This window comes from Macrotis lagotis, chromosome 2 (assembly GCF_037893015.1).
Source record: "Macrotis lagotis isolate mMagLag1 chromosome 2, bilby.v1.9.chrom.fasta, whole genome shotgun sequence".
NCBI lineage: Eukaryota > Metazoa > Chordata > Mammalia > Peramelemorphia > Peramelidae > Macrotis > Macrotis lagotis.
The window spans coordinates 24,336,598-24,623,406 of record NC_133659.1 but is presented as its reverse complement, the minus strand read 5'-3'; the positions used below and the strand labels follow the sequence as shown (position 1 = coordinate 24,623,406).

Sequence of the window (286,809 nt, the reverse complement as noted above, 5' to 3'; positions counted from 1 at the left end):
CCCCCCCCCCCCCCGCAATGTCTTTTTTTTTCAAGGCAATGGGGTTAAGTGACTTGCCCAAGGCCACACAGCTGGTAATTATTAAGTGTCTGAGGCTGGATTTGAACTCAGGTACTCCTGACTCCAGGGCTGGTGCTCTATCCACTGCGCCACCTAGCCACCCCTCTAATGTCTTTTTAATAGAAGAGCTTGTCCTGGAGTTTTACATAGTGCTTTTGTCTCAACCTCTCTATAAGAGAGTCAGCCTCTTCTTATCCTCATGGGCAGATGGGGAAGCTGAGTTTCAGGCTAGGGAAGTGAATTGCTTCTGTGAGTCAATGACAAGAGTTGATACTGGGACCCAGATCTCCTGATTCCCAAGAGGATTTTACCATATGGTTTATCATGTGAATGTGAACTCAGATCCCTAGAATCCCAACACACTCATTTTACATATCAGGAAACTGAGACCCAGAGATGCCTCGAAACCTACAGGTCATCTTTCTTGTGGTCTTTAGACTGAAGGTCTCCTAAGGCCTGATCAGGGACTGAGTAGATTTGGTATTTTTGGGTAGATTTGGTATTTAAGCATCCTATCACACACACACACACACACACACACACACACACACACGCACGCACGCACGCACAAATAAACAGAGTTTGAATTGAAGTAAATTAGGGAGGTGGGTTGTTGTTTAACAAATGATGGTTAGAATTGAGCAGATAAATATTGTTACAAAGACCCAGATCTGAAAAATGCCAAGAATCACTGATAATACATTTCCTCTGCTCAGTGGTGAAAGATGGGGCAGGCGGATTTTTTCATTTATAGAAAATCAAGTTCTTAAACTTGTTCCTGTCCACCCCATTTGTCTTGTGTTGCAGTCTTAGCCCTTAGGAGACTGGCTTTGAGATTTGTAACTTGTTTTACACAAGAGTTTATCACAATCAGACCAGGGTGAGGGCTGAGGTTTTTTTTGGGTTTTTTTACTGCTGGTTATTGAGATGAGAAGCAGTCATTCTGTAAAATGAGGCTCCAGAAATCCCATTTATTTTAGTAACAACAGCAACATGGACAGTCTGGGGGACCTCAGGTTAATTCTCTCACGCATCTCACACCCAAAATCAAAAGAGGGAACCACTTAGGCAGAGTGACTTTGGGACCCTGGGGTTGAAGTGGGAAACAAAGCATATGAAATTTATGAGTAGCACAATACTAAGAAAGGATAGGTAACCCAATGAAGGACTGGGTTGGCATCAAAGAATTCGACTGAAATCACCATTTGTTGTTAGACGCTTACTATGGCAAGGCAGCTAGGCCTATGGCAGGCAAGTCATCTATGTAGATTGAATGCATAGGAGCTAAGAAAAATTGAGTAGAGAGAGAAGAGGACCCATGGACAGCCAAGAGGGACACAGAGAAGTGTCTATGGGGTGGGAGGTGTTGGACGATGAGCCAGCAATAGAAAGTGAGGGGAAAGTCTTCAGGTAGGAAGAGAACTAAGAGACAACAGTGTCATGAAACCTGAGCTAGGAGAGAGCTCAACTAGGATAGAAATGTAAAAAGTTCATTGAATCGAGAAGTTAATTGATAACTGTGGAGAGAGCAGTCAAGTGCAGGGATCAGAAACCTTTGGTTGTCCTTTCTGCTCAAAGAGAACCAAAATGACATCACTTCGTGGGAAAGAGGGGCAAGGTACAATGAGTCTGACCATGGCCAATCAGATTGATAAAAGTTTGGAAAGCTCTACCAGACATCAGGCACAAAAAGGCCAAGTGAACATTTGACATGGAGATGTTTAATTTTGCATGTTTTCTATTTCTTTTAAACTATTGCAATTCTGCTTTTCTCACAGACCACAGTGCCATTTTTGATGTAGGCACGCCATGCTGGGTGGTCCTGTGCCAGTGTCTCCCATATCTCTCAATCGATCCCAAAATTCTTCAGAAAGACTCTGAGAATGACTTGTGTTGCTTCTTCTGACCTCCATGTAAACCTTATGAGAGTTCTCCATAAAATAGTTTTTTAGGCAAACATACATATGACATTTGAACATGGCCAGTCTAATGGAGTTGCACACTCTGTGGTAGAATTTGAATATTTGGTAATTCAGCTTTAGAAAGGACGTTGGTGTCTGATATCTTACCTTTCCAGGTGATCTTAAGAATCTTCCTAAGACAATTCAAATGGAAGCAATTCCATTTCCTAGCATGGTTTCACAGCACGTTTCACAGGCAAACAACAATGAGGTCAGTGTTATGGCTCTGTAGACTTTCAGGGAGGCATTCTAATACCCCTTTTCTCCTACACTTTCCTTCAGAGCCTCCCAAACACTGAGAAAGCTCTGGCAATGTGTGTATGTCATCCTCATCATTTCTGTGTCCATTCCTGGAAAAGTGTGCTGCCAAAGTAAATGAACTTATCCACAGTATTCAAAATTTCTCCCATTGGCTGTACCAAGTGGAGCAAGTCAGTAGAGGCAACACAGAGGAGACATCCCTCTTCCTAGACATTTGAAGGGAAATGAGATATGAGATATAAGAAGGGATGGTGGAGTCAAATGGAGATTTTTTGGTTTTGTGTTTTTAAAGATGGAGATCTTGGCATGCTAGAAGGCAACAAGGAAGGAACCTATATAAAGGGAGAGATTGAAGACCAGAGGAAGAGGGGGACACACACAAACACACAAACATACACATGCATGCACATGCACACACGTACATAAAGAGGCAAGGAAGGAGAGAGGAATGATTAGGGGTTCTAGTCCTGGAAGAGATGGCAAAGGGTGGGATCAAGGGTCCAAACAGAAAGATTGACTTTGATTAGGAGGAACATTACCTCCTCCTTAGAGCCTGAGCAAAGAGGAGAGAAGGTGAAGGTGTGAAAGGAGTGGGAGGGGGAGAAGATAATGCTCTAAAGAGAAATGTGGAAGTTTACAAAGGGATGAGTTTGTAAGGAAAGATGACTTCCATTTTGAAGATGATGAAGTTGAGATAGCAATGAGACTCCCAATTAGAAATAGTCATTAGGCAGTGGTTGATGTGAAACTGGTATCCAGGAACATAATTGGGGCTGGACATTTAATGGTTGTGGGACTGAGATCAATTCAATTAACCTCTCTAAGCCTCAGTTTCCTCATCTGTAAAGTGGAAATATAATAGCCCCTGTCTTCTAGCGTGGCTGTGAAGCTCAAATGAGATCATGTAAGTAAAATGTTTTATAATCTTTAAATAGCTATGCAAATGCCAGCTATTATTATTAATATTAATTATTATCACTGCAACTCAACATTCCATTCTTCCCTACTTGGAATGGGGAAAGAGATTACATTTGTGTGTTGATCAATGCCTAGGTATTTTGCTGTCTCTGAATAGAACATAAGCCCTTAATAGCAGGGGCTGTCGTCTCTTATTTATGTTGGAAAATGTACCCCAAGGCTAATAGCAGGAATATCTAGTAAAAATAATAAATATTTATACCCCCATTAACAACCTAAAATAGTTCTTCCATGTGGTTTGCACCCTTCCAGACCCTCTGAATCTGGTTTATGTTCCCTTCCACCCCATACTTCAAACCTCAATGATCTGGGGCTTTTCTGCTTTGAAATGCCAAGTTGGGGGATGTTCCTTGGATATTTCAGTGGTTCAGAGATATGCTCTTGACTGCAGAATAAAATACTGGGCTTGGCCAAGGTCAGAGACAGAGAGTGTTAAGACATTGAAGACAGAATGTGAGGGCTGGAAGGGCCCTAAGAACACAAGCTTAGAGTGTTGGTGATTGAAGGAATTCAGAAGGAAGGATGTTAAGAACATTGAACTTTGAAGGTTAGTGATGGAAAGATGGGCATCAGAACTGTACAGGAATTTGGCCATTAACCACCACTGCCAGAGAGAGAGAGAGAGAGAGAGAGAAGGAAGGAAGGAAGGAAGGAAAGGAAAAGAAAGAAAAGAGAGTACCTCAAGGAGCATATGGTCTGATGAGGAAGACAATGTATTTTTTTTTACAAAGGGGGAAACTGACAGGAAGGTTTTTTCTCCATCCTTCCCCAAATCCATTCTTGAAGGAGTCTGGGGTCTGCTGCTTGCATGAGAAGGTCCACAGCTACTCCCACTTCATGCTTTCTCAGAGTCCTCTTCTCCTAGAGCAGCTAGGTGACACAGTGGATAGAACACTGACCTTAGAGTTAGGACGGGAAATCCAGTCTCAGACACTTGACATTTACTAGCTGTGTGACCTTGGGAGAGTCACTTAACCCTGATTACCTTGCATCCAGGGCCATCTCCTGTCATCCTAATTAATCTCTGGCCACTGAACCCAGATGGCTCTGGAGGAGAAAGTGAGGCTGGTGACTTAGTATAGCCCCCTTCACTCAAATCCAATTCACATGCTTGTCATTGCATCACCTCCCCCATTTGTGGTCTTTGAAAATGAAGGACAAAACATTAACTTAATCACAAAACAAACAGAATGCTTACAAAACTATCCAGCGTCCACAGTCCTCCATCTGTAAAATGGGCACAAAATAATTCTGGTACCTGCCTCTCAGAATTGGTGAGGTTCAAATGAGACAATTAAGTCAAAGAGCTTTGCCAACTGGTGCTGCTGGCACTCTGCACTCCAGTCAAACTCTCTCTCTCTCTCTCTCTCTCTCTCTTTCCTTATTTCCCTCCTTCCCTCTCCACATCCACTTCCAAAACACAGAAGCCAAGGTAAATAGGCTGTATTAGGAATGTTCAAATTCCTCTTCATCTGCTTGCTATTGTATGACCTAGAGCAAATTGCTTAATAGCCTCATTTTTAATAAATGAAGGACTTATATCTTGTATATTCCAATTTAGGGAAATATTTCCCCTATTAAAATGTAAGTTCCCTGACCACAGGGACCATTTTCACTTTTTATTTGCATCTCCATTGTTGTGACAGCAATGCTTGTCACATAGTAGACATTTACTTGGTTAATTTTTTACATTGAATTTTATTTTTTTCAATGAACATAAATCTATCTTCTTTCCCTTTTTTTCCTCCTTATTGAGGGAAATAAAAAGAAAACAAAACTCTTGTGAAAAATATAGTGAGGGGCAGCTAGGTGGCACAGTGATCAGAGCACTGACTCTGGAGTCAGGAGGACCTGAGTTCAAATCCAATCTCAGACACTTGATGGTTACCTAGTTGTGTGACCTTGGGCAAGTCACTTAACCCCATTGCCTTGCAAAAACCAAAAAAAAAATTATATATAATGAAATGAAACAAATTTTTGCTTAGACTACATCTGAAAAAATCTCATTCTTTTTTCTGAGTCTATCCCTCCCTGTCAGTAGATTTGCTAAATAAATTAACTGGATGTCTTCTGAGCTCCCTTCTGACAGACATTCTTTAGATTTATTTAGGAAGCAAAGGGGAGTCATTGAATGTTTTTGAGCAGAGGATGGTCAGAGCTGTGCATTACTGCTGTTTAGTTTTTCATTTGTCCAACTCTTCACACTCAACACACCAAACCTTTCTCTCCTCCACTATCTCCTGAAGTGTTTCCAAGTTCATATTCATTGTTTCTATAATACTATCTATCCATCTCATCCTCTGCCAGACTCTTCCTTTTGCCTTCAATATTCCCAGAATCAGGATCTTTTCTAATGAGTCTATCTTCTCAGCTTCAATATTTGACCTTCAAGTGAATGATCTGAATTAATTTATTTAATTAATATAATTTTAATCAGTATTGACTGATTTGATCTCCTTGCTATTCAAGGGACTTTCAAGAGTTTTTTTTAGCATAATTCAAAAGCATCAATTCTGTGGTGTTCAGCTTTCCTTATGGTGCAACTCACAGTCATACAATGCTCCTGGAAAAACAACTTTGGGGGCAGCTAGGTGGCACAGTGGATAGAGTACCAGCCCTGGAGTCAGGAGGACCTGAGTTCAAATCTGGCCTCAGACAATAATGACCTAGCTGTGTGGCCTTGGGCAAGCCACTTAACCCCATTGCCTTGCAAAAAAAATAACTAAAAAAAGAAAAACAACTTTGATTATACAGACTTTGTCATCAAGATTCTGTCTCTGCTTTTTAGTATATTGTCCAAATTTGCCATATCTTTCTTTCCAAGGAGCAAGCATCTTTTCATTTCATTGCTGCAGTCACTGTCTGCATTGATCTGTGAGTCCAAGAATAGAAAATCTGACACTGCTTCCATTTCTTCTCCCTCTATTTACCAGGAAAATTGGGAAGTCAACTTTTCATTCTCCTCTTTTATCTTTATCAAGAGGCTTTTTAATTCCTCTTCACTTTCTGCCATCAGAGTGGTATCTTCATATCTGATATTGTTGACAGTTTTCTTGGCAACCTTAAGTAAATAAGGTGACAACATACATCCTTATTACATTCCTGGTGGTTCCATGTTTGGTTCTGGTTGTTGCTTCTTGACCCACATCTGAAGATTTGCCACATTTTATTGTAATCCATGTAGTCAAAGTCATTAGGGTAATAAATGTTTTCTGTAACTCCCTTGCTTTCTCCATAATCCAAGAAATGTTGGCAATTTGGTCTCTAGTTCTTCTGCCTCTTCTAAAGCCTGTTCTTATAATTCTTCCCTCCCATCTTTTTGAAGTCCAACTTGGAGAATCTTAAGTTTAACTTTTCTGGTGTGTGAAATGAGCACAATTGTTCAGTAATTTGAATATTCCTTGGCATTTCCCTTCCTTAGAACTGGGATGAAAATTGATCTTTCCAACCCAGTGACCACTGTTGAGTCTTCCAAGTTTAACGGCATATTGTATGCAGTACGTCATCATCATTTAGGATTTCAGTAACTTAGCTGGATTCCGTCACCTCCATTAGCTTTGTAGTTGGCAATGCTTCCAGAGGCCCGCTTGACTTCATTATCCAGGATGTCTGGCTCTAGATCAGTGACCACACCATCATGCTTCTCTGTGATGTGAAGGCCTTTCTTAGGTCATTCTTTTCTGTTCTTGCCACTGCTTCTTAATCTCTTCTGCTTCTATTAGGCTAATACATCAATTGTAGGAAGAGTGAATTGGAGGGGAGAGCATAGGATCAGGAAGATTTTAGGAGATTATTTCAAGAGTCTAGGTTGGATGTGGACAATGAGGCTCATCAGCAGGACTAGAAGGGAAGGATAATGAAAAGTTGTCCAGGTGGAGTTGGTATAGCCAATGGGAAATCAGAACTTTTCCAGATTTTCTATTGGACAAATCATTCCTTTGGAAGCTCTAAAGAAGCTAGGATAATTTCCAATAATTTCACATGAGCCTCTGGCTGTAAAATAGACATGGGGTGGGAAGGACTGGTGGACATCCTTTGTTCTAAGTCCCCTCCTAACCTTGACATTCTGAATTCTAAATTCTCTCCCAGCTCTGATATTCTCTGTTCTAAACTCCTTCCCAGTTCTATTAGTCCAAGGGTTAAGGACCCCTTCTAACTCATACTCTGTAGTCTAAGACCTCTCCTAGTGCATTGGCCATTCTAAAATGGCAGCTAGGTGGAGTAGTGGATAGGGCACTGGCCCTAGAGTCAGGAGGACCTGAGTTCAAATTTAAATTCAGACACTTACTAATTACCTAGCTGTGTGACCTTGAGCAAGTCACTTAACCCCACTGCCTTGCAAAAACCTGAAAAAATCCTAAAAATGTGATATTTAGGAGTGACTAGTTGGTGCAGTGAATAGGGGCGGCTAGGTGGCACAATGAATAGAGCACTGGCCTTGGAGTCAGGAGTACCTGGGTTCAAATCTGACCTCAGATACTTGATAATGACCTAGCCTTGTGGCCTTGGGCAAGCCACTTAACTCCATTGCCTTGAAAAATCTAAAAAAAAATGTGATATTTGTTTCTGCTCTGATGAAGTATACAAACTATTTCTAGATTACAAAATGCCAGGTCACTCTAGGACACTCAGATTCTGTTTGTGATGCCTCCATGATTGATTTTCAGGACAACCTCCTTCCCCCTACTCCCCTCAAGTTTTTGCTGGTCAGCAGCTTCCCCAGGGACTAGCGATGCTGGAAGAGCTTGGCCTGGGATATCTCCCTGCTTTTCTACATATGATCCCTATCACCTGAGAGTCAGCATGAAAGCCACTCCCCATGAAACCTTGTGTCTGCAGTAGGCACTGGCCCTCACCTGTGTAGAATAATAATGAAAATGATCACTCCCTCCACTGCTCTTCTCCAGTACAGGTTCCATGACTGATGGTATCTTCTTTGTGAGATTAAGAACTGGACCATCTTGCCTACCTCCCTCATTTTACAAAGAAGGAAACAGACCCAGAGAGAGGAAGTGATTTGTCCAAAGACAGAGAGGAAGCAAGCATCTGAACCAGAATTTGAACTCGGGTCCCATGGTTTTTTACAATAATGTATTGCTTCTGAAATCATCCCTGAGTGTGATGCTTTGTTCTTGATGGTAGCTTAGGAAATAAATTGTCTTGAATTAAATTTGATGGAATCAAATCAAATTGAATTGAATTGACAAGACTCTCTGGAAGGGAAGTAATGCCATGGTATGATGGAGGGAATAGAGAAGTTTGGGAACTGGGTTTGAATCCCATTATTGTCATCTGTGTGATTTGGGGTGAGCCACATCACCTCCCTGGGCCTCAGTTTTCTCTCTGGTCAAATGCTAATGGTAAAGGACAGCCAGGTGGTGTTGTGCTGTATAGAATGCCTCTGGCATTAGGGGAACTTGAGTTCAAATCCAATTTCAGACACTTACTGTGAGATCCTGGGTAACTTACTTAACTCCATAGCCTCCAAAAGAAATGCAGATGGTAATATGTAGTATAGTGCTAAGAGGGCTGGATTTGCCCTCAAAGAACTTGAATTCAAATTCTGGTTCAGTACCTTACTTTATGAGCTTGAGCAAATCACCCCCATTCTCTGGGACTCAGTTTCCCCCTCTGTAAAATGAAGGAGTTGTACTTGGTGAGCTTCTTCTAGGGTGAAAGCTAGAACCCCCTGTCCTAAATCACTTCCTCTCATTCTGATGCAGTGACAAACAGTCACTTTGCCCTCCTTTGAACAAGGCCCTCCATCCCCTGACTTCTCAGGCTGCCCTCATACAGCCCTCCTTTTAAGGAAGCCTTTCCTAATGCCCCTTAATGCTATCTAGGGCTCTCCCTCTATTGGTTATCTCCAAGCTCTCTGTGGTCCTGGAAGTCAGGCTGACCTGAATTCAAATTCTGCCTATAGCCCTAGCTAGCTGGGTGCCCTTGGGGAAGTCATATCATTCCTGGGTCTCAGTTACCTACTGTGATAAAGCTCTGAGGAGGTAATACAGGCAAGGGTGGAAAGTCCTATATAAATGTCAGTTGTCACCTTCTTCCCTATTATTATCAGAATTTGTTTGAGGAGAGAGCTGTGATTGGCACCCAGGTCTCCCAACTCTCAACTCCCCTGACTCTCACCCCCTAGTCCTGGTTCCATTGCCTGCCCTCTCTTGTTATATGTTCCAAGGTCTTTCTACAACACAGACTAATTGGTTCTTGGGAAAATGAACTTAAAATTCTGCTCCACAGCAGCTCTGGAGATTAGACGTGGGCATATGCTGCAGTTTGCAGGAGTTTCCAAAGGACCTGCTATTTGGACTTTGGCTCTTTAATTTTGTTTTTTCCTAACCTCAGTGCTCTGCCACCTTGGAGCAGTGCTTCCCATTACTGTCCAATCAATCTCAGAGCAAAGAACCATTCATAGATTCTGAATGCTTATAGTAATGTAACTGATGGGAGCACCCCATCTTAACTCTGGGGGCCCCAGAAAACCTATCCCAAATTCAAGGGACTCGAGTTTGCCTCTCATTAAAGAACAACTACAATATAGCTTGAAAGCCTCCACCAATGTGTTTGCTTTTCCTAGTCTACCAGAGAGTAGAATTTGTTGAAAGAAAAGTCACTTCAAATGGTCAAAGGATAGGCAAAGGCAATTTACAGATAAGGAAATCAAAGCCATCCATAGCCATATGAAAAATTGCTTTAAATCATTACTTATTAGAGAAATGCAAATTAAAGCATCACTGAGGTACCACCTCACAGCTCTCAGATTGGCCAATATGACCAGAAAGGATAATGATCATTGCTGGAAGGGTTGTGGGAAATCTGGGACACTATTACACTGTTGGTGGAGCTGTGGACTCATCCAACCCTTCTGGAGAGCTATTTGGAACTACGCCCAAAGGGCAACAAAAGTGTGCATCCCCTTTGACCCAGCAATACCACTACTGGGTCTATACCCTGAAGAGATGACGAAAAAGGGTAAAAACATCACTTGTACAAAAATACTCATAGCAGCCCTGTTTGTGGTGGCAAAGAACTGGAAATCAAGTAAATGTCCTTCAAATGTCCTTGGGGAATGGCTTAGCAAACTGTGGCATATGTATGTCATGGAACACTATTGTTCTATTAGAAACCAGGAGGGACGGGAATTCAGGGAAGCCTGGAGGGATTTGCATGAACTGATGCTGAGTGAGATGAGCAGAACCAGAAAAACACCGTCCACCCTAACAGCAACATGGGGGTGATGATCAACCTGGATGGACTCACTCATTCCATCGGTGCAACAATCAGGGACAGTTTGGGGGATGCCTGCAATGGATAATACCATCTGTATCCAGAGAAAGAATTATGGACTTTGAACAAAGACCAAGGACTATTACCTTTAATTTAGGAAAAAAACTGATATCTCATTGTCTGATCTTGTTATCTCTTATACTTTATGTTTCTTCCTTAAGGATATAATTTCTCTCTCATCACTCAGTTTGGATCAATGTATACCATGGAAACAATGTAAAGATTGGCAGATTGCCTTCTGTGGGGGCTGGGGGGAGGGAAGTAAGATTAGGGGAAAAATGTAAAAAAAATAAATAAAATCTTTAATTAAAAAAAAGAAAGAGAAGTCACTTAATAAAAACATAGTCAGAAAAGGAACAATAGAACATTTCTCCCATAAATCATAGCACTCCAATAGAATGTAAACTCCTTGAGGGCAGGAACTGTTTCATTTTTGATTTTGTATCCCCAGAATCTAGCATAATGTTTGACTTATGATACATGGATAGATAGATGGATAGATGGATGACTCAGAAGGTGAATGGAGATAAATTGAATAGCTGGATAAATAGATAAAAAGATGAATGGATAAATCAAATAGAGGAATTGATAGATGGATCGATGGATGGATAGATAGAGCATTTTTAAACGTGCCCTCTACCAAGAGTCTTCTTTTGAAGGAATAAACCTAGAGGACTGTAAATACACAATCGTTGGGAAGAATGGACATTGGGAATAAGTAGAAGACATACATATAGGAATTTTTTATGGTAAGCTCCCATGTGGAGAGACCCCGCAGAGGTAACCTGTGTGTCTAGGTTACCCTCATGGAAGGCTAACTTAAGACGCTGACTCACCTGCTGATATTGTTGACCAACTGGTTTGCTTCCCGCTGGCCCCGATGGTGTCTGTTTTCACCAGCTCATGGCATCTGCCAAATGGGTCAGCATGATCTCTTGGCTCCATTGGACATTGCTTCTCACTTTTCTTCCTGCTAGGTGGTGATCTTCTGGTCCCAGTTCCAACACTGTCTTCCAACATTCAAAGCTCTCTCCCAGTCCCAGCATCCTCTTAAGGACAGAGACTATTGACACTTTTGTCTTTGGATCTTCAATGTGTAGAATAGAATCTGGCACACAGTAGGAGTTTAATAAATGCTTGCTGTTTAATTAGGAAGTGGGGTGGAGGCAGTGGATAGAATGTGGGACTTCAAAGTTGGGAAGACTTCATTCCTCAGTCATTTACAAGCTGCATGACTTTGGGCAAGTTTCACTCAACCGCTCTCAGCCTCAGTTTCCCCACTGATGAAATGGGGATAACAATGGCATTTCCCTCACAGAGTTGTCATGAGGAACAAATGAGATAGTCCAGATGATGGGATATGATATACATGTTTGAGGTCCTTTCAAGGGGCAACTAGGTGGTGAAGTGGATAGAGCACCGACCCTTTAGACAGGAGGACCCGAGTTCAAATTTGACCTCAGACCCTTAATAATAATGGCCTAGTTGTGAGACCTTGGGCAAATCACTTAACCCTATTGCCCCTCAAAAACAAAAACAAAAACACAAACAGAACCAGACAAGTCATAGCATCACCTTTCTGTTGTCTGATCCTCTTCCAGAACAAAGGACAAACAACAGCGAGGCTCCTACTGGGTTCCAGGCAGTAGGTTCCTATTGGTTCTGCTGAACACTAGACAGACACATAAGAAAAAGAAAGATAATCCCTGCCCGCAAAGAGATTATAATCTCATGGACGAAGACAATATAGAAAAGGATGAAGGGGGAGCTTGTGAGGGATGGGATGAAGGTGAGAGGGCACAGCTGGTGGCAAAATGTAAAGTTCCTAGCAATTCTCTCTCTTATTCTCCTAAGATTCCTTTGAATTCAGGCATTCTTCATTGTAGCATCCCTCCCAGCTCAGCCATCCCTTGTTCTACCTGTCCTTAGGATCGACCCTTTGTTCCTCACATGGGTCCTGGAGGCAGCTCACAAGGGTTAACTCTCTAACTCCATTACATAAGTTATATATGGAAAATGCTAAATGAGGCAACTTTAAGAAAAACCAGATGGCGAGGAGCATATCAGCCCCACACTCTGTTCTCATGCATCCCTTATGGCTGGTATTAGGACAGGCTCAGGGGAAGTGTTTTCTACCAGCCACGAGAAGAGGTCAGATGCTGTAACATGCCCTAGTGAAAGCTGCCCTTAGCTTTGCTGAGATTTTCCTCATCTTGGGCCAAATCCATCCCCTGCATCGGTCAGGCTGATTTACGGCCCCATATTGGCTGTTGCCTGCTGGCCCACTGGTGGTGAGGGGCCCAGGTTAATCAGCATACGTCTTTTTCTCTCCTTATTACAAGGACATGCTTTATTCAGTACACAGGCCTACAAAAGGACAGAAAGTTCCTCCCAGGGAAATGATCTCGTTAGAAAGATTGTCCTTCCTGGGAGATCCATCTTCCAGGCATTTCCATCCATCAAGACCTTCCCCTCCCCTTGGCCTCCCCTCCCATCCCCCTCACCGATCCTGCTCTGGCAGACAAAGGAGGACGGAGACACAGGCCTCAATTTCTCCAGGGTCGGAGTCTCTTCCAAACATTGATAAAGGGGCAATGTCAGCCTTGGGGAAATTTCTCCATCTCCTGGGAACAGAACTCAAGAGGCTCAATCTTGCTAGGACTTAACCTGGCGGCTCCTTTTTAGAAGGGGGCGGGGATCATGGCTCCAACCTGAGCCCACCCCAACTCTTATTTGATCCCCTTAACAATCCAGGGAAGGGGATGAGAGAAGAGCCTCTTATTATTATCATTTTTTGTTTTGTTCACTTGCTTCAGTTGTGATTGACTCTTTGTGATCCCATTTGAGGTTTTCATGGCAAAGATACTAGAGTGTTTTACCATATCCTTTTTCCAGCTTATTTTACAGATGAGGAAACTGAGACAAATAAGGTTAAATTGGCCAGGGTCACATGGCTGAAATGTGACTTGAACCCAGGTTGAGTGCTCTCTTCACTGTGTGGTACTGATGATAATGTTTTGTCCTTTGTTCTCAAAGAAGACCACGACACCAGGGAGGTGATGCCATGACAAGCACATGATTTGGATTTGAGTGAGGGGGAGCTGTGCTAAGTCATCCGCCTCACTTCTTCTCCAGAGTCACTTGAGTCAGGACATTGGAGATGGCCCTGGATGTGAGGGAATCAGGATTAAGTGACTTGCCCAAGGTCACATAGATAGTATCAAGTATCTGAGACTGGATTTGAACTCAGGTCCTCCTGATTTCAGGGCTGGTGCTCTATCCTCTTCACCTTTGGGGTTCCTTTAATTTAGGATTTCTATCTGTATCCTAGACTGAGTTGTCACTTGAACTTTAGTTTCTCTTAGCCCATCTTTCTTTTATCCTCTTAGGTCATTTTGGGAACCACAATCCTTTTCATGGAAAAGGTTCCCCCCTTTTAATTGCCCTTGATTATTTCTAAATTGGTCCAGGGATGGAAATCCAACAAATTTATAAGGTGAGGTTGAGAAAAGAGAAAGCTAATGGACCTTTGGAGTCAGGCAAGGTGTCCATGGTAAAACAAGCCCACCATCTTGACTAGGAAGGCCATCCCTGTTCTTCCCTTGAATTGGGGGTCAGTTCTAAAGGGATGGCTTGTGGGAAAGCCTGGCCATCTGCACCAAGGAATCTTTTCTTGAATCTCTTAATCCATAAATTGCTTCATTAAACTTAAGAGACCCAGGGCGTGGGTATGATGGTGGGGCTAAAGTCTTTTTTAGAAGGAATGGGGGGCTGGGGTACCTCAAAGCAAGGGTTTTTATATTTAATGTTTTGTCAGACTCCCTGGCAGTCTGTGAAGTCTACAGACCCTTTATCAGAATATTGTTTTTTAAATACGTTGAATCAAATGCATAAGGAAACCAATGCAGTTATTACCATATTAAAAAAATTCATGGAATTAAGCTTAAGAGCCAACACTCTAGGGGCAACTAGGTGACCCAGTGGATAGAGCACCGGCCTGGGAGTCAGGAGTACCTGAGTGCAAATCCAACCCCAGACACTCAATAATTCCCTAAGTGCATGGCCTTGGGCAAGCCACTTCACCCCATTGCCTTGCAAAAACTCAAAAAAAAAGAAAGAAAGAACCAACACTCTAAAGGGTGAAGGGACCCCGGGGCTGTCCAATGGGGGAGACTGACCTCTCCGTCACTGAGCATCTTTGAACACTGATAAAATGATTATATTTACCATTTTTACCAGGGCAGGCAGATGGTGCAATGGCCTGGAGTTAGGAAGCCATGAGTTCATATTCAAACTTGCTATGTGATCCTGGGCAAAGCACTTAACCTTGTTAGCCTCAGTTTCCTCATCGATAAAATGAGCTGGAGAAGGAAATAGGGACATGAAGAGTTAAACAAGACTGAGACAATCAAATAATAGCAACATGATCATTTGTTATGGATTTTGTGGGGATGAGCTGTTCTTCTGGGTCAGGTCTAACTCAGATCCCTCCTCCTCCTCCTCCTCCTTCTCTCTTGAATTTATTCTGATTTTAGCTCTGATGAAAGCTTGTCAAGAGATCCAACTAAGTCAATCCAAAGGACGGATGCCCAAGAGCATTCAAGGATAAAAATGGAAGGAAGAGAACACACAGAAGAAAGAATAATAAAAAACTCCAAAAACCATTGGAACAAACTTGTTTCTCCACCAAGGACAGTGGAACCTCCATATGTGGACTCTAACTTAATCACAGCCCCAGCTGGGCTTAGAGAGGAGAGAGAAATGACCCTAAAGAGAACAAAGACAGGAAAAACGACTGGATTGAATCAAGTGCGTACAGTGAATAGAGAGGAGATCCGGTGATACAATTGTGAAAGGCCCCAGGGACTAATATCTACAGGAGAAGGGATTGGAAGGAAGGAAAGATGCCAAAAACATGGGGGGGGGGGAAAGAAACTTCTCAAAAACCTCAAATTTTATTAATGTCCCCAAAGGAAGCATCATCTGTACATGAATCAAGGCCATCATCCATAAGGCTATTGATTGAAAATGAACAGACCTTCAGAAACAGTTTTCAGCAGTTGGGTTCTGTCTTTTTAGGTTAATAATCATTACAAGCATTTATCCAGCTCTTTAAAACATCAAAGTATTTTACTAATATTATTTTAAAAATTATCTTCCCACCAGCCCTGTGACTTAGGAGCTATTTTTATCCTCATTCCTCAGATGAGGAAACTGAGGCAAACAGAAGTTAAATGATCTACCCTGGATCATACAACTAATAAGTGCCTGAAAGTGGATTTGAATTCTGGCTTTCTGACTCCCAGGCCTGGCGCTCTCTCCCCACTGAATAATACTTATTAGTTGTGTTGGTAGAACAAAGTTTTGCCTCACAAACTCCTTTACAATAGGCTATCTCATTCATATAGCAAAACCCTTTGAGATTCCTTGGAAGGTATTCCGACAGAAATAACCCTGTTTAATGACCCTTTGATAATAGACACCAGGTGGGGGCTAGAATAAGGTGCATTCCGCAAAGTGAGCCTCCCTAGGAATGCCAAGCTGAAGAGGAATTTCCTGTGGATGGTGAATTCCTCCAGATACTCCCGCTTGCGGATAATAATAGATCATTCCTCCCACTCAGAGAAGCATTCCTGATACCAGTGAACACAAAAGAAAGACAGGGGCAACTAGGTAGATAGAGCCCGGGCCTGGAGTTAGGAGAACCTGAGTTCAAATTTGACCTCAGACGCTTAATGCTTACTTAGCTGGATGTCTTTGGGTAAATCACTTAACCCCATTGCCTTGCAAAAAAAAAAAAAAAAAAAAGGGAAAAAAGGAGTGGCTAGGTGGTACAGTGGATAGAGCACTGGCCTTGGAGTCAGGAGGACCTGAGTTCAAATTCGGCCTCAGACACTTAATAATTACCTAGCTGTATGACCTTGGGCAAACAACTTAACCCTGATGCCCTGAAAAAAACGAAAAAAACAAACAAAAAAAAAACTGTGGGGATGGAGGATGGGGAAGCAACTCAGCAAAGCTAACCTACAAACAGGGGTCTGACAGTATAGGCAGAGTTCCACCTCCACAGCCCCTCACCTCTGCAGAGAAGGGAGGGAGATGCACATTCTCCTTTCTTCCCTGGGGACAGACTTGGTTTCACAGCGTTCAGCTTCAGCCTGACATCATTGAGTGGTTGACTTTGTTGTTTTCCAGGTTCTACTTAATTCACTCTGCATCATTTTCCTAAAATTCTTCCTGTGCTTCTCTGGATTCTTCACTCTCGTCGTTTCTTATCTCCTTACATTCATGGACCACAATTTGTTTAGTCGAGTCTGAAATTCTAGAGTCCTCCCTAAGGAAAATCTTGGACCCTATAATCTCCCTAGGGACATTACTGGGCTCCCCCCCCCCAATCCTGGGTCCATATATTCTTAGGAACCCCTCTAGGTACATCCCTGATCCCTAACCCCTTAGGAACAACCCCGGAGTTCTCTCATAGCCCTAGAGTCATTATTGAGCTTCTCCCCAAGTTGTTCCCTTTCTTCTCCAATCCTGGACTCTATTCAGCCCTGGGAACCCTCTAGGGACATCCCTGTGCCCTAACTCTTAGGAAGATATCCTCAGGAATATTATTGGACTTCTCCCCATGCTACTCATTCCCTCCCTTCCCTCCTCTGGGCTATGGCCCCCCCCTTTTTTTTTTGTTTAGGTTTTTGCAAGGCAATGGCTTGCCCAAGGCCACACAGCTAGGTAATTATTAAGTGTCTGAGACCAGATTTGAACCCAGGTACTCCTGACTCCAGGGCCGGTGCTTTATCCACTGCGCCACCTAGCCGCCCCCATGGGCTATGGCCCTTCTAAGGACATCCCTGAACCCTAAACCCTCAGGGACAATCCTGACATCTCCCATAACCCTTGAGGCCTTTCTGGATGTCTCCCTCTCCTAATCCTGTGCCTTTTCTAGAGACATCCCTGAGTCTTAACCACTTGGGACAATCTTTGGGCCATCCCACATCCCCAGAGACAGGTCCATAAGTTCTCTGGATTTTAAGCAAAGAAAAATAATGGTTGGTTTATACTGAAGCAGCTCTAGTTGAAAGAAAATTTATTTTCTTCCAGCACTGCCTTCCTCAAACATCAAGTTGATAAAAGCCTCACCAGCCCTTGGGAGCTTCCCGTCACAATTACCAACCTGCTGCAGGGTGAAGACTGAAGCGGCACCTGCATTGGGGTCACTCACAGGCCTCCAGAAGAAGAGTGATGGCTGGCAGGGACATCCAATTGACTCCAAAGGCTAAGAGCCCTAAGGAGAGTTCCTTTGAAGATGTGCCTGTCTGAGAGCCCAGGAAGGGCTCTGAATATACTCTCTAAGGATGCCTATGTCCCGGACCCAGATGAGGACCAATTAAAGGGAGCTCAGCAATATGTAGAGAGTTCCAATTAGCCAAAGCAGCTTAGAGCCAGGAAGATCTGGGTTCAAATCTGGATTCTTTTGGTGCCTCAGATCTCCCTTCCAGACTTATTGTATAATTACCTGCCTTCACACTTTCTACATTCTGACCCAACTGGCCTGTTTGTGGTTCCTAATCAGAGACATTCCCTCTTACCTTCCCTTGTATAATCCCTAGATCCCTTCAAAAGCTCCCTCTTCTCCCCACCCTCTACTTCCTTAGAGTTATTCCCTCTCAGAAGTGTTTCCCTAATGGATTTAGTTACCATCAGACTGGTGTGGTCCCTGAATGGGCAGAGACCCTGGGCTGTTCTACTCCTGCAGCCTTAGGGAGTGATCAGTCACAAAACACATTTTCTATGGCCTCATCTGTTTTCATTCAATGGCCCAAAGCCCCATGATTCTTTCAAACTAGATATGGGCTTAGTCACACTTGGTTTATTTTGGAGTGACAAGTTGCTGATTTCTTGAAGATGTTTGGGCCTTCTGTGACTAAGGGGGGTGGACCCCAACCCTTATACTTAAATTCCTAAACTGGAGCTGGAAGGGAGCCCAAAAGGGATCTGGGTCATTCCTTTCATTTTACAGATAAAGAAACTGAGGCCTGAGTAAGTAATTTGCCCAAGGTCATACAAGCAGTTAAGTAGCAGAAGCAGAGCTGACTTAGAAAGCCACATATTAATATTATCTAGAATTCATCATATTTTTTATTTTATTCAATATTTCCTGATTATATTTTAATTGGGAGTGTTGAAGACACATGAAACCTGGAGTTGTTGCCTCTGGCATAGTAGATGAAGTGGGTCAGGAAAACCTGAGTTTAGGCACTTAATGTAGGCAAGTGACTTAACCTCTCTCAGCCTCAGTTTCTTCCTCTGTATAATGGGGACATTAGCACTTACCTCACAAAGTTGTTGGCAAGAACAAATAAGTTAACATAAGTAAAGGAAACCTTAAAAGTGCTTGTGGAGACAGTAGGAGCTTAATAGATGCTTGTTCCTTCCAATTACAAGTACCAGTATGTGTGCAAAGTCAGATCACCAGTACAGAGCAACTGCTTAATAGATGCTTGTTCCTTCTAATTTGAAGCCCCTTGCACACAGCAGGTGAGCTTAATAGAAGTTTGTTCCTTACAGTTACAAGGCCCCGGTACACAGTAGGTGCTTAATAGTTTCTTTTTCCTTTCTCCCCCAAGAAACTTCTTGCGCACAGTAGGTGCTTAATAGATGGCCATCTCTTTGCTCCGGTTTCTTCCTTCCTAAAAGGAAGGTGTTGTGATTGTCTCCCACCCTTGTCCGTGGTCCTTCCCAGATCTCAGCTCTTCCTCTCCATCTAACCTTGGCTTCTGACTGTGACTATCTGCTTCTCTGCGTGGGGGGCCTCGGATGCTGATGTGTTGACACCCGCCAACCCAACTCTTGCTGGCTCTGGAGTCCCCAGGGAGTGGCATCCCTTCTGTTCTTCCATCCCTTCTGCCGTGTGCCTGGGGTCCAGCAGGGCTGGGAGAAGATCTCCCCAGCTGCCAGGAGTGCCCATCCTCAGCTCCTTGGCAGCCCCACTTCTCATCCTTGACTATGGGTTCCAGCTCCCTCAAGGGCTGCCAGGCACTCTGAAGTCCAACTTCCTCACCACAAGGTCCAGAGACCTTGAAAGGCCAGAAGGGATCTTAGGGAGCATAGAGTCTCACCCCTGTATTTTATATTTAGGGAAAATTAAGACCCACAGTCCAGAAGGGACACATTTAGGATTTAAAGCCTGGTTTCCTGATTTCAAACCTGGTACTTTCCACTGTCTCACATCATCTCTTCACAGCATGTGTCAAATGTGGGAAAAAGGCCACTAAGGTTTTTCTGGCCAAATAACAAGCTCAAACGCGTGGACAGAGGCAGAGCAGTGATCATTTCTCCATATTACAGGTGAGGAACCTGACGCCCCGAGAGGAGACCCTGACATGCCCAGGGTCATAGAGCTGGTGAGGGTCTGGCCTAGATTTGAAACAGGGCCTCTTAGCTCAGTGATCTTCCAGTACCCCAAATCTCATCCATGCCATACATCAACAACAGCGACAGAATATCTCTGAGATTGTGGAATTTCTGGATCATTTTAGTTTACCAATGGGAGGCTTTGGGGTGGGGTACAAGTAGCATTTGGCGGTCATCCCTCTGCCCTTTTTGTGTTTCTTTATGTCTGTATCTCACCCCTTGGCCTTTCTCTCCTTTCTCCCTGACTCTTCTCTCCTCTGTCTGACTCTCACTTTCTTCTCTGGCCTTACTCTCTTTCCTCTCCCTCTCTCCTCTGCACTCTCTGTCTCTATCTCTCTCAGATGGAAAGACAGAGAGAGAGAGAGAGAGAGAGAGAGAGAGAGAGAGAGAGAGAGAGAATCACCAACCCCCAGTCCCTTAGGCTCCCAACCTAGGAGTCATCCTGGACTCCTCACCATCTCACTGTCCCCCATATTAAAGCCCTGTTGTTTTCACCTTTGCAGCATCTCTCTCAAATCTGGGCCCTCCTCTCCTTAGACCTGCCTCCACCCTCATCACCTCACCTGGAGTTGCTGATGGGCCTGCCCATCTCAAGACTCTCCCCCTCCAGTCCATCCCCCATTCAACTACCAAAGGGACAATCCTAAAGTCCAGATCTGACTAAGTCACTCTCCTTTTTACTAAACTCCAGGGGTCCCTATGGCCTCTGAGATCAAACACAAAATTCTCTGGCCTTCAAGGCCCCTCAGACCTGTCCCCTCCTACTGCTCCAGTCTTCTTACTCCCAAACCGTCCTCTTGGATCTAGTGACACCGGCCTCCTGGCTGCTGCTTTGTCTCTCAGTTGCAGCTTTCTCTCTGACTGCTCCCTATGTCCAGAACCCTGTGCCTCCTGCCCCCAAGTCTCAGCTAAACTCCCACCTGCTTCCAGAAGCCTCTCCCAGTCCTGATCACCCTTACTGCCTTCCCTCGGAGAGCTTCAGTTTATTGCAGCTCAGCATTATTTGACCATAGCTATCTGCTTGTTGTTTCTCCCATTAGACTGTGAACTTTCCTTGGCTCTCCCTTGTTTCCTATTATCTTGTTATTTATTTTAATTTTTATTTCCAGTTCCCTCTACCTATTGAGAAGGCAAAAAACTCCCATGCCCCCTATACATAGGAAGTCATGCAAAACAAATTTGCACATTAACCAGTTTTTTAGAGAGGCTGACATTTTGTGCCCTTTCCTTGCTAAGCTAAGGGCCTAGCTTGTACTAAGGGCTTGTTGAGAGAGTTCCTTTACCAAAGACTTCTGTAAGAGTAAAGGCCTTGGGCCTTTTGCCCTCTGAGACCAACCTGTGGCCTGGAGGAAGAGGCTTCTGGGTTTTGGCCTCTGGGTTTGGTTTTCATCTTAGGTGAAGGAGTTGGAAGTCTGACATTGTGATTTTCAGAAGGTCAGGAGAGCATCCTCCAGGAGCCCCAACATCCCAGTATCTGGGTTCATCATCCAGTTTTATTGATAGCTGGAAGATGAAGGAGCAACTGTCAGAATCCTGTTCTTTGAAAGCTAAGACAAAGATTCATCTCGAAGCAGGACTGTAGTCAGACAGGATCTTGGAACCGACATTCCATGGAATCTCTGCTACAAGTGAGCTCACCCTGCCCAGGAACAGAGGTAGGACAGCGGAGAATAGGCCTCCAAGAGGTTGGGGAAATGTTTGGGCTTCTGTTCTACTTAAATCTTCACAGTAAAAATAAATTTGTAAGAGCTATTTAATATTAAATGGTTCAATGGGGCTCTAGTCATTGGCACCTTTCATTGAGGGGAGAGGTGGAATCACAATTTGTGGGGGCCTAAGCCAAAGATGTTAGAGAAGAGATATGAAAAATTCCTTCAGGATACTCCGAGTGGGGAAAATGTAGCTGGCTTGGCTCCGGGATGTAGTGAACTTGCTTATTGGTGACAGAGCATTCTAACTACATGTGTTTTTAAAGTCCTTCCAGACTCTGACATCCCCTGTTCTCAGGCCCCCCCAGCTCCGACATCCCCTGTTCTCAGACCCCTCCCAGCTCTGACACCCCCCTGTTCTAAGACCCTCCCAGCTCTGACACCCCCCTGTTCTAAGACCCTCCCAGCTCTGACATCCCCTGTTCTCAGACCCCTCCCAGCTCTGACATCCCCTGTTCCAAGGCCCCTCCCAGTTCTGCCATCCCCTGTTCTAAGGCCCCTCCCAGCACTGGCATCCCCTGTTCTAAGACCACCCCCCTCCCAGTGCTGACATCCCCTGTTCCAGGACCCCTCCAGTTCTGACTCCATGCCATAAGGCCCTTTTGCATTCCCTTCCCCAAACTGCGCCCCCAGAGGCCATACCCAGCAGAAGCTCAGCCACTATAATTTTTTCTCCCTGAGACCATGCTGTCTCCTCTACATCTGGCCACTGTCCACCTTGTGGTCATGTGGGTTTCCTTTTCCCTCCTTCCCCATCTTGCTTTGAGATCTTGGACCAAAGCACCATTACCTTGAACACCGGAATGGGCAGGTCGGTGAACTGCCCTATTGTTCTCTCTGTCTTTGAGATGTCCCAGGCTTCCTTCCCTGACTCGCCTACATAGGACCTGTCTCTCACTATTAGAGTGGGAGCATTTTTCAGACAGCTTCCCTTCTGGACTTGTTTCCTTGATATAGTCTTGGGTACATAGCAAGTATTTAAGAACTATTTCTCATCCATTCATTCATTTCTCTTCTGTCCCAAGGTTCTCCAAGCTCTGTCAGTCTGTACTCCTTGGTTTACATCATGATGGGGTATGTCACCTATGGATTTATTGAAATCTTTTTTTTTTTTTTTAGGTTTTTGCAAGGCAATGGGGTTAAATGGCTTGCCCAAGGCCACACAGCTAGGTAATTATGAAGTGTCTTGAGGCCGGATTTGAACCCAGGTACTCCTGACTCCAGGGCCTGTGCTCTATCCACTGCACCATCTAGACGCCCCATCGAAATCTTTTTTAAAAATTAATTTCCATTTAATGCAAATTTATCGTTTCTTCCTGATATCTTTCTTCTCTGATTAGAAAAAAAAAGAAGGGAAAATCTAACCTCCTTTTAACAAATCATTATAGTTAAGCAAAACACATCCCCTCATTGACCATGTCCTTGTGTATCCAGAGGTCACCCCCCTCTCTGTGGGGTGGTGGCCTCTGGAGTCAAGACTGGTCATTGTCCCCAATCTCTCAAAGGGATTTCTCTGTACAAGGTTAGTGGTGTAACAACCCTTTTCAGATGTTATTTCTATTTTCCCTCCACCATCTCATCCTTCCTTCCATCCCAGAGGCAAAGACCTTCCTTTACTCTAGTCTAAAAAGTTCACTTTCCAGTTCCATGATTTGAGCCCCAACTTCAGCAACCCCCCCAGGATTTGGTTGGCACTTCCTGCATGGGGGGGGCAGCAATCCTCTTTCTCACCAGGGGCTCAGGTGCTCAGGTCTGACAAGTGTTTGTTTTTAAATCAAAGAAACTCAACAGGGAAGAAACTCCCTCCCCTTGTGGCCCTGTGGAACCACTGTAAACAAAGTCACCGGGAAATCCCCAGACAAAACACAACGCACCTTGAATGAGTCTGATCCTCCCCTTCTCTTGTTCAGGAGACCTCACTCCCCCGGCTGCAGGACTTCAAATCCCTTTGAAAATTCAGACTCTATTGAGGGCAAGACTCTTAGTAATGATCAGGACTGGGATCCAAATGCCCTGGGTTCAAGCAGCAGCTCCAATACCCAATACCTAGGTGACCTTGCTTGGGCAATTCCCTTCGGCTCCCTGGGCCTCAGTTTCTTTGTCTATAAGATGAAAAAGTTGGGTCCCCCGAGATCTCTTCCAGCCAAGTAACATCCCAAAGGCATCTCAAATTCAGTGTGTTCGGTGTTTTTAAAACTCATTATTTCCCCTTCTAAACTCAACCCTCCTCCAAACTTTCTTGTGAATCCACTCCTCAATCAATAAACATTTATTAATTACCTATAGAGTCGAGGCCCAATGTTAGACATTGGAAATACAGAGTTAAAAAGTGAAACCATATTTACCCTCAAGGAGCTTATAATCTAGCACTGGAAACAAACTGAACACATTTAAATATACAAAATAGACATGAAGGCATTTCTGAGGGAGGCAATAATACCTAGGGAAGAGGGGAGGGATAGGGAAGTCCTCAGGTGGGAGGCTGAGCTTGGGCTGAACACTGAAGGATGCTGGTGTTTTCCTAAGAGGCAGAAGTGAAGTGGGAGGGCATACCAGGCATCAGGGTTAGCCTGAGCAAAGGGGTGGAGATGGCAACTGGAATATTAAACACAAGGAACTGTAAAAAGACAGCTCCTTATTCTCAACAAGTTCATATTTTGGGAGGCAAGAAAATGTCCTTTCTCCTGTGCCAACTAAGAAGGCAGTTCCTTTACAGCTTGGTCTAAATCTGCCAGTTTGAATAAGAAATTACCCATTTCTTTCTTAGTTCAGTCAATTAACAAATATTTCTGGAGTGCTTATATTAGGTATGACTGATTCTCCCCTTAGTCCAAGGAATCTTAACTGGAGAGATTTAGGGATCCATGAATTTGTTGGGGGAAAATCCAACTTTATTTTTGGTAGCCTCTAAATTAAATTGGGCATTTCCTTTACTTATGAATATAAGCAACTAACATTATTCTAAGAAGGGGTTCTTGAGCTTCACCAGAGTGACCCCTAACACACAAAAAGGAAGAACCCCCGGACTAATCCAAGACCCAGCTATTCATTTTGTTTTCCAGGAGTTACCTTTCTTTTCTGTTCACTCTCTGATTTCTCAATCTCATCATCCACCATCTTTTCTCTTCCAGCTCCTAATTTAGCTAACTTCTATCTCCATCTCCTTTGGGTTTCTGCTGGTCCAGAGATCCATTGAATCTTACGTTAGAAGATCTTAGAACAGAGAATGGAAGCTCAGGAAAGGACCTGCAAACATAAAACCTTAGAGCTGGGGGAGGGCAACCTTAGATCTGGAATTGTCAGAAACGGATGATCTTAGAACAGAGAATGTCAGAATATAGACTTATCAAAAGTGGAAAAGAATTGAGAGCATCTTATCAGATCTCTCATTTTAAACGTAGGGGGAGTAGAAAAAGGAATTAACTTGTCTGAGCTTACATAGTTTGCAAGAGATGATATGAGTACTGAAACTCAAGTCTTCCAATGCCAATTACAATATTTTCCAACTTCAGATTGATTTCACAAAATATCCCTGAGACCAGTAACATCCTAGAATCAATGAACAGTAAGTTTTAAGGAGCACTAGAATGCAAATTGAGGGCAATGATCAACCTTGATGGACTCGCTCATTCCATCAGTGCAACAATCAGGGACAATTTGGGGCTGTCTGCGATGGAGAATCTCATCTGTATCCAGAGAAAGAACCGTGGAGTTTGAACAAAGACCAAGGACTATTACCTTCAAAAATGTTATCTTATTATATAATTTTACAATCTCATACTTTATGTTTCTTCCTTAAGGATATGATTTCTCTATCATCACATTCAACTGAGATCAATGTACAACATGAAAACAATGTAAAGATTAACAGACTGCCTTCTGTGGGGGGTGGGGGGAGGGAAGTAAGATTGGGGCAAACATTGGAAAACTCAAAATAAAATCTTTAATGGGGAAAAAAAAGAATGCAAACTGAACCTGGTGTCACAGTAACTATCTTTTGGATTCTTGCTAATTTGGATAAACCATATTTGTAATGAAGTCTTTTGAAAACATGGATAATCATCTCTTTGGTATTTGCTGCTGTGAGAATATTTAAGAGTTAAAATTCATGTTAGAACTCAGCATCTTTTCATTTAATTTTTTATTAATCAAAATCTATTTTCTTTCCCTCTCACCTTTGTTTCCAATTAAAAACAAAACCAAACTTTTATAACGTGTATACATAGTCAAGCAAAATAAATTCTCATATTGACCATGTCCAAAAATATATGTTTCATTTTGTCCCCTGAGTCCATCTAGAAGTCCTCTGGAATAAAAAGTCATTGATTGATCACAATTCTTGAATCTTTCAAAGTTGCATGTCTCTCTCTCTCTTTTTTTTTTTTTTTGCAAGGCAAATGGGGTTAAGTGGCTTGACCAAGACCACACAGCTAGGTCATTATAAAGTATCTGAGGTCGGATTTGAACCCAGGTCCTCCTGACTCCACTGCGCCACCTAGTCACCCCATTGCATGTCTTTTTAATGTTGTTGCTGTTAGTGTGCAAATTGTTCTCCCAAGTTTTGCTCACTTCACTTTGCATCAATTCAAATCTTCTTAGGATTCTATGAAACTGTTCACTTCATCATTTCTTCCTGCAATAGGACTCCACTCAGGAGTGTGTTGGTAAACATTTAACGACTGGCCTTCCAAAGACATGTGACATACTTTTAAGTTTAATCAGCATTAACATTTTCTACATCACTTGCTTAAATCTACAATCAATAAAACAATAAACCAAGTCCTATTTATCTACTTGCTGATTTCTGGGGTATCGATGCTTTTGCTGGAAATATTGACTCTTACAAAATGGAATGAACTGACTGGCGCACCCCCACAACCTTACAGTTATAGATTCTACCATTTATTCCACCATTCGTCAACTGATGAGCATCCACTTAGCTTCTAGGTGTTTGCCACCACAAAAAGAGTTGCTATATTTTTGTCCCAAGGAACTCTTTCTTTCTTTCTTTGCTCTGTTGGAGATAGAGGGCTAAGAGTGGTATCCCTGGATCAATTTAAAAACTTTCTGGGCATAGTTCCAGATTCCTTTCCAGAATTCAACAGTTCCACCAAGCAGTGCATTCATATCCCTATTTTTCCATAGCCCCTCCAGCATTTGTTATCTTTTTTTTTTAGTATGCTTTGTCAATCTGATAAGATAGGAGGTCGAATTGCAGTGTTGCCTTCATTTGTAGTTTTCTAATTATTCAAGATTTATCACATTTTTTTCATGTAGTTATCAATAGCTTGTATTCCTTCCTTAGAATACTGCCTATTTTTATCCTTTGACTATCAATTGGCAATGACTCTTAGTCTTGTGAATTTGAATCAGTCCCTTAAATCTTGGAAATGAGACTTTATCAGAGAAATTTGCTGCAAAGAATATTCCGGTTATCTCTTTCCCTTCTAATTTTAGTTATATTGGCTTTTAAAACCTCTTAAGTTTTATATAATCTGACTTCACATGTATAATCCATATGTTATTGCTTGCCTTCTCAAGGTACAGGGGAAGGACCAGAGAGAATTTGGAACTTAAAATTTAAAAAAATGAATATTAAAATTTTTTTGAAAATATATTTGGGAAATATTTTTAAAAATTTTATGTAATCAAAACTGTCTGCTTTATCTTCTCTATCCTTTGGTTATGACCTCTTCCCCCAACCATAGAACTGACCATTTCTTTGTTGCTTCTCTAATTTGTTTATGATGTCACTTTTGAGGTCTAAGTTGAAAATAGGGTCTAAGTCATGTGTCCATTTGGAGTCAATATTGATATATGGTGTGAACCAGTAATCTAGACCTCATTTCTTTCTTTCTTTCTTTCTTTCTTTCTTTCTTTCTTTCTTTCTTTCTTTCTTTCTTTCTTTCTTTCTTTCTTTCTTTCTTAGGTTTTTTTGTAAGGCAATGGGGTTAAGTGGCTTGCCCAAGGCCACACAGCTAAGTAATTATTAAGCATCTGAGATCGGATTTGAACTCAGGTCCTCCTGACTCCCGGGCTGGTGCTCTATCCACTGTGCCACCTAACCGCCCCTTAGACCTCATTTCTGCCAGACTTTTCCAAACCCTCTCTTTTGTATTAGTATTTTTTTTTACAGGTGGGCCAGTCATTCAACCAATAAGCACTTACTGAGGACCCTTCAAGAGTTCCCATTCTAAACATGAATCCAAAATGTAAATAACTAGTTACATACAGAACATATACTGTGAAGGAGGGATGGCCCTAGTAGCTGGAGAAGGGGACCAAGAAAGGGTACTATAGTAGGTGGGTGGGGTTTGAACTGAGAGGACTGAGGCCCAGAGAGAAGTGAGCAACCCAAAATCATCCATGGCAGAGACTGGACTGTTTGGGGGATGTTTTCCTGAAATTATTCTTCTGGTGCTGCTCCTTTCATTCTGCATCAGTTCACTCAAGTCTTCCCAGGATTATCCAAGAAACTTGATGACTCCCTGACTCCTCATTTTTATGTGCCCCAATTACTGAGTTCTCTGAAGGGACATGGTTCTGTTAACTGTTTCAGTCCCATCAGCAATTAGCAAGAATAAAGGCCGACAGGTACATTTAGTACACACATGGAAGAAAGGACTTGTTTCCAGTAAGAAGGGAATTCAACTGCCACAGAAACCACACTGTGGAGGGGAGGGGCTCGGTCATCAGCAGACCCTTCCACAGCCCTTTGTATTCTTCCTTCATTTCCCCCATTCCCCAAACTGGAATTGCTTTTATAGGGTCTAATTTTTTGATTTGCAGCCTATCCATTTCTCTCTCTGGGCCTCAGTTTCTTCCTCTGTAAAATGGGAGGGTTGACCTTGATGATCACTAGGTTTGTCTGCTTTCTTTTGGTTCCTGATTTTCTTAGAGTCTTTTTACTGGACTTTTGGGCTCTGAGCTTCCAACATTAGCTTCTTTGTATTATCTTTCCCTATATATGTGCTGAACCATACCCCTGCCAAAGACCATGGCACCATCAATTTAGAGCTGGAAGGGATCTCAAGAGATCATAGGACCCAACCTCCTTTTACATACAAGGAAATTGAGTCCCAGAGAGAGGAAGGGACTTGCCATGGTCCCAAAGGTTAGAAGAGACAGAACTGGGATTAAAACCCAGGGCCCATGAACCCAAATTGAGCCTGTTTTCGACAACACTGTGCTACCTGCTTAAAATGGTGTAAGCTCTCTGAGGCCAGGGTGGCTGGCTTTTTGGATCTCGTCTTCCCATTGCCTGACACAGTTTGTTGATTAGAACTGAACCAAAGTGGACTCTAAGGTCCCTCTTGGACCTGACAAACTGGGTTCTTAAATCCCTCCTAGATATGACCTCTGTTCTCACATCTCTTCCAGCTTTGATAGTCTAGGTTTTAAGTTTTCTTTCAATTCTAGGGCCCCTCACAGCTTTGACATTGTAACCTGCCACATCCCAAGGCCTGTCCTAAAGTCCCTCTCATTGGTCAGGTCCATCTCTGGAGTTCCAGGGGGGCCAAACTCCTGCCTCAACTTCTTCATTCTTCTTCCCCATGCCTTTTCCCTCTCCCTCCCATGATCACAGCAACACCAGCCCTACGATGGCGATGACCATGAGGATCCCAGCCAAGATGCAGATGGCCAGGAAGACGATATCACTGGTGTCCTGTGTCAGGCCAGTCCCCAACTGCCCTTGTGCCTCGGCCTCTGTCTGAGGGGGTGCTTCCAGCAGGTGCTCAGCAGCGCCATAGGGGCCCAGCCAGCTGGAGCCGGACAGCAGGTGCACTGAGGCCTCCTTCTTTCGGGGCTCACAGCGTAGCTCATACTCATGGATGTCTTCCTGTCCAACCACCCCTGAGAAGTCGATGTACAGGACACTGACGATCACAGCCGTGTTGTTCCTCTTCTGCAAAAACCAATCCAGACCCTCAGGGGAGTGAGTATTCCTTCCCAGAGCTGGGTCTAAGGGCTGGGCTCCCCTGTATGAGTGGATCCAGGGATAAGGGGATGCCTACATCACCCCTGTCCACTCCCTAGCTGCTCCTCTGGCCCATCCCCATTTCCCAGGATAATGGCCTAACAATGGACTGCCTGGCTGAGTCTGTGAGCTCTCACACCAAGCAATCCTTTTTGTGACTGAAACAATTGCAGTGAGCTGGTGTGGAGAGACCAGGGAGAGTGTGCAATCTGCTGACCAACTCTGAATGATAGTTTCTTAGAGTCGTGGAATTTTAAAATCTTAGAAATCATAGAATCTTGAATGTATTGAATCACAAACTCTCAAAAATCTCATCATGGAATCACAGAGTTTAGACAAAGACATAAAATATCAAACAGTAGAGCAAGAGCATCAGAACTGGGAGGAAGCTTTGAGCATTGAATGTTAGAATCAGAAGGATATTAGAATGTAGACTTAGAGCATTCTGAACATAAACTTATAGAATCTTATATCTTAAGAGGATCTTAAAAATCGGGGAACCCAGTCCCAGCTCCTTCTACTTCCCAGTTCCATGGGAGGGTAGTTGGCATGAGACCTGGTTGCATTCCTCCCCTCCTCACTAGGCCTCTTACCTGGGATTCAGTGCCACAAGTATCAAAGCGGGCCTGGATTCTGAAGTGGTCACCAATCACCTGTGCAGGGCAGCTCCGACTTCCCAAGTAGATCTGGCTCCGATCCAGCTGTGCCAGGGACTGGACGGAGATCTGGACCTGGAAGTCTGTGCGGGTGCAGCTGACATTCATGGGAACCACTGAGAACAGAGGAAGGGCCAGGGTCAGTGGGGGCCACATGAGAATGTCACGACCTGGCTTCTAGTCCTTGTATGGTCCAGGGACAGGATCTTATTTGTACAATGAAGGGATTGGATTAGATAGTCATCCAAAGGCCCAGCTTCACATTCCATGTGCTCTGAATCACTCCCATTCCAAAATTCTGTTCTCTAAGCTCCCTCTATCCTGTAACCCCCAATCTTACCTTATGAGCCCCAATCTCACCACTCCCCAGTTCTGCCCCAACCTGGTGACACTCTCCTTCCCTCCCTATCTTGATTCCTTGGTCACTTCTCCCAAGTTCCTGCCACCCTTAGTCTTTCACCCATCTTGTTCATCAAGCCTCAGTCTTGGATCCTTCCCACCATCCATTGCTTTCACTCATTTTTTTGTTTTGTTTTGTTTTATTTTGGGTTTTTATTTGGCAAGGCAATGGGGTTAAGTGACTTGCCCAAGGTCACACAGCTAGGTAATTATTAAATGTCTGAGGCTGGATTTGAACTCAGGTTCTCCTGACTCCAGGGCCAGTGCTCTATCCACTGTGCCACCTAGCTGCCCCTTGCCTTCACTCATTCCTACTGACTTCTGAAGGAAGCTGGAGGAAATCTAGTATATCCCGGTGGATTAGTTGCATTTATCAGCCCTGGAGTCTGTGAGAGTCAGGAAAATCCTCCTAGCTAGGACCTAGCTGGGGAAGCTGATGAGGGAAGGGAAGGGCCAGAATTGGAGGTAGAGATAAGGGTGAAGTGTGTGTGTGAAAGGGGAGTTTTCTGGCCTTTCAATTGACAAAACATGATAAAACATGATAATGGTGGCATTATCATTATCATCACCACCACCATCATCACCATCATCACCATTACCAACATTAATATCATCATCACAATCATCATCATGATTATCACAATCATCATCCATCATCATCACTATCACCACCACCACAATCATCACCACCACCATCATCATCATCATCATCATCATCATCATCATCATCCACAACACCAGCAGCAGCAGCAGCAGCATTTTACCATTTCAGGAAAATTCAAACCCACTGAGTTCTCTTTGTCTTATGGAAAAGTGAGCTTGAGTTTGAACCTTTACTTAAGGAATTGGGTGACCTTAGATCTCATGTCTCTCCTGTGTGGTACTAGATGACCTCTGAGGCCCTTTAAAACTTGAATGAATAAGCATTTATTAAGCAGCTATTATGTACCACTGTGGTATCTTTGCCAACAAAACCTCAAAACAGGGCCATGAGAAGTCGTATGTGACTGAAAAAAGACTGAATGACAGAAACAATAATGAATGTACCAAGCACCAACCGTGGTACTGTGGAATATAAAGAAAAGACTGGAACAGTCCCTGCCCTCCAGGAGTTTGAATTTGCAAAACTGAATCTATTCCCTGGCAGTCAGAAGTAAGAAGGCACCCTCCTTTTCTTGACCCTCCAAGCCCAGGAAGCATCCCACTGCTTTCCACCAAAGAGCCACTGTCTTCAGGGTAGACCAAGATCATAGGGTCAGAGATATAATGATAATATATTTATAGCATACACATTTCTCAATCTATTTCTATGGTAAGTATCTGTTATATATTAAATATAAAGTATATAGACATTACATATATACATGTATACATGATACACTAATTACATTTATTTCTGTATCATATATTTCTATAACAACAGTGTTAATAATTCTAGCATTTTTATGGTGTTTTAAGGTTTGCAGAACATTATCTGATTTGATCCTCATAATCTTAGTAGGTAGATGGGGAAGAAGAGAAGGGAGCATGCATTTATTAAGCACCTATTGTGAACCAAGTGCTTCATAAATACTATCTTATTTATTGTCCCCATTTTATAGATGAGGCTGTTGAGGCTGATCAAAGCTGAGGGATTATTCATCCCAGATGTTTGTGAGATTTCAGAGGCATCTAGTCTAACCCCTACATCTTTCCTTCAGGACCACATTCTTTCGCTATCACTCTGCGGATCTCATCTGGGGGGACTCTGCCTGTGCATTCATTTGTGCCCCAGAGAGCTGACCACCTCCATGGCAACTGTAAAGGATGGAGAAGGAGGTCAAGTGGAATGAGTTCTCCCCCTCTTTTCAGGTGTTTTAACCATGGAAGGACTTCTCACACAGTAATGAGGGAAAGAGAGGAAACCATATTTCCAAGGTCTGGCTCTTATGGTCCTTCCTCAGTTTCCTCTTCTACTGGACCAGCTGATCTCAAACATCCCTTCTGCCATTGGAGTTCTAGGTTCTTCCATTTGATGTTCTGGGGCTCTGCCCTTCTGGGATTGAGTTCTAACAGTCTACATTCTAACTGATTTTCCTGTTCCCAGCCTTGACTCCATTCAAATCCACCCTCCATACAGATCCAACTGACATTCCTCAAGTGTCTATTTGACCACATCATTGTCTTCTCAAGAAACTTGTGTGGCTCCCTATTCTTGCAGGGAAAAAAAAATCCAGTCTGCTCAGTCTTCTGCTTTAGGCTTCCACCTGTCTTTTTTATGGTTTCCTGTGACTCCCCTCCATCCTACTTGCCTGTTGGCAGCTTCCCACACATGACCCTTCTCCCATCTCTGGGCCTTGGGATAAGCAGCGACCCAGGCTTTCAATGCTCTCTTCTCTACATCGGTGAATCCCTGGCTTCCTTCCAGGCTTCCTTCCAAGCTTTCTTCCAAGCTCTGTTACCACCTCCTACTCTCAGACTTTCCTCATTCCCCTACTTGTTACTATTCTCTCTCTCTCTCTCTCTCTCTCTCTCTCTCTCTCCTTCCTCTCTCATTATTCTCTCTCTTCTCTGTCTCTTCTCTCTGTGTCTTAATGTTTCTCTTTCTTTCTCTGGGTCTGTCTCTCTGTCTCTACCTTTCTCTGTCTCTCTCTTCCCTTTCTATCTCACCATTCTCTCTCTTCTCTGTCTCTCTCAATGTCTCTCTCTCTCTGTGTGTGTCTTTCTGTTTCTCTTTTTCTCTGGCTCTGTCTGTCTCTGGGTCTGTCTGTCCCTATCTCTCTGTCTCTCTCTCTCTCTGTCTCTCCCCTGTCTCTTTGTGTCTCTCTTTCTCAAGTCCTTGCCTTAACTCTATGATCCAGACTCTTTAGAGGGTCTGAACACACAAAGATTGAACTGAGGCAGCTCTTTACATTGTGAAGTTTGCATTCTCTCAGCAAGGAAAGTCGGGGGAACATGCTTGTGTTGATAGGAGGTGATTTATCGGTGCTTGTTGAAGTTTTTAATTTCACAGTCTAGGAGACTCAGTGGATAAACAGTGAGGTATGTGGGGAAAGCATTGGAGTCATCCCATCTCTGATGCCCACTCCAGGAAACCTTTCCTATCCCCAGTCCTCAGTTTCCTCATCTATAAAGCCAGAGGCTTGGACTCGGGTCTCTGAGATCCTTCTTGCCTCTTGGTCTGGGATCCTCTTGATTCATCTGTTCTAATATTCTTTGTTCTAAGGTCCCTTTAAGATCTGACATCCGAGATCCCTCACAGGTCTGCTAGCCCTCAGTAGGGGATTTTATGTTGTGCTCAAACACCAAGCTCCCTTTCAGGTCTACATTATCTGAGTGCATGTTTCAGCTCCCATTATGGAGTCTTCGCAGAAGGCTCCCCCAGGGTCATTTTCTAGCAAGGAGGGAAGACAAGAGTGTAAATCAGAGCTGCTGCCCCCTTCAAAGCTATCATCATGATGGGGAGGACACAGTTGGGGTTGTAAATCTGACAGACCTCCCTACAACAAAGGCTGACATTTCTAAGGCTCTGTCTGACAGAAAGAACCTGTTCCTGGCACCAGTTGGTCTAATCCTTTCCTCTCTCCACTCCCTGACTGGCCTCAACAGCCAAAGCTCACGTCTCCCCCCCCCCCCCCAACCAATCCACATGTACCCTTTTCTTGGAAGACTGGAAAGGGAAGAATGAATAGAAAAAAGAGTATATATGCTGGGCCAGGAAGGGAATTTATGAAGGAAACTCCAAAGTCTGTATAGTTTGAGCAATAATAGAACTCTTCCAATCCCCAAATAGCTTCCTACTTTTCCTAAAGTTTTGTAGAATGGATGTTCCTTGAAAGCAAGAACTCTTTGTCTTTGCATGTAGCCAACAGAATGTGTGGCATTTCACCATCCCATTCACTAAAGCAACTCTCCCAGATTTGTATCTTCCATGGTTCTCCCTTCTACCATCTTCTCAGCTGAGAACCTCACTTCATAGTTTATTGAAAAAATTCAGACCATGTTACATGAGCTACTCCTTCTACCACATCTTTTGCCCCATCACTCAGGTGCATTCTGTCACTTCCTCCAGGTCTTGCCCTGTATTCTTTGATCCTTGGTGATCTCATAATTTCCCATAGATTCAATTATTATCATTCTACAGATGATTCTCAGTTCCATTTATCCAACCTTAATCACTCTTCCAACCTACCAACTCAGATCTCCAATTGACTTTTAGACATTTCAAATTGACATTCCTTAAACATCTTAAACTCAAATATGTTCAAAACTGACCTCCTCCTTTCTGCCCCCTCCCAATTCCTCCCCTCATCTTCACTTCCCTATCTCTATGAAGGGTACTACTAATTTCCTATGCATCGAAGCTCACAATCTAAATGTCATCTTCTATTCCATGCTCTCCTTCCTCATCTACAATCTGTTGACAAATCCTGTTGATTTTACATTTGTAACATTTCTCACCCTTTAGTAGGCTGATTCTCAGTCCCTCTGTGAGCTGTCAGCATTTAAAACTGTTCAACCTGTTCAGATCCAGCAAAGCCTTGGGAGATTCCAAGGTTACCTCTATACCACAATGGGGTATCAGAATAACATGTTAATAGAAAGCTAAATCTAATAAAATGAAACTAAATAGGAATAAATTTAAAATCTTATATCTGGTTTCAAAAGATCAATTTTATAAGTGTGTAGAATGGAGATTTAAAGGTAGAAAAAGTTTATATGAAAAAACTCTGAGGGGATTAGTGGACTACAAGCTAAGCCAGTGGTATGACAGGGCAATCAAAAATACATGCAACCTTCATTTATTAAGAATAGCATTGGGGAGGCTAGGTGGTGCAGTGGATAAAGCACCGGCCCTGGTCTCAGACACTTAATAATGACCTAGCTGTGTGGACTTGGGCAAGCCACTTAACCCCATTTGCCTTGCAAAAACCTAAAAAAAAAAAAACAGAATAGCATCATCTTTAGAATAAGGGCAATAACTTTGTTATATGCCCTATCCAACAACCCACGACATCTTTGGAGTGGTAAGGATTTTGGATGCCACATTTTTAGAGGGATATTGAGATGATGTGGGCCCAATCCTATTCATTCTCTTGGGCATACATGTTTCAGAGAGCATGAGGACCTCAAGTACCAAAGAGGAACAGTGTGACATGGAAGCAAGAGGGTCAGGAAACCTAGGTCAAGGGAAACACAGCTTTTCCATGATTTTCCCACCTCCTTATAGGACAGTTACTTATCTGAAGTGGAAGAAAGGAATTGGGAAGAGGAAATGGGTTGAGGCAAGAATGCCCTATGGTGATGAAATACAGGTCCAGACATCCAAAAACATGGGAAAAGCATCTCAGAATCCAATGTAGATCAAGGAGCATAGATTAGAATACTGAAAAGTTTTCTTTTCAAAATACCTTGGTTTTTATGATGTCATGAATGTTGTATTAAATTTATAATTAGACCCATATGGTGAGGTTCTGTTGGTCTGTTCCTACCTCTTTTAGGATGTAAAAATTGCTGATTTTAGTTGCACAATGATTCTCAAATTCATCCCCTTCTTTTCTCTTACATCACTACCATCTCAGGTCACATTCTCTTCACCTCTTGCATAGACTATACTAAGCAGCCTCCTCTCTGGTGGCCTGGTCTTAAGTTCCTCCTTATTCTAATCTGCCCTCTGCTCAGGTGACTAAATGATTTTAGAAGGTCTAGTCATAGTTACCCCATCTACCTGATAAATTCCAATAGCTCCCCAATACTTCCAGGATCAAATATAGGCTCCTCTTTTTTGACTTTTGAAATTTCCAACTTTTCAAATTGGTTCCAATCCACCTTTCCAGTCTCATTAGACTTACTCCTTTCTTGGAACTTCGCAATTCAGGCAAATTAGCCAGTTCCTCACACACATACTCCATCTCCCATCTCCATGTCTTTGCCCAGGCTGTATCTCACGTCCAATGCTGTCACAGCCTTTTTCAAAGAGGTTTTTTGATTTCTTCCACTGTTAGGACCCCCCCCCCAAAATCATTTTGTATTCATGCACTTGTGTGTAAATGTTGTCTCCTCTAAGAGAAAGTAAGCTGCTGGAGGTCAGGGGTTGTCTTTGTTTTCTCTTTGTATACCTTGCAGTTGAGTGACTAAGAGACAAATCAGAGCATTATAAAGGAGAGGATTTTTAAAGAGAGGCGTCTTCTAGAAAAGATTCGCAGAAAACGCTGCCATATTGGGTGGGGGAGGGGAGGGGATGGGGAGAACAGGCCCAAAAGACTAGGCTAAGACCTGTGGAAGGACTGGTAAATCAATAAAATCCTAGATTTGGCCCTCTCCCCTTTAGCCCTGCCCAGTTGTTCAGGGTGGCTCTGGACTTACCTCCAATATAGGCCACAGAGAAGCCACGTTTGGCCGTATTGCGGTCTGTGTGCAGGACAAGCAGAAGCTGGTTATGACTGGACATGATGGGCACTGGCAACTCTTGCCCACACCACTTCCCCAGCAGGTTGGTGGCCTCACTGGCTCCATCAAAGGCAGCCAGGTGGTCAAAGTCACAGCTGTTGGTCAGCACATTTCGCCCTTCTAGGTCCAGATCCAGGAAAAATACCTTGATCCGGTAGCCTGGAGGCATCTGAATAGTCCAATGGCACCGGATGTTGTTGGGGTAGGAGCTGGGATACTGAGGACTGGAGAAATTCCCCTTTATGGCCATGTAAACTTCCTGGCATTCCCCTGGGTAGTAAGGAAGAACAGCAGTAATGTCATCATGGGAGGATACAAGGAGAAGCCAGGTCAGTTGATGGGGTATCCTTTTACTCTACCAGGTATTCTGGTGCCAATTAGACAGAGCTAGATCATAAAAACAGGCTTACTGTCAACTGAAGTTCTGTGCTCCTGATGCCACATTAGTGGGTATTATATGGAACATGAAAGATTCTCTCTCTCTCCTCTCTGTCCCCTCTCTGTCTCTCTCTAAGTCTCTGTTTCTCTGTGTCTCTGTCTCTGCCTCTTTATCACTCTGTCTCTATTTCTCTCTCTGTGTGTCTCTGGTCTCTGTCTCTGTCTCTGTCTGTCTCTGTCTCTCTGTCTCTCTGTCTCTCTGTCTCTCTGTCTCTCTCTCTCTCTCTCTCTCTCTCTCTCTCTCTCCCTCTTTCTCTTCCCACTTCTGTCTCTCTCCTCCCTCTTTATCTTGCCTCACTGTCTGAGAGTAACTAAAAACATTATGACTTGTTTTAGAAAAAATTTAATTTTTCAGAAGGTAGGAGAAAACACTGTAGGACCTGTTTATTCTGTCTCTAATTCTGACCAACCAGGAAGCTGCTAAAACAGATGTGATGGAGACTTTGGGGACAAGGGAACCCTCTGTCACAGAATTTATGATTGACTTTGGTGAGGAAGGCTGGGCACAGTTTAGCTAGGAGAAAGCAATTTTCACAAGATTTGGAGAAATACTAGTTAGGACTAAATGGCATCATATATATTTCTTAAATTTTATTTATTTAAGGCAATGGGGTTAAATGACTTGTCCAAGATCAACAGCCAGGCAATTATTAAGTGTCTGAGGCTGGATCTGAATTCAGGTCCTCCTGACTCTAGGGCAGGTGCTCTATCCACTGCACCACCTAGCTGGCCTGGCATAATATTTTGAAAGAGAAATTGATCCAAGAGGAATGGGAAGTACTCAACCATGAAATTCTAAAATCATGTCAGAAATGACTGATAAATAGGGGCAGCTAGGTGGCATAGTAAATAAAGCATCGGCCCTGGAGTCAGGAGTACCTGGGCTCAAATCCGGTCTCAGACACTTAATCATTACCTAGCTGTGTGGCCTTGGGCAAGCCACTTAACCCCGTTTGCCTTGCAAAAACCTAAAAAAAAGGAAGAAAAAAAAAGAAATGACTGATAAAGAAGAAAAGGGGAAATGGGTACGCAAGAAGCATAGTGGCCAGCTTAGATTTTTTTAAAGACTGTTTCTCCCTAAGACAGTCAAGCTGGAAGGTCATTGGCTGTTTATAGGCCTAACTCTTCTACTGATCAGCATGGAAGCTTTGATAGACTCTATTTTCAATATGAGTCCCATAATTCCTCCTTAGTTAGCCTGTTACCCTCCTCCTGAGACTCCCCATAATGGGACTGGACAGTACAGATACCCCAATAGTTTTATTTTACTGTAGCTCAGAAATCTCCAATGTAAACTATCTACCAGTCTCAGTCTCCCCTATCAACTAGATTTATTAAGCACCTACGATGAGTCAAGGGACAGCTCTATGGCACAATGGATAGAGGACTGAACTTGGACAAGGGGGATACATGAAGGGAAGGATTGGAAGGGCCATGACCTGCATCACTGGAGGGCAGTAACAAAGCATCAGAAGAGCTGAGTATAAAAGGGGAAAGCAAGAACATCTCACCAAGGCTGACTATGGAAGCGTGGCACCGTCTTGCAAAGAGAAAGTCATGGCTACTAGTGAATGCTTAGGACAGCAGAGTTGTCTGCCAGTCAGTCAATCAGCATTTATGAAGTGCTTTCTATGGGATAGATTCTGTGCTAAGCTCTGGGTGGACAAGGAAAGACTGAAAAAAAAATCTCTGTCCCTCAGAAGTCTAATGGGAGAGATAGCATGCGAAAGACTAGAAACAAATGAGATATAAACATGATAAATTGGAAATAAACTCAGAAATGATTAAGACAGACCTAAGAAGACTTCTTTCAGAAAGTCAGACCTGAGCTGACCTGAAGAAAGCTAGGGAAGCTAGGAGGCAAATATGATGAGAGAACATTCTGGGCATGGGGTATAACCAGGGCAAATACCCAGAGTCGGGGATGGTGTGACATGTGAGAGGAGCAGAAAGGAGGCCAATGTCACATTTGGGAAGAGGGGAGTGAGGTATAAAAAGGCCAGAAAGTGAAAGGGGCCAAGAAAAGACAAGGATAAGGAAGGGACAGGGCCATTGGTTGGGGTGGAGGAAATGATGAGAATGAATGAGATGAGAAGCCAAATGACTCCATTCTCATCTGACTTTTCTCCTCTTTTCTAAGAGACAATGAAGTCTAAGAGAAAGTTGGCCTCAAAGTTAGAAGGATCTGGGTTCAAGTTTCCCCTTTGACATATTTTGGTGGAATATCCTTTAACCTTTTAGTGTACTAGATCATAGTCCAAAACTCTTAAGTTGCAGAGAGTATGATATGAAAACTTTCATTGGTGGAAGAAGCCGGTGCTTTATCCAATGTATCACCTAGCCACCCTGATCAGCCCTTTTCTACTCAACATTTTTATCTATGATTTGAATAAAGATATAGAATGTATGTTTATCAAATTTATAGATGACCCAAAGCTGGGAGGGAGCTATCATGATGGACGACTAGGTCAGAATTCAAAGAGATTTCAACAGGCTAGAAAAACAGGATAAATCAAATATGAAGCTTAATAATAAACAAAGTTCTACATTTGTTTGAAAAAAATTAACTGTACAAATACAAGATGGAGGAGAAGCGACTGGATAGTGTCTCTGAAAATGAGCTGGAAGCCTTGGTATAGTACAAGTTTGATATGAGTGACATGTGACATGGCAAATTAAAAAAAAAAACCCTACAAACCCTAGGCAGGGTTACGAGAAGCTCAGCAGAAATAGATAGGCCCACTACATCCTTCCTTGGTCAGATCAAATAGGGAGTATTGTACCCTGGGTGCCATATTTGGGGAGGGTCATAGACCAGTTCCAGAAGCTGGAAACTCAAAAACATGCTTGATAAATTCTGACTGAACAGGAGATGTCATCTGTCTTGGAGAGGAGAAATCATAGGATTGATGTGATAACTGAAGGGAAGTATCTGAAGTAGCTGTAAAAAGAATTTGTGAGAAGAGATTTTTCAATTGGTCATATCTTTTGATATGAGAAAATCCAAGAGACTGGCCTTGGTCTTACCCCAGAAGGAGGAAGTAGGAACCAAGAGGGAAGAAACAAAGAAATTTAGATATGATGTGAAGAAAGAAATCCCTAACAATGGGAGCTGTATACGAGTAGAACAGAGGAAGTGATGGTGGTCATTAAACAAGGGTTGGTTGGCCAATGTCAAGCATGGTGACTTCTGCTCACCTATTCAGACTAAATGATCCCTTTTGACCAGGACATTCTGGGATTGCTAGCCTCATTTGGGAGACTTGATAACTTTTAGGGATTGAAGAATGCCTGGGTAGAGTTCTTGTGTGTATGAGACCTATCCAGAACCCCACGTCAGCCCCAGGATCACTGATGCCTATCCCTCCTTCTTTCCCCCAGATCCCTACCTGAGAAGTAGTAGGCCTTGAAGCCTCGGCCAGCGATGTTGAAATCAGACTTGAACACCAACTGAACCTCTCGGCCTAGGGACACTAGGTCTGGTGGCTTGGTGCTGCCACAGTAGTGGTTGCCCCGGCTAGGGCCTGCCCCCTCAATAATGGCCACATAGTCATAGTTACAGGTTCGGTCACTCTCCACCTGGAAGTCAGCAAACACCAGCTTGATGGTGGAAGATCCTGATGTTCTGATGACCCAGTGGCATTCTGCATTGTTGGGGTAGCTGCTGGGGTACTCTGGGCTGGTGATCACTCCAGATAGACCAGTGAGGACCCCACCACAGGTATCTGCAAGAGAACTGAGTCAGCTGTCATCAAGAATAGAGAGGTCTTGGTCACTAGCCCTCATGTGCTTCCTAAGGCCAGAACTGACCCTCAAGTAGGGGCTAGGACAGAGCGCCCCAAATGGACCTTTGTCAGTCATGCAGACAGGTAACAAAGACACTTGCTAAAATCATCCCCCACACCAAAAAATGGTGTCACCAAAGGATCTGGCAGGAGAGAGGAAGCAAGCATCCAAGCCAGTAGGCAAAGGATATCATGCAGAGAAGGACAAGCAGCTGGGGCAGGTTCTCAATAGCTAATAGCCACCCCCCACCCCCAAAGAAACATACTCCATAAAGTCATTAGCTTATAAAATTTAGGAGAGGGATTAGAGATCTCTTGATGGAAAGACCACAGAGGTTAGTTAGTTCAAGCCTCTCCATTTTTCAGAAGAAGACACCGAGGCACAGTTAGGCCACTTGTGCAAGGTCACCCAGGTAACAAGCGGTGAGGTACAGGTGAGTCATACCCATCACCATCCTCTCCCTTTGTGCATGTGGCTTAGAAAGGGACTTAATCCCTAGCCAGACAGGAGTCAATAGTCACTGAGAAGGACCAGAGGGATCCATTGCCTCCCATGATAAATCCCATATTGCAGATGGGTGCCTGAAGCTGACTCTCTGGAGATGACTTAGAAGGCACACCCATCTCATTCCATCTTCACCTGGAAAAGGCTGGGCTTGTTGTCTGAGGTCCAGAGAGGGTTAATCACTTGGACCAAATTAGACATGATCCCCTTTTCACAAAGAGGGAAAATGAGGGCAAGAAATGGGAAGAGACCTGGCCAACATTACATGGCTGGGAAAGTGGATTCAGACCCAGATTCACAGGTTTGTTGATCCAGACCTGGAATGAGTCTCAGTGGCTGTCTGGTCGAACCCACTTTGTTTTATTGATGAGAGAAGTAGGGCCCAAGGAAGTTAACTTAATTACTCAGAGACATCAGATAGTAATTGTCAGAGCTGAGAAGTGACAACCTCTCCTCCCCCTCCCTTTCTGATCTTGAGGGGTTAACTTCTTTCTCCCCTGAATTCTCTCTGGTCTTTTCAGTCACCCCTGACCTTTCTGGTCACCCCTGACCTTTCTGATCACCCTTGACCTTTCCGGTCACTCCCTGACCTTTCCGGTAACTTGCTAAGAAGCCCCAGCTGGCCACGTGCTTGTCAGAGTGGAAGACGACGGACATGATGTGCCAGGATGAGGTGAAGGGGGGCGGGCGACTCCGGCCGCAGAACTTGCCCAGAAGGTTGCCTTCATCATTGGAGGCACCATTGTAGATTTTCACATAGTCATAGCCGCAGGTGTCGTGGTACTCCAGGTCAAAGGCGTGGAAGGTGAGCAGGATGGAGCTGCCCTCCGCCACCACGATGAGCCAGCTGCATTCGGTATCATAGGGGTAGAGCCCTGGGAAGTTGGGACTGGAGAAGTTGCCTGAGGGCCCAGAGAGCACCCCACCACACTTGATACCTGAGGATGGGGAGAACAGACTATGAGCATCTCATTTTTACAGAGGCAGAAACTGAAGCTCAGAGAAGTTAGAACTCACCCATGACCACAGAGGCAGGGAGCAGAAGAGCCAGAATTGGAATTCAGGTCTTGTGAACCAACATTCTTTTGAGTGGGACATACATAGATGAGCCCCAGCCTTCACCTGCTAAGCTTTGGGCAAACCCACTTCAGACAATGTCCTCATTGTCTTGGGACCCATTATCACTTCAGAGGACAAGTGACTCCCCAGTCCCAGGTAGGCTAGAGAAGACAGGAACGTGCCCCCTGAGAGGCAGGGGCTGGGACCCATGAATTGGAACCTGAATAAGAGGGTGGTGATTGTAAGGTGGGAGAGCACCCTCCCCATCTGCTCTCTCCATCCTTAGTGCCCTCCGCTTTCCCTGCATTGTATTGCTTTGGGGCCTACTCCATAAGAGAGTGCAGACCCTTTCTGTCCCTCTGTCCTGTGGAGTCATAACTAGGAATTCTAGTTTGGGGTTCTAACTCGGGCATGGAGGAGGGGTAGGCTAAGGGAAGTCTTTCCAGCTGCTACTCATCCAGGAGCTGTTCGACCTTCTGCTGACTGAACAGGATGGAGAAACCTTATCTCTGGAGCATCCTGGCCCCTGACCCCACAGAGCTCCCTCTCCCTTGGTGCTCTGCTGCCCCTTCCCTAGGTGGATAGTGCTGCTTGGCCCAGGTGTCCAGGACACCATCACTTCCCCTTCTGTGCATCGGCAAGCTTCTCACTGGTCTCCAGGAGCAGTGTCTCCAGAGCAGACTGCACACCTTCCTCCCAGTTAGTCCAGAACTAACCTGGGGATCATCTGGAGTCTCCCTTCCCTCCCATTGGCAGAGGACCTTAGAAGAGGAGGACCCCGGGGGAGGAAGACCCCAGCCCCTTCATGGCAGCATCTTGAAACAAAGACTTGCTGACCTCACCCTGCCTTTGGCTCCAACCAAAGAATCTTATTCATATTTGGCCAAGAGCGATATGGTGCCATGCTGAATAAATGTTTGTGAATTTTTCTGATCAGAAGTCATTGATAAACCACAATGACCACTTTCTATATTAGGGGTATAACTATAATACCCTAGAGAGAGCCTTGACCAAGAAGCCATTTGGCTTCCTATCCTTTGCAGAGCACTTTCATTTCACCCCCAAGTGGGAGGCTGGGAGACCATGATTAGACCCATTTTATAGGTGGAAACTTGAAGACTAAAGCAAGTAAGTGATGCCCCTTTAGAACTATAGCTCTACACCAGATCACCAGGGGACTTAGGATGGCTATGATATAGCCACACCACCCCTGCGTAGGGCAGTCTGGGTCCCCAGGCTCTGCCTGAGTCCTTAGCTAACCCATTCCCCTCCTCCTCCACCCAGGATAACAGTCTACCTTTCTTTCCATAGGCTGGCAGGCCCCCAGCCCTCAGGAACATCCCCAGGAGGAGCCAGGAGAAACTCAAGGTCTGTTTCATCTTCTTGTCCCCCCGTAAGTCCGGAGATGGGTCACAGGATGGAGGCATCTAGAGTCAAAGGTTCTGGAATGGCAAAGAAAAAAGAAAGAAAGACTGGCCCCAAGGAGCCTCCAACTTAAAAGCAACATGAATAATTCATGGTTCCTCTGAATTAGTAAACTGATCCACTGGGTGCTTCCTTCACTCAATTTTAATGTTGCGATCAAATGTCCCTAGATTGACACTCCCAGATCCTCTTCATTGCTCTTATGTTTGGAAGAGAGGAGGATCTTCCAGTAGGGAGGGGTGGGCAGTAGAGGACACAGGTTCAGAGACCCTCAGGTTGGGGAATTTGGTGCCCCCTTAAGAATTGTGGCAGCAGGGGCAGCTAGGTGGTGCGGTGGATAGAACATCAGTCCTAGAGTCAGGAGGACCTGAATTCAAATTTGACCTCAGACACTTAATGCTTATTTGACTGTGTGAACTTGGGCAAGTCACTTAACCCCATTGCCTGCAAAACCAAAAGAGGAAGCTAGGCCATGGCGAAGAAGGAGGAGGAGGAGGAGGAGGAGGAGGAGGAGGAGGAGGAGGAGGAGGAGGAGGAGAAGGAGGAGGAGAAGAATTGGGGCAGCAGCATGAACTCACATTTCTAGTCTTTTTCTAGTTTTGAATCAATTTCCTCACAATAACTTTGCCAAAAATAGTAGAAATATTCTTAAACTTGTTTTACAATTGTGGAAACTGAGACTACTGCAACAAAGCTAGACCATGGCTAAGGTAGAATTTGAACTCAGGTCTCTATATTATAAGATCATAGATTCAGAGCTGGACATCTTCTGGTTCAATGTCCTCATTTTACAGATAGGGAAACTGAGGGTCAAAGAGTTCAAGTAGCAAGAAAGGGGCAGAATTGGGATTAAGCCCAGGTCTTTGAACCTGAATTTGACACTTTCTGATTATTCATCCAGTGGCTGTTCTCTTTGGTGGACTGGCTTCTTAGAGGGTCACATGGATTTAATTTGGATGGGAAGGCACCACGGGAGCTGGCCGACATGCCCACCACAGTGTGGTGGAGACCCTGGCCTGGGCTCCCCCAGGTGGGAGACAAGAGAAGGTGAAAACAGGATTCCCATCCTCAAGGAACCCACAGTCTCACTGGGGAGAGATGATTCATTTTGGAAATTAAGCAAGATGGTCCTTCTGGTCCCCCACGTAATAATTCAAGGACCCTACGACTACAGGTTATTTTATCACAGACACTGGGTGCTAGACCAGGAGCCCAGAGTGCTAGACCCAAAGTGTCTAAAATGTGGCTTGTAGACAGTATCAATGCCCACAGCACCCCCAAGTGTGGCAGAACCAGACAAAAATGAAACTGGGGGAGATTCAACAAAATTCATACAATTCAATAATGCAAAGAATGTTGATATGTGGTTTTCTAAGCCACTGTAAACTTGCAGGAATCCTTGTAAACAGTTGGGTGGTCCTGAGTCTATTGGAGTGGTTCACCGCTAGCCAGACGGGAGGAGACTGAATGGCAAAACCTAGCCTAGAGAAAGTTAGTGCTCGGAGACACTTTGGAACCCATCATGTTAGAGCAAAGGATGCTAGAGGGCGGGAAAGGATCTTAGCCAATTAAAATCGACCAGGCCGTTCTACCTTTCAGCAGCTATGTGGTATAATAGCAAGAGTAATGGTCCTGGAGTCAGGAAGACCTGAGTTCAAATCTGCCCTCTAACAGTTGTTGGTCATATGACCCTGAGTGAGTCACTTAATTTCTGCTTCAGATTTCTCGTCTGCAAAATGGAAATCATAAATAGTGGTTACCTCTCAGGACTGTTGTGAGGATCAAAAATGATATTTATAAAACATTTAGCATAGTAGGTGTTTATTATATGCTCATCTTTTCTCTTTTTCCCCTTCCACTGTCTCCCATTACAACCTATCTTCCACCAATCCTGTTAACTCTCTGCTCCCACCAGAAGTGCCTCAGTTTCCTCCTTTGAAAAATGCAAGGATTGGCCTGATGATGATAAGGGAGATTCCTCCCAGGTTGAGAACTCAAATCCAGGATAAACTCTTCCCTATGACCTTGTACTTGGGAATCACAAGATCCCAAAGCTGGAAGAGACCTCAGAGGTCAGCAAGGACAACACATTTTACAGAAAAGGAAACTGAGGCTCACGGAAGGGAAGTGATTTGCCCAAGGCCGAGTAGTTAGCAAATAGCAAAGCCAGAATTCAGCTCCCTTGTGAACCTGGGCTTGGTTGGGCTTTCCCCTCTGCCCGAATGGAGAAAATTTGCCCCCCCCCATCTTTCTCCATAAGGATCCCTTGCCCTTTTCCCTGGTGATTGTCCCAAGCTCCAACATGGTGGGCAGGCTTGAACCAACAGTGGCTTTGTCCAAGTACAGATGGTCCCATCTTGTGCAATCATCTTCGTATTCACGGAATCATAGATCCTCAGAGTTGGGGGGCTTGCCCCGCTCAGGCCCCCCGCAGATAGCCTCAGCCGCCTCGGCAGACAGCCAACCAGCCTCCACTTGAAGGGGACTATTTCCTGTTTTAGCCTCATCTCCCTAAGGAGATTGCTCAGGCAAGTTGGCCCTGATGTCATTAATTGGCTCCTTGAAAAACACAACTTTAGGTGAAACAGCGTTGCAGGGGGCAGCTCATTCCATAGCAACAAAGTTATAGATGGAAGACGGGTTTCTAGGCAACCAAAATTCCGGCTCTAAAAGGTTAAAATTGGTCTCTACAGAAACCAGGGACTATTAATAGGGCTGTGTGTGGCTGCTTGGATACACTGAGGGATCTGAATGGTGGAGACTGGGCGTTCCAAACCATCAGCAGGACCCCCGAGCAACAGAATGGCATCAGGGAGGGGGAGAGTGCCCAGGAGGGGGAAGGGTGGAGGACCACAAGCAGAGAGCCACATTCTGGAGATGATGATTAACCTCTTCCTCTCCGGGGACCCCTTACAGTTTAGTTTAGGTTAAGATCTAGGTAGAAACAATGATTCTTGGATAAACTGGGGCCTTGGATGGGATGGAAAACATCCTTTTCTTTTTCAGAGCCTTTTTCTATCTGCTCATCCTTTGAGATTTTTTTTAGGTTTTAGCTAGGCAATGGGGTTAAGTGACCTGCCCAAGGCCACACAGCTAGGTCATTATTAAGTGTCTGAGGTTGGATTTGAACTCAGGTCCTCCTGACTCCAGGGCCGGTGCTCTATCCACTGTGCCACCTAGCCACCCATCCTTTGAGATTCTTGACCACAATTTCCTGTAAATCCTCCCTCATGGTCCTTTGAGATTTTTGCTCCCTAGTGGGTACCACTGTCACCCTTAGACTGTGCCTCAGTTTCCCACCAACCCACCTTCTTTCTGCTTACTTGTCACTCCCTCCCAGATCTGACATTTTCCACTCTAAGGGCCCTCCTAGCTTTGACATTCCCTGTTGGGTATTATAAGAACCCTATTCCTCTTGGAATATCCGGCTCCCTTCAAAACTCAGCTTCAGTACCAGTCCCATCCTTCAAGAGGCATTTCCAGATTTCCCCATTTGTTAACCCCTTCCCTACCCTGCCCTTCACCCCTTCCCAATCATTGTACATTTACTCTGGAGATAGATATATTTACTTCTCTATGAACCAGATTTGTTTTGCTTTGCTTACCTTTCTCCTCTAGTAAAATATGTTACTTGAGGGCAAGTACCTCATTTCTGTCTTTGGATTCCTAGAGCTTAGCAAAGTATAAGGCCTTTCCTAAATTAGGTGCAGGTTTTTAATAAAGGCTTCTTCACTGACTGATTAATAACATGTACACAGATAAAGAGATGTAAAACATATATGAAGTAAGGTATAATGCAATTTGGGGGTATGTGAGAGGTGAAGCTTTAATAAATAGTGAATTGGGAAAGGCCTCATGTGAGAACTGGCAAGTGAGGTAGGTATTAAAGGGAGCTAAACATCTGAAGAGAAGGAAATGAGGAGTGTGCTTCAGGCATAGGGGACAGCCTAGGCAAAGGTGTAGAGGGAGGAGCCAGAATTTTGCGTATGGAGAACATCAAGAATTCTATCTTCTTTGGACTCTACAAACTCCTGTGTTGGGATGGTTACATATTAAATGATTAAAGAATAGTCCTCTTCCCCCCAACGATGCATTCTAACAGTTTGAGGGGAACCATGCTGAATTCCTCAGGGTTGTTTCCATCTTTCCCTAAAGATGCTCACAGGTTGGAGCTGGGGAAGCCTTGGCTGGCATGCTGGGTACTCAGAAAGGGTTTTGGCCCTGTCAGACAACAGGAGGCCAACTGGAGGGTGTTCAGCAAAGAATAGCATGGATGATTAAGAGGCCAATGGATTAATTTACACCCTGGCCCCAATTGGCAGGATTAAATAGGCACAGCTTGGCAGCGGGGTAAACGAAGAGAGATGGGACTGTCATTGGCTTACTGGAGACTGTCAACATCAGGCCAGGGGAAGGAGTCGGGGTATGGGAGGGAGGGCAAGAAGGGATCCTTATAAGAGCATAGATCCGGAGTCATCTAGTTTACAAATGAGGAAACTGAAGGTCAAGGACTTCAAATTAAGATTATAGATTTGGGGACATATTTCCTTATTGTATGATGGAAGAAACTGAGGACTAGATAGAAAGAATGACCTTAAATCATAAGGTCATAGACTTAGATCTTGGAGGAACCTGATGGACCAACTAGTCCAACCTTCAATCTCCTTGGTTTTAAAATGAGGGAACTGAGGTCCAGAGAAGTCAGTGGCATGCCTGAGGTTACACGGGCAAAGTTATGATGGCCCCTGGATGGCCCAGTGGGTAGAGAGTAGAACTTGGAGTGTGATAGATGGTTTGGATTACTCAGAAAGATCTGAATTCAAATTCCATCTCACATTAGCTATTTGACCCCAGGCCAGTCACTTAATTTCAACCTCCCCTCCTCCATTCTGTCCCTTCCCTATGGGTTATCAAAGCTCCCAACCCACTACCTTGGAAGATTATCATTTATTCAGAGGTAACAGTGACAGGCGACATAGAGTGATATGAGTCCAAAAATTGTTTGTATTCCCTGAGTGCATCATAAATGATTTGTTGGAATCAAATCTATTTTTTTTTTTTCTGATAGACGTTGTCCCTAGAGGAGGGGCAGGGAATGTCTGGCCCATGGACCATATAAGGCCCGTGAAATCATTTGGTATATCACTGCCAAGACAATCACAGTCTCAGCTTCAATAAATTTAATAAATCTTGGAGCTTTTTAGGGGTGAATTAATTAAATGTTTGACCAAATGTAGCAGGCTAATTTTTGAGTTTTAACCCTTGGTAGAAAGAAGTTTCTGCACCCCTCTCCTAGATACTAGGTAGACAAAAGTGATAATCATCCTTGCCTTCGAGCAACTTCAGATGCCAAGTGGTTTACCATTTCCTTCTCCATCTCATTTTATAGATGTGGAAACTGAAGCCTAGGGAATTTAAGTGACTTGCCCAGGGTCACACAACTAGGAAGTGTCTAAGGCTGGATTTGAACTCAGGTCCACCTGACTACAAGCCCACTATTCTATGTACCTAGGAATTTATTTTTGTTATTTTTTTTTAATTTTATTTATTTAAGGCAATGGGTCATGTGACTTGTCCAAGGTCACACAGCTAGGCTATTATTAAGTATCTTCAAGGCTGGATTTGAACTAAGGTTCTCTTGACCCTAGGGCTGGTGCTCTATCCATTGTACCACCTAGCTGCCCCCTGTATCTAGGGATTTAAAAGAGTTACTATGGAAAGGGAGAGAACTGTTCATGTATGTGGTCAGACCTAAGCTTTAAGACTAAAATTTTGGACTTGTGATAGAAAATGCCATCCACATCCAGAAAGGGAACTGGGGAGCCTGAATGCAGACCAAAGCAGATGATTTTCACTTTCTAAAATGGTTTTGTGTTTCTTTCTTTCTTGTAGTTTTTTTCTCTTTGGTTCTGATTCTTCTTTCACAACATAACTATTATGGAAATATGTTAAACATGGTTGTGCATGCCTGGCCTATATTAGATTGCTCACTGTCATGGGACAGAGGCAGGAGCAGGCGCAGGGAAGCCGGGGGAGGTCGAAAAATGTGGAAATCAAAATCTTACAAAAAATGAATGTCAAAAACTAGGCACCTGGAAAAAATAAAAAATTTTAAAGTCAGTCAATTAAAAAAACCACTATCTTGACAATTGTGTGAACTATGGACAGGTCTGGGATTATTCATCTTATTTGGGTACCACTCCCTTCTCCCCAGGGTTCCGAGAATGAGGTTGGTAGGACTGGACACACGGCAGGTAATGAATAGATGCTTTTTTCACCATCATTGCACCTATTTTCCCTATTTAGGATACCTCCCTTTCCCCAACTCTAACTGAAATGTTGTTCCTTCTTTAGGGGTCAGATCAGGTCTCACCTCCTCAGAGATAGATGGACTGAAGGTTCCTTCCTACTCCCAGCATTCAAAGCCTTTTCACATTACTTTAGCCATTAGAAGTTATTCATTCCGGGACATCTAGGTGGCGCAGTGGATAGAGCACCAGCCCTGGAGTCAGGAGTACCTGGGTTCAAATCCAACCTCAGACACTTAATAATTACCTAGCTGTGTGGCCTTGGGCAAGCCACTTAACCCCACTGCCTTGTCAAAAAAAAAAAGAGAGAGAAGTTATTTATTCATATTCAACCAGTATTTAATTTAGTAAGTGCCTATTCTGTGTCAGGCTCTGGAAGTATAAAGTTAAAAAAAAAGAAATAGTTTTTGCCTTCAAGAAACAAATATCTTGTCTGAACAACCACAGTTCTCAGAGAATGGCAGGGTTGGAAAGAACTTAGGACCTAGAATATTAGAACATAGACTGTTAGGATTGGAAGAGACCTTAGAACATGGAATTTCTGAATTGGGAAGAACCTTAGAACAATAATTCAGTAAGCATTTATTAAGGGCCTACTGCGTGCAGGCACTGTGCTAACCCTGGAGGAGTCAAAGAAAGGCAAAAACCAGTTCCTGCTCTCCAGGGCTCCTCAGTCTGGGTACCTATGTGTTGATTAATTAAAAATTAATTTAAAAATAAGGACTCCCACTATTGTGCTGCTGTACAAAATCCTTTCTTCACCACAACCCCCTGACATAGGGAGGGGCTGTTACTTCAATTTGATAGATGCGGAAACTGAATCTCAGGGAAGTAAATCAGCCATTCTGAGGACATATAACCAACAGAGGCCAGAGATGGTCTCTCCTGATTTCCACTACAGGGCTCTTTCCATAACATGTTGTAGTAAAGACTCTGCCATCTTTTCTCATGTCTAATCTGAATCTATGTTTTTGAATCTATTTTTCACGTCTGTCTAGGTCCTCCAGGATCCTTTCCCCATTTCATACCTCTCTAAGATTACCTTCTATTTACACTATCTTAAGAATATAATTTTTTTAAATTCATTTTGTCTTTTCCATTGGATTGAGAACTCTTTGAGTTTCAGAGAAAACTGGAGAGACTTGAATGAACAGATGCAGGCCAAAGTCAACAGAACCAGAATGATTTATATGAAAACAGCAACAGTGTAAAATTGAACAATTTTTTTCACTCAATGAACAATATTTATTAAATGCTGGTAATTCATTAGGCATTGTGCTAGGTGCTGAGCATACAAAGACAAAAATGCCAACAGTTCCTGCTGAAAAATTTTGCAAGATTTAAAAATTCTAATCAACACAAGGACCAGCCACGATTCCAGAGGACTCATGATGAAGTATGCCATTTATCTCTTGACAGAAGAGATGGGCTCAAGGTGCTAAATGAGACACATTTTGTTTTTCCCTTTAACCCAGTAGTTGGGAAGGAGGAAGAGAGAGAAAAAAATATTTTTCTTAATTAGGTATTTAATAAAAGACTATTGAATTTAAAAATTCTATGAGCATCTTGAAAAATGTTTTGACTTTTTCTTGAATCCTCCATCCTTAGCACACGTAATAAACATTGAATCAATATTTGTTGACTGACATTCCTAATTATAGGCTCAGAGATTTAGAGCTGAAGAGGACCTTAGATGTGCCATAATCCAAGCCCTTCAGTGTACATTCAAGTAAACTGAGGCCCAGAGAGAGCCATTACTCTGAACTATGAGGACTCTTCTGGGAGAGGCTATGAACAGACACTGTGTCAGAATTGTTCAGGTGGAAAGTGAAGGCTTCCTTCTATACCCTACCTACCTAGGGGTTTGAGACAGATGAGAAGCTCTGGTTTTTATTTATTAATAAATCTTATTTATTAATATAATATTTAATTATGTATAATTTATAATATAGTATATTAATATTAATTGTGCTTATATAAAGTTAGTAGAGAAGTAGTAAATCCTTGTGATTCAGGATCATTTCCCCGCATGAGTCATGAGTAAGCAAATTTAAGTGATAGAAGGAAGTTTGGTGAGTAAAGAGCAGGGGGATTCTTTTCTCAAAGGCAAGTGACCTGGGCAATTTTTATTCACCATATTATCATCTCTAAACCACAATCTACTGCTTAGTGAAGGGTAGAAAGCAGGTCTAACCAAAATTCAGGGGGCCTCCTGAAGAGAGAAGTTGGGAAATTGAGGGATTATCCAAATTCCAAAGGTAGGATCTATGATGGAGGGAATCCCTCACTTTATGCAATCAATCCTATATGACAATCTCATTATGTGGTTACTTTGACTAGTTCTGTAACCTTGAAGGAGTCATCTCATTTTCTTGGGCCCCAATTTCCTCCTCAGTACATTGAGACTAGAGTAAATGTTTTGTGAGGTTCCTCCCTACTCAAAATTTATGATCCTATAATATACCTTTCTAGATGGCTATAATAGCTTCCTACCACCTCCTCCCTCTTTCTTCCAAACCCCCCGCTTCTGCTTCAAGATTTTCAATAGCTTCCATTGCCTGCCAAGTCAATGGAATTGACTGGAATTTTGACTGGAATTCAAGGGCTTCCACAATTTGTCCTTTCCTGCCTTTACCTCATGATGGTTGTTTTTTTCATTTATCTTTCGTACCATTTCTCTTCAGACACTCTGGTTTCTAATCAAATTAAACTACTTTCATCAATGCTTCACCATCTTTGGGTACACTGTTCTCTGTGTCTAAGAAGTCTCTTTCATTATCCTATGTTTGTTGAATTTTCATTCATTCTCTAATCCCTCTTCACATACTTTCAGCAATCTTTTTGCTTTTTCCCAGAGAACCATTCCCATAACAGATTCCTCCTCCCCTCCATCTCACTAGCACTGTGTTTGCATCATATATATATATATATATATATATATATATATATATATATATATATATATATATGCATGTGTGTGTGTGTGTGTGTGTGTGTGTGTGTAGCAAGTTGGACCTGGGCCCTGCTTCTTTCTTGGGAAGATGCGACAACTTCTGAGTGAATCAGTTACTTGTGGATGTGCCATCCTTCCTCCTAGACTCCCAGAGAGCAAGGATTAGGATGTCGCTAAATCTTCTATCTCCCCAGCACCAAACCTAGCACTCTGTACCTAGTTGTTTTATATATTTTTAACTAAATCAAATTAATCTCCTGTGACTTATTTGAATACATAATCTTTGAGGAGCACAGATCTCTGTGTATATACATTCATCACAGATTATTCTCATTTCTCCATTTATGGCACATCTGTGTATATTTTAGGATTAATCTAATATATCATATCTTTTTTTTTTTTTAGTTTTTGCAAGGCAATGGGGTTAAGTGACTTGCCCAAGGCCACACAGCTAAGTCATTATTAAGTATCTGAGGTCGGATTTGAACCCAGGTCCTCCTGACTCCAGGGCCAGTGCTCTATCCACTGCGCCACCTAGCTGCTCCCTTTTCCTCTTTTTTAAAAAAAAATCTCTTTGAGGATATAGACCTAGCACTGGTTTCATTAGGTCAAAGGATATGTGCAAGGTAATATTTGTTTTCCAAAATGACAGGAATAATTCATAACTATGACAAAAACACAGTATGCCTTCCAGCATTTGTCATTTTACATATTTTGTCAACTTGGCATAACTTGATCATAATGAAGCAATGATCCTTCAAACATGGTTGACAGTGGCTCAGCAATATCATCTGCCATTTCCTTCAGTATTGAAAGATGTCATTCATTGGCGTCGGTAACTTGAATTCATGTAAGACAGATATATCTAGGTGCCCTTTGTTATCTTGATGGTGAAATGCTATCACTGTGGATGGAAGGGAGGGAGAGAGAAATTCTTCTTCCCTCTTCCCCCCAAAGAGATAGGGAGCGATTCTCTCTCAGGCCTGGATTTTTCTTCCTCTCTCCTTCCTCCACAAAGCTCACACTCCTCAGAGATGGCTCTTTGATCAACTACTCCCTGGACAATTTTTCTTGCTTTCCATCAAGCCAGGCAGAAGAATCTACACTTAGAGGAGTAATAGAGTGCAGAAACTTCTTTGCACATCATTTAGTATTTTAACATCTTATCTCTTCTTTAATTTTGTCATCTGGATTGAGGGAAATTAATTGAGAGGAATGCCCTGATCACCTCCCCTCCCCTTCATTGCACATTTTGGGTTTTTTTTTTAGCATTTTTGCAAGGCAATGGGGTTAAGTGGCTTCCCCAAGGCCACACAGCTAGGTCATTATTAAGTGTCTGAGGTTAGATTTGAACTCAGGTCCTCCTGACTCCAGGACCTAGCTGACCCCTCAATTGCACATTTGATGGCTCCTTAGTATAACTCTCTGGGTGATGTTGGTCATGATATTTTTATCCTTGGAGCTTTATTTATTAAATGGGAATAATGATTCTGCCTGGACAGCTGTGGGGCATAATCAGGCTGTTCTTGAGGATTAAATGAGACAATGGATGTGAACTGTTTTTGCAAATCATTGTAAAGGTGACATGGCAAAGGAGGCAAAATGTTGGCTGCAGAATGAGCTGATCTGGGCTCTCATCTTGCTACCAGGGTACCAAAAACAGAAGCAGAAACCATAACAACTAAAATTTAGATAGTGCCTTAATGTTTGCAAAACACTTTATGAAAAGTATTTCACTGGATGCTCACAACAACCTGGGAGTTAAGGGCTATTATTGTTCCCATTTTACTGATAAGGAAACTGAGGTGCTTTATAAATGCCTATTGACCAACTGACAAAGGCCAGTGACTTGCCCAGTGCCATATGCCTAGTAAGAGTCTGAGTTAAAATTTGATTTTAGGTATTTCTGACTTCCTGTCCAGTACTCCAGCCTTAGGCACGTCTCTTCATCACTCCATTGATCTATAAAATGATGGGGTTGGATGAAGGGTCTTTCTGACTTGAGATATTTGAGTCTATGACCTCTAAGTGCTTTGGACCTTGCATGTTGGACTTGGAGTCAGACATGTTTGTTCACAATACTAGCATCTCCTGCTACTGCATGTGGGGGAACGTCCTTCTCTTAGAATAAAGGAGTGAGATCCAAAAATCTCAGAAGCACCTTTCAGTTCCTGGTCCCAAGAATCTGTTATTGTTGCTTTTATTACCATGTTTCTGGGCATACATAGTTCCTTTTCTTCATGCTTTTTCTTCTCTTCCTCTGCCCTCTCACTCCAGCTTCTCTTTATTTTTCCTTCTCTTGACTTATTTTTCCTAATTTCCCTTTTCTAAGAGTTTAAAGGAGGAACTGAAAGGGTCAGCTAGTAGTCTTGTCATTTTACAGATGAAGAAACTGAGGCCAAATGAGATTAAGTGCTTTGTCTATGGTTATACTGGTAGAATAGAGTCAAGATCCAAGAGTGAGGATCCCTTGCAATGGAAATGCCTTCCAGGAAGCCAAAGTGCCCCCCCAAGTGCAATAATTTGTAATGATGATAATGATAAGATTAATAATAAAAGCAACAGCTGGCATTTATTTAGCAATTTAAGGTCTGCAATGCATACATGGATGATCTCATTTTATTCTCACAATAATACTAGAAGGTAGGTGCTATTATTAGGATTCCCATTTTACAGATGAGGAAACTGAGGCTAGGAAAAGTTGAATAATTTTTCCAGGATTATGCAACTAGCAAGTGTCTGAGACTCAATTTGAAATTAAGGTCTTTCTGACTTCCAAGTCTAACCCCCTATGTACTACATCACCTGGCTACCTCTATGACGAGAACATTGAGTAAGAGACAGGTTCAAGAGACTTTCCCAGAGTCACATAGCCAGTATAGGAGGCAGGATTCAGAAAGAGGTTTCCCTGATGCTAAACCTGGTCCTCTGGCCTCTGCAACTTTGGGGCTATGGACAAGGCTAGAGTGAAGGAGTTCTACGTATGTGAGAAGCAGAGGATGGACCAGATAAGAGATAGGAGAAAGAAGCACCAGATGCTGACCTTTGAGGGGACCCCCAGGGATTGACACTAACCCTAAAAATTGGGTTAAGCTTTGTCTCTGGGATCTTCCCAGAGGAGTTTCTGATGAAGACACGTAGGCAAATCTGGCACAAGTCCCTGGAATTCAGGTCAATCATGGTAAAAATTAGTTTTCATAGCAGATAACTTCCTTCTCCTCTTGTTCTTCACCCCTTTTCCTCTCTTCCTACTCTTCTTCTCCTCCTTCTCACTCACTCCTCCTCTTCTTCCTTGTCCTCCATCTTCTCTCTCTACATCTCCTCCTCCTCCTCCTCCTCCTCCTCCTCTCTTCTTTCTTCTCTCCTCCTCTTTCTTCTTGTTCTCTTCCTCCTCCCCCCCTCCTTTCTTTCTCTGTCTTCTTAATCCATCCTTCTCATTAAGGCCAAATTATTCTTCCTAAAGCACAGGTCTATTTCATTCCCCTGTTCCAGAACCTTCAGTGGCTCCCCATTGCTACCAGGATAAAGTAGAAATACCTCAACCTACTATTCAGAATCCTTTACCACCTGACTACCACTTACTTATACAGCCCTTTACTTCCTCACCCTCCATTTCTGTCTAATTGGCAGCCGCCAATTGAAGGGAGAGATTTGAACTTGGCCTCATGCTATTTAATATTTTTTTCAGTGACCTATAAACACATTAGTGACAAGAGGGAGGGGAAGGGAGAGAGAGTTATAAACAGATAAATGAATTTATATATGAGTACACACATTTCATAGATATATTTTCCCCATCAGATACTTAAAATTGCAAAATACACAAAGCTAGGAAGGAAAATGAAAAGATATTGATAGGACTGAGTGTTGGAATGAAATTTAAAATGAAATTCAATAGAGATGAAAATGAAATCTTACACTTGGGATCAAGAACTCAACCTCACAATTCCAAGACAGGAAAGACTTAGGAGTTTCCTGAAAATGATCGGGGAATTTTAGTGAACTGCAAATTCAAAATGAATCAGTTCTTGGATCTTCCATTCAAAAAGACCAATGACAACCTGCGTTATATCTCAGAATAAGGAGGCGAGACCCTACTCTATTCTGACCTGGTCAGATCACTCTAGAGCATGTTATTTTAAGAAGGATGTGGATAGGCCCATTTTCCACAGGTTGATGAGGGTAAGACCAGGCCATATGAAAATTTGTTCAGGGACTCAGGGATGTTTGACTTGGAGAGGACTCTGGGAAGATGTGGGAGCTGTCTCGAAGGGCTGTAACAGAATTGAGATCTTAGAGAATGTCAGAACTGGGAAAGAACTTAGACCATGGAATATCAAAGTCAGGGATGTGGAAAGATAGAGCTGGAAATTATCTTGGGAAATTACCATCTCATCATTTTGCAGTTGAAAAAACTGAGACCCAGAGAAGGGAAGTGACTTATCTTTCAAGAGCTATAAGAAAATGGTGGTGTGTTCAACAGCAATAGGGAAATTAGGAAGAGATGAGAATTTGGAAGGAAAATAAAGAGTTCTATTTTGGACATGCTGAGTTTGAGATGCCTATGGAACATCTGTTAGAAATACACAAAAGGCAGTTGGTGATGCTGAGCTGGAACTCAGGAGAGAAATTAGGGATGGATATACAGATCTAGAGGATAGCAGGACCCCTGGCAGCTGATGAGATCACCCAGAGGGAGGGAGAAGAGAAATCCCAGGATCTTGGTAGTTAGCAGGAATGATATAGATGAGAGAGACTGAAAAGGGGTGATTAGACACGTAGCAGAAAAACCAAGAGATAGCCAGATAACGAAAGCCCAGAGAGGAGAGAATATCCAGGCCAAGGGGATAGTTGATGGTGGCAGATTGGCACAGAGATCAAGAAGTATCAAAATCAAGAACAGGTGACTAGATTTCTGCCAGGCCTAGAGTTTGGGGATTATACAACAAAGGGATAGAGAGTGCTAGATCTGAAAGGAAGCTCAGAGACCATTTATTCCAACCTCTGCATTTGAGAAGAGGGGAAAAGGGAATCAATCACCAGCTCTCATATAGCAATTTAATAACAGCATGGAGACTAAAACCCATGTCTCTTGATGCTTAGTCCAAGGCTCAAGGTGCTAAGTAAGTACTCCCTCCCTCTCTGTCTCATTTCTTCTTCTCCTCCTCCTTTCTCTCCCTTTTTTGCCTCCCTCTCTTTCTCCCCCTCCTCTCTCCTTCTCTCTCCCTCTCCCTTTTCTCTCTCTATCTGTCTCAGTCTCTCTCTCTCTCTCTCTCTCTCTCTCTCTCTCTCTCTCTCTCTCCTTCTCTTGGCTCCAAGCACCACATAGAGATACATATAGACACATACTTAGAAGCACATACACTCACATATATGGCTGCCTCTTTCATATGAGAGCCAAGGCATGGCTAGAGGGCAGAGTGGGGCTGTCCTTCGAATCTGGCTGCTAAGGCAGCAAGCATCTCCATTGGCTATTTAATCATGCTGCTGAGCATTTCCTCTCATTATAATTTATGGGTCAGGCTCCAGCCTTGGAGAGCTGAACTCATTAACATGCAGGATGCTCCTGGGCTCAGCTTCTGCTAGGGAAGGTCATCTCTGGGAGGCCAGGCTCTAGTCCCCCCAGGAGGGAAGCCAGGAGCCCTGTGGCCCTTTAGCCTTTGGGGAGCTGAGTCAAGAGAAGGACCCAGGTCCCCAAATTCCTGCTCTGTCTTTAGGTTTCCATAGCAACAGTCACTGAACCTTCCCCCTCATCCTCCCCCAGTAATGGGATGGCAGGGCTGCCTCTTCTGTGGCTGACAAAGGAGAGGGGGAGGGTTGGCTCAGCTGTTTATCTTTTCTCTCTCCATAGAAAAGGATCTATTTGGGTGAGACTCAGCATGGGAAAGGAAAATTCCAGTCTGAACCATGTAGAAGCAGTGGGATTATAGGACATCATGGGGTCCTCTAGTCCTGCCCCATCTCCTGTTTCTAAATAATTAGATCTCTTCTATTCAGTGTCTAATATTCTTAACAGTGTTTCAGGAGACAACGAGAGTTCAGTGGCCAAGACAATGCAGTATTTTGTATTTGAAAGACCTGGCTTTGAGTCCTGTCTCTGGAATACAGCATGGTAGATAGACTTGGAATAAGAAAGTTCTGGATTCAAATCCTATCATTACCATTTATTTACTGTGTGACCATAGACAAGTCAGCTATCTTCTCTATTCCTCAGTTTTCTAATCTGTAAAATGGGGGCCAGGTATTAATGTACCTATAGTTTCTACCTCCAAGGTTTACTGTGAGATGAAGAAAAGATCTGTAAGGTGCTTTGCAAACCCCAGAGTGGCATAGAAATGTTGGCTATTACTTGTATAACCTTGGACAAGTGACTTAATATGCACCTCAATTTTCTCATCTGTAAGCTAAAGGGGTGAGCATAGATGAGCTCCATGGTTTCCTTTGTCAATATGATACAGTAGACAGGAGGCTGGAATTGGAATCAGGAGGACCTTAATTTAAATCCCATCTCAGAAGCTTACTAGCTCTTTGAACAAAGATATATTATTTAACCTCTCTGAACAACAGTTTCCTAATTTATAAAATGGGTATACTAAATTTGCCTTTAAAGAAATCAATCGAGGGCAGCTAGGTGGCATGTGGATAAAGCACCGGCCTTGAAGTCAGGAGGACCTGGGTTCAAATCCGGCCTCAGACACTTAATAATTACCTAGCTGTGTGGCCTTGGGCAAGCCACTTAACCCCATTTGCCTTGAAAAAAAAAATGTAAAAAAAATCAATCGAGGGCAGCTAGGTGGCGCAGTGGATAGAGCACCGGTTCTGGAGTCAGGAGGACCTGAGTCCAAATCTGACCTCAAACATTTAATAATTACCTAGCTGTGTGACCTTGGGCAAGCCGCTTAACCCCACTGCCTTGTAAAAACTAAAAAAACAAAAGAACAAAAAAACAAAAAAACCCCAAAAAACTAAAAAAAAAAAAAACCTAACCAACTAACAAGCAACTGCTACATGCAAGACACTGTGCTAGGGGTATAAGGAAAACTAAAAACACACATTTTAACCTCAAGGAACTTTCTGGCTATAGGAATGGATATATAGAGGGAAAAAGGTTTCTATGCTCATAATTTGATATAGTTGAGACCTTCCTCCTGATGTCTAGCTATAATACCTACTGCTACTTGGTCCCATTGCTTATGACTGAAGCCTTCACAGACTTCAAGCACTGCTGGCCCCTGACAGAAGAAATCATTGCCCAGGCTTTTGAGAAAGGTCACCTCTTTTCTGTCCACCTCAGAAAAGCCCAACCTCCCACTGTCCTCTTGCAAGGGGGCCCCTCCCTCCTCAGATCTCACATCTAGTTCTGTTCCTGAGCCTCTCCCTGGCACTTAGCTCATTCTCCCTGGCATCACAGTTAGGTACCGGTCCTTTCTCTCATCTGAGTGGCAAATGCTTTAGATCGCGGCTGTGACTTATCACAGTCCATGGAAGGGGAAGGCGGAATTTGGAGTCAGAAGTCCTGGGTTCAAACTATGCCTTAGATATATATTTAATACTTGTGTGACCTTACTCAAGTAACTTGAGCTCATTTGGCTCTGGGTTCCTCATCTGTAAGTGAGTCACGTCGTTAGCCTCAAAGGCGAGGAGGAGCAGACTTGGTTAAAATCAGCACCAAGGACAGCGCCCCCAAACAAAATTGAGGTTCTGAAAGATGGGTGCCTTGAAATCCCTGGACTCTTTGCAAAGAGCTTTTTGCATAACCATCAACCTATCATGGGGAGGCGATATAGCTTATTATCCCCATTTTGCAGATAGGGAAATTAAGGCCCAGAGAGGTGAAGTTCCCCACCCAGGATCTCCCAGCTAGTAAATAGTGGAGCCAGAACTAGATTTCTGACTCCCAAGTCTATAGTTTTTTCCCCATTCTATCAGAATGCCTCTCCATGCCTTTCCTCAAAAACAGAAAGCATGTCTGAGGAACAGAGAGGTTGATTAACTTGTTCATGGTCACACAGCAAGTAAATAGAAAGGCTAGATTGGAAGCCAGGTCTTCCTGACTCCAAGCCAAGCCCTCTGTTCATTATGCAATACTCGGGGCAGCAGTGGATAGACCACAGGTCCTGGAGTCAGGAGGACCTGAGTTCAAATCTACCCTCAGGTACTTAATAATTACCTAGCTGTGTGACTTTGGGCAAGTCACTTAACCCTATTGCCTTGCAAAAACAAACAAAAAAACCCTTTATGTAGTATTCTAGAGACAGGACTCAAGAGTCAGGTGTTTTGAATATAAATCTAATGTCCCAGCCACTGAACTCTATAAGAGGTGAGTGTAGTACAGTGAAAGACTAATTTGGAGTTAAAAGATCTGGTTCACATCCTGAGCCTGCTACTTCCAACTTTTATGATTTGGAGTAAATCACTTCATCCCTCCAGACCATGTATGTAAAATGAGATGGTTGTACCGAGCTCTGAGGTTTCCTTCTGCTCTAAATACACTCCTCTGATAATAAAAACTAGCATTTATATCCAGTTTTCAATTTTGCAAATTGCTTTCTAGAAGTTATCTTATCTGCTCCTCACAACAACCTGGGGCAGTAGGTTCTATTAACAGATAAGTATACAGGGGTAGATAAAGGTTAAGTGACTTGCCCAGGGTCACAGAGTTGGCAAACATCTGAGGCATCATTTGAGATCAGGTCTTTTTGAGCCCAAATCTGGTACTCTATCCACTGAGCCACCTCTGCTCTTGAGTCCTGTCTCTAGAATCAGATTTTGTCTTTATTTAGAGCCCAACTGGAGCTCTAATTCTTCATAGGATGAAAAGATCCTAAGGGCTCTTACTTCAAGGGGGGGGGGGGACTGGGTTTGTTTTCTGACTCTGTGACATTACTTGGGGTTTTCTTGGCAGAAATACTGGAATGTTTGTCATTTCCTTCTCCAACTCATTTTATAGATGAGGAAACAAACAAAAAGAGCTACTAAATATCTGAAGCCAAATTTGAACTCAGATCTCCCTGACTCCCAGCTTCACACTTTATCCACTGCTCATGGGTGGGTTGTGAGTGCCCAGACATCCAAGGTCATGCTAAGGTTACAGATCTTTGTGAGAATTTGAAACTAACTCCTATGCAAGATTGTTGTAAGAAAAACCCCTTGGGTAAACTGTGAAGTGACTTGTGGATTGCCTAATAGCCTTCATAGTATTAGATGGGATTCTGCTTTCAGGTGCAACTCAGATGAGGTGATCCTTGATGGCTCTCTTAGAGAGGTTTACTCCTGAATTCTACAAATCTCCCACTGCTCCTCGGCAGCTAGCCGTCTGCTATCTGAGAAAGGAGAGCACCACTATGAATTATGCCCAGCCTCCAAAATCCTTATCAATAGATAATATTTCTTTAGATTTCTATTGTGTTTTAGGATCGGCAAAACAGATGACAGATGTCATCTCATTTGATCCTAACCATAAACCTGTGAGATATGGACTATTATTTTTCCCATGTTATGAGTGAGACTGAGGTTAAGTGACTTGCTCAGGGTCACACAGCTAGTTTGTATCTGAGGTATGTTTTGAATGCAAATCTCCATGATAAGTTCATTGCTTTATTGGCTAAGCCACCTAGATGCTATTATTCAGTCTCATCTCCTCCAGGTAGCCATACCTGTATACTACAGCTCAGAGACATCTTTCCCTTCTTTGAACATCTTGAGCATTGACTGTGCCTACCACTCTTCACAATATTCTCTGGCTCCCATTATTCTTTTACCTCATAATGTTAGTGAGAAGAGAATTTGGCTTTGGAGCAATAAGATTTGGGTTCAAGTCCTGACTCTGACTTATCCTGTTTGTGTATCCATGGACAAGTCACTGAACCTCTTTGTGTCAAAGACAGGGATTCTGATATTGTGGACTTCTCAGGTAGTCTGAATGGCAAAGCCTAAGGCCTCCTACTCAGAATTATGCTTTTAAATCACAAAATAAAATATATAGGATTCCAAAGGAAATCATTATACTAAAATACAGTGATCTATCTAAGAATACACATTCTTACATACATATACATACACACACCCTAGGTTAAGAAACTTGTCTAATATTAGAACTTATTTTGAAGTTTCATCTTGGACACAAGCAAACTGGCAAAGATGGCAAAACATGGGAATGTTCAATATTAGAGAGATTGTAGAAAGACAACTCACTGTAGAGTTATAGTTATAGAAAGGCACACTCACACATTATTGGTGGAGCTGTGAATTGGTCCAACCATTTACACAAATATTTTGGAATTATATAAAGAAAGTGACTAAATGGGGGGGGTGGGGGGAGAGAAGCAAGAATGGGGGGAAAATTGTAAAACTCAAAATAAATAGAATCTTTCTAATAAAAAAAAGAATGTTTACTTGAGGGCAGGTATTATTTTTGCTTTTCATCATTCTCAATGTTTGGCACAGTACCTGGAATATTAGAAATTCTTTTTTCTTTTTTTGCAAGGCAAATGGGGTTAAGTGACTTGCCCAAGGCCACACAGCTAGGTAATTATTAAGTGTCTGAGACCGGATTTGAACCCAGGTACTCCTGACTCCAAGGCTGGTGCTTTATCCACTATGCTACCTAGACACCCCTACACTACCTAGCCGGCCCCCCCAAATTCTTAATAAATTCCTATTGACTGACAAAAAGCAAAAAAAGGAAGTGACTAAAAATACATATCCTTTGATCCAGAGACTCCATTGCTAGGAATATAGCCCAAAGAGAGCAATGATAAGGAGGTCTCATACACAATCTATTTATAATGGCACTTTCTGTAATGTAACAAAATAAAATGAAAAACCTTGGAGCAAAGTAAATGACATTATGGCATCAGGGAGGTGATATCATGAAAAGCAAATGAATTGTATTTAAATGAGGGGGAGCTATGCTAAGTCACCAGCCTCACTTTCTTCTCTGGAGTCATCTCAGTCCAGTGGTCAGATATGGATTAAGACAACTGGAGATGGTCTTGGATGTAAGGCAGTTGAGGTTAAGTGACTTGCCCAAGGTCACACAGATGGTAAGCATCAAGTATTTGAAGCCAAATTTGAATTCAGGTCCTCCTGACTCCAGGGCTGGTGCGCCATATCCACTGCACCACCTAACTGCCCATGGATCATATCTAAATGCACAGAGCACCAGGCCTGGAGTCAGGAAGATCTGAATCAAATCTAGCCTCCCATACTTACTAGTTGTATGACCATGTCCAAATCACTTACCCTCCATATGCCTCAGTTTCCTCACATGTAGAATTTCAGATTGTTGTTTTGAGGATCAAATGAGATGATTGTTAAGGAATTTCGTTCAGTTCATGATACAAATGAGGGGAGGTGGGAAAGACCAGACCATGGAACAGCCAGCAGTCAAGTGTGGCTAGCCCCAGTGTATGCGACAAGGAGTGAGAATCTACTAAGGCTGGGAAAAGTAGGTTGGAGTCAGCTTCCAGAGGTGCACTACTGAGTGTCCTTCACCCCATGGGCAATGTGGATGCTGTGGAAGTGCTTGGGAAGGGGGCAGGCTTGTACATTAAGAAGCCGGCTGTCACCATGGATTGGAGTAGGGAGCCCTGGCTGGGAATTCCTCCAGGTCAGGATATTAGACCCATACCCCATAGAGACTGTGAAAAAAATAAAAGGTCCTAAATCTACAAAAAAAATTAAGGAAGCTCTTTGTGGTAGCAAAAATTTCCCCTGGAAACTAAGGGAAATGAGTGAACATATCTTGGTCTATGAATGGGATGAGCATTATTGTGATGTAAGAAAGGATGAAGGGGATGATTTCAGAGAACCCTGGGAAGACTTATATAATCTGATGCAAAATGGAGCAGGCAGAAGCAGAAGCATGTAGAATAATAACATTATAAAGACCTTAAGAATGCTAATTTAACCACCAATGACCAACCACAATTCCTGAATACCAGTAATGAAACAAGCTACCTACCTCCTGAAAGAAAGGAGAGGGATTCAGAGTACAGAAAAAAATGTGTTCATGTGTTTTTCACACATGAACAATGAGGGAATTTCTTTTAATTAACTGTATATTTGTCATAAGGGTATTTTTAAGAAAGATTTTATTTATGAGTTTTAGAATTTTTCCCCCATTCTTGCTTCCCTCCCCCCACCCCCACAGAAGGCATTCTCCATGTTATACATTGATCTGTTGAATGTGATGACAGAGAAATCATATCCTTAAGGAAAAAGCATGAAGTATGAGATTATAACTCCAATTTTTTAAAAAATGATTGTTGAAATTTTTTACATGTAAATTGGAAAACATTTAATAAAATCAATAAAAATTAAAAAATAATCCAGGTGAGAATTCAGGAGGACTTGGAGCAGTGTGAGTGGAGAAAGTGTAAAGACAAGGTGGAGGGCAAGACAACAGGACTGGGTCCCTAGGCTGCATGAATGAATAACTGGGGTGAATGTCCACAAATAATCCTGCAGGAGAGACAAGCATCACCAAAAAGATATCAACAAGAGTCTTACAGATGGAACCATTTTCTATCTTTTCTGAAAATGTGTTTCTCACATACAAATATGTGAATATGAATATGAAACCCATATCATAAAAGTGATTTAACTCTCCTGCTTGTATTTTCCTAGCATAAGAAGTTCTGGATTCAGAGGAAATGAATTCAAATCCTGCCTTTGACATTTATTAACTGTGTGACTTGGGTAAGTCATTAAACTTCCCTAATCTGAGTTTCCTTATCTGTAAAATGAGAGGGTTAAACTTGATCTCTTTCTCTAAATATTGGATTCTGTGAATATTGGAGTGATCTGAACAGGATAGAAGACAGTGAGACTATGGTTATGCCCTGTCCTCACCCTGGCCCTGGACAGCCCTATTCTTGCCTCTTCCTGTACCGACCAGTGTTCTGATAACCATCTCCCCCCAGCCTCCCTGACTCACACCAGAGTATGTCTAGATGTCCCTATCTGCGTCCACACAATCATTCTATCCACAAGAATTTATTGAGCACCAGCTAAGGGTCAGGTACCAAGTAAACTAGGGACACAAAGAAACAGCCCCTGCTCTTAAAGAGCTTCCATCTTATCAAGGGAGACAACATTTCTCTGCATGTATCACACTATGCTCCAAGACAGCCCACTTAGGACAGATCCCCTATGGGGCAGGTGTCCTGCCTCTATTTTTTTGACAAGGAGGCAAGAAGCACCTGATAGAAGGTGGCAGAGCCAAGCTGGCAGGTAATGAAGTAAAGAGGGAGAAGCACAGGTTATAATGGACACAGAAGACCTAGGTTCAAATACTAGCTGTGTTGTGAGGGCTTGAAGCAAAGACTTTCCAAGATCCCATCTATTTCCAGAGGCTAAGCTCGGCTACCACTCACTCACTAGAGAAATTTCCCGAAGCTCAAGATTCCTTTTCTAAAAGAATGAGAGAACGGAGCCCACCTTGCCCCCACTCCATCCCACGGAGTTCTGAATACATGCCAACCCATGGTAAAATCATGAAATGAGCAGGGTTTGTTTTCCCCTTCCTCCTCCCTAACTCATGCCCCTCATCCTTGTGCCCCCACCTATGACTTAAAAGAAGGGATCATTTGACTTGAGGCCAGGACACATTGTTTTAGCCATCAGAGCTGGCTGACACTGGAATGGGTTCCCTGGAAAGATAGTGAGCTCTCCATCACTAGAAGTATCACACAGCAGGATGATGACCACTTGTCAGGGGTGGTTCCTGTTCAGGTAGCAGCAGCCCAGAGGTTCTGTGACTCCGAGCTTGACCCGAAAGGCAATGGGCAGGGACCATGCCATATGTAAAGATGACTGAAGGACCCCTAGAAGCATAGCCTAGAGATGAGAAACTTCAGCAGGCAGAGGAAAACCCGTCTTTAAGGACTTGAAGCTGGATCAATGGATAGATGGACAGAGACAGACTTCAGTTTACTGTCAGGAAAAATCTTCTAAAACCTGGAAACTGACCTGCCATAAATTAGTCTACTTCATCAGGTAGTGAGTTCCCCATCAATATGGGTGTACAAGTTGAAGTTGGGTCACCCCTTTTTTTCTTTGGCTCTAGGGTCCTTTCTTCTATCATAGGCTTTGTTTTCTCTAAACTTCTCTTGACCCAAAGTCCCAACTCTCCTTCCTTCATCTATAAAATATGGGGGATCTGAGAGATCAGCTATGACATCCTCTCTCTTCTCTCCTCCTTCCATGGCCAGCCAGGACTAAAACAGAAAGTAGGACTCCTCAGTCAGCCCGGCCTCCTGGAGACACAAGGCCATGTCTTGAATGAATCCTGGTGGGCCACAGACCAAGGCAAAGGGCTTCCTCCGGCAGGAGCTGACCAGCTCCTGGACCAAGGCCAGACTGAGACGGCCCAAGTGGGTCTTTTCTTGATAACTCCAAGGTAGTTGGTCCAGGGAAGCTTCCTGTGAAAACCCAAAGTGACTTGGTGAAATGAAGGAGTGGTTGGTGTGGCCCTCCCTCCTCTGCTTATCAATTTAGCATTTGAAGGGCCAAGTTCAAGCCCCTCATTTTGCAAATGGGGAAACTGAGGTGAGGGAGAAGATTTCAATTTGGAAGACTAGCTCTCGTCCAAACCCCTCCTTAGAGGACTGGGCTACAGAGACTGCTTCTCACAGCTGCTGGTCTCCATTGCTTCCCACAAACTTCTCATTCTGGCAGGTTCTCTCCTCCCTACTGGTACCCTAGGGCCCATCCAGTTTTTTTTAAAACCTATTCCCCCTCGTGGTCTCCTAAGTTCTAACCAAAGGGTCTCCCCATGCCTTGTCCTTCCCCCCAAACAGCTCCACAGTCACAGTGGCCAGAAATGAACCATTCGAAGAACTTTCCCTTAACAAGCCTCTGGATAGGTTCTTAGGTTCTCAGACAATAGACAACTTGTCCCCTACCCGAAGACCCTTCCCCTCTACCACCCCCCCAACCTGAAATGGCGGAAATTACTGGTTCTAGGGTAGATTTCAATCTCATTAGCTCTGTGACCCTAAGCAAGTCACTTAACTTCCCTTTCTGTGGCCATTTCATCTCTGTAAATCTAGGGTTTATACTCTTCCCCCTCTGGACATCAATTTCCCCATCTGTAATATGGAATAGTTGACCTATTGGACCTAGAAGGCCCTTCTGGTTCCAGACTGCACAGCTGGATGGCCTTTGTGATCACAAAACTGCTGGTGGGGGTGGGGGGCTGGGGTTGGGTAGGAGCCAATCAGACAAGGGCCTGTTATATGCAGGGCTCTATCAGCTAGAACATTGGGACTAGGCAGAGCAGGTGGCAGAGTGGATCAAGTGCTGTCCCAGGGGTCAGGAAGGCTTGAATTCAAATCCTGTCTAAGTCACTTACTAGCTATGTGACCCTAGGACCCTTTGTTTACCTCAGTTTCCTCATCTATAAAATGAGAATAAGAGCAGCACCTACCTTTCAGGGTTATTGTAAAGATCAAATAAGATTTGATATATTAGACTTGGTTTTCCCCTTCATTTATCTCCTGGGATCTTTTTCCTTATCTGTAAAATGATCTTTATGTCCCTCAAGGTTTGCAAAACACTTTACCTATATTATCTCATGACAACCCTGGGAGGAGTTTTTATTATGCCCATTTTACAAATGAGGAAACTGAGGATCAGAAAAAGTAAGGGACTTGTCCAGGGTCACATGGCTGAGCCAGGATTTGAACCTGTATTATATAGTAATCCATCCATTATACCCCTCTAGCTCAGCTATAAAATGAAGAAACTGGACTGAATCAATCGCAAGGTCCTATCCAGGTCTAAATCTGCAGTCCTAGGGGCATCTGAGGAAGAAGTTCCAGCCAGACTCTGGAGGTCATTTAGTTCAACCTTAAAGAAAGGAGACTGGTGAGAGAAAGGAAATGACTTACCCAAGGTCCCCCAGGCTAGAAGGGGCAGAGTCTGGATTTTGAACCCAGGTCATGGGACCTAAAGGGACCTAAAATCAGGTCCCTTTCAGACAAAGCCCAGGGCTTTTCAGGCAGATCCTGATGATAAATAGGTGAGGAATTCTTCCTGGAGATGATCTCCCATTGGCTCATTCTCCACTATGGGGCTCCTGCCCTTCCCCCTCTCCCTCCTCCTCTCCCCTGCTCACCTGACTGAGGACAAAGAAAGTACGAACATTCCAGTAGCGAGCCTGGTCCTGGAGAAAGGACTTCAAGTAGATGCCCTCGAAAGTCTTGAAGCAGCTGACCAAGGTGATAAACGTTTCATCCTCTTCATTGTCTGTGATCTCCTTCAGGATGGGCAGCATGGGTGCCAGGCCAGTGCCCGCAGCCAGCATGAGGAGCTCCCCATACTTTGGGGGAGAGGAGAGAAAGAGATGGAAAGGAGGAAATACAGAAAGAAGAGACAGAGAGAGAGAGAGAGGAGAGAAAGAGAGAGAGAGACAAAAAGAGAGGAGAGAGAGAGAAAGGAGAGAAAAAGAGACAAAGGAGAGAGGAGAGAGGAGAGAGCAAACAGAGAGAGAGAGAGAGAGAGAGAGAGAGAGAGAGAGAGAGAGAGAGAGAGAGAGAGAGAAACATGACAGAATGGAATGGAGACAAAGAAGTGAGAGACAGAGAGGGAAAGGGGAGAAAGATACAGAGATGAGAGAGAAAAAAAGAGAGAAAGAAAGGAGAGGAGACCAACAGAATGACAGAGGAGAGAGACAGAGATATTGAGACAGAAGAGAAATAGAGAGAGAGAGAGGGAAGGGGTAGGTGGAGAGACAGAGAGCAAACTAAAAACTTTAACAGACAAAGCAAGCCACACCATTCCCACTGCCCCCAATTCCTGCCTCAGTCTCCTTCCTTTTCCCTTGGCAAGGGAGAAAGATCTCTGCTCAAAACTGCCTCTGATATAATTATCGTCCTCATCAGTAAAAAAATGAGGTAGCTATTATGTGCCAGACACTGAGGCACTTGGCAATGAGGACACAGAGGCAAAACTGAAATAGATCTTATCCTCAAGGAGCTACTATTCTAACAACATATCCACACAAAAGGATGTACAAAATTATGTTCCAAGGACCTGGGGGGAGAGCCGGGGAAGGTTTCTTGGAGGAGGAGATCCCTGAGCTGATCTTTGAAGGTAGGATTCGAAAGAACAGAAGTGAAGAGGGAGAATGTTCCAGGCATGGGGGGCAGCCTGCAAGAGCAGAGATGAGAAAAGGAATACCCCATAGAAGAAGAGCAAAGGGTTAGCTTGGCTGTGACAGAATGTGCCATAAACCTGGACAGAAAGGGCCAGGTCAGGTTGGGAAGAGTTTCCAAAGCCAAACAAAGGAATCCGAGTTTGACGCTGGGAGAATTCAGAGAATTTACATCAGTGTTTTAGGGAGATCCTTTTAAGGAAAAGGACCTATTTATACAAAAATATGTATAGCAGTTCTAATGGTGGCAAAGTATTGTAAATTAAGGAACTCCCATCAATTGGGGAATGGCTGAACAAGTTGGGGGTATGCAAGTAGGATGCTTTCAGAAAACCCTGGAAAGACTCATATAAACTGATGCAAAGAAAAGGGAGCAGAACCAGGAGAACATTGGATACAGTAACAGCAACATTATGTGATGCTCAACTGTGAATGACTTACTCTCAGCAGTTCAATGATCTAAAACAAAGAATTCATGACAAAAAAAATGCTTCCTCCAGAGAAAGAAATGACCGAGTCTGAATACAAATTAAAGTTCATTATATTTTACCTTGTGTGTTTTTTTGTCTTTTACAACATGACAATATGGAGATATTTTTTGCATGATCACACATGGATAACCTATATTAAATTGCTTATCTCATTTCTCAGGAAGGGGAGGGGAGAGAATTTGGAACTCAAAAAGTTTTTTAAATGAATATTAAAATTGTCTTCATATGTAATTGGGAAAAAACAATATTTTTTTAAAAAAGAAAATCCTTTTGGCTGTGTTTATAGGAAGGCATGGGTAAATGGAAAGTGATAGTATTTGCAAGGTAAGACTCCCAGAACAAAGTCTGCGACTTAAAACATTATGTTTCATCACAAAATCTGAGAGCGAAAAGGGACCTCAGAGACCATCTGGTCTATACTCCCATTGGTTCTTGTACTTTGTTATTGAAGACCACCAAAATAATATCACTTTATTTGAGACAAATGACAATTTGCGACAGTGGCTGATCAGACTAATATGAACTCAGATGCTCTACCACAGGTCAGGCACAAATGGGCCAAGTGAACACCTGGGATGTTTACTCTAAACTTAGGAATCTCACATTTCCTTTGAACTGCTTCAATTCTGCCTCACTCATAGAGCCCTCTCTGATGAGGGCATGCTATACTGGGCAATCCTGTGTCTGTGTTTCCCATGTGGCACAATCAATTCTAAAGTTCTTAAGAGAGACCTTCAGGGTGTCTCGTTATTGCTTCTTCTGACCCCCTTGTGAGCGCTTGCCCTGGGTGAATTCTCCATAAGCTAGTCTTTTTTGGAAAGCCTACATCTGGTATTCTAACAACATGGCCAGCCTTTCATAATAGCACTCTCTGTGGAGAGGTTGCAATGCTCAATGGTTTAATTTGAGAAAGGACTCTCTGTCCCCACCCATAAGAAGACAGTCTCAATCAATGATCAGCCAGACTCTGCTCAAAGACCTCCAGGGATGGAGAGCTCACTCCCCTTCCAAAACAACCTTTAAGCCAGCTTTAGTTGTTAATGGAAATTTGTACTTTCTTTCCTTGTACTTTCCTCTTGTTATTCTCAGGTCAAGAATAATGAGGCAACTCCTTCCCCAATCTCTGCTTGTCTTTGTGGAGAGTGTACTCCCCTTCTCTACCTACCTCCCTTCTGAAAAAAAAGAGAAAGGAATTCTAGCAGGTGGGAGCTGGAACAGTGAGCACTAAGACTCCCTTTGTTGTATATACACAATTATTTGCTTGTTGCCTTTCCTGTTATAATGTGAGTTCCTTGAGAGAAGGGGTTGTTTTTACTTGACTTTATGTGCCCTGCACAGTGTCTAGTATACAGTAGGCACTTAATAAATGTTTGCTGATTGATTGAAGACCTTCAAATCTTGGGAGACCTCTTGTCTTGCTTTATATCTATGCTGTCCCTTGCCTTACTGCCAGAATCACTCCCAAACCTCCTGTGGCTCCCCACTGAAGCCATTGCGACTCTGGCATTACAGGCCCTCCATCACATGGTTTCAACTTACGCTTCTCCTAGACTGCCTGCTCAAGGGGAAAAGGGATAGAACTCCTGCTCTTGGAAAGGTTCGCCCAAGAGGTTAGTGCGGAGATCTGGCTTTGCGATCAGAGAAACCTGGGTTTGAATCCTAGACCTGCTACTTCTACCTATGTGACCTTGGGCAAGTCTCTTAACATTTCTGGACCACAGTTTTCCTAATTGTAAAATGAGGTTATTGGACTAAATAATCCCCATGGTCTTTTTCAGCTCCAAATATATGGCTTATGATCTCTGGGCTCCCTGAAAAGAAAATGACAGACTATTTAATTTGTGTCCACTCCATCACCTGCAGGTCTCTCAGTCACCAAGAATATAAGGGTCCTTGAGATTCAGGAACAGAAAGAATAGGATTAAAAGAATATTGCTTTTTCCTATGAAAATAAACCTCGATTAAAATTACAATATAAATAAACACTAATTGCTCATTATGAACATAGTGAAACACCTTCACTCCCTAGGAGAATCTTAAAAGCCACTTGTATGGTGGTTTCTTTTCATTTGATTCAGGAAGGAATCCCAAAGGCCATTACACTAGTCCCCATCTGGTACTCACCTGGTTTGGTCTGTAGGGAAAGCCCCCAAAAGGTCCTCGCCAAGATGCCATATCACCAACTTTCCAGGATTTGACATGCTGGGACATGAGCCCTGCCTCATAGCACTGGAAAGGAAAATCAAAGATATTAAAGGGGACACAAAAAGTTTAAGGAGAATGGAACCTGAAGAGGTAGACTCAAGATGGAGATGAAGGTAGCTGGCAAGGCAAGGCAAGTGACCAAGAAAAGGCCTGTGGAATGAGGAGAGGGTAAAGCAGAGTGGTAGGGTGGATGGGGAGGAGAGAAAACTGATGAAAGGCAGAAAACTGGGGAAGAGGAGGTGGGCTAAAGTTGTGCTAGTGTTGTTGAGACTAAGGGGGAAACTGAATTCCCAAGTTATTCAGAACTGACAAGTGTCTGTAAAAGTTGAAGTACCCACAAGCAGGGAGAAAATTCCTACCAATAGAGAGCAGTAATGGCTTGTGTGGAATGTATGATACTTGTGTTTCTGGTCAGCCCAAGTAACTGATGTCTATGCCCCAAGGGTAGGGTGGCCTTCCTCCCAGAGGACAAGGTGAAGGAATATCTCTTCAGCCTCCAAATTACCAGAGGAGAATGAAGGCAGAAGAGAATAGAAGGGAGGTTTCTGTGGGAAAGAAAGGGACCTGAGCGGAGGAGAAAAGGAGGGGAGATGTGAGACTAGTCAGGATGATGGAGCATGAAGAGGGTTACACAGGGGAGAGAAGGGGAAGATGACACCTACACAACCAAAAGTGTAAAAACAGATATGTGGCTCTTCCTGAAAAGGAGGGAGCTGGATGCTCCAGAAAGAAGTCAGATGTGCTCCCAATAATGATTCACCAGAACCACAGACACTCTCAGGCAAGGGAATTTATCCACAAAGACACAGAGGCAGTGGGCTGGATAATATCATTCATTTCCACAGTACTAGAAGAGTCAAAATATTTTACAAGATAATAACACTAGAGAGGTCTGTGATCTTCTTGGGGCACGTCTCCAAGGATAACAGAGAACTTCCCGAGACCTGACAAAACTCATGACAGCTAGCAACGTCTGGCAATTCAGCAGAAGTGATTCCCCCTTCAGAAGGAGCCTAAGATATATCATCAACAATTATGAAGTCTTGGGCAAGAAACTGAAGTCTATAAAGGGGTGGGCTATTTTCCTCACTGATGTTCAATAAAGCCAAGGGATGCAGAAGAGAAAAATTAATTTAGAGAAGTGAGCAACAAGTGTCTAGATATGGCAAAAGTGGGGGAGTCTAATCAAAAGGACTTTAAATTGGGAAGGATGAAGAAGGGAGGAAGCTATGTAGCTTTACCCCTTAGTGAGATACTATGGAGCTTAACCTTTGGGTATCCTGGACCCCTTTGGCACATCCCTGGTGGTGGCTATGGACCTTTTATTAGAATAATGACTTTTTAAAAATTTATAATTGAAGAAAATGCTAATATTCAATTAGATTAGCAAAAATAAAGATATAATTCTTTTCCATCCAAGTCTATCCACAATTGTTATGGAAGCTCATGTCCTCAAGGTGAAGATAATGCATAGACATTGAGTCATCAGTTACTTGGGCTGTTTTAGATAGTAACTACAAAAAAGAAAAAGGAAAATTAAAATTCAAGATACTCAGAAATTCACACAGCCTCCAAGAAAGGGGTCAGTGTTCATATTCATAGCCTCATATGTTCACATACAAATGCTCAAAGTTTAGGCAGCAAATAAAGAGAAGTGAAGGTCCTGACACAAGAAAACAAATATGATTTCAAGAGTGCCACTAAGACTCAATAGGGTAGGGGTGGCTAGGTGGTGCAGTGGCTAGAGCACGGGAACAAACAAAAGACTCAATGGGGTAAAACCCCTGACTGAATTGTGGCTCTGTCTACCTTATTGAAATGAAATAGTAAAGGTAGAAGAAAAGAAGTATTTTATATTAAAATGGTTTACTCTGGGGGCAGCTAGGTGGCGCAGTGGATAGAATACCAGCCCTGGAGTCAGGAGGACCCAAGTTCAAATCCGAGCTCAGACACTTAATAATTGCCTAGCCATGTGACCTTGGGCAAGTCACTTAGCCCCATTACCTTAAATTAAAAAAAAATATGGTCTACTCATGTGAGGAAATCTAGGAAGCACAGGGGAAAAACAAAAAGTATTTGGATAAAAGTCACTGGAAGCAGAAACTAGAGCAATGTTATCTTTGGAACAGACAACAGACCACCTGGACAGAAATGAGATAGAGATGAAGAGGCAGAAAGGAATGCTACAACAGAGATGGGGGACCTCAACGCTCCAGATATCTGTTGGAGCTCTCTGTCTGGCAAAAATAGGGTAAGAAATAATTTATTGACTTGATTTACTGATCATTTCATCCTGTAATAGGGGGAGGAATCAAAACAGGTAATTTCTATTATTGATTTTCACTGATGGGGAGGAGCTGGGATGGAAATAATGGGAATCTTGTAGTGGAAGTGATCACTCCCTCCTAGAATCTGTGATAGAAAATGAGGAGAGATCTGGACAGAGTCTGACATGCACTCCCTAAATTATGGGAAAGTAGACTTCAAAGGGTTGGCAGGAAGGTTAGGAATGGTCTCATGAATTGAAATGCTTCAGGGAAGTCAGCCTCAGGGAACAAGAGATGCTTAGAATGAAATTATGAAGATACACAGTGAAACAATTCTAGATAGATATGGATACTTAGGGAACTCACCAATCAACTTAATTTTTGAAAAGAAATATATATGGAAACAAGACTGGGAAACAAAATGTAAACCTGTGACACTATCCTATAAAAATACTATCGGGAGCACTGAAGCTGACAAAGCAAGTTATAGACAAAATGTTTTTTTTTTTTTTTTAATATTGGAAAGGATCAAAAAAAGAAATAGAAATTTTGCTTGGAATGGCCAGGACAATGAACATATAGTAGAGAGAAAAAGTGGTTAAATTTTGATTTTTGTTTGTTTGTTTTGGGCCAAGGGGAATGACTTTTGCCCTGAAGATGTCAGAACAAAAAATAATTAACAAAGAGCTGATGTTCAAGATAAAAAGAGAGCATCTAGCTGACCTTGATAAAGTCAAGTCTCTGACCCAGATGCTGAAAAAACAGGCAGGTGAGAATGCTGTCACTCTCTGTGTTAGATAAAAGATCATGAAAAATAGAAAAGGTACCACAAGATTGGAGAATGGCCAGTATTGTCCAGATTGAAAAAACGCAAGAGAATAGAATCTGCAGGCATCAATCCTGGGACATGCTAGAATGCATTACTGAAGAGATGATTTTTATTGTTCAGTCATGTCTGACTCTCTGTGACCCCATTTGAGGTTTACTTGGCAGAGACGTTGGAGTGGTTTGTCATTTCCTTCTCCAGCTTATTTTACCGATAAGTAAACTGAGGCAAACAGAGTAAAGTGATCTGCCCAGGTTCACACAGCTAATAAGTGTCAGAGGCCAGATTTGAACTTCAGAAGAAGCAGCATAGACTCCATTCCTGGTACGCTATCACTGTGCCACCCAGCTGTCCCAAAGAGATGATGAGACAATGTCTAGAAAGGGAAACAATGATTATAAAAAGTCAAGGCCAGCTCCATCAAGAATAGTTCATGGTAGACTCCCCTCATTCATTTTTTGGACAGGATTACTAAACTAGCAGATGTGAGGATGCTATGGATAGAGTTCACTTGGGTTTTAGCAATGTTTTTGATGAGGTGTCTCATTCCATTTTTGTAAGGAAGATGGAGAGTCATGGACTAGACGATACCACAATTAAGTAGATTCAGAGTTGCTGGGATGGCTGGACCAACTTTGTGGTTAATGGAGTGGAAGGACTTTCTCCACCGCCATTCTCACTTGGGGAAAATATGAATAACTTTTAGCATAGAACAGTACGTAAGGAAAATCCTGGGTCTAAACTGAATGAAACTTTATCAACTTTCTGTATCATCAGTCCGGAGAACTGGTAATCTTTTTGTTTTGTTCTTATCCAAGGCCTGCTTATTTATTTATTTTTTTTGGCAAGGCAATGGGGTTAAGTGACTTGCCCAAGGGCTGAGGCCAGATTTGAAGTCAGGTCCTCTTGACTCCAGGGCCAGTGCGCTATCCACTGCAGCACCTAGCTGTCCCACCCCCCCACCCCCACTGTTTATTTTTTAAATGGAGAAGAGGATGGGAAGAAATCCTCCCTTAAAAATGATTAAGGTAAAAAAAAAAACCTAAAAAAAAGAAAAAAATGATTAAGGTAGGGGTGGCTAGGTGGTGCAGTGGATAGAGCACTGGTGCTGGAGTCAGGAGTATCTGCATTCAAATCCAGTCTCAGACACTTAATAATCACCTAGCTGTGTGGCCTTGGGCAAGCCACTTAACCTCTGGTTGCCTTGCAAAAAACCTAAAAAAAATGATTAAGGTAGGGGTGGCTAGGCGGTGCAGTGGATAGAGCACTAGTGCTGGAGTCAGGAGGACCTGAGTTCAAATCTGACCTCAGACACTTAATAAGTACCTAGCTGTGTGGCCTTGGGCAAGCCACTGAACCCCAATGCCTTGCAAAAACTCCTTAAAAATGATTAAGGCAATGAGCAGTCTAAAAGCTAGAACTTTTCTTGACTAATTCAATTAATAGAAGCATCTCTTGAATTCATCTTTGACCAGGTTGAGAAAGGAATCCTTGGAAGTTGGTGAGGGATCAAAGGATTTTAGGGAACTGAATCTGCAGAGTATGCCAAGGTTGGGTTACTATTAAGAATTCATTCATTAATTTTGTTTTTCTTCTTGAAATGCCTCAGATAAATATTAGCTGTGGAACCCAGAGCAAGTCACATACTTCCCTGTTCCTCAGTTTCTTCACTTGTAAAAATGAGGGAGTTGGACTTGGTAGCTTCAAAAGTTTCTTCCAGCACTAAATATAAGATCTTATAAACCCTAAAAAAATTTAAATAAAAAAGTCTTTTAGTAATCTGTTCTGGACTCTTAAAGATATTCTATTTGTTATTTCAGAGATTTTCCAAAGCAGGATGGCTTTTTGTTCCTTTGAGTTTTTATTTCTCTAAGCAGAGAGAGACTTGGGTTTGAACTGAGGTTTGTTCCTGATAGACTTGTGCCCAAATAGCAGGGTACTGAATTTTTCTTCTACAATGATTCAAAGTCAGCTTGGCAGGAAGTCTCTAGTGGCATACCTCAGGGATCTGTGCCTAATACTAAGTTGTTTAATATTCTTACCCATGACTTGGATAAAAGGAGAGATCTATGATCATCAACATTTATAGGCTGTTAAACTTACATCAGATTTAAAACCTGGTAAAGGACCATTAACACACCAGATGATGAAATGAGGATGCAAACAGATTTTGGCAGATTTGGGTTGAACCTAATAAGACATTAAGTTCAGTAGAGATAAAAGCAAAAACCTTACAGTTTTTGGTGCTAGCTGAACTAGATGGCCAATAAGTCCCTGCCAGTTCTCAATTCTGTGCCTCTGTGATCTCTGATTCTTACAGTTGATCCTTCCATGGCATGAGCTCCAGACCCTTCACCGTCCTGGTTGCCCTCCTCTGGACACTCTGGTTTATTAATGTTCTTCCTAAAATGTAGTCGCCAGAATTGAACACGCTAATCAGTGTGTCTGACCAGGGCAAATTGAATCCTTTGTCACTAATCCAACTATTATCAATCACTGCTGAACAACGAAAACTTGGCTCTCCAGTGAACTCCCAGGAAAACCATTATATTCATTTATCTATGTGATGGTAGCCAGTGAAAAAGGTCTGTGCAAGATCTCTTTGTAAGCGGCTCATCATGGGTTCTTAGGACTCTTATTTGTTTGTTATGTCTACTAGCTGCTTTCCCAGCTTCGGATGTTTGACTCCTTCACTGCTATTATTTCGCTAGTCCTCCTCCTAATGTCATTTCAGAAATGGGGGCGGGGGAGAACAAAAGTCTGCTGTTCTAGACTCCATTCTAAACAATAAGGAGGGAACTGGTGGAAGAAGTGGAAATGACATCACCTTTAGAACTCAGCAAAGAAAAAAACCTGGTGAGGGGCCTTAACACACTGGATGATGGAGTCAGAACTGAAACAGACTTCTGGTAGATTAGAGCATTGGCCTGAACCTAATAAGATTAAGTTATTAAGGATAATTGTAAAAATCTCACACTTTGGCACAAAACGTCAGTTCAAAAGCACAAAATGGGGAAGGAGCTGAAAAGAAATCTGGGGAGGGGGTTGGGTGGGCCACAATCTCCTCAGTATGAGTCGGCACAATCTCAATGTGAGTTTTTTTACTTCTCTTGACTGCTCGCCCCCATAAGGGTTTGTGATAGAAGAGAATTGTATTTTAGAATAGTGAATCTTAAAGAGTGCAGAGACAGAACATGTAGGATACCCTAGGACCTGATTTACTAAAAGGGAAACTGGCTCAAGAAGGATGGGAAGCTTGATAATGAAATAAATTCTGGTAACACAGTCACCATTATGTCCACTGGGGAATAAGAAGAAGAAACGTCTGGAGGGAGAGGCAGTTGAACAGGGACTTAGCTAAGAAACTCAATTGAAAGGGAGTTGCCAAGAGATGGAAGGGAGGATACAAAGGAGAGAGAGTTTAACACCAAGAACTGGGTACAGGCATCTTCCTGCCAGGCCACCATACTCTTCCTCCTCCTCCTCCTCCTCCTCTTCCTCTGGCCTCCTTTGGCACTCCAGTTCCTTCAGCCCTGGAGCAAATGCTCCAAATGGGGGAGACTTCTGTAAATCTAAACCCCTCAAGCCCTTTCTCTCCTCTCTAGCCTACCCAGTCACATGCTCCAGTCTCTTGCTATCCTTCCACAGTGGAAGGACACACCTTATCATCAAGGTGCTTCATAGGGATGAGTTTTCATTCAGTCGCTCTCTCATTCATTCATCTGTTTAAGAAAGAAGCTATGAAAAAATTTAGGGATAGCTTCAACCATCTGTCATAGGTTTTGTACAAAGGAGCAGCAGGGCCCTCTAGGCCTAGGGACAGCATGAGAGAAAATTGAGAATAAAAAACTTAGAAAATTAAAGGGCTTGGGAGAAGTGATATTTTTCTTTTATATATAAGCAATTATCAAATTAAGTTTGAAGTTTTTCCTTTTTATTTCCTTAGGTACCAAACCCTGTAAATCATTGAGTTAATCCCTATCAGAACAAAACTGAAAGATGAGATTGGACTAATCTTTGGAGCACATGCTCCTCAACCTTGGGTGATCCCATCCAAAAAAGGAAATCTTACTTTTATTTATATTTTTAAATAGAATCTAATCAAGGTACATTCCAGCCCTAAAGCACTGAGCCCTTGTTTTGAACCCCTCCTTTGCAGTCTGGGGGAATTCAGCTCATGCAAGAGAAAATCAACTACAGTGGTCTGGGTAGAGATGGATGGATTCCTCTGTCTGAAGAGATGTCTCCTGATCAAGTCACATTCTCAGAAGGAGTTCAAGACTTTTAGCCCATTTACTCATTACTATGCTCACACACTCAATTTTTTTTTTAGGTTTTTCCAAGGCAATGGGGTTAAGTGGCTTGCCCAAAGCCACACAGCTAGGTCATTATTAAGTGTCTGAGGCTGGATTTGAACTCAGGTACTCCTGACTCCAGGGCTGGTGCTCTATCTACTGCTGCACTAGCTGCCTTCCCCCCATTCATTATTTTTGGTTTTTTATTTTTTATTTTTTATTTCTTTTAGGTTTTTTCAAGTCAGACGGGGTTAAGTGGCTTGCCCAAGGCCACACAGCTCTAGGTAATTATTAAGTGTCTGAGACCGGATTTGAACCCAGGGCCTGACTCCAGGACTGGTGCTTTATCCACTGTGCCACCTAGCCGCCCCTTCCCCCATTAATTATTAACCAATCAGGGTTGATTTCTACCTGTCAGGGGTACCCCCTGTTTCCAAAGATATTTACATATTCAATGTTCACCATGGTTTTGACTTTGGTTACCAAGAGAATGGGCCATCAATTTATTATCAGCTAGTCTAATTAATAAATTGATTACTAATCACCAGGGAACTCTGTCTCTTGGGCTTTTCAGTTGCCTCAGAGTTTTCGTTTTGGTTTTAAAAAAAAAGCTATATTGGGGCAAGAAGATCAGTCAAGAATCAGGACCTGAAATCCAGCTCATGGAAAAGAAAACCAAGCAGAATAGTCTGGATGGAGACTGATTCCTCCATTGCTGGAGGTGGCTGAGTCTCATAATCAAGCCATCAGGCCACTTTCTCATCAGGTAGAGGTGAAGACTTCTAACCCACCTTCTCACTATATGTCCACTACTCAGGGTTAATATTCCATTATCAATGGAATTCCCTTCCAAGAATTATTTAAAACTTCCAGACTCTCCATGGTTTTTGTCTTTGGCTGTCAATAGAAGCCACTGATCATCAATTTATTGAATTTTAACTAGACTAATTAATAAATTAATTATTAATTACCCAGAAAAAAAGAAGCAGGACCCTGGCCCAAAATCATTATGTCCACAAGCATTTTTAAAAGGACCTACTATGGGTAGCTAGGTGGCACAGTGGATAGAGTATTGGCCCTGGAGTCAGGAGGACCTGAGTTTAAATCCAATCTCAAACACATAATACTTACTTAGCTGTGTGACCTTGGGTAAATCATTTAACCCCATTCCCTTGAAAAAAATAAAAAAAAGTACCTACTATATCAGGCACTGCAGTGATACCAGAATAAATGTCACAAACCTTGAGTACATTGGTCCTGATCTTTAAGCAGCCTCCATTCATGTGCATATTATAAATCTATATTATAAATATATTAAAAATTACTGGTGGGGGAGGGGGTCACTAGCAACTGGTGGCAGGGGGATCAGAAAAGCATCATGTCGAAGGTGGGGTTTAAGATGGGCTCTGACTATCTACTCTAAGGGGTAAAGGTGAGGAGAATTTGTTCCAGTCAGAAGGGGCAGCTAGAATGAAGATAGAGACATAGTCAGTGGAGTAATGTATATGAGGAATGGTAAGGGGGTCAGTTGGACTGGACCACTGAGCGGGTGAAAGGTTGGAACGGGGGCTTCGGGGAGGTCCCAAATGGTTTTCAGTGTCATGTAACACTCTACTCACTTGGGCTGGGAAGTATCCTGAGGGATAGATCTGTGACTGGGCTGCGCTGTGTGTAAGGGGACATAACACTGAATTGGCTGAGAGAATACTGAGCCTCACAGCTGGGGACTGCTGTTGAAGAGAGAGCGATTTCTTCAAAAGGATGGAGGAAGATATCCAAGAAATCAAGCTCTGACTTTCGAGAGAGATCTCCCTAAAACTACAGCTATGTGAGGAGCTGGCCGTTTACATGTCTCTTAATTGAGACTACTTGCAGCCCTAGAAACTCTTAAGAGAAGACTCTTCTTGGTGAGATTAATCCCTCCTTGGTTGAATGGGGATGTTTTATCTTGCTCCTAGTCAAAGAAATCCCTTACTCTTATATATTCTTTGATTTATTCTAATCTATATATAATCTATTTTCTGTTTACTTCAATAAAGAGGTATTTGTAATAGTCTTTTGTGTCACCACTGTAGGATGGTAGGAAACTCAGTTAAATATTACATTCCAATTGAGAGTGACTGGGGAAAGTGGCAGTGATCCGAGACCTCAGAGTACTGTACTCTCAGAGTGCAAAAATTTGAGGCATTGGGCTAGAAATCTAATCTGGGATCTGGTCCACTTCTCTCCTGGTCAGATTGTGCTTTCTGTCTTTGTGTTTGCACAGAACATTATGCCCATTGCAGTCCCCCGTATGAATTTGGAGCAAGGACAAGTATTTTATGACTCCTGTTCTCATCTGACAAAGATCAAAATGATTCTTTTTTGCTCCCTAGCAAAATCTGAGTAAGGAGAACAAATTGCTTTGAGCCTCCAGGTGTGGGAAGGACCTTAGACTCTCTCTCATTGGGGCCCAAGGAAGCTGTGATTACCCTCTTTTCTGATGGAAAGCATTCTGTAAGCCTCTGAGTATGAAGAAAGGTCTTGGGCTCTCCTCACCAGGGCCAATATGTGGTCCATCAGTGCTTGGCAAGTCTGTTTTTTAATTTTTCTCCTAGATGTAATAGGGAGTTTACTGAGTGAGAGGGTAAGATAATCAGACTTCCATTTTTATTAAAATGAACTGGAGTGGGGAGAAATTGGAGACAGGGATATCAATTAGGAAGAATGAATAGTAAGAAATAACAGAGAGAAGATAGAATTCAACTGCTATTTTGCTTCTGTCTCCTTTCCCCCCAGAGAATAATCTCCAGACTGGAAAAGACAGAACAATAATGATGGTTAACAAAGTTTTGGAACCCAAGATTTGTGATAGTTAGAGAGCCTCTTACCACCTTAAATGAGTTTAAGCCACAGACCCTGCAGATGGGATTATTGGATCTATTTGGTATCAGTCACCCCTAAGGAAGTAAAAAGAATAGGAGAGGTACCACAGGACCAGAGAGGGGCAATTTTCCAAAGGAAAACTACAGGCCAGTAAGCCTATTGATTCCTGGTAAAATTCTAGGGTAGGACATTAAAGAGATGGTTTATAAGTAAGAGGGAAGAGACAGATCACTAAGATCACCATTAAGAATAACTCAGACCAGGGGCGGCTAGGTGGCATAGTGGATAAAGCACCGGCCCTGGAGTCAGGAGTACCTAGGTTCAAATCCGGTCTCAGACACTCCATAATGACCTAGCTGTGTGGCCTTGGGCAAGCCGCTTAACCCCATTTGCCTTGCAAAAACCTTAAAAAAAAAAAAAGAACTCAGACCAGACTCACCTTTCTTTCTGCCCCCCCCCCCCACACACTTTGCCCAGACTATCAGATTAGGGGAAGGCAGTGGCTCTTGATTTCATCCAAGCATTTGACCAAGTCTCCCTAGAAGTCATTGTGGACAAGATGGAGAGACATGGATCAACCGAGAACAGGCTTTGTTTGAATGACAAGACTCGAAGAATCATTGCCAACAGAAAATCATGAGCTGAAAGGTAGGTGTCTAATGGGCTGCCCTTGGGATCTGGCCTTGCTCCTGTTTATTCATCCCTTCATTTTGAGGACATGATTTATGAAGTAGCTAACAGGCTAGGAACTGGAAGGGGGAGAGAAAGTTTAGACCCAACATGGTCCCCTCCTTTGGTGATGTATGAATGACTAGGATGAAGGGATCGCTTTCAGATTCAGATTTGCTGAGTGACAGCTACTACATTGGGACGTAGTATGGCTGAATGTGAAAACATTTGAACGGACTGGTGGAAGTCAGGAAGAAGAAATCTAAGAAGGATGAAGGAAGGGGGGCAATTAGGTGGCACAGTGCATGGAACTGGACCTGAGTTCAAATCCAGTCTCAGACACTTGACACTTACTAGCTGTGTGACCCTGGACAAGTCACTAACTCCAATTGCTTCAATTTCCTTTTTTTTTTTTCTAAAATGAGGGGTAATTAATAAAAGCATCTCCTTCCCAGGGCTATTGTGAAGATAAAATGCGATAATATTGATACAATGCTACCATACAGATGACTACATTTGCTACTACTATCATTATGATTATTACTATTGCTGTTCCAGGTTGGAAACACTACAAAATGTGAGGGAGGGGATCACCTCCTCCTTTCTCCCCACCAGCCCTTGTTTATTTCTGTCCAATCAAAATAAGGTTGCCATAGTAACTACGCTCCAGCAATCTTTCCCTGGGGTTAACTGCTAGCTCCCTCCCTTATCAATACCCAATTAGCAGTGAGTCATATCTTGATGAGCTCTGGAATATTAAGAGCTGCCCAAGTCGGTCTGTTTTCTTTGTCCGTGAAGTATCAGGTCCTGTGATCTCTGACTGCCAGGTCTGAGCCTGCGGATGGGAGCACAGGGAGAGAACCAACCTGTCTCAAGAAGTGGTGGAGGAGGAGGAAGAGGAGAGAGAGGGAGAGGGAGAGGGAGAGAGAGAGGGAGAGGGAGAGGGAGAGGGAGAGGGAGAGAGAGAGAGAGAGAGAGAGAGAGGGAGAGGGAGAGGGAGAGAGAGAGAGAGAAGCTGGGAACACAAACTTAGCATCCAGAAAAAGCCACTACATGACAGGCAGGAGATACTATGGGAAGAAATAATAGGTTTCTGAGAAGTAGAGGAGAGAGCGGAAGGGCAGGTAGGGATTTTCAGGGGAAGACGGAGAAATAGTATTTAAGAAAGTGGGGGCCAGACTGTGAAGGGCTTTAAAAGTCAAACAAGTATCCAAGATGGTACTTGAGTCTGGGGCTTCCTGACTCAGAGATTAGCTCCCTATCCACTGGGTCACACTGCCTCTAGTGATTACTTATTTTGAATTAGCTTTATGATTTTTGAAGTACTGGGACATCATTTCCCTTATTTCAAGGACTTGGGAAGGTGAATTGAATTTCCCAAAGCAGTAGAGAGAGCACTTTTTGAAAGTGAGCCAGTAAAAAGAGGAACCTGCTCTGGAGGTCCTGGGTTCAAATTCCTCTCCATGCAACCAAGAGTAATTCATTTCCCTGGGCCTCAGTTTCCTCATCCGAGAGTCAGACTGGCTGATCCGGGGGGCACTTTTGCTAAGTGGAGGCACTGGGGACACAACCTAGGTCCAGGCCCCAAGTCTGGGGTTCGATACCCAGGCCATCATCTCTGAGGCAGCTTCACTTTGCAGAGATGTTTAAGGCCCCGTTTAGCCCCAGTGGCTCAGAGATAATTAATCATTCCCCTAAAAGAGAAGCTTTACAGTTGCCCAGGGAGGATAATCAATCTCACAGCTGGGAGAAATACAGCTACTCTAAAGAGATGCTTCCATGCTGAGCTGTTAGGCAGCACCCCCTCCCAGATGCCCAGCATGGGGAGCCAAAGCAAATGGGAAAGAGCTTGGGCAGCTCTCTGAAACTACTGGCACCGTTGCAAAGGGGTGCCAGAGAACTGGAGACCCAGGTCCTGGGCAGCCTAAAGCTGGCACAAACAGGCAAAAGAAGGAGGGAGAGAGGGAGGAGGATGAGGGGAAGAAGGAGAGGAAGACAGGGAGGGAGAGGAGAAGAAAAGGGATGGAGAGGAGGCATCTAGATGGTGCAGTGGATAGAGCACCAGCCCTGGAGTCAGGATGGACCTGAGTTCAAATCCAACTTCAGACACTTAATCATTACCTAGCTGTGTGATTTGGACAAATCACTTAACCCCATTATCTTAAATAAATAAAATTTAAAAAAGGGGGGGGATGGGGAGAGAGAGAAAGAGGGAGGACAGAGGGGATGGGAGAGGGCAAGGGGAGGTCGAGAAGGGGAGGAAAGAGGGAGAGGAAGAAGAGGAAACAGGAGAGGGGGAGTCAGATCAGAGGAGGTCAGCACCAGAAAGGACTTTATTTATAGGTCTCCTGGCCCAATGATCTCATCTCAAAGACAAACAAACTGGAGCCAGAGAAGGGCGGTATGTAGCCCACCACGGCACTTAAGATTGACAATAGGCTTTCCTTATGATCCTTGTGAGGTTGGGAGGCCAGATAATAATCCCATTTCACAAATGAAGGGACTGAGGCCCAGAGAGTGGTCACTAAGTGACTCTTGTCACTAAGGCAGTTGGGTAGCACAGTTCAAAGATTGCTTCAGGTCTCCCAACTTAAAGAATTTAACTGGAAGTGACTTATATAAAGTCACACAGCTGGCAAGCAGCAAATCTTCACTCTTAGCCTCTCAGTGCCTCTGATTAGGAAACCACAGAACTTCCCCAAGGCAGCCTCTAGTGTCCCAAAATGCTCAGCAAATAGCTCTCAAAAAAGGTACCTGGGGCACACTTCAGTTAATCTTCACTATTAACATTTCCCCATCACTTTCTTAAGTCACAACAACCAACAAAGCAATAAATCAAGTCCTGAATTGTAGGGTTTGCCAATTTCTGATGTATAAATGTTCAGTGAAAATTTAACAACCAGTTGAGCAAGTTGGAGCTGGCTGCACACAACCCTGATAAGAATCTGATCCTCTCAACCATCATCAGGGGTTTTATCATCCCCATTTAACAGAGGAGGAAACTGAGGCAGGCAGCAGTTAAGTGCCTTGTGTAAGATCACACACCTGGTAAGTATCTGAGGCTAGATTTGAATTCAAATCCTCCTACTTCCAGGTTGAGTGCTCCATCCACTGAGTCACCAGATGTCTCCTTAGGGAGTTTTCAGGCTACTTTGAGAGATAAACTCCTAGTTGCTCCCCAAGACAGTAGGAGAGCTGGGGTTAGTCTGGGTTCCAGTTCCACGTTTACCACTGTGGGATGTTGACAAGTCACAGAGGGGGCTGGACTCAGTGACCCAAAGATCCCTTCTAGCTCTTAACCTATGGTCTGGTATTTCTATAATATGGAATGCCCCGGAAGGGCGAGCCCAGTGGGGCTAGAGCTGGAGAGGGACAAGGAGCCCCAGGCACGGTGTGTTCTAGGGTTGCCCTTGAGACATGGATCAGAATCAGCAAGCATTTATTAAACACTTCCTATGTTCCAAGGACCAAACTATGCCCCATGAGTATGAAAAAAAGCAAAGAATTCCTGCCCTCCAGGATCTTTCATTCTAACAAAGGAGACAACATAACTAGGTACACACAAGCTCTCAATGGAAAGAGCCCTGACTTTGGAGTCAGGGGGATCTGGGTTCAAATCCTAGCCTTGTTGGAAGTGATATGACACTGGACAATTCATTGATCCTTTCTGGGTCTCACTTTCCATCTCTATAAGATGAGAGGGTTGTACTAGACTTCCAGGGGCTAGCCTATGAACCTAAGTCACTTATCCTCTCCAGGTCTCAGTTTCTTCATTTGTAAAAAGTGGGGGTGGGATAAGACTAGATGGCTTTCCAGGTTGGAATCTTATGATCCGGCTCTGACTCTTATTAGCTATGTGACCTTAGACAGATGGCTTAACCTTTCTGGACTACAGATGAAGGTTGAAATAGAGTAGAGGGTAGGACCGGATGGCCTGTGAGGATTCTCTCAGCTCTAAATGATGATCCTGCTTCTGATGCTCATCATTGAACTTCCCCAAGCCTCAGTTTCCTCTCTGTAAAATGAGGGCTCGGCGTAGATCCCTTTCAGTCTCAGATCCTCCAAGTGCAGCCTCAGCCCCGGCCACCCAGGCTATCTCCTCCAGCCCGATCAGAGGAATGAGTTGAGATCTGACATCTTTACGGCCTCCGCTTTGATCCTGCCTGCTGTAAAAGCGGTTTGCTTGGAGCCCTTTGCCAGGGACCAGGAGCTTCCTCGGGGAAGGAGGGCCCCACTCTCCCCCTGAGCCAGATGGGATCCATGCCCTCATGGCCACAGGAAGCCATGTGACCCTCAGCAGCAGACTCAGCTGCCCCTCACCAGCTCACCAGGCAGGGAACAAATGAAGTGAGGTCTAGGAGAGGCACTGCCAGGCAATTAAACTTACCTTAATTAAAACTTCAAAATACCCCTCAGAGTTCCTGGGGCTAATCGGTGTATAGGCTCTCTGAATTTCCAAGCCATCGACGGTCCCCCTAGGAAAGAGAAAGGCAGAGACTGATAAATGGGGCCGCAGACCTCAAACATCTCCCCAGCTCTCTATACTTCACTGGGGGATGTTTGTGGCTCATCCATACTTTATAGGAGAGGAAACAACGGAGAAGACAAGGGAAGAAAAGTCCTTTATTTAGGGGGTGGCAAAGAAACAAAATCACCATCCAGCCCTTGTTACTACTCTGGTTGTCCTGGAATGAATGGAGTGTTTGGTATACAGCAGGAGCTTAAAAAATGTTTGTTGACTTGATTTCACTTAAATTAGAAATCAGAAGACAGGACTTAAATTCTAACTCACAGGATACCTCAGAGACCATCTAGTCTGTCCCCTATCTCCATTTTATAACTAGATGACCCAGTGGTCTTGGAGTCTGAAAGATCTGAGTTCAAATCTACATCAGACACTTTATTAGCTTATGACCCTAGGAAAGTCATTTAACCTCTGTTTGCCTCAGTTTCCTTATCTGTAAAAATGGAAATCTATTTTTCAAGTGTGTTGTGAGGCTCAAATGAGGTGATGGATGGGTTGGAGATTGATATATAAATATCTCTTACACGGGTCAGTTTTTCCTCTCTCCTGTCTGCTTTTTGGGTTTTCAACCATTCCCTAAACTCTCCCCTCTCTCCCAGATTAATGAGAAGCGATAGGCGATGCTAGGAAGCGGCGCTGACTCAGGAAGCCTAGATCTTTCAGTGGGGGATCAGGGAGGCCAGACACACAAGGGAATGAGGGTTCTGTCTTGGCCAGGTCCCAGCTTGGGGGCTTGCAGCAGCCTTGGTGAGGGAGAGCAGGCTTCCTACCGTAAGATGAGATGCTGACCAGGGCCCAGCCCCAGTCGTCCGCTCCCGGGCAGCATGAAGCGGACTCGGCAGGTGTCATTTGTCAACTGCTCCACTGCGCTAATGCGGAAATCCTGAAAGGTGTCCAGGCTGAGCTCCGAGAGAGGGTGCTGCAATGGGCAAAGGGCCTTCCATGAGTGGGAGAACAAACAATAATTAAGTGCCTGCTGTATGCTGGGCCCTGTGTTGGTGCCAGGACTAGGGAGATTCAATGTGTCAGGTTCCCCCCTCGTGGAGTTAAGGTTGTATCGAAGGAGACGATGCGTGCATGTGTGTATGAATACACACATACATGTATGGCTTGTGACTACATCCAAGTGGGCACATGCAAGAGAGCAGCAATACATTACATAGAAACACAAGCATGTTTGTAGCTATGCACACATGTGTGTGTCTACAACTTACAGAATTGTCACATGCGTACCACACGAACCAACATGCACGCAAACCACAGACGTGTGTGTGCACTATACTTATTTCTACACATCACTGTATCTACATGCATGAGCATGGTATGGGCATGTGTGTATTTCCACAATGTGTTTTCTAGCACGTACATGCCTGTATTATATTTATACATGCACGTGCACATGTGTGTGTCCACAAATACACACGTGCAACATGTTTAATACTGAGTGATAGCTGACATTTTTATGTCTCCCTCTGCAATTTCAGCCCCTTGGTGAACCATTCAATTCCATCCTATCCTTTCTTCTCCCATCCCTGGTTCCTATGGTCTGTTGTTTTTTGATCACCTCCTGTTTGCCAACACCCCAAACACCCCAAACACCCCAACATTCCCATTATGCTGCTGAGCAGAACTGGAGAAGGTAATGAAACTGGGCCAACTGGGTGCCCCATAAATTATACGGGGTGCTCTCAAATGGCCCCTTACTGCAGTCTGGCAATCCTGGCACCATTTCCCAATCTGCAAGGTGGTGCAGTGGATAGAATCCTGGACCTAGAGTCAGGATGATCGAGTTCAAATTTGGTCTCAGACACCTGCTACACTTGCTAGCTGTAGGACTCTGAGCAAGTCCCTTTCCCCCTCCCCCCCCATCCTTTCCTTTTCCCAATTTCCTCTCTCTAAAATAATAGTGATCTTCCAAATACCAAGATTTGTAACCTCAAAATCAAATGCACCTTCTCCTTTTCCCCCAGTCCACCTATCCAAGCACCTATCAAAGCTCATAGTTCTTTCTCTACAATGGCTCCATTGATGGCCCCTTCTTTTTGTTCCCACAGTCAACTCACCAGCTCTCCTCTGGATTGTTGCAATATTCTTCCCTCTGGTCTCCCCCTTCTCCATTCATCCTCCGCTTAGCTGCCAAAATAATTTTGCTGAGGCCCAAGACAACCTTGCCCCTTCTCCTACTTTATAAACTCTAGTAGCTCCCTATCACCCCCAGAACCAAACATCTACAGCACTTTGCCATTTAAAGCACTTCACAACTTCACTTCCTCAAATCTTTTTGCTCTTCTTAGACATCCTGCCTTTTTAACTGTTTGCTATTCTCCAGGAATAATGGGCCATCTCCCACCTCCCTACCTTTGCAAGTGCTGCTCCCCATGCCTGCCATGTTGTTCCTTCTCATGTATACTGTCTATGTGGATCCAGGTAAGTCACTTCCCTTCCGGGAGGGGAATTTCTTAGAATTTCTGATTTCCTTTGGGGCTTAACCCAAACATTACATTCTGCAGAAGGCCTTTCCTAGGGTCCTTCCTATTCAAAGTTTCCCCTCAAAAGTTGCCTTCCATCTCCCAATTTTTGTTCCTGCCCTCTCCCCTATTAGAATGTAAGCTCTTTTAGGACAACCCTGGGAGATCTCTTATGGACATTGCTATCTACATCCAGAAGAAGAAAAACACAAAACAAAACAAAAAACTACAGAATCCCAATGAACATTATGTTTAATTTTAAAATTTTGTTTCTTGTTTTGTTTTGTTTTTTGCAAGGCAATAGGATTAAGTGACTTGCACAAGGTCACACAGCTAGGTAATTACTGAGTATCTGAGGTTGGATTTAAACTCAAGTCCCGACTCCAGGGCCAGTGCTCTATCCACTGCACCACCTAGCTACCCCCTAACTATGTTCAAATTTTAAAAATTCTCTTACATTTTTCCTCCCTATCCCATACTTTTCTTTCTTTTCCCTTAGTCCTAATTCCTCATACAGAAAATGAATACTATATAAACATGTTAAAAACAAATGTGTATGTCCAATGTTCATCAGACTATTCACTGATGAGAGAAGGGGGCTAGGAAGGAAGAGTGGAAGAAAATGATGTAACTTATAAATATACATGTGTATGAATGTTGGAAAATTGTCATAACATGTAATAGGAAAAATAAAATATCAATAAGAAAAAAGAATCTAAGCTCTTTGAGGAGAGGGGACCACAAGAAATAAATATTTGTTGAGTCACTTTAGTAGATACAAAATATATAAATCCATTAAATAAATACAAGATAATTAGAAGAAAGAAGACAAGGAGCTGCTGAAGGGGGAGGGGAGAAGTATCAGTAAAGCTATGGACCCTGGCCTCCACCTGCTTATAGTTTGGTTCAGAGTAATAATACATGCAAAAGTGCTTCCAAGGCAGGGTGATACAAAGCAGGGACTCCAAGCGCCTTGAGACCATTATGGCATCTGGGAAGGCTGGGTGAAACCCTAAAATGTTGGCAAATTCACTTCTGTCTCATGGAAGGGAAGTGACTTACCTAGGTTCTCACAGACAGTAAGCAACAGAGTTGGAATCCAAACCCAGGTGATATGATTCCAAGTCTACAAATATTTTCATTTTCTTAAGAGTTGCTATATCCCTACCCACTGATCTACCCCACACACTCCCCAAGGTGAAGGGACTTGGAAATGAAAGATGAGGAAGTCATCATATACAGGGAATTAAAAACCTAGTCATGAATGGCCTCTTTACCATAAGCCTAAAGCAACAAGTATTAGGAAATTGAGTGACTCCTCTCATGCGCTCAGGTCATCGTTAGAATTATTACTAAACTTTAAAAGCTAAACTTTCTAACTACATCAGGAATCTGGCTTAAATTTCAGCTCGGCTGCTTCTGGATATATGAGAAATGGGTGTTTCCATCATTACAATTGAGAGGAGAGAGTTCACTGGGGTCTGGAAGAGCCAGGAAAAGGTTTCAGGAAGAACTGTACCAAAACTCAGCCTGGAAGGATGGCGGGGGGGGGGGCGGCCTGTGGCTCCTAGAACCCAGAGTTAGAGGCGACTTTAGGGAACCACCTATATCATTCCATTCATTTGACAGATGAGGGGCCTATGGCCCAAATCTCTTGTCCCAGTCCAGACAGAGCAGATTGTCCTGGAAAATAGTTATCAGGAAGTTCCTACCTCTTCCTTCTTTCTCCACAGGAGACTTTTGTCTTTCTTGGCCCGGGCTTTTTCCCACCACGCGAGTTCTTGGTAATAGATATCAAATACACAGGGTTTGCAGCCACTGCCACAGCATTGAGCAGGCAAAGGTTCAGTGGGTCGGAGCTGTAACCAGGCTTTCTCATCATCTTCCTCCTCTTCCTCCATCATCTTCATCAGCAGAAAGTTGTGGGCAAGAGGGGAAAAGGAGAGAGAGGGGTGTTAGGAAAACTGTCTGATTTAGAATAAGTGGAGCAGGTCAGCAAACTCTCCTCCAGGACCCCAATCAAAGTGTCCTATCCAATTCAACTGAACAAACATGTATTAGGCACCAGCCATATAGGAAGCCCTGGCTAGACTGCTTACTAAATATTTGTTGATGACTTCTGAGAGGAGGATTGTGAAATAGAGGCAACCTTGGGGAACCATCTATGTCAATCCATTCATTTTACAGCCTGGGACCCAAACTTTTGCTTCTCATCTCTAAAATGAGGGGACTTCAGACCACTCCCCACTCTAGATCTAAGATTCCACGATGGATACAGATGGATGGATGGATGGATGGATGGATGAACAGATAGATGGATAGATGAATGGATGGACAAATGGATGACCCAAGAGATGCTATAAGGAGTGAAAGGCAGCTAGGAGCAACTAGACTTGACTCCAGGACTGAGAGGGCCCAGTGAGGGACGAGTTAAGTGGACTGAGGCATAATTTATTAAATATTTTAAGCTTCCTTAATGGGGAAGTAAGTTTGGGATTAATCTGGATTCGAGTATTTACATATAATGGTCACCATTTATGTAGAAGAAACACATGTCTAATCATTGCACCTGCAAAGCCAGGCTTGCCATTAATACCCTGAATGCAAATCAAAAATCAGAAGAAGGGGCTCCTTCCAAGCAGAGCAAAAGGGGAATATGGGAACACTCCTCCCAAAACTTGATAAATTCCATTAATACAGACTCAGTGGCAATACGTTCATCTCCTTCCTCTTAGTCCTGCCTCTAAAAGCTCTTTGGCCCTGATTTTCTCCCCTTAATCTTGACTTTTCAGTCCTTTGAGTTTCATATCTGAGAAATATTAATAGTGACCCCCCACTTTTCTGACCCTTTTAGATTAAAAAGTGCCTGCTCTCCTCACAACTCTTAGAGGTAGGGAGAATAAACACAATTACTCCCATTTTACAGATGAGGAGGTTAGGGTCTTGTATATATCACTCAAAGCTATCTAAAAGATAATATGACCAAGTGGAGAGTATCCAGGCATCAGAATCAGAGTGATGGGTTCAAATCCTGCCCTGGTGCATAGTAGGGTTGTATGACCTGGGAAAGTCACTCTACATTTCAGACATGGCTCCCAAGAATTCTTGGGACATCGCAGAACAATAATTGATCTCTATTTACCCATTGGAGTTCCTTAAATGAATGTAATCAAAGGTCCAGATCAAAAATAAAGTGGTCTTATAAAAATGGGTGGCCCCAGGCGCCAGGAGGAGTTGCAGATATAGGTTCCATATTAAGGGAAACTTTTCCTATTAGAACTGCTAACACACATGTATGTGTTTATGTGTTCATATGTACATGCAAAATACACACCACAGACGTGTGTGAGTCAAGGGTTGACTTGGGTAGGTAGTGAATTTCCCATCAATGAAGGTATTTTAGCCAAGATTGGATGTTCTCTTACTGGGGATGTGGAAGGGTTCTTGCCCAAATAAAAATAGGACTAAATATTTTGAGGCCTCCTCTAGACTGAGAGGTTCTCTGATTCTCAGCTACTCCTGAGTCATTCATTTTTTCAGCCATTTCCATTCCTTGGCTGGGTCACCTCATGAGGTCCTTTTAGTTGTTCCAAGCTTACCTCACACATTTCCAAAAGGGCACCATCTTGTTTTGGTCATTTAAATGTTGGTGAACAATTCCAGACTACTTTCTCCGAGATGTCCCTAATTTTATAGACTTAATTATGGTCTCTTACACCCTCAATTTACCAGGATAAAGAATAAATTAGTGCTTAGAGATAGTCCCTTTAGCCCTGTCTTTCTCCTATGCTAGCAGCTCTTGGAGGCTGGAAAGAAATCCCAAAAGCCAGAAATATAGAACCTCATTGGGTACTGGATTAATACAAAGATGTAGCATCTGGGGAGGCGGGATGGTGTTAGGAATGGGAAGGACTGGAGCATCTCTAAGGCATAAGTCATTCCATAGTGAATGGAAAGAATACTAATTCCAGAATCAGAGGAACTGGATTCAAATTCTCTCTTATCTTTAGTCCCTTAGGGAAACCCTTTTCTTTACTTTTTGGGGTCTCAGTTTCTTTCTTTGTAAAATGAAGGGGCTGGACTTGATGTCCTCTGTGATTCCTTCCAGCTTCAGAACTATGATTATTAAATACCATCTCCCATCAATTCAGGAATCCTTTTAAAAGAGTCCCAAGGAAAGGCTGTCTAGCCTCTACATGAACACTTCCTGGGTGTTATGAATCAGCCTAGTCCATTATCAGACAGGTCTTTAGCAAGTGTTTTCTTTATATGAAGCAGCAGGGTGGCTCAGTGGTTCAGTAGATAAAACACTTGGCTTGCAACCAGGAAAACTCATCTTCAGACACTTATGGAGAAAGGAAGGAAGGAAGGGAGGAAGGGAGGGAGGAAGTAAAGGAAGGAAGGAAGAGAGAGAGGAAGGAAGGGAGGAAGGAAGGAAGGGAGGGAGAGAGGAAGGAAGGGAGGGAGGGAGGAATGGAAGGAAGGGAAGGAGGGAAGAAGGAAGGAAGGGAGGGAGGGAGGGAGGAAGGAAGGGAAGGAAGGGAGGGAGGAAGGGAGGGAGAAAGGGAGGGAGGGAGGAAGGGAAGGAGGGACTGAGGAAGGAAGGGAAGGGAGGGAGGAAGGAAGGGAGGGAGGAAGGAAGGAAGGAAGGAAGGAAGGAAGGAAGGGAGAGAGAAAGGAAGGAAGGGAAGAAGAAAGAAAAGAAAGAAAGAAAGAAAGAAAGAAAGAAAGAAAGAAAGAAAGAACAAAGGAAAGAAAGAAAGAGAAAAGAGAGAGAGAAAAAACAGAGAAAGAAAGGATAGAAGGAAGGAAGGTAAGAAGGAAGAAAACAGAACTACCCAGAATTCAGATCAGTCAGATTTAGCACTGGAACGGAAGTGAGAGGCCTTCAAGTCTAATTCTCTCATTTTACAGATGAGGAAAACAGAATTTAAATGACTGGGTAACTAAGACAGTCAGTTGGTCAAACTTGGAATTTGAAACTGGGTCTTCTTGGCTCGGAGACTAGCTCTTTAATGATGGAGCAATATTGCCTCTCATTTTTTTTTAAAGTTTTTATATTAAACTGAAGTTAAATACAGCGGTCACCTGGAAGGACTTGTCTGAATTGATACAGAGTGAAATGAGCAGAACCAGAAATATATTATACACACTAACAATAACATGGGTGATGATAAACTATGATGGATTTGTTCATCTCACTACCACAATAATCAATTTAAAAAGATTTGTGATGGAAAATTCCACCCGTATCCAGAAGGAGCTGTAGACCTAAAATGAAGACCAAAGCTTATTATCTTAAATTTTTAAAAGTTGTCCTGTATTATGTCATTTTTCATCTCTAATGTTTTTTTTCCTTCTGTTTGGATTTGATTCTTCTCTCACAACATGATCAATATGGATCTATGTTTAGTGTGGTTATAAATGTAAAGCATATATTAGATTGCTTTCTATCAAGGGGAGGACAGGAGGGAGGGAGAAAAACATAAAACTCAAAACCTTGCCAAAAAAAATGATTGATAAACACTACCATTGCATGTAGCTGGAAAAACAAATAAATGTTTTTAAAAATGCAGAGGTCAATCCTTCTCCTGGGGAACAATTAACCAGACATACTTCCCTCCTCTAAGTAGGGAGTGCAGAATAATGTATAAACTGACTGAGGTTGCTCTGGTGTTCAATTTTACTTAATTTCTTCTTTGTTATGAAGGAGAGTTGGGGTGCATTCAATTAGGAAATGACTGATATAAATGCAGCTGTGTGTATAGACCCCAACTACATAAAAGATAAATATAAATTGGCTCCCTCCCAAGTAGGAAAGGGGAGGGGCAGCCTAGTGCTTTGTGCTATGAATGGGGAAAAATGTATCTTCTGATTGTCAAAGAATATTGAGCTCCATACTGTGCACCTTTCTAATAGACTTCGTGGATTCCAGATTTCTTTAGAAGAGAGATATATGATAGAAGATGCTCTAAGAAGGAATGAGAGAAAGTCTTCAGAGGCTGCAAACATGTAGAGGAAGCTGGTTCATCAACATTTCCCTGATTTCCAAAGTGTTTCTCTAAAGGTTGGCCCCTGTCTGCAGGGACAAGGCCCTGCCTGCCTCACCAGCATCCTAGCCAGGGTAGGAGGGGGCAAGGAGGAGAGACAGGCAGACTCTGGGAGTCCATTTCTCTTGAGAGGTATTGACCTAGAATCATCCCTATCAGTACAACCAGTAAAATCCTCTTTGGGAGGCTTGGTAGCCTTTAGGTTTGATTTTTCATCTCTTTGTTGAGCACTGCTTGGGGATACAGTCTGTGCTAGCCCCAACTTGAAACACTTGGGGTGCAACTCTATCACATTTACATTATAACCTTTTTACCTCCATGACTTCCTTCATGAGGTGGGATGTGCGGGTATTCCTTTTCTCATCCAGGAGGCAGACAGTGAGGCTGGGGGAGAGAGGAGCAGTAATCTACCCAAGAGGTCCCTGTACACAAGAGCAAGGGCCAGGAAGAAAGCCCGGGTCTTTCTGACTCCAAATCTGCTTGACGAGTTATTTCTCCATGGAGCGTATTCTCAGGATAGGAGCCAAGGCTCCTTCCCTCTCCCTCTCCTAGCCTCTTTGGGATCCTGAGCTGAGGGAAGGGGGAAGCGGACTTCTCCCCAGCCCAAGTCACCCAGAATAGGAGATGGTCAAAGAGATTGGGAATAGCTGGAAGACAATTCTGGTGGGTCTCAAAGGGGACGAGGGGGAGGGAAAGGAGGAGGGCTCTTTGGGCAGCTGCATGTTGTGAGGCACTGATGGGCAGAATGGAGACAAACAGTCACAGGGAGGCAGATTTCATTGCAATATTGAGAAATTCCAACCCCCAATTTCATGACCTTTTGCCTCAGGTGCTTTGACACAGTCAACCATCCCATCCACCTGAACACTCTGTCCTCATTTGCCTTTGAAGATGTTGCCTTCCCTGAGGTCGAGCAGGAACCCGGATTTGCTGCCTCCACTGTCCAGTCCCTGGCCAAGTCTGAGCTATTTATCTCTCACATTCATTCTCTTCTCTCTACTCCCAAAACCGGTCTCCCAGTTCAGCTAGGCTATCCCAATAGTCTCCTACTTAGTCTCCCCGTCTCAAGTCTCTGCCTATTCCAACACATCCACTCCACACACTCCACAGAGCTGCCAAAGGGGTGTAATAGCCTTATCTAATTCCTGAACAATAAATCCCTGTGACTCCTATTACATCCAGGGCCTGATTGTTGTTCCATCATTTTCAGTCAAATCTGCCTTTCTATGACCCCATCTGGGGGTTTCTTGGCAAAGACATTGGAATGGTTTGCCATTTCCTTCTCCAGCTTAGTTTACAGATGAAGAAACTGAGGCACACAAGGTGAAATGACTAGGTTTAGGTCACACAAGGTAGTAAGAGTCTGAGGCTGGCTTCAAACTCAGGTCTTCCTTGCTCCAGACCCAGTGCTCTGTCCATTGATCCACATAGCTACCCTGGAATCAAATAGAAACTCCTTTATTCAGCAATGATAATGACATCATCCATGACGTCCCTTTACAGACACTAGGAAAGAGCCAAATGGTCCCTTAGGCACTCCATCTCCAGCCTCTGAGCCTTTGTAGAAGGCCTGGAATGTCCTCTCTCCTCAGCTCCACATCTTAACTGCTTCATTTTAGTTCAAGGCCCATCTTTTGTGTGAAGACTGTTGTGATCAGTTATTGGTACCGTCCCCCAAAACAAAAGCACCTCATATTTATGCCATTTACACTTAATCATTTCCTGATGTCTCCTCTGGGAGAACGGAAGCTCCTTGAGGACAGGGGCCATGTTGTATGTCAGCTTTTGGCACCTGCCTAGGGTACAGTAGGAGCTTAGAAAATGCTCCTCCAAGCAGCCCTCCTCCCGGACCCAGAGTTGATCCCCAGTTTGCCCCTTCGACCAGCCTGGGCTCTTTGGGTTCTTCCCATGAGTCCATTGAGGAAACCTTGTCTCAGGCTCTGCCACATCATAGGAACATTGTGTCAGTCTCTGGCTGCTCATGTGTATCTAACTCATTAGAGCAACACGGTAGCAGGGCCATACAGTAAGTCTGTATGTTCCGGTTATCTAGTCCTGCCTCCTTCGTTGGCTTAAGCTAATGACCTCTCACATGAGTGCTGACTTAGACCTTGGCCTCAGAGGGCTCACCTTCTCTGGGAGGACTCAGGGAGAAGTTGGTTGGGGGGGGTTAGATTTTTTTTTTTTTGCAAGACAATGGGGTTAAGTGACTTGCCCAAGGCCACACAGCTAGGTCATTATGAAGTGTCTGAGGCTGCATTTGAACTCAGGTCCTCCTAGCTCCAGGGCTGGTGCTCCATCCACTGTACCATCTAGGCACCCCAAGAAATTGGTTGGAAAGGTACCTGGGATTGCACAGAAAGGTAGAGGGGATGGAGAACAAGGAGAAATCTACTGAAGGGTTTCTGGGGATGTCAGAGAAGGGAGGAAATGCTCTGTCCGGGGGCTGGGGGTGATCAAGGAGGCCTTCCCGGAGAAGGCAGAAGTGGCCCCGAGCCTCGAGGGAATACTGGGTCCTAAGAGGCGGGACTAGGGGAATGGAGGGGGGACGAGGGGAATGGAGGGGGGACGAGGGGAATGGAGGGGGGAGGAGGGGAATGGGGGGAGGAGGGGGGAATGGGGGGGGGAGGGGGAATGGAGGGGGGGACGAGGGGAATGGGGGGGGGACCAGGAGGGGGGGGACGAGGGGAATGGGGGGGGAGGAGGGGAATGGGGGGCGAGGGGAACGGAGGGGGGACGTGGGGAGGGGGGGGGACCAGGGGAATGGAGGGGGGAATGAGGGGGGGAATGGGGGGACCAGGGGGGACGGAGGGGGGGGGACCAGGGGAACGGAGGGGGGACGAGGGGAACGGAGGGGGGGAGGAGGGGAATGGGGGGGGACGAGGGGAACGGAGGAGGGGAGGAGGGGAATGGGGGGGGAGCTGGCACTAGGGAAGCCCGAGGTCCGCCGGGCGGCTTGGTCTAGCCCTGGGCTACACCTCCGGCGCGGGGGGCGCTCAGAGGGTCCCCGGGGCCGCCACGGAGCTCGGGGCGCAGGTCCCCGGGGCCCTCCGCTGGAGGCAGTTTCACAGTCAGCCTTCCCCTGTTCTGGGTCCAACGGGCCCAGGTCCGTGGGGTTCTCCTGCACGGCCCACGAGAGGCGCCCCCAGCCACCGCCCGGCCGCAGCCTCCGGCCCGGGGTCTTGGGGCGCCCCCTCCGAGGACCCCCTGGAGCCGGACCCGAACACGCCCCGCCCCCCCCGGCCCGGGCCCCACTCACCTGCGCCGCGGCGCGGCAGGCTCCGCCCCCGGGGGCGGGGCCGGCGCTGGGGCCCACGATTGGCCCGGGCCGGCCCCGCCCGCTTCCCGGCGGCCTCTGCGGCGGCGGCATGGCGGCGGCCCTGCGCGGGCCCGCGGTGCGGGCGCTGGGGCCGGGCTGCGGCCCAGGGGGGTCCGGCGTGGCGCCTATGAGTGGGGTGTGCGCTCCATGGCAAGCCCAAGCCGCCGCCGGACCTCGCCTACGAGATCCCGGGCCTGGAGCCCGTGACGTGGGCCGCCGGCATGAGCAGGCCCCTCTTCCCGCCCTGGAAGCGTGGCTGGGAAGACCCGCGGCCCGTCCCGCGCGATGCCCACCCACGGCGGCGCCACCCGCCCTGCCTGGTGATGCACCAGCGCTGCCGCCTGCTGGAGGGTGAGCGGCCGGGGGGGGGCGGGGAGGGGGCGGGGAGGGGGCGGGGGGAGGGGGCCGGGGGGAGAGGGGCCCCGGGGGGAGGGGGCGGGGGGGAGAGGAGCGGCCGGGGGGGGGGGCGGGGGGAGGGGGCCGGGGGAGGGGGCCCCGGGGGGAGGGGGCCGGGGGAGGGGAGCCCCGGGGGGAGGGGGCGGGGGAGAGGGGCCCCGGGGGGAGGGGAGCCCCGGGGGGAGAGGAGCCCCGGGGGGAGGGGGAGGGGGAGGGGGTCCCGAACCTCAGGCCGGGCCGGGGCTTGCCCACTCTGCCGCTCCGCGACCCTCACGCCGCAAGGGGGGAAACAGCCAGAGCGGCCGCTCTCAAGGCCGCCCTTGACCTCCGGGACGCGGGACTCAGGTGCACACGTGGCGCCCGGGGCGCTCCCATGGACCCTCTGCCAAAACTTCCACCTGTGGAGGCGGCCAGGGGGCGCCTGGAGTCAGGAGAACCTGGGTTCCAATCCGGCCTCAGACGCTTCATAATGACCTAGCTGTGTGGCCTTGGGCAAGCCGCTTAACCCCACTGCCTTGCAAAAAAACCTACAAAAGTAAAAAAAAATTCACCTGTAAAATGAGGAGTCCCAGGAGCTCCAGTGAGAGACTGAGAAGCATTTAGCACAGCTTTCCCGTTCTACCTAATATTAGACGTCTCAGACCCGGTGTCCAACATGCCAGGACTGAATTTGTCTCCCCTTCTCCTCCTCCCCAAATTCTCTCTCAGGGGAGCCACCCAGTCTCAAACGCCCCAGCTTTCTCAGCAACTCTCCCCCCACCCCAATCCATCCCCTTCTGGGTGCAGGCTCCCTCATCTCGTGCCTGCCTTGCTGCAGTGACTTCTGGGGCATCAGCCGGCCTCAATCCTTCCTCCCCTCAATTGTCAAAGTGGTCTTCCTTAAATGCAGGTCTGACTGTCACTCCCCCACCCCTTACTCAGTAAACTCCAGTGGCTCCTTCTTACCTCCAGGATCCAATATAGAATCTCCTGGAGTTTAGAGCCCTCCATAACCTTCTCCCCCTCCAGTCTTCTCCTACCCCCCATATACCCTTTGTGCCAGTACCAGGGCTGACACAAGACCCTCTGTCTCAGTGTCCCCCGTGCCCAGCAGGCTCTCCCTCTTCATCTCTGCCTCCAGGCGTCCCTGGCTGCTTTCATTTCTTAGCTAGAATCCCACCTTTTGTGAGAAGCCTTTCCCAGCACTTCATCTTCTTAGTTTTCTTTCTCTGACACTGACCCGTTGATCCTGTCTGTATCGTGTTTGTATACAGTTTGCCTCCAACCTGGGAGCCCCTTGGGCACAAGGGCAGTTTTTATCTTTCTCTGTATCCCTTGGGCTTAGCCCAGGGCCTTCTCATCGGAGATGCTTAGTAAAGGCTGGTTGATTGACGACAGATAAGAAAACTCAAATGGTGTAAGTAGGATGATAGAAAGAGGAGTGAATGTGAAAGGCATGAAGCCTTGGGGATGACAGTGGGCAGTTTGTAGCCTGGAAAGCATCCTTTCTTTTTCAGTTGACAAGGCCTGGCAGCTCTGCCTGAGTGCTTGTGAGCTTGGTCTTTCTCCAAGCTCCCCTTGTGAGCCTCATCCCCTTTTCTTGAGCCATTGCAACAGCCTCCTTGTTTGCTTCCCCCTCATGTCCCCTTTTTTTGTCCCCCACAAAGCTGCCTCAACTCTGAAAACTCGGCTGTTCGATTCTTCTAACCCATCAAAGTCCAGTGCCAGGCCTGTTGTCCTCCAGCCAGTGTGACTGCTTGCTGTGCTTGGAGGGCCCCCTCCTCATCTGTGCTCTCTCATCTTGGAAATGTGCAGGGCTGGACCAGAGAAGGTCTTAAATGCCATACAACTCTGGAATACCAGGGACAACAGGTGTCTTACAAGTGTGAGGGATTATTTCCAGGCTGAGACCCCGCTGACCTGGGTTTAATGTCCCATCTCTGCCACACGTAACTTTGGGCACATCCTTTACTTGTCTCTGTCAGCTCTCTCAGACTAGGTGCTGAGCTGCTTCCCCGGAAGTTATTCTGTGATGTTCTAAAAGAAATCACCATTCCAGTCAATGTCAAATAAGGAGGCATGTACTGGAGGGTTTTGATGGGTCCACAAGGAGATATTTCATTTTCTTGATAAGAAAACTGCCCTGGAGAGGGAAGGACTCCTCACATATGAAAGGTCTTGGGACTCCAGAAGTCAGTTATCCTTTCCATTGTATTTACCTTATACTAGGATTAACGTCTCTGGGCTTCAGTTTTCTCCTTTGGGAAATGAAGGACTTAAGGCCGAAGCTCATAAACTCTTACCCTATTCCTGTGCTCCTAGTAGGTGCTTAATGCATGTTTTGAATGAATCTAACCGTGGGTGCTGTCATTAGCTCACTGCATGACTTGAAGCACTTTCTCCTTTTTAAACCTCCTCTACCCTGGGAAGGGCCTGGACTGGTCATCTCTAAGATCTCTTTCACTTGGACATTCTGAGAATCTGAAAGCCCTGTGTCCTAGAGTCTCTCCACTGTGGTCCAGACTAGTCTGGCTCCCTCACAAACCCTGCTCCCAATCTGAGTTTCTTCCCCTGGAAAAATAAGAATGGTCAGAGGTTTTCTGCTGATCTCCCAGAGCCAGACTGAGACACCCAGTGCTCAGGGGCTTGTTACATTCATGTGAGCAGGCAGCGGCTGGTGAGATGGGAGCCTTGGGGACCCTTGAGATTCCCACTTGCCCCACCTCTTTTACAGAGAATTTTGGGGGGGGGCAGGGAAGGACTTGTCCAGGGTCACAGGGCAATATCTCTTCCAGTCAGTCAGCATGGACTTTGATTGCTTGCATATCTTCTGGTTACAGCCATACTTGTTTTCTTTTTGGTGTTGATTATTATCTTTTCTCTATGTGATACTCTGATTGCAAGAAATCTGATTCAAGAATCATTCCAAGGCATTTATTAAGGTAGAATCTTTCATTTCTTCTAGCGTGGTGACAGCACCTTTGGCCTCTCTCTAGACATACTCATGAGAATAGGATCAGTCTTCTGGGTGGACCAAAAAACCTTGCCTTTGGTTTTTAAACATAACCATATTGTTCTAGCCTATCAGTCTGTTTTCAGCTGCCATTGACACTGATGTCCCTGATTCTTAAGACTTATTTTAGGCCGACTTCATTTGCATGAAAGTATATCAACCTTCTGATATAGCCGGATGTTCATTTTGTCTTTCTATTCCCACCCAGCATTACATTCTTTGTACAGGGCAGATACTTAAAACAAAAAATTTGGAATTGAGACTGGGTTCCCTGGTTCCCAAGATGCTCTTTGGGGCAATCTCTGCTCCCTGGAGTGGTTTCTTTGTCCTTCCCAGAAATCAATAGGAGAGGCAAGAGAGAGTACCTCCCTGGGGGCGAACTGAAGAGGGAAAGAAACAGGGGAAGCAGCCACTGTTTGGTCTAGAGAAGAGAGTTATGTAAAAAAAAAAGATTGTTGAAAAGTTCCTTGTAGGGGCGGCTAGGTGGCGCAGTGGATAGAGGACCAGCTCTGGAGTCAGGAGGACCTGAGTTCAAATCCCCTCTCAGACACTTAATAATAACTTAGCTGTGTGGCCTTGGGCAAGTCACCCCATTGCCTTGCAAAAAGCTAAAAAAAACAAAGTTCCATGTAGTTGGGGAAATGTTAGAGAAGAGGACTGGGATCTTCTGTTCATGCAGAGGGAAAGTTCACCTTTCTCCTTGGTTCCAGGGAGCAGACCTTGAATCCACAGAGAACTCCAGAGAGGAAAATGCTTCCCAAGCCTGGGGCTTCACCTTTCTTTCTACCCCCCAGCATATAGTAGGCATAGGATGAAGGCTTGACTGAATCCCAGGTGTTCCGCCAGGAAAGGAAACTCCCTCTCACTGATGGTGACCACTGTGCATTAGCTGGCATTTCTAGGGGCTCAAATACCCCCTTAGGGACATTGTAAAGGAAATCCCCTCCTTCAGGACATAGATAGGAGAGATGGGACTGCAGTCGGTGGAAGTTTTGCACTCTGAGGCCTGAGGGGAGTTCAACGGCAGCCTGGCTACTTACTCCCTTGAGTGACCCAGACAAATCGCCTCTCTCTGGCCCTCAGTTTCTTCTGTAAAATAACCTTAAGGGCTCTTCCCACTCTGTGCTCCTGTGACTTTTAGAACCTCTTCCACCTTGGAGAACCTTTGATGTGATGGCATGACGGGGCGGGGGTGGAGAGTGAGTACCAACTTATTAGTAATTGAGTTATGTGAAACTCCCATAACTTCATCTGCTGCTTGCTCAAAAGGGTGAGTGACTTTGCCGTGGTCACCCATGTGTTAGTGGCTGGACTTGAATCCAGGTCTTTTTGACTCTAAATTCAACCCATTTTTCTACTGCGCTATAATACCTCTCTCAGTGGGGAGGAAAGCAAATCTAATTCTGGAAACTTCCCCACAATGTAACCTAACCCTTGGTTACTTTGCTTCTATCTAAACCAGCCAGCCAGTGACTTAACTTTATGACAGGGTGAACAATCAACAAGATAGATGGGTCCTGGACTGGAGTGGAAAGAGTTGCTGGGCTTGTGGTGACAGGCCTGGTGCCTGAATGCTGCTCCGTGTGACTTTGGGGAAGCCTCTGTTTGTCACCTGTAATATGAGGGAGGTGGACTCCATGAGCTCTTGGTCCATAGAACCTACCTGACCTCTCCAGACCTCCCTACCTGTGAGCAGTGCTTGCAAATCCTTTCCAAGCCTGGAAGCTAGTGGCCAAACCAAGACAGTGACTCAGTTCTCCCAACTCCCAGTCTATGAACCATTAGAAAGGTGACAATTTGAATTTTATAGCACTTAGATACTCCTAGTTGGTCTCAACAGTATAGGAAGGTGTCCACCATGAGAATTACCTTTGTTTTCTCCATGAGGGACCAGGCCCAAGAAAGTAAGAAAGACCCTCCCAGAGTCACTCACCTTCCCACCTACTGCCGAACTGTTCAGTTTGATTTCAGAACTTTTGTTTTTAAGCTATGAAGCCTTCCTTCTGACTCGAGAGGAAGGAGCAGCTTTCTGACTTTGATGCCCTCCACCAGTGTTCCGTGCCACCCAGAGACATGCCCCATCCTCTGATAATGGTCCTTCTGAAGCATCTAAGACGCTCTTTCAGCCCTGCTCTCAATGTTTAATTCATAACTTGTCCCTGAGTCTGAATGAGCTTGTGGCAGCTTTCTCACTTTAACAAATGGTCTGCTGTCAAAAGCGACTGTCCAAGCTCTGCCCGCCAAGTACTGGCACTTGGAGCAGTGTGTGGGGAGCGCCTGGCCAAGGGCTTGGACCCATGACTCCCCCATTCTCCCACCCCTACTACAAGGTCCAGGAGAGCTGAATGTGGGCCATTTCTGGATCCTGCCTCCCTTCCGTCCCCACCCAGGGAGACCCATAAGTACCTGTAGAATTTAGAGGCAGGATGGGTGGAATATCCCCTGTCATTAGTGCCGCTCCCATCCTAATGGTCTTATTTGCTGAATTCCTTCCCCCCCCCCCCCCCCCCAAGGTGTAAAGCAAGCCCTCTGGCTCACCAAGTCCAAGTTAATAGAAGGTCTCCCGGAGAGGGTCCTCAGCCTGGCCGAGAATCATCTTGAGAACCAAGATGAGCAGGTCCAGAATGCCATCTGTCATGCCCGCCTGTGGCATTCCACTGACGACATCCCCAAGAGAGAGACATACTGGTAAGCCTGGGGAAGCACATTGCCCAGCATTCACTTCTTAAGAAGAATTAAATTGTTGGCTTCATTCACCCATGTATCTGTTGTTTCTCCCCCGAAGCCCTGTCATTGTGGACAATCTAATACAGCTGTGTAAAACCAAGATTCCCCAGTACCCCACTCTGACCAGGAGGATCCAAGCCAGGGACTACATGCTGTCGACTTCATGGCATCGAGGTCAGTGCTGCCAGGGTGCCCCCTTCAACTTGTCTCTCTGTTTAGTGGGTCAATAAGACTTGTTGTTTCCACGGGTTATGTGGGTTGGGGGGGATCCAGGAGGCAGGGCACCAGAGTCCAACACTAGCTCTTCTGCTCCCTCTCTGTGGGACTTTCACTGGGTTAGCTGTGCCCTCTCAGGTGCTCCCTGGTGGAACATCCCCCTCTATTAGAAGCTAAGCTCCTGGAGGACTTTGCTTAGTATTTGTGTCCCTAAGCACTGAACCCCAGGCCTTGATGCCCAGGAGTTCCTAATTGCATGTTCATCAGGTGCCTTCATTCATTCATTCATCAGCCCAGTCTTTCCTCCCTACCTCATCCCTGTTAGGCAGGGGCACTTGGAGGGTTTGAACAGAGACAGCCAGGTCCCATGGATGATACCAACTTCCTGGTAGAGTAAAGCCACTTGACCAGAGCTCCCCAGCAGCCTCTGCTGCAAGGAGCCTTTTCAGAGGAGAGTGGAGTGACAGAAGGCTTGGCGCCCTCAATCAATTAGAACCTCATTAAGAAGAGAAGTATATAATCGCAAACATCAAATGTTGCTTCTAATTAAACTCCTCCATTCCCTGTAGTCTCAGACAAGGGACGTGTGAAGGATTGAATTAGAAACCACACTGGTGTGGTCTGTGGGGAGGCCCCGAAGGTCCAGGGACAGTTAAGTGTCTTCCCTGCTCCTAGAGTCAAGAAATAGGCAGTCACTTAGGTATCTTTTCTTCCTGCCCTTGCCTTTTACAGATGAGGAAACTGAGTCACAAAGTGGTCAAGTGACCCGCAAGAAAATAAAACCATTTTACAAGATGTGAAGTTGCCAGGCTGGTTTTCTAAAAGCCTCCTAGACTCTGCCCCTATGAGTCTTCTGCCCTTCCAGGCCACCTCCTTGGGCAGTGCCTGGCTTTTCCCAGCATGGCTGCTACTGCTTAGGCCACTCCTCTTTGGAAGTTTCCAGCAAAGCCTATTTAAGAGCCCCACGGGACCATCAGTCTCTGCTCAGAGTGCTGAGGTTTTCTGCATCTGCACAGCAACTATGTTTCCCAGTTTATTAAGATTCAGCATTTACTTGGCTCCAAGTAACTTTCGGCTTTTTCCACCCATCAGATTCACCTCAAAAGGACAAAGGCCTGGTGCCCTCCAGGCCAGTCAAAGCAGTGTCTGAAGTATTTTCCAAAGAGGAGCCCGGATGGCAGGAGGGTGGTGGCTGAAGGGCCTGTGCTCTCCTCCCCTGGTTAGGCTGACACTGGGCTCTGTTCTGGCTGCCATGTTTTGGGAGTGACTGACAAGCTGTAGGACACCCATAGGAGGGCAGCTGGGAGGGTGACCCCAGGCATCAGAATCCCTTGTTCAGGAGGAATCAGAGATGAGGGTGAAAGTTCATCCAAGGAGAGAGGATTTAGAGCAGGAAAAGACTTCAAAGAGAGTTTCATCCCTTTCTCCCTCATGGTTTTCCAATGAAGGAGCAGGCTCAGGTGGTGAGATTTCCCTAGGGTCACCCAGCCAGTGTGTCAGATGTAGGATTGGAATCTAGGTCTTGCTCACTCCTAACCTCCTATGCCATCTTCAGGACAGAGGCAGAGTCAGCAAATGCACTTAGCCTGGACATTGGGGTTACAGTTCTCTGTGGATGTGCCATGTCTTTGGGTCTCCCCTAACTTCAGGCCCTGTCCTTTGTATTTAGCGGGACCTCAGAAATGCAGGAAGTGCTTGTACAGTGAGGTTGCTATGTTTGCCCATTTCTCTCCTTACAGAATCCATTTTCCTTCAGATCCGTGGTCTTAATGGGATTCGGTTGAGTGCCAAGGATCCTTTGCTGCCAATTGCTTCCCAGGAAGAGGTCCAGGCTACTGAGAATCATGTCCTTGAGACCTTCTACCCCATTGCTCCAACCATTAATCTGCAGGAATGTGACATTTATGATGTGAAAGAAGACACAGGTCGGTAGAACTGAGGAGGGCCATCATTTGTTTACATGCAGAGACAATTGAGGCCAGATGGAATGGGTGGAGAGGGGGAAAGGGGAAGCTCTTCTTTCCTACTGTTATGCATCTCTCCCTAGAAACTTTAGGAGGCTGAGACATGTAGATAGGCCAGAATCATACCAGTGAAGCCTTGGGGGGTATGGAGCTGGCAACAGAGCTGGCAGCTTGTCACCTCAGGAGTCCTGCCTCCTGAGCCTGGGGGGTGAAGGGGGGGGCTGGGCTTGGAGAGGAGATGGCTGACCCAGACTGGTACAAACCAGGCCAGTGGCTCCACTGTACCTTCTGCTCTGAAATCCTGGACCCCCACTAGAATTTTCCCATTCCTATTCCTTGTCAAGAAGAAAGAAGCAGCCATGGACTGTTTGCGGTTCCAGGTCCCAGGGATTCTTCTTCTCAGACGACTTCCCCTGCTCTTTTGGCTTTTGTCATTGTCCTTCTGTGTCCAATGAGCCTCCTTGTGACCTGGAGCATCTCTCCTCCCCGGTGGGGAATTGCAGAACTAGAGGTGTCTCTCTAGAGGCTGCCCCCCCCCCAAGTGACTGTCTCCTCCCTTCATTTTCCTCATCTCTTCCTCTTCCCTCATCTCCAGCTGTCTGTAGAAACACTCAGCTGATCATAAGACTGATCACGGCCACCCAAGAGTTGGTGGAGTGAGACTGTGAGTGGGGGAGGGGCACCTGCTGCTCCCTGACCTGCCCAGCCTCGGTCCTGGGGCCTACTAGGCTCAATGCCAAGGTCACCCACACCAGCCTTCCACAACTTCCATGTTCCAGGTTTCCACGAAAGCTACCCTTACCCCCATCCGCACACTGTGTACTTCGCTGAGTCGGCCATCAGTCGCCGGGCTCGATTTCGACCAGAGCAACTCCGAGCCAAGATGATCATGTTCGCTTTTGGCAATGCTCTGGCTCAGGCCCGGACTCTGTATGGGGTACGTACTCTCCCGTCCTGTCTTCTTACTTGGTCCTGTGAAGGGGGTGTGTCTGTCTCTGCATGTGCGCGTCCTCCTGGCAGCATTTCTGGAGGCCTGATGAGAACAGGGCTTGGGTGGCAGGGCAACTGAGATGGGGTGAAAAAAGACCCCTCTCTGTCCCTTTGGGTACAAACCACTCTCAGGGATGTGGCGTTAAGCAGTGATTGAGGGAGCTCTGAGGTCCTCAGAGCCAGGGCAGTGTGGGAGGGTCTCTCCTAAATACCCTTGGCCTGAACTCTTGGAGAGGCTGAGGGGCTGAATGGGAGGGTCTCTGGTACCCTTTAGCTTGTTGGCTGGATCCTTGGCCTTGTCACTCTCCCCTATGAGCAGGGAATACTTGACCCAAAACTTTGTCCCCAAATCTGGGGGTTGGGGTAAACCATCAGAAAAGCAGATTTCCTAGACTGATTGTAGGATTAAGCTCGGCTGCAGCCCTGGAATGGGTGCTGTTCACTTACACCTGCTCTCTGAAGACCCCAAGGCTGGAGAAGTGGCCCTTTCTGGGTACCTTGGGCCTCCAGCTGGGATGGATGCTCTTGGACACATTGCCAGCTCAAGTGGAGCCTTTACTGGGCTGATTGCCCTCAGGCCCCAGTCCTTTGCCTGGTGCTCCAGGGGATTGTGAAGACAGATGTGTCAGCTCCCGGGAGGAGCTCAGGGGGTCAGCTCTGCCCCCGGCTTCCCTGTAGTCTAGACCAGAGCAATGGGTGGGGTCGAGCAGGAGAGCAGATGTGCTGACCTGCAGGGAAGGAGACTGAGAGCATCGGCCAGGCATAGCTGGAACTGGGCCCAATCAGAACCAGATCAAGGCCACCCCCCCCCCCCCCGCTCCTCTGCAGCTGCCTTGAGAGCTGCCCTCGGTCAAGTGGTGGGGCCTCCCCATGCTGCCCAAGGTTCTACTTGTCCATCTGCCCTCAGGAAGAGGCTCGGGTGTTGGAGCGGCCGATAGTGGTTCAGAGTGTGGGCACCGATGGCCGCGTCTTCCAGTTCATGGTGTTCCAGCTGAACACGACGGACCTGGCGTCCAATGATGGCATCAAGAACCTCGTCTGGATGGATTCTGACCAACTTCTCTACCAGCATTTTCGATGTCTTCCAGTTATCAAAAAGAGAGTCGTTGTGGTAAGTGTGAAACCCAGTTTGTTCTCCTTGAGTTCATCTGGGAGGGTAAATGCTGAGGCTATGGGTGCCCCACCCTTCCTGAAGCCAGCATTGCCTCTTCCCAAGTCACCTGATAGACCTGAGAGGGAGCTCAGAGGTCCCCCTATCCAGCCCCCATCCTAAAGATGAAGGCCTGGGGCGGCCTGGGAGAGAGCTAGGAAGGTGACAGCAGGGCCAGGGCAGAGGGAGGATTTGAATCCAGTGCAGCACTCTGAGGATCCTGGTTGGGTGCCCTGATGGGGAGCTGAGGGAGAGGGAGAAGAAAGCAGACTGAGTCTCATCTCAGGTGGAAAAATGCCCAGGTTGGTAGAACCACGAAGGGGCGCCGCAGAGGAAGCTCAGCCAAGCCAGGCTCCTCCTTTTCAGACAAGGAAACTGAGGAAGCACATGGCAGTGTCTGAGCTGACCATGCTTCTCTGCCTCCCCCTTGGGGGTGAGGGTGAGTCCAGGGCCAGCATTGAAGACCCCAGGAAACTGACCCTTATTTTCATTCCATCCCTTAAATGGGCAAGCAGAAAAGTGACTCTGTATTCTCTGCAGGAACCTGCTGGGATTATAGATTATCAGCCTGCGACTTTCAAGAAGTTTTTAGCAATGTACCTCCATGGTGCGGCCTGAACACCGGCCCTCCAGCGGAGGTCTGACGACCTTGGTGGAAACAGAGACAGTCCTGGCCCACCTCTGGACCCAAGGTTCTGAATGAATAAAGAGCTATTTATCTCCTTGAGCTTGTCCTTCATTTGAGAGTGTCCATTGTCCATCAGGAAATGCAGCCAAATAGAGCAGAGGGCCCACTGTGACTTCTGGGAGGGGTGGGGGTGCACTGAAGTCCTTGCTTGGCGCAGCCACTGTGCCAAGCAGGCTGACCCGGGAACTGTGTGGGTGCTGTGGGTCTGTCCCGGGAATGGCCGGCTCCTTCCCCCTTGGGCTCTTCTGGGTTCAGACTGAGGACTTGAAGCTCTGAACTGGGGCTGCTCACTCAAGGGCCCCAAGTGCCCACAGATGCCCTTGCTCCCGCCTGATTTCTCAAGAATCTGAGTCTCTTTAGTCAGTAGTAACTGCCCTCCCTGCTGGCCCTGGCTCTTTATTTTGATTCTCCTGAAATCTCTGACAGAGACAGTGAGCATTCCCAGAGGCTGAGTCCAGCCAGTGGTGCCATGAAAGCAGACCCCCAGCATCCTCCTTCCTCAGTGGAGGAGCCCCACCCAGCCTGGTCCTCATGCCTTCAGGCTTCTTTCAGTTGACTTGGACCAGAGAAGAGCTAAGTGACCTAGACAAGTCTGTGGCCCCTCTGCCCTGGAGGGTGGAAATAATCCCTGTGCTACCTGAGGTTCAGATGTGTCTGTAAGATGATTTGGAACCCTTCAAGCACCAGGGGAAAATTAGAAACTTCCTCACCTGTAAAACAGATCGATAGCCTTAGTGCCCACCCCAGGGTTGGGCAAAGGTTAGATTGGCTTATGGAGAGCAAGAACTAAAGAACTTTGAATCTTCTGTGGGACCAAATGGCAGCTGCTAATAATGGAATTGTGAAGGAGCAGAAGTCATGGGCCAATCAGAACTGCCCCTGGGCCACCCAGAGGAGGAGAGGGATCTGCAAGAACCCACCTGGTTATGACAAAGGAAAAACAGAATTTGAACCCAAGCTCAGGCTCTCCCCAGCCCTGCGCTGCTCTGAGAAGCAGTCAGCCCCTGGCCAGCACAGACCGTACCTTAGTGCTCAGGCACAGCCTTTCAGCATTGGCTCCCAGCTCTCCTGGGGGGCAAGAGCTGACTGCCACCACGAGAGAGACATCAAGGAATTTCCTCTCAAGGGCCTTGGCCTGCCTGGGTCAGCCGAAGGGGCTTCTGTCTGGTCTTTGCAGCATCTGGGGAAAAATTCACCCTAGGATGAAACTAGCCCTCATTGCAAGTTGTCAGATGGGGTAAATGTAAGAACAAAAACAGCTGATCTTTCTTGTCTTGTGTTTTTACTGTTTTTTTTAAAAAACTGTCTAGCGTCCCAGAGCAGAGGGTGAGGGGGTATATGTTTGTGTGTGTGTGCGTGTGTGCGTGTGCGTGTGTGTGCGTGTGTGTGTGTGTGTGTGTGTGTGTGTGCGCTCATGCGCACACTAGCTCAGGCCTGAACAAGGGAGCTGCTTGACTTTATTGCTTTTTCCTGGCGGGGAGCCAGAGGAAGCCAAGGTACCATCCCAGCAGCCATAAACAATCAGGGTGAGCCTTTGTTCCCCTGGAAAGAGCAGCCGGGAAAATTCTAGACATAACATCCTCCATGCCTTCTCTCACGTGCCATCCAGTCTGAACTTGCTTGCATTTAGTCTTTTCCTTTTTAAAAACGCATTTCGGAGACAAGCAGGCCTTTAGCTTACTGGGCTCTGGGACACCACTCATCCCAGCACAATTGCAGAATTTCCTCTCGTAGTCGGGGTAGATCTGCCCCCATCACCCCGACCCTCATTCATCAACTCCACTGACCCCCTGTCGCCCCCAGGTTCAAACAGAAAACCCTCTGGTAGGTTTTGAAAGCTCTTTACCCCCTTGGCCACTGCCTACCATTCCTATTACTATATCAAGATAGAGAAAACCAAGACTTCGCTCCTCTTGATATAGCAATGGCGGCCTCTGGGCTGGCTCTGTGTCTGGAAGGCTCTTCCTCCCTCTTCATCTCGATCTCCTAGGTTCCCTGGCTCTCTTCAAGTTTTAGCTCCTTTTCCCAGGCCTCATTGCTAGTTCCTTCCCTCTGAGCTTATCTTGTGGATAGAATGTCCCAAAAGTCTGTAGTTTTATGCCCTTAAACCTCTAACATTTAGTATTTGACATCAGAGCTTTAATAATAACCTAAAACTGGGGCAGTTAGGTAGTGCAGTGGATAGAGCACCAGCCCTGGAGTCAGGAGGACCTGAGTTCAAATCCTCCCTCAGACAGTTACCTAGCTATGAGGCCTTGGGCAAGCTACTTAACTCCACTGCCTTGCAAAAACCTAAAAAACAACAAAACAAAGCTGCACTAAGATTTCTGGGACATACTCTTATCTCCCTTTTGTACATAAGCATTTTGGGCACATGTGTTCCACCATTAGACTGAACTGCTCTAAGGGTAGCCCCTGGCACACAGTAACTACTGAATAAACTCCAAGATTAGCTGTGTAACCAGGGTCAAGTAACTTAAGCTCTGGTGCCTTAGCTCCTTCATCTGTAAAATGAGGGGGTTAGAGTAGGCAAAGCATCCTAAGGTGCTTCTAAAGAGTCTATGGTTCCAGATCCATGGAGATGATGAGTGAACCTGTGATTTCATAGGAATCGGGGAGTTCTAAGGAGGAGACTCCTTGGGCCATCATCAAAAGATGTTACTCCTTGGAATCTTGGACAGAGCTTCGTGTGATCCATGGAGGTCTGCAGAGAGATTGCAGGGTGTCTTCATTTTCATTGGCCTCTTTTGTAATCCTGTCTTTGTGATGCATTTGAACACGTTCAGAGGAGAGGGCCATAAGCATCACCAGACCACCAAAAGGGCCGTGATACACAATTTTCAGAAACCACAAGGTCATCTAGCCACTATGGAAATTCACCCAGACTGGTGGTACTTGAACCCAGGGTCTTCATGGTTTTTCTAACCATTATGCCAAACTGCCTTTCCCCTCGATCTCTACCTTGTGATAACTCACAAACACTTATGGAGTGTTTTCAGGTCAGTCAGTAGACATTTATTAAGCTCCTTCTATGGACCCGGCACTGTGCGGAGTAAGCACTTGGGGCCACAAAAGAGACAAAAGACAATCCCTGTCCTCCAGAGGCTCACAATCTAACAAAAAAGTGCAAATAAACTATGGAGAAAGAGGAAGCATTGAGAGAGAGGCCACTGGAGCCGAGGGAGGTGAAGGCTTCCTGGAGAGGTCAGGACACAGCATGGTCCAGGCGAGAGGCCATGAGGGTCCGCACCAGGCCGGTGGGGGGAGGTGAGAGATGATTGACAGACATGAGGCCGAGGCGGGACAGGAAGTGAAACTGACCAGGGGTACTGCAGGTGTGAAATAAGCTAGTGCAATCCACCGACCTTGACCCCGTGTGGGTGGGGGGAGGGGAGGAGGCCGGCTGCTTCCTAGATTGTCAGCCTAGAGGCCTGCGAATATGAAGGTTCCCTTGGAAGTTTGGGGGGACGTAACAGTTTCCACTGCTCTGGACATGTTGAGTTGCCCCCCTCCTCCTCACCCCTTTCTCTCCTTTCTCCTTCCCGCTCTCTCTCCTGCCTCTCTTCTCTCTCCCCCTTCCCACTTTTTCTTCTCTCCATTTTACCCTCTCCTCACTCTTTCCTTTCCCCTTCCTCCTTCCTCTTTCTCTCTGCCTCCTTTCCCCTTTTCTTCCCCCTCTGCTCTCTTCCTCCAACACACACACACACGTGCACACACACACACACACACACACACACAGACACACACAGACACACACGCGTGCACACACACACACAGACACACACACACACACACACACACACACACACACACACAGACACACACACTTCCTTTCTCCCATCCCCAGCTCTTCTCCACATCCGTCAGCTTACCTGAGAGTCCAGAAAACTCAGTGATGACTCTGGAGGCCAGAAATGTAGCTACTACCTACTTTCATCACTGACTGACTGTAGCGGAGGAAGTGCCAGTGATCCACAGCTGACCAGGGAGGAAGGAGTGCTGAGTTTTTAGAAAGGAAGACATAGGGGCAGCTAGGTGGTGCAGCCTTGGAGTCAGGAGTCCCTGGGTTCAAATCCGGTCTCAGACACTTACTGATTACCTAATTGTGTGGCCTTGGGCAAGCCACTTAACCCCATTTGCCTTGCAAAAAAAAAAAAAACTTAAAAAAAAAAAGAAAGGAAGACCTGGGTCAGGCTTCATTCAAATGGTTGCTAAATGTGGGCCCATGAGCAAGCAGTCGCTTCACCTCTTTGAGGTTGAGTTTCCACATCAGTAACACCTCACAGACTTAGTGAGGCATTCCAATGAGATTGTGCAGGAGAGTATTTTGCAAACCTTAACATGATATATAAATATAAGATGTTTGTTGTTTTTGTTCAAAGATCTATTTATTCATCATTTTGTGATTATAGAGATTCAATCTGGAGTCAGGGGGGACCTGAATTCCAATCTTACCTCAATCATTTACTTGCCTACATTCCAAAGGGCTTTGTAAACCTTAAAGCTTTGTACAAATACTAGCCTAAATACGATTATTCCCCACACCAATGCAGCCCTTTCTTTTTTTTTGCTTTTTTATTAGGTTTTTTTTTTTCTTCTTGCAAGGTAATGGGGTTAAGTGGCTTGCCCAAGGCCTCACAGCTAAGTCATTACAAGTGTCTGAGGTCAAATTTGAACTGAGGTCTTTCTGACTCCAGGGCTGGTGCTCTATCCACTAGCACCACCTAGCCACCCCTCAACCCTTTCTTTATAGGAGGATGATGCCTCTTTAGTTTCTAAGTTTTAGAAACTACAAAAAAGTTGCCATTTTTATACATATGAGGAAATTTCTTTGATCTCTTTGGGGTATGGATCTAATAAAGTAGTATAGCTTAGGAGATAGTTACAAATGGCTTTCCATAATAGTTAGACCAACAATGCACAAATAGGCTAATTTTCCAGAAACTCCAATTTTGTTATCTTTGCTAGTCTGAGATAGAACCTCAAAAGGCTTCCCACTTATACTTCTCTAATAATTGTTGATTTAGAACACTTTAAAAAAAGATTATTTCATACTTTCTTTTTTATAAAATATATTTTATAAAATAAAATGATATTGTGTTATACTTTATAAACTATTTAAAAAACAATGTTTTCTTTTAAAAAAATCATTTAAAAAAATTTTGAGTTCCAAATTCTTTCCCTCCTTCCTCTTCCTCTCATCAAGAGAGTAAGCAATTGATATAGGCTATACATGTGTAGTCATACCAAACACATTTCCATATTAGTCATGTTGCGAAAGAACACAGACCAAGAAAAAAAGAAAGTTTAAAAAAATATACTTTAATCTTTATTCAGAATCCATCAGTTTTTCCTCTGGAAATAGATAGTATTTTTCATCATGAGTCCTTTGGAATTATTAAGACAATTCGTATTTCTGAGAATAGCTAAGTCATTCACAGTAGATTGTTATACAATATTTTCCTGGTTCTGCTCTTTCACTTTGCATTAGTTCATATAAGTCTTTCTAGGTTTTTCTGAAAACATCTTGTAGAGATCTTTTCTTATGATTGTTGATCCTTTTTAAAACCTGCATATCCTTTCACTTTTATCTATTAGGAATGGCTTTCATTTCATAAATTTATACAGTTCCTTATATATCTTGAGTGAGATCTTTATCAGAAAAACTTACAGCAAAGAATTTTACTTGTTACCTGTTTCCTTTCTAATTATAAATCCATTAGATTTGATTGTAAAAAACCTTAATATAATCAAAAATTGTCCATTTTCTCTTTTGTTATCATCTTTACCACTTGCTTGGACATGGACTCTTCCCCTATCCTCTAATTCATTCATGATTCAAGCTTTTATATTTAGTAACTATCTTAGTATATGGTGTGATCTAAATCTAATTTCTGCCAGTATTATCTTATCTGTAGTCTAGTTCTTTTAGTGATTTTGTCAAAGGGATTCTTTTTCTCAGGAACTTTGGACTTTGAATTTACTCGCCACTATGCTATTGTTGGTCCCTGCTTCTGTGTGCTCTGAACCCAATCTGTTTCACTGATTGAATTTTTTTTCATCAGTATAAAATTTGACTTCTATGACTGCCTATCACCTCCCCTCCCTCTCCATTTCCCCCTTTCCCCGTTATTATCTTTGAAATTCTTAACTTTTCTCAACCTCTCCCCTAACCCAGCTTAATCCCCCCTTAATTTCTACTTGCCCCCAAAGAACTCTTCCTATATATTTTCTATTTACTTGTCCGTTTCCTTGCCGTTTCTTACTGGTGGAATGTAAGCTCCTTGAGGACAGAGGCTGTATCATATTTTATTTTGTATTCCCTACTATCCTTGCTGAATTGAATTGAACCAAATACCCTCCTGTTGATAGTGTATGGTTGTGAACCACGGAACACCTTGACCTTATAAGAACCAAAATTGCAGGTAACTCAGAGCTCAAAAGAGCAGTGATGTGCAATGTTTATGAACAGGTTGCCATGGAGGATTGAGGGTGATCTGGCTTGAGACACATCATTGGGACCAGGATGGAGATGGGCTGACTGGTCAGAGAGTGACAGCCGAGGGGAACTAGTGGACAATCGCAAGGTTGTGCCAGGATGGGCTCTTAAAAGGACCAGGGGAAGGCCTCCATTATATTGGATGAGCCTTCTATTAAGGATTTCAACAGGAGAGGGACAAGAGGCACCCTGGATAAAAAGGTAGGGAGTCATACTGCTGAGTAGCAATTCATTTCATAGACAGTGGAAATTCCCCTCATTTGACGGGTGAGTAGAATGGCCATTCTTCTAATCTGACCTTCTACAGGTTGTATTTGTCTGTGCAAAAGTAGCAGAAAGAACAGGGATTCTAGAGGCAGAGGAGACAGGGGTTCATGCAGATACTGATTCTCTGGGTCACCCTTGACCTTCTTGGGCCTCAGTTTCCTCACCTGTACAGTGAGCTAAGTCTGTGCTCTTACCAGGATCCCTCCTGAGGACAGGCATAGCCTCATTTTCCTGCCATTATCTGCCACTGCCTAAACAAAAGTTGCCTGAATTGAATTTTGGTGTTTTAAGAGTTAATGGAGCATTTTCCTTATAAGACCACCTGTGAGGCATGGGGAGGTTGGCTGGGATGGGGTAAGGGAGCAGACTTATCAAATTGACAAAAATTCCCTGGCTACCTCACCTTAAAGTCCATTTCACAGTCCTATCTTCTGCCCTGGTCCTCTGGCCAATTCCATCCTAAACCATGGGTGATGCCAACACAGGGCAAGGAAGGAGGCTGGTGCCAGGGCATAAATCGGTGACTCCTTATCAACTTTGGGCTCACTTTCCGGCCTGGCATTTTCTGACCCCCTAATCCTCTGGCCTGTGTCTTGCTTTTCCCAAACCAGCAGTTCCTTTCAAGTTCAAGATTAATTCTAAAGCTTCTCTCTGGAGCCCTTCCCCCAGTCCTGTCTGCTCTCTGCCTGGTCACAGGCCTCTCCATATTTCTCTAGGGCTCCTGGGAGGGGTCTGGCACCCCCTCCCTCCCTCCTCCAAGTCTCAGCTTCAAGCCCACCCTCAGCAAGAGTCTGCTCCTGCACCTTCACCTCCATCCACATTGCCTGCGACTGGTGTGTATGGTGTTGTTGCATGTTGTCTCTCTGTGAGAGTGGAAGCTCCTGGTGGGCAGGGACTGGTTTTCTGTTCTTGGTTTTGTTCCTGCTTTGCATCTCAGGGACTTCCCACAGGGCCTGCCTTGCACATGGGAAAGCCTTGCCAGGATTGGAGTCAGCTGTGGGCTTTGGGAGCTGGGTCAGGTTTCTCTCCCCTAGTTTCTCATGAAAACCCTTCCTGGGAAACCAGGTGTCCAGGGAGACCTCCATGGGGCTGGCAGCCCCCCAAGCCCAGGGGGTCATTTAGCAGCTGGCCTCCCCTGGACAGGCCCTGCTATCTCAGGAACATTCCAGGAAATGAAATATTCCCCCATGGAAGCAAGGCCAAGTCTCATTAAAAAAAAAGGTATTTATTGGTCTTTTCCAAGTTCGGAAACATGCTGTGGGTGAAGCGACAAACAGGAAGGCAGGGTGAGGCAGATCACTACAGACGGGGATGTGGGACAGAGCCAGAGGGGTGGCCAGCCCTGTCCCAGGCCCAGCACTGAAGGGGCAACATCTTCCTGGCAGGGGTATGATGGTGGGGGAGGGGGAGAGGAGGGGAGGGGAGGAGTATGAGGAGGAAGGAGGGGAGGTGGGAAGAGGAGGAGGAGGAGGAGGAGGAAGAGGTGATGGAAGCAGGAAGGGAAAGTGGGGGGGAGACACACTTTGAAGTTTTATCTCCATCATCATTTTCTTCATCACTTTCTTAAGTTTGGAAATCAAAAGAACAATCAATAAGCCCCAATAAGTCTAAAAGCTCCCATTGACATTCAACAAGCTCGAACCCATCACTGTCGGGCCCCAACCAGCCCCATCCTCTGCTGTGGCAGGGGAGCACAGACCAGTCTCACTCCTGCCCCTCGCCTTTGCTCATGCTGGGCCCCTGCCTAGAAGCCTTTCTTGATTCTCTCCCTCTGGTCAAGTCCCATCTCTTCCAGGAAGCATTTCCTGACTGGCTTCCTCCAAAGGGATCACCCCCTTTCTCTGGTCTGTCCTGCACCTTTTCTGTGTTCCAGGCAGCTGCTGGGGTGGGGGTAGCTGCTGGGACTCAAAAGGAGAGCAGGAAGATGGAATATCAGGGCAAACCTGATAACCTAGAACCAATAACCAATCCCTATGTTTAATGGGAATCAATATAATCATAGGACTCTTAAAAAGTTAGATCTGGAAGGGGTCTCAGAACTCAGACCATCAGATCAGGAAGGAGCATATTCTGGGCCAAGCCTCACTCAAACTAGCCTGGGAGGCACTTGGAGAGAACAAAATATAACACAAAATGACACTGCCCTCCCCTTACATGGTGAGCACAACTGAGAATGGTCAGAAAAGCCTCAGGCAGGGTGATGAAAATTCTGCTAAAACTTCCTATACCAGTGAGAGAAAGGGAGGGAGGGGGAGAGGGAGAGAACAAGAGAGAGATGACAGACATCCGAGGGAGAGGAAGACATGGAGAGGGAGATGGGGCAGGGGAGATGGCCAGAGGTGAAATCTTCCAGGGACAAAATGATGGTCCTGTCCTCTGCTGAGGTTAGACCACATCTGGAGTTGTGGAGAACACCTGGGGTGGGGCGGTATTCATTCTTTGAGAGGCTCAGTTGAGGTGGGATGTTGTGGATGCTTGTGGACAGGATTAGGGGACACTTAAGAAGGCTTTGTCCATTGCTCCAGGCATGGATGTATCCTAGCCCTGCAGCTGCCCCCCCCAGGGCTTTTGATAAGACCAGGCAGCCCCGGGGGAGACAACTTCTAGCCCCCCATCTCCATCAGCTCCCACTGGATCTTCACCCAGATTTGAGGCACCCACAAGGTCACCCCATCCACTGCTCGGCATGTTTTGTAGAGTTTCAGTCAGGCACCAATCCTTGGAGGGAGACAAAGCCAAAGCCCAGACTTAACACGAAGGGAGAAGGGACACGGGAACGGCAGAACGTCCTCACCAGTCAGATTCCCACAGTGCCATGACTCTTTCTATCCTAGAGCCCCAAAGTGGGCTGACTGATTGCCACACACTTGTGAAACTCATCTTTCTCATTAGCACATTTGTTGGGCAGATGAGACAAATGACTGGTTTTTTTTTCCTGTGGAGCAGAATTCAAATAAATCCGTGTTAAGATTTCCCCCATCTTCTCTGGTCTGTGAGCACCATCCACATTCTGCCATTAATTTTCATTGCATGCATCTTGAAGACCCGAGTGCAAATCCAACTTCAGACATTTGCTGGCCATGATCCTGTTCTGTCACTGGTTGGCCTCAGTCTCCTCATCTACAAAATGGTGACATTAGTACCCACTACCCAGGGTTGTTGGGGATAAAATGAGAATTGATTTGTCGGTGTCTCCTTCCTTTAAATTAGAAGCTCCTTGAGGGCCTGCAAAAGCCTTGATATCCTCAGTACTTGGAATTCAGCAGGTGCCTAACAAACACTGTTGACTGGGCCTAGAGGTTGACTACCTGGACGATTTACTCATTTCTCATCTTGTGGTGTTGCATGAATTCTTTAGGCCGCTGGCTCCAACCTTTGATACAGAGTCGGACTCAACAGCCACACAACGTGGGTTCCAATTCTGCTTCTGAAGTGTACTGTTGGTATGACCCAGGGAGGTCTTTTACCTCAGGGCTCTGGGCAGCCCCCTGCCCTCTGGATGACATCTGGACACTCTTCCCTAGGGCACCAAGAATCCCAGTGGAAGGAGCATTGAGCCCCACTGTTCTCTCCAAAATTTTCATTTTCATCTGGTCACCAGACCTTCATAAGGGCTGACCAGCTGAAGGTAACCGAGGTCTGGTCATAGGAATGACTTGGCCAAGGTCCTCCCTGTTCACAGAACCCCCTCAGACAGGGCAGACTCAGGGCAGCAGCAAGGAGCCAGTATTGGGGGGAATCTCTTGGACAAGATCAGGATGTTGGGGCTGGAGCTGAAAGCTCATCTTACTGATGAGGGGGGCTGGGGATACAGGTCAATAAGGAAATGGGCGGGGCTGGCACCCAAGGTATGAATGAAGAGGGGACAACTGGGACCCAGGGCAATCATGCACCAAAGTGTTAAAATCCAATATCGAATCCAGCTGCAGCCCCTCCACACCCTTAATCAACCTGGCCCCTCACCTTGACCCACATGGAAGAAAAGGCCCTATAAAAGGAGAAAACACCCCCAAACTAAACTGCCCCTCCCATCCCATTATGAGCAGACTAGGAACAATTATCATCTGGACTACAAGCTGAGGGGGCCCTTACCCTCCCCCCAACCCCCCACTAACAATGGCCATGCATCCCCATCATTCTCAAAGGGCTTCTGGACCTATCACTTCCTAGAGACAACAACCAGTTGTGTTGGGAAGGTCAAGAAACAAGTTCTCTCTCAACTCCGAGGAGACCCTTCAAAGGGAGGATCCTGGGACACTGTTCTGGGGTTCCTTCCAATGGAAGCTGTCACCAATCATTTATAATGGGCCCTCCTTGTCCCCTCCACGTCCAGTCCCATGATGCCCTGGGCTCTGATGAAAGGGTCAGAGGTTTAGAATAAAAATGATCCAAAGATCTTTGCTGCCCGAAGAGTTGGCAGTGGCCCAGGGAGGCCCTTGCATAGCAAGCTGCAAGCGTGGGCCCTTTGACGGCTTCCAACACACTTTTCTACCACTATTTCACTGCAGGATTAGGAGACTAAAGGGAAAGTCTTGTCAAATATTGATAATGGGGGTACACACTCATGCTCTGCTCTGGATCAGAATGGTACACCTGAGGCCAGACCTTGGGGGGGGGGTCTGGGACTTTATCTTTGTGGAGCCCCACAATCTGAAATCCTTGGGGAGCTCGGGTGTCATTCTTCCAGATTTCTGACCAGTTGGAACAACCCCTGGCCTGAAGAAAAGACTGAGATGGGAAGTGGGAGCAGACCCTTCCCCAGAGAGGCAACAGAACTGCAGGCCATAAGCACAATGAGATGGGTCCCCCAGGGCCCTGCTGATGGCCTTCATATCTTGTATGAATGGATGGGAGGATGGGGAGAAGAGGGTGTGTGTGTGTGTGTGTCTGTGTGTGTGTGTGTGATGTGAGTATGAGCATGTGTGTATGTGTGTATGTGAGCATGCATGTGAGCATGTGAGGACGCTGGCTCTGCCCAGACCCCGGACCCTGGCCCTCCCGCTCTGGAAGAAGAGGCCTGTTGGAAGGAAACCAAGATTGTAAACTGTCCAGTTTATTATTAGGTCATTAAATGGCTACAACAGACACCAGGAGGTTTCATATCTAGACTAGCTTTCCCGCCAGAGGGTCACAGCACAAACATACAACAGGGTTGGGTTTTTTCCTTTTTTTTGTCTTTTTTCTGCCTTTTTTTTTTAAAAGAAGAAAGCAAAGAGGTTGATGGGGGATGGGGGAGAGGGGTTGCTAGAAGCTTCCGTTTTTATTTCCCCAAAAAAACAACAAAACAAACAAACAAACAAAAAACCCCAATAAAACAGAAACAAAAGAAAAATGAAAAGTGTCCCGTACATAGAAGGCCCTCCGCGGAGGGGGAGGGGAGGGGGCGGGTGAGGAAGGGGCCTGCTCCACATCTTGAAATATATTTTCATTTTCTTTTAAGTTTTGTCCTTCATGTTTTATGGAATAAAAAGTTCGGCCTTTTTATTGCATGAAACTAAAACTGGGGCGGGGGAAGGGGAGGCTCCGAGGAGGCAGAAGGGGGAGGGGGAAGGTTGACAGGGGAGGGGGAGTCCCCCCCACCGTCTCCTGGCCAGAAACACCTCTCTTCTTCTTGCATAATTTCTGGAATCTTCCCGCTTGCCATGGCCGGCTTGCTCGGCATCCCGGAGAAGAGGAGGAGGAGGAGGAGGAGGAGGAAGGAGGGAGGAGGGAGGGGGAGGTAGGAGAAGGGAAGAGGAAGGGGAGGAGGGGGAATCACACGCTCATCGTCATGCTGGGGGAATACTGCATGGAAAGAACACAGACAGCCCTCGTTAGAGCAGACTGTCCTACCCCACTCCTGTCAGTGTCCTAAGAACAGGGGGCTGCCCTGAACCCAAGCTCCAAGGGTGAAGGATGTACATGAGGACCCCCCTGGAGAAGTCCAGCCTCCCCTCAGTGGCCCCAGAAGCCAGGCGGCCTTTGGCCTTTGTACAGACCCCGTGAGAGAGACCCCTAGAGGTGTGTGTGTGTGTGTGGGGGGTGCCACCCTGCCCTCCAGGCCCAGGCAGTAGCATCATGCCTGTGTCTGTACATCCACAAACACTGGCACCGGCTTGAGAGGGACTGTGGGGACGGTGCCATAGCACCTCATTTTGTAACTGGGAACCAAGGCTCAGAGCTAGCGAGGCTCTCAGAAGGCTGAGGCAGGACTAGAACCCAGGTTTCTTTCTCAATGCCTCATGGTGCTGCGGCAAAGGTTCACAGCTAGAGATCTGCAGAGGACCTGAGAGGCACCTGAAGCGCAGGCTGCACAGACCACGCAGACCAGGGTGGGATCTGAACCCCGACTGGCCGCCCCACGTGAAGAAGGGAGAGACACAACTCAACCAGTGAGGAGGGGCTGAGAGCTTGGCTTGCTCTGCACACAGATCCCGGGCCTTGGACCATGGCTGCTGACCCCTCGGGGCCAGACCCCACCACCCCGCCACCTGCCGTAGGTCAGTTCTCCAGGATGGGATGGTGGACACTGGCTGGGGATTGGGGGGTCACTGAGGCCTTCCGGGGGGGTGGGGAGGCAGGGGGACTTACATTGTCATTTTGGAAGGAATGGAGGAAGTTTCCTCCTAATTCGCCATCATCTCTGGGGGTGCCGGGGGGATTGCTAATGCCACTTATGTTGTTTGGGGAATTCTGGGAGAAGAGAGAAAAGGGAAGCAGTTACTGCGGTCGCCCCAGATGCAGGAGCACTGGGGATCCCCAGCCCGCTCCTGGACCCAGAGGACGAGGGGAGGTGGGGAGGCTCCCAGGGAGCAGTGGCTGTGGCCACAGAGCTCCCCAGGGGCAGGGAGACCCAGGGAGACCCAGGACCCAGACTCACTTTTGGAAGTCCATCTATGTCACCTGACCCTGAAATGGATTAAAAAACCTCATCAGATCATTGGGGCGTCGGTCCAGGTGAGCCCAGCTACTGCCAAGGTGGGGGAGGGAAACCCTGGAGGGGGCTCCTTACCAGCCTCAGGACACTGAGAGTCAGAGCTGGAGGGGTCTGAGAACAGGGGATGGCAGGAGGGAGAGGAACTTCGAAGGTTAACACCCCCCCAGATTCAGAGTCATGAGCGCTCCCCTGAGGAGCCGGATCTGTCCAGGTAAGCTGAGGGCCAAGTGCATGCTTGATTTTGCCACCACAATCATTTTTAGTTTTCTTAGAGAAGAAGGGGGTGGGGAGAAGCCTGGTGAAGGCGAGCACTGCACTGGTCTTAAAATCACTTTTTTCTAATCATAATCATTCCTTTAAATACAACCATAAATTCTGGCTGCCATTCATCTCGTGCCTCCCCCCAACCTTTAGGGTGCTGCCTCCACTTACCTAAGGATCCATTCATGTGATGGGGCTCCATGCCACTCATGCCTCCCATAGGACCATCCGAGCCAGGGCCCATGGGGAACTGAGAAGAACAGAGCAGGGAGGAGGCAACTCAGCACCGGCCCGGGCCACAACAGGTGGACCCCTGGCTGATGGCCACCCTGGAGGTGGGCTCCAGTCTTAGGTCAGGGCGCCCTTCTGGGAAGCGTTCACAGGCCACATCCCGACCCCCCAAGCCTTTCTCTTCCCGCCCAACCTCCCTGTTCTTCCAACCAATCCTGAACCTGGTCCCCCTCCTCAGCACAGTCTAGATCCCCTCGAGATGGACCCACTGTTCAAATGTGGTCTGACTGGGGCAGAGGATGACAGGGCAGCGGCTCTGCTCCTTCTGTGCTGTTGGTGCAGCGTCAAACCACACTGGCTTACTGAGCAGGCAGGCCGCCCTGCTAGGGTTCTACCCTGGGCTAGCTGTACCTCCTACTCAAGCCCACTGGAGAGGATGGGGGGGGGTGTTATGAAGAGGAAGGGATTGGGTCTAGGGAGGTGCCCGCAGAGGGGTACTGCTGTTTTTACTGTTTTCAGAAGAGGAAACTGAGGCTGAGAAAGGCATCTCCCTCACAACTAATCACATAACCACTAAGTATCTTGGGCAGGATTTGAACTCGGGCATTCCTTATTCAAGTCTCGAGCTCAATGCTACTGAACCCCCGGTGGCCAACAGCCCCATCCTATCACCTATGAATTCGGATGCACTTCCCAAGGGGCTCGGAAACCTGAGGGCGGCTTAATAATGGCCTGGCTGACAACTAGGTGGCAAAGTGGGCAGAGGGTGGACCTGGAGGCAGAGAAGCTTTGGGTTCAAATCCCGCCTCCAACAAAACCAAGGTGTTCATCGTGCAGGAGAGCTCACGGCCCAACAGGTGCACCCCCTCCCAATCACTGGATCAACATCGACTCCATCAGGTTCTAGCTGCTCCGGGGCCAGGGGGCAAGCGGCCTGGCCGGCCCCATCCCCACCCCCACCCGGGTCCTCCAGTCTTGGCAGTGCCCCAAGCCGCCCCTTGGCCTGCGACATGGGCGCCAAGGGCCCAGGAGCTAATCACATCTTGGATGGTTTGTTTTCATCCCTCTCTGGTAACAAATGGCTGAAATCAATTAAACGGGCTTTCCCCTCAGCTGATGAAGTTAATTATGATTTGTTATGGTATCTGATATGGAAATGATGAGGAAGCAGACTTACATTGGACCGGCTGCCTCCGGGCGGCACGGGATTAATCATTGTGTAGATATTGTCACTGGAGTTTGTGGAGTCTGGAGAAGAGTTGGGGAGGGGGTGATTAATTCATTTCTTAATTAAAACAAACTCATGCCACTTGAACTCATTCTTTTGTATTTTATCACTGAAAATTCCCTTTAAGTACTGCCATTTTCTGGCTAATTTGTATTTAATGAAGATTCACAAAGTTTTTAATCACAGAAAATTCAACTATGAGAATCATCCAAGCCAGCCCTGGCTCCCCTTGCCCCCCCCAAATCCCTCACCCTGGATGCACTCGGAGACAGACCAGACGGGGCCCCCTGGTCAGAGAACATGGAGGGTGCTGTCCCCCCAAGTTGGGGGTGGGGTGAGGCACTGGGGCCATATATGGAGATCTGTATGGTGACCCAGCCTGGAATGCAGGTCAGAAAGCTCAGGAAAAAGCAGCAGGAGGGAGTGGGGGGAAAAGAGAGACCGGAGATAGAGACATACAGAGAGAGAGAGAGAGAGAGAGAGAGAGAGAGAGAGAGAGAGAGAGAGACAGAGACAGAGACAGAGACAGAGACAGAGGAGAGAGGAGAGGGAGAGAGGGAGAGAGGGAGAGAGGGAGAGAGGGAGAGAGAGACAGAGAGGCAGAGAGGCAGAGAGAAAGAGAAGCAGGAGGCTCTTCCCTTGCAGCTGGGAGGGGGGTGGGCCGGGAGCTCCCTCCTCCTCTCCCTCCCAATTAGCATTAAAATGTCTATTTGAAAACCCACTAACAAGTTTCCCGGCAGAGCAGACACCACAGGGAGCGTCCTCGGCTTCCTGCCTCGGCTGAGAGCTCACTCCCTTCTCTCTGGTGGCTCCCCAGCCAAGGATCACCCCAAGTCTTATAAGTCTTTCAATGGGCGGGAAGAGCAAGGATCAGGAACTCTGACCAGACAGCTGGGGAAACAGTCTGAGAAGGCAGGTGACTTGCTCAGGTGTCCTGGGGTCGGGAGACAGATAGCCAAAATACGGCCCTAATGGGAAAGTCTCGGGTGGCGAGGCCCCACAAAGGTGAGGACTAAGTAGGGAGCTGGGAGATCCCAATTCTCAATTTCAAAATGTGAGAATTCTAGAAAATAAGGGTTTCCTGAGCTCCCAGATGCCAATGCCTCCCCCCCCAATCACGTCTCTTTGGGGTACCCCCTGTGGGGGTGGACAGCTGCCTTAGTTGGGTCAGCCTCTGACAAACTTCTACGGAAATCCCCCCATGTACACATCCAAGGTAGCTGGAGGCTCTCACAAGGCCCAAGAAATAGGGGGCAGTGGTGGTGGTGGGGCCCTGCTTGTCTTCTCCATTGAGGAAAGCTGGAGCCCAGAGGGAAGGGTTCCCATGGACTCCTCTGTCCCTCCCTGCAGGGATCACCCAACCAACCTCTTTTTAATGGATAAAAGGCAAGTGGGGGGTAGGGGTGGGGGTGGTACTTGACTCTGGGCCCTGGCTCTGGCCCCCCCCCCTCCACCGTACACATCGCTCATGATTACCTGCAGGGCTGGGCATGATGGGCGTTCCTGGGGGGCCGCCACCGCCAGGGGGCCCCTGGAGATGAGAGAAGGACAAGTGAGTGACCTGGAGGGGGATGGGAGAGCCTGCTGCTGTCAGCATCAAGGGCTCACCTTGGGACTCTGCCAAGCCTTCCCCTCCAGCTCCCCTTTCCTATGGGGGTGCAGGCAGAGTGCCAGTCTGGTGCTCATGGGAGGGGGCTGGGGAGCCTGGGGAGCAGGTGGGCAGGGATGATCCACCCTGACTGGAGGCCTGACCCCTGCTCTCATCTGGGGAAATTTTTTGCGGCCTCTCCATGGGTGGGAACGTGTGAGTAGGTTGCTCCCCACCCACATACAGCTGGGAAGGAATTAGAAACCAGCTCCAGCCTAGTCTCTGATTGGACAGAAGAGGTGATGGAGACCCAGTGTGTCATCCAAGGCCACCAAGGCAGACCAGTGGCCCAGATGCGGGGATTCAAACCCAGGCTGGAGTCAGTGATCAACCCAGACGGCCCCAAAGGGTGATGCAAGCACAGGACTTACAGGGGGTCTCCAGAGGGTGATGCAAGCACAGGACTTACAGGGGGTCTTACTAGAGACCATGGGGGAGGAGGAAACTGAGGCAGGAGGGGGGGAGGAGGACAGGGAAGCTGCCCACAAGCCGCACCAGCCCATCCCTCAAAGTCAGGCACTCACCACATAGGTACCAGGTGACGAGGAGGAGTACGGAATCTGAAATGGGACAGGTGAAGGGGGAGGGTTAGAAAAGACTTCCCCCCAGGGTGGGCTGGTTTGAGGGTAATATCATGGACCTAGAGACAAGGGGTTCACCCCCTCACTGGCCCAAAACGTGGAGGCCCTCAGACTTCTCCCCAAGTACTACCCACAGACACCTTCCCAGAAGCAGCTGCCAGTGGGGGTGCCTCCCTGCCCCCTCCTCCTGGGGGTGGAGCTCCAGGCAGAGTTGGGAGGGACCTCAGGTCTAATCCAAAGCCTCTAGTCCTTTGAGAGGAGGGAAGGAGGCCAAGGCCACACTATGGGGGGCTGGTCTCACTCCTTTCCACCTGGCCCTGGTGTCCCACAGTAAGTAGAGGCTAGCTCCCATCCCGCCCATCCTGGGGGGCTCCCAACCCTCCCACTCCCGGGTGACTCTGAACCGCCACCCAGGCCACAGAGGTTCAGATCCAGCTTAAGGAGAGCCCAGACCTCTCATCTCCAAGGCCCTAGTATCAACAATCCCTCCCTGGGGTGGGAGGTCCCAGGGATGCAGGGTGCACCCTCTGCTGCCAGAGGGCACGGCTCTCATGCTGTGACTCCAACCTCCCACCACCCTGTCCCGACCCTGTCAGGCTAGGACTTACTGAGTTGGCGCTGTTAGGGTTGGGCCAAGGTCTGCCAGCTCCTGGGCCCCTGAAATTCAGAAGAGAGGAATAATGGGAAAGTGGGCAGCAGGGACCCTGGACAGCTCCCAGCACAGAGGAAAGGGGCTAGGGTTCATGGGGCTAGATGCCCCTCAGGCTGCAGGCAGAAGTGGGGGAAGGTCCCCCACACCCACGGTGCTCCCCCTTCCCCACCAACCCCGGGGTCTGGCCTCACATGTTTATTCCAGGCATGGCTGGGCCTAAAGAGTTGGGTGGAGGTCTCATGCCGCTGCCGTAATTCTGCAAAGAGAACCAGGGTCAGGGGAGGAGATGGGGGGTAGAAGGAAATTTGAGAGCCCTTTGGGAGGAATAAAGGGAAGACTACATGGAATCCTAGTGGATAATTCTGGTAGAAGCCCAACACAATGTGATGGGAGGAAGGATGGGTGGACTTGCTGTGGCTAGAATGAAGCGCCCCAGATCCAGGAGGGTACAGTTTCCCATCCTCAGAAAAGGGCTCTGCACGTGGTGATCAAGAATGCTTTCTCTCTTCATTCATTCATAGCTATCCTTTCCCTCCCTCATACCTGTAAGCACCTCCCCCAATACAAAAAACAGAGACAAGGCATCCATCCCATAGTCAGTCTGACAGGGTACCCATGGGCTCCCACCTCTGCAAACTAAATGATTTGTATTTGATGGCTTGTCCCCTTCTATTACTGATGCCTCCCAGTGATTCTGAAATAAGGATCCAAGAGACTCTCACTTCAAAGAAGCAATGCTGGTGGTGCCCCAACAATGTGGATCAGATTGTCCCTGCAGTCCAGCCCCAGGCCAAGATGGACACAAATTCCCTTTATGGTCCACCCAATCACAACACACCCAACTAAACATCTCTGCTGCCCCCACCTGACTCTGGGCCAGAAGCCCCTAGGCCAGTGGGTTAAAGTAGTAGGCCCAGCCCTGGGGGAGGGGGCTCTTTGAAGATCCTCCAGGCTGGGGGTCCTAACCTGGTCCATTGAAACAAATTTTTAATAAGCATTTCACTCTAATTGGTTTGAAAGGAATCCAAGCATTGAACCCCCCCCCCCCCAACACACACTGTGAGGAGGGGGCCAGAGTTCAGCAGGCTATGAGAGGGTCCACGACACAAACAAGGCGAAGAGGTCCCCGTTCTTGCACAAAGAGACATTTGACATTAGAGGAAACTGAGCCCCAGTGAGAAGGAAGCATCTGACCCAAGACTACAAGGCAATCAAGAAGGGGGTGACATCTGAACTCAGGCCCTCTGCCTCAGAGCAGCCCCTATCTCTTCTGGAAGGCTGGGGCCAGGGCACTGCTCCTGTGGACCCCCATCTGCCACAGCCCCCCCCCACCCAGCACAAGCGCTGTCCATTCTGGGGGTGGATGCTGGGCCTCAAACTTGGGTTCCAGCCTTAGTTCTGTTGCGTGTGGGCCAGCCCTGCGCCGAGGAAGCATCCTGAGCTTGTTAGTGATTCATTTATTTATCCAAAGAGGGAGGAATGACCCCAGATTTGTCTCTGTAACCCAGGACCTAAGCCAGAGACTGCACACAGTGGTGCCTAATCAATGTTGGCTCCTTAAAGGGGGAATGAACACTAATCAATGACTACAATAAATCATGGTCAAATGAATATCAAAACAGAATTCTGTTTTGTGATCTAAGGAGGGGGCCTGGCTGGGTAGAGGACTGAAGGGCTTTGACCAGAAAGTGAGTGGCCCCTGAAGGAGAAGCCCCTCGAGGGGCTGGGGGCGCTCCCGGCTGCTGCCCTTGGGACCATCCTGTTAGGTAGTGACCACCCTCACTTTTCAGGTAAGAGCATGGGGGCTCAGAGGCGTGTGCCTGCAAAGGAGCCTGGGGGGCTGGGCCAGAGAGATGGAGCAGCAGAGTGGGAGGGCTGGAAATGGGAGCCATGCAGCTCACTGATGCTGCCCTGGAGGGGGCGTACGTGGAGATGACGGCCAGGCACGGGGAAGCGGGTGGCCCCCTGCCTGGAAGAGGAGGAGCAGCCACAGGGACCCTTGTACCCCAGTCCATCCCACTGTTGGCTCCAACAGTCACAGAAAGCCAGGGCTGACAGCCCCAAGAGGAGAGGAATGAGACCACAGGGGTCAAGTAAACTGAGGCCCAGATAGGAGTAGCCCAAGGCTCCCATGTGGAACAACCTAGAAGTCCAGACTTGTCTGTGACACTGCCACCCCCAATCCATTCAGGTCCCTGACAAATGGCAGAAGCCCCAGGCTGCCGGAGGATTACTATGAAGCTAAAGACTCATTTTTTAAACCTGTGTTGCCATGAAGAGCCATGAAGATCTGAGTGCGAATCTCGCTGCTGTGCTCTCTACTCTGACCTCAGTTCTCTTGGGTGAGTCCCTGTAACTGAGTCTCAGTTTCCTTCTCAGCACAATGAGAGGAGCAGTCCCTCCCAGCGTGGGATCATCTGTCCTGCTCTCCTCAGATGCTTGGGGTCCTATTTTCTTGCCTCCCCCAGACTGGGGGTCGCCCTCTAGGGGGTGGGGGAGGGTTTATGGTTCCACTGGGGCCAAAGGAAACTTCATCTTTGGAAGGTTCCCCGAGGCCGACTGGGACCTCCCTGGGGCAAAGGGAGCCCGCCTCCAAGGCTGGCATCTGAGGTGTCTGCAGGTCGGGCCGGGCCATCTGCTGAAGTGGGGAAGACAGAGGGGGCTCTCTCCTAAGGGCTGGGTGGGGAGGGTTCCCCGAGATGGAGCCCTGTGGTCAGGTGGGTCCTCTGGCTAGAGGCCACACCCTCTCCCAGCTGGGGATGGGTGGGTGGGGTGTGCAAGGACTGGAGAGTCAGGGCTCAGCCGGGCCTTGGTGGGGTCTCCATCATCCTTCAGGGCTCAGCCGGCTCTTGGTGGGGCCTCCATCATCCTTCCCTGGCTGAGTGGGGCTGGTAATGGGACCCTCCAGAGAACCACACCCTCCCCCACTTTCTCTTAAAGGCAAAGGACAAAACTCAGCCCAGAACTTCAAGCGGTAAGCCCAGAAACATGGGGAGTGAGAAGACAGGGAGCCAACGAGCCGGGGCCCCGAGACTCCGGGCTTTGGGACTGATGACAGACCTCAGATCTGGAGTGGGCGGGGGGACTGAAGCAGCCCCTTTAATGGATGGATAAAAATATTGTAGAATGGGAGAAAATGAAGCGTAGGAGGGAAACTGACTTGGCCACTGCGGAAGTGGGATCTGAATCCAGATCCTGAGTGAACCACAATGAACAGAGACAGACAGCCTACTTGGTCTCGGGGTCTGTTCTGACTTTCTGGCTACATAAGCAGGGGTCCCCTTTCTTCCACCCCAAAAATTCCTCCTGTTCTGAAGAGGTGGATTCTGGGAGAGGAGAAGGCACCCTGGGGCCAGCCCCTTTCCAGTCCTCTTGGACATCTCTGGCCTTCACTGAGTCTTTCAAGGGAACCAACCCTTGAGATCGTGAGTCCAAATCCTCCAGCAGACCCTGGTGCCCTCAGTGATCCTGTATCAAGGAGGACACAGAGAGCAGAGGGGGGCAGGGAAGCCTCTCCACAGCCCCAAGGAAACCCCTCCCCCATCCCCCACAGACCCAGATGGGAGGGGATGGCCATGAGCACTCATGAAGCATCATCATAGGAATGATGCCCACTAAGAGCTGAGGCTCCAAGAAGAGGCAAACACCTGGCCGCTGGGCTTCTCCCCAAGCCCGGGGTAGACAGGGTCTTTCTCTTTCTAATCCATATGGCCCTTGGGGAAAGCCACAATCTTGTGCCTCAGTTTCTCTGTTGGTAAAATGGAACCATTCTAGACAAGTCTGTAAGATTCTATGATATGGGTTCTTTGCCAAAAATCCCTACTTTATAGCTAAGGAAATCAAGGCCTGTCTAGAGAAATTACGTGATTTTCTTGAGGTGACAGATAGGACTTGAACCCAGGACCATCAGCTCTAATTCACGATGGCCCCAGGGATTTGTGTTGGGTAGAGCCTGGAAGCCTCAGCCACTCCATAACTGTGGGACCCTGGGGGAGCCTCAGCTTCCTTATCTGGAGAAGTCAGACCCCCCTACCCCCAATGGGGCCATGGAGCATCAGACACAAAACCATTTGATGACCCCTCTGCTCTTATTCAGCTTTTCAAGAGCTACGTCCAAGGCAGGATGGTTTCCCCAATTTGTGCCTCAGTTTCCCCTTCTGCAAAATGGGGGGGGGTCTGGAATGTACAAACCATGCAACTATTAAAAAAAACTAAAAAAGGGTTTTCCTGGGCAAAAAAAGAGAGAGCCCCTTCACTGGGCCTCACCACCGTACCACCACCACCACCATGCTTGAGTCCCTAGGCTGGGATGGAGTAGTGACCTTTGCCTGCCTCCAACAGACCAGCCCATCTACGAGGGGGCCCGCTGAGACTGCGTCCCAGCTCCCCCGCAAGGCAGGGACAAGGCCCAGCATGTAGAAGATTTGCCCTGGAAAATCCCGGGGCCCCCAGGGGGAGCCGCCCAATCTTGTGGGACGCCTCCTCAGGTCTTAAATCAGGGCGAGGGCACCTAGCTCCCAGGCTGAGGGAGCCTGGGAGATGCCAACAGGTTCTGGCAGGAAAGAAAGGGGTGATAATTCACCCCCACCCCAATGCGAGCGGACCTCACACGCTGCCTTTCACGGGATCGTGAGGAAGGGCAGATGGTGGAGGGGTGTGTTCTCTTGGGAGATGGGGGTGAGAAGGACCCCGTCCTGCCCCCACCCCACAGACACTGATGTGGCGGAGGGCTCAAGCCCATCACCAGGGATGGTGGCCTGGGTCCTACACTCTACCCTGCCTGATTTCAGTCTCCCCCAATCCCTTCTACTCTCTGGCCTGGACGGCAGCCCCAGAGGCGCTGGCCCACTTGGGGTGTAGCAGAGATGCCCCAGAGGTGCCTCCTGGCCTCAGCAGCTCCTGCCTCTCTTGGCTTCCATTTCGAATCTACATCAGAATGAGACGGTGATGGGGGAGTAGGCAGGAGGTTACCTGGGGGCCAGGACCCATGGGTCCCATTCCTCGTGGGGGGTTCATTCTCTGCATTGAGCCTCCCATGTTGGGGTGTCCTGTAGGGAAAAAGAGAACATGGGCTTTTAAGGGGCAGGGAAACAAGTCCAACAGGTGCAGGCTACAGCTGTGGGCCCCCCCCCAAACCCCCTCCTGCAGCCCTGCCGGACACCCCTCTGCCTGGCGCACCTTGTTGTCGGGTGGGGTCCATTGAGTTGGGCAGTAACGGTTGTGTGCCGGGAACGCCTCCGGGGGGCTGAAAGAGACAGGAGATGCAAACAGGAGGAGGAAACGAGCCCAGGGTGGGGGGACCCCAGTGACTGCACTAAGGGCTCCGACATTCCGTGTTGCCCCTGGGCAGTCCTGGCTGCCAGAGGGCTTGTTTTGACCCTTCCTGTCTACAGACATATTGATTCAGGGCTGAGGACCCTCACTTACACTAGTCCAAAGTCTCATTTGACAGAAGAGGAAACTGAGGCCCAGGCAGCTGGGAGCATGGCTCTCCCAAGGGGGTCAGCCAGCTTGGATCACCAGATCACCATTAAGGGGTCAACCTGTCCTTTAAAGCATGGGCACCTTTGCGTGGACAAAGATGAGCTCACCATCCTTGGGTGCCAGGCTAGATCTGGCTTACTCTCCTGGAGGGTGGCAGAGCAAGTGTCTCCTGAGCTAAAGTGGGTGACCATCCTGCCAAGAACAGCCCCTGTGAGGTGGCATCCAGGCCTCCTCTGCCTCCCACCCCGGAACAGACCCCCACTATTCCTGAAACCTGGGGCCTCTTCTGGGCTTTCCACCAGGTGTTCTGTGGGGCAGGAAGCCCTTGGCCCTCCCTGCTCCTGGCTAACGGCCACTCTCGCCATGCCGGCCCTTGCCTTCTACTTCCTGGTGGTCAGGCACCTGGCAAGGATGGATTCTATTCTATGGGAAGAAATGCTAGGGCCTGAGCAGACTTCTCTTGCTCACTTTGCAACCCGAGACAGGATTAGAACTTGGGACCCACCCTTGCCTTAGTGGCTCCATTTCTAGGGTTATTGGATGATCCAGAACCTTTGGTCGTTGAGTCTGTCGGCAGAGTTTCGAGCCCTCTGCTCCAGCCCGGCTCCCACCATGTGGGTGCCCAGGCTCTCTCCTTGGATACCTCCAGGGACGGGGGGCTTGCTTCTCAAAGCTCTCATTCCTAGGACCTGGACCCAGAGCTGAAAGGGACCTCAGAGATCCTCTAGCTGGACTCTCCTTTTGATTTTATGGTCCTTGGTTGTGGTGACTAGCCCAAGGTCACAGCCCTAGGAAGTGTCTGAAGCCGGATTTGAACTCAGGTCCTCCTGACTCCAGGACTGGGGCTCTATTCTCTTTAGCACTCCTAAGCCACCCTCCCATTTCATTTTAGGTGCCTGAGACCCAGGGATGTTTGTCCAAGACAGGCAGGATTTGAACCCATACACCCATACCCTCTGACTCCATGGCACCACTCGCTGTGGGGAGGTTTCTCTTCCTTTGGCATCGCTCCATCAACCTGGCGTGTATCCCCAATGCCCTGGAGACTGACACCTGCTAACAGCCCACTGGTCTAAGTGGTCACACAAGGGGCACCCCAATGACTTTGGAAAGAAACCAGGGAGCCCCCGTCAAAGCAATGAAGGAAGATCGCCAGTGACTACTGAGCGTCTCAGGTGAGGCATCCCCTGAGATAAAATGGGAATTTTACAGATAAGGAAACTGAGTCCCCGAGGACAAGGGAGAGGTTGTGTCTCCCAGATGGACCCCAACTTAAGTTTCTGACTACCCATGCTAGAGATAGAAACCCGGGGGTACAGGGATGTGGGAGGGGAGAAGCAAAGGGTTCCCCGCCACAAAGGTCCAGTGGACCCCGGGCCGCCATTGACCCTTCCCTGGCCGCTCTGCCCTGGGCTGTGCTGTTCCACCTTCAGCCCCCGGACCTGTAGAGCATCCCCAGCGGCTTTCGGAAGAGGCCAAGCTCAGGGGCAGTCTTCCCTGGCCCCCCTCCTCCTGGAAATCTGTTCTTCAGGATTATGCTTAGCAATGCTTCACTGTCTCTCAGGCTAGACTGGGGGGGTGGGGGTGGGACCTCCTGCCTTTGTGTCTCTGGGGTCCAGGCCTTGGGAGGCCTTTAAAGATTTATTTATATTAAGCATTGATTAGGCACCTACTATACGTATATTAGATACTGCAGCTACTGGAGGTCCTTAATGCTATGTAATATGAATGTGGATAATATTTTGCTATGACGATCCCCTATTGTAGCCTTATCAATGGGGGTTTAAAAGATATTTAAATCTAAAGCAGAGTGGTCAGAGACACGGCTCCACCTAATCTGCAGATGGCCTCGCCCAGCTTTGGCATGCAAGTCAGCCAAGCATACCCCCCCTTGCCCTAAAGACACCAGGGGCTCCAAAGAACAAGTCAGTTACTGTGGGGAGGGAGGCTCCAGGGCAGGGTCCGGCCCAAGACCCCAGGCCTCCAAGCTCCGCCAAAGGGAGTGTCTGGGAGAGCTCTCAGGAAGATGGAAGGGTGTTTGTGTGAGAGTGTGTGAGTGTGAAGAGTGTCTGTGAATGTGAATGAGAGAGAGAGAGAGAAAGAGAGAGAGAGAGAGAGAGAGAGAGAGACAGAGACAGAGAGACGGAGAGTGCAGAGGGAGAGAGGAAGCAAAGGACAGCATGGAGCTTGGAAGGTATCCCCAGGGCCTGGCTCTTGCCTGGATTGAACTGCTAAATCGGTCTTAATTGTTACGTTTCCCATGCAGAAATAGAAAAGGGCACTTTGGGGAGAAGTAAGGTTTGACCTCTGTCTCCAGTGCTTGCCAGCTGTGAGACCTTGGGCAAGTCACCTCACTCCAGGGGCCTCAGCTTCTTCATCTAATCCAGGATCCTGCGATCCTCGGTGGACCACAGAAGGAGTTGTTATCAACCATCACGGGGCTGGCACCAGCTTTGTTTATGGAATCAATGAAAAAGGTGTTAGGAAGAAAAGAAAATACCCAACCCACGAGGGCAATTCCCCAGAGACTCTGGCCTGGGGGTGCGTGGGCACTGCAAGTGTTTGGAGGCTGCTCCAAAGTGTGTAGATGTATTTGGGGGGGGGGGGGGGGAAATGCTCAGGGAGACCAGAACAGGTGTTAGAGCCAAACAAAACAGCCACTTGGGATGTGGTGTCCCCCTCCTCCTTCTGTGTGTGTGTATTTTTCCCTTTTTTATCTCCACAAAATTTTGTTTCTTCGCCTCTTGGTATTGTTAAATCTAGTCCAACACCTTCCTTCCCCCCCCTTTTACAGATAAGAAAATGGAGGTTTAGTGGTAAATGGAGGTAAAGGGGTCTCCTCTGTCATATAATCTTGAGGCCAGATTTGAACTTAGGTCTCCCTTCCAGGAATTCCACATTCCAAGCAACTAGTCCACACTGCTTCGAAGGCTGTGCAGGTAAAGGGTCTGCCCTGGTGTTCTGGGGGATGCGGGCTCAGAGAAATGGATTTCCCATTGGGACCTGGATGGGGCTATGGGGCCTTGAGGAAATCACTCCTTCACCATCTCTGAGCCTGTGAATGACTGCTAAGGTCCCCTCCAGCTCTAACTCTGTGGTCTAATACAACAGAGAGGCTGGAATAGAGGACCTCCAGAGGGCCCTGGTCAAGGACGACGGAGTGGGGGGTGGGAGTGTGAAGATGGGGGGGGGGGGGAAGAGAGAGACACTGAGAGAGAGAGAGAGAGAGAGAGAGAGAGAGAGAGAGAGAGATCAAACTGACCCATTAACTGGTTGACCTGGGACAAGGCCTCATCCTCAGCCGTTATCTGGGCACATTCCCCACTCCCCTCTAAAACAGACTGAAGCAGTGGATTTTGGGTCAAAGGACCCACCTTTCTATGTGAGCCCAGCTACATCACATGGCCTCTCTAGGCCTCAGTTTCCTCATCTGTAAAAGAAGGGGGTTTTCACGGTATAATCCGGAGGGGAGTCGATCAAGTCAAAACTATTTTCCTCATCATACTAATATATTTTATTTCTAATATGGTAAGTTAGGTGTACACCCACCTATTGGTATTCTTCAGTCTAAAAACTCTTTGGGGAGGGGGCGATCAGTCATTTTTATGAGTGTAAAGGGGTCTTGACCCTCTCTGAGAGTCTCATTTCTATGAGCACCCCCCCCCCCGGAGGGGCCAAGCACTGGCAAGGGGAAGACAGAGAAAGTTAAGAGGGGTGGCCTGGGCGATCACCAGTTCTTTTTCAGCTCTAACTCTGACTAAATGGCAATTTCCTTGCTGGGCCCCCATTTCTTCCTCAGTGAAATCAAGGAGACGGCTATCAGATGACCACTGAGGTGCCTCCCAGTCCTCCCCTTCCTGGAGCTCAGTTTCTCCATCTGGAACCCAAGGGACACGGACCGGATGGCCACCAGGGAACCTCCAATCGAAGCCGCCTCTCCCTGGATGAACGCAGATGCCATCTTTCTCTCTCCAGTTTGCCCGTCCCCTTCCCTCCATGCCAAAGGCACGATGACCCCAAGGTCTTCACCATCACCGTGACCGCCACCCCGGCAAGCCAAATAAAGGGGCAAAGAGAGGTACTGTACGTACCTGGTTTCCCATTCTGATGGGGGGCCTGGGGCCGCCTGCATATCGTGGTGACATAAAGGGCTGCAATTACAGGAAATGAATTCAATGACAGCCTGCATTCAGAGGACCAACAGAACCTGCTCATTCCACAAAACTCCAGTAGGCCTGGGCTCCGGGGGTCTCAGGACCCTCTCCCTCCTGGCTTTCTCTCTCATTGGCCTTGTCTGTGGCTGCCTTTTTCATTTTCCCAGAAAGCGTGGAGGGAGTTGGGGGGTGGGGGGACCACGGGCATGTCAGCCAAAGAGAGGGTGACTCTTTGGGTTCCTGGGGCTTCATCCTCTGGGGCCTGGAGACTGGCCTCAAGGATAGACAGTTCAGTTCATCAAGGACACTGGGGGGAGCTGGGCGGGGGTGGGGGTGGGCAGAGGTTCAGGTGGGGAGACCCCTCTACTACTCTTGGGGAGGGCAAAAAGAAAAAAAAAGCAAAACTAAAAAAAGGTCTTGAAAAAATCAAAAAACCAAATTGAAATTAAAGTCGAAAACCCGCAAATGAAGCCAAACACGCACGCACACGCGCACATACATACGGACACATGAGAACCATCGGGGACAAGGGTGGGGGGCAGGGGGCACAACGGGATAGCCTACCGCGAGAGGAGCCCACAGGGAAGCTTTCTGAGCAGGGGCGGGGAGCGCAGGGGAGAGGCCAGCGGAGGCGGCTGAAGGGGGGTCCAAGCCCCAAAAAGGGGGTAGGGGAAGGAGCCCCTTCTGTGAGGGCCTGGTTCAGAGCTCGGGGAGGCCGAGGAGGGAAGATGCTAACTCCTGCAAAGTCTTCTCGGTGAAAACTAATTATTGTCAAAGGAGCAAAGCTCAGTGGGACGGGGAGAAGCCGACGCTTTCCGTCCGTTTGTTCCTGCCGTGCCCAGGCGCCCCGGGCAGAGCTACAGTGTCCTTTACCTGACTGTGGGGTCCCATCATGCTGTTAGCATTGTGTGGTGCAGGCTGTGCGTGGGGCGAGGGCTGGGAACCCGGAGGACCCTGTGGGGTCAGACAGTAGAAGGAGGTTATAGATTGCAGCACATGGAGAAGCGCAGAAAAAGCTGAATGAAAACAAAACAAACAAAAAACAAAGAAAAAAAAGACAACCAAGGGGGAGGGGGGGACATGTTGGCTCTGTCTGGCAGGGGAAGAGGCAGAGTGATGGGGGCTCGTATTGTCCTTAAAATCACCAGCTCACTGGCCATAAAAGGGAAAAAAGAAATCAAATCAAGATCCACAGATACATTAATAAAAGATTCAAAACACAAACAAATAAAAATCAAGCAATCGAAAGAAAACAGACCAAACGCACTGTTCAAACCATCTTGGGGGCAGGGTGGGGGTGGGGGGCATCCTAGGAAACAGCCTTGTCCGAGTTTGCCATGACCAATACCTTGGGCTGAGATTCAGACAGACACATGGTCCCAACCCAGGCGGCCCCTTCCTTACAAAACTGGACCTTTTGGGGGGCTGGGGGAGGGTGGTCCTGATTTCCACCCCCCTAGAACTCAAGATCGAGTCCTCAGGCTGGGCCACTCTTCCCCAAAAGCCCAGGCCCCTCTCCCCACAATACAGTCCCTCTAACTCTTGTGGCTGGAAGCATTCTATCCAACACACTGAGCTGAACTAGGGCAGCACCCCTCGCCCCACTCAACTGCCCATGGGCACTAAGGTCCTGCTTTTCCCACAATGCTCACTACTCCTAGAGGACAAGGAGTGCCATGATCTCCCTGTGGCGTTTCTCCCTCCCCCTTTCCTTCTGTCCTGACCCCTCCCCTGCCTAAGGAGGTCCTGCCATCACCTTCTGGGGTGTGCCACCAATGGAGGTGGGCACGTTCAGCTCAGAGGGCAAGCCCTGGCTCGAGTGCGCCTGGCACAAGCCTCATGGAGAAATCCATCTCTTCTGATGACCCCAAAAGGGACCTTGGCTCCCCAAGTGAAGTCAGGGGATTGGGGAGTGTTAAATCTGCAATCATTCAGTAAATGTCAAAAACAGACAGGAAGGTAAAAAACGGTCCCCACTCTCCAGGAGCCCCCAGAGGTGCAGGAAGAAGACGACCAAACCACTTTGTCCAGTCGAGATCCAGATCGACTGAAGGGTCGATAAGAGTAGAGAGTCAAGGAGGGAAGGCCCTAGCACGAAGGGAGGGAACAAGAGGCAGAGAGAGAGAAGTGTGGAGGGCGTCTGGGAGATGTGTTGTTTGTCTCCAACCGATTCAGTTCATCCTCATACAATGGCTGAAGGTTCGTGAAGTGTTTTACACCCATTATTTTATCCTCACAACAACCCTGGGAGGCAGGTATTTTCATTCTCATTGCATTTTACAGGGGAGGAAACTGAGGCAGAGAGTGACTTGCCCAGGGTCGCACAGCAGGCAAGCGTCTGGTAGAGGATTCAAACTCAGCACCCTTCTTGACTTTTCTTTTTTTTTTAGGATTTTGCAAGGCAGATGGGGTTAAGTGGCTTGCCCAAGGCCACACAGCTGGGTCATTATTAAGTGTCTGAGCCCGGATTTGAACCCAGGTCCTCCTGACTCCAAGGCCGGTGCTTTATCCACTGTGCCACCTAGCCGCCCCCCTTCCTGAGTATTAAGGCCAGCTGCTCTGTAAAATCATGTAGCGCTCCCTCCTCTGGCTCGAAGTAAGAGACTATCAGGTTAGCCTCCCATGGGCTGTAGCATGACAGGAAGCGGCGGCTCTGTCGTATCTCCTTTGGGAGAACGTGAAAACGGGGTCTTTGCACTGAGTCGGGGGGTCACCCTCTCGATTGAGAGGGAAATGCATCCAGAGAGGCAAAGGGGGAAAATGATTAAACAGCAAACAGGACTGGAACTCAGCTCAGCTCTAGCATCGATTCACAGATATCCAAGGGACACAAGCTGACAGACACCGGACCAGAGACCCCTGGGCAGCGACGTTAAGAGTAAGAAGGGCTTCTTGTCCAACTGCCCTCCCTTGCCCAAGAGAAACAAGGGGCAGAACCAAAGAGGCGAGCGTGGGCTGTTGCCTGAAGTGAATGGAGGCACCGCTGGACCCCGAGCCCATGGAAGGGAAGTGGATGAGGGTCTGTGGGTGCTGGGGAAAAGGGTGCCTGGAGATCCGGGGAGGAAGTCACAGGAGAGCAGAGAACTGGGCCCGTTCCCCCAACGCGCAGCGCTCCCATCAGACATGAGCATCAGAGCAGATGTTCCCCTACCTGCCATGTTACTAATTTCAACAAGTGTGCGCCTTCCTAGCGGCTGCCAGCACGGTTTGTTACCATGAGCAATTTTCTTAATTAACAGACATTAATTAGCCATTTAGCAATTTTGCAAGCATTTGTTTAGCAGCTTTCGTAAACATGAACACCACTGAGATAATGGCACTGATTAGAGGGTCCCCTAATTAACAGTACAGGGAAGGAAAATTGAAATCACATAAATTAGAAAGGGAGGGGAAGTTAATGAAGGCAGGACATATTTGCACCTGCAAGTCTTTTGTACAGCGGAAACTTGGGTGTAATGTAAACAAGATAATTTAAAACCAACCCAAAAGAAGAAAAAAAGAGCCAGAGGGAGGCAGGGAAGGTTTCCGGTGAGGTCCAGCAACAAGGGTGGAAAGCCAGGGAGAGCAGCCCTTGGCCAAGCCTATAAGTTTAGTCTCAGGCCTCCAAAGACCACAGTCGAACAGGGTCTGAGTGGTGGCTGCTGTCAAGACTGCATGTGATCACAGGCAGACCAAGAGGTGACCAGCCCCGGCCCTGGCTCAGGCTCTGAGGAGGCAGGAGCATCTGTGTCAAACTGCCAAATATTCACCGAAGGGGACTTGCACTCCTTCACTGGGCTTCCTGGGCCATAATCCCAGCTAGGACTGTCTGCCCCCTCTCCCTCTGAAGCTCCCCGTCCCAAGGTCCCTCCTTTTCTCTTCTGCGGACTCCCCACATTTTCCCGACACCGACCATGAAATCAAGACTTCCTAACCCACCTCTTGGAATCGGGACCTTAAGTCGCCAAAAAGGGATTGGCAGGAAGCTCAGGGGTTATACAGTTCAGTGCCACTGTACAGAGGAAGGAGACCCATGGGGACAGTGACTTGTTCAAGGTCACACAGTGGCCCCAGCACCTAAATGAGTGCTTAATGAATGTTCATGGGATGCCAGGGAGGGAAGCCCCAACGTGGACTTCCTGGCAGCCCCAGGATGAAGGCCACAGTCCTTGGCAGTGCCGGACAGCTCCCACAGGCTCCCACCATGGGACCCAAGGACGAAGAAATGGAGACCAGGGACGTAAAGGCTGGTGCAAGGCCACAGGCAGGTAGTTAACTGGAGGGATTAGCATTTGAACTCAGGGCTTTTGACTTTAGTTATTGATCTGATCTCATATTGGAGCTTTTCCTTTGACAAGATCTTTCCAAGTCCATTCAGCTAGAAGTCTCACTAGCCTTTGATAATGATCAAAGTTCCTGTGTGTGTGAGAGCGAGAGCGCGAGAGAATGAGAGAGAGCGCACATTTTCCAGCTGCCCAAGACTGGCAGGAGGTCAAGCTTGACAAGGCAGGCAAACATCTTGTCCTTCTCAGTGAAAAAGCCAGCGGCTCCCTCCCAAGCAGCCTCATCCACCCGAAGCCACTGGCTGACATTCTGTTCTCTCAGGCCCCTTCGGGCTTTGCCCGTCGGGGCCTGCAGACTCCTAAGGGAGTGACTGGTCAAGCAAACAACAGTATTCCAATTCAGGAAATCACTGAATCACACACTTGGGGCTGGAAGGGTCCCTTCTTAGGGTATATCTACTTAAATGTCCTCATTTTACAGATAAGGCAACTGAGGCAAGGTTACAGAGGCAGAAGTAGGATTTGTACGCAGGTCCTTTGACGACTCCCCTGCCCAATCCTGTGTTTTAATTGACTGCAACCTGATGAGGAGAGGAGGAAGGAATCCCGGTGGATCTCTGGGAGGATTCCTCTAACCCTCACGGGACAAGAATCCCTTTCCCAAGATCCCTGTCAAGCCAAGGCATCCTTCAGCCCAGGAAGACGGGCTGAGCCGCTCTTCACTCTGTGCGTTTCCCCTGGGCCGCTCTTCTCTAATCAACTAGGATGGAATGACGGGGGCTGAAATCGGATCCAGCGCCCAGCAAGGGAGGGTCAACGGACTGGCCCCTGGATTCAATAGCAAGCCCAATGGACGGGCCGGCCCTCCAGACTCTCCCCGTCCACCCTTCCGTCCGTCCCCCCACCTCTGGACTTTCAGGACCTTCCTTCAGAAACTAGAGGAAAGCAGCCGTGTCTTCAAACCAATTTCTGTTCTTTCACAAATAGAGTATGGAGTTCCAGACAGTGCCTGGAAGGCCCTGAGTGTGAATCCTCCCTCAGAACCCCCCTGCCTGGGGGCTCTTGGGCAAATCATTTGACCTCTCTCTGGGCCTCAGTTTCCTCTGAGAAAATGGGATTGAGAATAACCTATTGCATATAAGGAGATAATGTATGTAGTGTTTTGTGACCTTTAAATCTAACCCAAATGTCAGATGGAATCTATCAGAGCAACGGACCATCAAGACCAGACTGCCCTCGTCTGGAAACTCCAACTTATCGATGATGTCCATCACGTCACAAGATCAGAACCCAGTCCTCCAGATGGGGTCTGAGCTGGGCAAGAGGAGGACGGCAAGACTCTCCCTGGACCCAGCTATGGAGGCTTGAGAGCCCAGGAGCATCTGGGGCTGACCTAGTCCCCTGCTGGGGAAGCGTGAGCTTGTGGTCCACTAAAACCCCAGATCGTCAGATGAACTGCTGTCCGGCCACCCTCCTCCTGGACTTTATATGTCTCCCTATTAAAATTCTCTGGACTCCTGGCGATCCCTTCCTGGCTTTATGCCCTGCCAGTTTACTAAGTGTGCTACCTCTGCTTCTATCCAAATCCAGATGACACAGGGTCGAGCCAGGATCCTGGGGGCACTTCCTTGGAGACCTTCCTGCCAAGTTACCATCTGACTGGCATTCCTGTTGCTTCCAGGTGTAAATAGAAAACCTTCTATTTGGCATCCAAAGCCCATCAACTACAGGGGCCTGGTGCCTCCTCTAATGTGCATCAACTCCAGGCCTTTGAACAGGCTGAGGCCCCTCACCTGAGAGCTCTCCTTTCCTACCTGTGCTGCTGAGAAGTCCTGGCTTCTGGGCTGACTCAGCTCAGGCCCCACCTCCACCTGCTGCCATCCCCACTGCCAGCCCCAGGTAACTCCCCACCCACTTGGTATTTAACCTACAAGATCGGGGGATACACATAGTCTCCACCACTGCAGGGGAAACTCCATGAGGGCAGGGTCTGGCTTTGTTCTTTCTTGGACTCCCCTGCACTCACTAATAATAGTAATATGACCAACAGGAATCCAACAACCCTGAATTGCCAGTGTATACCAAGTTTTGAGCGACCAAGATCTTTCTGTGATACTGTCCCTCGGGACAAAGTCAGTGCTATTACTGTGGAGACAGTGAGACTGAAACGGTGACTTTATAGACAAGGAAACCAAGGCTGAGAAGTTAACTGACCTGCCCAAGGGTGGTCACAAAGGTCTGGGGTCTTCCTGACTCCTAACCAGGGCACTAACCAATAGGCTTGGTTACCAAGCACTGTAAAAATGTACAATGTGATTCAACTGAGATCAGTGTAGACCATGGAACCAATGCAAAGCAAAGTGGGGGGTGGGAAGTGAGAATGCAGGGAAAATTGTAAAACTCAAAATAAATAAAATCTTTCTAAAAAAAATATAGAGGGACGGCTAGGTGGCGTAGTGGATATGAGCACCGCCCCTGGAGTCAGGAGGACCTGAGTTCAAATCTGGCCTCAGACACTTAATAAATACCTAGCTGTGGGACCTTGGGCAAGCCACTTAACCCCATTGCCTTGCAAAAACCTAAAACACAACAACAAAAAAAAATAGAATATGAGAATGAAAAGGAACTCCCAGGTGGGTAAACAGAGGCCCCAGAGAAAAGAAACAATGATACAGGGCGTGGAGCTCAGGTCTCCTCAATCCGGGCTCGTGGAACCGTCCTCAGCCTCTGCTGGGCCCAAACACCAGCCTCTGTGGCCAAACTGACCCCTCATTTGTTCCAGTGAGGGAGCTGGTGAGTTCCCCATCTGGGGGGGTCTGCAGGTAAGGCAGGGCTTCCACACTCAACGCATGCTCTAGTCGCCAGACATGACCCCTGGCCCCTGCTAGTCATAGGTACTAAGAGCCACCCCTCACATTCCCCATCATCATCCACCAAGTCAAAAATTCAAATAGCTGGATGATAATAAAGCAAGGCAACACCACCGGATGAGCTCACTGGACCACCTTTGGTGGTTAGCGAGGTGGTGGTTAGGATGATCCCCATTTTATAGAGGAGAACTGAGGCCAGAGTACTTGTAAAAAAAGAAAGGGGTGCAAGCTAGGCTGGTTAGGCTAAAGGCCGAGCTGAGGGGTGTGCCTTTTATCCTGAGCCAGGTGAAGTCACATGAACAAGGTGATTCATCCCTCATGCCCCTGGGTCCAGGGACCCCTGGTTTGGGAAGGAATGAGGATGGACACAGGAGGGGTCGCCTGTCTGTGCCGTCCCTGGGCCTCTCTCATCCTCAGGGGGAGGTACAGCTGCATGCTGGAAGGGCATCAGCGCCAACAGCTCCTGTCCCGGAGGGTTCTGAGATCAGAGGACCGGAGAGAGGAAGTTACGGGGGGCCATGGTTCTTCCGCTCCCAGTCAGTGTCCTTTCCCCTCCCCCCAACCCTTGCGGGGAAGCTGAAAAACATTCTCCCCGCCTTGTGCCATATTCGGGAAGTCTTAGACTTGGCCAAGGCCTGCGAAAACAGACTTCTGAAGGGCCCAAAGAGCTCCAGTCTTGTGGGGCTCCTCAGCCCACAGGCCAGAGCTTTAAATTTTGAGGTCTAAAGACACCAGCGGTCTGGCAGTTGAGGCTCTCCCTCCCCGGTCTTCCTGGGCACCGGCCCCACACAGCTACGGGGAGGCCTGATGAGGTGGGCCCCCAATCTCTGGGCAGTCCTAGGGCATCATTTATTCCATTTTCCTTGGCCTTGATCTCCTCATCTGTAAAATGGGAGCCTGGAGTTGATGATTTTCTAAGTAATCACAGAATTCCCCCGTTGGATCTAGAAGAGATGGCTCCCGGGCGATCTGGTCCACCCTCCAGGCGCTGCCCTCGCCTAGTTTGGACACCCCCCCCACGGGACAGCCCCACAGGGAGTCTTCATCTGCCTCCTTTTCCTTGCTGTCTCGGGAGGAAGCCGTGCCCGGAGAGGCCCACTGGATTCCGGGCAGTTTTTCTCAATGGCAGAACCCGCCCTCGTTGTACATATGATGAAAGACAAGTTCCCAGAAGGCATGTGGACAGAGGGGGCAGGCTTGGCGGCCTTACAATCGAAGCCTGCCTTCGGGCTCCCCAACAAGAGGCCTCTGGCACAGCACCCCCAGCTTCCCTTGAGCCCCCGCTCCCATCTCACCTACTACGGGAAGTCTTTCCCGGTCCTCCCTTCGCCACTGGAGCCTTCCTGCTGAAATGAGCTCCACCAACTGGTCGGGCACACGGGAGGCAGGCGCCAAGCCCCGCTCTGACGGGGGAGGGGCGGCCGGGGGCACTGAAGACCCCATTCGAACCCTCCCTCTGATGCTCCCCCCGCTCCTTGACCCAGGCTGGTCAGAACAACTAGAGTAGCCTTCCTAGCGGGGACGGCCCACGCCTCACTCTCGAATCCAGGCCCACAGACCGAGCCAGCGGGCAGGACGCGAGCTCCTCCTTCCAGGGAGAGGAAGAACTGGCCCTGGCAGCCTCGGCTTGGACAAAAGGTGAAAAAAACGTTTTTAAAACAAGGATCAAGGAAAGGAAGAAAACCAGAGGAGGTCAACGGTGAGCTTGCCGTGGGAGACTGCTCACATGGGGGGGGGGGGGCACCCAGGCTGCGCGGCCCAGGCACCTGGGCTCCATCCTTCTGTTTCTCAGATGACTCCACGACACACACACACACACCACACCGCAACACAGCTACAACCACAGAGATATCACCCGTGCACGCAGAGACACAGACATAGACAGACAGACGAGCACCTACAGAGACACACACAGACCCCCACATACACGGACACAGGCACACATGCACATACACACAAACAACCCCCCAAAGGAGATGGTGCCTGGGAAGCTGTCACCAGCTGCTGGATGCCCAAGGTGATCAGTCCCTTCTCCCCCCCAACGGAGGGGGTGGGGGGAGGAGGAATGTCCCAGATGTGCAAAGACCTGGGGGTCTTACCCACCAGCTGGGTCATGGGAAGCCTGGGAAATAAGGCTGGAAAGAGACTTGGGAGCCAGGGTGGGGAGGGGCTTTGAGGGGCAGGCCAAGGACTGATCTTGCCAGGGCTGGGGGGGGCTTTCAGAGAACATCTGCTGACTGACTGGGCAGAGCAGTCATCCAGAATCCGGTGGGGCCCTCCCAAGGTCAGGCCTCGGGGATGAGATGTGGTGGGATTCCTGGCTTCTGCTGGTGCAGGGAAAAACAGCTCTGCAAATTCCAGCCCCATGATTCCCTTCGGCAAGCCCCCTCCTCTCCATGGGCTTCCCTGGCAGCCAAGGACGATGACTGGTGTCCAGCCGCTTCCCTTAAGCCCGGAAGACCCAAAGTCCCTTGCAGGGGGACACAGGAGCTTCCTGCAGGCAGGGTCTGAGCCTGGCCTTTCTCCATGTCCCCAAGGCCTGGGTCTTGGGGGGGTGGGGGCTTCATTAGTGCTTGTGGCCAGATTTCAGGCAGGGGGAGAGAAGATAGCTGAGGAGAAAGGCAAAGGAGGGCCACGGACCAGGGGAGGCTGGGGGGCTGGGCCCTGGAGGCCAGGAACAGCTGACTTCTGGACTCCTTGGGGTGGAGGCAGGTGGGCTCGGACTCTGAACTTGGGGCTGGCTGGCCCCACCCTCTCTTCTCCAAGCCCACCAGACTTCCCGGCCCGGGGAGCAGCCACTCCTAATAGGGCTCATTGGAAATGCTCCCACCCCTCAGCTGAAAGATTTCCTTCCTCCATCCCCCAGAAGAGACCCAGCAGGCCCTATGCCCATGGAGAAGATACAGCCTTCCTGAGCAGAGCCAGGGTGCCAGGGTTAGGTTTTTCAGATGGGGAAACTGAGTTTCATGGAGCCAAGGGATTTACTCAGCAACACAGCAAGTCGCCTGGGGGCCAGCTGCCCATCCACAATGCCTCTGAGCCTGGGACATACCAGGGGTTTAACAAATGTCAACTAAATGACGGACGGACTGAACTTCCTTCCCCTAAACCCAATTTTGAAGATGTCCCAGCGCGATGAAGCTGAAAATGAGAGATCCAGTCCTGGCTTTTTTTTTTTAAATAATGGGGGGGGGGATGGAGGGGACCAGAGATTTGAAGATTTGAGAGGAGGGGCCTCATCTATCCCTCAGTTTAAAGATGAGGAAACTGAGGCCAAGGGAGGCTCTAGAGTCCAGGACTAGGAAGGGACCCCAGAGACCGGCAGCGGGAGGGAGCACCACTAGAGGAGACCTCGAGCGGTCAGCCGGGTTCCTGGGCACCTCCTCTGACTCCAGACAAGCCCTTCTTTGGGCCCAGAGCTTTCTCATCGCTGCCACAAGTAAAGCCCCTCGGGGAGCCTCGGGTCAAGAAGGAAAGCAGGAGGAGGGGCGCGTGGCTGGAGGCCCAGCTGCCAGGCTGCCAGTGCCAAGGACTCTGTGCGTTAGGGGGCAGCATTGTCACAGCAATGGACCGGTTGGGAGCTCAGTCAGGAAAACAAATCCATCCATCCATCCCTACAACGAAAGAACCGTGGGGGCCCAACTTGCTCAGCAACAGGTGGAGAGGGAGATTTCCTGGTCTGCTCATCACTGAGGCTTCTGGGGTGACTCTCTGGAGTTTGGATTTTAGAAATGGGCAACTACTGGTATGTGAGGCCCCCCATCCCCCCAGACACACACACACACACACACACACCCCTAGGTTCATTCTATCTCTCACCTGTTTCACCCTCCCCTTTAGGCTCCCCCGCATGGTGACCTCTCCATCACTAGAGCCCGAAGTCCCAACTTTTCAGAAGGGTGAGGGAAAGGAGAGAGAGGTGCCCCAGCTCTATGGGCCCCAAGTTCAGAGTCCAAGCCCACCTGCCTCAGCCCAAGGAGTCCAGAAGTCAGCTCTTCCTGGCCTCCTCCAGGTCCCAGCCCCCCCAGGCTCTCTTGGTCCATGGCCCTCCTTTGCCTTTCTCCTCAGCTATCTTCTCTCCCACCTGAAATCTGGCCACAAGCACTAATGAAGCCCCCCCCCCCCGACCCAGGGGTCGGCCTGCCACTGGGGGGACAAAGATGAGGCAGGGCCTGGTAACCTTGGCTAGCGATGGGTCAGAAGGGAGAAAGGCCTTATTCTTTCCAAGCCTGAAAACTAAGCAATGAGAAGATGCTGGGGACACAAGCAAGGCGAGCAGGCGCCTCCGCAAAGGGGGAGAGGCACAGAAGCAGCCAATGTCACATGGAAGGGAATCACACACTATTATACAAGAGAGGAAACTGAGGCTAGCTGGCTAGGGGACCCAGCCTCTCTCTCTCCAAACACTGACCACCTCCAGGGCCCATATCTTGTCTCATGGGGGAAAATTCTGGCCCACCTCCCAGCTTCTGGAGAGAGAAAGAGGTCAGATCTCAGGAAGATGCTGGAACAGGCCAGGAGGGGCTCCGCCACGCCTCCCCCTGCCTCTGGCACACAGCCCGGCCCACAGCCCGTAATCCTTTCTCCAAGGGGGTGAACCCGGCCGTCTGTCAGGCTGGGAGGAGGGGAGTCAAGAGCCGACTGGGGCCTGGGGGAGGGGCAGGGGAGCTGGCGCAGCTGCCACTCGCTTCCAAGGACCCATGATCCCCAAGTCCAGGGGAAGCTGATGCTCACTCTGTTTTCCGCCCTTGTGGGGGGTGAGTCCTTAGGATCTCAGGTGGTTTCACCTGTATTCTACAAGACCCAATAAGGACCAGAGACAGAGATATGGGGGGAAGAGGAGAGAGAGATAGAGACAGAGACAGATATGAGGAAGATGAGGGAGAGAGATAGAGACATGGGGAGGTGAGGGAGAAAGACAAATATACATGGGGAGAAGAGGAGAAAGAGAATCAGAGAGACAGGTGTGTGTGTGTGTGTGTGTGTGTGTGTGTGTGTTCAGTCCTCCAGTTCACTCTACTTTCCCTCCAGTGCCATCCCCACCAATACAGAGGTGTGAGGAAGGCTCTTCTCTCTGGATGCTCAGCCTCCCCAGGACAGACACTGTTGTCTGACGCACTGTAGATGCTGAATAAATCACAAGATCATAGACCAGAGCTGAAAGGGGCCAGAAGATGTCTCCTCCACACCGGTCATTTTACAAGGCTCAGCCTCCCTGGGCTGCCCAGGTGCTCAGCGGCAGACTGGAAGTTGGCTCCAGGCCTCCCATGCCAGACAAGCCTGGTTAGCTGAGGCCTGCAGGGCTCTTGGGCCTCAGTTCTCCCCTTTGAAGAATGAAGGGGCTCGGTTCGGTGACCTTTCCATATAATCATGATTCTACCCTCACTGCCCCTTTCCAGCTCATCCCCTTGTCAGGAACACTTGTAGCAGAGCAGCCCAGCTTCTTCCTGAGACATCTGGCTGCCGAGCCTCCCCCTCTATCACATATTTCCTTTTCCTTCCCTAGGGCTAATTCTCTCTCTCTCTGCCCATGATCCCATTCCCTCCTGTCTCTTCCAAAGCCTTACTGGGGCTAATCTGTCCCTCTCTCAGATCATCTATCTCTCAAGCATGTGGCCTCTTTCCACAGGCTGCCCACCCTGGCCAATGTAAAAATAAAAAATAAAGCTCATTCCTTGCGTCTGCTACCCCACCCAGCTCCCAGCCCATCCTCTCCTCTCTGACTGCTGAATGCTTGGAGGTTTCCTAAAATGTAAGCTTCTTCCACTACCTTACTACCTCAATTCTCTCGTGGCCTGGTTCCTACTCCTCCCCAACAGTGGTCAACAAGGCCCTGCTTGTCCGCTCGCAGCTCCGTTGCTAGACACAGTTACCCTTTGCTTCCTCCTGGAAGCTCTCTCCCTCATGTCCTCGCACTGGCCCGGGTCTCCAGCCGCTGTCCCCCAAGGGCACCTCTGATGTGAGGGGTCCTACAGGGTCCTGTCCACTGGACCACTTGTCTCTTCCAGGCAGCTCCATTGCCCCATGGCACCAACACCATGTAGATGGCGTCCTAAGTGCCCTGACCTCTCTCTCTTGAGCTCTGGACCCACGTTGACAGCTGCCTGCTATGTGGATGGCCCTCAGGCCCCTCCATCTCAACAAACCTAAAACCAAGCCCACTCAAGGGCTTCCCTTCTTCCTGACTCTGTCCATGGTACCATCATTCACAAATACCTTGTTCCGAACCCTAGCTCTAGCCTGAACCTTTCCAGAAGGTATTTCAGCTCGCTGCCCATTCTTGCTTTGGGCCAACATCTCACTAAACTTAGCATGACGTCTTTGGTGACGGAGACTATGCTTCTGCTCCAGGCCTCACCTTGGGTTGCTTAGATTCCCTTCCCCATTACACATCGGATTCCTCAGAAGGCCACAACACCCCATGGGGAAGGACTGACTCAGGTATGCCTTTGTATTTCCAGCCCTTGGTAATATGTCTAGCCCAGAGTAAGCATTTAATGAATTACACGTGTGATCTGGCAGGTCACATAAACAAAGTCAAGCCCAATCTGACCACCCTGAACTAGTTCAGAATGCAAGTGATGCCCCCCAGGTCCATGTTAGCCATCCTTGCAACCTCTTATACCCCAATGTCAAAGGGCCCATTTAAAAAGCTAAACTGAAGAACACCAGCAAGTCAAGGGTAGACATAAACTAAGAATAAAAAAAAATCATATCAGAGACATTGTGGGAAAGAGGAAGAGCCACAGAGAAGCAAGAAAGTGAACGAGGACCTGGATTTGAAACCTGCTGTGGCCATTGTCTAGCTTGAGATCTATTTCTTCATCTTTTAAAATAATAGTGCATGGGGTGGCTAGGTGGCGCAGTGGATAAAGCACCGGCCCTGGAGTCAGGAGTACCTGGGTTCAAATCCGGTCTCAGACACTTAATAATGACCTAGCTGTGTGGCCTTGGGCAAGCCACTTAACCCCATTTGCCTCGCAAAAAAAATAATAATAAAAAATAAAAAAATAAAATAAAATAAAATAATAGTGCTTGAATGGATTTGGCTTGAAGGTCTCTAGGTCCTGATCTACACAGAAGAGTGGAATGTCAGGGATAGGAGAGGCTTAACATATCTTCTGAACACCTATGTGGATGCATACAGAGAAAGTACCAACACTCAAAAAGCACTGGGTCCCAGTCTAGAACCTTAGAGTTTTGTGCATTGTTGAGACCATTTAAGCCCCATTTTGAGCCTCAGTTTCCTCATCTGTAAAATGTGGAGAACAATAAAGGCATATGGGACATTTCACAGAGATGCCACAAGGAGCCAAAGGATATGAAACCATTTTTGACCATGGCCTAGAATGGCAGAATCACAGAACACGGAAACTGTAAGGGATCTCACAGCGCACACCATTTAGTCTGATGGAATCCCCATTGCTATTTACAACACTCATGCTCCTTTTGCCTTTTCAGGATCTCAGTTTCTCTCTCTACAGAGAAGGAAGTGAAATATGGTAGGGATGAGCAAGCCGAATAAGCCTTTATTAATCCTTTATTAAGCCCCAAGGGCTGTGCCAATCACAGGAGACACAAATCAGCCGGGCTTGGCTTAGGTGGATTGCATCCTGTGAGGCTGGAGAAAGTAGCTTGTAAGGACTTATTTCATTCATTTGTTTTGGACTCTTAGTACCCATACAATAGATGCTTAATAAATGAGTGCTAAATGATCAATGAGATCATAGATCCATCTATTTATCTCAAGGGTCTTTTGAACTCAAAACTCTATGCTCCAGATGCTACCATGACTTCTGCCCTTCATATTATGAGAAGTAAAATGTTCTGCAAATTTTCTGGGGCTTCAAGATGGTGACTATGTTGTGAGCATTATTTGGTCACAGCACTAAAGGAAGTTTCCAACTGGAATGTCCAGCTTAGCTCCAGAAGGTCCTTGGGGCCGGGGGTTAGAGAAAGGGAGATGGAGACAGCTGCTCTGAACGTCCCCAAGGGACCTCCCTGGGGCCAGAGAGCCTCAGCTGGTGACAGGCCAGAGAGGGCCCTGCTCCATCCACGGCTCGTGGTGGGGGAGGGGAGATGGCCCCAATCTCATATCTCCCCTCCCCCCTGAGGCTAGACTCTTGGGATGGGGGTGGAGAAGGCTGGCCAAGGCCAGTCAGCTTGCACCCAGCTGCAGCTAAGAACAGTGTAAAGCCCCTAAGAGAAAGTGCCACCAGAGCCAAGGAGGGGGAGAGTGGGAATTGTTAGCAGCAGATAAAAGTGGAGATAGCATCTCTGCTTTTGACTCTCGGAGGCGCTTGCTCAAAGATGAATTTGTTTTAGGGTGAATAGCCAAGGTCTAAAAAGTCTATTATGACGTGGACACCTTCAGGAAATGGCCTTGTCAGCCTCCCTTTGACAACAGAATGGTCTTTCCCTTCCTAGTCCCGAGGGGACGTCAGCCTCGAACAGGCACCTCATGCAATAACTTGGTTGGGAGTGTCTCTGGAGTACTGTGCATGTGTGATGCTGGCCCAGTCCCTCTATCCTTCTCAGTCTCTGTTTCCTCATCTGTAAAACTGAGTCCCGTCTCCTACAGGGATTGTGTTCTTCCCTCCTCCGCAAAGACGACGACAGGACTAGACCTTTCTGTTTTCCACTGCTCCCTAAGGGCAAAGGTCATCTCATTTTTATCTTTGTATTCCCAGTGCCTAACACATAAAAAAATGCTGGTGATGGCCACACTTCCAATATTTTTCCAGTTGGATTCCTTATGTACGTAGCAGAAAGAAGAATATTAACTTATAGAATCGTAAGACCTGGATTTAAATGTCACTTGGTTCTTCTCCACTCATATGATCTTGGAAGTTACCTCCATAAAAGTCAGTCAATAAACATTCATTATTTACTTTGCATCAGACACTGTGCTAAGTACTGAGGACCCACAAGAGGCAAAGGATGGTCTCTGACCTCAAGAATCTTACAATTAAATGGAGAGACAATCAGCAAACAAATATGTACAACCAAGGATAAACAGAAATAATTAAACGGAGAGAAGGACTGGGGAAGGCTTTCTGGAAAAGGTAGGAGTTCAAGGAGGGCGGTGATGAGGAGGGAGACCATTCCAAGCCAGGGGAATAGACTGAGAAAATGCCCAGGGTCAAGAGATGGACTATCATGTTTTGTGTCAATGGATCAGCGTACTATGAAGAATGGAAGGAAATAGGGACTTTGGGTTATGAAAGGCTTTGAGTACTGGAGGACGTTATCTTTGATCTTTGCTCCTCATGAGTAAGAGGGAGCGGGCAGAATTTCCTGAGTAAGGGGATGGCATGGTGAGCTCTAGGAAAATTACTTTGACAGCTGAGCAGAGGATGGACTAGAGAGGGGAGACCACCCTGGCAATGACAGTGGCCGAGCCATGAGGTGATGAGGGCTGGTATGGGCCGGGGGCAGGGCCAGAGGAGAAGAGATAGACAGAGGGAAAACTGACAGGCCGTGGCAGTCCGGTCCAGGGTGACTCTAAGTGGGGAGCCAGAGGGACTGGGGGATGGGGCTGCCCTCTGGAGCAATGGGGACGTTCACAATGAGTTCAGTCAATCAAGCTGTCACCATCTTAGAAGCCAGTTTGGGGATGGGGTGGGTTTTGAGGTCTCCCCAACCCCCACCATGCCACATCTTAAGACAGGGATTCCTAATCCTGGGTCTATGAAGTTACTGGGGGTTTTACCAAATGATATTTTCATAACTGCATTTTAATATCATTGATTTCCTTTAGACTGCATATTTTTTTGTATTTAAAAGCATAGTTCTGAAAAGGGTCTCTGGGTTCCAGGCAGCTAAAGGGGTCCAGGGCATACAAAAGGTGAAGAAATTCTCTCTCCTCCTGTGAACAGCATTACGTCTCATGAAAGGCGCATCGATCCAACACCCACTGTGACTGGGCACAAGGAGACGTCAGACTGAACAAGACAGTCTCTGCCTTCCAACAGGTGTAGATTCGTAAGTAAGGGCAACACATATTCTAGGAAATGCAAAATTCTATGACCAGGGACAGCACTGAGAGGGAGGTGGCAATGTGAGAGCTTAAAGATGACTAGAATGTCTGCAGCTGGCAAAAGGGCAAGAAGCGACAGGGGAGTGAGGCAAGGAAACGAGAAGCTTGACTGCTCATCCAGGGAGGTCCCTGGCTGCTTATCAACTGACTTGGGCTGGGGGCACCCGAGAGTGAGAAGAGGAAAAGAGTTCTGGTACTTTAAGAGAGGGGCATCAGGAATAGCCAGCAAGGGCCAGACTTAGGCAGAAAGAAGAATCCTAGCCCCATGCTGCTGAGGCTCACCTGCAAGAGCTGAGATTTGGCAGGGAAGCAACAAACCCATCTCTCTCAATGAGAGAGAGCCATGGGAAGCGTTCAGGGACACAGCTAAAGTGTCCGGAGACTTCCCGTGGTTACCGGCTCATCCTCCCAGACCAGCGCCCCAAGATCTCTCAGGGAAATTAAAAACACGCTACCTTTCATGAATCTTTGAAATGCCCATCCGAGAAGGGCTCATGACGGCCCTACCCATTAGTAGCTCTTAGAGCCTGTGAAGCTGTGCCTACAAATGGACGGATTACTCTGGGTAGAGGCAAGGGGAAAGAAAAGAAAGAGGATTGAGGGGGAAGAGAACCCTCCAGATCAAAATAGTGACGCAATCCTACCCAAGAAATCCCAATAAGGCACCATCAACAGGACCCAGGGCCCCCAACCTGGGTGAAGACTGCTTCTGCCTGTGGCTGAGAGCCTCAGCGACTGTTTGTCAAACACTTTCTGTGATTACAGTTGGAAAAAATTGAGTGGTTAACCAGAGGGAAAAGATTTCAGGCCCCAAACCTGCCAGCACCCAGCTGTTTGTATTGGGCTATTTGCTCAGGCCAGGAAAACCAGAAGGTGACGATAACATAAAAGAAAATGCCAAAAGATGCACATCATCCACCTTGGAGAAAAGGGCTCACAATAACTCCAAGGGGAATGATACCCAGCACACAAAGGGAGCTAAACCAATCAAAATTCTAAACCAGTGTAGCAGGGAAAAGCCAGCTCAGCAGTGAGGACACACTGAAATGGCAGGGGATTGAATTTGAATTTGATTTTTTTTGGGGGGGGGGGTGGAAGGGAAAGCAAAAGCGATAGGAAGGTAAGAGAGTTTGAACCAAGTGTCACATCAACAGTATATAGACCATGGCAAACTGAGCTAGCCACAAAACCCCTCCCGGTCCGCCTTCCACACTCAACTCGGTCGCTTGGTCCAGGGAAGTAAGGACGCTGCCCGAAGGCCGAGGCTTACCTGAAAGAAGCCAGGAGGGATGGGGCCCCCAGGCATGCCATCGTTGGGCGGGATGTTGCCCAGCACAGGACTTGGGGCCGCAGCTGCACTCTGGGAAGACAAAAAGAGAGGAGAGGTTAGAATCTGGGACTGGGGGGGGAGGGGAATGCTGTGCCCACCCTAATCAACTGCATTGGAATTCAGCTCAATTTGACACTTCACCTCCAGACTCAACTGGTGCTACTGTTAAAGGAAGGGCAAGGGGCAGCTAGGTGGAGCAGGAGAGAGAACTGGTCCTAGAGTCAGGAGGACCTGAGTTCAAATATGGCCTCAGATACCTAAGACACACTAGCTGTGTGACCTTGAGTCACTTAATCCAAAAGAAAAAGAAAAAGAAAAGAAGGGGGGGGGGGGAAGAGCAACCACTACTACCATTTCACATTGGAAAAGACTGGATCTTATGAATAGTCATGGGTGTCAAAGTGGGAATATGAATCAGGATTTCTCAGACAGCAGGTTCCCTACTCTATGTGGACACAATACCGTGAGCACTTGGGGGAGATGGGGGGCCAGCGGCAGCAGAGACAACAGTGATCATTCTCCTACCAATGTGTGTTCTAAAGTCTTGGAGCAATTTTAAATCTGAAGCCACCCAAAGACTTGGGATACCCCATACACAGGAGAGGGGAATCTCACACACACACACACACACACACACACACACACACACACACACACACACACACACACACACGAAGATGAGCACCAATGTGTAATCACTTGAATGGTTCTAACACAGAGGTCTTAAATCTTTTTCTGGACACCCCCCCCAAAACACACAAGTATACACCCCACCCACCCATATGTCCTCATATCCACAAAGCATCTGTCATATTGGTCACAGGAAGAGACTAACAGATATACTACATTCAGGAACTTAAAAACATTCTCTCTATGAAAGAAAAGGCATTAAGGTAACTTATGGGTGTTATACAGAATTTGGAACAAGTCAGAGGAGACATTAGGGTGTTGGAGCTGGGAGGAAGCTTAGAACAGGGGGTGGTGTTGGAACTAAGTAAAAAGAGAAATCCCTGAGCCCACCAGGCATGCTTTATACCAGCCTAAACGTGGAAACAGAAAGGTCAAGGGCCCGGTCCAAAGTCCCATCAACCAGGCTGAGATGAGCCATTGCTTAAATCTAGGTCTCTGACCCGTGGTGGCCCCGGCTATTTCCAGGGTACTGCCACCAGAGTTCCCTAAGATGAAAACACTGCCAAATGCCTCTCCAACTAATACAAACCACAGGATTTGTCACTGAGGCCTCAGACCCCTGCCCATCCTGGAGCTGGAGCTAAGCCCTGACAGGCGGCCTGGGGTGGGGGGGGGGGGGTGGGGGGGAGAAGATGAGGAGAGGGAAGAGGAGCGCCAATGGGCACGCCAATGGTGCCCATTAGCAAGCAGCCAGAGGAGCCAGGCCTGTTTGCTTTGTTTGTTTGCGGTCGCGGCTTCTGTGAAAATGCTCCTTCATATAATTTATTACTAATAATTATGCCTTGGCAGGGAGTGGAGGACTTTAAAATGTATGCTGTGTGGGGATGGGGAGTGGGAGTGGGGAAACGCAGAGAAGAGTGGGGGCGTGATGGGGAGAAGAGGTTCCCCCTTCTCACTGAGAGAACGCTCCATGGTGAGCCTCCCAGAGGGAGGCTTTCTCTTTCAGAAACCCCAGCATTCCACGGAAGGCCCAGTCCTCTGAGGAGAGAGGTTCGAGGGAATGGAGTGAACAGTTCAAATCCCAATTCTGAATAAACTGACCCTGGGATCAGCAGAGACATGAGGTACAGAGGTTGAGAGACCTCTGGGGGTCACTGAGTCCAACCCTCTCATTTAAAAGATGAAGAAAGCCTAGGATGCCGCAAAAACGGCTGGATTATAGCCAGAGATTCTGGGTTCAAATCGTGAGTCTGTCCCTGACTCCTGTGTTTGACTGGGAGGACCCAGAGACAGGCCAATGACACAGCCAGGGTCTCCTAGGGCCCTGAAACTCAAGGCCACCAGGTGGGCTGGGAGCCAGGATGAACCAAATTCAAATCTGCCTCGGGGGCTTACCCGCTATATGATTACTTCTGGGCCCCATTGTCCTCATCTGTGAAATGGGGAGACAAACAAAACCATCTCCCAGGGTTACAGAACCTATCTTAAAAGCACTCTGCGGGTGACTGTTCCACTGCCTAAGGGCTGAAGAGATGGCGGGATGTGGTCAGACTCCACAAGGGTAGAGGATGTTAGAGGATGCCCGACCCTCTCCACTTGCTAAGACAAGGAGCCTTTGCCAAGTGTTTGAACAGCTCTCCTGCAGTCACTAACAGACCAGGTGACACGTGCGAGATTCAAACCCAGGGCCTCAATTCCAGGGCCATTTCACCACCAGCCTGAGGGTTGTGAAAACCAAAATCTGGTCATTGGAACAGCTGCCAGCTGAGCTGCCTCCATTCTAGCTCTGAGATCTGAGGATTGACCAAAGCCTGGACGCTGGGCTGGAAAGACCTGAGCAGGAGTGGCGACTAGACCCTAGCGACAATATGCAGCTCAGCTGGGCTCTGACTCCAAAATCACTTTTATCACCCAGAGTTTGAAGGGTGGCCAAGTGACTGCACTTTGCCCTCACCAGTCGAGAGGAGGGTTCTGCCGTGGTTGCCACTGTACAGACAAGGCAGATAGAGTTCAAGCTCACCCTGAGGGTCCCAGAAGGGGCCAGTCTGAGGATCTCTGGTTCCTTCTTTGCTAACAGGTTGCCCAGTCCCATCCCTAGGTCTGGAATGGACCACAGGACCATGGTGGGCCTAACACACTATGAAGCACTTTGGAAACTCAAGGGCACTATGGGACCGCGAGGGTGTACTGTCCTCCATTGGCACAAGGACAAGTGCAATCTTGCCAGGTCCGCAGAGAGGCCTCTTCATGAGGGCCCAGCTGGTAGGGACAAGACCTTCTGGTGTGGTTCCATGCTGAGCGTCCTACCCCTCTTCCAATGAAGTGGTCAGCAAAGGACAGTGGAATGGGCCTTGTGTGGCCATGGCCAGCATGAGCTGGAGAAAAAAGACAGGATGCCCTGGGGCTCCCACCCACAGAGGAGGCATTTATTTCCTTCTCTTCCTTTGAAATAAAGAACCCTTCAATTCAGGGTCAGGTGGAGAGTCCTGTCTCAAAGGAAAGAAGGGGGCCAGCCTCTACCGGGGGGAGGTCAGCGTCATACTAATGGGCAGGGACCACCTGCCTCTTAGTCCAAGCTGCTCTCCTGGCTGTGTCGGTTGACATTCTCAAGGCTCTGGAGGAGGGGCTGTGTTGAAGGGTGGTGGGTCAGAGATTTTTTTTTTTAACCAAAGATTCCTGCTCCCCCCCAAAAAATTACTGATTATTCAAATTCCCAGGATGATAATTTAATGCCAACTGAACAAGGAGATGAGGATGGAAGGTTCTCCAGCTCTATCAGCGGGCTGGGCGATCCAAGCACAGCCACTCCCAAAGCTGTTCTGAGCAGCTGGTTAGCTGGACACGGGGCTGGGGAAGTTCCGTGGCTACTTCTGATCACGAATGACAATCCCAAGTGATTTCCTCCTCAAAGTCAAGTATTTGTCCATGCTGAGTCTTACAGTCCCTTCTTCACAGGCTCCTGATTCCTACACAGGATATTTTGAGCCGACCCAAGCTGGGCGACAGTGGTGGAGGAGCTCTTGTCCTTCAGCTATAACCCCACAGATCTACCACTGTCGAAGAGAAAAGTGCCATGTAAACCTCAGGGCATCACTTCTACACCTAGGGAAACACTAAGGGCAAACCCCAGGTTTGGTGTTAGAACCCACACACAAGAGGTCTACACTGCACTGAGCTCATAGGCTTGCCTGGCAGGTCAGGGGTGTTTGGGATGCTCCCCCAGTCCCTAGCATGCCCACCTCTGCACCTTGGAACTGGCCATCCTCTGGGTCTAGAAGGCACTCCTGACTTACGTCCACTTAAAATGGCAGCCATGCCCTCCTCGAGAAGCTGCTGATGCCCCCTGGGGAAGCCTTTGCTGATCCCAAGTGACCTGGCATTTATCTCTTGAGGCTCATCTACTCTGGCCTTGGTTTAGTGTGCATTCTTCCTTTGTTTTTGTATTCCAGTGACCAGCGCATAGTAGGATCTATCCCTGACCTACATCGGAGCCTTCTCGTGTCAAATCACTTAAGTTATTTAGTACATATTAATGAAGATGATGATGATGATGATGATAAGGAGGAAAGGAAGGGAACGAGGATTTATTTCATTGAATCCTCTAGGCAGTAATCCAGGCTGCCTCCAATAGCTGCAATGATCATTATTATCAATTATCAGTCAGGCCCCTTTGCCCCCACAAGCTCTGCTGCCAAGAACCCCAAAGTGGGGGATGAACTGTTAAGGCTCCCCCTTTTAAGAAGGGGACAAAGGGATAGGGAGGAACAGGGAGGGGGCTCCTTCAAGTTCAAAGTTATCCAGCCTGACCCACCCACCACCCACTCACCCTGCAAGGCTCCCAAGGGAACATGAGACCACTCCCACCAGTAAGCCACTGAAGACCCACCCCATGCACTCTCTTTCCTCAGAAGCCTCTGGGAAGAGTGAACAGAAGAGGAAACTAATCTGGCCAAACCCTCTGGCATGACTTAGGAGGCTGCCAAGTGCCACTGGGCTCCCCCACCTCCCTTGCCCCACCCCAAACACTCAGGTTTTGGCTTGTAGCATCCTGGTCCCACATGAGAAACTACCAGCAGCTCAGAATTCAGCATCAAAGCTGGCACAGGCCATGTGAGCTGAGGCCCAGAGAGGATGAGGGTGTGTGTGTGTGTGTGTGTGTGTGTGTGAGAGAGAGAGAGAGAGAGAGAGAGAGAGAGAGAGAGAGAGAGAGAGAGAGAGAATGAGAATATATACTAGGGAGGAATACACATTTGTGAGCCAAAGAACATCACTTCTGAGAATTGGAGAAAAGCCCCTTTGCTCTCTGCCCGAGAAAGGTTCTAAGACCCCTAGATTTCTGTGGCCAGAACCTTTTTTTTCTGTAGCTGGGATTCTAATGTGGTCCTTACTCTCTGGTGATCTGAGACAATTCATTTTCTCCTGCCTGGCCTCAGTCTCCCCTTCTGTAAAACAAGAGGGCTTCTTTCCAGCCTGTGATCCTACCAAATCTCAGCAGAGGGGAGGAACTGGACAACAGGGGAGAGCGCGCTGACTTTGTAGCGGACGACACCGGTTCATTTCTACATAATAACCACTGGGAACTTGGGAAGAGTCCTCCTCTGAGTCGCATTTTTATTCTGATAGAATGAGGGAGTTGGAGGGGGTGATCCCCAAAGTCCAACTCTCACTCCTTTTCCTAAAGGTTCTAAATCTTGTGATCCTGGGAAGAATGGCAGGAGGAGATTCATCTCTAGGAAGTGAGAATAAAAACCTCCCCCCAGCAGAAAGGGGCGCCCGGTTGAATCCTGTTCTGTTGGGTCCCAGGGCAGTCATGACAAAGAGGAAGCACTACTACAGACATAATCATTAAAAACTAACCCAGGGGGCGGCTAGGTGGCGTAGTGGATAGAGTACTGGCCCTGGAGTCAGGAGTACCTGGGTTCAAATCTGGTCTCAGACACTTAATAACCACCTAGCTGTGTGGCCTTGGGCAAGCCACAACCCCATTTTCCTTGCAAAAAAACAAAATAAAACAAAAAAACCTAACCAAAAACTATCCCAAAGTAAAAGGGGCTGACTTGGGGGTGGGGTGCCCATTCCTTACAGCCCTGCTACGTATCAAGAGAAAGTCCGTACCAAACATCCATGACAAGGGCCCCCATCAAAGGTAAACAGAAAACTGACAAACATGGATGATAAGCAACCAACGGATGGGAACAAAAGATTTCTTAAATGAAAAACTGCCAACTTTTACCGATCATACGCAAGACTGCTCCAGATCACTAAGAAGAGAAACACAGACCAGAACAATTGTGGAATTTTGCCCCACAGACCCAGCAAATCACCAGAGGATGAGAAGAGAGGAGAGCCGCCAAGGCGGAGAGTCGCAATGCTGGAGAATTCTGAGCTCCTGCATCCATGGGGTGACTGGGCTAAGAACGGGGCTGGAGTGATTAACCTTGATGGAAGCGGCTCCTCTCAGACATTTGGGGAGCTAGGACAACCCTGGGAGCCCGGCTATGGACAGCGCTATCCCCTTCCAGGGGAGGAAAATCGAAACAAAACCAGAAAAATCCTACAGAATCTGAATGAACATAACATTCACTGTTCAACAATTTCTCTTATGTTCTTCTTTCCTATCTCAAGGTTCTTTCATTTCCCTTAATCCTAATTCCTCATACTGGAAATGACTACTCTGTAAACATGTTAAACACAAGTGTGTGTCTACACTATTCACCTGACTGTTCAATGCTGAAGGGAGGAGGGTGGGAAGGGAGCGTGGAAGGAAATGATGTAACTTAAAAATCTGCATATGCATGTGGATGAATGCTGAAAAACTTTCATAATGTAATTGGAAAATAAAATACCAATTAAAAGAAAAAAAGGAAGGAACTGAAAATATTTATCCTCGGAAGCAGTGACCCTAATACTAGCAGACGGGAAGAGAGTAAGCAATTACCTAGCACCTACTGTATAACGTCATTATGCTAAATGCTTTCATAACTATTATCTCACTGAATACTGGGCATATCCCAAGATAGTCTCACATCCACCAAATATTCATAGGAGCAAAAAAGGGGAACCAATATAAATGTCCATCAGCTGTCTGTCAGCAAATTGTGGCAGATGAACAGAAAAGTCCTCCTCTATCACAAGCAACTCAGAATCACATGGGAAGAATTATGGAAAACAGCAAAGACACCAAGACAAACGGGACGGATGACAATTCTCAAAACGAAGGTGGTCACTGAGTGAAAGCCAGGTCTCCTCTTCTCAGTAGCACTTTTGTGGTACTAAGAACTAGAGAACAAACCCCTCCCTCCCATTTTAGGGATTCAGGGAAAAACAGGATTTGATCCCATTTATACTGAGAGGAGCAACTTAGTTCCCGGATTCCCTGGCCCAGGGTTATCCCATCATTACCAATGCATGCAATAATGGATCAACTCATAGCACTGTTCATTCATTCAGCCACATGCAGCCGACACGTATGATGCGGGGCGGTACAAGGTGAGGCCCTCCGAGAGACAAGTCGGTCTACTTGAAAAGAGCAAGAATGATCACGGCACTGGAGTAGCACTGCTGCCTGACAGGTGACTTGTCCAGCTTCAGTGACTTGTCCAGGGTCACACAGCCAGCAAGAGCTCCGGCTACAGTGAGGTAGGAGAGCAAAGTGCGCTGGAGAGTTTAAGGGCTAAATCAGCCGTCGCGGCCACCAGCCGCTGAATGCAGAGTTCAAAGGGACCTGAGAGGGACCCCCTCAAACTCTGGTGTTTTACAGATGAAGAAACCGAGGCCTGGAGAGTAAAGGAACAGATAGAGCCCCTTTGGGGCAGGGCACGCACGCAGGTGTGTGTGTGTGTGTGTGTGTGTGTGTGTGTGTGTGTGTGTGTGTGTGAGAGAGAGAGAGAGAGAGAGAATATATGAAAAGGCCTCTTAGAAATCTGCAAGGGGGGTTGGTGTGGAGGCCTGCGCCTCACGACTCTACATGGCCTCCGAGGCCCGGCTCCCTTCAGAATGCCTGTGTGCGAGGTGGAGCCCAGCCAGGACTGGCAGACACCCTCGGTATAGCCTGCCCCCCACACTCAGGGCGTGCGTGGCAAACCCTCCTGCACATGTCCCTGCAAAAAAGAGATTAAGGGGGAGATGCAGCGCAGCGGCACGCCCCCTTAGATAAAGAGCGGTACCCTCTCTATACAGCTGGTGTGCTTTTCTGGGGTGGAGGAGGAGAGAAAGAGAGTGAGAGGAAAAGACAGAGAAAGGACTGTCTTGTAGGGTCAGGACAACCATTAGCAGATCGTACAAGGGTGCGCTCAATCCTCGAGGAGCTGCTGCCTGCTCCTGAATGCCTCCCATGGTCACTGCTCCCCAAGCCAGCCAGCCACCACTGCTTTGGCCAAGGAAGGCTCGAAGACAGCGGGGTGCGCTGGAGGGTCATAAACTGCCCAGTTTGGTGGTGGTGGGGCATCAACTTGAGCCACACAGGATGTCAAATGACAGGCCCAGTGTGTGTGTGTGTGTGTGTGTGTGTGTGTGTGTGAGAGAGAGAGACAGAGAGACAGACAGACAGACAGACAGGAGAGGGGAGGGAAAGAGGATGGCGGGCGGGGGCAGCAGGAGGAGCAGGCGCCCGGGCTCAGCCGCCACAGCCGGTGGCTCAGTCACCAGGGCCGTGCCTGGGTCCGGAGGCAGATGCCAGCTAAGCCCCTAAACCGCGCTCCCTAATTGTCCTAATTGAGCCAGCCGTCCCTGTTCCGTCTCCCAGCCTCCTCCGGTAGCGCTGGAGCGATCCAAGCTGTCGGCGTAGTGTTATTTTGTCAGCCATTAAGCGATTCATCAGAGTCTTTAATTGATTTATTAGCGCCGCCTGCAACGACGGCTTTGCAAATAAAGAATGATGTAGGTCAGAAGGCAAGAGAAATTGGACAAAATAACCCAGGTGATCCCCAGGTAGGCAAAGGCTGGCCGGAGAGGCGTCCGTGCAGGCCAGGCCCCTCGATGCCCAGACACAACAAGGAAGATGAGGCTGGTGGAAGGTGGTGCCGGGAACCCCCAGGTAGAGCAGGAGGTGGTGCCTGGGGAGGAGGGGGCCTCTGAGGCCAGTTGGGACCATGGCCCCTGCAGAGTCGCCTCCAGAGAGCTGGGCCATGCTGGGAAGTTGTGCCCGTCAGTCAACAGAATCATCCGGCCTGGTTGAGAGTCCCATGGTCAGAGGGCAGCTTGGACCACCTCCCCCAGCAGAGTCCTCCAGAAATAAGGAGACCATCAAGGGGCGGATGTTTATGGGGGACAATGACTTACATCCCAAGCCATTCTATAGATGAGACTCATGTGGTACCTGGAAGAGGCTTAGCCCAGAATTCAAAGAGGGTTGCACCTTGGTAACTCTGATGAGGTAGACCTGTCAGGGTCTACTCACTGGAGGGAGAAGATGACCCCATCTATGGAGGAGGCCAAGCTCTGAGGGCCCGTCCATGACCCCGGCCTTATCTGGGGGTTCCAGAGGGACCTCCATATAAATACGATTCTCAAAGATGAAAGTACAGTCAAGGGACATTGACCCCTCCTTTCCCCCCTTCATCTTTCTAGACCAAAGTTCATTTTACAAAGGAGACAACTGCTAAGTTAAATGATGGGGAGATGGGGACTTGGCCAAGTTCACTTGGGGGGTGAGTGAGGATTATTAACACTTGCCCCCTCCTCCCCTGTTCTGCCTTTGAATTCAAGGCTCAGAAAATCCTCCTTGGAATTCTCAGCCTCACGGACAGACAGATAGATACACATGCCCATGGTGTCATGGGGCATCTTTCACACATATAAAGATGACAACTTCCTTTTGTTTACTCTCCTCCCTCCCTTTTCCCCTTCCTCCTTGCTACCTCTCTTTTAAATCTTCAACTAATCCAAGGTCTAAGGTCTAAGGCGCAAAGGGAGAGCCTCTCATCTCCTTAGGTTCCAGGAAGGGGGTGACCTATTGAGAACAAGCTGGGGGTCCTTGCCCAGTAGGCCATTCAAAGGGGTTATAAGAGGGACTGAGTGATTCGGAGGAAAGAATGTGAGTTTTGGTGTCCTAAGGACCTGTACTTAAATCTCACCCCCTTTCATTTCCTGGTGTGGCCTCGGACAAGTCACTGTGTTCCTCTGGGCCCCAGCCCCCTCCATCTATAAAATCAGGGGAGCCTCTGAGGGGGCCTTCCAGCCCTAGAACTAGGAGCCTGTGATCTTAGTGGAGTCACAAGTGCTAGATGCATCTGCATGACCTTGGGAAGGGACTCTGACTCAGTCTCTTCAGTACGATAAGGACACTGAATTCGTTCACAGTTCTAAATCTCTAATTTACTACTCAACAAAAGTAGAAACTCCAAAGTTTTTAAGGTCCCACCCAATCTGGGGCCAATATGGCCCCAAAGTATTGGATCTTTAATGGAGGTTACATCTTCTAGATTTAATGGATGATACTGTCCCCGCAACATCCTGAAATCCAACCAAAGGGGCCTCCCCTTTGTCCATCTCCTGCCTCTGGATCTCTGCCCTGGCCAGCCCCCCTCAACCCCCTCTTTGAGAGGCTTCTGACCCTTTCACCCAGTCTTAGATAAGATAGGGATGTTCCTATCCTCCCTCCAAGAGGACAGCAAGCTCCCTGTGAGGAGGGATTCTTTCCAGTCTAGTGTTGTAATGTTTGGCTGATAAACATCAACAATGACGCTTGCCCATACTAGAGGAATCTTTTTTGAATGGCAAGACCAGCCTGCTCCCTGCCCATCTCCACCCCGAAGAATGAGCAAGTGATGGGACAGAGCAGGGGGGGACGATGACCCTGAGAGGCCTTCAGAGCCCACAAAGACGGGAGGGCGGATTGCGGGGCCAGAGAGAAACTGAGGCAGCTCCTGACAACGCTTGCTAACCATGACTGTAGAAAACAACAGTCACAACCCTGTTGATGGTGGTCAGCCCTGAAGATGCCAGCTGTGCTGAGGCCGGGGTACAGACCGGTGGGAGTATCCCCCTCCACTCCCTCCCGCTGGCTGAGACTCATGCTAATGGAATCATCTCCCAGGGGGGAAGGATGAGCTTGGGTTAGTGATTTATCTCCCTCTCACAAACCCCACCTACCGTATATCTGGCAGACAAAGCCCGCTGTTTACCAGCCAGGGAGGCTGGAGTCCTGGGCTCCCCCCCCCCCGCCAGGCTCAAGACAGAGGACTCTTTCACTGCCCTAGGGGGTGGCAAGCTGCATATCTCCAGGCCCCCAGAAGGTCCAAGAGGAAACACTTGGAGAGACTTGTCCCTGGGGGAGAGGCACCATCCCCCCCCGGGGGGGGCAACCCTGAAGGGAGGGCCCTTCACACCTTGAGACCCTTCCAACCACAGGCCCTTTAGGAGGAGAAACACGGATTCTGAGAAGCACCAGGTCAGGCTGGAGAACACTGCTGATGTCATCCCAGAAGAATGTGCTGCCTTCTTCCTCCTCCCGCTCCCTGGTTCAACGTGGTACCAGATAGAAACAGGCGGGCCAGACCTGTTAGCCGGGCACCCCCAAAGAATGGCAACCTCCCAAGAGCAGGGCCCCAGAAGCCAGCAGAGTGGACTGAGGGAGTGGAGGGCCCCACCATGGCAAAGGAGCGGGTCCAGATACCCAGACCCATGCCAGAGGGAACTAGTGATGATCAGGTTAAACAGTAGGCAAACTGATCCCCTTCTCTGCCTCAGTTTCCTCAACTATACAGTAAAAGAGTGATCATGATCTGTAGTACCCTAACAATGTTCTAAGGCCCCCTCCTGGCTCTGACACTCCCCTTCTAGGGCTCCTCCCAGTTCTGACACCCCCACTTCGAGGGCCCTCCCAGCTCTCTATTCTGTCTTCTCTTCTCAGATTCCTCTGGCTCTGAGGTTCCACCCTCCAAAGTTCCTCTCCATTTCAAGGTCCCTTGTAACACATTCTTGTGGTCTAAGTTCTCGTTCTCCTGGACCAGACCCCTGGATTTGGGGGACAGTTCCTTGCTTCTGCTCTCAGGTAGAGGCTGTGTCCTGCCAGAAGATGCTGAGGATTGACCTTCTGGAGGTGCAGGGGCCTGGCCTTCATAGCTGGATCTGCCCAGCCCAGCTGACCAAGAAGTTGGCAAACAGACTCCAAGTTACTCACAAGTGAGGAGGCAAGGAGGGACCTCAGAGAGGCTGGTTCCTCTGTGTAAAGTCAGACTTGCTGCCCAACTGGGCGGTCATCAGAGCCCTGTGTGGTGATAGTCAGGGAAGACTCTCCGGAGGCAGCTGACTGATGTGCCCCCCGATCCAGAGGCACCTCCCTGTGAGAGGTCTGGGACTGGAGGGACGCAGGGAGCCAACAGCTGCTCCACCACTTCCTCATCTACGTAACTAAGGGGGTTCACCGGCCTTAGGTCTCTATTCACCCCAGATCTAACACATTGGACACCAGTGCCGGAGGTCCCACGGCTCAAGCAGTCGAGCCAGTTGGATTTTGGGTTCCTGCCTCCTTCAAAGCCAAGGTAGACCGCTGCCCATCTCCCCAGGTGCTGCTCTCACTGATTTCCCAGCCAGAGATGGACCTTCTTTCACCCCAGCTCAATGAGGAACCTGGTTGGATCCCCCCAAATACTTGTTCTTTGCCTAGTACTTTGTGTTTATTCACGTCATTGCAACCCTCTGAGGGGGTGCTTCCACAGTGACCCCAACAACCAGCTGAGGACATGCCTATGTCTACAGGGGAAATAGAGGCTCTGATTCTCTCTATATAAGAAGAAAACGGAGGCTGTTGGAGGTTAAATGACTTGGCCTAGGTCACACAATCTCTTAGTGTCCAAGAAGAGAAAATATCAAAGTGGGGAAAGATTTTAGAAGTAGAATTGTCAGACCTTGAAGACATTATATATTATGATGCTGATGCTGGCAATCTGCTTTACAGAGAGTATCTCACTTGATTCTCACGGCACGCCTGGGAGGGAGGAACTACGGTTTTACAGAGGAGGAAAGTGAGGCTGGTTTGCCCAGGACTGTAAAGCTGAAGGCGTATTTGAACTCAGATCTTCCCACCTCAGATATGCCCACTGCCACCTAACTGTGTGAAGGACAACAGCACGGGCCAGGTCCAGGTTCAGACTCAAAGCTCTCCTAGTGAGTCATGTCATAGCTTGTGCTGGATCCTCAAGAACCCGGTGCCCCTCCAGCCTGGCAGATGTCCTTTGACTCTGTCCCTGGTAGTTTCAGGTCTATCATCTCCAGCAAAGGATAGCGTGACAGGGAGGAAGGAGAAAAGGGGGAGACAGTGGGAAGACAGATGCCTCGAGCCCCGAGGGCACGGCTTCTGAGATGGCTAGGGAGGATGGAGAGCCGGGCCCTGGCTTCTAGGGGCCAGTCTGGGCAGAGCTGGAACATGGATCGGGCCTGTAGACAGCCTGCTGGAACAGGTAAAGCTGAGGTTTTAATTGGACTCCTGGTTAAGCTTTTTATCTCATTAAAACTGCCTTCATCCTACAGACACAGGGTGGGGAATTTAATAACCCAACTCTGCCCCATCTCGGCCTAACCTGATTAGTGTTGGGAGGGGGCCCCGGTGGGGGCTCGGGCCGCCAAGCAGCTTGTCTCTCTGGGCCTCCAACTGTGTTTACACCCAGCTCCCTGCCAGACCCACACCATCTTAGGGATCTGCAGGGCTGGGGGAATTACAGACAAGACACGATCCCCCTCCACAGGGAGCTCAGCCCTAGAGGGAAAAGAAAACACCATGACCCCCAACCCTCTAGGACTGATGATGGAAGAGTGCCAGGAGGGCAGAGACGATGGACTACACCAATAGAAATGTCCCAGGGAGGGCACTACCCAGCTTTCTTATCTAGTTCAATCTAGAGGCTCCAATCCAACTTGTCCTTTAAGGGCTGGGTGAAAATGGTGGCGGATGCTCCCTGACCGTTTTCAGCCCTGAGGTAGTGGTCATAGCATCATTGCCTCCTGATGGCCTTTGGAGATCCTGAGGGAACTCGCTGCCATAGGTTCTGGTCTGAGGTGCGTAGGTCAGGAAATAATGATCATCTGTCCAGTCCCTGCAGCTTGCCAGGGAGCTGGCACCCAACATCTTGCTCCATTTGGGACATACCTTCTAACTCTTAGGTTTGCTGACATTAGATCAAGACCTGACACCTACTGAGTCTCCCCATAAAAGGACTCCAGTGTTGCCTCCACATCTGTTTTTGAAATGCACTTAATGCCAAACACCCCAGATGACTATCAGCTTCATTTGACAGACAAGGGAAGTGAGGCTCAGAACTTGTTCTTGCCCCACAGTCCCATGGGTCCAAGCTCACATCCCTGTGATTCTGGGGTTGAGACTACTGATGAGGTCAACAGGCAATCAATCCACGACCTTACGATGATGCGCCCAGGAAAAATGACAGTCTTTGTTCACCAGCCCCTCCCAGCCCCGTGACACTCTGTTCTGACCGCCCTCTGCAAGTGGACATCAGACGTCCAAGGAAGCCTCCACACCAGTCGCCTATGGGCTGAGACTCGACATGTTCTAACGTGTGGCGTTCTAAGGTTCCGGTTCAGCCGGAACACTGAGGCTTCGACTCTTCCTGCATTACCAGTCCATAACGCTCATCCCCATGGGACTTGGGGGAGGAGAGGGCGGGAGGGAGCTTCTGGAGGGAGAGTAATGGAAGAGGCTCTACTGTCAGGCAGACTTCTCAATAAAGCTAAATGAGGGAATAATTCTATTTGCCGCTTTATCTCGCCCTTTCAGGATGAAATAATAGAGTCCTCACAACAGGGCCATGGGCAAGATAGACCTGGCTTCCTGGAAACACCACAAGTGGAGGGAACCGTTCTGTGCCTGCCTTCCATTCAAGGCCTTCCCCTACCTAAAAGCCCTCCTCCCCAAGAAGCAGACACACAGACCCCACAGTAAATACATTATGAGCTAATGTGTGTGCATGCGCTAAAGCCTATGCACCTAAGAGGTGAGAAGAGGTTGCCTCCCCAGCCCCAGAGGGCTGCAGATGGGTGAGGATCAAGAGTCTCCAGACAGAATGCAGAAGGAACACTTTCAAGACCCTTGGCCTGGGCAAGCAACAGGCTCAACAGTGTCTGGGAAGGCCACTCTAACACTCTCACCCCAAGGGACCTCACCCAGGCTTGGGAAGGCTGGTGAGCCCCTTTAAGTCAATGCCAAAGACCCAGAAAAGGTTGGTTATGGCATCCCTTGGATAGCCCTGACAAACATCCTTGTGTACATACACACACACACACACACACACACACACACACTCTCTCTCTCTCTCTCTCTCTCTCTCATTTCTTCTTCGCTGATCTTGCTTTATCTAAATATATCCCAAGGAGAGAGCTTGGCAGGGTGGAAATATTTTGCAGTGACTCTGAGAAAGACAAAAACAAAAGCTAAATCCAAAGCCAAGGAAGAGAACAGAGGGGTCAAGCAAGCAAAGGGAGGACAGTCAATGGCTTGTTCTGGGTGACCTTCGGAAAATCCCTTCCTGTCCTGGGCTCCCAATTCATTTCTTTCCAAAATGAAGGACTTGGCCTGGACTCTGGGACCAGCTCAAAGAGCTGAGGATTTTTTTAGATTTTGTGTGCTAAGGTCTGGATCAGCACTGACCAGTGGAAAGCGCCCTCCCCTGATGCCCAGGGGAGATAACCAGGGTCAAATCTCACCTCAACAGTAACAATTTGGGTGGCCCTGGGCGAGACTGCCAGCTTCAGAGCTAGGCTTCAAAGTGGATCCCTATCCCTAACCCTCCCAGCCCTGCCATGCCCTGTTCTAAGCCCCCTTCCAGCTCTGACATGCCCTGTTCTAAGACCACTTCTAGCTCTGTCACCCCCTGTTCTAAGCTCTGATATTCTATGACCCGAGTCCTGCTCCAGGAGAAAAATTCTGTTTAAAGGGAAACCATTGGAGGAGGGTTGGGGTGAGATGTGTCCACATTACTATTTGTATAACACAATCTGAAGAGCATCAAATATTTTAGCCATTGCGTCCTGATTCCCATCTGGCTACTGGACCTAGAGATGGGCCCGGAGGAGAAAGTGAGGCTGGAGATTTGCCCAGCCCCTCCTCACTCAAATCTGACCCATGATTATCATGGTCTTCAAGAATGAAGGACAAGCATCATCATCTTCATCATCAGTCATCAAATAAAGTCAAATACTATTTTTCTCATTATCAGTACCTAAGAAGTTAATTATCATCACCATCTGTAGCTGCCTTGTTCAAAACCCTACAACCTCTACCCACCATTCCTAAGCCATCACCCTCTAGCCCCCTGCCCCCTCATTCACTGAGGCCCTGGACTTCCTGCTCCCAAGGATGTGATGCACAGCAGAATGACTTTGGGCAAGTTTGCCCTTCTCTTTCAGAGGCCTCCAGATTCATAAAACACCTACTGTGTGCAAGACCACCCCCCCAGACCTTGCCCTCAGGACTGTGAAGCACAGCAGTTATTAGGACAGTCTGGGAATGACTTCTTAAGCATTAGGCCCTTGGGCATCTTGCTGCGGGCCCTTCTTTCTAACCAGATAGAAGTGACCTTCCAGAGGTCATCTGGTCGGAACCCAGAAGGCCAGGAGGCTCCCCTAAGACCACATGCCTCCCAAATCCTAGACCAAGATTTGAACCCAAGATCTCGGGCTTTTAATAGTACTGTATTAATGAGACAAGACACACAAGGATTATGACATTTAAACATACAGAAAAAAAAAAAGAGAAATTTGAAATGAAGGACTTGGACTGGACTCTGGGATCAGCTCAAAGAGCCCAGGATTCTTTGTCTTTAGATTTTGTGGGCCTGGATGGCAATTATGTTGAAAAAAATGAGATTTGACAACTCACAGGGCCCTATCACTTGTCAAAAGGACTCTGAGGTCCAGTAGGGGGAGGGGAGCATAGAGGCTCTTAAGAGACAAGGACTTCAAGAGTTCAGGGTGGGACCAAGGAAGACCAATCCAGGGATGGGGACCCCAGAGGCCCCTTAGTTGGGGTCCCACCTGAGAGTCTACGTCCTGAGCCAAGGAGCCCTGGCGGCTACACGGGCCTGCTGAAGTGCAGCTGGGGCGTAGGGTTTCCTGGGGTGAAGGAAGTCTCTCTGGAAGGAGGCCGCCTCCCTCTTCTCTCCACCCCCACTGGCCCACATCCTGCCTTGGCTCGGGGGATCTACCAAGAATCCTCAGTGACCCCAGCTTCAGTCAGACAGGTGCTCCCCCTGGGCTCTTTCTGGGTACTTGCACACCCTGAGGGCTGAGCAGCTCTCTCCCTCAAATGGGCGCTGGCCATGCCAAGAGAAGCAAGGTGAGAGGGTGCACAGCTGTTCAAACAGCAGCAGATTCAAAGCAAAGCAACCTCAGCAGGCATCGAATAAAAGCTTCCTGGTGCAAAAGATAGAAAAATGGATGGTCAGAAGTCAAGGGACTAGCCCAAGGCCACACAGGGACTAAAGGAAGAGGCTGCATTTGAACCTGGGCCCTCTGACCCCAAAGGGACACAGAGCCATGTGGACTAGTGAGAGCAGACCTCAAGATCGGATTCCAGCCCTGACTCTGGAGCTCCCTAGACGTTTAACCAGGGGCCGGCTGATCCCTGCCTCAGTCTCTCAATCTGTAAAATGGAAGAATAGACGTGACCACACCAAACTCAGGAGGAGGAGGTGGAAGATTCTAATGAAAATAATGCACATGAGGTGCTTGATAAATCTCAAACACTGCCCATCAATCATAAAAGGAGCAATAATAGAGGACCCCACTTGGGGTTTGTTGGCAAAGACACTGGAGGGGTCCACCATTTCCTTTTCCACCTCATTTGAATGATGAGACTGAAGTCAAGAGGGTGAAGTGACTTGTCCAGGGTCACACAGCTAGAAGTGTCTGAGGTCAGACCTGAATTCAAGAGCCTTCCTGACTCCAGGCCCCAAACTCTCTATCCATAGCACCACCCCACCACCCCAATTTGGTTTACCCAGAACTGTAACATTTATATAACTCATTGGGATCTTACAAGGTCCCGATAAGTGGATATCGTTATCACCTCCGCTTTATGGATGAGCAAACTGAGGTTGACACAGGTTAAGTGACTTGTCCAGAGCCACTCAACTAGTAAATGAGGCAAGTCAAATTCAGGTCTTCATGACCCCAGGAAGGTCTATCATAACCCACGGAGCTACTTCTTCTAATTCCTTTCCCTCTACAGGGGAAGAAAGGGGTTGGAACGGGATGGAAATGGTGTTCTAGTCCATGGAAGCTTTATGGAATTTGGGCAAGGGATACCAACGCCTTGCTTGTGGTCTCTTCTCAAGGTCCAGGGTCCATCTAACGCTGAATTCAGACTCTGTGACTCATGGTTGTAAGGTTGGTTGACATCACCAGTTCAAGGCCACACAAGGGAAAGAAGTCCCAAATCTCAGGTGCAAGGTCACCCCCCCAATATCTTGGGATGCCCTCTCTGTCTGGAGGGAGCTGGGGGGGGGGGGCAGGGCGGAAGGCCCCCAGCCCTCTGGAGCTTGACAAGCTGCTCCAACCTGGGCCTCGTTGAGGCTCGCAATTAACATGTTTCTAAAATGATGCAAACACCCAGGTATTAATTACTATAAATTCCCCTTGTCTGAGGCTGCCAACAGAAGCACCAGGCTGCTTTCCAGCAATCAATAAGACCCATTCAGAGGCCCACCTGCCAAAAAAAGTTATGTAAAAAATAATTACACCAGGCAAACTGGAATGGGGCAGATCCTTGGTGAGGACTTCATCTCTGGCCTCTCTGGGGCAGCCTCCCCAGCCCTGATTTCCCTTCACATACCAGTTCCCCCAAGAGGGACCCCGGAAGGACTCTGGCCAATTATTCTTTTCTTTTTCTTACAAAAGGAATTCACAATTCCCCCCTGCTTTGGGAACACCCATGCATTCCTTCTGGGGCCTCCAAATGGTGGTCAAGACATTGGGGGAGTGAAGGAAGAGAAAAAATGGGAAGGAAAGATGGAAGAAAGGAAGGGGACCCCAAAAGAGAAGATTGGGAGAGGGAAAATGGAGAAGAGGAAGAAGAAAATGAGAAGAATGAAGGGCAAGGGAAGAGAGTTTAAGAATAAGAAAACATTGCAAAGAAAGAAAGACAAATAAGAGAGAACTCCACAAATGAGAAGATGAAGTCAAATGAAACCTCGACCCCGACTTCTATGGGGAGTATGGGGCAACATAAAGAGCAGATGGTCTGATCAATAAACAGTGCAGAGCGAATATGGAGCACAAGGAGGCCCTTGCCAACCTGACCCTCCCTGTCCTTGCCGGTGCCTTCCCATGGAGTATCCATCCTAAAAAAGATATGTCCCCCATTTGAATGGGAGCAGCTTGAGGAGGCTGTGGGTCTTTGGCTTTCTTTGTATCTAGTGCTTAGCACACAGCAGGCACTTAATAAATGCTCGGTCTACACTTACAAAGTAACATCACCCTCGTGCTTTCTACGGAAGTACTGAATGCTTGCTCAATCGATTCCACAGCCCTGTTTCCTCATCTGTGAAATGAGAGGGTAGGACTAGATGGTTTTTAACATCCTTCTTATGGAAAAAGAAACTGAAGGTCAGAGTGGCCACAAAATATTTCCACAGAATGGGATTGATGATGGGTTGAAGTTTGAAGGGAACTAGAGAAGAGGAGAAATCGATAAATTCTTATTGAGGGCAGAGGGTTATAGAGAGGCAGGATGTGAACATGAACTGGGCCACAGGCTTCCCAGAAATCTGTGAGATTTGTCCAAGGTCACTGTCCAAGGCCAAGTCTAGAACTTGGGTCCTTGATGTCCAGGGCCAAGAACTTTCCATTCAACCACCTATATTTAGTCAAGTGCTCAGCAGCTGTTTTAGAGCAGGAGTTCTTAATATTCTTTTGTGCTTTGAACCCCCATTGGTGGTGCCATATGGAAAAATTTATAGACACTTTTCAAGATGTCATCGTGGAAAAATAAAATAAAATAGAATAGAATTACAAAAGAAACGAAACATACTGAAATACAAAGTAACTGTAATATCAAATAATTATTCAATCTATCTATCAATTGATCTGTCTATAGAAAAGTCAAGGTCATGGTGCTCAAATTAAGAAAGAATTCAATAAAACCAGACAATTTCTGTAAATTATCAGATGCTATATTGATGACAATTATAGTTGGAAAAGCTAACCACAGAACCAGTCCCTCCTAACATAAAAGACCCAATCATGGGTCATTTGACGCTATTGGAAGGACAGGAAAAACTGTCTAAGAAGTATCCAAGTAATACTTAAATGGGCCTCACTCCTTCAGAGCTCCAATTACATACAAGTCAGCTGTTCTGAGCAGGTTGTGAGGCTTTCCAGGAAAAGTTCTTGTCAGCCGTTCCTCCGGTGAATGGCTGTCCCATGGTAGAAAAAAGGAGTAGGGTGGTCCTGGGAGACCCCAGAACAGTGGGGAGAAGCTGAGAAGAGACAGTCTTCACATCTCCTTGGAAGGAGACAATGAGCTCACAAAGAGAGCTGCCTCTAAGTGGAATGAATGGACTGCCATGGCGGATGGGGGGCTCCCCATCTCCAGTAGCCTTCATGTGTAGGCCGGGTGACTACCAGACCAGGACTTTTAATGCATTAGGTTAGGAGTAGATGGCCTCTGAGGGCTCTCCCTCAATCTATGAATACTCTGCAGTGTATAGAGCTCATTTCCATGTGGATAAGACAAGATGACGGTGGCCCAACAAGCAAAGCCCTGGATTGAAACCTGAGCTTTACTCTGATCACAATCTCCAGCTCTGGGACCCCAGGAAGGTCACCTCACTCTATGCCTCAGTTTCCTCATCTGTAAAGCAGGGAATATAGCACCCACTCAACAGGCTCAAAAGAAAGTATGTCTGCAAAGATCACTAAACCCAAGGCACTACACTGATGCTAACTCTTATTATCATTAACCTTATTATAGATAGACCCTTCCCTCTTGTTCCTCCACCAGGCCTCTGAGGAGAGTCCTCAGAGAACAGGGGCGGAGTGGTCGGACTCCGCCGCGTCGCCAGAGCCTGACAGGCCTTAATAAATGTTTGTGAGACTGAATGACAGCAACCGGTCCCACCAATTGGTGATAATTGTGGAGTAGAGCAGGGGAGGGTGGTGTGCTTTAAAGTCTAAATTATAATAAATGTTAATGAACGACAAAAGGGGATTCGAAGGATATAAAGAGAACGTGGGGCTTTGATGACTAAATAAGGGTTCTTTGTAATTAGCACAATATTTGTGTGTGTGTGAGAGCGTGTGTGCAAACAGAGATAGGCTGAAGTGCCGCCATCAGTTGGGGAGGTCAAGTAGATGCCCTCATTACCTCTCACCTGGCCTCTTGAAAGGGCCTCCTAATTGGGATCCCTGCCTCTTGTGTCTGGCCCTCTGCTCCATCTGCTTCCTTTCTCTTCCCCAGGCGCTGCCGCCGGCCCCTCTCCTGCTCCAAAGCTCACTGGCAAAGGCGAATTCTGGTACCCTCAGGCCTCAGTCTGCCTTTCCCATGGAAGACCGGGCGTCCAGGGCACCACAGGCCAATCTAAGTGCTTGGGCTCGGACTTGTTGTTCGTAAAACCTGCCTAAAGAAAGCTGAGATGCTGAAATAATTGTCAGAAATGACCGTGGTTACCTGCCCAGGTGTGAGCCAGGAGGCAATAACCCCATCAATCCCAGGGTATGCCAGATGCCACCTTACATCCTGGGACATAGACAGAAATGAAACCGTCCCTGCCTTTGGGGAAGGTGATGACCTCAGAATAAACCTCGGATTACAGAAAGCATTGACCTGGAGGATGATACTGCCACTGACGCTGTGGGTGACCCTGAGCCATTCAAATCACCTACCTGGGCACTCTTTTTCTCCCCCTTTAAATGATGGGGTTTCTTCTAGTCCCCCATCTATAATCCCAGATAGATCACAGGCCTCAATCTAGGCTCCCACTGACTCAGCCCTGGGGACTCTGAGATAAAGGAAGACACAGGCTCAGCCTGCAAGGCCCCGCTTCGGTTTCTCGTCATTACAGTAAGGGGCTGCTGGGGGACCCTCGCAGCCTCCATGCTACCGTGGACCCAATGTGCCCCAGACACAACCCCATCTTACTCCAAATGTTCAGAGAATCTAGGAGGGGTGGAGAAACTCAAACAGTGCAGTGCCTTCAGGAAAGATACAGAAGAAAGATAAAAATGACCCAGCAGCCCATCTCCCTACCAAGAAAATGACTGAAAAACCTGAAATTGAGAGAGAAGAAAGAAGCCAAGAGGACCTGGTGAGGACCCCCACCAAGCCTTGCCCATCCTCCCTGGTTCTCCAGTTCCCCACTTCTAACCAGATAGTTTTGAAATGAGCCTGTGTCCTCCAATTGGACTGGACTTCAAGAAGTCTATCTTTTCTGCATATTTGGGGAGCAAATTGGGGATAAATGAGGTGTCTTTTCATCTGCCTTGGTCTAACCAAGAAGGATCATTTGCCCCTTGAAACAAAAGCATTTCCCCCTCTCTTTCTCCCCCCCCCATGTACATGCACACACTCACATGCAAACACACACACACACACACACACACGTGCCCACATACACAGCAGGTCCTCTTTCTTTGAGCTTCCCAAACAGAGCTATTCTGTTTAGCTGAGCTCAACACTCGATGCTGTTATGGATGGGGGAGGGGGATAAGAGCCACCATCTCTGGGCCCACGGACAAAAGATAAGCGAGGTGAAAGGCAGGCGCCGGGCCACTCGCCCCCTTGTCCTGCTGCACGCGTCCAAGCCGCCCAATGGCCGCCCAGCCCGGCCAGCCCGGCCTATTTTCCTGCTAGCAGCTGTCTGTTATTATGCCTGTGAGTCCAAGGCTCCCGAGACAGAGTTTGTCCAGAGCAGGTGAACGCCATCTGCCCATCTCTGACAGAATAGCCGCCTGCCACAGCCGGCCCTCCCCACGGCCTCTGGAGGCCGGCCAGCCTGCTCACCCTCTGGAAAGAGGTGAACCCTTCTTGGGGGCACATACAAGTTGGGAGCTGCCCCTCCACCATCTCCTCCAGAAACATCCCCTGCTCCCCATGGCCTGCTACAGGGATAAGGGACATGAAGACCACTGCTGATTTTTCTTATACTCTCATGTTGGGGGTAGGGTGGGGCTGGGGGCAGCAAACAGAGAATCCAAGAATCAGATCCAAATTTCAGATGGCATTTGGAGTCTTTTAGCCTAATTTCTTCCATCAGCATCCTCTCTAAGAGGAGAAGGGTGGACAAGATGATGCCAATCCTAAAGCCAAAATCTAGAACCCTGGAGAAGGTTCTCCCCACTGACTGGCAATGACCACACTCTGGATGTGGGTTCAAATCCTCCTTCTGTGCTGTTGACCAAAAACCCCACTTTGGTTTCTTTGCAAAACATGGGGAAGGGTCCTTCCAGATCGGTGATTCAACCTTCTCAAGACTGAGGATTGCATCTTGGCTCTGCTGCTCCTGACCAGGGTGGACTCCCCAAGCCTCTTCCCTCAGCTCAAAGACCCCCCAAGGCCTTCGCAGCGGCCACAGCTCTTCTAACCAACCATGACCTTTGGGTCTTTCGCACATACAGCAGGTCCTCATCTATATCATGATCACTGCCTGTCCTCTCAGAGCTTCCATTCTGACATTCCATTGTGAGGGAGATGTGCTAGACACTAGGAGGTTCATAATGCCTTTCAATTAAAGGCTGCATCTGGAGGAACCCTGGAACAAACATTTCTGACGAAGTCCACCAGGGATTTGGACAGAGGACCCTCCCAGCTCTCAGATCTCCTGGCTCTGCCCAGGTCTACCATTTTCTGTACGGTGGCTAAGAAAACTGGGCGAGAGGCACAAAGCTTCCTGATGGGTTTACTGGGAAGGCAGTGTTTAGAGGAGGGGTGGGAGTCAAGGAAAGGGACAGTGACATTTGTGTGACTGGATGCCAGTCTGGCCTGGAGGCTGGGGGACAAGCCGACTCCTGGGAGGCGCCATTCCTGCCTTAGTTCCCTGAACTCCCCACCAGGGAACAGCCTGAAGAAGGATGTTTTTTGGTGTCTGTTTGTTTTTAGAGCCCAGTTAATGAGGAAGGCGAGAGCGGAGTCCATCCCTAAGACACATGAACTCAGGAAAGGCATGGGGGGGGGGGGTGTCCTAGAACTCTAGCTCTTCTTCCCCGGAGTCCTGAACTCCCATTTCATCAGATCCACAAGTATCTCACAACTGAGAAAACACACAGACAAGGATTACCCTCCAGAAGCTTCCATCCTAATGGGAGAAGACACTAATATGAGAGGGAGTGAGTGAGGAGGAGGAGGTAGGGGTGGGGGTGGGGGGTCCTCCAGAAAAAGGAGCCAGACTTCTGACTGGGAGGAGCTCAGAGAAAGTGAGAGACATGCAGAGTGCCAGGCAATAATTCTGAGGAGGCAAGACCCCCAGCACTGAGCTCACCCCCTCTTTCTTGCTGACTCCAGGGCCAGAAACGTGGTGGGGGGGGCACACCAGAAGCCAGCTCAGGAGTGTCCTGGGCTGGAGGTTTACCCCAAGGTAGGTGAGACCCCAGGAAATAACTCCACTATGGAGCTGATCTGGGTGACCTTCAGGGAGGTCCCTGGGGGCTTTCCTGTTCATTTCCCAGGAAATAAATGCATCTCCTACTTTTAAAGTATTCCTAAGTGAGGGAGGGGACTAAAGCTTTGTAATATCCAGACTGAATTCCTAAAGAAGCAAGGAAAGAGAGAAAGGAGGAGGAGGGAGGGAAGTGAGAAAAAGATGATAAAGAGATTAAAGAAAAGAAAAGGGGATCTAGCATAACCTTGAGAGGTCTTAGAACAGGGAACAAGGCCATCTGTGAGAACCTGCCCCATGTGGAAAGGGAGATGCTCTCACAGGGGGGTGATCTCAGCCTCTGGTGGGGAGGGTCACTCTGATTCCAAAGAAAATATGTTTATGGTCACTGGGAGCCACAGTGATTACATCAGGTCTTAGGGTCAAAAAAGGTGGGGACAAGTTCAGGACATCAAGGACATCACTTCCCTTTTCTGAGCCTCAGTTTTCTCCTTTGAAAAAGTTTTTTTAAAAAAAATGCAGAGACCCCTTTCAGTTCAGACATTCACTATTCTAAGGGCCCCCCCAGATTTTCCATCCCTTTCTCCAAGGCTTCTGCTCTGATATTCTTCCTATCCTAAGATCCTTCCCAGCTCTGATATAAGACCCCTCCAGGCCTTCCACTGACTCTTCTATGGGCCTCCCCAAATCTAAAAGTCCATGCTCTAAGGTCTAAGGGTGCAGAACCCAACAGAATACTCTCAGGACAAGGCCTCCAAATCAAGAAACCACCCTGGTGCTGCCCAAACTTTTGGTGTGCTCCTGGAGAGGCAGGAAGACACTGGCAAAGGGGGAGTGGGAGGTGAAGAGAGAAAGAGAGAACAACACATAAGCCCATCCCTGTCTATCCTGTACCCCCACATCCTGTGACTCATTCCCCCAAGGCAAGAGACCGCTAACGCCGGCCCTATTATTTCCAACATTTCAAACCTGGGGCCTACTAGCATCATTCCTCTTCTCTAAGAGACAGAAAAGATGAGGTGGGTGGTTGTTGGTGTAATTGTTTTAGGGGAGCGCTGCAGGAGATGAGAATTCAAAAAGGAATTCATTTCTTTGATACTTCAAAGATCACCAAATTCATTGCCACAGATCTGGAGAACTCATTCGGGCATTGCCAACACAAGGCCAAAATCTATAATGGACATTTTAATATCCATCGAGTCAAAGACAATATGGCCCAAAGACAGGTTGACCCCAGAAGGACTAGTCATGTCAATGGATGCAAAACTTCTATTAAAATTTGATTTTGAAATAAAATTTTCATCATTTCTATTTTCTTGACTCTATAGATTTAACCCCCCCCCCCCCGAAAAACAGGCTGGCTGCCCCAAACGATCCCTGGAGTATTCTTAAATTCTGGTCCTTGTAGTGTGAAGAAGCGGAGTGGCCCCACTTTGCTAGACCATCAAGGTCTCTGGCCACTCAATCCAACCTATGTTCAGAGATGATGCACTAGACTTCCAAAGTCAAAACAAAACGTTGACACCCTGGTGGAGATCATTCCCATCAGGAAATACAAATTATTTCTACAATACTAAGTAACTGAGAAGGGGAGAGGGGGAAGGAAAAGAGGGAAAGCAGGGAGAGAAAGAAAGGAGGAAGAGGTGGGAGAGAGGAAGAAAGGGGAGGGAGGGAACTGAGGGCGGTGAGGAAGTAGTGGTGGTGGAGGGACCCATGTGCAGAAAATGCTTCTGTAAAAAGCCAAAGCTGTTGAGAGAAAGGAGGCCACACATGGAGGAGGAAGAAGGCTCTGCTTAAAGTCCTGGGTTCAAGTTTCAGCTCTGCTGTAACAGGCAGGGACTGACTTGGGCCCATCTGCTGCAGTGGACTCCGGGATGATATGGGACAGCCGGACAGCCACCCTCTTGGCCTTCGTGTTGGCTGTGACCTGGGCTCTTCATCTGACCGTCAGCCCCTTGCTGAGAGCTCTAGATTCCCAATGTATAAAATGAACTAATCAATAAGCACATATGTAAAAACACTGAAACGACTGCCACCTTCGGGTGGCTGTCAGGCCCTGGGGAGGCCGAGGGTCTGAGTCCCGAGAGGACAGAATTCAGGATCGGGGCTGAGTCAGAGGAGGCCCATGACCAGATAGATCAGAGGTTGGCAGGGATCTGTCGATCCATCTGCCTAGTGCTCTCATGGGCCCCCTCCCCATCTAGGACCCTTCCAGCCCGCAGCAGGCCCACCTCCTCCCAAACACTTCCCAGGAAGCTGGCTGCCGGATCCCTGAATGTGTCTGGGATCCGTGGGCTCCAGATGGCTCCAAGAAATGCCTCAAGAGAGGGAGGAGAAGGAGGTCTTGCCAGCAGCGGTGCTGCCAGGGACATGTGTGTTTGGGGAAGAGCGTGTTATTTCAGTCAACTCCTCCCCCCTCTCTGGCACCTGCCAACCGGAGGCTCCAGAGAGACCCCACTCTCAGCCCCACCACAACAACTAGCCCGGGGGTTGTCCCTGGCCCCTGCCTCCTCCAGGTGACAGATATGAGATCAGAACAGATCCTGTCTGCTATCCCTCACGGGCTTGGCCTCATGTGGCCTAAAGATCCCAGCAGGTGAATTCTAGGGTCCCCCCCCAGCCCTGGCAGTCTCTGTCCTTAGGCCGACTCTCCGGGTCTCAAGTTCTCTGCTCCGAGTGTCCTTCTGGTCCCAATGTTCTAGGTTCTAAAACCTGTTCTAAGGTCCCCCAGGGAGGCTCCTGGGAAGTAGAGGGATCTGCCCCTTGCGGGGGGGTGGGGGTGGTGGTGTATCACAGGCAAGCTTCAGAGCATTGGGTTCCCCATTTCACATCACTACTTTGCATCCATGGCCTCTGCTGCCTCCCCTTCCAGGGGGCCAGTAGACACACTGAACCAAATGCGGGTGGAAGGGCCTCAGGGACAAAGGAAGAAGCAAAGTCCTCCAGACTCTTCCTGTTCTGGGAGCCCACCACCTCCCCAACGCAGCCAGGGTCCGGTCAGGCATCTCTGTACACTTCTGTTCATTCTCCCAGAGCCCAGTACGGAACTAACCAGATCCTTTGTCTGCCCACAGGGCCATGATTCAGTGAGGAGAGAAACAAAAAGAGGGGACTCTGAACCAAGCCTGGCTGGCTGCTACCACCTGGGGGTTCCTGAGGGAACAATAGCAGCCTGAGCTGATGGGATCAAATACACCCTGTGGGTCTGGCCTGGAAACAAAGGCTGAGGACAGGCTGGACAGGAGTCCCCAGCAAACACCACTGGATCCTGCCCATGGCAGACCCTCCAAGCCTTAGACCTCTGCCACTCACTGGCAACACCAGGGGAAAGGGGGCCTCCCTTTGTCTGCCAGCTTCTTGCTGTGAAATGAAGGGCATGGGTCTCTTTGACACCCTGGTTTCACAAAGAGCCCCAAAATGACAAATACCCAAAAGATTCATTGAGAAAGTTTACCTCCCTTTCATAATCCACACCCTGCAGAGAATGAGAAATATTGAGAATCAATCACACACACACACACACACACACACACACACACACACACACACACACAACTCATACACATATCAAGCATCACATACATACTCTACAGGGTATATATCGCGCACGTGTGTGTGTGTGTGTGTGTGTGTGTGTGTGTGTGTGTGTGTGTGTGTAAAATCTCATTGCTAGCTATCCCCACCACTTGGAGATAGGATGCTATTTCCTAACAGAGCTGCTGGCCAAGTCCCCCCCCTCCCCAGCCATCTGGGGCTCAAAGAGAAGGTGTCAAATTGATCTCCAGTGTTGGCTTGGAAGCATTTCCCCCCCTGAAATCCCCTTATCTGAGAGGGTGCTTGAACCAATTCTCTCCTGAGGTCCCAAACCACCTGGTTAATGTTAGAATACTTCCCATCTGTACCCTTAAGGAAGGATGAGGAGGTGGGAATCTCCTTCTTTCTGCCTCAGGAGGGTCATGGGAAATAATCCTGGCAGCAGGGAGCAGCAGCCCCCTACCCTTGCCCCTTCCCAGGAACCTAGCCCCTTCTTCCTGTCTTCTCCCAGTCTCTTTCAAACTGAGAAGTAGCAGTTTCAAAATAGAACTGGGTTGGGGGCTGCTGGAGGGGGATGGGGGGTGTGAAGAATGTTCTTTCTGGGCCCATGAATCATTTCCTGAATTGCCTTTCAGTGTCTGGACCCCAAATGACAGCCTCTAATTCTAAAACTGGCTATTTTTCAGAGACATAGCCCTCTCACCCACTTGGAAGGTAATAATACCAAGTATCATTATTCCCATTTTATAGAAGGGAAAACTAAAGACCCCAGAGATGAATGAAGCAATAAGTATTCTGCAGCTGGCCAGTCAAAACCATTTCTGCCAGCATTCCCATTGCTACAAGCATCTGTCCATAACATCTTTGGAGGTAGGGAATGCAAGCACATTCATTTTAGGAAGGGGGAAGAGTCCAAGGATCCGAGGATGAGTCGCTGTCCCTCCATCATCTTGTTCAGTCCCAATTCCTACTTCCACCTCTTTAATAGGCTAACACTGTTTTCCTTGACCTTGCAGTTCTAGGTCAGTGGACTTTGGGGTCCCATGACTTCTCTTTCCATTCTCTTCTTCCTTAGTAGACCCCCAGCAAAAAGGACACATAAATGCCTCACAATACTGAGGTGGGCAGAGGTAACCTGAAGAGTCCAGAACGTTCCTAAACCTTTAGAATTTCTCAAAATTAGCTAAGCCCCTTCCCTACGGAGGTACAGAATGTTCCATGCTCAAAAATCAATTGAAATTCCTTCTCCAACCTTCCCTTATGTTGCTTAATGATCAGTCCCTACAATTGGGGCACTTTCTTCCAAAGAGGAGGGAATGCCTAACTTCAAGCACTGCACCCCCTTCTTTACTGGGCTATAGAGGCTCAAAAATAGAACCACTGGTCCCTATGAGTCTTTCTTTTCTTTGTTTTGAATTTTATTTTTCTGTTGGAGGTGGGGGAAATGGTAAGTAGAAGAGTGAAATCAAGGATCCCAGGTCTGTTCTCAAAGGTGGACATTTAGCCATTTATCAAGTGTTAGACACCAGTACAATGACAAAAATGAAATGGTCCCAGCCTCCAAGGAGTGAGTCCTGCTGGAGGTGGGGGGTGGGGGTGGACGTTGGGAGGGAAACTAGAAGCATCTACACAGCAAGTAACTGTGAAGGTCACGAGTGGGCTGGGTCCCTGGGCAGATGCACAAGGATGAAAGCTGAGATGCCAGGAGGCCAAGGTAAGGGAGGAGAGCATTCCAAGATGGGGAGGCGGGCACAGCTGGCAGCCTTGGGGGATTTCCTGCCCTTTGTCCACACAACTTAATTATTCTGCAGAGGCTAGGGGGCTGCTCTGGGTGGGCCTCTGAGGATTCAGGGATAGAAATAATTAAAAAAACAAACACAGAAACCCAAAACAGAAGCAGAGACCTTGCCCTTGAGGAAGATGAGACCTGGCAGATGCTCTGAGCCCCCCCCCAAGTCTCCCCATTCCCAAGGATACTCCTTCCAGGAGGCACCTGAAAAGATCAGGAAAGAAGCAGAGGCCAACAGGGGAGTCAGAAGAGCTAAGAGTTCTAAGAATCTGGGACTCGATGGGTCCAGACTTCTCTGAAATCAAAGACACAAAAAAGTCACTGTCCTGACTGGTGTGTGACTGAGGGGAAACCCCAGTGGGATCTTCCAGCCCCACTCAAGAGATCTGCATGGGCTTCTAATGTCAGCATTCATGACTGTCTCCCTTTACAAAGGAGAACCTGGGGTCCCAGGGACGGGGCTACCCAGGCTCAGGGCCCCGTTCCACATGGCCACATTGAGTACACAAGTCCGCAGACCAGGGTCTAGACAGGTCTTCTCAAATTCCAGGACGAGTACTCTCCAAACCACCCCCACAAGGTCCACTGGGCAGCTTCCAGATCCTCTATAAATTCCCATGAGGCCTCCTGTCAATCAATACACCCAAATCAATTGTACTGGAGTCATATGAGGGAGCTTGGCAGGCCCCAGTGACCACTTCCTGCCTCCGAGGGTCTTGAGAACCATTTTGGCTTAGTCCATGGGGAGAGTCCCAGAAGGGAGGACGTCCGTCCACTGGTGCCGCTGTGATGCTGGGAGCCTTCAGACCTGCTACCTGTCAATGGCCCTTCCACATTCTGATGTTCTAAGGTCCCTCTAAGTTCTAAGCTTCTGGTTATTCCCAGCTCTATCCACACAGATGCCATGTTCTAAGGTTGCTTCTAACTCGGGATTCCTATGGTGCAGGGCTGTTCTAAGGTTCCTTACCAGCTCAGATTTTCAAAGTTTCAAGGTCTCATACTGGATCTGGCATTTGGTAATAATGCGATTAGAGATATTTATAACCTGGGTTCTCAGAATGAGAACATAGCCTGGGTTTTTCCTCCTGAAAGTTGCAGTTCTGAAAGCAAAGGAAGCAATGGAAGCCAGGTCACATCCCCAAAGGGCAGCTGAGGACATCAGAAGGTAGAGACCTTGGACAGCAGTCATCCTGATGGCTGACTCTCATGACCTTCATTTCACAGGAAAGGAAACAAGAGGCTTAGAATGGTGCAGGGTCTGGTCAAAGCTCCCTGGGAGCTGCTCAGAGGTCTGCTTCGTCATCAATCACCACACACCCTAAAACGTTCCCGAGTCTGGCAGGTGGACAGACACTCGGCAAGATTTGGTATCCCCAACAAGCAAAGGCAGGGAGAGATGTGAAGGAGGAGGGGGGCCATAAAAGGAAGAGAGCTGTGCAGCTGGGGCCTTCCCGTGGGTCCAGGACAGAAGGGACAGGGGCACTGCTGCCTGGGGCTTGCCCAAACTTCACCTACTCAAAGGATGGTAAGGGGCCAATTTTTCTCCAATTGAAAATATTTAATACACAGAAATAATTGGATGAAGTTCAGATTCCAGAAAGGTGCCATTTCTAAGGGCCTTTACAAGATGCTGAGGATATTGGGGGGAGGCTGAGGAACTGCAGGACAAAGAGGATAATTCTTGAGAGGCACTGAGGAGGATCTGTGAGGGTGTCCTTCCAATTCTGGGGCTGAATCAGTAAATCACCATTTATTAAAGCACCACTAACCCAGCCAGAATGGTGCTAGAAAAACACTAAAGACAAAAGTGCCCTGCCTTCAAGCAACTTATACTCTAAAGAGAAAAATGGGGAAGGACTTCTGAACCCCTGGTCTGATAACCCCTGACTGAGTGACCTGAGGTTAATCCCCTTTACCTGTATAAGCCTTGGGTTATTCCTCTGTAGAAATAACAAGGTGGAGATAACTCCCCAGAAGGTGGTCCTGGGTGGGAAGGAAGCATTTTCTCCATCTTCACCTCCTCCTACCTAAGGATAAGTTCTGGAGAGGAAGTCAGAGGCTCAGGAGGCAAGATTCAGGCTCTTAGAGAAGTGACTGTCCTCCCACTAAGCAGCCTTAAGATCTAGTGTGGAAGGGGGAATGAAAGACATCGCTGAGATATCTATAAGCCAAAAGCCTTTGCCCACTGGGGCCCCTGAGCAATTGATCTTAAGTGGAAAAAGGAGCAGAGGTTAGGAGGAGACAGAGAGATAGAGAGAGAGAGAAAGGGGTGGGGAGAGTCCCCCAGTCATGGGTCACCTCTCTGAACTCGGGCACTACAGCTGGTCACCTCTTCCAGAAGCCACCTCAGAAGGAAGCTGCCTAGGCCTTCATGGTATTTTTAGTATTTGATAACAGGAATGTCTGAGAAAGGTTAGCTGGGTGGACTTCTGCCATATCAACTTGGGTGGATAGGATCTCTTGCCCATCCAATCTAACAGTCACTTATCAAGGGTCTACCATGTGCTTAGCATCAAAGACAGAAAACTGCAAGGGGACCTGCCTTATGGATGCTTCCTTTCTACTCCAGAAATATACCACTGGATCAGACAGACTGCAAGTGGCTCATATTGCCATTGAACCAGATGGGTGACCACGCACCTTAGGCATTGTTGATCTCTTGATCCTTCTACCACATCCATGATGAGGGGTAGAGAAGGCTCCGGAGAGGCAGGGACCCAAAGTAGACCCAGCTAGGAAGCCTCTCCACCAAGTTGAAGATGAGTTTGCTCCCTCCAGGAGGATAAGGAGCTCAGGAATCACAGGCAGCCAAGGACCAGCTAAAATGGGAGCAGCAGGGTGGAGCCTTCCTAGTCTGTCTACGGGAAAGTAAATGGAGGTAGATGCTGGTGCAAGATCAAGAAGAAACCTGCCTAAAAGAGGAGCAGCTCTCCAAACAAAGAGGCAGTGAACTCAGGATTTGCAGCTGGAACTTTGCAGAGCACAGCTAGGCCAAAACCTTCACTTGGCAGGAGGACATTCTCCCAAGGTAATAATGCAAGCAGCATAAGCGGCTGAGGTGGGATTCGAATCCAGGTTCTCTGGATTTCAACTCCACAAGAGTCACTGAGGAATAACCAGACCTTGAGGTTTCGAATTCCAAGAGGAGGGTTGAAAAAAGAAAACAAGAAGGAGAAAACAAGGAACCTGGAAGGCATCGTCAAGGAAATATGGCCTTCCCTTCCCTTTTTTTTTTTACAAGGCAGTGGGATTAAGTGGCTTGCCCAAGGTCACACAGCTAGGCGATTACTAAGTGTCTGAGGCCAGATTTGAACTCAGGTACTGCTGACTCCAGGGCTGGTGCTCTATCCACTGGACCACCTAGCCGCCCCTCCCTTTTGTTTTTAATAAAAAACAAAAACCACCAGGCAGCTGAGAGGACTCTAGTCCTGCTAAACCAGGGTCCACTCACCCAGCCCAGCTGCCTGTGCACCAAGCCACCCAATCTCCACCCTCAAGGATGCCCAGGGGATAGTCAGCATCCCTGGGGTCCTCCAGAAAAACCCATCCCTTGTGATATACGTGGATCCCTAGAGGAAGAGGCCATGGTCTTCCTAGCGACAAGAGAGGCTCAGAACACATGCTACTCTACAGGAAAATCTAGAGGGGCCACTCTTGGAATCAAGCCCCAGGCCTTGGGTATCTCACCCAATGTCAGGGCTGACAGCTGAAATCAGAGCTGGGAGGAGGCTCTCCCAGAGCACAGAAGGGCCTTTAAAGATCATCTGGGGGGAAGGGGGGGGGGAGCTAAGAATGCTTTTTACACATATTTTAAAATGCAGCTTGCTAATCCACTACCCCCCAATTGAGGCAACCCCATCATTTTCTAGATGGAGAAATTGAGGTTTGCAGAGGAAGAGTTTCCTGCTGAGCTCCATTCAATACATATTAATTATGCACCTATCACTTACCAGGTGAGCTAAGCCAGAATCCCTTGCCCTCTAGGGTGAGGCGGGAGCCCGAACAAGAAATGTGAAGCTCTCCAAGTTAGACTCTAAGGAAGTGTTCAAACAGGATGACAGCGGTATGAACAATTGGAGAAGGGAACCATTTTCCAAGAAAATCTCATCTGGGGGAGGGGAAGAACTCAGACTTTGCAAGGTCTGGTCTACAACAGGGCAGGTGAGTAGGTTGACTTGGCAGGACTGCAGAATGTGGAAAGGGGAGAACACATATTCATTGCCATGATGTTGGCGATCCAGGACTTATGCTAATACATTGTGGGGGTCCAATGGTGGTAAAACTCTAACAGGTTTTGGGATCCAGGAGAAGAGATAAAGAACAAATCAAAGGTTATTTGGAGGAAGGGATAGAAAGTTCATGAAAGAGCTCTAGAAGAAGGGGCCACTTAGATGAGCCCTGAGCTAAATTATGGATTCTTTGAAGGAGAATTGCTGAGGAAGACAATTCCAACATGGGGGGACCTAGGATGTAAGCCTATCAGAGAACTCATCAGGAATGAGGTCTTCCTCCTCCAAGATGAGGGATGCAAGGCAAGCTTTGGAGGGTCAATGGTCAGTCCTCATGCATTCATTAAGGGCCAGAGAAAACAGCACAGGCATCACCTGAAGGAGTAATCCATGGAAGACCGTGGTGGCAGCCCAGGTGATGATGCTGGGCCATGGGCCTAGGAATAAAGAGTATTAGTGGCCTCCACAACAATTAAGGCACCTGTTGGCCCTTCTCCCTACCAGATCCAAGTCTGTAAAGAGGAGGCCACCAGGGAGCTTCTCAAGGAGAGAAAATGAGAACTCAAATCCACCCTGTATGTTATCAGAACCAGGAAGGGCTTGCTTTGGCTGGAATCCGTGGAACATGGAATCCGTTTGAGGGGGCTGGGGCCAGGCCGGGCCAGGAGCAAGGCCAAAGAAACCTGTTCCTCCAGTGTGGCCAGATGCCACCAGGTCTCTGGAATTAGGACCAGGCATTCCACTCATCCTGGCAAGATCCCACAGGAGAGCCCTCACCTCCTCCACTGTCCTGTCCTGCCCCATCCTGCCCCAACAGGCAGCACGGGAGTGTTTCCCCTCTCGCCTCAAGCCATGGACTCAGGGAGGCAATAAGCCTCACAGAGGCCCCAGGAAACCCTACATCTGGGGCTGGGGACCTCCAGACTCCCCCAAGCTGCACAGGAGGAAACTGAGGCCTAGGGACTGTATGCTTGGCCAAAGGTTACGGAAGCATGGAAGGATGTGTCAGGAATAGGATTGCAGGCTCCTTGGGAGACAGCTGAAGAAACAATCAATCAATCAATCAATCAGCATTTATTAAGTACCTACTATGTAGCCAGTACTGTGCTAGATGCAGACAGCCAGGAGAGGGAAGTGAACAAAGCCATCTTCTGTCTTGTCTCTTCCCTGCACACACACACACACACACACACACACACACACACACACACACACACTATACAAGATGCAGTGAGGGCACATGCATGTAGGGATAGGCCTGGAGAGCTCTCTAGGAGTGGGAGAGACCCTTAAGCATCTCTGGCTACTCAACCTCAGTATGCCTGAGTCTCCTTCCTTCCTGATCCACCAAATCATGCCTTCTGAGGGGCTGTCCCTACCAAAAAACACTCTCCCTTCCCATTTTCCAAAAGACAAACCACCAAAAGGTTTTCAGCTTGATCCTAAGGGAAACTGAGAAAAATCACACAGGGAGGACCTTCTCATTGCTATGAGATAATAGGAGCAGTGGAAAGAGCAGGTGCCAGATCTGGGGGCGTAAGGTGTGTTGGGGCAGGGGCATCAACAACAGCTATCACTAACATCTCTAAGACAAGGTGAGGATGGTACCTGCTCAGTCTCTGGGTTGGCTGAGGAGAGAGAGAGAGGAGATACTTTGGAACAAGATGCCTTTGGCAAATACTGCAAGGAAAAATTAGGGCCCTGGAAGATCACCTGTTCATATTGGAGCAAGAATAGAGAGGCTAAGTAAGAATTGGGAACTGAGCTCGAGTGGAAGCGGGGAGTGTCCTGCCTTCAAATCCCCTGGACCTAAATAGAGAGGAGCCCCAGGGAGAGCTGGGGGCAGATGTGCTTCAGCTTGGAAAGACAGGGCCGGGTAGGTCCTATTTCTGATGCCCCATCCAACAGGGGCCTGCCTTCCCAGTGATGCTCAAACCAAGTCAACCAAAGTCAAGTCAACCTGTCATGTCAAGCCAAGCCAAGAGAGAGCAACCCAGGACATCAATGTTTCGAAAACATCACAGAAGTAATATCTAGAGATCAGTCAGTGGCTCCCAAATTTCTAGCAATGATCTCAGAATACAGGTTCACTTGGTTTGAGAAGTCCACAATGGAAGGGAGGAGAGCAGGGCTCTGGGCCCAGGTCTGCCAAGAAGAGCTCAAACTTAGAGGTGTGATGGTGAATCAGAAAGGAGTCTCAGAACAGCAAAAGTGCCGATCTTTGTAAGATGAGGGTTTTGAGGTTTCCTCCAGGTTAAAACCAGCGAGTTCGAAAATCCTGTAATCTAGAGCGCTTCTGAGCTCTGACCATCCCGGCTCTTAAGATCCTTTTCAGCTCCTAGATGGGGCATTTTATGTCCTTCAAGCTAGAGGGTGTGTAACATGGGACGTGGAATGAGGAAGACCCAAGTTTGAACTTGTCTCAGTCACTGTGAGACCCTGAGCAAGTCTGGAAGCATGCCTCAGTTTCCTCACCTGTAAAATACAGCAGCATCTACTTCCCAGGGTTCTTGTGAGGATCAAATGACCTTAAAATGTTTACATAAATAATAATTAGCCCTTCCCAGCTCTGACATCCCATTCCAAGGACCCTCCCAGCTCTCGTGGTCTCTGTTTTCAATATTTTCAGGCATGAGGTCTTTTCCAAAGTCATCATTTCTTGACTCTATTTACATCCCCTGGCTCCCTAACTTCAGGGGTTGGGGGCAACAGCTGGCTTCTGGCTTGCTGGGGAGTGACACTCTAGATCCAGAGGAGCACCCGCTCCAGCTGGGCAGCACAGGAGGCAAACCATCGGCCTCCACGTTCCATCAATTCTGGGGTTGGGGGATAGAAGAGAAGAAAGCCAACCATTGGCAGCTGTCTGATTTAGAGAATGAGCCGGTGTAGTATTGTGTTCAAAACCCTTTGGGGGAAACAGCGACATTTGAGCAGCAGATGAATAGGGGGGTAGTTAATGGAGTGTCGATATTTTCTGCCTCAAATTTTTTGAAAAGTTTTGTGTCTCGAGTCCAAGTCTGGGGGATGTGCTGTGATTTAGCATTGCTGGCACCTGAGAACAAATGTCACCAGCCCATCAGTAAATCTGCTAAATGAGGTGGTTTCTGGAGGGCGATTTTCAAGATATATGGCCAAGCAAAGCTGCCAGATTTCCCCGTGAGCTGGGCCCCAAACTTGGAGGCAATGGGGCTGAGAGAAGCCGGCTCCCTTCACCAGATCAAGCGGGGGGTGGTGGTGGTGGATGGGGGTGGAATATGTGCCAAGGCTCTGGGCAGTATATGGCACGGAGACCAGGCTCTGCTTCCATAATGAGGGAGCTGGAAGCTGCTGTTCTGGTTGTGTCCCACTCTCTGGGACCCCCATTTTGGTGTTTTCCTAGCAGAGACATTAGAATGGTTTTCCATTTCCTTCTCCAGGCATGAGGAAACTGAGGCAAATAGGGTGAAGCGACTTATCGAAGTTCACGCAATGATTAAGGCCATATCTGAATCTATCCACTGGGCCACCTAGGTGACATGAGTTCAAATCTGGCCTTAGATATTATTAGCTTAAGGACCCTGGGTAAGTCACTTCACAGATGTCTGCCTCAGTTTCCTCAACTATAAAGGGGGATCATGAAAGCAGCAATCATAATTGTTAAGGAATTCAAATGAGTTCAACTAAGTGCTTAGCACTGTATTATATAAATGCTCATTCCCTTTCCCTCTTTCAGGGAGATGAAGTTTGGCGAGGACTTGGGGGGAAAAAAGCTTCCATTTACCTTTTGGACCTTTGAGGAAAATAAACTTAGAATTTGAGGGATGGAGAGAGATCCTGAGATCAGTTAGGTTTAAGAAAAAGCTTCCATTCTACTAAGACTTCTTCCTATTTTCCAAGGTTCTTAAAGAAAGCACCCGATTCAAGCAGATATCCAATGCTTGTGGGTGAACTTGGGGGGGGCGGTGATAAGTGGTAGGGACTAGGGAAGATGCTCTGGGGCTCTACCATGGTCCTCTCTCTACCTGCCCCTTTCGGAAAACCAACCAAGAGACCTGGCAGATGATCCCACCAAACCTGCCCAGGAACAAAGGTTCTCCAAGGGGAACCCATGCCAGACCCACATCCCTTTCTTCTCCTAAGATGCGACATGGGCCTCTTCAGCAGCAGGCCAAGGATGCATCGATTCCAGAGCCATCATTTCCTGCTCCCTTGATTCTTTCAATTAAATGAGGGGCGGTCTGCATCCTCCTGCCTTGCTTTTATTCTCCATTTGTCTTGGGAGGGAATGTCTCTTCATGGACAGAGGGGCAGCTACCTGAGAGAGCATCTGTCCTCCTCCTCCTGCCCAAGCCGCCCCTGAGATCCTCTCAATGAAGGGGGCGGGGGGCCTTCAACAAGGTCGTCCTGGCTTCCAGGAATCTGCTAGAATGCTGATTTCTGCATAGGACACACTTTGTTGGAGGGCAAGCTTTAAGAATTTGCCATTCCTTCTCCTGAACAGAATTTCTTTTTCTTAGAATTTATTTTTATTTGGTTTTGTTTTTTTTTTTGGCAAGGCAATGGAGTTAAGTGACTTGCCCGAGATCTCACGTCTAGGAAAATATAAAGTGTCTGAGGTAGGATTTGAACTCAGGTCCTCCTGACTCCGGGGCTGCTGCTCTATCCACTGCACCTGGTTGATTTATTTTAAAAACACTTTCAGGGGCACACTGTGGCTGAGAAAGGGTAAGCAGTCTGATTTATCGTCTGCCAGCTTGGGCTCCCCGTGACGTTACTGCATCCTTGGCCCCAGGGCCCCTTGAACTTAGATCCAGTTACTCTTAGAACCACAGCCATTCTTGGCTGAAGGGAGCACCCCAAGACCAAAGCCTTCCATCCTTTCCCTATTCCTTCGAATAAAAAGGCCTCTAAACTGCAGGAGAGAGGAAGGAGAGAGGGAATTCTCAAATCTCTTCCAGGCTCCTGGTAATCTGATGATCACAGTGGATAATTACATTCTCTTACCAAAACAATTAGCCATCCCTGAAACCTTACACAAGGGCCGAGGGTGGGAAAGAGAACCCACCAGCCTACAAGCCCCCCTACCCAGGCCAGAATCCTAAAGGGGGAGATCCAGGGGCTTCGGAGTCCCGCTCTCTAATATTCTGCCCTTTTTAATGAGGGTTACGGTAATACTCAGCTGCCCCCAAGTCACCCCCCACCACAGTGGGTGATTTCATTAGATAATGTTTAGTATTCTGAGCTCTCCCATCATTCATGGTTGCCCCCTCCACACGCCCCTCCTCTCCCCATCTGTAAACAGGCCCTGGGATTCCATATCATTTGTCTCCATATTCACCCCCCCCAGCCCCCCTCCTAGAAAACACACAGGGATTAGCCAGAAGGCTCTTTGGAAACATAATCCCAAATGGTCCAGCCTCCTTGAGGCCACAAAACCCAGGAGGGATTGCCCAGAAGAGACCCTGAAGTTGGTCCCTTGGCTTTGTCTGGAGGACCTGGGGGGTGGGGATGGAGATGGGGGGGGGGGGGAGACACAATGAATGACTTTCATGGAGGGAGCACATCACGGATGGCTGAGCACAGCAATTTCCAGGGGAAGTGGGAGTGGGGGTGGGGGCCCCTCTCTGAGGCTCCCTGCCGAGTGAAGTCTCCACAGCCCATCCCCAAAACCCCAGACTCAAAGGGAGTCCACCCTGCTCTCCCCACTCCATTTCGGCGGATCCCTCTTCCCTCGGCCCTCAGAATCATCCATCTGCCTTCCGCAGGCGGCCTAGTGGCCGACATCCATCCATCAATCAGAATGTGCTGACCACAAGACCAAGGGGAGCCAGATTTCAAATCAATGGATTACGGAGCATAAATAAAGAACTGACCAATCCCCCCTTCCCCTTGGCCACCAAATCTCTGTCCTGTCTTTTTAAGATGGTGCGGCAGCTGCCAGGGCCTCGGTACGGTCGGGAGAGAGAAAATAGGTAATTCTACTTTCTGAGTCATGTCAATTATGACGTGGTGATAAGAAACATTTTCTATGAATTTTTAAGTACGAGTAATCCAGTTCTGCGATTGTCCCTGGGGGGGAAGGGGGGCGGGTGGGCAGGCAGTAGGCATTGGAGGGGTGGAGGGGGAGCCGAGGCTGATTTTCATCCCAGACAGGCCAGAAGCGACAACTCGGGCCCCCCGAGAAGCTTCCTGCTTCCTTCTGTTCCCCCCACCCCAGGATGCTCCCCTGCATCTTCCCCCCCGCCCCCCCCACTTCAGCCTGGCTTTTAAGCCCCATTCTGTGTCTTCAATGAAACACTTGTCCGTTAAGGCCCATTTAAATGCAAACTACTTCTATATACCAAATATAGTTCTCCAAGCCGGCATTTATTTTTAAACATGGAGAATAAGAGTCTCCCATAATAAGGCTCCAGATAAATGTTGTGATTTTCAAAATGCTTTTTAGAAAGGGGAGAGGAGGAGGAGAAGGAGGCAAAATAAAGAGATGGGGGAGAGAATACCGCCAGCTCTGAGGCTGGCCCATCTCAGGGGGAGGGGCAGGGCCTGGCCTGTCCAACAACACCGAGGACCTCCCGGCCCAAGCCTACGGCCCGCTGGGAATCTTCTCAACCAAGACAGGAAAGACAGCAAGTGTGGAGGGCCCACTCTGGACCTCCAGGGAGGGCTGGGTCTCCTGGCGTGGGGAATATCATCCTTAGACGCCAGCCCACAAAAGACCAGAATTCCAAAGAAGGCCCAGACCCAGGACAACCCTGTGGACAGGGGGCAAGAACCCTAGTAGGGAAGGAAACCAGACAGTAAAGGGATCTGGGCCCCCAATATTGGGCTGGCACTAAAAACGTCAAGTGACCCTTCCTCATGTACAGAACAGGGGACAGCCCTAGATCCAGAAGGTCCCTGTGGAAGGTATCGCTAGAACCCCTCCTTTTCATTAATGACTGAGGTCCTTTCTAGCTTTGAAATTCTGTGTTCTCCAAGGGGGTCTAGTGACTTAACAGGTCTGTGTGGCACCTCTGTTGCCTCCCCCCACCGTCATCCCACCAATATCCGTCCACATCTTGAGTCCACGCCAGAGGCCACGCCTTCGGCCTGGTAATCCAACCTCTGCTGTTGGAACAGGGATTCTGACCCCAGACTCGGGGGTTTTTTCCAACAGTGACAAGCAGCTCTCTTTCAATAGGTGATTTTCCTTTATGTTTGATTTCACAAATCTTAGGCATCTAAAAACACAATCTGAAGAAGTCCTACCACACCACACTGCCCAGCATCCAGGATGCAGAAACAACCAGAAACCCCAGGTCTGAGACTAGCCTGTGAGAAAGTCACAGCACAGAAGATGAGTTACAGGTTAATTTTGACATGTTCAGTCCATACAGATAATCCTGGCGAAGCAGTGTGGATGGCGAGCTAGCTGGCTTTGGAGGCCGGAAGACTCCAGGGGTCAAGCCTCTTCCTATTAGACTTTATCTTTCCAAGGAACGGTTGATGCAGGCTGGCACAGTAGGGACTACTACTGACGCTCGACTGACCCACAGCGGGTCCTCCTGGCTGTAATCTGCCTCGGTGGAAGGAGTTTCTCCCTGGGGGAATTCCTAGAGTGAGGAAGCCCATGATCAATCATCACTGAGATCAATCATCCGAACTTCTCCCAACAAAGATGAGAACAAAAGAATGATCATTGTAATAATGAATAAGAGCTCCCATTCTCAAAGATTTCTGCAAAAGGGTTCTGCAGCTCCCTGCGTTTAGCGGAGCCTTCCCACTGGGAAGAAACTGCTACAACCTGCTTCACCTACAAGGACCTCCAAGTTCAGACTTGACCATGAAATAAAATCCAGGCCTCAAAATAAGGGACCATAAGAAGAACACTAAAGAGTCACAAAGGGCTTTACAAGAAAATCTCATTTAATTCTCACAAAGACTCCAGAACATGGCCTTATTTACATCCTACAGAGGAAACCTGAGGCTAAGGGGAGAATGACTGGTTAAGTGTTGGATTGGAACTCAGGTCCTTCCTAACTCCCTGGCTAAGTCACTTCCCCTCCTGGGGTATGTGTGTGTGTGTGTGTGAATGTGTATTTGTGAGCGCACGATGTATTTGTCATTGTCTCTGTGTGTGTGTCTGTAGTCTTCCTCCCTCATCTAAATCCAGGGCACAGTGTAGAGCCCCCGGCTCTGAGTGGGAGTGGGACGACTTTATAAAGAAAAAAGCCCACACAATACAAACCTATATACATTTAAAAATAAAGGGAAAAGTGCCAGCCAGAGTCCATTAAAAGGATGGTGTGAGTGACAGGCTGCTCACTCTTAAATCAAAGCCCCCGCCCCCCCACCAAAGAGAGCCTGCCAGACGAGTGGGGGGACAACCCCCCTCCCCTGCTAAGCAGGCCATGGATCACAGGCTGCTTGGTGGGAATGAATTCCAAGCCCCCGTAAAATCAATAGGGAGTTATGGCCGGGGAAGAGGGGGAGGAGAGCTGCAGGCCAGCAGGGTCTCTGTCTAACGCCCCAGGGACACCCTAGGCGACACACGTGTCCCATTGTGGCTGGCCTTCCCGCCACCCCCTCGACCCCAGACCCTCGCTGTTGCTGTGCCACCGGCAGCCCCACCAAAATGGACGCTGCCTCGGGTCTGGTCAAAGAAAGCCTGGGGGGTAGGGGAGCTCACCACTTCCCTAATCCTAGTGGGGAGGGGGCTGGTCGCCCCAGTCATGACCTCCTCCCCCAGGGGAGCTGCGGAAGGCTCCAGATGTGCAGACCAGCCCCTGGCAGGAGGGCCAGGCCCTTTGTATGCCGCCTGCCCTCTCCTCTCAAGCTGGGCAATCTCTTCTGAAGGCTTTGTTGGGGGGGCAGGGGGAGTAGAGTGGGGGCACTGTTGTGATGGGGGGAATAGGTGACTTCTCTGAGGGCTCATCTCTGGTGGTCAATGAGGTCCGGAGAGAGCCCGGCCACAGCTCAGTCGCTCCATGGGAAGCCTGGGTGGGCCCAGCCGCCCCCCCCCAAGAGCCTCAGTGCCCCCTCCCAAAATGGGGGTAAGCATCTCCCTGCCCAAGGCTACAACGAGGAGGGGGTTGGAAGAATCTCAAAGCACTCCGGTGGCAAGAAGGGGAGCTGATTCTAGGAGTCACAGGCCCCCCGCCCATATTTAGCCCCCCTCACCTCAAGTTCTTATCAATAAAGCTGAATCCAGCAGAGGGTGACTCCCCTCAGAAGGGGACCCCCACAAATAGCCTGGTTCCTGTCAGGCCAAAGACCAACCACATATGATGTTTGACATTTAACGTTACTATTATTTTCACGGCCTTCTATTCTAACACTTCTGTTCCAAGGTTTCCCCTTCCAGAGTCCTTCGGTTTTCTGCACCCCATCCCGAGCTCTGACACCCCACTGCTGTTCCAAGACCCTCCCAGCCCTGACATCTCCTGTTCTAGGTGCGCTATCCCCAGGGTCTCAGATCATAATGAGCACTTGCTGATGGAGCCTATATGTAAGGTCTGTCCACCTGTCACCCCATGCTCTGTAAAAAAACGAAGCCAGGTCAGGCCCCAACCCCCGACCCCCCGGCTTGGGAAGCCAAAGGATGAGAGCTAGGAAGCGCCGCCGCTGTCTCTTCAGGAAACTAGGCAGGGGTTTTCCAGCCCAGCTCTGGCTCTCTGAAAGGGAACCTAACACCCAGGAAAGGAGAGCGTGCCAACGCGGTGACGACCTGGGGCTTCCCTCTCCCATCTTGATAAAAAGTGGCATCAAATTCGTCCTTGAATACGCCAGGTCTCCAAGACCTCGAAGGTTGTCCCAGATTCGTAATCAAGTTCCCCAGATGGCGTCCAGTAGGCGAGAGAGTGAAACCATGGCTTAGTGGTTGGTGGCAGGGGTCCCTGGTCTGGGGGGGTGGGCAAGCACAGGGAGTGCCAGGGTCCCAGTGAATGAGGACAGACATGGACACACAGCTGAATCTCCAAAATGCTCCCCACTGATGAATGCTTTCCCAAGGGGCCTGGCAAATTATAGGAGATTACAAATGCCCACCGATGACTGACGGATCAGCCCAACGCTCCTGCTGCCAAAATAAGCACGATGACGAAGCTCTCTCCGCCAGGTCAGAGGAGTGGCTCTTGTAACATGGTCATCTCTGATTGGGGGAAGACTGGAGAAGCTGACGGACTTTCCGGGGGTCACGGAGCTGCTCTGGGGAGAATCTGAACCCAGGTCTTTCTGACTCGAGGCCAGTCCTCTAGAGTTCAATGGACAAGTCACATTTTCAGTTGGGGAAAATGAAGCTCAAGGAGGCACCCTGGTCCCATCCCAATGCTATGGAAGAGAAAATCCCAGAATCTTAGATCCAATCTGGGGCTGGGGAGGAGCAGAGAGAAGGCAACAGCCCCCCATGGGCTTCCTCTCTCTGGTTCCCCTTCTCCTTCTTCCACTAACCACCAGGGAAATTTTCCTAAACCGTGCATCTACTCATGTTCGTGGCCAGTTCAAGAAGCTGCAATGGCTCTGTCACCTCTAAAATAAGGCACCTGTCCAGTCCCGACTGACCTTCCTGACACAAACTGTGGTCGGCAGAGCCTTGACCTTCACTCGCCATCCCATGGCAAAACCCCCATTTCTGGAGGTGCAGGAGGGGAAAACTCCATCAAGTAAAGGGCCAACTCTTGGCCCTTTAGACCAGGGGCCTGAGGGGAAGAGGAAGGTTGTTTACTGACCCCAAGTCTGGCCCCTGCCCTCACAAGAGGGCCTCCAGAGGACAGGAGAGCAAATGGAAAGCAGGATGAGTCGGCTGCCCTTCGCTCAGCCCTGGGCCCTTCCCCTGTGGGGTAGCCATCCACCACGAGCTCAGCCGGTTGCCCGCTCCCCCCTCCCCCCCTTTAATGCCCTGCCTCCTTTCCCTTGTTGGAAGGGAAGCTCCATGAGGGCAGGGATTGTTGCTGTTTCTATCTGGAACTTGTTCCTCACTTCCCAGACCCCCAAACCACCTAGCTGTGTGACCCTGGGCAAGTCACTTAACCCACCTCAGTTTCTTTATCTGTAAAATGGAGGATCAAATGTGGCAATAATAGCAAAGGGCTTAGGCAATATTTAGTCACTAGCTATTATCGATTCTATGAAATATTAGAGATGCGTAAATATATCTATAATAATATGCATTAGCAGTATATTGATCAGTGCCATCATCTATTATGGTTCTATCATCATCAGCATCATCATCATCATCATCATAGTTGTTAGCTTTGAAGTTCTTCAGCTTAAAGGGCCCCCCAGCCCCTGGGAGGGGAGGGTACTCTGCTCTAATCCCACCACACTGTACCTCACCCACAGGTGATCCAGGATCCTTTTACCTGAAGCTTTTCTGCTCATGGGTAATTTAGGCCAATTTCAGAGACTCTAGGGGGATGCTGAGCAGGCCACAGAGCCCACCCCCAAACACCCCATGTTTTGTTTTCCAAGGTCCCTGGGATGCTGTGCCCCCTCCCCACACCAGGGCTTCTCTAGAGCAGAGAAAATTGCTGTGTTTCCCAAATAAAGCCACATGTGCTAGGCCGTGGTTATAAACATGCCCCCCCAGGCCCACTGCCTTTCATTCCTTTAGTATAAACACAATCAGATGTGTGACATTCCTCCAATATTTCCAAGACAGGGATGGAGAAAGCAAAGGCTCCTCCAGACAAAAAAGCCCCACATGCCCTCCCTTCCACGGGGGGTGCCCACGGGGCTGTGGGTGGTGACACCGGGGGAGCTCGCCCTCCGCTCCAATGGATTCCATGAGGCGAGCCATCAACACTGGGGAAGCCTTGTGCTGACTGAGGAAAGGATGGCTCAGGCCGGAGGGGGCTTCCTGCAGAGACCACCTAGCCCCTCCCTCCCCTTCACAAAGGAGGGAACTACCAGTTCAACATGGGCCTTCCAGGGGGAGACCATGGAATGATCCAAATGTGAGCTCCCCGAGGGCAAGGCCCAGTCTGGTGTCTGGCACCACGAGTCACTAGGTGTCTGATAATGAGCTTCCCAACTCTCAGAGCTATCCCTCAGGAAGGGATAAAGGTACTCAAGTCTCAAGGGCAGGCAGGACTCCTCCAACACCAAGACTATGATCCCCCCTCCCAGAACACAGCACCCACCGGCATCAGACACACCCAGGCCCAAATTCAGGTCTCCTCCCTTAAGAGACTCTGGGTTGGGAGCCAAGGGGCGGCCCCTCACAGCTGTCCGACTGGACAGAGCCAGGCCTGGGCCTGCCCCTTCTGAGGGTGCCACCACAAGGGATGGGGAATAAAGTTCAGAGATCCCTGACTTGTACTCCAGACCTAAGACCCAGACCAACACCTTCAGCGTTCCCTCATTGTACAGATGGGGAAACTGAGGCTGCCCACTTAAATTCTGCCAACCTGGCTCATCCCATGCCACTCATACTGGCCAGTGTTCGCACAGGACCTGCTGGGTGATGGGCCCTCGACTCACATTAAACCGACAACAGCTGGGGCTGCCTCCTCCCTTTTACAGTTGAGGACACCAAGTCACATGGAGATTTAAGGGACTTGCCCAGGGTCTGCATGGTATTTATTATGACACAAAGACTGCGAAAGACTCAGTTTCCTTCACTATCAAATCAAGGAATCTGGACTCAAATGATGCCCCCCCGACCCTGCCCCATGAGCTACTAGATTTTGAAGGAGGTACTAGTCTGGTCTGCCTGAAAACTGGTGCCCAGGGCAGACGAAAGCTCAGATCAAACTGCAAGGGGGGTCGCCACCAGCATGGATGGCCCCCAGACTCGTCCTGGGGCCCTGCCCCACTCCCCTCACTCCCTGCTCATCAGGTTTCTTCACAGAACAGGGAGCCCAAACAGCAAAGCAGACCCTAGTCTGCACTGAAGAACCCAAAAAGGGAAGGGATGCCAGCTAGCCCCGGGCTAGGAACTGCCCTCCCTGTCCCTGCTGGCACCTCTCTCCCCAGAGGTGAGCGTGATGCCGGCTGCCTCCCATGGCAGGGCTGCTTATGGACGGACCTCAGCCACAAGCCCCCCATCCACCTCCCCCTCCCCCCAAGCCCCAATCCCCAAAGCACAAGCACTCTCCAGCAAGTCTGAGCATGCGCCCGCCATGGCGAACACGGAGTTCTTCCATCTGGACAGGCTGCGATGATTCACCAGAGGCTTCCCAATTACAGAGTAATTACCATCACTTAACACGATAGCACATACATTAAGAGGGGGCCCCCAAAGCCAGGGATGGGGGTACCATGTGAGGCAGGGCCATGTGACAAAAGATAAGACCGTTGCAATGCCCGGGCCACCATGATTCCCAGGGCAAGGCAGCCCCTTGAAATGGCAAGACTCCTGGGGGCTCCGGGAGGGATGATCCATGTGTGGAGTCATTCCACATACCTCAGGGCCGCACATACCGTCCCCCCTCTTTAGACGGTGAGCTCGCTGCCTGTAGCCCTTGGTTCTACTTTTACATATATCTGGTCGTCAGCCATCGGATACGGATACCGGGTGAAGCGCTGGGGGGTCAAGGAAACGCAGAAGCGGGTTCAAAAGCAAAGAGGATCCTCCCCATTTTAGATGGGAAACAGAGGCTCGAGAGAGCTCTCTACTCTGGTTCCAGCTCTCCCCATTCATTTAGGGAAAAGAAGCCCTCCACAGCTCCAGATAGCGCTGCCCAGAGTGAGGGATAACCTCAGGGTCTCCTTGGATGTCTGTCTGCGGGGAATGTGCATCAAACACCCATCGGGTGAACTGAACCACCACTGAAATGTGTCTATGGACAGCTAGGTGGTACAGTGCATAAAGCACCAGCCCTGGAGTCAGGAGATACCTGAGTTCAAATCCGGCCTCTACCTAGCTGTGTGACCTTGAGCAAGTCACAACCCCACTGCCTTGCAAAAATCCAAAATAAATACATAAACAAACAAATAAATAAACATCTCTAGCTTGGGGGCTTAATCCACCATCCCAGGGAAGGGTCTTCCAGCTCAGATGTTCCATGTTCCAAAGCTTGGTCAAACTGGTCTTGTGTCCCTTTTCACTACACACACTTTTTTTTAAAATTTCATTTTTATTTCTTTTAGGCAATAGGGTTAAGGGACTTGCCCAAGGCCACAGAGCTGGGCAATTATTAAGTGTCTGAGGTCAAATTTGAATTCAGGTCCTCTTGACTCCAGGGCCGGGGCTCTATCCACTGTGCCACCTAGCTGCTCCCTAGTCCACATATTCTAAGGTCGATCTCTTTTTACTGTCTATTAGGCCGGGGCGTTGGGCTGGGGAGGAAGATTGTTCTAAAGGCACAATTAAGCTAAGAGAAGCGAGCCCCGCCGCCCCCCATAACTAAAATGGCGCAGGTCCAGGGAACTGGGGAAGTATCGTCAAGAACCAGAGAAGCTCAATGACGCCTGCTTGAAAGGGGAGGTTCAAGGAGTCTTCCTGGAAGAATCAAGGCCCCAAGAAATGGCAGAGAGGGTGGGGAGCCACAGCCACGTCTTAGGAGAATGAGGAGGGGGCAAACCAGCAATCTCGGTGTGGGAGGAGGCAGACTTCAAAGAATCTCCCACCCATGATTCTACTGACTCTGACTTGCTATACCTCCAGGGATGAGGATCTCACCCCCTCCCAAGATCTGAGTATCAGAAAGTCGTTGGGGAAGTTGTTCACTGTGGGCCCAATTTTTATCTATGTGACCTCGAGATCCCTCACAGGATCATGGAACAATCCTGGCAGGTCAGCTGAGGCAATCCTCTTCATTTTACAGATGAGGAAACTGAGGCTCAGGGACTTTAGCTGACCTGCCAGGATCCCACATCAAAAGATGCAGGACTTGGAATACGAAAGGGTCTAAAAGAGAAGAGGGCACTGGTGCCAAGCTATGGGCGGCCAGCCCTACCAGCTCTGTGAGGACAGCAGCCCCACAGCTTCCCTCATGCCCAGAAGAGTAAATATTGACTGAATGAATTGAAAAAATGAATATTTTATAGCCCCCAACTTGATTCTCACCACATTTCCAAAGGAAACAACAAGCAGACCCTCCCTTTCTTATTTTCAGCTCTAATAATACGATCTGTCCTTGCCCAGGTAGCCACACTCTCTTCACATGGCCCCAAAGGACAAACATGGCCTGATGGAGGGGGCCGGCAGCACCGCACGTCAGGGGCGGGGGGAGGGAGTCCACGTGTGAGGTTTGCCACCCACCCACCTCCCTCCCAAGGTGCCCCAAAGGGTCAGCCTGGCCCCCGAGCCCAGTCCAAGAGGAGGCCCTCCTGCCATCTACCCAAGGCTGGGCTCTCCGAACAGTGAACAAAGAGGCCTTACCAACACGTCCCAAAAACAACTGACCACAAAAACACCAAAACACACGGACCCCCCATCCAGGGCAGGAGCTGAGCCGACAACAGGAAAGGGAATGGGCGCTGAGCCCTAGAGAAAAAGGGGGAGAGTGACAGGGAGGCAGCCCCAGGCGTGGCCTTCTTTCAGGGTTTCCATACCTCCCCCCAAGGCTTCCTGAGGCTCCCCTTGGTTTGGGTTACTGGGCTTAAGGGAGGATTGTGAGGGTGCCACTGACGGAAGGGAAGAAGGGAACCGAGAGCAGATATAGGAAACTGGAAAGCACCCGAGGACCCGAACAGGACCACGGACCAGGAAATGATCAGGACCAGTGGGCAGGCCCAAGGAGATCCAGAGCCTCACCTCGAACCCATTCTCTAGGGCACAGCGAAACCTTCCATGGATGAGACAGGAGGAGAAAATGCAGGCAGGTACTGGAGAGGATACTCTGGCCCTCTGTCAGGGTCACTCACCCGCTTTGTTCTGGACCCTGGGAGACCCCACCACCACCAAAGACGGCCTATCTTGGCTCCTGGGGCCCATGTCAATAAATGCAAGATGGCATTTCACTATTATTGGTTTCTTTTTGGGGGATGCATGCATTTACATACACTATTCTGAGGGGGGGTCCCTTGCACCAGAAAAGATCCTTAGTCTCAGATGATCCCTAAATGTTCTGCCGTTCTTGGTGCCAAAGTCCTTCAATGTCCCAAGGTCCATGCCAACACTGAGTCTCTTGTTCTTGCATTCTGTATTCAAGTTCTCCTGCTGGTCATTTGAGGATCTATCTGATTCACCCAACGGATCACAGAGATTCCCCCCTTCCTGTCTCCCCGCACCCCCACAATGAGGGTCTGACCACTTCCAGATCACACACTTCACAGTCCCTTAGCTGGGCAAGATAAAACCTGATCTCAAAGCTGTATTTAAGGGGGAGGACCACCCTAGCACGGTTTCAGGCCATCAAGGCAGCTGGACCTCTACAACCAAGGTGACGCAGTCCAAGGCCCCACTGGCAGGAACCAAAAGCCCGCCAGCCACCTTGTCCAGGGCTGGCAAGGATGGTCACGTGGACCGAGTCTAAGAGACCCGAGATTTCTGGTCTAGGTGCCACAAGTCACCTCACAGGTGCCAAGGCAGGACCACCGGCTTAGAAGCCAAAGGGACCCTATATGCCAGCTAGAACAACCTTGTCCGCTTACATGAGGAACCTGCAGCTCAGTGTTAAATGACTTGACCCCAAAGCCAAGGCACCGGACAGCTCTGCATTGTATAAGCACTGCCCGGGTTCTGGGCCAGATGTTGAGAAAAACCAACACACCTGGAAATCCTGGACCTGCTTGGGCTGCCATGCTGGGGGCAAGAAGCAGAGTCCAGGGCCAAGGTGGCAGAAGACCCCTAATGATCCCACCCAAGGGGGGGTGGGAGGAAGCAGAGAAAGCTGAGGTGGGGGCTCGGCCCCCAAAGGGCACAACCAGTGGCCTGGGGTGAGTTAGGCTGAAGAGGGACTAGAGGCAGGCTGGATGTCACCAAGCGGGGCAGAAGGGGCAGAGACACCAAGCCAGATGGACATCAGCAGGAGGTGAAGCGGAGATGGGGGGTGGGGAGGGACACCAAGGAAGGGGCCCACGTGGCTGGTTCTGCACACTCCACCCCAAGGTCAGAGGGAAAGGGGCTTCTTGCTTATGGGATGTTTGTGCTTAAGTTTTTTGTTTTGGGGGGTGGGGGAGTTGTGTACACTCATTCCTCCTGCCCTGATTACCGGCAGGTTAATGCATTTTTAAAGGGAAAGATTTCAACGTGTTCAATCGATCCCCCTTCTCCGAGCTCATCCTCCATCCACGAAGACTGAGGGGAGGAGGGGCCGCCGGATGCAGAGGGGACCTTGGACAGTTGGTCTTGAACCCTTCCTCTGTTCACCCAATGAGGGGCTGGTCCTTTCCAGGTCAGACCCCCAAGTCAGGACCTATCTCTCACTGCCCTGGGAGGGTCCAAAGGAAGAGAAGAAAGGGACCTCACTTAGAGCATTGGGAACAGCAGAACTGGGTTCAAGTCCTGCCTTTCACAATTCATGCTGTCATGACCTTGGGCCAATCATTCTAGTCCCTAGGCCTCACATGTAAAATCAAGCAATTCCTTCCAGCAATATTAAATCACAACCAATGGGTTCTTGGGCTTGTGGGGTCTCTTCTTCCTAAACCTCAATTTCCCCATCTCAAAGAGGGCAGTTGAGATCCTTGAGAGCTCTGAAAACTGCCTCCCAACTGCAGATCTAGACGCCCTCGCCACCTCCCTCCCCATTCCTCTCCAATGTGGGTCCAACGGGGGGCCCCGGCCTTGCCCCACCACGGACCAGCTTTCTCTCCTCCTTGCCTCTTGCTTGTTCTCCCTTCCAGACCTCCTTTTCCTCCACCTCCCCCCCACCGCCCCAGCCACTGGCAGAGGCTCGGCTCCGTCTCAAATCCTCCCCAGGGCTTAGCAGATGGGCCTTCCCAAAATATAGCACATGGAGCGGGGTTCGTGACTAACAAAATACGCCAGTCAGGACAGACTGATCCCCCCGTGCGAGAACCACGACTGTTTTCAGGAACAGGATTTTACACGTTTCCGAGGATTGGCGGGGCAGCGGTCGCTGGCGGCTTGCCATCATGTCGGCGCCTGCCTCTTTTCATCCATGTGCGCTCCAAGGGGCTTGTGAGGGAGTGCCCGGAACCAGAGCTTTAAAGCTGGCAGGACCCCCGAAGGAGGGCAAGAAAGGAGGCAGGAGAAAGGGAAAGGCTGACTATGCCGCGCCAGGCCTCTGGTGAGCATCTCAGTGGCCGTCGTGCCTCCCGGGCTCTGGGGGAGGGCCAGGATCCAGCACCGGCTCTCAAAGCGCCTGAAACTGGGCAAGACTTGGTGCCCTTGAATATAGACTGTGCGATTTACAGAGGGTGAAGTGACCCTCGGTGCAGATGAGTAAACTGAGGCAATCTGTCCTTATGGGCATCAACAAAGGAGCCAGGGCAGGACAGGGAACACTCCCCACTCCGTGGCACCGCCTCAGCTTCCCACGAAGCCCCAGGTTGGAACAAGCTTGCTGGGGATGGTCACACGCAGGGTGAAAGATGGATACCAACAGCTCCCCCCCATGCTGGCGGTGCAACCTTAGCAATGCTAAATATACCTCTGGCTCCGATGGGCGCAGACACTGGCAGGCTCAGGCGTACACCCGCGTGGGCATCCACGCAGAGGTTCAGTTACAAACTGCTGCTGTGCTCACAATGGGGGAGGAAGCCTCCTTGTCTTGCCTTCTTTCTCTTCCTTCCTTCCCTCTAGCATTTTTCTCTCTGTTCTTTCCTTCCTTTTTCAATACCACCATTGATCCTAAATTGATTTCCCCTAAATGTTTTTTTTTTTCCATTGACCCCACTTCAAAATGTAAAGGAACCCTTAACTGAGAGATAGAGAGAATGGAAAAGAAAGGACCTACAGGGTCTGGGGCTAACTTCAGTACGTCTCCTTCCAAGGGGGAGCTCCTCTAATTCCAGAAAGGTTCACTAGGGGCTTCCTTGTCGCTCCCGGGCTGGAGAACAGAAGGATTCTGGCCTTGGAGTCAGAGGATGCAGACCTTTGTGGGGACCTCTTGGCTCAGACATTTCCTCTGCAAGGGTTTAGGGGAAGCTGATTCCATTCTCTCCCCTATTCGAGGGCTCTAAGGAGACTCGGACACAGCTGGGGGAAGCAGCTGAGGCCAATCCCCTCCCTTTACAGGTCCTGGTCAGTGAGGGTCCTGACTGACTCCGAATGGGGGGTGAGGGAGAACATTGGCCCTGCTGGCCCTGTCTTCAGGGTCCCCAAGGCTCTCACTGAGGTCATCCTCTGCTCATGGTACCAGGGAGGTCTGGGCACAGGATACCAGCTTTGTGGGGAGCATTCACTGGGGCAGCCAGAAGGCAGGGCAGAACCAAGGGCTTCTTGGGGGGGGGGGGGTCTTTCTACCCTCCAATGTGATCCTGCCTCCCCAAGGCTTTGAACTAGATACAGGCACATAGAAAACCCCCTACCAAGTTTCTGTGCCCTTAGGATGGAGACGCTCTTCCCCTCTGGCCAGCTTGAAGACTCCTCCCTGCACTCCTCCTTTGTGACCCCTCTGGCAGCCCCTCACCCACTGGCCCCTTTGTTGTTCCCTCAGTGGACAACTCCCTCCTTCCAAGACTTGGCTCTCGACCCGAGGCACCTGCCAGCCCTGGACTCTGGACCCAAGGGAACGCCTCGGCCGGTCAGTGGCCTGCGCCACAGTTCTGTCCTGGGTCACAGTGACCCTGTTTATTGGACAGCGGGGCATGTGTGCCAGCCGGCCAGCCACTTTCTTTTGCCAAGCTCAACCATAGCCTCAACCAGAGCAGGGCTAAGGAAGGATGGGAAAGAAAGGGAGGAGGGAGAAAGAAGAATTAGCCAGGAAAGAGGGAGAAGACGCAGTGACAAGGGAAGGGGAAGGGGGGGAGCTAGAACAGAGAAAGAGGGATAAGAATAAAAAAAAAAACCAGGAGAGGCAAGGAAGAGAATGGCCCCTCCTCTATTTTCTTCAGTCCTGAGACCCTCAGGTACTGGGGGGTGGGGGTCTGAGGTTCTCCAACAGAGAATTTGGGCAGCCCCTGGACTCGCGGGGCCCCTGAGGCTCTGAATCCTTGAGAGCCAGAAGGATAAAGGCAAGGAGAGACAGGGCACCATGGACAGAAGGTCACTAGGTGGACGACCCTGAAACTGGGCTCACTTCCAGGACCCAGAACAGCCAACCTGGCCAGCCTTGGCTCAGACCACTGACCTCTCCAGACCTCAGATTCCACATCTGGAAATGTGCTAGGCTCAGGCTCCTCCCTGGCCGGCTGTTCCATGTTCTAAGCTCCTCTTTAAAGAAATCCAATACAAGCATACCCTGGCCAGCCTCCCTGGTTACTTCTGCCAAAAATGAGCTGAGACCCCAAGAGGGCAGGGGCACAGATGCAGGGGACTGGGTGCCAGCCTCGGGCAAGGAGCCTGGTGTTGTAGCCCACACGTCTGCAGTCCCTTCCTCCAGGTAAGCTTGTGATGGAGGTGGGGAGACAGGAGTGGTCCCAGTGACACAGAGGAGACTGTGGCTGAGCAAACCCAAGGGATCAAGGCCCTGGGGGAGGAGGTCTGTCCACTAGGCTGCGTGACTCAGGCTCACTGTGAATGAAGACATACTTGCCATCAATGATGGCACCCTAGATTTCCTCCCCAACCCGACCATTCCGCGTTCTGGCCCCAAGCAGAGGCCCGGCAAGCCCGGTGGCAGACTGCTCTGTGAGGACTCTTGACCGCAAGCGGCAGGAGCCGGAAGGACCTGAGAGGCTGTGGGACAGCAAGGAGCATCACTGGCTGCGGCCCAGGTCCACGACAGCTAGAACCCCGGCATCCTGCCTCCCAGCCAGGCCCATGACGCCAATGACGCCCCAAGGCCATCATTTCCAGCAATTTTAGAGAGGAAATAAATTATTCAGGAGGAAAGCTGCCCTGACCAAGTGCCTCCTCCCCAAGGGGCCAAATGAGGAGGTGACCTCGGAGAGGAGCTAGAGGATGCCCAGGTCCAGGTCTGGGCCTGACTTTTAGGAAGGACGTCACAGAGGAATGAATTTAAAAAGCCACTAAGATGGCGGGGAGGTTCCCCCAGCTGACACCCCCCCAAGGCATGACAGCCCTGTTCTCAGGCCTCTCCTAGCTCTGACATCTCCTATTCTAAGACCCCTCCAGCTCTGACATCCCGTTCTCAGGTCCTGACCTCTGTCCTCTGTAAAACAGGGGTAGTGATATTAAACTATCTCCCCAGTGGCTCTTCAGGGAGCTATGACGCGTAGGGCCGGCCCATGCGACCCTGAGGACATCGGGTCAACGCCAGCAGCCAGGGTCATTCCTAGAGCCTGTGGCCCAATGAGGCTGGCCCTAGAAAGGAGGCTGGGACACCCCGACCTCTGAGATCCCTCCCAGGTGGGGATCTGCAATCCTGGCAGAGGCTGAAAAACTCAACAGGTGGATCTCAGATCAAGGCTTTTCCTTCTGTTTTCTTTTTTTTCTTTCTTTTTTTTTCAAGGCAAAGGGGTTAAGTGGCTTGCCCAAGGCCACACAGCTAGGTCATTATGAAGTGTCTGAGGCTGGATTTGAACTCAGGTCCTCCTGACTCCAGGGCCGGGGCTCTATCCACACCACCACCTAGCTGCCCTTTCCTTCTATTTTCTGTAGTGAAGAAAATGACCCAGGAATGGCTATGACTGAGGAAGCCCAAACTGGGGTGTGTGTATGTGATGGTGGGAGAACCCCCACCCTGAGAAGGGATGTCACTAGGCTTCAGAGGAGCATCAGAGTCAGAGGGGCTCAGAACTGGGGCTGGAAGCCTGGACCTGGCATCGCCATCTCTCACCTCTCCGTTGACCTGGGAGGTCTGCGGGGGAGAGCCTCGGGGGTCTGTACTATTGAATACTTGTGTCCATGACTCACAAGATATTTAACTCACTGGCCTGGCTGACAGGGAAGGGATCCATTCCAGAAGAGTGCACTAAAATCAGTCAGATTACAGGAACAGGGGACTGAACCCTGAGCCCCTCCACCTATGCGGGTGGGCAATCTCCAGGCAATTTATGTCCTCAGGGAGCCATGGAGATGACTGGGCAGGCTCCCAGGGGTGAGACAGAAGCAAGACCTCAATCCTGGGTCCTTCTGACCCAGAAGCACATTCTGAGGCCAGACATTATCTAGGAGATATAAATAAATAAATAAATGTAAGAGCCTTTGCCTTTAGGTCCAAAAATACAACGTTCTGAGTAAATGTTGCAGGAAGGAGTAAAGCAGTCGGGATCCTACTTAGCCGTTCACCAGCCAAAGGCTCCTGAGCCCCTGTGCCCTCAAAGTAAGAAGGAATTGCTATTTTCAACAACTTTAAGATCCTTTCTAGCTTAACCCTATGACCTTCTAAAGTGGGGGGGGGGGGGGTAGGGAGGTGGGGAGGGAGGAGGATGTGGTTAAACAGCCATTTGTTTGAAAAACATGCTTCGATTTTAGATGGTCTGATAAAGAGGCTGGGACTCCAGTGGACTCCTGGAGGGTCATTTCCCTCCCTGGGGGGTGGGTAACACTCCAGCCCCCTGGTTTCTACCCCATGGGAGGGGACGAGCTGCAATCTGTAGAGAAGAGTGGCCCAGTGGAGTGGGTCTCAGGGAACATCGGAAGAAAAGAGCAAACCCCCTAGCCAGCAGCTCTCCTTCTCAAACCTGAACCCCACCACCCGGGCTGAACTGAGCAAGTGTGTGGGAAGCAGCAAGGCCCAAGCAGAGGGGTCAGTCACTCCCTCAAGGGGCTTCCACTCCAAAACCAGCCATGCTTCCACTTTGAGCAAATCTGATAGATAAAATGAAAATAGGACAGAGACCTCAGAGGCTGAATGCTTGTCTCAGTGATTCCTGGCATTCACGGCGACTGAGGAATTCCTTTAAATTAACCAGCACCCCCAGGCCCCAAAATAAATCTTGCCCGGTTTTGTCACTGGCTGACATCTTGTAGCTGTTCTATGTGGGTGTAGGAGGGGGTGCCCCAAACTGCACCCCAGGGCCCCCCTTGGTGTCTAGAGGAATCGGGGAGGAGGTGGTGGGAGAACCCCCTCCCTGGCAGGCCCCGACTGTCGTGTTGTCCAATCTAAACATCTTGGCTGTGGAATGTGCCCACTCCTCGGCGGTGGCGGCGGCGGTGAGAATCGGGGCTGCGCGTACAGAAACGAACCAGCTGGAGAGCTGCTGCAGCCTCATGAAATAATGAAATGCCAAACCAGCCCCTCCACCGTCTCCAGTCTCTCAGGTCACCTACCAGATTAGAAGGCCTGTTGCTAAGGCAACCGTATCTTGCCAGTGCCGGCGGAACTTCCCCATAATTTTTAACCCTTTCAGGAGCCGGACAGGGGGAGGAGGGAGACGGTGCCTCCGGAAACTTGCCCTGACTCCCGGGCGGGGACTACTCCCCTGATCAGCCCCCTAATTTTAATGAATTAATTAATCCTGGAGAGGAGAGATTGTCAGATGATTTCTGGAAGGTTCTAGCTGAATAAGACCTGAGAAGGAAGAATAAAAGGCACAGAATAGGGGATGGGGAGAAGAGAGAAAATCCAAGGCGGGAAGGCTCTCAAAACATCCGAACCAGCAGAATGTCAGAGCTGGAAGGGTCCTTAGAACGTGGAATGTCAGAGCTGGGAAAGATATTACAACACTGTAGACCGCCAGAGTGGGAAGGGTCCTTGGAACAGGAATGTCGGCGCTGGGAAGCAGAAGGCAGGGCCAGTCTAACAGGGAGAAGGGCTTGGGGCAGCTGGGCCCTAGAATAGGGAATGTGGGAGCTGGGAGGGACCTCACCATTCGGCTCATGAAAATACTGTTATTTTTTTTTAACGACACACCATCAATTCAAGAGCTCGCCTTCCCGGAGCTTCTCGAAACCGCCCAGAGACCATAACAATGCGGCAAAGTTTTCCTTGCATCTGGCAACTCATCCCGAAAAGCGAGATATGAATATGAAATGGAAATCAACAAAGGGGGGAATGGGACTTTTACAGCCCCTCCTGGTCAGCAGCACGGCCCGTCCTCCAGCATCCGGGCTGGGCCTTCTGCGGGGAACAGAAGGCAGCACACTGAGCGTGCTCGGAGGGGGACAGATGGTTACAATTGTACCATCATTTTCCAGTTGTCTGAGAGGGGCCTCCTGCCAAATGACAAGTCTCCCCCCCCACCCCCCCATCGCTATCTCCATGGCAGGAGCGCCAGGCTCTGAAAGGGCTTCAGCCGGCCGGGCCCAGCCCCCCACTCACCCCCTTCGAGGCAGGGGACGGTTCCTCAGTCCGGAGCTCAGTCTCTGGAGCACACGCGTACCTGGAGGACGACGGATTTGCGGCCCTTTCGGGTGGGGGTGGGTTTCCCCAGACTCGGACCCCAGGTCCTCCGAATTCACTCGACAGGCAGCCCAAGTGTCCACAGTGTTGGGGGGGAAAGCGGCCTGGGAAACCTCTGAGAGAAAAGCCCCCCGGGGCCTGGCCGAGGCGGCAGAGGGTGTCGATTTCCCCCCCCACCCCCACCCGCGGCCGCAAGCCGCTTGATCCCCCTCCCCGTCATCTGGGGCGGGGGTCACATCTGTGCCTCGGCAGCTTGGATTTCAGTAATCTCCCCCCAGAGAGGTGGGGGAGGCAGTAAGCTTAAGGGGCTGGGGAGTCCTCTAGGCCTGGCCAGAGCCCACGAGGAAATGAGATGAGGGGACCCCATAAGACGCATGTGAGAGAGGAGAGGTGGGGGAAAGGAAAGGAAGAGGGGGCGAGGTAAGGAGGGACAGAGGAAAACAGGAGGGATGATCGAGACGGTGCGAGATGAAGAGAAGGGATGGAGGAGGAGTGAGAGATGGAGAAGAACAGCCCAGGGGGAAAAGAAGGGGACAAGCAGAGGTTAGGGAGTCCAGAGGTAGAGACCCCAGGATGGAAGAGGGCAAGTGGCTGGGGGATCAGTCTGAAGTTTGGGGACAGGGGCACAGGCACAAGTGCTTGGGTCATTGGCAATGGGAGCAGAGGGAGCAAAGACCCCCCCCCCCGACAACCCCCCAAAGCAGTGGGCTCCCTCACCAGGGGAGGCAGCAGAGCTCTTCTCAACCACACAGACACATACCCTCTCTCCCTCTCCTCTCCTGTCCTCCCCTCTTCTCCCTCTCTCTCTGTCTCTCTCATCCCCTGGGGCCACAGGGTTGGGATGCTCCACTGGAGCAGGGGAATACTGGGAGTCAAGGCCATGACCACCCATGTGTTGGGGACCAGAGAAGCTCACACCAAGGGCCTGCCTTCAAGGGGCCAGGCTAGAATCAAACAAGCCCGAAAGGTGGACCCAAAATGACTTCTGTCCTTTCTTTGGTCTCTGGAATCCCAGAATCTACCAGAGCCTGGATCACACGAGTCACCTGGTGGGGAACAGAGCAGGAGTTCTGGCATACAGTGAGCACCTAATAAATGCTCGTGGACTGGCTAACCCATCTGCCGCCTCACTTCAGACAGGGGAAGGGACTGAATGCCTTAGCTAAGCCCAGGAACCAAAGGAATCAGTCCCCCAGCCCAGGGCTAGAAATTGGCCACAGTTCCATTTCTTACAAGTAAACCAAGGTTCAAAAATGCCTGGCGATCATCAATGCCGGCCCCAGACGTCAGGCCAGGCTATCCTCGCAGGGACCGTATCTTGGGGAGGCAGGGCAGGGGTGATGGTCCCCGTTTCACAAAGGAGGAAACTTGGGTCCTCAAGCGGCTGGTAAATGGAAGCAGTGGGAGCTCCCTCAGCTCATCTCAGGGGCCGTCTCCAGGGCCCCAGCCCCCCGGCCCCGACTCGGCCCTGGGCCCTGCCGGCCCACCTGGCACACTGTGGCCCTACAAGCTGTGAAGCGGCACTGCACACTCTCCTGAATGAAGAAGGCCGGGGACTGCTTTGTTGTTTGGCTTTTCACGTGCGTCCTTCTTGTCTCCCCAACAATTAACTTCTAGGCAGCAAAGATAGTGAAAGATAGTGTCTTATCTCACCCTGTGTCTCACCCAAACTCTGGCAGGTATGCGGGCACACATGCCCCCTTAGCGCGACTGTTCCCCCCTTTCTCTTTCTTTCTCCTCTCTCTTACATACACATATGTGCCCTGTCATTCACACGCATCCTCACACACTCTCTCACACATATATGCTCTCTCATTCATACACCTCTTTCTCTCTCCACACATACCCCCCCCACACACAGACACGTACACGTGTATCCTGACCTCTGTCCTCTGTAAAACAGGGGTAGTGATATTAAACTATCTCCCCAGTGGCTCTTCAGGGAGCTACGACGCGTAGGGCCGGCCCATGTGACCCTGAGGACATCGGGTCAACGCCAGCAGCCAGGGTCATTCCTAGAGCCTGTGGCCCAATGAGGCTGGCCCTAGAAAGGAGGCTGGGACACCCCGACCTCTGAGATCCCTCCCAGGTGGGGATCTGCAATCCTGGCAGAGGCTGAAAAACTCAACAGGTGGATCTCAGATCAAGGCTTTTCCTTCTGTTTTCTTTTTTTTCTTTCTTTTTTTTTCAAGGCAAAGGGGTTAAGTGGCTTGCCCAAGGCCACACAGCTAGGTCATTATGAAGTGTCTGAGGCTGGATTTGAACTCAGGTCCTCCTGACTCCAGGGCCGGGGCTCTATCCACACCACCACCTAGCTGCCCTTTCCTTCTATTTTCTGTAGTGAAGAAAATGACCCAGGAATGGCTATGACTGAGGAAGCCCAAACTGGGGTGTGTGTATGTGATGGTGGGAGAACCCCCACCCCGAGAAGGGATGTCACTAGGCTTCAGAGGAGCATCAGAGTCAGAGGGGCTCAGAACTGGGGCTGGAAGCCTGGACCTGGCATCGCCATCTCTCACCTCTCCGTTGACCTGGGAGGTCTGCGGGGGAGAGCCTCGGGGGTCTGTACTATTGAATACTTGTGTCCAAGACTCACAAGACGTTTAACTCACTGGCCTGGCTGACAGGGAAGGGATCCATTCCAGAAGAGTGCACTAAAATCAGTCAGATTACAGGAACAGGGGACTGAACCCTGAGCCCCTCCACCTATGCGGGTGGGCAATCTCCAGGCAATTTATGCCCTCAGGGAACCATGGAGATGACTGGGCAGGCTCCCAGGGGTGAGACAGAAGCAAGACCTCAATCCTGGGTCCTTCTGACCCAGAAGCACATTCTGAGGCCAGACATTATCTAGGAGAATATAAATAAATAAATAAATGTAAGAGCCTTTGCCTTTAGGTCCAAAAATACAACGTTCTGAGTAAATGTTGCAGGAAGGAGTAAAGCAGTCGGGATCCTACTTAGCTGTTCACCAGCCAAAGGCTCCTGAGCCCCTGTGCCCTCAAAGTAAGAAGGAATTGCTATTTTCAACAACTTTAAGATCCTTTCTAGCTTAACCCTATGACCTTCTAAAGTGGGGGGGGGGGGGGTAGGGAGGTGGGGAGGGAGGAGGATGTGGTTAAACAGCCATTTGTTTGAAAAACATGCTTCGATTTTAGATGGTCTGATAAAGAGGCTGGGACTCCAGTGGACTCCTGGAGGGTCATTTCCCTCCCTGGGGGTGGGTAACACTCCAGCCCCCTGGTTTCTACCCCATGGGAGGGGACGAGCTGCAATCTGTAGAGAAGAGTGGCCCAGTGGAGTGGGTCTCAGGGAACATCGGAAGAAAAGAGCAAACCCCCTAGCCAGCAGCTCTCCTTCTCAAACCTGAACCCCACCACCCGGGCTGAACTGAGCAAGTGTGTGGGAAGCAGCAAGGCCCAAGCAGAGGGGTCAGTCGCTCCCTCAAGGGGCTTCCACTCCAAAACCAGCCATGCTTCCACTTTGAGCAAATCTGATAGATAAAATGAAAATAGGACAGAGACCTCAGAGGCTGAATGCTTGTCTCAGTGATTCCTGGCATTCACGGCGACTGAGGAATTCCTTTAAATTAACCAGCACCCCCAGGCCCCAAAATAAATCTTGCCCGGTTTTGTCACTGGCTGACATCTTGTAGCTGTTGTATGTGGGTGTAGGAGGGGGTGCCCCAAACTGCACCCCAGGGCCCCCCTTGGTGTCTAGAGGAATTGGGGAGGAGGTGGTGGGAGAACCCCCTCCCTGGCAGGCCCCGACTGTCGTGTTGTCCAATCTAAACATCTTGGCTGTGGAATGTGCCCACTCCTCGCAGGCGGTGGCGGCGGCGGTGAGAATCGGGGCTGCGCGTACAGAAACGAACCAGCTGGAGAGCTGCTGCAGCCTCATGAAATAATGAAATGCCAAACCAGCCCCTCCACCGTCTCCAGTCTCTCAGGTCACCTACCAGATTAGAAGGCCTGTTGCTAAGGCAACCGTATCTTGCCAGTGCCGGCGGAACTTCCCCATAATTTTTAACCCTTTCAGGAGCCGGACAGGGGGAGGAGGGAGACGGTGCCTCCGGAAACTTGCCCTGACTCCCGGGCGGGGACTACTCCCCTGATCAGCCCCCTAATTTTAATGAATTAATTAATCCTGGAGAGGAGAGATTGTCAGATGATTTCTGGAAGGTTCTAGCTGAATAAGACCTGAGAAGGAAGAATAAAAGGCACAGAATAGGGGATGGGGAGAAGAGAGAAAATCCAAGGCGGGAAGGCTCTCAAAACATCCGAACCAGCAGAATGTCAGAGCTGGAAGGGTCCTTAGAACGTGGAATGTCAGAGCTGGGAAAGATATGACAACACTGTAGACCGCCAGAGTGGGAAGGGTCCTTGGAACAGGAATGTCGGCGCTGGGAAGCAGAAGGCAGGGCCAGTCTAACAGGGAGAAGGGCTGGGGGCAGCTGGGCCCTAGAATAGGGAATGTGGGAGCTGGGAGGGACCTCACCATTCGGCTCATGAAAATACTGTCATTTTTTTTTAACGACACACCATCAATTCAAGAGCTCGCCTTCCCGGAGCTTCTCAAAACCGCCCAGAGACCATAACAATGCGGCAAAGTTTTCCTTGCATCTGGCAACTCATCCCGAAAAGCGAGATATGAATATGAAATGGAAATCAACAAAGGGGGGAATGGGACTTTTACAGCCCCTCCTGGTCAGCAGCACGGCCCGTCCTCCAGCATCCGGGCTGGGCCTTCTGCGGGGAACAGAAGGCAGCACACTGAGCGTGCTCGGAGGGGGACAGATGGTTACAATTGTACCATCATTTTCCAGTTGTCTGAGAGGGGCCTCCTGCCAAATGACAAGTCTCCCCCCCACCCCCCCATCGCTATCTCCATGGCAGGAGCGCCAGGCTCTGAAAGGGCTTCAGCCGGCCGGGCCCAGCCCCCCACTCACCCCCTTCGAGGCAGGGGACGGTTCCTCAGTCCGGAGCTCAGTCTCCGGAGCACACGCGTACCTGGAGGACGACGGATTTGCGGCCCTTTCGGGTGGGGGTGGGTTTCCCCAGACTCGGACCCCAGGTCCTCCGAATTCACTCGACAGGCAGCCCAAGTGTCCACAGTGTTGGGGGGAAAGCGGCCTGGGAAACCTCTGAGAGAAAAGCCCCCCGGGGCCTGGCCGAGGCGGCAGAGGGTGTCGATTTCCCCCCCCACCCCCACCCCCACCCGCGGCCGCAAGCCGCTTGATCCCCCTCCCCGTCATCTGGGGCGGGGGTCACATCTGTGCCTCGGCAGCTTGGATTTCAGTAATCTCCCCCCAGAGAGGTGGGGGAGGCAGTAAGCTTAAGGGGCCGGGGAGTCCTCTAGGCCTGGCCAGAGCCCACGAGGAAATGAGATGAGGGGACCCCATAAGACACATGTGAGAGGAGAGGTGGGGGGAAGGAAAGGAAGAGGGGGCGAGGTAAGGAGGGACAGAGGAAAACAGGAGGGATGATCGAGACGGTGCGAGATGAAGAGAAGGGATGGAGGAGGAGTGAGAGATGAAGAACAGCCCAGGGGGAAAAGAAGGGGACACAGATGAGAAGCAGAGGTTAGGGAGTCCAGGGGTAGAGACCCCAGGATGGAAGAGGGCAAGTGGCTGGGGGATCAGTCTGAAGTTTGGGGACAGGGGCACAGGCACAAGTGCTTGGGTCATTGGCAATGGGAGCAGAGGGAGCAAAGACCCCCCCCCCCAGACAACCCCCCAAAGCAGTGGGCTCCCTCACCAGGGGAGGCAGCAGAGCTCTTCTCAACCACACAGACACATACCCTCTCTCCCTCTCCTCTCCTGTCCTCCCCTCTTCTCCCTCTCTCTCTGTCTCTCTCATCCCCTGGGGCCACAGGGTTGGGATGCTCCACTGGAGCAGGGGAATACTGGGAGTCAAGGCCATGACCACCCATGTGTTAGGGACCAGAGAAGCTCACACCAAGGGCCTGCCTTCAAGGGGCCAGGCTAGAATCAAACAAGCCCGAAAGGTGGACCCAAAATGACTTCTGTCCTTTCTTTGGTCTCTGGAATCCCAGAATCTACCAGAGCACCAGAGCCTGGATCACACGAGTCACCTGGTGGGGAACAGAGCAGGATGTCTGGCATACAGTGAGCACCTAATAAATGCTTGTGGACTGGCTAACCCATCTGCCGCCTCACTTCAGACAGGGGAAGGGACTGAATGCCTTAGCTAAGCCCAGGAACCAAAGGAATCAGTCCCCCAGCCCAGGGCTAGAAATTGGCCACAGTTCCATTTCTTACAAGTAAACCGAGGTTCAAAAATGCCTGGCGATCATCAATGCCGGCCCCAGACGTCAGGCCAGGCTATCCTCGCAGGGACCGTATCTTGGGGAGGCAGGGCAGGGGTGATGGTCCCCGTTTCACAAAGGAGGAAACTTGGGTCCTCAAGTGGCTGGTAAATGGAAGCAGTGGGAGCTCCCTCAGCTCATCTCAGGGGCCGTCTCCAGGGCCCCAGCCCCCCGGCCCCGACTCGGCCCTGGGCCCTGCCGGCCCACCTGGCACGCTGTGGCCCTACAAGCTGTGAAGCGGCACTGCACACTCTCCTGAATGAAGAAGGCTGGGGACTGCTTTGTTGTTTGGCTTTTCACGTGCGTCCTTCTTGTCTCCCCAACAATTAACTTCTAGGCAGCAAAGATAGTGAAAGATAGTGTCTTATCTCACCCTGTGTCTCACCCAAACTTTGGCAGGTATGCGGGCACACATGCCCCCTTAGCGCGACTGTTCCCCCCTTTCTCTTTCTTTCTCCTCTCTCTTACATACACATATGTGCCCTGTCATTCACACGCATCCTCACACACTCTCTCACACATATATGCTCTCTCATTCATACACCTCTTTCTCTCTCCACACATACCCCCCCACACACAGACACGTACACGTGTATCACAGCACTATCTGAAGAGGAGGGTGATCCCTTCCCTGGAAGTTTGTAGCTGGAGGTTGGCCATGAAGCGGGCCCTTGGTTCCAGCAAGGGGTTGGGGTCCCTGTGAACTAGTGTGATTCGAACCCTGGACGTCTGGTTTCTGCTCTGGTGAAACCCTGGGGGCTGTGTGAGGGCCGGCTCCTTCCAGCTCCATCACGGTAAAGGCAGAGCACGGAGGGGACCCGAGGTGCCGATGGTCGGTAGACCCCAAACGTGGGGCAGTCGCAGGGGAAACTCTAGCAACTACACTGAATAATTACAGCAGTGACACCCACGGAGGCTGGGGGAGAGGTGAAAACACACGGGCACGATGGGAGAGTGGAGGGGCACCCGCCAGGCCGAGTTCTGGACCTGGCCTCAGACGCCATCCACAAGCATTAATGAAGCACCTGGAGTGTACCAACCACAAGCACCTGAGAGAAGAAAACAAGAGTGGAACAACCTGGACTCTCAGGAAGCCAACCTTCTAAGAGGGAGAGTGAGCACACACTTGCGTGTGTGTTGTGTGTGTGTGTGTGTGTGTGTGTGCGTGTGCGTGCGTGTGAAGAGGGGAGGCTCCCTGCACAGCCGGCACCACTAGGACTGGGACCAAGAGCTTCGAGGTGATCTGAATGGCCCATCCTGAGGCGCAGACCCTCCCCCAGAGAGGCCAGTGGCTCACCCCTTTGTGTTCAGCCACACTCCTGGGAACCTCAGACCCAGAAACCCACTGAGCTCTGGCCAAGAGAAAACGAGTGCTGGGAACCCAATGCTCAGTTATTAAGCGCCTTCAAAGAGAGCTCTCCATCTAACAGACCTGACTGCTGAGGGTGGGAGGGGTCCAGGGGACTTGCGGGGTCCCACAGCACCAGGCTGGGACCTGATCGCTCCATTTCCCAAGCCAAAGCACAGCTGAAGTAGCTGAGTCGCTTCTGGCAAGGGAATGAGAGTTGGGGGGAGACCCAGAAGGGGGACAACTTCCCCCGAGGCTCCCAACCATTTTGATTTTTAAGTAAAAAGCTCTAGTTAAGTCGCTCCCCCAGTGGAGAAACCCACAAAGCCGGTCTGGAGCCAAGGGGAGGGCCACAGCCAAGAGAGATCAATGTGTTCTGGCCGACTTGCCACGGTGTTTCAACGGGGGTTTGGGAAGTGTGCCACATGGAAGCTACAGAGAGACCCCAACCCTTGGACCTATGGGAGGAGCCCAGGCTGGAGGGGCAAGTCCCTAGGAACTCCATGCATGAGAGAGAGAGACAAAGAGTGCAACAAAATGAAAGAAGGGGTATTCTGGAGGAGAGATGTCGAAAAATGGAGGCGGGGGGGGGGGGGGGTCCTAAAGAGACAGAGAGAGAGAGATGAGATATCAGGGAAGACTTTGAGAGGAAGTGAAGCCCAAGCCGGCCTGGTCAGGACCCACAGGGAAGAGGGAGGCCTCTGAAGGACATCTTTGCTGAGGAGGAAGAGGGGGCAGAGGAAGGGGACAGGCCCTGGAACAGGGTCGGGGGGTCCCAAGTCAGACAGGCCAGCAGCTTAGGTGAAGGTGGGGCTGTTTTCAGTCCTCTTTAAGATGCTGAGGTCCCCTGACCGGGGCAGCACCGGGATCCGAACCAGGGCCTCTCTGGTCCTTGATTCTCCCACAGGCCGGCCATGTGTGGGGGCCTGGTGAGAACTGAATAAATGAAGTGAGCACTGAAGCAAGCCGGCTCCAAAAGGGCTCCTCCTGTCCAGTGGGAGCCTGGGCTGAAGGGGGGGGGGGGCACCCAAAAACTTCCACGACACTTCTTAGAAGTAGAAAGACTTGGATTTGAGATCCAACAATCAATCCTTTTCTAAATGAAATGGTAAGTCTTGTGAGGTAGTGAGCTCCCCACGAGCAGAGGTACCAAGTGGTCCAGAAGCTCCCGCCCTTGTCAATGAAGTGACAGTGGGGTATCTTGCTCAGGGATGGGTTGACCGGACGCTTGTACCCCTTCTGGGTCTGCTCATTCTGTTTTTAAAACAATACTGACTGAGGGACAGGGAGATGCCTTCCCACAACTCTCCTTTGGGGCTGAGTGATTTGTGGAAGTGGAGGATCACCAGGGTGCAACACGCCAGAGAAGGTGTGGATTGGTTTTAGGGAACTGCCCTCCATTTTCTTGTGTTAGAAAGCCTGGCTCTCTAGGAGGGGATCTGATGGCAATGTCTCTGGCTAAAAACTTGTTTTAAAAATACAGCCTTCACTCAACAGTGACCTTTAAGGAATAAAACAAAAACCACAATAAGAAAAATCAAAATAAACCAGGCCCACTGGCTGATGGAGCACCCAGGGGGTCTGGAGCAAACAGTTAGGGTGGGGTGCAGGAGCACTTTCATGTGGAATTCTAAAAATTCTCCCAAAATAGAAGGTCCAGTAATTTTTCTAAATAATCCTCTCTCTTGTTTGGGGGTATTCATTTAAATTTTAAAAAGGGAAACACTGCGTTTTTCCCTCTTAGAAAGGTGATGGTCCACAGGAGCAGCAGGCATCAAACACAGGCTGGCGTCCAGCTGAATTGTCTTATACCTTCAGGATGAGTGTCTGTGGGTGAGGGGAGGAGAGGGCTTGGGGAGTCATGGAAATAGAAAGAATAAAAGATCGATTTTAAAATGTAAAGACACAGCAGGCCTGCCCAGGCAGTCACCCTCAGTATAGACTCGCCCAGGCCCCTCACCTCGCCAGCAGCCAAGAACTGATCCCACAGGACCACCTGAATCCCTGGAGAAGGACAGAGGGACCCCCCCCCGGACCCCAGGATGGATGCAGACATGGTTTCAGACCAGGGTATGGCCACAGTCAACTCTCCAGGGGGTGGATTGTGTGTGTGTGGGGCGGGTGGTCGATGGCCTTTTGGGGGAAAGTGAGGCGTGCCAGGACAGGAAGTGATCCGCCCGAAGTCTCGGAGCAACGCCTGGGCTGGAATCCCCAGGATTCTGACCCCAGATTCAGAGGCTCTCCCCACAGCACCGCGCCTCCGTTTATTTAGTGAGCCTTCATTTATTTTCTTAAGCTGGGCAAACATTCGTGCCAGCATCTGTTGTGCAGGTGGTGGGTGGCGTGTGAGCATCAGGCCGTCGAGTGCGTGTGGTGCTCAAACAGTAATAACAACAAGCCCGCACGACGTGAGGGGCAGAACGCTCCAGAACAGGGGGTCCAGCCTTCTGGCGCTTGTCACCCAACAGAAACCAGTCACATGTAGTTTTTCTTGGGCATTGTGGCCCATCCCTTTGCTCTAGGAGGAGGCCCAGTGCCTGGTCAGAGGCAAGTGCTGTTGTCTCCTGGGCCTCAGTTACCTCTTCTGTCAAAGAGGTTTGACTAGGAGCATCCAAAGGTGGAGTGCTAGATAGTCAGGAAGACCCAAGTTCAAATCTGTCCTCAGACACTTGCTATTGTGTGACACTGGGCAAGTCACTTTAACCCCACTGCCTCAAAAAAAAATTAGATTAGCTGTATCTATAATCTATACTCATCTAAAATCTATAACCCTATAAACCACATTCAAGTCTGTTCTCTCATGGGAACCTCAACACTGTGGGAGACAGCTAGAGGGTACAATCATACCTATTTTTCAGATAAGGAGAACAGAGGTCCAGAAAGTGGAACCCACTTGGAGACATCCTCAGATGGCATGGTCCCAATATGAGCATCCATCCTGGGCCAACTCCTATTGAGGATGAGACTCACAGTCCCTGGACCTGGGCAGAGGTGGCTTGCCCATCCTGGTGGGTGAATGAGTACCACAGGTGGGCTTATCCCCATCCACAGAGGGAAAGAGGAGGTGGCCTGGCCAAGGTGGAGCCCCAAGATGCTGACTCCAAAAGAACTAGGGAGAGGGGACAGAAAGACTGCACAGATCTCCAGGACCAGGGAGGCTGTGGAGGAAACTTCACAGGGGAAATCACATCCCAGAGAACCAAGGATGAGGACTGCGAATGTCTATCTGGCATTTTAAAATTTTCAAATTTTGGCACAGGATAACCTTTAACAAAATCAGGACCAATATATTCTAGGCTTTGTGATAATTCCTCCAGGACCAGCAGATGCAATGTGCTGGGGTGAGAGGGGCAGCAATGGGCAGGCTTCTAGCTAGTCCCACCACCTCTGGTTCTGTCATCTGCAAATGGGAAGATGACCATCTCTGCAGGGGCCACAGGACTGAGTCTAAATCTGAGATCAGATAATCAGTCATCTGACATCATGCTCAGTAGAAATGGGGGTGGGGTGGGGAAGAGGCAGCAAGCATGGGGGAGGGGTCTTTCCACCATCATCTGATACTTTATAAAATTTAAAAGCTAATTAAGAATCATTTTTGCACAAAATTTAATCATTTAGGACACAAAGATGATCTGGAAAATATCTCTGCATCAAAATTCTGATAAAAATGTATTATCCAAAATCTATAAAAAAAAAATATTTTAAGACCAAAAGCAATGGTGTCAAATCACACAAACAGTTCTTATGTGAAAGAATATCCCAAAACACTAATAAGAGAAATAAACGTAAATGAGGTTTCACTTCATATTCAACAAGTTGACAAAGCTGACAAAAAATGAGAATAGTCAGGGTTGGAAGGGCTGTGAGAAGACGGGGACACTGGTATATTGTTGGTGGCACTGCGAATTGGACCAACCCTTCCAGAAAGCAAAGTGGCATTCCAGAAATAGGCTAAAAGGGGCCAGACACCGCTGGCAGGCCTATTACCACATAACAGTAGGAATTAAATAAATGCTTATTCCATTGGCTGCCCCCTCCCCTTGTGGAAAAATAAAATAGAACAATATATTTATTGTAGATAGAAGGGAAGTCTGGAATCAAAAGACCCAAGTTCAAATCTAGCTTTTGCTAACTGTGACCCTAGGTAAGTTGACTTCACCTGTTTGCCTCAGTGTCCTCCTTTATAGGTGTTATGTGATGTGAGCTACCAAAAAGGCAACAAGCAAACCCAAGTCTATAGGGAAAAGAGTGGTCTGTGCCCTGCTCCAGGTTACTGCAAACCATATCAATAATGAGTTTTCCAGGAAGAAGAGGCTACTGTGGGGTTCAGAAAAGCCAGGCTGGAGAAGTCAAAAACAAGCAATCTGCTTTACAGACAATGTCTTCAAACTGGTATTAAGATCTAAAACAACCCCCCCACACCATCCCCAGGCCCCAAAGAAAAAAAAGCATTAAAGGTAAAATAAAGCCTGATGGGGGGCTGAAAGAGGAACACCCATAACCCCCCCCACAAAACCCCCCAGATTCTGCTAGGGTCCGTCACAGGAGAGGTGGCAGAAGTCTCCAAAGCCCTACTGTCTGGGCACTACAATCAGGATCTCTCACAGGTTTCAGGGACATAAAAAGCCTTCAGATAAATGGGGCTCAGGGCTAAAACATAAAAATCAATTAATATTTATTAAGTCCCCAGAGCAGGAAGTTCCGGCATCGTTACTAGGGATCCTGGAATGAGGAGCCACACTTCTGAGGTAGATGACGAAGAAACTGAGGTTCACAGAGGTCACAAAACTGGCACAGAACCAGATGGACTTTAGGAGCGCATCATGGGCCCCCAGGACCAGCGGCCATCTAGTCCAATGACCTCATTCTCCAGATTGGGAAATTGAGGCCCAGGGAGGGGAACTTGACCACCAAGCCCAGGCTTGTGACCCTCTACCCACTGTGGGTCTTACTAAGCTACAAAAATATGATGCCCACCATGGCTCAGCCATCTGTGAGATCCTGCCCAGGATCTTGCCTGGGCACTGGGGGGTGGGGTGTCTACATTCAACAGGTGAGTGTGCCCACCTGGATTCAATGAGAATGAAGATGGGCAGCCCTGCCCAGCCCCAGGTGAGAATGCCAGCCCAGCAAGAGACTGTCCATCCATCAGCCTCAACCATCAGAAGGGGTGGAAGCTGCCCAGGAGGAAATGAATGAAGGAACACTGATGAAGGCTTACAATGGGCCAGGCCTTTCACCAACTGTAGTGATACAGGTAGAAATAACTTAAGACTATCTCTGCTCTCTTGGATCTCATCCTCTGGTTGGTGACAATCCAGGACCCCTAAATTCAACACAAGGCAGGGGTGCAGCATCTCCAAGAGCTGACAAGACCCGGGGGGAGGCCACAAATGACATTTTCCATGTAAAGAAGGTTCTCAGAAATTAAATGACTCACTCAGGGTCACAGAGGCAAGATATGGTCTTCAGGTCTTTCTGACCCCTTCCTTAAGGCAACAGATACCTGATAAGGGCAGTCACGTATGCAAGATGAGGCAGGGAGGCAGAGATCTTAAGGGACTTGCCTAAGGTCATTGAGGAAGGTGACCTCTATCTAAGGTAAGATCCCTTTTAGGAAGCTGTGGTTACTGAGTATTTAACAACTGGGTTTTGGGGGAGAAAAAATTATTTACACTCTCTCTAAATTTAAGTTTTATCTTTATTAACATTTTCCTCCCTCATTTTCTTAAGTCTAGACAATCAACAAAATAATTCAAGCCTTTCCAAACAGTCCATTACCATGGAATCTGGGCCCATCCCTCCCTACAATCCTAATTTTTTTTTGGATTTTGCAAGACAATAGGGTTAAGTGACTTGCCCAAGGTCATACAGCTAGGTCATTATTAAGTGTCTACCTAGCTGCCCCAGACCCTGGTGTTCTCAAACAAGATACAAAACTCTGTACCTTTGCAAAGACTAGTTATTATGATTAGGACATTTTTTTTTCCTGAAATAATTTTCTGAAAAATTTTTTTAAAAGTGCTCTATCCACTGCACCACCTAGCCACCCATGCAATCCTAAATTTATGACTCAGTTTCCTCATTGGTAAAATGAAGAATCATAGATTTAGAGCTGGCAGGGATCTCTATGCCAAGAGGGTTCTTAACCTTTTTATACAATGAAGTCTATCACAGAATAATGTTTCTAAATTCATCAATAAAACATTTAGCATCACAAAGGAATATAATTATACTAAAAATAAATTAAGTATTTTCTTTAATCAATTAGTTACTATTTTTTAACCAGGTTAAAATCCAGGTCTAGTCTATTCTCTTCAATTTGGAGACGCTCTCTGAAGCCCCTTTTCACTATGATCTTTCATCTTACAGATGAGGAAACTGAGGCCAAGATAAGAGAATTGACTTGTCCAGGGTCACACAACCAGCTAGATCCCTCACAGGCAAAAAAAGAAATAGATCCAAGGGCATTAGTCAAATAGATGTTGAAGGTTGGATTGTTTGCTCAGTCTCCGAGCTTGGCTGTCAGCCCTCTACACTGTGTTAGCATCACTGTGACTGACATCCCACTGGACCAAGGACAGAGCTGGGATCGTGGGGAGAGGCCAGAGGAAGGGAGATCTCAGACTCTGAGGTGATTCTTTGATCTCACTGGACTAGATCTCCAGCCCTTGGGCTCCTCTCTGGAACCCCAAGGTGCATCAGGATGAATGGACCCCCCCAAAGTGATTTAGCAACTTTAGGAGTAAGACTTAGGGCAAAGTTTTCTCATCCAGGTGATAATGTCCTGTTTTGGGACCTGGGAATGAGATAAAGTCTTAAGAGCTCACCTTCCTGTAGGACCCCAAATCCTAGTGTACACAGGCCCCAGAAACACCCAATCTTGGGAAGGACCTGGGGAGGCCACCTCGACGAAGTGCCCCTGAAGGAGATGCCCAATAAGATTATCTGGTCATCTGGGCTTGGCTCAAAGACTGGCAGGGATGCCCTCCCTCTCATCCACCCCTGCTGCCCAGCTCTCACGGGAGGGTGGGGGTGTCAAGACGTCCACCATCCTTAGGCCGTGCAAAAGTCATTCTCCCCTAGATCAGTCCTCTGGGACCAAGTGGAGCAAGGCAAGTCAAAGGCACGAATTTAGGGGGAGACCTTCTTAGTAATCTTTATACTATAATAATATCTAGCATTTACATGGGGATTGAAGGTTCTCCATTATCTCATCTTGTTATCTAGAGTCAGGAAGACTAGCTGTGTGACCCTGGCCAAGTCACTTAACCTGCCTGCCTCAGTTTTCTATGTTAAAAAGAGATAATACTAGCAATAGAAATTACTTCACAGAATTGTTATGAGGATCAAATGAGTAAAAGCACTAGGCAATACTTAAGTCTAAATAAATACTAATTAATATGTGTCTGAGATAGGATTTGATATGAAACTAATTTAGATTAAGAATTAAAGATACAACAAAATACTTCTTGTCCTTATAGCCAAGCAAGCTAAGTGGTCCAAATATCCCATTTTATAGGGGGAAACTGAGGCCCAGAGAGGCTTGCTCCCTCTCACCAACCTCCTGACCACTCAGATTTGAAGGAGAGCTGGGCCTCCGCACACCAAAGCCAGGCCTCTTCCTGGGGGGGCCATGCCAAGCTGCCCAGATCACCACAACTAACTAGAAGGTCCCAACCCTTTGGGCAAAAGGCAGGAAGAAGACTTGGTTTCTAATGGCTGGGTTGGCAGGTGACAATGGCAAACTTGTTAACGTTTGCAAAGCACTTGATGTCTGGGGTCCCCTCAACAGGGGCCATCTATCCAAGTCAACAGGGAAGTGGGGAAGGCAGGCAGGACTAATACCCTCCACCCACCACAGGGCTCCCACTCTTGGTAAATCTAGATCTCCGTTATCAGCTTAGTCAGAAAGCCTAAGAAAGGAGCCTGTATACATGTCTTATTAAACATGACCAAGATGCTCCATCGGCTACTTGGACCTGGGGAGATGAGGAAGGGAGGGAGGGAGTAGGAAGGAGGTTACCTGGAGACAGAGAAGAGGGGGAGGGGAATGGAAGGGGGGGGAGAAGGAAAGAAGAAAAAAGAACAAAGGAAAGAGAAATAAGGTAAAAGGGCATTCCAAGGGACACATTTGAAGCCATCGAGGTTAGCACACTTTGGGACTTAGGCTTTCAGGTGAGGGCTGTGCCCCAACTCCCCAAGTCTCTGGGCTAAAGGCTTTCAGGGTTGGGTTTCTGAGTTTATCCCAAGTCTTGGTCATTTCTTATCTCTAAAACCATACCAGTCTTTTCCAAAAGATGCTCTTTCAGTTGTTAGGGAACAAATAAAGAAATGAGCAAACAAATGAGAATGGTTCTTCCTGACTTTCCTATTCACAAACAAACCCATGGGGAGGTCTGGAGTCTGCCCCAGACCTTTGAACCAATTAGAGTAGATGCCCTCCAGTCCTCTTCTAACCCTACCCATCTAGGCCAGTTGGCTCATCTTTCAAATCAGGAGACAGGATAAAATGATCTCTAAGGCCCCTCCCAGCTCTGACATTCCTCATTCCAAGGGTCCTCCTGGTTCCAAGACCCCTCTGGGATCTGACATTTAATATTTCCACTCTAGGGTCTCCAGTTCTCAAATCTTAGATAATCCCTGGAGAAGTATCATCTGGGCTTTCTTAAATAAATTGAAGGTTCTTTCAGAAGCCAAGGCAGGTGCCTCCATTTCTAGAATCTCTAAGCCGCCGCGGGGGGTCTACGCCAATGTTTTCCAGAAGATCCCAAAGATAAATTGTAGTCTTAATTCTCAAGCCAGGCTCTCCTCTGGCTCCTGCTTTGCCTACATGCCCCCCCAACCCATCCCAGGAGATGAGCAGGCCAAGACAAGTGTCCCTTTCCCCAAGGAAAGGGAAGGTGGCTATGGGGGTCCCAGTCTCCAGCTCCCTGTCCCGTCCCCAGGCTGAAGGGTGGATGAGCTTACATCTGGGTGGAAGGCGGCAGGGTGGAGCCCTTTATCTCTATCTCCACAAAACAGAAGGAAAGGGAGGAGGGGGAGGGGAAAAGCAGCTCAAGATCGTGACCCCAGCATCTGGTGGCTCCGAAACCAGCTGAAGCCCTAGCTGCCGTGGCAAAAAACACCCTTCCTTCGCTGAGGGATTGCGACTGGAGAATGGCAGCTTTTGGGAGAAAGGGGGGCAGGGGGCCTTATCCCTCTAAGAACCTTCTGAAATTTCATTTCAGTCCAGATGGTCTCCAAAGATCCTAGGGTTTAGTCCTTACTCCAACTGGACAGATGACCAAGCTGAGGCCTGGAGATCATGCTGGCAGCCCAAAGTCAGGCTCCTCTTCACACATGGGAACTCAGTCCATTCTCCCTTTGGCAGAAGGCCCTCATCCCCCCATTCCATTGCCGTATCTCACTTTACCCTCCCAGGCTGATCAAATGCTGGGAAAAGGATTCCTTCCTATCAATGCTTCCACAGAGCTGCTTAGTGTATCTTCCATTTACCCTACCATGGGGGATACTGGACATCACCTTATAGGTGGGGAAAAGAGATTTGGGTAACTTGCCCAAGCCAACTTTGTTCTAATAAGTTCTGCCAACTCCCCTGGACGAAGCTGCCCAAACCTATACCTACCGCATAGTACTGGCTTAATGTTTGTTGACCTCTTGCCCATACAAAGGAGAGATGAGACAAAAGGCAATGGTACTGGGCAACCACTTAACCCTATTGCCTCGCAAACCCCCCCCCCCAAAAAAAAGTAGAGGCAGCTCTAGGCCTTGTCCCCCCCAGAGCAATTTCCCTTCCCCACACCTCTGAGGGCTTCTGCTTAAAGATCTAAGAATTAAGACAGGGCCAGAAAACAAGCCACTCTTAGCCTAGGCAAAGGACAAGCACCACGTCCCTGAATGATGACATTATCTTCAACAAGCCTGGTCCTCAGAGGGACAAAAGGCACAAAAAGCCTCCCTTTCTTGAGAGAGGTGGGGGGCTACACATGGAGAATACACCATACAGTATTCATCTTGGATCATGGGTTGGTTTGTTTTTTTGAAATTTTGTTTTTATCCCTTTTTAAACATTGTTTCAAGGGGCTGTGAAAGGGTGAAAGGAAGAATATTTAAGGAAATGGAGGCAATGGGATCCAAAAGATACTTTTTTTTTAACTGGAAAAAAGGAAAGAGAGGGGAAGGCCCAAATCAATAATCTGAGAAATGGGAGGGGGATGGTTCCTTTCATCTAATATGTCAGAAATAAGTAAGCTGAGGCCCAAGGAGAGAAGGAGCTTCCTAGGGCTCTCTCTGGTATCTAGAGCTGCAAAGAGTCTCAAAGACCATCTACCATTTACAGATAGGGAAACTGAGGCCCTTGCAAGTCTACAGGTCATGTGATCTCAGAGTCAGTTTTCTTGACTGTCAAATAAAGTAGACAGTGGGGATTTGAATCCAGAGCTTCTGACTCCCTCTCTGCTTACACTTGGGGTTCCCAGGCCATAACACCTGCATCCTTACTAGAAGGTCTCCCCCCCAGGTGTTAGGTAACAGATGAGCTCGAGGAAAATTCAGTGGGCTCCCCCTCCCCCCATTTAGAAACCCTGGCTTCTTCTTTGTGGGTGGGGCCCGAGGCTGGCAGGCACCTGGGGGGGGGGGGGAGAAGGGAAGAAAATCCTCTCCAGGATTAAGGGAAGCGGCAGCCCAGCAACCAAGCAAACAGGGCCGATAAGCCTCCAAGCAGGCCTGAAGGGCTGCCAGGAACCCGGCCCCTCCCCCAGCCCGCCCGGCACTGCCTCAGCCTCAGTTTCCCCACCTGTAACATGGGGACCAAATGAAATTGTACCTGAAGTGCCTTAGGAACTTTAAAATCATCTCTAAATGCTGTTATTACTGTCGTTGTGATTATTATTACACAAGAAGAGACCTATCAGGCCAGGGACCATTTCACTGGCCCAGGTAATGACAAAGCTCCCTTTATTTGGCATTTATGAAGTCCAGAACAAAAGCAAATTAGGGCCATAAAGACTGGTCTAGGGTCCTAAGGGTAGGCAGCCCTGCCTCAACATCCCCTCCAAGTGAAAGGACTGGTTGTTCATGGGAAACCGTCCATTTAGTTTTTCCAAGCCGGGGCTGGCCAAGCAGCAGGGGCTGGGGCACAGGCCCCCAGGAAACCTCAGGGGCCCTTTGTTTGTAAATGCAAAAAGGTTGAAAAAAACAGGTTCCCAGACCCCCAGTTAAGAACCTCAGAGAAAAGCCGGGGCCTTCTGGGTTCTTCTGCTTTTACTAATTAGGAACCTGAGGTGGGAGAGGCCAAGGGGGAGGGGCCCAGCCCCTCCCTTCCTGGATCCCTCAACCTATGAATGGGGGGGCGCGCCTCTTTTTGTACCCAAACCTCTTCTCCCAAACCCTTCCTCTGCCCGCTCCTCTCCTCTTCCTCCTTCAGCTTATTTCTCTATCTTAAATCTCATTTTACAGATGGGGAAACTGAGGCCAGGGCACCCAGGGAGCAGGTATCAATGGTGGGATCAAACCTCTCCCCCTTGGACCATACTTCTTCAATAAATTTTTGGCAGACTGGGGAAACAAGGTCCAGCCAAGCAGACCCAACCCCCACCAAGGATATGGGTCTTTAGGAGTCCTTTCAGTTGGGCTGGGGGTCTTGGAAGCCACAAAGCTGGTGGGTCCACCTGCCCCCCAAGGCTGGGGGGAGGGGAATGGATCGACACAGGCAAAGGGGCAGGTGCCCCCTCCCCCTCCCCAGGGCAACAATCAGTTATGCAAATAGTGCCCCTCCCCCTCGCCAGCCTCCCCTCCCCCCGCAGCCAGTCTCCCTCCCTGGCTCCACATCTGCGCCAGGCCCCCCTCCCCCTCCCATTGTTAGTCAAACCAGCCCAGGCCATAAACCCTCGGGCAAACAGAGCCCCCACCCCCTCCACGGGCTGAGCCTAAGTCTCCGGAGAGCACCAAAGTGCCTCCTTTCACCCCATCTCCAAGAGCCCAGATCTGGACAATCATTAAGCACCTACTGTGTGAGGCCCCCCCCCAGAAATAAAGACCCAAATTGGCCCTGCCTTCAGAAAGCTTCACTAAGTCTACTGGGAGGGGGGCCCCCTTGTGTACAGATACAGCGTCTAGACAATGGGGACCTGCCTGGAACAGGCACTTATTAAGCACCTACAGTATACCAATCAATGGATCAACTGCCCTGGGAGGAAAAGGGGATTAACTGCGGGCGTCCTTTACAGAAGCTCTCCAAGAGGCAGGCACCTTTCAACCAGTAAGCATTTCTAGGCACCTTCCAGGGCCAGGCACTGCCCCAAGGATCCAAAGCCCAAGCTTCAGAGAGAGCACCTCACCTGGTCCACACAGCCCCCTATTTCCACAGTACAGAGGAGGATAAACTGAGGGCTCTGTAAAAGGTACACAGCAGGCAGGTGGCACGTCTCTGGGAGTCCTCTCAGTTGGGCTGGGTCATGGGGGTGGGGGTCTTGGAAGCCACAAAGCTGGTGGGCTCACTGTTTCTGCCCCCAGTGAGGGGAGCCTCCACTCCAGACAGGTCTCCCCACAGCTGGCCTCTTCACAAAGGTCAAAAGGCCAAATGAACACCCCCAAACCCCCAGATCCTTAACAATCATCAACTCCCCTTCAGTGAGGTCAAAGAAAAGGCAATCCAAGCACTGGGTCTTTTCAAGTTTGAAGGAGGAAAAAATCAGGGAGGAGGGCCGGTGGGAAAGAGAGGCCGAAGGCGAAGTGTGACCCTGGATAAGGATTTAGACTCTCTGGGCCTCAGTTTCTTTAGCTGTTTGGGGGGGGGGGGGCTGATCTCCTGGGCCTCCAAATTCAGGAATCTCTGATTCCGTATCAATCGTGATTAGCTAGGGGGAAGCTAGGCGGCACAATGAATAGAACAGGGCCCTAGAAGATCTAAGTTCAAATCCAGCCTCACACACTTGATCCTTAGTAGCTGTGTGACCTTGGACAAGTCTTACAGAAAACAATAAACAAATAGGGAAAAGCAGGGTGGTCCTGACTGCACCCCCCAGCCCGTTCTCCTTACAGGGAAGGCAAGCCTTTCCAGGCCTAAGGTGGGGATGGGAGGAAGCTGAGCTCTTTCCCAGATCTCACACTATGACCCCACCAGAAGGGCCAAGATGGGGGGGGGGGGGGCATGGCTGGGTGCCATCTCCCTCCCCAATGACACCTTTGAAACCTTGGGTAGCTAAGTCACTGGGAGCCGCTCTGGAGCGAAGGGTCCTTGTCTACACTGGCGGCCTCTGAGGTTCTGGCCAGCAGACAGGAAAAGAGAACCTGCACCCCACAGTGAAAAAAGTGATCCCCCCCACCCCAGACACACACTCCAAGTCTTTTTCTTTTGCACAGCTATAGCCTTCAGGATGTTTCAGTTTCAGATTAAGTCGAATTTCTAATTTGGGCCTCCCAGCCCAGCCACCCTCAGGGAGAGCCAAAACCCCCGACTTATTTACAAATGACTATGCAAATAGGGCAGGGACCCAAATTCAGAGGGGCTGGCCTACCCACCCAGGATCCCAGAGAAAGAGCTGGAAGCTCCCAAGGGTAAACCAGGGCAGCCCCCCTCTTTTTAACCAGAGACGCATTCTCAAAAGGAAGAGTTGGGATTTGAACTCGGGTCTACTCCAAATCCAGGTTGCTTCCAGGCATCACCCCCCCCCATTATTTCTCTGCTCAGAGCAGATTTCCTCCAAACCACAGATGGAAAAGTTCTCTAACCTGTACGTCCCCAGAGATAGAAACAGGCCAGGCCTAGAGACGACCCATAACTCAATATAGGCTACAGTTTCTGCTTCTGGGGGTCTCTGGGCAGCACCAGGATTGTTCTTTTTTGCACAAAAATCCCAGATTTGGAGGCACAAACACCCCCTTGTCCCTTCGATCTTGTCAGCTTTGCCCTCTCTGAGCTGGGGGGACGGCTGGCGGAGCTGCATCAGCCCTTTCCTTGGCAAGGTTAAGTGACTGGACTGAAATCAGAGGGAAGATGGGAACTCAGATCCCGAGGCTCTGGGCAGTGCGTCCCATGCAACCACAGCCTCTCCCAACCCAACCATGGGCCTCCCCTCGCCCTCCATGTCTACAACGCGTTTGCCAACAGTCTCCCTATAAGAGCGTGGGGGTATGGGGTGAGGGAGAAGAGAGAACCAGGACCTGGGATCTGTCACTTCATCTACAGTGACCCCCTTCCTTCGGTCATCTACAAACCGAGGACCCTCTCTCCCAGGGACAGAGATGCACTTCAAGATGAACTCAACATTTAATGGGGGGAGAAAAAGGGAAAAAGGCCACAGCCCCCGCACCCTCAGTGCACCCCTCTTCTGCAGCAGGGCAATAAACAAAGCGACAGTCAATTTTAAGAGGAGGGCCCCCACGATCTTTAGGGTCTTTTCCAGCTATGATTCGGACTCTAGAGGGCAGGGCTGCCCCCCTTGGGGCTGTCTTATCTGTCCTTAGGTTTCATGGGCAGAGCCCTGTTCTCTTCCCCAAGCCGGACTCGCCCCCATCCCAAACCTTACAGTGTCCCTGTGATCTGTCTCCCAGGGAAGCTAGGGAGGGATGGGGCTCTCCGGTCTGCTCCCACATTGCAAACCCACCGCCTGCAGGCTGGGCCCCCCTACTTCCGTTTCTCTGAGACCAGTCCAGGCCGGGGATGTCTGGCTCAAGTTACATTTCACTTGTGAGTGGATGGAAGAGGCCCCAAGTGAAGGGGGGAAGGGCGGAAAAGCTGGACGGAGGGGCGGTGGGCTGGGGTCCCATCCTTGGCCTCCTGGGCCAACTTCTCTAGTGACTTATCTTTGGGCATCTTAACTCTCCACTATCCACCCGGGCTGTGCCCCTTGCCCCTCCCAGTCTCCAACGGCTGGCCTCTCCCATCCTCCCCCCCAGGACCGATCTGCCACCCTGGGACACATTTCTGGAGATGAGAAGACTGCGTCCCCCCAACATCCGGTGACAGCACACAGCCCACCACCCTATGTTGACTTCTCTTTCTTCCAAGAACCTGGGCTGACACCCCTTCTTTGGTTCCCCCCATTCCCTGGTATATCCTAGACCCCAAATGGGCTCAACAGGGCAAGAACAGAAGGGCAAAGAAAGAACTGAATAGGGAAAGCAGGGAGGGCTAAAAAAGCTCTGGGGGTTTCAGTGGCCTGCAAGCTCAATCAAGGGGTAAAACCTTCATTCAGAAAAACCCAGAGGTCACAGGAGGAGGAAGAAGACACACACAGCTCCTGGCTCCTGGGTTCCCTACGGACACATCTGGAATGCTCCCATTTGGGGGAGATTGGGAATAAAGGCAAGGGGGCAGGGGGTGTGGCAGGATGGGAAGAAGCCAGGAAAAGGGCAGGAGCGAGTGTGGATCGAAGTTAACCAGGCTTGAAGCACGTATCAGGCACCACCTAGAACCAGGTACTAGGCCAGACCCTGCATAAGATCCTTTGGGCCGCGACTCTTTGTGGACCCAGCTCTGCTCCTCTCCTGGCAAACTCCCTGTGCCCTCCCCACCAAGGGTCAGAGCGGTGCCCCTGGGGACAGGGAGGTGAAGGGGTCCCCACCGGGCTTCTTCACCCGGCCCCAGATAGTTTGGCTTCCTCTGCAAACCCCGTCTTTGACTTTGTACATTTGGAAATGGGATTTGGAGGAAGGTCCCTGGGATTGGCCCAAGAGGGCCAGGGCGCAGAGGAAAGGAGGCTCCAAGGTGAGCTGTGGAGCATGGAAGTGCCTACTGTGCGCTGGTAACTGGAAGTAGAGGCAAGGGGGGTGTGGTAGGCCGGGACAGGCCAGGCCCCCTACACACAGACACACCCCAAGGCCACTGACTCCTCCGAAAGGAGGGGGGCCTTGGCCCCGGCCACTCCTCCGCTCAGCTTCCTCCTCCTTCCTCCTCTCTCCCACCCCGGCGCCCCCTCCCCCAGGCCTCTCCAATAACATCTCCCACCCAGTTCTCAAGAGCCAACCTGGACGCTGACCCAGAAAACTGCTTGCCAAAGCACATTAAATTAATGATCTCCAAAATTGGCTTTGGACGGGCACCCGGCGAGCCGGCTCCTGGTGGAGCCTCATCCAGATCAGCCGGTGGCTCTGTTCAGCAGGGAGAGAGAGAGCAAGCCTGGGCACCCCAAAACTGGCAGGGCCGCGGCTGCCAGCTGTGGTGGGCACCACATCCTTCCTGAGAAGGCCCCCCACGGGGGACTCACCCACGTGACCCTGGCCTTCACTGAGGCCGAGGAAGCAGGATATACCAGGATAAACTCGCTGACTCACAGGAAAGGGGTGGGGCGGCCGCCGGGCACCTGGCTGAGTGCGCCAGGCCTTGGATGCATTTTGGACTCCCTCCCCTCTCCTCATTCTTAAGGGTCCAGCAAAACTGGGGGGGGGAGGGGAATATTCCCTGATTTGAAGATGAAAGATCCAACAAATGCGGCCTTCTTAATTTATTTTCTTTGGGGAATGATTTTGTAAAAGATAAATTCCCTTGAATTTGGGGTGTGTGTGTGTGTAAAATGCATATATGTAGAGAAAAGGGGGGAGGGGGGAGGGAGACCCTCCGAACAGACCACAAACCCCCAGGGCAGGGCCTATCCTTGCCCAAGGACTTACTAAGTCACTACTAAGCAGCCTAGGATCAGCTCCATAAAAGAGGCTCTGTCAGAACTTTCAAATGCTCTCTCAAAGTCAGACTGGATCAGTTAGTGGGGAGAGATCTGGATGAGGGATCTGGCCTGGGAGGCTCAGGGAAAGAGGCTAAAGCTCTGGAGGTCTCGGTTTCCTATTCTGGAAAATGAGGGGGTTGGATTAGAATCAATCTAAGGCATCTAGGACCCAATGAACCTTCTAAGTAGGGAGCTCTCCATCAAGGGGAAGTATCCCGCCTGGTCAGGAAGGTGATGGATGCCCTTCAAGTCTCTGCCCTCCTGGCCCACCCCAGGTGAGGTAGCGCCAGCCATTACACGGTAGAAGCACAGGTTTGGGGCTAGCAGGGACCCCCCAAGTTCTCTAGTCCAATCACCTATTCTCTTACATGGATGTCCAGAGAAAAGTACCTTGTCCAAGGTCACAGGGCGACTCCTTGGAAGAGCCAACCCAGGCCCTCACTTGCCCTGGAACCCAGGTCCCTGCCCCTCCCCTTCCCACTCCAAGGGCTTTCCCTCGGTCCCTTGTGCCCCTGGAAAGGCAGGATGACAAACAACGGCGACGTGGGGCTCTGGCTGGAGGCCTCCTTCCTCCGGCCTGTTTTCTTTTCACTACTTCTAGAAAGGCTGGGGGTGGGGTGGGGAGAGGGCTCAGGTCCAGGCCGCCCCCTGGACATCAAAGACCCCTTACCCATGGCTCCAGAGGCCACTGGGGGTGGGGAATGGGGTCAGCGGGATGGCCAGCAGCCGGCCTTGTATCCAACAGAAGAAAAGCCCAGAGCCTACTTCCTTCCCCTCCTGGGTCAGTTCTCAAAGCAGCTGTGCCTGCCAGGAGGGTGCCCCCCTGCTGGGTTCTACAAGTCTGACCTCAATTGTGCTCCCTTGAAGAGGGGTCTGGGTTCAAATCCCCCCTCAGACATTTTCTCTCCTACTGCATGAGCTGAGCAGGTTTGCTCACAGGGAGATGGCACCTGTAAAATGGGCCCAGTCCCTGCAGCAACCCCTTTGATGGGGGCACGTACCCAGGATAAAGCGCTGTGCAACCTCCACTCACTGAAGCCTCACCAGAGATGAGGCCGGATGGGACCAAGCTCCTCATTTACAAATAGGGAAACAAGCTCTCCCAACAAGTTAGGGACTTCACTTCGTGCCACAGGAGGAACAGGGAAATGCAATCATTAAGTGCCCAAGGACGCAGGTTAGGAAGACTCATTTTAGTCAAGTCTGACCCTTGCTCCCTCTGTGACTCTAGCCTCGGTTTCCCCTTTTGTAAAATGGGATGCCCCGGGTAACTCAGAGAACAGAGCCGAGAGCAGCTGGGCTCTCGTCCAGGAGTCCGCCACAGTCGGCCCCCCCCAACAAGGATGCCCTCCAGTTGGCAGGCTGCATCCTATAACAATACCCATGGTGACCATGCGATGCCCATTTCTAACGTGAATGAGGAGGGGCAGCTAGGTGGCGCAGTGGATAAAGCACTGGCCTTGGAGTCAGGAGTACCTGGGTTCAAATCCAGTCTCAGACACTTAATGATGACCAGGCTGTGTGGCTTTAGGCAAGCCATTTAACCCTGTTTGTCTTGCAAAAACTGAAAAAAAAACCCAAACTAAAAAAAAAGAAGAAATAAAGTGAATGAGGGAGGACAAGTTCTGACTGTCCCCATCTTATAGGGGGTGGATTGGAGGCCTGGAGACCAGAGGTGACCAGGGAGGGGGCCGGCCCACGGTGGCCCAAGTGGCACCTCAGCTAACAACCCTTGGAGTTCCTGAGACGCAGAGGCAGGGTTACTAATGGGGGGTGGCTACCCTAATATTCTAATCCAAACTCATTCTCACCAGGTATCTTAGATCTTCCTAAAGGTGGGTCCTCCACTCACCACCACATCCCCAGAGTATTTCAAAGTCTATAAGTAAAACCAGTGCCCCAGTCTCCCCGACTCATAATTTCTGGAGTTTTGGCTCAACAACTACACAAAGTTCTAAAGAGACTCTGACCTTTAGTCTCTTCTTTGGGAGTCTTAATGGGCTTAGGTCAACAGAATTCTGGATTCCAAAAGGGAGGAGAAGTGAGGATCCTAGAGAAACCCTCACCAGTTGTCAGGTCATTTCCCTCCAACATATTACATGGGACAATCATGGAGATAAGCAGACAGAGAACACCAAGATTGCTAATGAGCTCGATTCAAAGTCACAGCTCCAAACCCTACCACCAAGGACCTGAAAACACTATGGAGAACAATTATCTGCCAAAGTGTTTAGTTGACTTTGTCATTTAAAATACAGTTTTCAATAAAATAAAATGTGAAGTGGAGATGAATCTATCCAAAATCTGCTGTTGTTTAAATAGAAGCAAGCTTGAATCTGAAGAAAGAAATCAGATCTGGACCCTCCTTTCTTTGCAGAGGTGGGGGCCTACAGGGGAGGAGGGATTCCCCTGCTATGAGGGTTAGTTTTACTGAGTCATTTTCCCGTTCCACCCCATTTCCCTTTTAAAAAAACGTTCTTTTCCAATGAATGACTGGTGGGGAAAAGATAAGTTTGGAAATGAAAGTGAAAGACAGGCTGTCTCATGGAAGAGCCTATTGATTTTTCTGTTCTGTGTATAAGAAAATGCTCATGGGAAGGGGGGGGGTTAATTTCAGAATAAAAATAAAGTTAAAAAAAGGAAATCAAGGCAATGAAAAACTAAAAAAAAAGTACACTGCAATAATTTTTTTGAGAGAACATAGCGATTATTTCTCCAAAATTTCCCTAGTTCATCCTTTATTAGTGAAAGGCAGATCTGAAGCTCAAGACACCCAGAGGGGGAGCATTTCTAACTTCCATCAGCACATTTCAAGTCCCAAAGGCGGCCCTGCCCAAAGCAGTGTGGGAAACTCCCAGGCCTCGTGGCCTTCCACCGACAGGGCAAGGGAACCAACAGCACCCTAACCCTAACCCTGCTCTGCCATTCTGGCTGGAAGATGCTGCAGACCCTCTGGCCCGCTGGTCTGTGGGCCTTCCCGTCCAACATTCTCCGTAGCAGGGACTTGAGGGATGTTTTCCCATACTAAATAATTCAGATCAAGACAAGATCATCGGAATTAGGAGTCACGAGAGCCGAGTTCAAATCCCATCTCTGGATGTTAAGGCAGGGGGGATTGGAAGAGGTGGTCCCTGACAGTCCCTTTCAACTTCAACTCTCTGATCTCATTATGGAGCTCTAGGCCAAGTGCCCTCAGGTCCTGTTAGAATCACCACCCTCCACACTGATCACCCCTTCACTTTCCTCCACTACCATTTCTGCTTTTGATTTTTAAATTTTTTTTTGGCTAAAATCTCTCCCCAGAGAAAAACTTTAAAAAAAATTTCAGATGATTCCCCCCCCCCAATGAAACTGAATCTACATATTTCTCCACTTTAAAAACCACTCAGAATTAGGGGAAAGGAAGGGGGAAAGGGAGGAAAAACCCACACGTCTGTTTCTATTTGAAACTGTCAAAATTAGCATTCTGTAATTAAAAATCACACCCTTTCTCTTAATAACCTAACCAGCATGATACAATCAGGTTGTGCCAACTCTTTAATCTAATTGACTAATTACAGATTTTAATTTAGTCAGTTACTGAACAACTGTTGACAATTTGTTTTCATTAGGGACAGAACAGGATAAATATTTAGGATTCCCAACGCAAAGGCTCCAACAAACAGCTCCCGCCATGACCTCCATGGCGGGCCTCTCTCCACTCCTCATCGATAATCAGCTTCAGGAAGGCAGGGGCTCTTCCAGAGCTTCTCTGGCGCCGCTGCCCACACCTGAAGGAGCTTTCCCAGGGAGCAGACCCTTCCGATGGCAAGCGTGTACCCTGAGCCCCCACCGGCGGCTCCGGGCAACAGGCCCAACGGTGCGGGGAGACAAGGTGAGGGAAGCAAGCTGGCCAAGGAAGGATGCCCAGGCTTCCCTCTTTGCTCAAGGAGGAAGTGGTGGATCCCTCACAGAGGGACTCGGAGGAGATCCCCCTCCAGGCCGCCACGCACAAAGTGATGGAACTAACTGAAAACTGAAAACTCTCAGTTTTCTGAGGAACACGCAGGAGAAGGGGGAACCAGGACCTTTCAGGGCCACCATGCCAACAAGGGAGGACCACCACCTTCACTTCACAGAGGAAGGAAGTGGACTTCTAAGACAGGAAAAAGAGTTGTGTAGAGAATTGGGCACTGGGCAGGGGAGTTGAGAAGATCTGGGTTCAAATCCAGACTTGCCTATTTCCTAGCCACGGGATGAATTCTGGACAAGTCACAGGGCCGCTCTGGCCTTGGTTTCCTCGAAGTGTTGCACATCTTGATGATCTTAAAGATCCAGCTCTAAATTCCCAATCCCATGGTCTTTGAGGCACTAATCTGGGCGGCGACTGATGAAGCCAGAGTCACATCTCTCAAGGCCTTGTCTTCCCGAGTAAGAAGTCACTACCAACACCAACATTACTTTTATCCCTCTTGTCAACACTCCCTTGAGTTTCACCTCAACCCTACAAGGTGGGCAGGCGGGGAACCCAAAGGACCAGGGAGGGAGCACCTCAGAGACCATCTTATCCAAGGCCCCACTTGTTCCAAGGCTGGTAAACTGAGGCTCAGAGGAGTCACTTGGGATCCAGGACCAGGAGCCAGCCCAGGCCTTCTAGCCAGGCCGAAGTTGTCTGCATGGGGGGGGCCTCTCATCCAGCACCCCATCACGTGCTGTGCTGGAGAACCCCAGAGAGGGGAAATCAACAGCCTCCTTCCCTCCTTCAGCTCAAATCACTAGCAGCGTTTTCCAAAATGGGACCTCTGCACAACCCCCCCAGATCTGGGCTTCTGGCAAGGAGCCCAAGGGACTTCTCCAGCCAGTCGGGTGGCATCCCCCAGCCTCCTTCCCTACCATGGGACGAGACTCGCGAGATGCTGCCCTTCCCACGTGCCCTGGGGTACCCCAGGCAACCCCCCAGTCTGGCTCCCTGAGGACCAGGACAAGCCAGAGGCTCAGACTCTGATCCAGGACTTCCCTCGCCTCTCAAGCACCTAACGAACGCCTTGGAAGGCGGGGAGCGACACTTCACTAGATTTAAGTTCATTTTCCATAGCTCGAGGTCAAAATTGAGTTGTTCTGATGATCAAGTTTTCAGAAAATCCCCCTCCTCTGTATTAGCCGTTTGACAGAAATTCACTGCGGTATTTAAACTGGCAGTCATCACCGCTAACTCAAATTGTATTGGCTTCCCCGATGTGGAAATGCTCAAGTGCGATCATCAATTGGCCAATTCTGAAAGAACACAGCGGCTGAAATTCCCTGTCATGTTGTAAAATTCCCATCGTAGCTACCCGGCTTGGGAGAACCCCCACCCAGCCCGCTGCCAGGGCAGAGCAGCCGTCGAGGCTGCCCCCCTAGATCTGAGGGACCCATTGCCAAGACAGAGCAGCCATCAGGGCCTGCCCCGCCACCCCGGATCTGAAGGACCCAATGCCAAGGCAAAGCAGCCATCAGGGCTGCCCCCCCCATATGAGGAGCCCACTGCCAGGGTCAGGCAGTGCATGAAGAGACTAAGGAGGGGCCCTGCCAACGAGGAGCAAGGGCACCATGTGGGGCTGGCCAATGAAGCCTTTCAAGAGACAAGCAGAAAAGGGAGACACAAAGACAGAGGGGAGAGAAAAAAAATGAGGAGAGAAAGGCAAAAGAAAGGAAACCGAGTCAGAGACAGAGACAGGCACCCAGCGAGAAAAGGGGCAAGGTCCCTGGGGGCTGGCATGGAGTCAGAGACAGGGATCTGGGGTGTTCTCAGCAGAGGCCCTCACCTTCCTACCTGTGGCAACAGGAAGCGGGGGGCCTGCCTACCCTGCCACAACAGGCAGAAAAGCAAACCCCTAGAGAGAAAAACTGACCCTAGGGGCCAAGTGGGTGTGCCTGAAACCAAAGACAAAAAAAATGGAAAAAGGCTTTTTTTTTTTGTTGTTTGTTTGTTTTAAAATCAGATCAATAGCCTAGAAGTTTAGTCCAGGCTGAGTAGCAGGAACCTCCAGCCGGGCTAGCGAGACCCTTCAGCAGCACTACAGTCCGGGACCCCTCAGCTCAGGAAACCTGAGTACGCTGAGTGCAGACTGAGGCTGTTTTTTTACATATGGGAATTGGTTTTGCTCTACTATATAAATCTATAATATCACAGTCGTTTTTCCTGCTTTCTCAATGGGGGAGGGAGAGGGAGCAAGGAGCAAAGGCAGATTTTTACTTTTCTTAGAAAAATAAAATAGATTAGCTCTAAAATTCTATGATTCTGTTAGCATACTTGAAAGAGAACAGAAGTAGGTATGGCCAGCAGACCTAGATGAAAGTCTGACCTCTCAGCCTCAGTTTCCCCAGTTATACAATGAGAACACCAATCCTCCCCTTAGCTAGCAAATGGAAATCATGCCAAGGATCTTGGGAGATGGCGGGGACAACGCTCTCTAAGAAGTCTCCAAGCTTCGAGGTTGGCTGGTGAGCTCCAGTGCCCCCACCCACTCCTAACTAACCAGCTCTCACACACCTGCTCTTCCAGATTAAAATCCAAACTCCCCCAAATCAAGGCCCTTCCAAACATTTTTGCATTTATTTGCCTTTCTCAGCAACACCTCCCCCTTCCTCATCTCTTCCTGTTAAAAGGTTTCTCTTCCCTCCAGAACCCTCACTATCATCTCTCCCATGAAAAATCCCCTGGTGAAGTTTCTCCTCTTTCCTTAAACATCCCGGAGGCCTTTACGGCAGGCCTCACAATCTGCTTAGACTGGACACAGCTTGCGGCCATCCCCAAGAAAACCCGAATCTTTGTCAACCTTGCTGTCATCTGCCCCGATCCTCAGAAATGCCAGGGGAGAGTCTGGAGCTGACTCCTGCTTTACATGCTGGCTGCTGGAATTCAACCAACGTCCTGGCATTTCACCCCTAGGAACCCCCCCCAGAATCCCTCCTGCGGCAAACTGGCTCAGGTCAAGCCCAGCTGAGGCTTGCCCCGACCTCCGCACTCCCCTAGACTTCTTTGCGTAATCCTTAAGGTCAGTAAAGATCTCAGTCCTGGCCCAGCACAGGGTAAGGCCCAGGTAAAAGGATGCCAGGGAACAGAAACCAACGTGAGCATAGGTACTGTTGATTCAGGCTTTGTGATCTCCAGGGCTGAAACACAGTAGGAGCTTCCTAACTGTTTACTGACAAAGTCAGGTTGGGCTAGTTGGGGGTCAGAAGGCATTGACACCCTTTACTAAAGACGGAACAAAGGGGGTGGCAGGTCATGGGGAGAACGAAAGGACGGTGGCCTGAGATCCTGGGCTGTCCAAACCCAGGGCCTCTGGTCCTGCCAGGCTCAACTGCATTCAGCCCAAAGCATTCAGAAGGGAAAGCACACAGCACCCCTCCAAGCCTCGGGGTTTTCAAAGAAATCTCTGAGAAAAACCTTATTTATACTTATACCACTACCTCCAGAGTCTGGGGAGGGCAGAGAAGCCTCCTGGCCCATTCAAGCCCAGGCTTCCCCTCCCACGGACCCCACAGAGTTCATTCATCCATTCAGCTAGGTGGCGTAGTGGATAAAACACCGGCCCTGGAGTCAGGAGTACCTGGGTTCAAATCCGACCTCAGACACTTAATAATGACCTAGCTGTGTGGCCTTGGGCAAGCCCACTTAACCCCATTTGCCTTGCAAAAAAAAAACTAAAAAAAGAAAAGAAAAAAGAAAAAAAAGGGGGCCGCTAGGTGGCTCAGTGGATAAAGCACTGGACCTGGGTTCAAATCCGATCTCAGACACTTAATAATTACCTAGCTGTGTGGCCTTGGGCGAGCCACTTTTGCCTTGCAAAAACCTAAAAAAAAAAGGATTCTCGGGTAGGAAAGCCCTGACCCAAGGCGGCCCTGGGAGTAATCCTGAAAGTGAAGACCAGACCAATACCAGGAGCTCACTCAAAGACAACAACAGATTAGAGCTATCAAATCCATCAATACGGGCTTAATTTCAGGCTCTGGTACACCAAGAAAAAATAATGAACAATCCTAACCCTCAAGGTAATCTTGTCCAGGCCTACCCCTCCCACCCCCCTTTAAAAGAGCAGATAGAGAAACTGAGGCCCAGGGATTGCTTGCCAAAAAGAAAGACTGGGGTCCAGGCTGGAGTCCTACCTGGACAGAGCATCTGAATATTCATTCCAATGGGGTAGCTAGGAGGTCAAATGGACAGAGCCGGGGCCTTGGAGTCAGGATGAGTTCGAATCTGGCCTCAGACACTTGCCACTTACTAGCTGTGTGACCTTGGGCAAGTCACTTCACCCTGACTACCCCATATGCAGGGCCACTGACCCCAGATGGCTCTGGAGGAGAAAGCGAGGCTGGTGACTTAGCACAGCTCTCCTCACTTAAATTCAGTTCCCATGCTTGTCATGCATCACCTCCCTGATGTCATGGTCTCCTTCAAGAATGAAAGACAAACATCGTCATTCATTCAAACCTCCATTTTAGATTCTGTATTTGGATTGAAAAAAATCCCAGCAGGTCCCCCTGGGGTGAGGGGTGTGGTCATTCCTTGCTTCCAAAATCAAGTCTTTGATTCAGTGACTTGGCCTTCCCCCAACCCCCCCTGGACTCTTAATGGAGGTTGGCGGAATGAACAAATTCCACGTGTCCTCTACAATTCACACTACAATTCCAAGAAGCAATGACCTAGAACTTCTTCAGAACTCAGTGCTAGGCCCAAAGGTGTCATACAAACACTCCTTTGAGGGGTCCTGCAATCAGACCTCAGAGAACATCTTGTCTCATTCCCCTTGTACAGTCAAGGAAATCAAGGCACAAAGTCATAAATGATGGGGCTAGAATTTGAACTCAGGATTCAACAAATCCAGTGTTTTTCCCATTGGACAATGCTGCCTCCCAAGGGCAGAAAGAATTCCTTTATTTAAAGGAAAAAACAAACAAACCCACTGTAAGAAGAAAAAAATCTTATTTGGATCCTTTTTTTAAACCTCCTATAAACACTAGTAAGAATTTACTGAGAATTTGCTCCAGATCCTACTCTACTCAAAGCCTACTGGGACACTCCTTTTCCCACTGACACCTTCCTATATCAGCCAACCATCCCAGAACAGGTTTCTCTTGGCCTTTTCTGGAGTTCCCACCACCTGTCCCAACTCTCTTCTCCCATTCGTGACAAAGTTTCCTAAGACCAATATTGTTTCTTCCATTGTTAACATTCCCTTCTGCATGCCCGTTGTCATCTTTACTCAATAATTGACTCAAGACATTGAGTCACTGGAGTGCCACACTCCAAGGTCCACACGATCACCCCCAATGACCACCTCTTAAAGCCTTCTCTCCAAGGCCCACCAATGACCAGCTCTTGAAGCCTTCTCTTCAAGGCCCACCAATGACCACCTCTTGAAGACTTCTCTTCAAGGCCCAATGATCATCTCCTCATAATCACCAAAGTCATCATCTCTCTGGGTCTCTGACCCCCCTCCCACTCCCTTTCTCTTTCCCACATCAACAACTAATTATCTCTTCTCTCTCTTTCTAACTGTTAATTGATGACCCTTCCCTGGAGATTCCCCATTCTTGGTCCTCTCAGATACAACAGAAAGAGACCTTGGAACTGACTTCAGGAGGCTCCACTTTACTAGAACTAATTCTCTGTGTGACCTTGGGGAAATCATTCACTCTTTCAATACAACCAAGCCAATCAGTTGGAGAGGAGAGAGAGACCACACTTTACAGATGAAGAAACCAAGAACTGTTAGAGACAAGCAAAGAGCCTTTGCTGGGGAGACACGGGTTTTGTACCTCTCAACAAGCTTACATTCTACTGGATCTGCAAAATGGGGAAGTATCTGGTAAGGCTTCCCTCCAGGGGCCAGTGTGAACAGCCAAGCTGAATGAGAACTGCTGCTATCATTGTGTGCAGGGGAGATGAGGCAGACAGGAAATAATTGGGGAATGAGGAGGGCAGAGCAGAGCAGGATGAGGCGGGGCAGGATTCCTGAGGAGAGGAGGCCTTTCCCAGCATAAACCCACACCCACCCTGAAGTAGGGACAGCCTTGGGTGATGGGCTTTTTACAAGGGCAGTAAAACCCAAAGAGGTCCCCATCCCACAAGGGATGATTCCAGTTTCTCTGAGGTCCCAAAGTCCCTTCTCTGTTACCCATCGGCTGAGGGTCTGAGCCCAGGGATTTCATTTGAGGGTGCTGAGACCCAGGGAAATCAGTTTCATTGATTAAAGCTAGGAAGGGTCCAAGAAGGCCAACTGCTTCATTTTACAGATGAGGAAACTGAGGCTTCTCTGGATTTGATGACTAGTCTGGGAGGATACAACTGCTATGCATCCAAGTCCGGTATTTTAGAGCTTAGGACCTCTGGTTTCGACTCCAACACACCAAAAAATAAACTCAGCCCTTCCTCCATGTTACAAAGAAGCACCCCACTGGGTCTTCCTAGAGCTTAAAGCCATAGGTATCAAGGAATCAGAGGTACTTGGGCCACTGTTAAAATGATCCCCAAGAAAAAAGCATTTCATTCTTCTAGATGCTAGTATGAGGCTAGAGTGAAGGCGGTTCTCTTGAGGGGCATCAGCACTCACCAAGGTACACTGTTCACCCATACGAGCCCCCCATAGCTCCCCCTTAATAAAAGTTCCCCCACAAACTTTTGGTCTACCTAAGTCCCAGAGGCCAGGGGGCCACCAGGTACAGTCCCTCCCCAACAGCATCACCTACCTCTACTCACATACCCCCCGTGACAGGGAACGCACCACCATGCCCAACATCGCCTGGCTTCTGCCTTGGCTGTGGCCCGGTCAGAATCCTCCCACCTCCCTCTGCCCCAACACTCAGACTGAAAGAGCCGGGGGGGCCCCCAAGCATACAGTGCCCAGGGAGTGGCCCCAGCCAAGTTTGCAAACGATTAGCTAACAAAGATGGCATTCATCAGATGAGGGGAGGGCCGGTCCCCACTCCACACGGTACACTGCCACCGCCGCTGGCCTTGGAGTCCAAAAGTGACCCTTTGCCAAGAACGGCTTGTTTGGGTTTGGGCAAAAGGAATCACAATTTGGGGTCTTGTCTCCACTTGAAACCTATTGAGTGAACCAAACGGCCCGGGCACTGGCGATTTCAGATGCCGGCTCGGCTTTTAGCGCTAATTAGCAGCAGTTCAAGAAGGCTGGCAGCCCGGGGGTAAACAAGAAGCCAGGAAAGCTAGCTCGCAGGGAGACCAGGAGAGAAAACTGAGGTTTGGGTTGGTTGTTTTACTCCAAACAATTTTTTAAAAAAATGAAATTAAATCTACAGAGGTCTGTCTCAGTGAGTGCCTGCTGCTGTCCCCTGATTCTTCTTTCCCCCCCCCCAGTCTTGGCAACTGGGAACCCTCATGGCTAAACATCCACTAAGCACAAAAGATGCCAGAGATGAAGAGCAGGAAAGGATACAAGGTCATTTAGCCCAGGTCTTATTAACCAATGAGGAAATCGAGTCCCAGAAACCCACCCATCCAGGCAGTCAAAGCACACTCAATCAAAATTTCCGAAGCACAACTAGAGACACCTCTCCTCAGAGGGGCACACAGGACACCCCAAAGGGGCCAAACAGCATCCCTGGGCCTCCAGGCCCAGACACTGGCCTTCATTGCCCACAGCCAAACTTCCATGCTGGGGGAGACAAAACTCTATAACCCTAGCTAGAGCATCAGATGAAAATCTTGTAGACTCAGGTGCTGCCCTGCTGGGTGACCTTGATAGAGACCCCCCACTCTTGGGGAGGGAAGGCCCATTTCTGCCTCTCATTACTTTCCAGGGTCACAACCCCACCCCACCCCCGATTAAGACCTAAAAGGGAGTCTAGAAGCATCTGATTTGGTTTGTCTCAGTTTACAAATGGGGAAACTAAGGCTCAGGGACTTGTCCAGAGACTAAGTACACGAAGGGAGTTGGGCAGAGGTGCTGCCCCATCTTGCGCTCTGCCACCTTTCTGGGTCTAAAGGAAACCCTGGGACCCCTAAGTCACTGAGGTCCAAAACCCCTTCATTTTACAGGTAAGGGAACTGAGAGGGAAACATCTCGAGGCCATTCTTCATCGTGACCAGAAACCCTGTTCTATCCCAGTGGTCGGGTCCCCCAGCAGGTAAGACCCCTGGCTCAGAACCCTGGGAAGAACCAGGAGGCTGCCATCCACCCGGGGCCAGGCTGCTTCTCCTGGCTTTTTCTGACCAAATCCCTTCTGCCAATCAGAGGCCTCAGAATGACACAGGGTGAAAAGCCAGACACGACCTCAATGCTCACCTTATCCAGCTCTTTCTTTTCACAGAGAGGGAAACTGAGGCCTAGAGAGGAAGGGCCGCAGCCCGGCCTCTGCTCTAAAGCAAGACCCTGTAGCCTCTCCAAGGGACAAACATCCTCTCCTCTAACACTGGATAATGACAACTGTAAGGATGGCGACAACAACAACGACGACAAGAATAACAGATGATCAAATGGAAGTGAGCTCGAAAAACCCAGCTTCTCTCTTTCCTACAGCACTGACTTAGACCTGCATCCACGGAGAACTCAACGGTCAATCCAAGCTGTCCCCTTACGGAGGTCAACTGAGGCGCAGTCAGGAACCCCTCAAGAGGGGGAGCAGAACCCAAGCTTCCTGGATCCAGGCCAGACCCTCCGCCACCCTACACACCACTAGCAGCCACCAGATGGGACACCGTGGGGGGGAGAGGGGTTGAAGGGGGAAGGAATGGGGGGAGGGGAGGAGGCGAGATGGAGGGCGGACACACAGGCTCCCCGGCCCTCAAGGATCTTACATTCTCTTCCACAGAGGAGGAAACCAGATCAGTGAACTCACATTAGCCAACTTGCCGGGTGAGCTGAAGCAAGTTGCCTAATGTGAGTTAACTGTTCTAGTTACTGGAATTCAGTCTTCGAATCCCCCGGCCGGGCCCTCCGTCCCAGAGCTGCTTCCTGCTTAGCGGCTTCTCTCTCAGGACCACGGTTTACGCGTTCGGCCAGTCTTTACTGAAAACCTTCTAGGGTGCAAGGCCCTTGAGGAGCTCACGGTTGGAGAAAGGAGACACACACTCACACTCGCACAACGGGGGTGTGTGACACAGCAGGGCAGCTACCAAGACAAGACACAACCAAATAATGAAGTCCAAGACGCCGAATGAATGGGACGGACAACTTCAAGACAAGATGGCGGTTGGAATGGTCAAGGAAGAAGACATCATGGTGGTGGTGAGGCTTGTGCTGGACCTTGGAGGATGATCAGGATGACAGGGAGGAAGGGGGGGGGGGGAGTAGTCCAAGGCCAAGAACAGAGGTAGGAAGATGGGATGGTGGGGGGTGGAGAAGAAAGGGAGGGGAGCAGGGAGACCAGTCTGGGTTAGCGTGTATGAGGAGTGATGGGAGCAGCTCATATGGAAACAGTCGCAGGACTGGTAGAGAAGCCCCCTCCCCCGGCCAACAAGTGGTCTGCCAGCAGTCACAAACTCAGAGGGGCACACAGGACACCCCAAAGGGGCCAAACAGCATCCCTGGGCCTCCAGGCCCAGACACTGGCCTTCAACTCCCCAACACACCAAAGAGCGCCTAAGGCGCTCTGTCCCGCAGGCCGATAATGGGGAACCTCTGAAGAACTCGGACCAAGGGAAGGAGAGGCAAAAAGTGCTATTTTTTTTTTTGGAAGCCTAGTTCATAAATGATGACTTTAGGGGTCTACTAGGCCAAGACCCTGAAGTGCTGAGAACAGACAAGAGAAAGGTTGGGCTTATGGGATAGTTCTGCTTTCAAGAAGTCCCCCCTCCTTTCTGGCCACCCTGCCCTTCCTTCCTCATATTCCGCCCTGGCAATCCTCAGACACTTCCAGACTTTCTTTTATCCCCAAACCAACACATCCTCCAGTTGTATCTCGTTTTCTCCTTTCCAGCTTTTTCTGCCCATCCAATAAATGTTTTCTGACAGCCTTCTACATGTAAGGAACGTGTTGATTATCTCCAAATTATCTTGTCTCCTCTCTATTAGATTGTAAGCTCCTTGAGGACAAGGACTATCTTTTATCTTTCTTTGTATCCCCCAGTCTTTTCCACATAGTAGGTGCTTAAAAATCGCTAAGTGACTTGGAGAGGCCAGGCCAGAGTCCACCATAGGAGACAATGGATGGTTCGGAGTTGCCCAAAAGGGGAACTAGTGCAGAGAATGACTCAAGAGTTCAGGGAACTGGAGCTCCTCACAGCAGTTTTTTCACATTTCTCTTTAGCCCTTACTCAGGCTTGGGAAATGGGGGCTTTTTACATTCAATATTTTTCACATAAAATTTTTAGCCAAGGTAGTCTCTTAAGGCCTCTTCCAGGGCATACTCATTGGGCAACCATTCTATTTCAATATGGCAGCCTAAACCCTATAGCAAACAAGACCTGTCTTTATCCTTGGTCCCATGATGCATTTAATCAAATCAGACATAGATCCAAAATGCCAAGAAGCAGACTGCTTTTGTACCAAGAGACTCCCATTCATTAGGACAGCAAACCCAGAGACCCACCAACTTTGGAAGTCTAGAAGATGCTCAGAATACAGAACAGCTTTGGCAAATGAGTCAGAAAGGCTTCTTTGGCCTTTTCCAGTCATACTCTCCAGCTACAAGAGCCCCAAACAACCAAAACCACCAATAAACTCAAGGTTTCCCCAAAAGAACCACAGTCCAACTTGACCAGTACCACATCAGCCTCTTCACCACCAAAAAAACTGACTTTATTCTCTTGCCTATCCCAAGCAGAGAATTCCAGTTCACTTCAAGGAACAAGCTAGTTGGTTATTCTTATGCCTCTTGGGTCCAACCTCACATTGCTCATTATCATTCTCCAAACACACTGTTCTGAGATAGAACTTTCCATGAAAAGATCTGAGCTATCCCAATACTGGACTCTAGATCCTTCTCTGAATGACTTTACCCATGTCTACATCTTCGGGTCCTGGCAGACAGGGAGACAAGAACAGCCCTTGGGAAGAGGACCCTCTCCTCTCCATCACAGCATCATTTAAGACAGTTAAAAGTCATTCATCAAAACCCAACTGAAAGAAACCAGGCCATGTCACCCAGAAAACCACTCTGGATTCATCTCCCCACAAACGAACATGAATTAGCACCTTTTGTATTCTATGTCCTTCACATACCACCTGCCTTCAGTGTCAACGGGACCCTAAAACTTCTTCCAGTCATAAAAAAGTCCAATGAAAACCAAAGCCTATCCAATCTGCTCATCAAGGATCAAGGTTTAAGTTAGTACCGGTGGCACCAAAGAAACTTTTTTTGGAACTTTCATTAGTCAGATCTTAATCCTTAAGTATCTCATTCTAGGAAGAGACCCCCCCCCCCTTCAGGAGACGTAAGAGGAACAACCAACTATGCGTCGATATTTTTGAGACAGGATCAAGAGGCAATCTGCCTCAAGAAGTCCCAGGACAAACTCAACCAGAGAGCAGCCAACATGACCCTCCCTTATCTCCTCTAACTACACTGAGCTGGGAGAGTGCTGATCCTTCAAAAAGAAAGATAAGATGAGCACTCCCTCTTACCCCCCCCCCCAATATTACTTCCAGAAACACAAGTTTGAGGGTTTAGCACTATCACATACATTGGAAAATCAGTGGGATCCAAGGCCAGGAGGGCAGTGTCCCCTCTCCCAACTGAGAAGACACTCAAGATTTGTTCATACCAGCCTACCATGATGACAGTGTCATCATCAATGATGGAACGGGGACCCCCAAGGCAGATCACTGGCTGGTTTGGGGGAGTGACGAAGGAGGGGGAGCGCCAGCCCTCTGCCACTTGGCCACGTGTTTGCTTTGGATCTTCAAGAAGTGCGAGTCACCCAACCCTGTAATTATGACGCGGATTAAAAAATTGGTTACTCACATAATCGTGAAAGGCCTTTGCTTCACTCGAATGTTCACAAGTGTCCCGCCTCTCGGGAGCTGCACAGTAAAGGTCCCAGAAAACACTGCAGGTGGAAAAGTCAAATTGATCTGGTTACTACTGACACCCTTACACATTTTCACACTCTCTTTGCCTCTCTGTCCACAGACTCTAGAAAGCTAATCCACTATAGAAAATAACAAAGCATCCTGGTGGGACGTCCACCTAAGTGTCCTGGTGGGATGTTCTTCTGACTCTGGGATCTGAGAATGTGGGATGAAATTCCACCTCAGATGGTGCCAGGTCTCAGTTTGTCTCTGTAAAATGGGGTTTTTTTGGATACTTTCTGAGGTCCTTTACAGTCCTATGCCCATAACGCAATGGCATCCCATATGGACACCGTTTATAAAGCTCGAAGGGTAAAAGCCAATTATCACCCCCATTTCAGAGGCCCAAACCCAGGGGCTATGTCCATGGATCATCATCCCAAATTTAAATTCTAGCTCTGCCACCTTTTTTGACCTTGGACAAGTCAATTCCCCATCTCACGCCTCCTTTTTGCACTTTAAATAAAGGAGTTGTTCCTTTGATCTTCTAAATCTTTGGTCCTGTCACCCCACTAAGGGTCAGACCAACTAGAAAAGAAATCAGAAGATAGAACAGAAATTCTCTGAGGGCAGAGATTGTTTGCTGTGTTTCTCACGGAATCCCCAAGGCAGAATCTAGAATCTAAGGAGGAGATTAATAAATGCTTGCTGATGGATTAGACAGAGAGTAGATTAAAACTCAAGTTTCCTCAGACTTCACACAACGGACACTTTTCCCCCCATCCCAAATCTGGACCTCAGTTTACTAATCTGTAAAAAAAAAAGAGGGCGTTGGGCTAGATGGCTAAATGCCCTCCCAGCTCAGACGTGAGCCACACAGGTACAAAGAGCACCCCCAAGGCTCTTCATGCCTCTTCCTCCTCCCAAGACAGTGCTTTTGTAAAGCAAAAAGGATTTCATCTTGAGATGTTTAAAAGGTACAAACAGGCAAAAGATGGAAGGAACAAAGATGAAGGGGGAGGGTGGGCAGTCACTGAAGGAGGCCCGAGTCTCAACTCCCCCCACCCCCCACACATGTAATGGCCCTGCAGGGAAGGCCTAGAGGCCCAGAAGTAGTTCTCCCACCCACCCACCCACCCACCCAAGAATGCATACCAATTACTCAGAGAGGTTCTCATGGCAACCAGGTATTTCTGCCTTTTATGGTGAAATAGTAAAAGTCCTGGCAAGTCCTAGGGCCAGAAATCCAAAACAGGTGGAGTCCCAAGGATCTCCCCAAGTAAAAACCCTAGCCCCATCTTAAATTCCCAAAATCTCAGGGTTTCCCTTCAATCTCTGGGAGAAGTCACCCGGACTGCTGGACGGCATTAGGAAAGGCCCCTTAGGAAATAATCTGATCACTTAAACAGGAGGAAATGAAAAACTTGGAGAGCTCCAGACCCCCCCCATCACCCAGACAGATGAAAAAAACTAAGGTGTATACTGTCTGTTAAAGCGCTTTCAGTAGGTGGGTGATCTCTTTGAGCCTTCCAGGTCCTAGGACCTAAGTGTACTAAAGCTGTCCACTTCAGAGATGAAGAAGTGGAGACCCAGAGAATGACTTGCCCAGGGTCATGAAGCCACTAGTATCGTCTGCGAGGGGATTTGAACCCAGACTGTACTGATTCCACATCCAGTTTTGTCTATTTGCCAATGTCTCAGACCAACAGCTCCAGCCACACCATGCCACAGAAACCCAGCAGATCTTATCAGCCTTCATCCTGGGGCCTTTTCAAAGGTTTTGATGAATAGACACTACTTTCACCAACTGGCTGGAGCAACATGGCTAGTTAGCTAGGCAGTGCTCAAAACAATCCCTGTTGTTTCTAACAGCCAGCCAAAAAAACACGGGAAAGAAAGAAGGGGGGGAGAAAGAGATGGAGATGGAGGTGAGAGAGAGAAGACAGAGGAAAGAGAAGGAAAGAAGAGAGACAGACAGGAGGAGGGAGGGAGGGGAAGGCGGGGGGAGAGACAGAGAGACATCAAACAGATACAAAACCAAGTCAAGCCAGCTCTGTCCCTGGTGTGCCCATCTAGCCTAGGGAACAAGTGAGTGGCTACACAGCCCCCAGGCCACACCTGTGCTCCTCGCCCCCAGGGGAGGTGCCCCAAGGTTAGAACAGGAAAGAGCAGGTTCACCACCTGATGGGAGCAGGGGGAAGGGAGAGCCAGGCAGTGGAGGCCAAGATTCTGGTCTCCAAGGCTTAAGAACAGCAGCTTGTGTGGGCAAGGCCCCCCAGTCTTGCCAGATCAACCTCTGCCTCCCCAAAACAAACCTGGCTGTTCCCCTCCCCAAATGTTGATGCTTTTTAAAGTGAGGGGTCTCCCAGACTAGTTTTGACATTTCAAACTCATTTCTCTGTTCCCATCCCTACAGGTGGTCACACAGAACTTTAAATGGGAGTTTGGGGCTCCCACCCTCCCTCCATTCTATGATCCCCACAGCTAAGGATGGGGGAGCAGGGGAGAGCTGGCTCAGTGGGATTTCTGGAGAATATGGCAATGCCAACGGGGAGAATTCGACCCCCTATCGTGTTAGAGGTAAAATGAGATTGGATTCTAAAACGCATTGTTTTTCTCTGTGACAGAGAGGACACTTGTCTGGCCTAAAGGACAGGGAGATGGGCCTTCAAGAATGGGCAAGAGCTGGGTTCCAGTTCTGCCTCCCACACAAGTTGGCCACGTGACCTCCCCAGAACCCTGGGCACTCATGGGTAGAAGGGACCCGTCCTTGGGAGTCATCCAAACTCCGACGAAAATAACAACAAAAACCAGTGAAATGACAAAGCCGCCCAAGAAAGGGTCCGGTTTCTATAATTTTGGAAGTTCTCCAAATCCCTTTTATCCAGGGGGCAAAATGCTAACTCCTCTCTCCAGATCTGAAGCCCCAAATGATTTGGGGGTGGGGAGCCCGTTTGGCTGCTCCAGCTACTTCGCCAAATAATTAACAAGAAAATTAAATCCCCCCAAAGACTTCAAGGTTTGTAGCAGGCTACAAATATTATCCAGGTTCCTGGCTAACTAAAGGGGTTCCCATAAAGTATGAGGCCTTCCCCCTCCCCCATTTGCAAAATATCACCTTCTGTCTAACTTCTTTCTAACAGTTCAAGACTGACAGTTGGGGGCAATCTAGTGTGGTCATCCTCCAGCAGCAGAAAAGAGGGCGGTCATCCCCTTAGCCAGAGACAGGCATGGGGAAAGAGAGGAAGGGAGGAGGGAAGGGAGGAGAGGGAAGGGAAGGAGGGAGACAGAAAGAGGAAGGCAGGAGAGCAAGAAGGGAGGGAGAAAGAGACAGGAGGGAAAGGAAGAAGGAAAGGGAAGGAAGGAGAGAGGGAAGGAGGGAGAAAGAAAGGAAGGCAGGAGAGCAAGAAGGGAGGGAGAAAGAGACAGGAGGGAAAGGAAGAAGGAAAGGGAAGGAAGGAGAGAGGAGGGAAGGAGGGAGAAAGAAAGAGGAAGGCAGGAGAGCAAGAAGGGAGGGAGAAAGAGACAGGAGGGAAAAGGAAGGAAGGAGAGAGGAGGGAAGGAGGGAGAAAGAAAGAGGAAGGCAGGAGAGCAAGAAGGGAGGGAGAAAGAGACAGGAGGGAAAGGGAAGGAAGGAGAGAGGAGGGAAGGAGGGAGAAAGAAAGGAAGGCAGGAGAGCAAGAAGGGAGGGAGAAAGAGACAGGAGGGAAAGGGAAGGAAGGAGAGAGAAGGGAGAGGATCCAGCTGAGAAAGGGCAGGAGACAGACTGAAGGGAGGGAAGAAGGAAAGGAAGGCAAAGAGAAGGAAGAGAAGAGGAGACAGCTGGGAGGCAAAGGAAAAAGGGAAGGAGAGACAGTGGGGAGGGAAGCAGAGATGAGGGGAAGGAAAGACACAGAAGTGAAGAAAGGAGAGAGAAGGAAAGAAGAGACAGTTGTGAGGGAAAGGAGAAAGAGGAGGAGAGAGCTGGGAGGGGAGGAAGGAGAAAGAGAGGCCAGAAGTGAAAGAAGGAGAGAGAAGAGAGAGAAGGGGAACGCGCGGCAGCAGTAGCCCCGGCGGGGTCTAGGCTGGGAGCAGGAGGCCCCTGGGTTGTAAAGGAGACCCGGAGGTATTTGCCCCACCCCCACCTCTCCCTTTAATTAAAGCAGTATGCAGAATTGCAGGAAAAGAGAGAGAGAGAGAGAGAGAGAGAAGGAGACAGAGAGAGGGAGAGAGAGACAGAGGCAGAGACAGAGGGACAGAGGAACAGAGAGGGACAGAAAGACAGAGACAGCGACAGAGAGAGAGAGAGAAAGAGAGAGAGAAAGAGAGAGAGAAAGAGAGAGGGAGAGAAAGAGACAGAGAGGGACAGAAAGACAGAGAGAGAGAAAGAGAGAGGGAGACAGAGAGGCAGAGAGAGAAAGAGAGGGACAGAAAGACAGAGACAGAGAGAGAGAGACAGAGGCAGGCATCGGCAGGGACCGAGCGGGAGCCGCCGTCCAGCACTTGCTCCCGGGCTCGGGCAGCCCTGATACACCTGGGGAAGAAGCGGAGAGGCGGGGGGCTGCCCCCCGGCCCCGGCCCGGCCCGGCCCGGCCCGGCCCCCTCGCTGGGCCCCGGAGCCCCACTTACCACCACCAGGAGTGCAGGAAGCCCGGGGGCTCTCCTAACGTGATGTTTTTTTCCCATCGGATCTGGAGGAAACACAAAGAGAGCGGGAGTGGGGTGAAGGGGCCGGAGCGGGCCCGGGGGGTCCCCGGGGAGGGGGCCCCCGGGGACGGGCCGCCGCGGCAGGAGGGGAGGGGAATTCAAGATGGAGCCCCCGCGGGCGCGGGGAGACAAAGGCTGCGGGGCCGGCGGGCGCGGGGCCCCGCACTCACCTCGGACAGGAAGGTCTGCGCGGACTTCTGGGCTCCCACGTGCAGCAAGTACTCGTAGACGTACAGGGCCAGCCTGGGGATGGGGGGGTCGTCAGCGCGGAGCCCGCTCGGGGGGGCCCCCCGGCCCGGGGGCGTCGGCGGGGGCCCCGGAACAAAGCCTCCGGCCCCCACGCGTGGACACGCCGCCCCACGCACTCCCGCACCGAGGGCCAGACAAAAGGAGGCCCCGGGCCGCCCCGCGCCCCCCGCGCCCCCGCCGCCCCGCGCCCCTCCCCCGGCCGCCGGCCCCGCCGCTCCCCCCCCTCCCAACAATGGGGCGCGGGGGGCGGCGCGGGGGGCGCGGGGCGCGGGGCGGCCCCGGCCGCGCTTACTTCTCCCGAGCCTGGCCGTCCGAGGGCACCGCCGAGCCTTTGCCTTTGGCGAACATGGTGCGCGGCGCCTCCGAGGGGCCGAGCCCGGGGCCCCGCCGCCGCCGCTCCCGCCGCCGCCCGCGGCCGCCCCGCTCGCGCTGCCCGCCGGCCCCGCCGGCCCGTCGCTGTCCGGCCGCCGCCGCCGCCGCCGCCCCCCGGCCCGGCCCGGCCCGGCCCCGGCCCCGGCCCCGGCCCCGGCTCCGGCTCCGGCCCCGGCCCCGGCTCCGGCTGTCAAAGCCTCAGCCCCGGCCTCGACCCCATGGCCCAGGGCCGGCTCGGGCTGGGGCTGGGCTGGGGCTCGGCTGCGGCGGCGGCGGCTCGGCCGGGCTGGGCCGCGGGGCGGGCTGCGGGGCTGGGCTGGCCGGCCTGGGCTGCCTGGGCCGGGCTGGCCGGGCTCGGCTGGGCTGGGCTGGGCTCGGGCTCGGCCGCCGCCGCCGCTGCTCCTGCTCCGCCGCCGCCGCCGCCGCTCTGCTGGGAAGCTCAACCGAACGTGGCTCCCCGGGAGGCTGGAGCGCGGCGGGCGTCAACGTTCCACAATTGATCCGCGCCTCGGCCAATCGGCGCGGCCGGGGGCGGGCTCGCCAGCCAGCGGGGAGGCGCCGCTGGGTGTGCTCCGGGCCCCGCCGGCCAGGCCCGCTCGGCCCCGCTCGGCTCGGCTCGGCCCGGCTCCCGAGCGCGCTCCGAGGGGGGCCCTGCCGGCGCAGAGGGGGGAGGGGCCCTCGGCTGCCCGAGCCGCCCCCCCGAAACTTCCACGGGGCCCCGGGGGGGGGGGGACGGGGACCGTGGCCGGGGGCACAATGGAGGCGCCTCCTGGGAAGCGGATCGCCCCCTGGCCGGGGAGGGCGGCCCGGAGTGCGCCCCGCGGGGACCCTAGGCGGCCGGCCCCCGAGGCAGGGGGGCCCGAGAGGGGTGCGCCCCCATTCCCGAGGCTCCTTTTTTTTTTAGAGCGCTTTCTCTTTAAATGCGCCCGAGCCGCACGGCTCCGGTCCCTTTAAAAGAGTGGAGCAGAAGAGCTGTGTAAGCGCCCATTGGCTGCCGCTTCGGATACATCTTTAGGGGAGCCTTGAAACTGTTAGCCTAGGTGGATTTTTTTTAACTGCGCTGTTCCAATAAACAAGTCACGCCCCTCCCCCTTCCATGCCTCTCCCCAAACAATTAAAGTCTCGGCCCGTGGCCTGGGCCCGCGCGCGGCCGGGCCAGGCGGACCCGGGCTGGGGCGACAGCAGGACCCCCCCCCCCGCCTATTAAAGTTTACTCGCTAATTCTGACCTGGAGAGGAGGACGAGCCCCCCCCCCAGCAGCATCTGCATTGCTCTGGAAAGGAGGCTTTGGGGCGCCAAGGGAGCCGCCGCGGCCCCCCGGGAGGAACGCCTCTCCCGACCTCTGGTCCTCTGCTCGGGGATGCCCAGCGGGGGGGCAGGAGGAGAAGCCCAGGGGAGGAAGCGGGCTGGGGGCCCCCTCCGGAGTGGGGGCGCCCCCGGTGTAGTGAATGAATGACTGGGGCGCTTTGGGGGGGGGCCGGGGAGGCGAACAAGAATCCGGGTTGCCCTCCCCAGGCCGGGCATCCTGAGCCCAGCTTCCCTAAAGCAGCCCACCCCCACCTCGCCCCTAGCTCTCCGGCTCGCCATGGGCCCGGGGAAGGCTGACCCGCGGAGCTTCCGCCCCGGGGAGCTTGGTGGGCCCGTGACCCCCCGGGGAAGGCCGGTCTCCAGACCCTCCTGGCCTCCCTGCCCCCTCCGAGCCAGCCAGCTCTGGGATCTGGCCCGCTCCGTGGGTCACAGAGCCTGTTTGCTCCCACCATTCCTCTTAGGAAGGCGGCTCAGTACACACCGGCCATGTCCCTAGCCTGGATGTGTGCCCCATGACCTCTGAGCCCTCTCCTCCTCATCTTCAGCTCCCAGATGCATTCAGAAGGCCAGAGAGAGGGACGGAGAAGTGGGAGGTAAGGAAAGGGTAGGAGACCACAGAGAGTGGCACTGCAGAGAGGTCTGAAAATGCCAGAAGGTCAGATCTGGGAGGGCCCTCAGAAAAGAGGCCATTAGAGTAAAGGGAGTTAGAGCCGAGGGACGCCAGAAGACAGAATGGCCAACCCTTAGGATTCTAGAATGTCAGCTTGGAGAGACCTTAGAACATGGAACATCAGGGCTGAAAGCGAGCCTGAAACATAGACTGTCAGAGCAGCCCAGGACCTTAAAGTACTAGAGTAATGGACTGAAAGGGAACTTTGAACATGAAATGTTAGGGTTGGAATCCAGAACCCACATGAGAGGAACTCCCAGAGATTCTGTGAGACATATACCTGGAGATGCCTCAGTTACCTACTCTGTGAATGAAGGGATTATTCTAGATGAACACCAGATCCCTCCACACAAGCTAATCAGTCTTTAACCCTCCCAATCAAATTTCTGGCAAGAGTGATCGTGAAAAACATCAGTGGCATCTCTTCTGGTAACACATCTGGCAGATGGGGACGGATGGCATCCAGAAGGCTGAGAGACCTTGCCATTCTTAAACCCCGTCTGTTTCTGGGTTATCATGCCATCCACTGGTCCTACACAGAGGTGATGGTGAATGAGATAGACATAACCTGGAGGTGAAAAGTGCTGCTCTGAAGGCCAGCTAAAGAAAATGGGCTGGGGAAGAGGAATTCCAAACAGAAGGGAAGGGATGCTCCTTTAGGAAGGGTGTAAACGTAGCCTGGTGGAGAAAAATCCTGAGTTGAGGGGTTTGTGTGTGTGTGTGTGTGTGTGTGTGTGTGTGTGTGTGACAGAGAGAGACAGAAAGAGAAAAAGAGAGGTATTTCATAACTCTGGGACTCAGTTTCCTCATTTATAAAAAAAGTTAATTGCTAATTTGCTTGCTCTCTTTTTCCTGAATATCCAGTGAGCTAAAATGTACATTCTTATACATATATATAGATACATTTATGTGAGCCTCAGTTTCTTCATTTGAAGAGGCTTCATTAGAAGATGAATTCCTGTTCTTAATTTCAAAGCTATATGAGACACCCCTGCCTGTAGAGAAGAGGCAACTTAGAAGCATAGGGTTAGAAGGGACCTTCCATTCTAGGGAGGGAAACTGAGACCCAGAGAGGAAAACGATTTGCATAGGACTAAACTTTAAATTAGTGCTAGCACCCCTACTGCCAACACCACCACCAACTAAAACGTCTCTTCTCTGCTACCAGAGGGCCTGAGGAGCAAATAGGAGGAGGCGAGGATTTAGAATTGAGGGCTCAGCCTAGAGCAAGAGACTTCTTCAAATATGGGGGCCACTGACCAGCATGGAAGCTAGGACAAAGAGAAATAAATAGCTTCTCCCCAATTTACAGTGAACTCCTTTCATCCTTGTTTCCTTCTCTCTGCCTCTGTCTCTCTGTCCTCTGTCTCCTCTCTGTCTCTCTCTGTCTGTCTCTCTCTCCTTGTTTCCTTCCCTTCTTCCTAACCTCCCTCATTCCTTCTTTCCCTTTCTTCCTTTTTCTTCCTTTCTTTCCTTCCCTCCTTCATTTCCTTCACTCTTTTAAACTTTCTGTCCCACCTCGTCCTTCCTTCCTCTTTTGGCTTCCTTCCCTCCCCTTTTTCCTCCTTTTCTCCTTCTTTCTCTCTCTCTCTCTCTCTCTCTCTCTCTCTCTCTCTCTCTCTCTCTCTCTCTCCCCCCTTATCTCCCTCTCTTCTTTCATTTCCCCCTTTCCATAATTCCTTCTTCACTTCTCTTTCTTTTCTCTCCTTCAGTCCTTCTTTCTTCCTTGCTTCATGCTTTCTCCCTCCTCTTTCTCTCTCCTTCTTTCTCTCCCTTCCTTTCTTTCCTTCTGCCCTTTCTTCCCTCCTTCCTTTTCTCAGTCTTGTCCTGCCTTCTTGCCATATCTATTCCCTCTTTCCTTTCTTCACTCTCATTCCTTTCCTCCCTTCTTCCCTCTCTTCCATTTTCCTCTTTCCTTTCTTCCTCTCCCTCCTTCCCTTTTTCTCCCATTCCTCCATCCCTCCTTTGCTCCCATTCCCTCTCCCTTCTTCCCTCCCTCCCTCCCTCCCTCCCTCCCTTCCTTCCTTCCTTCCTTCCTTCCTTCCTTCCTTCCTTTCCATTAGCCTCTCCAGCATCCCCTTTAGGTGATAGGGGTGCAGTCAGGGGGAGGGAGGGAGTGTGGGAGAGCAGCCCCCGGTGGCCATCAGCTTATCTCTAGTGTTGCCTGAAGACATGAACCCAGCTTGGGAGCTCCCAGCCTCCAAATGGAGCCAGGCTTGGTGCTTGGGGCTCTGGCCAGCCTGCGCTTTGCCCTGCCCCATGGAGGAAATGGAAGAAGCTCCCAGCTGGAAAGAAGCCAGTGCCGGTTTCAACATAAATGTCTGAGACAGCCAGCAAAGAAGAAGGGGGAGGGGAACAGGGAGGAAAGGATTTAGGTTCAAAATCCAAATGTTGCTTCCAGGAGAGAGTCCCTCTCTGGGAACAGTTGATTGGAACACCACAGAGTGTGTGTGTGTGTGTGTGTGTGTGTGTGTGTGTGTGTGTGTGTGTGTGTGTATTTGGGGGGGGCCGAGGCAGGGAATAAGCACTGAACTGAGGGTCAAAAGGACTAGCCTCTAGTCTCCCATGTACACCAGCTATGTGTCCTTGGGAAAGTCACCTCATCTCTAACTTCATTTTGAGAAGCAGTGAGCCACAGCGGCATAAGTGCTGGCCTAGGAAGCAGAGAACCTGAATTCCACAACAAACTTAATCTTTCTCAGCCTCAGTGTCTTCTTCTATAAAATGATGAGATGGGATTTGCCCTTCAGCTCTAGCTAGATGATCCTGTGATTCTTACCTATAAAGTCTAGTCATTGAAACAGGTAGTATCTTAGGTCCCTTCCAGATCTAATAAGGTACTTCTCTGAACCTCAGTTTCCTCATTGGTAATATGAATAGAATAATCTTCCTGTAAAGGTGGGGTTTTCAACCTCTATAAAGATTAATTTTCAGATTCTAAATCCAATCAAACAATCCCAAGTAATCTAGGGAGAACTAAAGCTGGAATCACTTTGAAAGCATGGTGAAGGCTTTGAATGATTGGATAAAAACAGATGGCACCACAGAGGAGATATGTGATTGCCTAGAAGAATCAGACACACTTTTATACCTACATATAATAGAACAACCCATTTCAGAGTCTTCCTTCTAGAAGTGCGTCAAGTGGTGGTCAAATCCAGGGGTGAAGCCCTCTGATCAATTTACTAGAGAAAGAATGAAAGATCTGGAATTCCCATAAGCATTAGGAATAGTGTCCTTGGAGCAGCAGTGACTGATGGCATTATCTGCCTTGATTTTCCCAGGACAAAAGACACCAAAAAAAGACAACTCTTGTGGACTCTATAAGGGTCTCACTTTTTCAAGCCAAAGAGAGTTATGTCTAAGGGGAAACTTCATTAATAAGGGAGAAAAGGATTAGCTTTAGGGAATGTTAACCTTTTGGCCATAGATACTCTTTAGGTTTGAAGCTATTCACCCCAGGATAGAGCACAGGCCTTGGAGTCAAGAGGATGGGAGTTCTAATCCAACCTCAGACAGGACACTTACTAGCTGGGTGACCTTGAGCAAGTCACTTAACTCTGCCTCCCAACCAGGGCCATCTCCAGTCTTCCTGATCCACATGTGAGCACTGGACCCAGATGACTCTGGAGAAGAAAGTAAGGCTGGTGACTTAGCACAGCCCTCACTCAAACTGAAATCAATTGCCTGTCATGGCATCATTTCCCTGATGTCTTGGTCCTCTTCAAGAATGAAGGACAAAACAGAATTCACCCCAGGGAATTTGTATACACAAGAGGAGAGTTAGCCTCTGTTTAGTAGTAAAGTTTCTATAACCACTGTCCTTGCAATTATTCTACCTCAGTAAACACTCTTTTAAAAAGCTACTTAACTCTGGCTAATAATCAATGTGGAACATACCCAATGGGGGCTCATGAATGACACCACTAGAAATGGGTATGCTACCCTCTGGGGATTCATCCTAGCAACACAAATAGTTTTTGGAGAAGTAGCTCCAAAGAGAGTTCTGTGCTTTGTAGGGTCCCTCACAGGGTGAGAGTGCTTTGTAAACATTTAAAGCTTTTTATATTTCCTTCCTTTTCTCTCTCTTTCCCTTCCTTCTTTATTTCCTTTCTTCTTCTTCTTCTTCTTCTTTTTTTTTTTTTTTGCAAGGCAATGGGGTTAAGAGGCTTGCTCAAGACCACACAGCTAGGTAATTATTAAGTGACTGAGGCTGGATTTGAACTCAGGTACTACTGACTCCAGGGCCGGTGCTATATCCACTGGACCACCTAGCCACCCCCTTTATTTCTTTTCTTCCTTCATCCATTCCTCCCTCCCTTCCTACCTCTTTTTTTCTCCCTTTCTTCTTTCTTTTCTCCTTTCCTACTTCCTTCTCACCTTCCTTCTTCCCTCCCTCCCTTCTTGCTTTCCTTTTCCCTTCATCCATTCCTCCCTCCCTTCCTCTCCCTACTAACCTTTCCTCCCTTCATTCCTCTCCTCTCCCCCCCGCTTCCTTCCTTCATCCCTTAGTCCCTCCCTCTCTCCCTTCCTTCCTTGTCCCCCTCACCCCTACCAATGCTGTGCAGTCCTTGGAACACCTTCTGTTTACCCTGTGTGTATATTGTACAGATATAGTTGTGGTCACCCTTGTCTCTCCCCATTAGTCTATGCATTCCCCAGAGACATGGACAATATTTTGGTATTCCCATTGCTTAGCACACTGCCTGTAGCAAAGTGATTACTTATTAAATAGTTGACTGAATGACGTTCTTCCTAAGTTCCTTTCTTCTTTCCCTCCTCATTTTTCTTCCTTCTTTCCCTCCTTCCAACTCTAACATTGCAGAATTTTGGATCTCTGAGACTCAGTTCCTTTATCTGTAAAATGGGTATAAAAACGATTACTCTGAGGAAACTCCTTAATAACCCTTATAGTCTGGTCAAATTCATAGGTCATCTTTAGTAAAAAGCAAGAGATGTGAGTGGCTCTTATTTCTTAGATGAATTCATGAGCTCTTGGCTGCTAGAGTCAATTCAATTTAACTTAACAAAATTAGGTTCAGAATTCCCTGTGCCCAGTCTTGTTCTACGGGATGCCTGAGATACAAAAAAAGGTCCTGCCCTCTCAGAGCTTCTCGTCTAGTTGGAGAAGCAAGATTCACCTTAATGAATGGTTCGGATCCAAAATCTGGAGAAGAGCCTAGACTTGTCTCTGTTTTCACTTCTCTGAAGGGATATCAAAAACATGGAAAGGACATTCTCCTGGCTCAGCTGCCTTGGACAAGTCATTTAACTCTGCCTCAGTTTCCTCATAAATAGAGATCTCCCAGATAAGGAAATTCCCCCACCACCACCACCAATGCAGGTCTTAAAGCTCAGAAGCCAGAACCAGGTCTGGAAAGGGGAAGAGAGGGAAAACCTCTCCCCAAAATGGAGATTGGGGCAGAACTCACCAAAGGAAGAAAGAGGTGGGTCTCTCAGAGGGGTTGATCCTGGCCAGGACCACTCCCAGACAGTCCAGCTAAGGTGGCCCCAGGCCACCTGGGAAATTCCAAGATGAACCAACAAGGAGCTCCTAATTGGAGCCACCTGAGAAGAAAGGAACAGAAAATACACAGCCCCTCTGACCCCGTACCTGGCCCCAGGTTGTCCTCCAAATGCTGGGAGGGGAAGAGTTGGCCATTTCACAGCTCTTTAAAGTTTGTAAAACCCTTCACACAGGTTATCTCAACCCAGGCCTAGAGTCTGATATGCTGGGCAGGTGAAGGATGGACAATCGACTACTCCTTTTCCAGCTCCATCTGCCAAATGAGTGAACCCAGGTGTCCAGACTCCACCCTGAGCTCTACAGTGACCTTTTCAGATCTCCTAGTCCAGTTGGACTCACTGTCCAGTTGGAGAAAATGAGGCCTTGAGAAGGGAGGACACTTAGCTAGGAAATGGCAGCCCCATCCTGCAAACTCCTTTTTTCCTCTCTCTCTCTGCTACATCTTGCAGAAAGAGAAGAGGAGAATAACATGTTGGGGGCTGGAGGAGGGCCACAGAACAGAGTAGAAAAATTCAGAATTTTGACTCCCTCCTGCCTCAGTCTTCCCCTGGGTAAAATGGGAACAGCAAAATTTTGTACCAGTTAAAACACAGACTTTTATGAATAAAGAACTTCCTTCAACTTCAAATTGGGGAGCTCAGGTTTCATCTGCCCACCTTGGATTTTTTGGGAGGCCAGGGACCAGTCAGGATTTGGAGGGGCCCTGGGGCCCAACTAGGATGACCTTGAGGCAGCGGAGGCAAAAAGATGGAAGGGATCTGAGAAAGAAAGATCACAAGGTCATTTGGAAGACAGATTTCTGCTTTAGACTTTATCATATGCAACAGTTGCAATTTCTTCTTGCAGCTCGATTCAACACGTCTTTGTTGGCTGCCTCTAAAGTGCTTTATTTATGCAGCTTCTCCCTAGAATTTCCTGATGTCCTGAAACCCATCCCTTCCACTGGATGAAATCAAGCCTGTTCCCTGGGACCCTGAGCCCCCCTCCCCTTCCACTGCTATGTAAGATGACCACCCAGAAGATACACCTCAACATTGCTTACCTGGCTCATCTCTAGAAAGTTCCAACTCTGAAACTCACTTCCTCAAATCCATCATGCCCAAAGGCAGATAGCCAGCCACCCTGGTGGGCTCTCCTAACCATGCTTGCCCAGCTTCTTCTTACTTTTTGTGAGGCAATCGGAGCTAAGTGACTTGCTCAGGGTCACACAGTCAGTAAGGATCAAGTGTCTGAGTACAGATTTGAAGTCAGGTGCTCCTGACTCCAGGCCTGATGCTCTATCCACTGTGCCACCTAGCTGCCAATTGTAAGTTCCCTGTGGTTGGGGACTGTCTTATGCCTTAGTCTTTGATGCTAGCCTAGCTCTTGTTCTTGGCCCCTAGTAGCCAGGAGATAACATTTTTTACTGATGCTGATTGACTCTGGGGTCTGCCTGAGTGATGGAGACCCTCAGACAAAGACTAAAGAAAGGATCCTCACTCTCAAAGAGTGTTCTTAATGTTTTAGGTGCCAAGTGCCACATTGGCATCATACCCATAAGTCAGAATGACATTTAACTCTGCCTCAGTTTCCTCATAAATAGAGATCTCCCAGATAAGGAAATTCCCCCCACCAATGCAGGTCTTAAAGCTCAGAAGCCAGAACCAGGTCTGGAAAAGGGAAGAGAGGCAAAACCTCTCCCCAAAATGGAGACTGGGGCAGAACTCACCAAAGGAAGAAAGAGGGGTTGGTCCTGGCCAGGTGCCAAAAAGCAAATAGCTATTTCAGTCAAAGATCACTGAAAATAAAGATGTCATTTTTGAAAATCCACATTCATGGACCACCTGAAATCTAAGCAGAGGTTTCCTAGAGGTCCATGGCCACCATGTTAAGAAGCATGGAGGAATGCAGCATGTAGGCAGGCAAGCAAATATAAGTTAATTAGAAGTGAAAGAAAATTCTAGAGCTAGAACAAACAGGAATAAATAACTTCATAGTCTGAGAGTGAAGAAAGCCCAGTCTTAAGGAAGGTTCCTCTCCAGAATGAGCCTCTTTCTAAAGGTGGCTCCAGTGACAGAACCCTGGGCAAAGTGACTTGGTGGAACTAAAAGGTAGTTCAGCATAGCAATGATTCATAAAAGTGGGCCATACAGTATGGTACAACAGGAGCAATGGAGAATTGAGTTTGATCTATGGTCCAGGTCTCCCAGAGTTTGGCATCAGATCAGCCAGAGTCCATGTCAGGGGTTAACCTAAAGTCTCAGCTTTGACTCCTCATCCCTCCTCCCCTTTCGCCCCTAGAGTTTGCTCTGGGCAATCTCTATCACTCATGTCTGAACTTCTGCAGATGGAGTCCCAAACACTTGTATGAGCTCTCAGGATAATAAATGTATATTGAGTACAGGATAACTTTTATTTTACTCTATAGGAAAAAAGTAGAACACTATAGACTCACAGGAGCTTGTAAACAAAAATAGATAACACTTTGAAGGGGCTCACAAGAGCAATAAGTCTGGTAGACCCCATAGTTTATGCCCTACAGGGACCCTTTGAAGGATTCAACTCTTCCAAGAGAAAAACATACTTTGGAGTCTCAGGAACAGCCAAGCCCCTTCCCAATGGACCTACCTGGTCTGAATAACATATAGAAAGCAATGTCAAGGACTTATGTTTCCCCAAGTCATGACTTTAGTCTCTTCTTGAACCTCTAGCTTTAGGGAACATAAATAAGTGACCTTTTCTTTCCCAGAGGTATGATAATCAGGAAATTTCCTTTTCTTGATTAGAAGGTCATATCCAAAACTCTCAAAAGCTACCCCCAAAAGCTGGTGATCCTCAAGAAATCTCTGTTTTTTAGCTAGAAGATGATATTCTGAGATGATTCTGCCTAAGAAATTCTCCTTTAAGTAGGAGTCAAGTCTAAGTAGGAAATTATCCATGAGTTTCCCTCTTGAATTTCTTCATAAGAAGGGTAGAAGAGAAAAAAAAATGAAAAGATTAAGGCCTGAGAATCCCATAAATATGTCATTATTAGAACATCCCAAAGGGGTGACTCTTGCCCACTCTCTGAATTATCAGAGACAATGAAATTTTCCTTGAAAGATTAAAAGGACTTCAGTGAAAAACACAAAGAAGAAAAATAATCTTGAAAGGGTAAGGGAAGGGTACCTTGTACAATCACCCATCCCACTTAAAATAACTAACAAAATGCTATGCCCTGGTCCCTCTGTCAGGTGAGACAAACCAAGATTGAGACTTTCTATTGGCATCTTAGGGAGAGTGAGTGGTACAGTGGCTAGAATACCAGGCTTAGAGTCAGGAAGACCCGAGTTCCAATCTAGCCTTGAACATCTAGGGGTGTGACCCTAGGTAAGTCGATTAACCCTATTTGCCTCTGTCTCCTCATCTGTAAAATGTACTGGAGCAGGAAATGGCAAACCACTCCAGGTTCTCTGCCAAGAAAACCCCAAATGGGGTCACAAAGAATCAGATATATGTGGAAAAAAAGACTGAACAACAACATTGGCAAACTAATAGTGTTCATGGGATATCAATGGCTAGCATTGATGGCTCCATCAGGAAACAAGAACAGAGAATAAGGTTAGATAGTGAAGAAAGGCCAATTCCAGGATCCATAAGGAGCCTAACAAAAAAAAAAAAGCAATACAATACTTAAAAGGAACATCTTGGAGAACTCCCACAAAAAGATTTCCTGAAGTTGTAAATTATCCTTTCCCATGAGCTTTCTGAACTATTGAGTCCACTTTTTCCTGGGCTTTATATGTAGTGGTGGAAAGAATTATTTCACAGACCATGAGGGGCATTGTTTTACACCAACTCTACCACTACAGTAAATAGCTGTTTCTAAAAGATGATTTATTATCATCAAATGGTCATGATAAAGGGAAGCACATTGGTGGGGGCTCATGAGATACACTGATGCCTCAGCACTACTCTTGGAACTCTGAAGGGATTTGTTGAAGATGAAGCCAGACCAGTTAAGGAGAAGGTAGCTTCAACAGAGCAATGGTAAGGCTCACAGGTCCCACCCAAAAAGAATTCACTGATGATGATCAGGGGATGAAGAAATCAATCATAGTGGTTAGTGACCCCTTGCTCATTGGGTAACATGGAAGCTATTCTTGTCGTTGTTTGTTCTTAGAATAATAGCCAACATGTAGTAAGCATACATGAATATTAGATGGTCGACTGAGCTTTGATAATTTGTTGGCTTGAAGTTAGCAATGGTAAAGTCGAATGATTTTACAAGTTAAGTATCTGAAGTGTTATAGAGAGCTGCCCAGGACATGCTATCTAGGGCAGGGGAGGGAAAGTCTAACCCTCAAGTCTAGTGCTGCCACGGCAACCGCAGGCTGAACTTGAAATTCAATAAATCTAGGAGTTTTTTAGGAGTGAATTAATTAAGCATTTGACCAAATATAGCAGGGGAATGATGACTTAATTATTCAAATGGACCCTGGCAGAAAAAAAGGTTCGCTGCACTTGATCCAAGGGTAAAATATAAAATTCTCTGTTTAACATGAAAACTCTTCACAATTTGACTCTAAGCCATCTTTCTAAACTGATTTCACTTTATCCCTTTACTCTTTCTCCTCCCACATACCCCCACACATTATGTTCCTTCAAATGGATATACTTGCCATTCCCTGTACACACTCTTCATCTCCTTCCTCCATGTTTTATACAACTTCTCATGGCTAGATGCTCCCCTCCCCCTCCCCCCCCTCCCCCTCCTCTTCCCCCCCACCCCATCTCTCTAGTCTAGATCCCCTTAAAGCTCAGGATGCATACCATCTTCTATACAGTCTTTCCTGATGCTCCCAAAGGCTAATGATCTCACTATCCCCCCCACCCCCATGAAAAGTGCTTGGTATAGGCATTATCTGCCGAAATTAAAAGGTTTATGGGTGGTGATTCCATCCCTTTTCTTATTCAAAGACAGAGGCTTCTGAAGAGAAAGGCAAATTTTTAGAAGATAAGGTATGAAAATAGGATTTGGATTTCTGAACTATCTAAGAGTCCTGAGCTCTGAACCTAGGATGGAGTGTATCTAATGAGGGTCAATACAAAATAGACTTGCCTGGAGAGGCAAATCTGACCAAGGAATCTATGAAATGAAAATCAAGAGGGAAGAAGGAAGACTGGTCATGGTACTAAACTAGAAAGAGGATGTGATATAAAGGAGATGATCAGAGGAGAGGACCAAAAATTCCAGGAAGGACTATCCCAGAAGAAGGAAGGAAAGGACTCTGTGGGCCAATATGAAATCCTGGTAGAAAGCAAGGTGAACTCTTTCCAAAGACTCACTATGAAAAATGCTATCTACATCTAGAGAAAGAATTACGGAGTCTGAATGCAGAGCAGAGCTGACTATTTTCCTGTTTTTGCTTACTTGTTTTTTTTTTCTTTCTTGTGAATTTTCCCTTTAGTTCTGATTCCTCTTTTACAATATAAGTAACGTGGAAATATGATTAATATGATTGTGCATGCAGAGAGAAAACCTTGGAACTCAAAAATCTTATAAAAATGAATGTTGAGGGGCAGCTAGGTGGCGCAGTGGATAGAACACCAGTGCTAGAGTCAGGAGTACCTGGGTTCAAATCCAACCTCAGACACTTAATGATTACCTCACCATGTGGCCTTGGGCAAGCCACTTAACCCCATTGCCTTGAAAAACCTAAAAAAAAAAAAAGAATGTTGAAAACTATCTTTGCATGTAGTTGGAAGATAATAAAATACTACTGGGGGAGGGAAAGAAAGCAATATGAATTGATGATCTTACATCAGTCAGGTAAATTTGCTCTCATGAGACTTGGAGAGACATGCCCTTTGACTACAAAACATCTAAGGAAAGGTGTATTTATTTAAAAAAAATAGAATCCATAAAAGAATGGTGGGGTAGCATGGTACATTACGATAGTCACAATAAGAAATTTTCAAACTCAAGGAGAGACATATAATGAGAATCTGAGTGTGAGGATCCATAGATAAAAAACCAGAAATTATATTATTATTATATAATTTATATTATATAATTATATATCATGTTACAAATAATTACATTTTATATTATTAAATAATACAAATCCTACTCTGATAAAATGAAGAAATGGGGAACTAATTTAGCAAATAGTTCCCAAACTCAACATAGGGGCATGATAGACAAGGGACAGGGGACGGCAACTATCCAGACACCATCAATGCCATCATGGTTATCACTGATTGAATTTCTTTAAGTTTCACAAAGCAATTTCTACTTTGTCCTATTTGACATCTTCCTGAACTCTCTCTAGCTTAAAAACAGAGCAGTTCACAATTGATGAACTTGCCTTGATGATAATTTTATCACTCTAAAAGGTGGAGAAAAACAGAGAGCAGCTTTCCTAGCTCTGGTTCTATCTGAGAAGAAGGAAGGAATTGCTAAGGCGGACGATGAGAACCATGAATGGAAGTGATCAGTTCATCTTGGAGTTCATAATAAATAAGGAGGAGAAAGCCAAGAGTAGTCAGTTAGATATCTTATATTTTAAAAGAGTCATTTTCAAAGAATTGAGGGGAAGGATTAGTAGACTCTAATAGTCTAAAGATTCTAGAGGGAAGGAAAATCATCATGATAAGGGTGCAATGTTTGTAGTCCTGAAATTCTCATGAAGCAAACATAATGATTATGATGAGAAATGAAAGGTGGGAGGTGAATAGTAAAACATTGAGGTGGAGGCACAGAGGATTTGTTCATCAACCTCGATTTTTTAACAGATTCATACAGACTATGGAAGCAAGGTGAGTTAAGTGAAGGATACATATTTCAGAATGACACAATTCTGTGAGAACAGTATCTTGAGTGGTAAAGTTCAAAATGAATCAAGGTTGGCACAATAATGGAAATGACCTTTTTTAAAAAAAATGCTATTTGGGAGGCAAAAAGAAAAAAAAACGGTCTGTTATTTGGTGTGAATGGGAAGACAACTTGACTTAGAACTATTCAACTCATTTTATGTTGGTTCTACTGGAAACAGAGGCTCAGTTTTGTGTGGAGTCCTAACAGCCTAATTTTGTCCTATGGCTTAGAAGCTGTGGAACACAATCATGTTTAAATGACCATTGGTCATTGGTAGAGTAGGTGATTGGTAGATGGCTGATAGAGAGGCCCTTAGTGAGTGTGAGTAGGCTGTAAATCAATGAGAAACTTCAAAGTGAAGGAAGTCATTAGGATAGTGCAAGAGAGGAAGAGAAGACAGGCTGGCCCCAGGTCAAGGGTGAGGAATGACAAGTGGACAGCCCAATGGATCCATTGGTAACCTCATGTTGTCAGGGGGGAAAAAAGGGACATTGGTTAGACTCCCTGTGTTAAATTAAGGGGAGTTCATTAAAAAAAAAAAAGAGTAGCACAGAATGGACCAAGATCTCCATCCTTGAAGGGAATATCAAAATTGATGAGATCACAAATCTATTTTTTTTATTTTTTTCTCCATCAAGAAGAATGATCTTAGGGTGGCTAGGTGGCATAGTGGATAAAGCACCAGCCCTGGAGTCAGGAGGACCTGGGTTCAAATCTGGTCTCTGACACTTAATAATTACCTAGCTGTGTGGCCTTGGGCAAGCCACTTAACCCCATTTGCCTTGAAAAATCTAAAAAAAAAAAAGAGAGAGAAGAATGATCTTTGGATCAGACAAGATAGACTAAAGTGATTTGGTTGAATATGTATAACCTATGGATTATTTGCTATCCTAGGGTGGGGCAAGGGAAGGGTGGGAGAACCTAACAAAAATGAATGTTGAAAATTATTTCTGTATAATTGAAAAAAGGAAGAAAGAACAAAAGTGATTACCAGGAAATCAGTGGTATTTAATCTGTGTAAAGGTGGGAAAAGGGCTGAAACTCCCACCCTAGTTAATGAAGGCTTGAAGGCTCCAGACTTTTTTCTTCTTTAATTGAAGTAGTCAATCAACCAAAGGTGTAAAATAGAAGTGAAGCTTTGGTCAATTTTGGAGGATTGAAGCATTTTGATCATTGGATAAAATCAGAGGATACCTCATAGGAAATATATTGGGATTGGCTGGAAAAAATCAGATACATCCCAGGGACTGTCTATATAACAGACAAAGTCCATTTGAGATTTGAGCATCAACTGGTGGTTGAGGAAATGGCCCTCCAGGGAAAGGGAGAGATTGCTGGGGGGGGGGGGGGGGGGGAGAGAAAGGATTGAGATTCTCTTCTCTTTCCTCCTCCATTCCCTCCCCACTAGCCAGGAAAGGGCCTAATTCATTTCAAAAGATAAGAAGGTCTGGAGTTTCCATGTAGGTTATTGGTATCAGTGTCTTCAGAACAACAGCATCATCTGCCTCTGGAGCTGAGAGACATCAGACACCGAGGAAAGGCAGCTTTAGCGTTCTATGAGGGCACTGATCTTTGGAACTACATTGAAACATTGTCAGGAGAATAATAGGGAGTCACCATGGGCAGCTAGGTAGTGTGGTGGATAGCGTTGGATCTCGAGTTGAGATGACCTGAGTACAAATCCAGCCTTCCATACTTACCTGCTGTGTAATCTTGGGTCACTTACCTTCTGTGAACCTCAGTTTCTTCCTCTGTAAAATGGGAATGATAATAGTACCTCCTTCCTAGGCTTGTTATGGTGATCAAATGAGGTAATACTAAAGTGCTTTGTAAACCTTCAAATGGTTTAAAAATTCTAGTTATTACTACTACTACTACTATTAATAATAATAATAATAATTATAATAAAGGTCTTCTGGTCACCAGGAGCTATGAGTAACTTTTTTGGCCACATATAATTTCACACTTTATGCCAACTTTCCCTAGAGACTTTGCGTGTGGGATAGTGTGCCCCCAGTTTATGGGGCAGGAGGGTGGTGTTTTATCAGCTAGTCAACGCCCATTTCTAAAATTTAACTCATTCCAGGTGGCTCATTGATCATCAGTTGGGCCTCACACAAAATGGTGACTTATGAGAGACAATACTATAAAATACTCCAATCCTTTCAGAGTTATCTCAAGAACTTTAAGAAGGAGAGAACTAGCCAGTCACCCTCGGAGAATCCAGTCTGTCCATGTAAGTAAGAATTGGAGATAAAGCCCAGAGAGGGTGCTACAAAAGAATAGACAGACTTGGGTTCAGAACCACCCCCCCCCCCAGCTATTGCAACGTACAAGACGTGGTATGTGAACTTAGAAAGAAATTTAATTGAAAAAGATTTAGGGATCCTAGTGGGTTGCAAGCTCAGAGTGATGTGGCAGCCTTGGGGTCTAATCAAGGAAGTCAAGTGTCCTTGACAAAGAAGATGACAATCCTTTTGTCCTCTTCCCTCATCAGAGCATGTCTGGAGTATCCTGATCACTTCGGGGCACCACAGTTGAAGAAGGATATTGATCACTCATTGATTATCTAAAGAAAGTAAATCAAAAATGACAAAAGGCCTTGAGTCCATGCCATGAACATGGGTAGGATGAATCATCTGGAGGAGGGGTGCATGAAAGCTTATCTAGTATTAGAAAGGCATTCTGTAGAAGAGAGAGATTAACTTTGTTCTACTTGACCCTGGAGGACCAAATTAGGAACAACAGGCAGATAGAAGCTTCCAAGAGGCCGAAGAAGTTGACTTGCTATTCTGAGAAACTCTCCAACATTGAGAGTCATCCTGGAGTGACCTAGGCACCTTCTGCAAGTCATGAGCTTCCTGTCTTGGGGAGGTCTTCAATCAAACGTTGGAAGGGTTCTTTCTGAGAATGCCAACAAAGGGATTCTTACTGTAGTCTAGATGGAGCTAAGTAGCCTCAGAGGTCCCAGCCAACTCTGAGATTCAATGATCCTATAATTTGGGTTATGTGGTTCAAGTCCTTGGATTCTAGATGGTGAAACAGCTGCCTAAGAGAACTTATGTGACTTTCCTGGCAAAGGGAAGGCTGAGGTACTCAATCCTTAATTTGGCTTCTGTTTTTTTCTGCCAAAGAGAATGACTTTTGCCCTGGAAAGAACAGAATGACAATAGCTCCTAAGGAGCTGATCCTCCAGATGAGTAAGGAGATAGTGTGAGAGCCCAGAACCACCATGAAGGGGAAGGAGTTCCTTTCACCCACATGGCCCAGAAGAACCACATCCTTCGGGTCTGAAAGAGCTGGCAGCAGGACTACTGAAAGATGGTGGAGAAGGGGAGTGGCGCCATGGAGATGCAAAAAGACAAACATGTTTAAATTGAGAGGATAAAATCTGTAAATTATAAGCCAATGGATTTGACTTTGGTTCCTGGCAAAATTCTGCAATATATGATTAAGATCACTTGAGAATTCCTAGAAAAGGAAGAGATAAATAAATGCAAAGAGTCAACCCTGCTTTATGAAGACTAGGTCATGCCAAGTCACTAGAAAGACAAATTTAAGGGAAATAAAGTCTTAGACTTAAGTTCAAAATATTGCCTTCAGAACCCCAGAGCAGGACAGATGGTTTATCAGGTTTATGGATCACACAAAGCTGAGTGGGTGGCTAATAGGCTGAATGACAGAATCAGAATCCAGTAAGATCTGGAGGATCTCAAAAGCTAGATTGAAACTGACAGGCAAAACACAAAGAGAATAAAGGTAAAGTTTTGTATTTGGGCTCAAAAACTAAATTGCACAAGGCCAGGAAGGGGTAGGAGCACTTAGAAACAACTTACATGCAAAAGATCTTGGTAATTAGTGGATCCCAAATTCAATATGAATTAGGAGAGTAGCTAGCACTTCAGCCTTAAAATGTCTGAGGGTTATTCTTAACTGTATTAACAATCTTAGTACCCAGGATGAGGAAAGGGCCAGTCCCACCATATAGAACATGTGTGGAGGATTATGTTTTTCATTGCTGGATCATAAAAAAGAGGACAAAGATGATACATGACCTGGAGTTCCTGTAGCACAGGACCTAGACTGGAGAAAGGGGAAAACTTAAGGAAAGTTTTTTTTTGCAAGGCAATGGAGTTAAGTGACTTGCCCAAGGCCACACAACTAGATAATTATTAAGTGTCTGAGACCAGATTTGAACCCAGGTCCTCCTGACTCCAGGGCCAGCGCTTTATCCACAAGAAAAAGTTTTTGATTTGAAAACAAGCAACCAGAGATCTAATCCAAGCTCTGTCGCTTAGCACCTGTACAACCTTGGCTAAATCATTTAATCTGTGAAGCTCAGTTTCTTCTTCTGTCTAATGAGAGGACTGGACTAGGTGACCCTTCCAGATCTAAATATATGATACTATTATCCTATTCTCTACCCCAGCTTCTTTGATATTTTAAAGCCAGGTGCCCGGAAAGTAGCCAGCTGCTTCTGATGTCAGGGTGCCAGGCTGGCATTTCTTGTACCAATGTCACTAATAAACCCCTGCCAGGATGCTTATTTCAGACGACATCAATTAGTTTTTACTTTGTTCATTTTACTAAAGTAGAATACGTGCTATAAAACATACCTCTAAGAATCTGGAGGATATTCTCTCACAAGTACCCAGAGATCCAAGGGATGGTACGTACGCTGTGATTGTAGAGAATACACATGATCCAAAGCGTCAACTGGTGACTCCTAAATTCTAGAATTCATTTTCTCCCTTTGTGGAGTCCTCTTTGGGTTTCCCTTTTGCATATCTCTCCGTTGGGGTCTGTGAGTAGGATCTCTTTGTAACCATTTTAGCTAGAACTACTCTCCTTCATAAGGGCTCATGATCCCTACAGACATTATTCCTCCTTCTGGTGACTGATTTCCCAGGGGTTTTCTTGGTTGTTGACCCTGCTCCTGGATGTGCTATTTATTATCTCTGATTACCAGTGGGCACCTTTGATGAATCTCCCAAACTCACACCTGAGTGTGAGTGAGTTGCCTGAAATTGTGGGGTGGGGGAAGAATTATCTCTTAGGGGCTTGGATGGAGCAACTCAACCACTATCTGCTGGGTTGTTGAAATGTGAGATTCCCAACTGGCTTGCTATTTTTATACATAGACCAAGATTCTCACAGCCAATCACAAAATATTTCCTGTATGATATGTCTTCATCCAGTGACCAAAAATACTATATCTCTCCCAAAATAATTAAGGACCTGCCTCCACCTAGTTTACTTTTAATTGATTGATTCAAGAGATTTGTTTGGGCTTTCTATGATCCTTACCCTGTGAATATTTGAATGGCGATAGGGTGGAAGATACATTGGTCTCAGAGAGAATTACTAGGAACAATGGAACAGGAATGACCAGAAGAAAGATTTTGGCTGGATCTAAGGAAGAACCTCCTAGCAATCAGTTGTCCAAAATGAAATGGGCTGACTCTGGACATACTGGGTTCCCTATCACTGAAGAAGAGTAATGGGTCACTTCCCAGGGATGCTCTAGGAAAGCTGCCGAGATAGTCCTTCAGGTCCCTTCCAGTAGCTCTAAGATTTGATAACCCAGTTGGATGATAATGCTGAAGTCCAGTGCTCCTTTTGCATACCTCTTCAAGGATGAATTTGTATGTTGCTCTGCTCAGAGTGGAGCCACTGGACGAGTTCAAAGCTGAGGCTTTGATTGTTCCATCTGAGGTCCCTGCCTGTCCTATTTCCCAAGATTCTATTGTTGCAGATTAAGAAAAGAACTTGGGAGGCAGCTAGGTGGCACAGGGGCTAGAGCAATGGCCCTGGATTCAGGAGTTCAAATCAGGCCTCAGACACTTAATAACTACCTAAATGTGTGACCTTGGGCAAGTCACTTAACTCCATTTGCCTTGCCCAAAAAAAACAAACACAAAGAAAAGAACTTGGTCCCTGGTTTCCTCCTTCAGGGATAGGCTAAAAGTTTCCAAGGAGTCATACACCCAAACCTTAGCTGATCTTGGAGGAGGGGAGGCTCAGAGCTGAGGGCCTGGAGGCAGAGAGTCTGAGAGGGGTGATCCAGAAGATATGGTCTGGGGTGGGGCTACAGGCTTGGATGTGGAGATAATCCTTATCTCAAAAATGATAGCTCTGATTGTACCTACCTCACAAGGTTGTTTCAGGGAAATGCTTATAGACCTTAGAGTACAATGGAAAGGGGACCTATTATTTGTGGATGTGACTCAAGGAACTCTCAATGGTCACATTTCCTCTACCTATGCAGGTCAGCATCTCCTCTGCAATGGAGAATTTTCTGGGTCACTGAGAAGTCAAATGACTTACTTAGGGTCACCCAGTCCGGAAGTGTCTGAGATCTGAAGATGATCTCTAACCACTATTCCATGTACTTCTCATTATTCCATCAGTCTATCAACAAACATTTATTAAATGCCTACTCTGTTCTGAACACTGTGCTGGTGATAGGAAAATCATAAATGGAAAATCAAAAACCTTACATTTCATTGGGGAAAGCAAGAAGGAGATAGATCAGTATGTATGGAATAAAGATCCAAGTATTATTATAATTATTATTACTGATAATATAGCTAGCATTGATTTATCCCTTTAAGGTTTACAAACTGCCCTAGCTCTTACAAGTGACCTCAAAGACCATCTAGCCCATTCAGGCTGGGGTGGGGGGGATCTCCTCAACGCTAGTGATCACTTGACTTCTGAGCTCAAACCTAGTTTCAGACACTTACTAACTGTGTGACCTTGGACAAGTTCCTTCACCCTGCGACAAGCCTGCCTCAGTTTCCTCATCTACCTCCTGGAGTTGTTGTGGCGATCAAATGCGATAATGCTTTCAAAATGTTTTATAAATGATAACACATTAAGTAACTACCACAAGTTATTATTTTTATGAGAATTTTTGTAGGGCAGTTTGTAGGGTCATGACCTCTAAAGGCCCCTTTTCAACTTTGAGTTTATGCTGGATTGGTGCGATAATGGAAAGTTTCCTGGAAGAGATGGGCTTTAGGATGAAGGGATCATAGACTCTCAAAGGTCATTCTCCCCTCTTGCCCTGCAGAATTCCCCACCAATGACCATCCTGTGTAAAACTGGTTTAAAAAGCTTTAAAATCTGCCCCAAGACTTGTGAGGATCAAATTCATTGAGGTGTGAAAAATGCTTTGCAGATCTTAGAGGAATGTCAGATATTGGGGAACAGTGGTCCTTAACCAACCTCAGACACTTGCTAGCTGGGTGACCCCAGGCAAATCACTTAACTCTGTTTGCCTCAGTTTCCTCATCTGTAAAATGAGTTGGAGAAGGAAATAATAAAATCACTATAGTATCTCTGCCAAGAAAACCCCAAATGGGGTCACAGAGAGTTGGATACAACTGAATAACAACATTGCCCATAGTATGTCATCTCTGAGGTTCTTCAGGGTTCATTTACAGGGCACTTTTTTCCCCTCTAATAACCCTGTGGCGGAGGTGCAAGCATTTTCATCCTCCATTTCACAAATGAGGAAACTGAGGCCCCCAAAACAGAAGACTTATGCCTTCAGTCAGAATCTCTTCTATTAAGATTTCTTTTCTTTTTATGTTACTGTCTTCTTTCTGTTGATTATCTCAAATTTACCCAAAATACACATCATTGTCCTGCTTTCCTCATTAGAATGTCAGTTGCAGGAGAGCAGGGACTTTTGCCTTATTTTATGTCTCTAGAGTACAGTACTGGTATACAGTAGGTACTAATAAATGTTTGTTGTTGACTTACCCAAAGTCACACAAATAGCAGATCCAAGACTTGAACCTTTCTCTTCTGACTCCAAGTTTTGGGCACTTTACACCTACCACAGAATTATGGCACTGGATGAGACTTTGAGAGTCCGACCCATAGATGAAAAGAATCCCCTCCATTAACTTTTGGACTCCCCAAAGTGTCTGACTTTGATTGGACCCTTGTAATTAGGAGAGTTACTCTTTGGCTAAAAACACAGTTGGAAAGTCTTGCTGATGAGCCCTGACCTGGGAGTCATCCAGTCAATATGTTTGTTGTTCACGATTCAAGTTATGGGGGCAGGTGGTAGACACAATTCCAGAAAGGCAGGGTTTCGCCAAGCTCCTTGTTGAGGAGGAATGTTGGGATTATTAGTTTTAAAACTGGAGGGTGGCTAGGTGGAGCAGTGGATAAAGCACCAGCCCTGGAGTCAGGAGTACCTGGGTTCAAATCTGGTCTCAGACAATAAAAAGTAATTACTACAAAATAATTACCTAGCTATGTGGCCACTTAAACCCCTTTGCCTTGCAAAAACCTAAAAAAAAAAAAAGAGAGAGAGAGAGATTTAAAACTGGAATAGGCCACAGAGATCATCTAAGTCACTAGTCCTTAGTCCTTTGTGTATCCTGGATCCCTTTGGCATTCTGGGATCCTTCTCAGAATCTTGTTTTTAAATAATTGAAGGAAAAGGCTAAATTTACTTAATGATTAGTGAAAACAAAGGTATAATTATCTTCCCAGCTATGTTCAACAACCCACTGGGATCATATCTATAGATCCAAGGTTAAAAACCCCAGTCCAATCCCTTCCTTTTTCACTTGGGGAAACTGAGGCTCTGTGGTGAGGTCACACAATCAAAAATCAGCAGAACTAAGATTTGAAGCCCCTGTCTCCCTTGACTCCACATTCAGGGCTTACTAGCCATTATCCACCTTGGGATTACTACCCTTATTCAGGAGACAGGGCAGATGGTGGGAACATGGCTCAGCAGCACTAAGATCTCCATTTGGTCAGGTTGCTGAAGGAAGGGCCCTGTTCCTGTAGAGGATCCCAGTGGTGCTCAGGGACTCCCAGTTCCTGACTTTCTAGTTCCTTCTAAGGACATTTCTTTTGTCTAGGGCTATTTTTAAGTTATAATGAAAATAGCCCCACAATTCAATTACATTCCCATAACTTGGGCTTGAATCCCTGATCCTTCACTGACAACCTTGGCTTTAATGTTCTCATCCCTAAATGGGATAAACAACAATCCTGGTGCTAACTACTCCACCAGATTGCCTTGAGGAAGGAGTTTTGCAAACCTTGAGTTGTCATAGCCAGTTGTCAATCAATTAACATTTATTGGGCAGATAGATGGTGCAGTGGATAGAGCACCAGCCCTGGATTCAGGAGTACTTGAGTTCAAATCCAGCCTCAGATGCTTAATAATTACCTAGCTATGTGGCCTTGGGCAAACCACTTAACCCCATTGGCCTTGCAAAAACCTAAAAAAAAAAAATTTATTAAACTCCATCTACTAGCCATTTCTACATTGTGAATGTGAATTATCACTGCCCCATATACAAGTTAGCGGTATCAGCCTCGACAAGGCAGGACACATGCCTGTGCCTCAGTTTCTTCATTTATAAAATGAAGTGGTTGGATTTAATTCTCTCATAATCCCTTTCCCACTGGAACTATCCTACAAAATTTACTCAACCAAAATTTGCTACCTTACTTTATTGTTCATTTTTTCAGACCCATCACATTTAGACAGATCTTTCCTGCCTCCCTCAGCACCAGTCCAGTGGCTCCAATCCCCAAGAGTCCTCAGTCTCTATCTGAGAGAACTCGTAAGCCACTAGTTCCGAATCTGACCCACCTATGTTGGCACAGCCCCCCCCCACTCAAATCCAATTCATGCACTTGCCATGGTATCACCTCCCTGATGTCATGGTCTTCTTCAAAAATGAAGGACAAGCATTATTGTATGGACTGGGAAAGAACATGGCCAGCAAGGCTGTGGATTCAAGGCAGCTTAGGATCGGTCCTGGGTATTGATTAATTTAACAACTGCCTTCTGCCTTTTATTCAATGCTTTTGATTCCAAAAATGTTTTTAAAGTACGCACTCTGTTCTAGGGGTTGTACTAATGGGGATACAAAGATGGAAAGCAACAGTGTGTATCAAGGAGCTTCCATTCTGAGTCACACAAACCATGTCAGAGTGGTACAAGTTGACATAATGGGAACAAAGGAAAGATTCAATCTAATTCTTGCACAAAAGGAAATACCTACTAAGGACCCTCAAGTCCATTACAATGCTTCAGTAGAGAGTCAGTTGGTGTCCCTTACACACATCAAGGGCAGAAAAATGGCAAGGCAGAAGAAAGATGATGAAGGTGGCCACTGGATTTGGTTTTGTGCTGGCTCAGACTTCTTTCCAAGAAATTTCCAGCACCATTTCCCTTTAATATTACCTCCAATATTTCTACCAATAGCCTGGGAGTTTCATGAGATCAGGGCCATGTTTTTGCCTTCCTCTGTAACCCTAATGCTAAGTACATGCCTGACCCATTGTAAGAGCTAAACCAATGCTTATTCACTTGTCTTGATGGTAGATTCTATAGTGTTCCCACAAAAGAAACAAAATAATAACAAAAATCCTTCTAAGAAGTCAAACCCCATGATGTGTGAGCTTTCTTTGGCAGAACCATCCCTTTGCCAGAGAATTGGATTTTGGGAAACAGGATCTACATGAGGACATTAAGGAGTTACAAGATCCTTCTAACCCTAAGTCAGAGTGAGACCATCGATGTAGTTGTCTTGGTGACCAGGATGTTGAGATCTAAAAAAAAAATAGATTTAAGTCTGAAGGTGCC

At 48.4% G+C, this 286,809-nt stretch overlaps 4 protein-coding genes across 5 annotated transcripts; 1 reads left to right on the top strand and 3 right to left on the bottom strand.

The window, feature by feature from the left end:
* Positions 1–29,202: 29,202 nt before the first annotated feature.
* Positions 29,203–44,355, bottom strand: CDCP2 (CUB domain containing protein 2). Its single transcript, XM_074220845.1, has 6 exons — positions 44,226–44,355; positions 42,460–42,837; positions 40,969–41,304; positions 37,058–37,411; positions 30,251–30,429; positions 29,203–29,585 (listed from the first exon to the last, which is right to left on the bottom strand). Exons 1-6 carry the CDS (start codon positions 44,353–44,355, stop codon positions 29,259–29,261), a joined length of 1,704 nt encoding a protein of 567 aa, XP_074076946.1. The 3' UTR covers positions 29,203–29,258.
* A 21,406-nt stretch (positions 44,356–65,761) lies between these two features.
* CYB5RL (cytochrome b5 reductase like) lies at positions 65,762–100,763 on the bottom strand. The gene is made up of 7 exons (XM_074221365.1): positions 100,696–100,763; positions 93,099–93,290; positions 89,689–89,837; positions 88,781–88,868; positions 73,391–73,495; positions 69,738–69,941; positions 65,762–68,040 (listed from the first exon to the last, which is right to left on the bottom strand). Exons 2-7 carry the CDS (start codon positions 93,288–93,290, stop codon positions 67,837–67,839), a joined length of 942 nt encoding a protein of 313 aa, XP_074077466.1. The 5' UTR covers positions 100,696–100,763; the 3' UTR covers positions 65,762–67,836.
* MRPL37 (mitochondrial ribosomal protein L37) lies at positions 98,061–111,943 on the top strand. The gene is given in 10 exon segments (XM_074220844.1): positions 98,061–98,161; positions 98,266–98,394; positions 100,437–100,903; positions 100,906–101,106; positions 106,657–106,831; positions 106,929–107,044; positions 108,826–109,011; positions 109,830–109,987; positions 110,948–111,151; positions 111,731–111,943. Coding segments are annotated over 10 exon segments (1,815 nt in total). The 3' UTR covers positions 111,809–111,943.
* An 11,738-nt stretch (positions 111,944–123,681) lies between these two features.
* On the bottom strand, positions 123,682–261,879 carry SSBP3 (single stranded DNA binding protein 3). 2 transcript variants are annotated; one of them, XM_074221363.1, is made up of 18 exons: positions 261,754–261,879; positions 261,383–261,455; positions 261,135–261,196; positions 256,480–256,564; positions 158,241–158,330; positions 140,673–140,753; positions 139,737–139,796; positions 135,340–135,406; positions 135,133–135,209; positions 130,353–130,417; positions 130,118–130,166; positions 129,453–129,488; positions 128,757–128,811; positions 127,230–127,300; positions 125,993–126,071; positions 125,504–125,532; positions 125,215–125,316; positions 123,682–124,428 (listed from the first exon to the last, which is right to left on the bottom strand). In XM_074221363.1, the coding sequence occupies exons 1-18, from the start codon at positions 261,807–261,809 to the stop codon at positions 124,399–124,401; spliced, it is 1,167 nt and encodes a 388-aa protein (XP_074077464.1). In that variant the 5' UTR covers positions 261,810–261,879; the 3' UTR covers positions 123,682–124,398. The 2 variants fall into 2 exon arrangements, with proteins under 2 accessions (XP_074077464.1, XP_074077465.1); XM_074221364.1 differs by lacking the exon at positions 140,673–140,753.
* Positions 261,880–286,809: the final 24,930 nt, after the last annotated feature.

What these genes read in the sequence shown, in the direction of transcription:
- CDCP2 (XM_074220845.1), bottom strand. Translation starts at nt 44,355, where the DNA reads ATGCCTCCATCCTGTGACCCATCTCCGGACTTACGGGGGGACAAGAAG. An exon ending in GCCAGCCTATGGAAAGAAAG is followed by an intron (nt 42,838 to 44,225) that starts GTAGACTGTTAT and finishes TGTAAAAATGAG; the next exon opens with ATGCTCATAGTCTGTTCTCC. An exon ending in CTCTGTGGCCTATATTGGAG is followed by an intron (nt 30,430 to 37,057) that starts GTAAGTCCAGAG and finishes CTCTGTTCTCAG; the next exon opens with TGGTTCCCATGAATGTCAGC.
- CYB5RL (XM_074221365.1), bottom strand. Translation starts at nt 93,290, where the DNA reads ATGATGGAGGAAGAGGAGGAAGATGATGAGAAAGCCTGGTTACAGCTC. An exon ending in TGTGGAGAAAGAAGGAAGAG is followed by an intron (nt 89,838 to 93,098) that starts GTAGGAACTTCC and finishes TGCCCATTGCAG; the next exon opens with CACCCTCTCTCGGAGCTCAG. An exon ending in TTCCCTACAGACCAAACCAG is followed by an intron (nt 69,942 to 73,390) that starts GTGAGTACCAGA and finishes TCTCCCCCAAAG; the next exon opens with TATGGGGAGCTCCTCATGCT.
- SSBP3 (XM_074221363.1), bottom strand. Translation starts at nt 261,809, where the DNA reads ATGTTCGCCAAAGGCAAAGGCTCGGCGGTGCCCTCGGACGGCCAGGCT. An exon ending in GGACCCCACCCGACAACAAG is followed by an intron (nt 135,210 to 135,339) that starts GTGCGCCAGGCA and finishes TTTTCCCTACAG; the next exon opens with GACACCCCAACATGGGAGGC. An exon ending in ACATAGATGGACTTCCAAAA is followed by an intron (nt 125,317 to 125,503) that starts GTGAGTCTGGGT and finishes CTCTTCTCCCAG; the next exon opens with AATTCCCCAAACAACATAAG.